The sequence below is a fragment of the Lepidochelys kempii genome, chromosome 12 (genome assembly GCF_965140285.1).
Source record: "Lepidochelys kempii isolate rLepKem1 chromosome 12, rLepKem1.hap1, whole genome shotgun sequence".
In the NCBI taxonomy this organism is placed as follows: Eukaryota; Metazoa; Chordata; order Testudines; family Cheloniidae; genus Lepidochelys; species Lepidochelys kempii.
Window position 1 is genome coordinate 11,313,299 of NC_136391.1, and position 278,595 is coordinate 11,591,893.

Here is a 278,595-nt window from a genome sequence, read left to right on the forward strand (position 1 = left end):
GGTAAATAACACTTTTCTCATTTATGATTTTATAGACCTCTATCACATCCCCCCTTAGTCGTCTTTTTTTTTTTTCTAATCTGAACAGTCTTAGTCCTTTTTAATCTCTCCTCGTATGGAAATTGTTCCATCCCCCTCTTCATTTTTGTGGCCCTTCTCTGTGCCTTTTTCAATTCTAATATCTTTTTTGAGATGGAGCAACTAGAACTGCATGCAGTATTCAAGGTGGGGGTGTATCATGGATTTATAAAGTGGCATTATGATGTCTTCTGTCATATTAACTATCCCTTTCCTAATGGTTCCTAACATTCAGTTAGCTTTTTTGACTGCTGCTGCACATTGAGCAGATGTTTTCAGAAAACTATTCATGATGACTCCAAGATGTTTCCTGAGTGGCAACTACTAATTTAGATGTTATCATTTTGGAAAACATAATCCCAACTATACATATCTTGTGCATTACTTTGCATTTATCAATATTGAATTTCATCTGCCATTTTGTTGCCCAGTCACCAAGTCTTGAGTGACTCTTAGCAGTTAGCTATGGACTTAATTGGCTTGACTAATTTTGCATAATCTGCAAACTGTGCCACCTGTCTGTCTACCCTTTCCCCAGATCATTTATGAATACGTTGTACAGCACTGGTCCCAGTACAGATTCTTGGGGGACCCCACTGCTTACGTCTCTCCATTGTGAGAACTGACCATTTATTTCCAGCCTTTGTTTCCTGTCTTTTAACCAGTTACTGATCCATGAGAAGATCTTCCCTCTTATCCTATGACAGCTTACTTTACTTAAGAGCCTTTGAAGCTTTCTGAAAGTCCAGTCCACTATATTCACTGGATCACCCTTGTCCACTTTTGTTGATCCCCCTCAAGGAATTTACATAGATGGGTGAGGCATGATTTCCCTTTACAAAAGCCATGTTACCTCTTCCCCCAACAAATCATGTTCATCTACATGTCTGATAATTCTGTTTCTTCCTATAGCTTCAATCAATTTGCCTGTTTCTGAAGTTAGGCTTACTAGCCTGCAATTGCCAAGATCGCCTCTGGAACCTTTTTAAAAATATGGTATTATGTTTGCTATCCTCCAGTCATCTGGTACAGAAGCTGATTTTAGTGATTAGATTACATAACACAATTAGTAATTCTGCAAGTTCATATTCGAGTTCCTTCAGAACTGTTGGGTGAATACCATCTGGTCCTGGTGACTTATTACCCTTTAATTTATCAATTTGTTCCCAAATCTCCTTCACTGATACCTCAATCTTGGACAGTTCTTCAGATTTGTCACCTGTCATAAATATAAAGGGAAGGGTAAACCCCTTTGAAATCCCTCCTGGCCAGGGGAAAGCTCCTCTCACCTGTAAAGGGTTAAGAAGCTAAAGGTAACCTCACTGGCACCTGACCAAAATGACCAATGACGAGACAAGATACTTTCAAAAGCTGGGAGGAGGGAGAGAAACAAAGGGTCTGTGTCTCTGTCTATATTCTGTCTTTGTCGGGGATAGACCAGGAATGGAGTCTTAGAACTTTTAGTAAGTAATCTAGCTAGGTACGTGTTAGATTATGATTTCTTTAAATGGCTGAGAAAAGAACCGTGCTGAATAGAATAACTATTTCTGTCTGTGTATCTTTTTTGTAACTTAAGGTTTTGCCTAGAGGGGTTCCCTATGTTTTGAATCTAATTACCCTGTAAGGTATCTACCATCCTGATTTTTCAGGGGGGATTTCTTTATTTCTATTTACTTCTATTTTTATTAAAAGTCTTCTTGTAAGAAAACTGAATGCTTTTTCATTGTTCTCAGATCCAAGGGTTTGGGTCTGTGGTCACCTATGCAAATTGGTGAGGCTTTTTATCCAACATTTCCCAGAAAAGGGGGGGGTGCAAGTGTTGGGAGGATTGTTCATTGTTCTTAAGATCCAAGGGTCTGGGTCTGTAGTCACCTAGGCAAATTGGTGAGGCTTTTTACCAAACCTTGTCCAGGAAGTGGGGTGCAAGGTTTTGGGAAGTATTTTGGGGGGAAAGATGTGTCCAAACAGCTCTTCCCCAGTAACCAGTATTAGTTTGGTGGTGGTAGCGGCCAATCCAAGGACAAAGGGTGGAATATTTTGTACCTTGGGGAAGTTTTGACCTAAGCTGGTAAAGATAAGCTTAGGAGGTTTTTCATGCAGGTCCCTACATCTGTACCCTAGAGTTCAGAGTGGGGGAGGAACCTTGACATCACCTAAAAAGAACAGGTTGGTATTTAGACTTCTAGAATTTGTATACAAGTACTTAAAATTTGTCTATTTAATAGCCTGACTTTTTTGTTTGACTATTTCTCTTCAGTTCCTACCTGTACTTTATCAGCTTCTGTACTGTCCTCTTTACTAGGATATAGAGTATCTCCTTTAATAAATCCTCCCCTAAGAGATGTCTCTGTCTAAACTGTGCTCCTCTACACAAGTTTGGCTTTTCCCCATACCTTAGTTTTCCCAATCCTCCTCTGTGACCTTTTTAATTTTGTCAGAAATGTGATTCTGTTTAGGTGGAGCTCATCCTTCCCATATAGTTTTCTTCTTTCTCAAAAGGTTCCCTAGTTCCTAATAAATGTAAATCCAACCACCATTGTCACCTCTACTTATTGAGACTTTGCAGTTCTTCGTGTCTTACTAGCCCTGTGCATGCAACTGGAAGCATTTCAGATAATGCTACTGGAGAGATTCTGGACTTGACTCTGACCTAACCATCTACATTTAGCTCCAGGACCTCTTTCCTACCTTTCCCTATGTCATTGGTACCTACATGCATAGGTGATGTGGGGGAGGGGAGCTCGCGGGCTCACATGTGTCGTGTCCCCGCCCCCCCACTCCCAGATTTCTGCCAGAGTGGAGTTGGGCGGAGCATGTCTGAAGGGATGTGCCTGGGAAAGGCAACACCACTCGGTGGTGCTCAGAGTAGGGAAATGAGACCAGGCTGGCAGCACAACTCTCTGCCCAAGGGGGCACAGGGAAGCCTGATGAGTCCCATCCCTTTCTTGCCAGCTGGCAGCCAGTTACCTGCTTGAGTATATGCCCAGACTAGCCTGTCGGGGTGCACAAAAGGGAGCTTGGGGAATCAGTTGGGGCAATGTCGGCGGGGAGAGGCAGTGGGGAACCTGGGGAGGCAGCGGGGGCTAAGGTGCCAAAACACAAGTTTGCCCAGGGTGGGCGATGTGGGTGACGGCCCACCGTGCTGTGGTCAAGAATGTGTTGCTGGAGGGTACCTGGGCAGTCACCAGGAAGTTACCACTATCGGCCGTTACCAGTCCCCTAAGCTTGGTGTCTTCCTTTCCCAAGACTTGCATTCTCCTCAAAATCACAGAGCCCGTGAGACTAAATGCGGGAAGGGGGTCCTTGAAAATCACCTCTACATACCTTTCCGTCTCCCTTAGCTCCTCCAGTTCTGCCAGTCTGGTCTCAAGAGCCCATCCTCTGTCTCTGAGGGCTATCAGTTGCTTGCAACAGATGCAAGCATCCCGCATGCCAAGTTGACAGTGGCTCTGGTGGTGAGAGGAAGCTTGCCATTGTGCATCCCCCCTGACCCCCCACTATCAGCAGTTACCAGTCCCCTAAGTTTACTGCGATCACTGGCTCCTTCCCTGCACTGCACATACATCTGTCTAGATGTCTTGAGAGGTCTGGAACCTTTTACATCTGACAGGCAATTCACCAGGCAGTTCTCCTGCTCATCACAGCCCCAACTATGTATATTTCTAATAATTGAATCCCCTATTACTATTCCCTGTTTCTTCCTAATAACAGGTTTCCCCTGCCCCAAAGAGGTAACCTCTTTGTGAGAGGATACCAGCACATCATCTAGAAGGGGAGGGTCCTACCTATGGGATCATTCCCCTCTGCTCCAGCTTGGTGTCTTCCTTTCCCAAGACTTGCATTCTCCTCAAAATCACAGAGCCTGTGAGACTAAATGCGGGGAAGGGGTCCTTGAAAATCACCTCTACATACCTTTCCGTCTCTCTTAGTTCTTCCAGTTCTGCCATTCTAGTCTCAAGAGCCCATCCTCTGTCTCTGAGGGCTATCAGTTGCTTGCAACAGATGCAAGCATCCCACATGCCAGGTAACTACACATGCAGCATTCAGGGCAATAAATGGGATAGCCCCCTACCCTCCTCTGCTGCTGGACTTTTGCCTGCATGTTTTTTTAAACTCTTGGGGGGAGTTGTTATTGGCCTAGGTTTTTAGAGTATGTTTGTTAGGTGTATCTGCCTCTCTCACACCCTCTCTAAACTCCCCTCTTCACTAGCTTCTCTGGTTGCATAGGAGCTGTTTTTTTTAAACTCCTGTTGTGAGTTAGCTCTGTGGTCCTAAAGGGATTAGCACACTGGAACTGGTTGGTAACCTCTCGGTTAGTCTAGCAGGGATCTTGGCATAGCACACAGTGCCCCCCACCCCACCCCAGCCAGACCATCTGTAAACTGCAAGCAAGCAGAAAACACACTCAGCCCTGGGGTTCTGTAGTGCTCCTCCTTCACCTGGAGAACTCCCTCACAAAACTCCTGTTTGCTGCTCTTCTAGCAGGAAGAGTTCTCATCCCTTTCTCTTTGCAGGGGGACGCTTAAAGGGAAGGTCTCACTCACAGAACACTGGCTTGTATAGAAAGCCTGAAAGGTACTTCAATGCTCCCCATTTTAATCTTGATTTGTAAATATTCAGCACCACACTTCCTGTCTTGGAAGTAAATAAATAAACTTTGCAAATATTATGCACCCCTATAAAAACCGGGAGGGGGCCAAGGTGTGAAAATACATGTGCGGCATAGGTAGAGGAGAGTATGACAGTGAGGAGAATGTCTCCCTTACTTCCCTTGTGCCTACACCACTGTATTTATTGCGAGAGCCGTTATGGTTATGTTTTTCAAACAGATTCCTGCTTGTCCGCTGTAGCAACCTGAATAGAAGCACACAGGTTGCAGGAGGTGTGGGGAAGTCAATATAGCCCTCCCCCATCAAACTTCTTAGTAAAGCACCAGTTTCATTTACTTAGTACATGCAGCAAGGGATAACTTTGCCTAGTGAGGTTTTGGAACCGTAAGAAATGGCTGTGCATGCTTATAGCCGATGGCTGGACGTTCAGCTTCCTGGCTCGCATGTAGAAACGCAGGGTGGATGCACATGTCTATGTGCGCAGGACCGGCGAGCCTGTAGGTAGGCAGGGATGCCAAGTTTCACAGGCCTGGCGCATTCAGCTAAGCAGTAGGATTGCCTGAAATTGCTGCTGTGCGCCAGCAGAGGTCACACTAGTCATGCTTATCAGGCTAGGTCACAGCAGGGAAGGGCAGGTGTGAGGTGGGGAAACAGGTGCATACCACCCCCATCCCTGTACCCTCAGCAGACACCCAGTCACCACTGAGAGTCCCCCGGCTTCCCTCAGACACCCAGGAGCCTTCACCCCTACTTCAGCAATTCTAGCTCCCACTCCCCATTCCTTACTCCCCTTCCCACTACTCTCAGCAGGCCCTCAACCCCCAGTTCGCTGCAGCTTCATGCCCTGCCCCAGCTGGGGGCATGTTCTGCACATTAGCATGATAGGTAACACATGGAACTGGCACACAAGATGGCAGGTTTACTGGTGAAATGAATCCAATGCAATTAAAGATGGGGAGTTGCTGTCGTGTAGACCTGGGGTTTTCAAACTTTTTCTTTCTGAGGCTCTCCCCCCACCCCCAATATGCTATAAAAACGCTAGGGCCCAGCAGGGGAGGGCCCCAGGGCTCCTTGTTTCAGCCACTGGTGGTGGTGGGGAGCCTTGGGGCTTCAGTCACCTGTGTGGGGGGAAGCCTTGGGGCTCCAGACTTCAGCTGCCTGGTGGGGGTAGGGGGCCGCTGTACTTTAGACCCAGGGGAGGGCTGGGTTTCAGCCCTGCAGCTTTTCTCCAGGCTTTAGCCCTGTAGGGAGATCTGTCTTCAGCCTCATGGGGGGCACTGGGCTTCAGCCCCGCAGCAAGTGCTGGGGCTCTGGGCTTGAGTCCTCTGGCTTCAGCCCCATGGGGAGTGCTGGGACTTGGGACTTTATCCCTGGGGGGGAGGGCAGGGGCCTGGAGCTCCCCTCGACTACACTCCTGGTTTCAGGCCCACAGGGGCTTGGGGTACCGGGCTTCAGCCATGGGGCCCTAAGGCCTCCTGAAACTGGCTCATGGCCCCCCAGGGCCCTGCAGACCCCTGGTTGAGAACCGCTGGTGTAGAGTAACCAGCTTTTAATGACCGAGACAAGCCCTGGCTCTGAACACCACATTGAAATGAAACCAACCTGCTCCCACCAACTTACAAGTCTTCAACCACCTCCTCCCCCCCCCCCCCCCCCGCCACAAAGGCTGTGAAAGGCAGGAGTGCTAACCCAAACTATTAAATCATGATGAGGTTAATTTTTTACTTGCTGTCTGGTTTGAACAGCTAGGGTCACTTAGGTTGTATTTTCAAGTTTCTACACAATAGGGTTGCCAACTTTCCAACCACACAAAACTGAACACCCTAGTCCTGCCCCTTCCCTGAGGCCCCACTTCTGACTCACTACATTCCCCCTCCCTCGGTGATTTGCTCTCCCTAGGGTGACCAGACAGCAAATGTGAAAAACTGGGACAGGTGTGGAGGGACTGTCCCTATAAAATCGGGGTATCTGGTCACCTTATCTCTCCCCCACCCTCACTCACTTTCACTGGGCTGGGACAGGGAGTTGGGGTGCAGGAGGGGGTGAGGGCTCTGGGGGGGGCTGGGATGAGGGGTTTGGGGTGAAGGAGGGGGCTCTGGGTTTGGGGAGCTTGGGGTTGGAGCACAGGCTTACCTCGGGCAGTTCCTGGTCAGCAGTGCAATGGGGCTAAGGCAGGCTCCCTGCCTGTCCTGGCGCCATGCTGTGTGCGCCCCAGAAACAGCCAGCAGGTCTCGCTCCTAGGCCGGGGGGGAGAGGGCAGGAGGCCAATGGAAGTGAGGAGCTGGTGCTTGAGGACAGTGCACGGAGCCCCATGAGACCCCCGCCTAGGAACCAGACCTGCTGGCTGTTTCCGGGGCACATGCAGTGCGGTGCCAGGCCAGCTAGTGACTAGCCTCCCTTAGACCCGCCACACAGCTGACCGGACTTTTAACGGCCTATTCAGCAGTGCTGACCAGAGCTGCCAGGGTCCCTTTTCGACTTGGTGTTCTGGTCGAAAACTGGACACCTGGCAAACCTATTCCACAACCATGAGGGGAAGGGGGAGAAAAAGCTAAGATTTTCTCAAAATAACATGAGTCCAGCTGCTGAGGCTTTAGAACACTTAATATGAGAATTGGAGCTGAATTTTGCCAAGTGCTGCTGCGTACATGCCTTCTACATCCGGTATCATGTCACACTGAAAATAGTGAATTTCACTCTGTAACAAGACAGTAGTGTTCTTTCTTTTTGGTATGTTCCTCTTAAGATCTATATACACATTTGGTATTTGAACATTCCTTTGTGTTGTAAAGAGTTAAATGTTGTGAAATAAAGCAGTTCCATTTAATTGGGGCTGATGCAGCTTCAATTAAATTGGCCCATCCAGGCTAATGTAAGTCAGCTGTGTATACCACTGCAAAGGAATAGGGTCTGCTAAAGCATGAGGAAGAGTGTGTGTTTGTCATTTCAGAGAAACAGTATTTTAAGTGCCAGAGATCTCAAGTAAAAGCAACAACTTCTGAAAGTTTAAAGTTTGTTTGCTTTAATACTTTCACTCAACTTCTGGAAACAGCATGTGTTGGAACTAGTGCCAGGAAGGACGTTACCATCTTCCCTATGCAGGCTTGCTTTCCAAATACAATACCTGGCAGTTTGCTGCTTCTCTGGGATTTATTGATAGATTTTATGGATGCAGCACTTGTTTCCAAATCCAACTGCTCTTCTCCAGGAATGGAATATAAACATGTTCATCACACTCCCTTCCAGCTACAGTTTACATCATTTGAAAAGGTCAGCAACTTGGGGGTAAGGCCTAAATATTTCTCTTTGAAACATGCATTTATTCTTTGCAACTGAATTTCTACACTGTGGCAATTTGGGGGAAGGCTTTTAAAGGCATTTCTTTCTGTACCAAGTATATTGTACACTAGAATCTTCTTGGAATACATTTATTAGTCTACACAATTTTGATAACTTGTACATCTCTCTACCACACTAAAACAGGAACTGTATGGGGTGAGTTTTTTTGTTGTTGTTTTTTTTTTTTTTTAATGCAGTTTATCTTCACCGTAAAAGATTAATTCATACGTAATATTTTCATCTATTAAAAAGGAAAGTTGGAGTGGGGGGAATTGTAGTTCAGACAACTACTGTCATTTAAAGATTTACAGCTGCTGAAGGTTATTTTTCAGTCTTCTGCTTTTTAAGTCAGTTTAATCTGATCTGGAATCACAAACACTAAAATACCTTAATCAGGTATTGTTATTACAAGACAAAGTTAATTGTTTTGGTGGCTTGACTGCATTTCTTACCTTAACACATTTGGATTTCTTTAAACTTAACTCTGAAATTCCTAGATTTATAATACTTGGCTTAAGGAATAACACTTTGTAATTCTACTCTGGAATGCATGATGCATACTCTCAGCCTTACGGTAAAGTGTTCTTGTTTTGTTGTGTGTGGGAATGCTGAACCTGTATAAAGAGAACTTCAGTTTAGGATGTGTTGCAATTTAGCCTCTTACTAAGGCTGAGAGAGCATCTTCAGCCTTAGCCTGGTTAAAAATCTCAGGGAGCAAAATGCTTAGTGCTTAGTTCCTCTATGGAATAGTTTTACTAGAGCTGTATGCAACACCATGTTCTGCTTCAGACTTTTTATGAGGTGTCATGCCAGGCTGAAAATGCTCAATCTCCCTCATGCATTCCTCACAGCATAATCTCATTCTGGAACAACTCAGTTTGTGCAAGCAGGCAAAATTTAAGTGTTTTCCAAGTCTCTTCCCCAACCCCCCCCGCCCCTCCCCCCCGCTCCTACATTAAACTATTTTGCTTGAGAAGATATTCTCTCTCTGGGAAATGGTTTTAAAAAAAAAAAAGGTAAAACAGAGCTTTTTGTAAAAATATAGACACTTATTCTGCCTCCCTATTAGTCTCTCACCATATTAATTAAAATGGAATTCCCAAGAACTGCAGTTCAGCCAGCTGTATCCATTGATTAAAAATGACTCATGGGACTGAATCCCAGATAGGTCTCAGGTGTTGGGCAGTGGATTGAAAACCAATTACCCTGTATAAAGATCCAAGTAAAACACCCACTGCTAGACCCATTTTGAATAGGACCCTGCCTCCTGTTGCTATATTACCACTTTTCTTCCTCCAATTTGCTTGTTTAGTCAGTCATTTTACTGCATGCACATTCCAACAAGCACCCTGTTCCAAAGAAGCTGATCATCGTATAAAAGGAGGGTTCTGATATAGAGTGTTTTTTCCACATATAGAGTGATAGCTCACTAACTAGAGTCCTGGGAAGTATCTTAGCAACTTTAGCTACTGCTTTAAAATAGAAAATACAAACCCGTGAGCTCTCTCTTAGTGAGGGAAGGGGGAAAGAACTGACTTTGAGTCTCTAGGACAAGCAGTGGATCTTTAAATTGCATTGCTCTAATTTCCAGAAGCTCTTACAATTTTGTGCTTCTTGCTTACATTTAATCTTTGCTGCCAGTAGATGTCCCCTTCAGACTAAAGTTAGCAAATAGTAGGGCTGTTGAAATTAACAGGGGTGAGCTTCAGGCAGAGACTCCTGAAATATTTGTACTTGCAGCAAAAGGAATGACTTCCATAGGAGACGATGCACAATAGTTTTAGTATAATTCTTCCCTAGCCTTAAGAAAGGCAGCAACTTTCTGGGAAATGCAATTCTCTCTCATTTTTGCTTTTTTCCTTGTGCCCCTCCTCTTCATTTAAAAGGTAATGTAATATGTACAGTGGCTGCAAGCTGGAGACCTCTGGCTGGCTGCAGATGGGAGCATTGGCACTTCCATGCATATTTGGTAGGAGTGTTCTAGAACTTGCAAGTTGTGGTCTCCGATTTTGGAAATTGTTAGAGGTACTGACTCTGCCAGTTTAGCCCCAAATGTTTGGCTTTGTTAAAAAATAGCTGGTTATGATTACAGGGCTAGCTCTGTCTCCTTCTTGGAGTTCTTGAGTGCACCCCCCTCTGGTGTTACCTGGCCTTTACCTTTTTCCAGGGTGGAATTCCACAGTTCTCAGACTCAGAATTCAAGACCAGAAGGGACCATCATGATGATCTAGTCTGACCTCCTGCACATCGCAATCTCACCCACCCACTCCTGCAACAGGCCCATAACCTCTGGCTGAGTTACTGAAGTCCTCAACTCTTGATTTTAAAGACTTCAAGTTACAGAAAATCCACCATTTATGGGCATCATCTCCCTCCCCCACTGCAGACTGGGCTACAGTACCCTGTGTATCAACCCTTCCTACTCCACAGATTTGACTTTCTGGCACCTGTGATCCTTCCCTTCAGGCGCCTTTGACCAATGTCATACAGGGACAAAACAAAAGTGCTGTTTACTTTGCAGTAGGAATAAAACCCTTATGCTGTAAGTGATTTAAAACAACAAAAAGTCTAGGGCATGTCTGTCTTGTCTTAAGCCTTACCATCTCTCCCATCCCCTTATGGTAATCCAGACAGACCTAACTTTTTCAGACACCTCCAGTTGGGGGCAGATGTGTCTCAGTCTGAATCTCCCAAATAGCTTTTCCCCTTCCTCTCTCTCCCCCCCCCTCCCCCGCAAGAGTGAGTGAATAACCCCACTATAAGTGGTTTGGTTTTGTTAGGTTTTTTTTTTTTTTTTTTTTATTGTGTGTTCCAAGGCCTCTTTCGGATGTGGTTGATTCTTAACAACCTTCAAGAGTTCGCAGAAAAGGGGTTCATCTTGAGCCATTCTCTTGTCTGCTTGTTTTTCTTTACAACCCCTATTAAATTAAACCTCTGCATTTATACAGTAAATATCCAATAAGCAGGCCCACATAAAGCATTCATAAATTAGAATAGTTCTAAATCCACCACAATAACTTTTACAAAAATTAAAGCAGGGAATTTTAAAACACAAATCCAATGGAAATAGCTGAACAAAATAACTCCAGGCACTGTTTGCAAGTCTTGGATCAAAAAGAGCCAGGTCCAGGGATAGTGGGAGGAAAATAAAAGGACTAGGAGAAAAGTCAAAGAGAACAAAGATGTAATTCTTCCTTTCCTCCACCTGCCCATTTACTGTTACATGCCCTGGGTTTTTATTCAGAAAGATGATGTGGGATGGCCAGGATGGTGATCCCTGATTGAGGTTTGGGTGCCCCCCTGCCACTTTGTCCTCAATACCTATTCCCTGCACTTCCACCCCTGTCATATGTTTCTTGGTTTTTCTTTGACTATCTGGTCCTGCTACCCAGATGCAAATCTGCCACAGAGCCACTTGTCACTGGATTTTCCATCTAATGCCAGACAGATACTCCAATGTAAAGATCACATTGTTCTCTTTTTTTCCATTTAAAACAAAAAAAAGAGAACAATGTGATCTTTCTGTTGGAAGTAAACAGACCACCTTTCTCCCCTCCAGCAGACCTTCACAGTGTGGTTCTGTCAGTTATGGGGCACCCTTCTGATAAAGCTGATGGATGACAGATTCAAAAGGGAAAGCGCTTCTTATGCTGTGTTTGACTCCTATTCTTGGAGGGTATATCATATGAAATGACAAAGCACAAGAGACCTGATGAATACGCTGTCATACACCATTTTGATACAAAATGTAGATGGGTTCTTGAGCCTGTGTTTTTGGCCTCTGGCCTTGGTGTAATGGCTGCATCATCACACGATTCACACACCTCTGTAATCAGAAGTCCTTTTCCAACTGCTGAAAATGAAAAATAAGAAGTTTAGTTTTATCTGCCAGTGGCTCACCATCATCTTTTTTCTGAATGATCCAGGACACTTGAACTTAAAGCAAGGAGGACAGTTGGGAATCTAACTGGTCAAATAGAGGTAAAGATTTTGCAGACAGCTTCAAGAATTCCACTCTTCAGGTTTTGAAAGGAACAATATTTCATTTAAAAATGTTTTTCCTCTAACCCTGTTGTCACTGAAAAAGGGGAAAACAATTTTTTTAGAGGGTGTCAAACTGTTTTTTGAAATAAACTGATGAAAACTTCATTTTTTTTTTTAAAGGGTACTTCCCTACCCCCAAAGGAAGGGAAAGAAAAGAAAAGTGCTGATCAGTTGCATTTGGGGACTCTCCTCTCTGGTGGGACCAAGGTGGTTCTGCACCATGGAGTTTTGTATTCCTCAGTCAGGAGCTAGCAACAGTGAACTTGTCAGGAAGGCCAGCCAATGCTAAAATACTTTCCTAATGTCTTCTGTGCTGTCTTGCAGCCAGGAATCTGCCTCCCAAAGCCTTGGCACGCACTGCCTCCCTCATGGATGGCAGAACATATACAATGAAGGGCTGTGCAGAAGAGGTAGATGCAGCTTAACTATTGAACTGAAGGAAGAAACTAGCAATAAACACTTTCTCTCACCCCCTGTCGGACAAAAGATACTGGTCTAGATGCACTATTGGGCTCTCTCATATCGTCTAATTCCTGTGAAATGCCAAACATTTCTTTAAAAATCCATACCAGCTACCTTTTTTCTTAAAATGCTACTTTAGAATTGTTTGCAGTGTTGAAGCTATGTGGGCCCCAGGATATGAGAGAGATAAGGTAGGTAAGGTAACTGTGTGGAGATCCAAGCTTCTAAGCTACACAGATAAATTTCTTCAATCTGGGGAAGGAAGCAGACACTTTCTTCCCCAGACACGAAGAGCTCTTTGTAGTTCAAAAGCTTGCGCCTTCCACCAACAGCTGTTGGTCCAATAAACAATATTACCTTCCCCCACCATGTTTCTCTCTCATGTTACAATTAACTCTCTTAGTCCATTATATTATATTGGATATTATACCTTCTTCAAGGTAGTAATCTGCTTATTGTAAATGGTGTACAGATTTTAAAAATTTGTGTATTATTATTTATTTATTTTTATTTTGTGTAGAGGACAATACTGATCATATATTTCCCTATGTGAGGAAAGCCTAATAGGCCTCCAAAGGCCTGAGTAAATTATCCTCTAAATGCCATAAACTACTAGTCTGTCTGACACAGTATAAAGTCACAAGATCTCTTTTCTCCCTCAATACACCATGTGCAATATATACTACTTAAAATCTCTTAAAAATGGGTAGAGTTGAAAATCAGCTACCTGGGAATATTGATGGACTTTAGGGGGCAGTTAGAAAATGCAGACATGTCCTAATCCAGTAGTGGGAAGAAGCTGATGTGACCATAACTCTCAACTCTGCTTGCACCGATAACGGGCCTTTTCTTTCTCTGTTTCCTTCCTATGAGTAAGAGAAGGCTTCAAGCTACAGCAGCTTATGTGTTCTAATTGAGGGGATGACTTCCCTGACCTTCAGACTTGCAGCTTGGTCTCTTCACTTTCAGTAAAAGGATGTTAGTGACTGAAAAAGCTTTCAAATGCTGCGACCTCTCATTAGAGAAAATTGGATTCCTTTCCATGTAATAGGCATGGCACAAAGTGATCATTCTATTAAATTTCTTAAAATAGTGGCTCCCTACCTTTTTCTGGAAACTGTGCCGGTTCACTATTCTTAAATCTGCTGTAGAAGCCAGTTTCTGCAACAAGTGCCTCTCATTCAGTTGTGCTATCTGCTGTGTCCCATCATAGAGGGTGGACTGTTCCATATCCCAGTCTCTGCTTGGGAAGGACTGGAATCTGAGCACAACAAGCAACATAGCAGAGAGAATCCTCCAGATTGACTGAGACACGGGCCACAGCAGACCAGCTCAATAGAGTACAGAGGGCAGACAAATATCCATACTGGAACCAGCACCAGGCTTTAAAATCATCATTTACAGTATGTGCAAACAACTTATCTGTAGTGCTTCCCAGTGCAGTAACCCAGCATGAAGCACATGTAACTAAACAACCTTCTAGCTACAATGCTGGAAACTTTTAAAGTACACTTGTTTTCAAAGAACACACCCATGTGCTTATGAAAGAACTTGCTTACCAAGTATGAAGTGACCACAGAGAGAGAAAGGAAACTGAAGGACTCTGGCTTAGCAGTTAGCTTTTAGGCATCTAAATTCACATTGTGTTGTGACAACCCATGTGTGGCAAACATTACTCTGTAAAAATCACACATTACACCAGGAAGTTAGTCAGCCCCCTCAAATATAAGCCTCTATCACTTGAGGTAAAGGAGATCTCATTTAGCTAACGGTAGTATGTACTATTTACAGGCTAGCACTGTTTGCCTGAGGATCCCCACCTTGTCAGCAAGCATTGATACTACTGAGAAAGGGGTTGATTCTTCTGAGAAGTGGGTTTTGCTGACTCCTTCGTGCAGGTGACCCATTGAATCATATGGCTATAAGGGAGGTGAGAGAGGGAATATCCAGTGTGTGGGTTGAGCAGTCATGAGGGAGGAATCTTAGGCGCATCAAACCTTGGGGAGAAGATGAGAGAGAGAAATTAATCTCTTTGTGGTTCTGAACCATGGTTCTGCACCATGACTTTGTGCGATGCTGCTCTCTAGTGGTTGAGACTACAGATAAGATATTACAAGTACTTACCCTTCAAAACTGGCACTAAAACTGAGGCCAAGATCCTCAGTGAGGGACTTAGGTGCTTAACTCCAACTATTTCAAATCTGGACCAGAGTCCTCAAACTGCAGAGTCAAACTCATCCACTTCCTGGAATTTAACTTTAATACCAGAGAAATTAATCTTAATTTCTCTGGTATTAAAGTTAAATTCCAGGAAGTGGATGAGTTTGACTCTGCAGTTTGAGGACTCTGGTCCAGATTTGAAATCAGTTGGAGTTAAGCACCTAAGTCCCTCACTGAGGATCTTGGCCTCAGTTTTAGTGCCAGTTTTGAAGGGTAAGTACTTGTAATATCTTATCTGTAGTCTCAACCACTAGAGAGCAGCATCGCACAAAGTCAGTGTGTTATAGTAGGGAAAATCCTGGCCGCATTCAAGTCAATAGCAAAGTTTCCATTGACTTCATGGGGGTCAGGACTTTATCCAATTGTGATTTCATAAATTAATTAAGTAGGGGGAACTGGGGTGACGATGCAGTCTAGTTAACTGAGGTGGGCCCAGACGCTTCCAAACTTTGGCAGAAGCTGAGTTCTGAACACTGGGGCTCTCAAGCCCACTTCTAATTACTAGACTTTAGTTGAGTTGTAGAGACGGACAGCTCTCTCACAAGGCTCCAGAAGATTATATGCGTTTCTGACACAGTTTGTGCTGGGAAAATAGGTTAGAACTATGCTGAGAGGACATACTACCCTGTTTTGGAATGAGATGAGGGCATCGCTGCCAAAGAGGTGGTAGTTGTCAGAGCATTTCTGTCTGGGCCAGAGCTAGACCGTGCAGAATCCTACAAAAGTGAGGCAAAAACAAAGTCCACTAAATGTTTTTAGCTACAATGGCAAGCAGTTTGGCACTAGCTCACATATTCCTTGTTTGGTGGAGAAGAGATTCAGTCAAATTCAACTGCATTTCCACAGTTACTTATTTCTGCCATTTCAGTATGCACCTCCAGTGAGTCCATCAGGGATAGTCAATGGAAGCAAGATAGAACACAGGACTTGGAATCAAGGCACTTGACTTGTTCTTCAGCTGTACAACCCATATCGCTGCTGTACTTCAATTTCCTCCCCTGTAAAACAGGGATAGTTGAATGAAGCACGCTTTATATATAAACTAGTGCTATTCCAGAAGCAATTTGAAGTTGCCTAGATATTTATTAACCTGTTTACAGAGCTGGACTTGAACAAATACCCCTGGATCCAAACATCCCTGAATTTTCTAATTGTGTGACTTAGACCCATTGCAGCGTCTGATAGAACAGCAATTCCCAAATTAATGAATAACTTCAAATTCTAATTAGCAAGCCATTTAGAAATACTTCAGATTCCTAAAGGACTGTTACTAGTGCAAGAAATACTTTAGCCATCTACTGTTGCTTTTAGATGTGCTATTTGTGAAGTATAAAGAAGAGTTTCTATTTAACAGCATATACAACTTAAAATTTGACTTTACACAATAGTTTGTGTAATAGGGCTTGCATTTTTGTGCTAATAGTTAAAACCACAGCCTTCCCCCACACAAACTTGAATGTTTTTCTCTTTTTTTTTTTTTCCCCCGCGTGCAGTAAACAAGACGTTGCGGTTTACCTTTCGTTTTTATTTTTTTTTACCTGCATGAACCACAGGGTAGGGTGTTCTTGAACTTTTATTAAAAAAACACCCAAAATCAACAAATCTATAAGAGGAGATTGGTATCTCAAATAGTTACTAGTCTTCTTGCTTTGTTACAGATCTGTTTTGATAGATGCTGATAGTGCAGTGACTGTGTAGTCATTACATGCTGAGCAACAAATTGCATGTGACTTTGCATGTTAGAACCTGTCTCAGTGCAAGGGATAGTGTTGGAGAAAATATCCTAGTTATCCCTTCAAAAAGTTCTGTGGGAGCTTTCAAGTGCTGGTCTGCTTTAAAACGTAACTTTGTAAAAGTGGCAGTGAGAGGTTTCATGCTTTTTTTTTTTTAGCCCTTTAGCAATTCCACAAATCTGGTCAATTTACAAGCACATAATTTTTCATAATGGCAAATGGGCCCTGGAAGTCAAGCTGGGCTCTTTCCATCATCACCAGTGTTAAGTTTTGTAAAAGGAGCTTGAATAAAAATGTTGTTGATTATGTGACCTGAAAAATAATCCAGCTTGCGCCCTATGATGGCTTTGCAGTGTTAACAGGAATAAAATGCAATAACTTACTTTTTACATGAACATGCATATGATAGAACAGAGAGAGAGCAGTACAGTAACCATCCAATATGAAGTGAAAGCTATTGTGCTGGTCTTCCCTGTGGGGTTTCTGACTAAACCTTCTTAAAACACTAAAACAAAAACACAAAAATGCATCCGATGAAGTGAGCTGTAGCTCACGAAAGCTTATGCTCAAATAAATGTGTTAGTCTCTAAGGTGCCACAAGTCCTCCTTTTCTTTTTGCGGATACAGACTAACACGACTGCTACTTTGAAACAAAAATAATAGTTACATTGCTTAACAATAGTGGTGCCACCTCATCCAAAATTAAGTTTTCCCGTCTCTTTGAGTACAAATGTGCTTGACCTTTTTCCCCCCCCCCACTCCAAGTTACTGTGGGCCCAGTCCATACCTGTGTCAATCTAGCTACATCGTTCAGAGGTGTGGAAAAAGTCATATCTTTGAGAGACTGGGGGGTCTACACTGGTGGGGATCGACCTAAGATAAGCAACTTCAGCTACAAGAATAGCGTAGCTGAAGTCTATGTATCTTAGGTCGACTTACCTCGCATCCTCACGGCGCGGGGTCGACTGCCGCCGCTCCCCTGTCGACTCCGCTTCTGCCTCTCTCTGCGGTGGAGTACAGGAGTCAATGGCAGAGCGATCAGGGATCGATTTATCGCATCTACTCTAGACGTGCTAAATCAATCCGGCAGGTAGTGTAGACGTGTAGTTAAGCAGACCTAAGCCCAAGTGTAGACAGTGCCAAGTCAATGGAAGAATTCTTCTTGGCTTCTGCCTTTGAGAGGTGGGTTTACAACAGCCACAGAAAGAACCCCTTCTGTCACTATAATAAGCGTCTACACTATGGTGGTGCACCTGCTGGAATGTTTCTAGTGTAGACATATCCTAGATATCAGATTTGTGTTCAAAGCCCTTTGTGGCACAAAAACAGTCTTGGCTCTCATTTTGTATTCCCTGGCCTTCCTTTTGTGTGTACTTACTCTCTCATCTTTAGAAGGGATATTAACCCTTACATTTCAGGGATGTAGCCAACCTCTAACTTTTGGAGGTAAGGGGAAAATATTTCCCTGGGAGCTGGTTATCCCCAGCTGCTTACTGCACGGGTTTTGCACCATCCTCCAAATCAGCTGGCACTGGCCATTGTAGAAGACAGAACAGAGGACTAAATGGACCATTGGTCTGATCTGTAGGACTGTTTCTACGACTGAGCTCAGATTATGAACTCTCCAGGGAAAGGGCCAGTTCTCCTGTGAGCTCTAAGGGTGTGTCTATACTGCAAAAAAAAAACAACAAAAACCTGCAGCTCAAGTCAGCTGATGTGGGCTCGTGGGGCTAAAAATAGCAGTTTGGATGTTCCAGCTTGGGCTGGAGCCTGGGCTCTGACACCTGGAGAGGGGGGAGGGTCTCGGAGCCTGGGGTCCAGTCCGCATATCTACATTGCTTCTTGTTGCCCTGCAGCTTGAGCCCATTGACCCAGGCTCTGAGACTTGGTGCCGTGGGTTTTTCTTTGCAGTGTAGACATACCCGAAGTTACATACCACTCCTTTGGGCATCATCTAAACAAATCATTTAAATTTTAAATTACTTTTTCTTTTTCTGTGTGATTGGTTAGGGCTGAACATTTAATCCCTCAAGGCTGAATTAGAGCAGAAAGGTGCTGTTGTATCTCATTGCCTTCCTCTCCCTCCCCATCACACTACTGTTCCATAGCTTTCAGATTTTCATCCGCACCCACAAGGAAAATGGTTATTTTTATTGTTGTTGTTTTTCAAGGTGAATACAGTAAACTGTGTCCATCTCAAACTCATGGTCAAACCGCACATGTAACCCATTGACTCTACTACTTTGAAGTACTGGAGAGAATGTCCTTTTTATGACACACTGTGGGGGAAAAACTTTCCTCCCCTTTCAGTGAGTGCCTGAGCATTTATTTTTATTGTAGGCACCATTTGTCCTAATGTAGCGTGCACTAAAAATGTTGCTAGTGCTGGAACATTATAAATAACTATCACTCCCTTCGGGCCTATAATAGTTTAATGGACATTTCTGTGGTATTGTAGGCCGTATCAAGAACAAAAGTGCATGTTTTGACTTAAGGTTTTCTCACTAACTGAAGCACAGACTTGAATGCTCAAGACACTGGGGGTACAGAACGTTGCTATGCACGCAAGAGCACGCTTTGTACCTACCGTTCCCTGAGAAGGCCTCTTCTTTGAAAGCATTGTAAATATTGCTCCAGCTGTGGGAAACCAACTGGGAAGCTACAGTAGCCGGGAAGCTACAGTAGCCAGAAAGCCAACCCTGATAGTGCAGACTTGTCAGATAAAATAGAATTCAGACCTCTCCAATTCTAAGTGAACAAAGCAAGGTTCCCAACCACCATCTTCCTTTGCCTCTTTCTTGTTGCCAAGCTCACCCTAACCCTTGAACTCTTCCTTCAGGCTGGCTAGGGAAGGGAGCTTCTTCCCGCAATTGAGGGGTCTCCTGGTTGAGTGACTTCTCTTAATAGAAGCCATCCCTGAATATTGGAGCTTGCCGAAAACATGGTGCCTGTGAAACAGCCTGTGGCTCTAGCCACAGTGACTTTGTTTTCCCCTTAGAAAGCAGACTTTCCAAGTGTAATTCTGTCCTACCTACTTCAGCTACAAAGACTGTAGATTCTTCTGATACACACCTCATTTTTGAGGCATGCACAGTTTGGTGAACTTTAGGACATGTGAAGATTGAGGACATTGTGGGCAAGATTTTTTAAAAGACCCAACCCTGCTGTTTTTGCAAATGCAATTTCCAGTCCTTCCCTCACCCCCCACCTTCTTAGTGAAATGACTTCCCCTCTGCTTTGAGCATTGAAATCTTAAAACTGCCCAATTTAGTGGGGATAGGAGCCAAAACTATTGTGCAAAAACTGAACACAAAGGGGTGTACAAACTGATCTATTAGCCGGCTGTGCCAAACTGGCTGCTTGTTTTATTCATTCATTTTCAAGGCCAGAAGGGACGGTAGTGATTTAATTGGACCTCCTGCTTAACACAGGTCACTGAATTTCAGCCCTAGCCTCGCTTTTCCTGGCCTCCTCCCCCTGCTCTAGAATATATTACTCCTTTTCTATTTAATAGGCTGCTGGGTGGCACTTTGAGAGTTGTGCCTTCCTAATGAGTAGCTAAGGTAAAATGGCGCCCCCTGCTGCATCTTCATGATGTTTTCCTCAACATGGGAAGGTGAGTGTTTAGTCATGCATCGACCATGTGTGTCCTTATACAGCTTTGCTAGAACAGCTAATTAATATTAGCACCACTCACTCAAAATTGACAAGATGCCAAGTGTAACAGATTGCAGGAGCAGGTATTGCAGATATGCCAAATGACTTCCCATGGTGGCTTTCTTGCATGCAAGATATTTCACTTCGGAATCCTGCTGCCCACATTTTAAAACAAAGAAACCATTGGAAGGTTGTGTGTGACATGTATCATCTAGGTAAACTATCCTCTAGGCAAAGGCATTTTTTTTTTCCCCAGGCAGAATTTTGCTATGAAACAACAGGCAGATGTCAATGGGACTATAGTGATTTCAAATACACAAACAAGACCAATCATCTATCTTGAGTGTCCTAAATCTCCCTCCTCTTATCTGGGAATATTAAAGCTAAAACTGGTATGCAGCACAGTTTGTGAAGAGAGGTGTCTTATTTAAAAAAAAAGAAAAAGAAAAAAAATCACCACCACTGATTTCAAGCTGGAAGGAGATGCAGCCATGTCTGTTTCATCTCTGAACATTTGTGTTTAGGCACCAGCTCAGTTTTCAAGCATCAGGCAAAGTGCACTCTCATCGTAATTTCTTGAAAAGATGGGTGGTATTTTGCCATCTCGTACTGTGCCACTGACCTCCGCTTAGTTCTGAGTGAACACCAAGGTTGATAGTTCCTTCATGCTTTCCATTTCATGTAAATTGTTCTTTCACCCTTTACAAATTCTTTATATACCCTTGAAAAACTTTGTATACTAACAAAAACATGAGTGCGTGGTGTCTGGGTAATGATCCCACCAGAACCCATTACAGCACCAGGAATAATATAGAGAAAACCATTCGAGTTTGGGAATAACACTGACCTATTCCTAAAGCCACCCGATCAGAAAGTGAGTGGGAGACATGGTTAACTGAGCTATTCTGCAATAGCACAACCCTCTTTCCTTCTCCAAGCAATATGCCTTCTGCAACCCTGGGCGGTTTCTGCAGCAGTATCATAGAAACGTAGGGCTGGAAGGAACCCCGAGATGTCATCTAAGTCTAGACCCCTATGCTGAGGCAGGACCACAGTAAAACTAAATCATGTTCCTAAAAACCTCCAACGATGGGGATTCCACAGTCTTACTTGTAAGTCTATTCCAGAGCTTAAACTACCTATACAATTATAAAGTTTTTCCTAATATCTAACTTAAATCTCCCCTGCTGCAAATTAAGCCCCTTACAGCTTGTTCTACCTTCATTGAACATGGAGAACAATTGATCATCATAACAGTCCTTAACATATTTGGAGACTTAAAAGGTCTTCCCTCTGTCTTCTTTTCTCAAGACTAAACATGCCCTGTTTTTAACCTTTCCCCACAGGTCAAGTTTTCCAAACCTTTGATCATTTTTGTTGCTCTCCTCTGCACACCCTCCAACTTGTCCACATGCATGGGAAGCCCAAACCTTCCTATATACACCGTCTGCTCAGCCATGCATTCGTCTCCAGGATTCGTGTGTCCCTGCCTGGACCCTTACCCTCAATAAGGAGGATGGATGATAACACAACTTGTGCCCTAGCTCCTTTACCCTTACTTCCACAGCACTGCACCCAGCTGATCTGCTCAGGGTCAAGCAGCATGGGGTGGTGGTCAGAGGGACAGATGAACCTTGGCAATGTAGAGGAGACTGGAGGTGACTGACCCCAATGGCAAAGCATGTTGTACTCAGGTTCCAAAATGAATACTACTGATGCTATTGAACTGGAGCAAAGTAACTGCTGCATTAGTCACAAGAATAATTACAGACAGGCCAGAACCAAACCCTGGATGCAAATACTTCTGAATGTTGGGAAAGGGGATAAATCTGGATCCACTTGTAGCCACTTGCCTCTACCTCCATAAGGGAGCAAACCAAACTCCAGCTCCAAAGACTTCAGAGTGTATAAAATCTAGGTCTGAATTTGGCTGCTCAGGCTCTTCTCTATTAATTACTCTGGACAAGATTTTGTTTTTTGGACTTCTGGTTGTAGGTAAACCGGCCCAAGAGGGGTGGGAAATAAGTACAGTCAGGGAAATAGTAACCAGATTTTAATTGGTTGAGTGGAAGGAGAATGTAATGGCCATTTTAATTTCAGTCTTGATACTTTGTTTATGAAGGATTTAGTTACCAACTAACTATTTGGGATGTCACTCAATATTGTACTACTACAGCAGTTGGAATGCATCCTTTCACTCAAAAGTTAAACCCAAGTTTAACCAACTGGTATTAATGTTAATCCTTGTACTATTTGAAAAATATAGAACATGTAACACAGGCCTGTGTATGTAACTGATGCACAGTAGTGGTGCTAGAGGAAGGGGATTTGGTGAGGCAATAGATTTCCGTTTCAATATTATAAAGTAAAATATGGGGAGAAAAATGGCACAGAGGGGCAAAAGAGAAAATATTTAATGCCCAGGGTCAGCTTTAGCTCAGTTATTTATCCAAAAATAATTCACCCCATGTGCTTTCTAACCAGTAATGTTGGCATCGGGGTTTATAATAGGTTTTTTCTGCTCTCCACTATAAGCTAAGAATAGAGGTTACACTTCTGTAGAATTGCAGTACTGAAGTAGGTGACTATTTAGTCTGTCCTATAACCAAATTTTGCTGGCTGACTTTTGAGTCATCTTTATCCTTGTCATTTCAGGAGCTGGACTGGTAATCAAGGGGTTTATGTTCAGCTAGTCACCATTTCAAATTCTTGGTGACACACTGCTGATAGTCATAAATGTACACCTCTATACACATCCTCATGTTCAAACCAGTACCATGTCAGCGCTGGATTCCCTGTTCCTCTTATTGGTCATGTGCCTTTTCTCTGATTATTCATGCAACTTTTCTATTTTCTGCCAGTCATCTCATGTGACCTCAGAAGATGATGGCATAACTGCTTTTTCCATATTTAAAAAAAAAAAAAAGATTTCACAGTAGCACTTAATTCATTTTCAACATTGCCTTACTTGTCATACTGGTCCAATGACTGACTTACACTCCTTATTCAGCTGCTATGACTACAGCCAGGCTAGTACTCCAAGGCAATATTTGCCAGCAGTTACCCCCCCTCCTCCCCCTAACGGCTTTTATTCACTTCCCATTAACATTTCATGAGCAAACTTTTGCTCATGGAAACAGAAAGAGTCAGAGCAGGGAGCCACAAATTTTTGCACCAGAAGGCTAAATAATGTGTGACAAACATCTAAACAGGGAGCAGAAACAATACCTTATGAACTTAGCCAATCACACACCACTATGAATTGCAGCTATTCTAAGCAACAGTCACAATAGCTGATTTGTGAGCCACGCAGACATTAAATATATTTGCCTAAGCACTTGGTGCATTCAGTCAATTAAATAACATATTTGTAAAGCTCAACATGCACAGACTTCTTAAGAACCAAAAGAGGGGCTCAAATTCATTGAATAAATTGTTCACCCATCTCTAGCTATTACTTGTCTCTCATTACACCAAACTATCTATGCATTCTAACTCACTTAGTAAAAGTAGAAAACCAGTGCTCTGTAGCAAGTTTATGCAAAAAGCAGAAGACCTTGATATCATGAAAATAAGCCTGCTCTGACACAATAGCGACGGCAGTTTCTATCGAAAAATATAAAATGAGAAAAGCTTTAAAAGCAGTTGATTCATTTAGAGAGCATCTCCGTAGCACTCGTGCCACAGCTTAGCCATTGTGGCCCGTATGAATGCCTCGCCATTCAGCAAGGATACCAACCCTGATTCACATTTTCTTTGGGCATATTGTGAAGGAAGATTAATGGACACGTTCACTGATCAATTCATGGAAGATTTACAGGCAATTTTACAACACTAGGAGCAATCTTCATATTAGTGGGAGAATGCCCCGATATTCCAAGCTACCCTGATCCTAAATTTTCCAGGTTAGTTCAAGCTGGAGTTGATCATGTCCAAAGTGGCACATTATATTACACTCAGGAATGCAGTCATGACATTTCATACCATAGAAATGCCATAAATGATGTTCTAGATTGGATTAAGTTCTGCAAACTGGTAAATTCAGCACTCAACCAACTTTACTCTTGGTGTCCTGTACATCTGTTGGTCTCATGGGCAGTGTGCTAGGGAATTTAGCTCAGTGACATAAAAAGATGAATGTGTCCACTAGTAGTTGAGAGCTGCTAGGCTTTGTAGTTAGGTATTTGGGGGAGGGGTGGGGTGCAGAGGGAAAGTTGGTTGGTTTTTAAATGTAATGTGCTTCATTAGTTTTTACATTCATTAGGTACAGTGTCTTTCGCAGCAGCCTTCTGGAAATTCCTTGCCTTTTTGAGTTATTCAGAGCCTGTTATAAGAAAGGCCCTTCCAAGTTAATCATCTCTCACCCGACTGACCTAGGATCTTGAACTCTAGAAATATTTCTCACCTCTTCCCACTACTCTTTCCAGGTGAGGTCCTGGATAGTCCAGCTTCTAGCATCACATCATATTCATCCCATAGCAGACTCTCTTTGGCATGGTTAGTGCTGCTGCTCCCTCCCACCCCACTTTTGAGTTGCACATATTTTACTGCTTTCCTTTGAAAACTAGGTCCCTTTCTGTAATATTTGATCAACAAGTGGCAAAGCACAGAGTGGTTTCCTTCTCATGTGATTAAAAGCAAAGTCGGTAGGAAGGAGTAGGAGTGAGAGGGGGAGGATAAAAATGTATTAGTACAAGTAGACACAAAACTGAAGTCTGGTTAACAAAGCAGCTAGGGTGTGTATAAAAGTGGTGATTAGGTAAGTGATAGGAACCTACTGCAATGAGAGTATTGCTTGCTGGAATTCACCTTTCGTGTGAGGGGCAGGAGTCTTCTCAGAACAAAAGTCCCCACAGCCATGCAAGACTTGGTTTTTAAAGCATTACAATCTTCCATCCCTGATCTGCTGGGAACCAGTCTTCAGTGTATACCTATCCCAAGGCATCCTTTTCTCTTCTATTCCTCTTCTCCTCCCCTCCATCTGAACTATGGCTTTAGTCCACACCTTTTCTGTTCACTTCCAGCCTCCCCCCAGCCCCACTTTACATCCCTTAATTGGTTTTTCATTATCAAATCAAGGTTCTTCACTGATACCAGGTCCATGGTTAATTTACTAAGTGTCCACAGCACCTGAATGTCTCTGCATGCCATTCCTGTTCAGATGGTACATAATTTTTTGGTTAGAATTAAGTTTATTTGCTTTGCAATAAATGAGAATTTAAATAACTGCTCTTTAAGGGAAATTGGCCCTAAAAGCTGCTCCTTACTGTAGAAGCCTTAATGCCAGGATTTACTTACTTTTGTGTTTTCAAACTAATCCTCCAGGCCTGGAAACACCTCAGCCCTCTAAAGCTGTGCAGGGATTGCTATTTTTGAGGGTCTGCTAGGATCTACTGTTGCTGGGGAAGGGTATTTGTGAATGTGCTTTCTAATTTCTTGTAAAAGTAAGTTTTCAAAGAAGCTGGAAAGGCATTTAATCAGCTCCTTTTGTCACAGGTTTTGCGCCAGATCATACTGTTGCCTTGCATTTACCCCAGCTTTTAGGATCGTTATTTCCCCCACCCACCACTTTACTGTCCAGCTTTTCAAGAGTTTCATGGCTGTGAGACCACGCGGTGAGGCTCTGAGCACTGGGGCACTGTAACCAAATCTTTCCATGTTGGAAAGTCCCAGTTCTGCTCTCGTGTCTTGTGGAGTGTAGATCAGGCGTAACTCCACTGAAGCCAGTGCAGTTACACCAGAGCAAGACTGGTGTGAGGAGACCGAGGCCCGAAGTATTGCTTCTGTGACTTGTCAGGGCATCTTTAGAAGTACCTAGCTTTTAAATTATTTCTTAGGTTTTTTTTTTTCTACACTTGTTATGCTGTCTTTAAGAAGACACGTGCAGGTTAAATGCTAGAAAGGGAAGAGAAGGGACACGGCCCAGAACCAAATAGTGAACCAAAGGACCAAAATGCTTGGTACGCAACTAGATTTGTTCTTCATCTTCCCTCCTTTTTATAATCCTGATTTTCAGAAGTCAGATGAGAGGTTTCATAGAGTTTAAGGCCCGAAGAAATCATCAGCTCATGTAGTCTGTCCTCTTGTATATCCCAGCATTAGATTTCACCCTGATTGACCAAAACATTTCAGTCCTCAGGAAACTAAACTGCATTATAGGCAGCAAACAGGAGAGACCAAAGTGCCTGCAATGGCAGAGAACTGAGTAAGTGAGATGATCCCAGCAGGCAAATGTCACCCTACAGAGGAAGGCAATCTTCCCCCCACTTTCCCTCCCTAACAATCTGAAATTGGGTGAAATTCCTTCCTGACTCCCAGATCTGGTGCTCGGTTAGACCCTGAGCATGTGAGTAAGAGACTCCAGCCAGGTATCTACAGAGGATTCTCTCTCACCTTAGAACTAGTCCACCTTTTTCATGTCTTATCTCCAGCTCTGGCCACTATCTCATGCTTCAGAGGAAGTCTTCCCCCCCACCCCTGCTCCTGTTTAGCCAATTTGTTGTACATCTGTGGATGGATGGAGTAGGGATGCTTCCTGATGTTTTCGGGTGACCAGATGAAGCCCTGAAACATGACATTTGATTTTAGTTATGTTAATGCAGAGCTGCAAATCTTCTGAGCATTCGAAGGTGAATTATTAAGTATACTTTCTCTCTGATAAGTAAAGCTATATACATGTCTCTGGTAGAAGCAGAATGATGGAAATGAATGCATGTGGTACATTGCCTTATCTTTGCATATTACAGGCAAGGAACATATACCTTTTTCAAGTGTTTGACACCTTTATTGAGAGAGTGATTTACTCAGGAACAGGAATAAGATTTTTTTTTTTCTATCAATACTAGGGAGCATTGACTACAAATATCTTGTTGTCCCAGACCTTCCCAGCAGATGTCGCTACTGTGACAATTTTCCCAAACAGTAGCTCAAGATAGAAAATGTAAACAGGTAAGCATCACAAGCTTTCCTACACAGTCAGAATCTGCTGAAACAGCAGGAGGAAATCTTAACTGCAACTCCACTGTGTAAAGTTTAGCTCTATTGCCGTTAGGTAGGATTAGCTAATGTTACTGTATTTTTGTTACATCATTCTTTGCAACAGAAATGAGTTAGGTAATCATAGTCAGAAATTAATAACCAAATCCTAGAATGGCTAGTTCCATAGTCTCCCTGTGGTGTTCTTGCACTTAATGCCTAAAATAGGAAATGAAAAGTAAAAAAGCTAAATTATAAAAATCAGCTAACTGAAAGGTGGATATGAAGCCTTTAGTTTCCTGTGTACACTGTCACATACAGAGATGCTATCTCCTAAGATCTGTCCCATTTTTCTCACTACACCTTCAATATAAGATCACATTTGTTTATGACTAATACTACCATGAATCTGTGTATGAAACTGAAATGTTTTAGAAATTGCCATTTCTTAACCATCACACCTTTGTAATGGCTTCGTATAGGAGCCCACTAGGAGCATGTAAATGTTTCCCATCTCTTCTTAACAGATGAAAATACATACAATACAAAGTTAAAAAGGGTTGTGGTGTCAGATCATTGACAAAGGGTGGAAACCTGGGTTATGAATCAGACAGCAGGGTTCGATGCTAAACTCAATCAGTGAAGTCACAATCAGGTACCTGTTGGAGTCTCAAGTACTTTTCAGTTTAACCATAACAAGAAATTATTCTCATCTGTGCTTTCTGCTACACTCTGCTAGAGAGCCTGAACGTTCATTCATGTAATCCAGCACTTCATCACATAGTTAACATTTTAATATCCTTGTACTAAGAGCTTTCCAAAGTGGTCCGTTCCCTGAAGAGCTAAATATAAAGACGAGAGCTCAAGCAACGAACTACAACACAAAGTAATCAGGGTATAGGGACTGGAGAAGAAGCATGTGCCTTACAAAGTATCCTGCATCTCTCCGGTCTTCCTCTCGCCCCATAAGGGAGAAATGGGGCTTTGAAGCAGAAGGCAGGGGGAGAGAGGCTGGCAAGGGAGGGATTGTTAAGGCGGGGGGGGGTCAGTAGCCAGTAAGGTGAGAAGAAGGACTATCCACATTAAAAATGATGAAAGCACAGTCAGTGATGCCCAGGGCAGTGGGAAGGGTCCTCCGCACAAGCGAGGGGGTGACATTTTTTTTGAGTCAGAGGAAGGGAGAGAAGGAAGTGTCCAATTCATGCCCCACAGGCATGCCGTTTTCTCCCTCAGCTGAGGAGCCCAAGCCTGGTGCTCTTGGGAGAGTGCCGCATCGTAAGTGTGCCATTGCTGTTGTCCTGGTATGGAAGGGCCTCTCTTTTGCTACCATTGCTCCAGATCCTGGGTCGTAGAAAGAACCCGAACCACGGACTTTCCTCAGCAGGGTTGCCACCTCTGTGTAGTTACCTGGAAGGACAAAATGCTCCTTTCACAGCATTGCTATTTTGCTGGAAAAAAATTTGGGTCCAGCTACCCCACAGGACATGGAACAGATGTGAAAATTGGCATGGGTGTCAGCCTGAGTCCTCAGGGTTAGTTACAATTTTCATCATTTAGTCTTCCCATGACTGGAGTACATATTCTCTAACCCCCTAATGAACCAGTCTTCAGCTGTCTTAGATCTTAGCTGTATACAGTGGTGTTGCAGCTGTGGTGTCCCAGGCTATTAGAGACAAGGTGGGGTGAGCTAATATCTTTTATGGGACCAATTTCTGTTGGTGAGAGGTTTCCACAGAGCTCTTCTTTTGGTCACCTGAAGAAGAGCTGTGTGTAAGTTTGAAAGCTTGATCCAATAAAAGATATTACCTCACCCACCTTGTGTCTCTCATCGGTCTCAGCTTCTTTTCTCTAAATAGCTACAAAGCATTGATCTAGATTACTAATGTTACTGTACACTAATTACATACCTAATTATAGTGAAAAAATGTGGAATAGTGTTCAAACATCAAGCACTATATTTAGTAAATCTCACGTATAATTACTTAGCACTGAATCACTGGCACAGTGGCCAGCCTTTCTAGTCTATAAATAGGGACTATCAGTAAAGATGAACAGTCCCCACTCTGAATAGGTAACTAATCCTAAATTGATCAGTGCTCTCTGTGAGTGAGATCCTTGCCTGCCCCACCCAGACAGGTGCAATATTGCCAACCAAAGACTATAGATCTAGCCTAAATTTGGAATTTGCTCACCTGTGAGATAGGAGTATGTGTAATTGTATTAACCTCCTAGGTAGCTAGAAAACACTGAGTTCATAACCAATTAATCTTTCTGTAGCTCATTAAGTTGCTTGGAAGAGATCAGTCTTTTCAAAATAAGCAACCTTACTGAGGTTCCGACTTGTCCTTCACCTTCCAAGAAATCCGTGTAGCATAAGCTGACTAGTTCTTGGATTGATGCTCAAAATTACTGCATTTTATTTAAACTCTCCATTAGGACTGTATGTGAACCGTCTGTGCACTGGGGAAAGGAATCACTACATAAGCACAAGTTCCAAGGACTGCAACAGGGGTAGCAGTGATTGGATCTGTAGTAACAGAGCTCCAGAAGCCTGAATCCACAATGCAAGCAGTGCAGATGGACGGAAGCTTCCCAAGCTTCCGTAGTCACATATTGGTTGATTACTCACTTTTTGCAAGCGAAATAGATTTCACCCACTAACTTGAATTCCATAAAAATAGTATTCTAAATTTCTGAAAGTATTAAGGTGCAGGTTGGGACATCTTGTAGAAATACTGTTTAGCTCTTTTTAATAAGAATGAGGAGTACTTGTGGAACCTTAGAGACTAACAAATTTATTTGAGCATAAGCTTTCGTGGGCTAAAACCCACTTCATCAGAGTGCAGTGGAAAATACAGTGGAAAAGTTCATTCAGTGCAGTGGAATGCAGTGGAAAATACAGTAGAAATATATACATACACAGAGAGAGAACATGGAAAAAATGGGTGTCTTTTTTACATACACACTATAACGAGAGGTATCAGTCAAGATGGGTTATTAACAGCAGGAGAAAAACCCTTTTGTAGTGATAATCAAGATGGCCCATTTCCACCAGTTGACAAGAAGGTGCGAGTAACAGTAGGGGGAAAAATAAGCATGGGGAAATAGTTTTACTTTGTGTAATGACCCATCCACTCCCCATCTTTATTCAAGCCTAATTTAATGGTGTCCGGGTTTGCAAATTAATTATAATTCAGCAGTTTCTCATTGAAGTCTGTGTTTGAAGTTTTTTTGTTGTAGTATTGCAGGTTTTAGGTCTGTAATCGAGTGACCAGAGAGAGCGAAGTGTTCTCCAACTGGTTTTTGAATGTTATAATTCTTGACGTCTGATTTGTGTCTGTCTGTTCTTTTACGTAGAGACTGTCCGGTTTGGCCAATGTACAGGGGCATTGCTGGCACATATCACATTGGTAGATGTGCAGGTGAACAAGCCTCTGAGAGCGTGGCTGATGTGATTAAGTGCTACGATGATGTCCCCTGAATAGATATGTGGACACAGTTGGCAACAGGCTTTGGTGCAAGGATTCTACTGGCTGTAGAATGACCGAGCCTAATAGGGTTCAGAATGTGAGTGAGGCCAAACAGCAAAAATGAAGATGTTTGTACCCCAATGCGAGGAGCCCGGGTAACAAAATGGAGGAACTAGAGTTACTGGTGCAAGAAGTGAAACCAGATATTCTAGGGAGAACAGAGACCTGGTGGAATAGTCGCCATGACTGGAGTACAGGTATTGAAGGGTCTGTGCTGTTTAGGAAAGACCGAAATAAAGGTAAAGGTGGTGGAGTAGCACTGTATATCAATGATGAGGTAGAATGTAAAGAAATAAGAAGCGATGAAATGGATATGACTGAGTCCGTCTGGGCAAAAATTACATTGGGGAAGAAAACTATTAGAGCCTCCCCTGGGACAGTGCTTGGGGTGAGCTATAGACCGCCGGGATCTAATTTGCATATGGATAGAGCCCTTTTTAATGTTTTTAATAAAGTAAATACTAATGGAAACTGTGTGATCATGGGAGACTTTAACTTCCCAAATACAGACTGGAGGACGAGTGCTAGTAATAATAATAGGGCTCATTTTCTTAGATGCGACAGCTGATGGATTCCTTCATCAAGTAGTTGCTGAACCGACTAGAGGGGATCCATTTTAGATTTGGTTTTGGTGAGTAGTGAGGAGAAATGTAGGGGATAATCTTGGCTCAAGTGATCATGAACTAATTCAGTTCAAACTGAAGGAAAGGATTAACAAAAATAAATCTGCAACTAGGGTTTTTGATTTCAAAAGAGCTGACTTTCAAAAATTAAGGAAATTAGTTAGGGAAGTGGATTGGACTGAAGAATTTATGGATCTAAAGGTAGAGGAGGCCTGGGATTATTTTAAATCAAAGCTGCAGAAGCTATCGGAAGCCTGTATCCCAAGAAAGGGGAAAAAATTCATAGGCAGGAGTTGTAGACCAAGCTGGATGAGCAAGCATCTCAGAGAGGTGATTAAGAAAAAGCAGAAAGCATACAGGGAGTGGAAGAAGGGAGGGATCAGCAAGGAAAGCTACCTTACTGAGGTCAGAACACGTAGGGATAAAGTGAGACAGGCTAAAAGTCAAGTAGAGTTGGACCTTGCAAAGGGAATTAAAACCAATAGTAAAAGGTTCTATAGCCATATAAATAAGAAAGAAGTGGGACCGCTAAACACTGAGGATGGAGTGGAGGTTAAAGATAATCTTGGCATGGCCCAATATCTAAACAAATACTCTGCCTCAGTCTTTAATAAGACTAAAGAGGATCTTAGGGATAATGGTAGCATGACAAATGGGAATGAGGATATGGAGGTAGACGCGAAACTCAAACAGCTTAATGGGACTAAATCGGGGGGCCCAGATAATCTTGATCCAAGAATATTAAAGGAATTGGCACATGAAATTGCAAGCCCATTAGCAAGAATTTTTAATGAATCTGTAAACTCAGGGGTTGTACTGTATGATTGGAGAATTGCTAACATAGTTCCTATTTTTAAGAAAGGGAAAAAAAGTGATCCGGGTAATTATAGGCCTGTTAGTTTGACATCTGTAGTATGCAAGGTCTTGGAAAAAATTTTGAAGGAGAAGGTAGTTAAGGACATTGAAGTCAATGGTAAATGGGACAAAATACAACATGGTTTTTACAAAAGGTAGATCATGCCAAACCAACCTGATCTCCTTCTTTGAGAAAGTAACAGATTTTTTTAGACAAAGGAAACACCGTGGATCTAATTTACCTAGATTTCAGTAAGGCATTTGATACCGTGTCACATGGGGAATTATTAGTTAAATTGGATAAGATGGGGATCAATAGGAAAATTGAAAGGTGGATAAGGAATTGGTTAAAGGGGAGACTACAACGGGTCCTAGTGAAAGGTGAACTGTCAGGCTGGAGGGAGGTTACCAGTGGAGTTCCTCAAGGATCAGTTTTGGGACCAATCTTATTTAATCTTTTTATTACTGACCTCAGCACAAAAAGTGAGAGCGTGCTACTAAAGTTTGCGGATGATACAAAGCTGGGAGGTATTGCCAATTTAGAGGACAGGGATATCTTACAGGAGGATCTGGATGACCTTGTAAACTGGAGTAATAAGATGAAATTTAATAGTGAGAAGTGCAAGGTCATGCATTTAGGGATTAATAACAAGAATTTTAGTTATAAGCTAGGGATGCATCAATTAGAAGTAATGGAGGAGGAAAAGGACCTTGGAGTATTGATTGATCATAGGATGACTATGAGCCGCCAATGTGATATGGCCATGAAAAAAGCTAAGGCGGTCTTGGGATGCATCAGGAGACGTATTTCCAGTAGGGATAAGGAGGTTTTAGTACCGTTATACAAAGCATTGGTGAGACCTCACCTGGAATACTGTGTGCAGTTCTGGTCTCCCATGTTTAAGTAGTATGAATTCAAACTGGAACAGGTACAGAGAAGGGCTACTAGGATGATCCGAGGAATGGAAAACTTGTCTTATGAAAGGAGACTTAAGGAGCTTGGCTTGTTTAGCCTAACTAAAAGAAGGTTGAGGGGAGAGATGATTGCTCTCTATAAATCTATCAGAGGGATAAATACCAGAGAGGAATTATTTAAGCTCAGTATCAATGTGGACACAAGAACAAATGGATATAAACTGGCCACCAGGAAGTTTAGATTTGAAATTAGACAAAGGTTTCTAACCATCAGAGGAGTGAAGTTTTGGAATAGCCTTCCAAGGGAAGCAGCAGGGACAAAAGATCTATCTGGCTTTAAGATTAAACTCTAAGTTTATGGAGGAGATGGTATGATGGGATAACATGGTTTTGGTAATTAAATATTCATGGTAAATAGGCCTAATGGCCTGTGATGGGATATTAGATGGGGTGGGAGCAGAGTTACCCAGGAAAGAATTTTCTATAGTATCTGGCTGATGAATCTTGCCCATATGCTCAGGGTTTAGCTGATCACCATATTTGGGGTCAGGAAGGAATTTTCCTCCAGGGCAGATTGGAAGAGGCCCTGGAGGTTTTTCACCTTCCTCTGTAGCATGGGGCACAGGTCACTTGCTGGAGGATTCTCTGCTCCTTGAAGTCTTTAAACTATGATTTGAGGACTTCAATAGCACAGATATAGGTGTGAGGTTTTTTTGCAGGAGTGGTGGGTGAAATTCTGTGGCCTGCATTGTGCAGGAGGGCAGACTAGATGATCATAAAGGTCCCTTCTGACCTAAATATCTATGATAGGTTCCTGGGTTGTTGTGTGGTTGCTGGTGAGTATTTGCTTCGGGGGGCTGGCCTGTCTTACAAGCTCTTGACATGGTCACTACTTTGTTTTTATACTGCATTTATCACCACAGTAACATAAGCACCTCAGCAGTATAACGAAACAAGTGCTAGTCCAGTGTCCGTCATTTAGATACAGACTTCCACAAGGTCTAGGAATATTTTAATGGTGGTTCTCAAACTGTCACCTTTAGAACTGCTTCTCTCCTTGTGTTGAAGCAACTGTTAGTGTTTACACAGTGATGGCTAATTTTAACCTAGTCCTGGGCTCTTCAGGTTTTTAGATGCTCTAGTGTTGTCCCACCCACCCTTTGTCTATCACCTCGTGGCATCTGGCATAGCAACATCTGGTTTCTCTTTGGTATAAATTCAGGCGTAATCAGATTTCCAGATGAAATCAAAATCAGAAGAATGAAACCTGTGCGAGGACAGAAGTCTGCAAGCATAGAGCAGATTCAGTGCTGATAAACCATGTTTATTTCCCCTCTCACCCTGCACAACAGTCTATGTGAACAAACAATTCAACACACTTTAATACACTGGATGTATGTTCCTTTGGCATTTTTAGTCCTAATATCCTTACATGCAACCAAGCCTTTTTTTTGTGGCTGTGGAATCAGGAGGTGACGGGGGAGAGGAGGCACAAAAGCTAGAACTGATGCATGAAATTGAATATTCACCACCTTTTGACAAAATACTGAAGAAAACATCTTGCCTCTAATGACAGCAAATAAGGCTATAATTTTATGAATGAAAGATTACGGTTTACCATGGAGGGAAAAAAAGGTACAATAGTGACTTTCATAATTTCATTCTAAATGGAAACATCTTTAACTGCGTGAGCTTGATACTCAAGCACCTGAATTATTAGTGGCATTAACCAGCAGTTTGTATACTCTCCCATTATGCTTTACCAAGGCTAATTCACTCTGAACTGCAAGAGTATTGGCCATTTCAGTCCAGGGCTAGTTTGTACCAAAATATGCAGCCATTTGGTACCCCAAATAGCAGTACAACATAGCTGTCCAGCAGTGTAAGACTAGTGGATTAAAAACAATTTTACTCAACTCTTACAGAGGTGATATTTCAATAAACAGTGACACATTATGTATTTTCTTATTTATTTCAACACTATGATTTAAGAGCCTAAAATACAAGTTCTTCCCTTTGTATTTCTCAAATAGCACTGCAATCATAACTTACAAAATGTTTAAAATACAAAATGTACATGAAATTACAATACAAGGCTCTGTAAACATCTAGAACTTAATCTTTAGTCAATGTTTATTGTCTCATATTCTTAAATATAAAACTTCAATTTGAACAATTTCCAAACCTCAAGGAATGACATCCATTATGTGTATCAAAAATAGAGTTTCAAAGCTTTGTTTGCATCAGAACAAAATTGTCATTTTTCTCTTTGGTTTACAAAGGATGGCAGTTCCACTGATAGAATTATAAGATTGCCAGGTTTGTGGTTAAATTCAGAAACTTAAGTTACTTTTCCAAGGCCCACATCTAATGTGCCAAATACTTCTCAATCTTTATTCTTAACATTGATCCTCCATAGAAGACAGACTACTATTAAGGCTTTCCTTCATGTTTAAAATCTAAACATCAGTATGGAAAGCAGGGACTGAGGAAGGGCAAGAAAGTGGATGCCAACAAATTATCAAGTCACAAGGTATTGTAAAATTAAATTTGCATAGTCCAATGGAGATTGTGTGCTTTTAACAGTCTTTACAGTATCACACAAGCCAAAATAAAATTAAGACCCTTGTACTGAAGCTTTTAGAAGGCAAATACAAAAACTGCTTTAGTATCCAAAAGCTATATTTTTTTTAAATAGGAAAGCATCTCTAGGTCTACAGGCATCAAGGTATTTAAAGGCATCAGAAGATTTAGTGCATAGCAACTCTGGATTGTATGGGCTCGCATATTTTAGGTACAGTATGACTTCCAGCTACTCACTCAAAGGACCTGCAAGGAGAAGAGGCTGTACCAGTCGTTAGGAGCACAAAACCCACACAAGTATGAAAAGTTCAAAATTAGAGTCCTCCCACAAGTATTGATTGATTCAACAGACCCAGTACATTAAATGAAAATTGGAACACACCTTGCACCAGCACACAACCTAAAGAGTTACACAGCTTACAGTGATTTAAACAGTGTTCTAAAAATGTAACTTGCTGTATTTCTGAACACTTCAGTGTTTTAGCACGTTTAAAGTTAATATGAGTAGGGATAGTAACTAAAGAAGCACCTGAGGGACAGTTACAATTCTTTTCAAATGATAGAACTGCCAAAATAACTATTTTGAGAGACACTTACACTAATGTACAGTACATTAACTGAAAGGATGCTTAGCTTCCCAGAATACATAGTTTGTCAGAAATGAATTGACCTGTATAGTGGCCTTAACTTATTCGAAAAAAAAAAATTAAAATAAGATTTACCACCATGGTAGTCCTAGATAACATTTTAAAAATTGCATGTTTCCTTAGAAGGAAGTTCCATTTCCACCAACTTTTCAAATATATGTCTTTTCTAAAGCTCCATGATCCAACAAATACAAAGATATATTTTATCTCGTTAACAGTATTGCTAGAACATTACATCTAGACATGTATAGCACATTGGTATTTCATATGCAAGAGGTTCTATGTAAACTTCCCCCTGCTGCTCTGCCAATACATGTGCCTCCACAAAACCTATATTTACTCTAGTGGGTTTTTATTCCTAATGACCTCAATAATGGAGTCCATTTAAGACTTTCTTTGTGTTACTGTAACTTAACATATATAGACAAAACAGCTTCATTTTTTCAAAACAAGGGCATGTCCTGTACATGTATTGATTGCAATGAAAATACCCTCAAATATCTGAATTCAATGTAATCATCCCCTTATAATCAAAGTTGAATATATTTGCTTTTCATTGGAACCAGAATGAATCATGGTTATTTCAACAGAAGAACAGAAATCTGAACTAAAACCAATTTCAAGTATGAAAGTGTACTTCTGATCTTACTTTGCTATATATGAATCTCTCTCATTTTTTGTATACCCTGTATGTTCCACATCAGATAGGTCTGTAAACTACAACCTCTTGGGAAATACTTAATGTGGCCTAAATAGGCTGTTTCAGATCCTTTCCTAGGTTTTTAATCAGAGGCCTGAGGTTTTAAAAGCCATGTAGTGTAAACATTACTATCTGATGAAGTGGGTAGGTGAGGAAAATGCATCATTTCATACAAACTGTAAGGGATTAATACCACAGTCATTGTCTCATACACTATTTTCCTTTGAAATAAACTCTGCTTTATAAATTTACCTTTTAACTACGGGCAAATTACTCAAATGTATTTCCTTTAACGCCCTCATTCATAGTAAGTTTCTTTTTAGCAGATAAAAGTTCATAGTTCAAATTTAAGATACTGCCATGTCAAAGTGGCATGATTTAGGCAGATGAACATATAGAATAGGGATGTAAGCAAATGATTTACTGCATGGAAAATATTAGAGCCACTGAAGATTGGTGTATTTCAAAACAGTATTTCATAGGGATAAAACACTTATTAAATCCTCTGCAAATATCAAAATCCCCCCTTATCTAACATGGCTTTGAAATTAAGGTTCTTTACATCAAAATCCTAGTTTTTCAATTTGACTACAAATGTATCGTTTCTATGAAAAAGCTATTTCAGTAAGGAGCCTGTGTTAAAGTACAGGAAGATTATCCATATAGTTATAAAAGTTAAATTTTGGAATGTCATTTCTATCCCAACACTTCCATGATGGAATGGTCTCTTTGCAGCCTATCAAATAACATTTTCAGTTTATAAAGAAGTGCAGATCTACATTTGGCTTGGCTTCCTATGAATCAAAGAAAGAAAACACTAAAGTATTTTTATACACAGTGGCTTCCAAGGCATTGGCTTAAGATGACAGGTTGGTTGGTATTTTTTTGCCTCTGGAAGATTTCATTATAAAATTATCTTTTAAACAATAAGCTTAAAGGCTGTTCAGAATGACCAAGGTGTACAAAACTGTCAATTACAATTCTACTACTTCTTCTAAGGGAAAGAGCAGCACACTGAAGATGTGTATTAAATTTTTCTCCACATTCAGTACTGTGAATATTATAAGAGCAAAACTAACATCTCCACACATTTTAAGCACTTACAATATAAAAGTATTCTATGTAAAACAGCAAAGCTCAATTTTTAAACAGTTAAAATATCTTGTCTTGCTTCGTTGTGTCCATTTACTCAGTCTTTTTTACAGCACTCGAGGAATTAGAATTAGAATGCTCGGTCTCTACATCAAATGTAACCCACTAAAAGGGCTATGCAAGGATCCATTGTTCCAGTTTATAAAAGGCCACAAGAGTTGGAAGCACAGTGCGGGTAAGAGAAGGGGATGAAGAAGAAATATTCAGAGAAAACTTGAAAGATTTCATGGTCATTTAGTTGCAAGCTTAGCTGCTTTTAGACTTCATCTGATATTCTTGTCTCCAGAGATCCAGGGCATGTAGGTGGAGATTGGCCAGCCACTGTTGCTCCATGTGACACTGAGATCTGTGACATATCTCTTCCTATGATCTCATTCACTAAAAAAATAAAAAGTATAAAAAGTTATACAATTATAACTTACAGCTACTGTAAATATACCTATCTGATGGCTGGGTGTTAGTATACCCTTCTGAAAATCTATCAACCCTATAAACTAAGATGCAGTCAGTAAGTAGCAGAAGGTGAAACAGAAAATAAATATCAGTAATATTAACAAATGAAAATTAAAGCATATTTGTATCACTACATTCATACCACAGACAGCTTTGAAACACCCCTAAGACAATGACTTTTAAAACACTGAGTCTGTGTGGGTTTAAAGAAATAAGGGACTAAAAAGAACTCAGAGGCACAGTGTAGGCAGGTACAGTTCAGGTTTTCCCATGCAGTTGTTCCTCTTGCAGGCCTCACCAGACCAAGGACAGCAATTAAGTCAAACTGCATTAACTATAGTTTGGGGGTCTTAAGCTAACTTCTACTTACAGAACTTCCTCAGAATTTGGACTTGAGTCAATGCACTATCTTGGACTTGAGTGCATTACCTCAAGCATGTAAATCTATTTTAGTTCCTCTTCTCATTTAAGTCTGAGAGCTACTACAACTAATCATCTAATAGCAAAAATCCCCTTCCCCCAAATATTTGTGTCTATATTATGGAAGGATTGGGGGCTGATATAAAATGCAAGCCTAGCAGACAGAGCCTTAAATTCAACTGGAAGACAAGTTTCTAAGCTGTTGTTAGAAAGACATTATGATAGAAATAATTATTAAAAGCAATTATACAATACTTTACTGGCTATAATGTCAAGATGGTATAGGCACCAATAGAACTGACTGTTAAATTGAAAGTTTGAGAGGGAATATGATAGTTTACTTCTAAGACACTAATATTCTCAACTCATTTATGAAAAACTTTAATCTGAAATTATGGCATTTCTAAAATAGTGAGCTCTAGACAAGTTTCTCTTCCCTCACTTTTCTTCACTTTGAATTTTACTTTAGTAAGAACAGCAGGGTATACTCCCAAAGTATGACATTAGTTTACAGAGAGAAGCAGCACTGAAATATAATCATAAAACTCAACACCAGAAAACTTCATGTGTGTTATTTTGACCCCCAGGAATCTACATGATATAGCTGAGGTCAGGGTTTGGAAACTATTGTAGAAATATTTATTTTTAAATAGGCAAATTTCAATGAAGTCTTACAGATTCAGACCAATACACAAACAATATAGGATTTGTAATATTCCAAGTGTCACAACAGAAAAACAAGGTCTGGGAGTGCTGTGTAGCTCAAAAGCTTGTCTCTCTCACGAACAAAAATTGGTCCAATAACAGATTACCATACCCAGCTTGTCTCCAATATCCTGGAACTGACCAGGCTACACCAACCCCGGGGTACAACAGAAAAAGCATACAAAATCTGAGCACAAAACAAACTACACTTATTTTGGAAAACAGACAAAATCAAATAATTTAGTGAGTACTCGTAATAAAACTATACTAATGTTAAAATAAACCATGAAGGCTCCAAAAGATTGTGAAGTTGGCATTCTAAGGGCTTGTCTACACCACACAGCTTTTAGTGACAAGGCTTGCATCTGAAGAAGTAGGTTTTTTTTACCCAGGAAAGCTTATGCCCAAATAAATCTGTTAGTCTTTAAGGTGCCACTGGACTTCTCGTTGTTTTTGTGGATATAGACTAACATGGCTACCCTCTGATACTCAAATAACATGGTTTTTAGCAACTCAGTAGGCTATAAAGTAAAAAACCGCAAAGTGATATCAATTCACTTCTGTTTGAAATTGCTTACTCCATGTTGTTATGACTTTAAAAGCAATATAGCATACAAGCCTGATCTTGGATTGAAATGCATAAAGGCACTATATATCATTTATATTTATTATTTTTTTAAAAAACCAGGTAATTTATGTGTAGAAAATAAATAAGACTAATGTAGGTTTCGTGGAACACTTTGGATGGGGAAGGAAAAGAGAAAGGGGTCCTCTTCATGCAGTAGTTCTTTGACTCCTCGAAGCTCTTTCAGTAAATGGAAAACCTAGAACTGTGAAATTCTCAGTAGGAAAATATGCAAACTTTAAAAATCCGTTCCAGAGAAATCAAGAGTTAGCTTCAGCTCAGAAAATCATCTTTTCAGGAAGGCAGCACTAAGGTCAAATGTTGATTTTTATCAATAGTTTATCAAAAACTCCTATTGTCAGTTTGCTTCATGAAGTCAAGAGAAGGATAGTAGTACATGGATTTTTCTAATAAGCCAACTCATTACACTATTAAGAAGTTTGAATGGTAAAGGTTTTGCTGAGCACCACACTGAACATTCCTTTTTACCTGCTTTGTAAATAATTATGTAGACAATTCATATTGCTGATGTTTCATTTTTGAAAGATTAGTTGCTGAGTAAATTCATCTCTACAAGATGGATGGAGTGGCAGAACTGTCACGATGACAGGTATATTAGCAAGCTCTGAACTAGTAAACTAATCCAAGATGAGTTAGCAATTTGCTGTTAATCAAAATAACTGTGTAGTTTCCAAAACCTTCCTTTGAGGTTATTTGCTGATTTCACTCAGCTTCATACCTTCACATTTCTACCACCATCAGCACCACACATTAAACCTTAGTAGTAACTGCAGAAGGAAGCCAGCCTTTGTCCCCCCAAATTTGCAGTCGCATGTGTCAGTCACCCTGTACAATTTCCCCCACAAGAAGCACATGACATTATACGCTGGGAATGACTTTGTGGACGACCCTTTTTTTTTAATCAAAAGAATTGTGGCTAAGTGAGAACCGCCATCAGAACTAGGTGGTAACGAACAGTCTGGTACTGGGGTTTAAGCACACCAAAACCATCACAATATTTCAGAAATTTTAAATGGGAGGGTTAGAATGTTTGTGGTGATGGCTGGATTGTTTATAATGGCAGAATAAAGAAGGAGTTGCTGAAACTACTAAAGGAGTACAATACAATACATTCTGCACAACAGAATAGGTGCTGAGGCACATTCATCTCTGGATACAGAATGGACATGTTTTTGACAAAAAGGAAAGTATTCCTCAACTACCTACGTATGTCGATTATATACAGTATATAAATTTTGTGACAATACTTCATCTTTTCCTTTAAAAAGAATCTTTGTCATGAGCTCGCTGCTAATGCTTTAAAAATACAAAACCAAAATACAATAAAATAAATTAATCCTTTCTACTAAGAAGCTGCACATAATGTTAACACCCTCATACAGCAACCTGTATCTCAGGCCCTTACCTCTCTTCAGAGGCCCGATGAAATAAATTGGTTTTACACCATGCCCTGAAAGTTGGCACATCCAAGCTATTCTAATTATGAAATGGAAAGCATTCCTGAATCCCAGCAATATTACTGGGAATGCCTTGACTGGTGCCTCCTCTTATTTCAAGGGAATATTAGCCTTAATACCTCCACTAACTGCAACCGTGGTAGTGTCTCAGGAGGCTATTACCAGGCAATTTAGGGCTTTGTAGGTCCACACCACCACCTTAAAATCTAGATAAAATCTCTCTGATAAACAGTGCAGGTCCAGAGCATGAGTGTTGTGTACTCCATAGTACACCTCACTTGCCAAGTGCACAATCAGCAACCATTCCAGCTTCTGAATCATTTTAAGATTAAGCACTGGAACATATTCCACTAATCTAAGCTAAAAATGACAAGAGGCATTGTGTGCCCTGTTACTCATCTCTTTGAATCCAAATGTGTTTTCTAAAAAAAAATCATCTTAACACAAATGCATGCTGCTTTTCCTTTGTGATATTCTGAATTCCAGCTGCTTGCTTTACTGACAAGTTTTAATATTGTTAACACTTGTGGTAGTAGGTCTATGGAGGACTGTAGAAATGAAAATTAAATTTAGAATCCTATTTCACTTTCAGGTTTCTAAGGCATTAGTATAACTAAACAAAACTTTAAATGTTTAACTTAGTGTAGTTTCTCTTTAAATATTCATTGAAGAACCTTAATATTGTCATGGTTAAGGTTAGGATTATGTACTGATTGAGTACTACTCCGTAGGTTTGTAACTGGACTAAAACGGAGCTCAGAAGCGGTTTTATTTTGTAGAGTGTTGTGTAATCCTGAATTAACAAACCTTTTACTTTTGAATGTCCAGTGATAGAATACAAGCTACTTTAGAAAACAAATTTGAGAATTTAAAAAAATGTTTTTAATTAGAATTTTATGCATATGCAGGAAAAATGGGAAGAAGAAAGCACAAGGGAGATAACTACCATGTGCCTATTTCCAACATTTAACAAACAATCATAGTGTACAATTCTTATTTTATAGATATGAAGGGAGCAAACTGATGGATTTGTAAGGCAACTGCAGAACATTTTCCCCCAGTTACAGTACATTCAACTAGCCAGGTATTTATGAAGTGCCAATTTATCCTGATACCTCGGCTGGATCTCCAATTTACCTTATTCAACCTTACTAATCTTAAATTAGACCTAATTTAAGATTAAGTAAATCAGAATTTTTCTTATGTTAAAAAAAAAGTTTGAGACTTAATATATCAGTGAAAAGTCAGAGGCTGTTCGGGCCACACTCTGCTTGCTCTACTCAAATAATAAAAAAACCCTCAATCAAGCAAAAAAAAAACCAACCCTTGTGCTCTCTGCAGCAAATTAGACTGTTTCCTTAGATTCTGCAGCAGTTTCAAATCCCTTTTTTAAATCGAGTTGTTTTACCTAATTGTTTGATACCTCTAGTTCACACCTGGTTCACATTATCAAGCTTTTCTTTGTAAGCTTAAAGACCGGAAATTGATTTTTCTTAAACTGTAGCTTAAATTCCAGAACAATATTCTGCAGCAAAGGACAAATTCTACATAAAATTCCACATCCGTGAATCACAGAATAAATACACGTCCCTATTTATAGTCATACTTAGTTATCATAATATCATTTTTCATCTGTAGATATTAGAACTACCACAACATTTTTCCCTTCCTTACTTTTGTGCTCCAATATAAAACATTGAAGCATTTAAACAGACTCACCCTCTAGATTTTCCACACAGGAGTTGGACATGAATGCTGAATGTTGAGTCCATTTCTCTGCTGAACCTGATGGCTGGTATTCCAGGTCAGAGATAAAATTGTCTGTGTCAGAGAAGAAGACAGACATAACTACTGACTGGCCTAAACCAAGAAGTCACAGTTCACTCGATCAGGAAGTGGATTTCACTGATTTTTTTTTTTTGTAATAGTACTGACTTGCCAGGTCAGATGAATTACCCAGTTTCATTCAAGATAACAGCGTATTTTGAGGTGAATATCACTTTGTAAATTAATATCTTATTAAACAAGGTTGATTACCTAACAGGTAGCACCCCAAATTTCTACTATGTAACTTAAGTTTTTTGCATCTTGTCCTTGTGAAAGTTTTCAGTTAAAATAATCATGTCCAAAGTCAAGTTTTCGTTTCTGTTTTAACCTCCTAATTAGTTTTTTGTGGTCTAGTTACACCAGCACAAACCACTAAATATTTCCTTCTCCCTGAAAAGTCCAGGCAAGAGGCAGCCAATAACTCAGAATAAAACAAAGAAATTAGGAATTCTTTTGACTTCGAAGGAGGATTACATCCATTACAGTAAATAATTTATTTTACCCAGTCCAGTATTGATCAAACTATCTGAAGAAACATCTCCTTGCTTTTTCCTGAACATATCCTCACATCTGTGGTACTCCAGCCAGGCCACAGAGAGCAAAATTTAAGTACCAGGAAACTGACGCTGATCCTGGTACCATTAATACAGACAACCAACTATGGCATGAATAGCAGTTCCTAAGGAACTGTCAAGAAATGTTAATATCTGAGATGACACAGGGATAAATTGAGAAAATGCTTAGTACCGTTTATCCTTTCAGAAGAGAGCTCTTTAAGGGTAGAATATTGCATTAACCAACTCCAGCATGTTCATTTGGTAGTGTTTTGCAGATGTACAAATAGTACTAAGTTGGGGTTTTTTTAAGCTAGCTGTAAAATTTGTAAAGGGTGTGTGTGCGTGGTTTGATTCAGTTCAGACAGGTTATTTAGTTATGTACTTATACTGTACTGTACAATAGCCTACTATGCTATTGGCTTAGATTCTTGAATACTAGCATGCATCTGCTTTGCTATCATGATCTTCAGAAGTCTTGCTTAGGAAGATTGCTTTAGATGAATTATAATTGCCCTGGGTAACTAACTCTGAGTTTGAAGAAGCAGCTCAGACAGGTATTATTCTTGTTCAATTAAAAATATGCATGCAACTTTTAGGAGAAAAGGATAAGGACAGAGGACCACTAGTTCTTTTGAAACAGCAGGTCTAATTAGTGAGAGAAGTGTTCGCTCACCCACTTGGTGGGAGAACATGACCACTAGGGACGTAGATCTTTCCTTTGAAAAATCAAAGAATCCAGGGAGGGAGGGGGATGCTAATCTGGGACCTAAGGCAGAAAATTGCCTTGAGGAATCAAGAGACTAAAGGGAGCATCCCTACAGCGAAGCATGTTGGGGCCAAGGCTCAAGCTTCAATGGGGTAGGTAAGAGACCCTTATGAAAAGCCTCCTGAAGCAGAGGCTGAAAGCAATTTGATCTTTTCAAAACAAAAACACCCATTCTACTTTTTAAAGAATACAAACACTATCCCAACCTTTGAGTAGAGAGGTACACTGTTTGGGTCACCTTATCAATGAGATTTTCTCTCTTAATACCATCTGCCTGCCAACAGTGCATGCGGATGCATCACCTGCAGAGCTCTAAACAACTTTTTATGCATAGAACAAAGGAGCACTGTTTACTGAAGAATGTGCTTCTCTGTTCCCCTGGCAATTAAGAAATTACTACCATGTTAACAATCTCAATGTTCACACCATCATTCTGAACATATCCTGAAGAGAAGTCAATGCCAACTTGCCATCTCTGTTTCCATATATTCATATGTAGTCTCTTCTCCATGAGTACACTACTTGGTTTGCCACTGATACAGAGTGTGCCCCAAACATTAATGTCCATTATGAAAGTCTGCTGGAGATATGAAGGAGGACTGTCTGTGAAACTTTGAGATAATTTTGCTCTTACTGTGAGGCCACTTCTCTGTTTTAGGGAACCTAACAAGTCCAAGATTTCCCTGTTCCTTGAAGACAAAGGAAGCAGCTGTTGAAGTTCCCTGGAGTAGAATGGAAGTCAGACACTAACAGCATATCATGTCCAGAGAAGGGGTGGATTTAGCTTTGATAATTCTCTATTGTCCAAATTTTTCTCATCTTCCCTCTGATAAGTCCTGATTATATGCAGCTGTAATGCAGAAGTGGGTGGTTTCTGCAATAATGTAAAGAAACTTTCTTTTGATTAAACACTAATCCTAAGGACTTGACAGGACCAAGATCCCTGCTATCTTGTGCCAGCCTCTGTGATTTTGCTCAGATGAGCCAATCATTCAGGTATGGAATGACACAAACCCTGTTGAGGGGTGACCATTACCACTACCAACACACCTTAGAAAAAGTGCTTAGAGGCTAAGATAAAGAGGAGGAAACTGCCAGGTATCCAACATACTCTAGAGGAGCCTCTTATGTGATTGAGCAATATATAAAAAACACAACCATCAGTTTTGTGGCTGCACCTTTGTTCTAACAGCCTCAATCCAGGGGACAATTCAGAGTGTCTAATATCCAGAATTTTGGCTTGATATCTGAAGTCCAAAATGAGTCTTGCCTCTCTGTTCTTGATGATGAAACTATGATGAAATAGTTGGAATTTCTGATCCTCTAATGTGTGCAAGATAATTCCTATGTTCAGGTGATAGTGAATGTTTTTTGTTATGCTTTTTTTTTTTTTTTTGTTTGAGTAGATCTTGGAATCAAACACTTGAAAGAGACTAGCTGAAAAAAATGTATGGTAAACACACTTTACCAGAAATGTTGTATGAGGTAATTCAGGCCCATTGGGGAAAAAAAATAGATCTCCCCAAAGATCACCACTCACAGGAATAAGCAGGGATATAAAAATAGCTTCACCTCAATCTAGCAGGACACTTTCAAACTGGATTAAGATAATCCAGAACAAGGCACTTTTAATCTGGAATAAGTGTCCATACATGGAGTTATTCAGAAATCATCATAATCCAGAATAGCTATTCCTGAATAACTCCATCGGTAGAGAAGCCCTGAGAAAACAGTGGGAGACTTGTCTGTTTTCCATTTGTTTCTTTACTATTCAGTTGGGCGAAGATTTTCATGTATGATTAGTACTTAATATAGGGACCTGATAGGTGATCAGCACTTTCTGAAAAGTCAGGCACAAAAACCCGAGGTACTGTACTCAAAATCACCACTGAAAATCTTGACTTGAGGGCTTGGTGAATCCTACAAAAACATTCTTCAGACAGCATTTGCTCAAATTAAAAAAATGCTTCAGCTGTAGCTGTATCCAACTCCTGCATTTGCTTTGCATGAACATTTGTATGATTTATTTACTTGTATTAAAACTTGCAGAAAACAGAATCTTAAGTTTGCATTCTTTAGTATACACATCCAAGTATTTTTTTTTTTAAACGGGCTATGAAATTTGACAGAGGACCTCAGAACTCTAGTACAGAACCTACTAAATGGTTCAGACAACAATCAGACTACACTTGGCAACTAGGGTTATGCACACAGACATACAATTAATTTATCTCAGTCACAAAAGGAACACAGCAGACAGAAAATAAACCTTAGCCCCTAGTTTAAAAATATTTTCTTTAACAGTGATGCCTTAGCCAGGGCCTGGGAAGCCCAGAAAGGAAAAGGTTTAAGATTCGTAAAACACTTACACTACTTAACTATTAATTCTGCCTGTGAATTCCAGAGGGGTAACCTGGAAATCCTGGATGCCCCATCATCATAGGCATTGGCACCCTGACAGCAGGATTGTCTGGCTATGTAGACTTCCTCCTCAGCCCTACGCTACCAGCACTCCAGCTATCTTTGAGACACCACTGACTTCCTGAGGAAACTACAATCCATTAGTGATCTTTGAAAACACCATCCTGGCCACTATGGATGTAGAAGCCCTCTACACCAACATTCCACACAAAGATGGACTACAAGCCATCAGGAACAGTATCCCCGATAATGTCACGGCAAACCTTGTGGCTGAACTTTGTGACTTTGTCCTCACCCATAACTATTTCACATTTGGGGACAATGTATACCTTCAAATCAGCGGCACTGCATGGCCCCACAGTATGCCAACATTTTTATGGCTGACTTAGAACAACACTTCCTCAGCTCTCATCCCCTAATGCCCCTACTCTACTTGCGCCACATTGATGACATCTTCATCATCTGGACCCATGGAAAAGAAGCCCTTGAAGAATTCCACCATGATTTCAACAATTTCCATCCCACCATCAACCTCAGCCTAGACCAATCCACACAAGAGATCCACTTCCTGGACACTACAGTGCTAATAAGCGATGGTCACAAACACCACCCTATACCGGAAACCTACTGACCGCTATTCCTACCTACATGCCTCCAGCTTTCACCCAGACCACACCACACAATCCATTGTCTACAGCCAAGCTCTATGATACAACTGCATTTGCTCCAACCCCTCAGACAGAGAAACACCTACAAGATCTCCATCAAGCATTCTTACAACTACAATACCCTCCTGCTGAAGTGAAGAAACAAATTGACAGAGCCAGAAGAGTACCCAGAAGTCACCTAATACACAGGACAGGCCCAACAAAGAAAATAACAGAACGCCACTAGCCGTCACCTTCAGCCCCCAACTAAAACCTCTCCAACGCATCATCAAGGATCTACAACCTATCCTGAAGGACAACCCATCACTCTCACAAATCTTGGGAGACAGGCAAGTCCTTGCCTACAGACAGCCCCCCAACTTGAAGCAAATACTCACCAGCAACCACACACCCAGGAACCTATCCTTCCAACAAAGCCTGTTGCCAACTGTGTCCACATATCTATTCAGGGGACACCATCATAGGGCCTAATCACATCAGCCACACTATCAGAGGCTCGTTCACCTGCACATCTACCAATGTGATATATGCCATCATGTGCCAGCAATGCTCCTCTGCCATGTACACTGGTCAAACTGGACAGTCTCTACGTAAAAGAATAAATGGACACAAATCAGACGTCAGGAATTATAGCATTCATAAACCAGTCAGAAAACACTTCAATCTCTCTGGTCACTCTATTACAGACCTAAAGGTTGCAATATTACAACAAAAAGATTTCAAAAACAGACTCCAACGAGAGACTGCTGAATTGGAATTAATTTGCAAACTGGATACAATTAACTTAGGCTTGAATAAAGACTGGGAGTGGATGTGTCATTACACAAAGTAAAACTATTTCCCCATGTTTATCCCCCCCCGCCCCCCCCCAACTGTTCCTCAGACATTCCTGTTAACAGCTGGAAATGGCCCACCTTGATCATCACTACAAAAGGTTTTCTTCTCGCCCCCGCTCTCCTGCTGATAATAGCTCATCTTAAGTGATCACTCTCCTTACAGTGTGTATGATAACACCCATTTTTTCATGTTCTGTGTGTATATAAATCTCCTCATTGTATTTTCCACTGAATGCATCCGATGAAGTGAGCTGTAGCTCATGAAAGCTTATGCTCAAATAAATTGGTTAGTCTCTAAGGTGCCACAAGTACTCCTTTTCCTTTTGCGAATACAGACTAACACAGATGCTACTCTGAAACCTTTGATTATAGAAAAATCCTCACACCTCAGAAAAGAGACAGAAGCAATACCATGTGATTTTTTGATACTCACAACCAATCAACACAGCCTGATTTTAGACTAATACAGCATACTGTGCATAATAAATCCATAGAGGTAAGAGTTAACAATTCATAAAGTATATACTAATGATGAATGAATACGGAAGTTGTGATCTGCTCAGACAATCCACCAATAGAAAGGAGGCTAAACTGAGTTAGTTGTTTAGTGATAACACTCTTTGAAATTAGTTTTATATACAATTGTGATTATGAGGTGTTAATGTGTCCTGGCAGAGCTATCACTGATAGCAATGAGCGCTCAGGCATTTTACTGTACTGTGTATTGCTCATCACATGATACATATTTTATATTTATAAGGGCTTTCCTGTCATGCTCTTTCTGGAATTAAGTGCCCTTGTTAGGGATTTGTGATATCAAGTACCATGAACCACAAAGTTCAAAGTGAGCAAAGTTACAACAGCTCTTTAGAATATGTACTCTGATGCAGGGATTTTGTTCTTTGTTCTGCATACATTAAAGCCGTGTACACTTACAGTAGTGGATCATCTGAATTGACCTACAAATCCGTATTTCTGATAGGTTTTCTACCTTAAGTTCACATTATATTCACTGACAATTAGTGTTAATAAATTAAAATAATTTGTAAATAAGTGGATTCAAAAAGGAATTATTTCTTCAAAAATATTCCACTATTATTCCAATATTCCATATCATTTTAGATAAATTTGACATTATTCCCTTAAATGAGACTAAAAAAAGCATAAGGTACCCCTGAACTATACACTTAAAAGAATGGTGGTGCTTTTATGTCAAATTATCCCTCAATTAGGAGATAAATTCCTTCATCCATTGAACCGAAAAAAAGACTCAGTCATCTGGGTAAATTAAACTTCCAGAGGTAGGGGGAAAAGAAGGGCAAGAATCAATTATACTTGTTTAGGGTAGTGAAGGCATTATAAAATTAAGTTATTTGAGACCATTTGAAGACACTGTTTTGGGTACAAAGACCCAGGTAAAAGTGCAGTCAGTGAAGTGAATCAGAATCCAACAATGTGGTTTGTGACAGGTTCCCCCCCCCCCCACTAGGTGCTGTGCAGGCCACGCAGCATAAACTTTTGCTGTCTGCACATTCTCTATATTTTAGAGTCAGTGGTGTAGCATGGGTAAATTGAAATGAATCTATGTAGTTCTTTTTTTAGCAAATACAGTGGTATATGTTTTGTTTGGTACAGGATATATTTATTTTAAATAACTACACTTTTTAATTGAATTATTGTATTTATGGATATATTAAGATTACCAGTAATCCTCAAGAACGTTAAGGGAAGACTACAGCATGTTTCCTCTGATATTGGCTTTCCACTTGTCATTTACATGTAGAGCAGTAACAGCTGTAGGTATGCTAAGAGTGTCTGTAACTACATAAGATTAGTTAGTGTAATATATTTAGCTTAGTCTTTCACTGCACACAACCAGCAAGTGCTATAGTGTCAACTTTCACTACAGCAGCAGGCCAGGCTATAATTAACTCACATCCTTCTCTACTGGGGAACAACCAGCTGTGATTCTATTGGTTTGTGATCAAAAGAGGGCACAGGGTAATAGCAAACTATGAAGGACCTGGTTGACTGTCTTACAAGTTACATTAGACCATTAAAAAAAAAAAGATATAGGACATACTGCCTTTAACAATTTCAAGGTTTAGATCAGGGATCTCAAATCCAAATCACCACAAGGGCCTCATGAGGACTAGTATATTGGCCCGAGGGCCGAATCACTGAAACCTTTTCATACAATGATACAAAAGTATAGTAAAAAATGAAGAGTAATATAGTATGCTATTAAATGTCAATGTATTAACTTTTTTTAAACTGTAATGCAAAAAGGGATTTTAATAAAATATGAACACTCAGTAATGCACCTCAAATGACAAAATGCATTTACTCTTAGAATTACTTCAGTTAAAGCCCCCCTGCCTCCACCCCCACTCACCCCTTCCATGAGGACCCACCCCTGCCCCACCCCAGCCCACCCCTTCCCCCACACCCATTCCAACCCCTTCCCCAAAGTCCCCACCCCAACTCCGCCCCCTCCCTGCCCCTATTTAAACCTCTTCCCCAAATCCCCGCCCCTGCCCCACCTCTTCCCCATAGCACACCACATCCCTGCTCATCCCCCTTCCCTCCTGGAAAGTCCTAAGCACCACCAAACACCTGTTTGGCAGCAGGAAGCACTGGGAGGTAGGCGGAGGAGCAGTGTGCTCAGAGGGACGGCGGGTCAGGGGAGCTTGGCTGCCAGTGGAGTTGGTGCCTATGGCAGGCCGCAGGAAATAACTCCACAGGCCGCGTGCAGCCCGCAAGTTTGAGACCCCTGGTTTAGATCATCATCTAGACAATATATTTTTTTAATTAGAGTAATATAGTCTTAGGGTTTGTCTACATAGTGCATAAGTCTGCACCAGAGGGGTGTGAATTGCAATGCACAATAGCAATGAGCATTTCATGGACAAACTGGCCCATATGGACCCTGCTGGCATGCACTAAAAATTCCCTAGTGCGCGTCAACAGGGTCCACATGGGCCAGTTAGTGAGTAACATGCTAATATGCACTAGAATTTACACTGCTTTGGTGTGGACTAATGCACTGTGGAGACAAGCCCTTAGAGTCTGTGTACACAAGGTCCTGTACCCACAACAAAAAAGTGAGAGATACACAAATTGTAACAGCATTTATCTGGCCTCTCTCCCACTCCACCTCTTGCTGGCTAATACTGGCTTCCCAATTTGAAATCAGGCTCCCCCTTCATCTTCATTCCAGCATATGCCAACTGCTAAAGCTGCCCCACTTCTAACCCCTCATAACAGCCATTGTACTTACCAGAAAGCAACCAGGAAAGGGTATAGCACTACATTTTATTGCAAAGTATGCCAATTTAGGCAGCCACAGGAGATGAAAAAAAATATTCCAACACAATTTAAAAAAATGAAATCAATGCTAGTACAGTATAGTCAGTAAAGAACCTCATTTTTGAATATTTTCCAGTGTACAGTAAGATACTGTAAATTCAGCCTCTGTGTACAACAGAAATTGAAGTCCTGCAACAAAGCTTAGGCCCAATGGGCTGCAAAGTACAGAGCCTTACTGTATGTTTAGCAAAATCAGAAGTCAGTTTATGGAACACTAGTCCAAAAGAGGCAGTTTTTATTCCCTTATTTCTTAAGCAGGATTTGAATACTTGAGTATTAGATTTTTCTTCAGCATTCATGACACTTTGTAACAGCCCAGTTTAAATGTACTATATATATACACACACACACTAATTTGTTGACTATGTATTGTATTTTAATTTTTATATATAGAGTGTTCACTTTCCAATACATTCAAAAGATCTATTACTATTGCAATGCTGTGAAAGTTAGTATAGACTCAGCCTGTGAAAGCTGGTGAATAGCTTCTCTAGATAATAGTATTGATCCCTAGACCAGAGAGCAAAGGATCTGAATTATCATCAGTGCATTCACACAACTGAACATATCCCCTAAAAGACAATAAATTATTCATTACAATACTGTTCTAGGAAACTGAATTAGGGGAAAAAGTTGAACTCTAGATATGGACTGTATCTTAGAAAGCAGCTACATCATTTTATGCACAGAAAATTCTTAAGAGGAGATCTAGTTATGACTGATAGAAAACAGATGTGGATTTTCTAATTTCCATCTTTATGTAATGAGGATACAACACATAAGGAAGTGAAAGGGCATTAGCAAAAAGGTTATCATAATCTGATACTAAACACAACCCAATGTTTATATAACCTCCTAAAAATGATTAACTACAATTATATATCTTATCCAAATCCACAAAAAGAAATGAAATTTACATAATGCACACTCAGAAATAGAAATACTCAATAGCTTAAGTTTCAGATGATCTAAAAGAGTATTACATTTTATAAACTAAAATTTGACACACTTGTAAACTGGAAAGCCACAAAAGTTAATAATAATTTGCTACAAGTTAACAGAATGAAAAAAAAAATGAAGAAAAGCTGCAGACCTCAACTTAACACACTGCTGCAAACATTCTGAACTAGAATGACCAGATTTTCAAGATGAAAAACTGGGACACCAGTCCTGGGCAAGAGCACACAGGGGACTGTGTCAAAGGGTGATGGATGTATATGGAAAAGACTAAATCAAATGCTGAATCCTACTGTCTTCAGCCAAGCAATCTCCCTCCCTTTGTCTCCATCATCTGAAGGATCTCAGACGTTGTGTACAGAAAAGGATGGTTTGAGTCAATGGAAAGAAGAGGATGTCAACCTGTACAGACCTTGAGAACCACTTGTACTTACTCAGCCTGCTGTCAGTTTCACCAGCTCAGATGACAAATGGTTCTGAGATGGCCAATGTGCATAAGTTTTTAAAACTGGAACAACACTGGTCCTCAGGAACACAGGGCCATTCCTTATTTAGAATGGTACACAATATAGTTGGCTTTGAAATGGCAACATCTTCCAAAAGGTAAAATTTAAGTGAAGCTTTTTCTAGATCTGTTAGTAGTGGTTATATTTGTAATATAAAATCGTAATTCAGCATTTAAATTCCTTCTTATAGTCAATGCATTTTTGATCACAAAGAGATATATGCAACATAATTTGAATGCAGGTTGCCAGATTCCGACCTGCGATACCACATCTACCATGAAAGCCTGCCGTAGACAGTACAGCGTGCAAGCATGCACACATACAGTGCAAGTGGTGGTTCCCCTCCTGCCCTATATACTATTTTTACCCTTTGGGATATATACTTTAAATAGAAGCTTTTTGCAAAATTGCGCAATATGGGAAAAAGTCAACAGTTAACTCAATTTATCACCCCTCTTAGGCTTGCATAAGCATGATGGGTGTGAAGTCATCAGTATAGAGGAATGCGGGTTCACAAATGGCATAACTGATTGTCCGGATTTCAGGGGCCCTAAATGATGAATGGGATTATAAAATCAGTTCAAATACGAACAGCAGCCTTTTGTTAATTATTTTCAGAACAAGTTCATCAACATTAATGGTTTTCAGATTTTGTGAAACTACAGTATTCTAAGCATAAAGCTACAACTCTAAAGTGAGGTGCTCAAAATCTGTGACATTTAAATAGATAGTTATTTTTCCAAACAATTGTAAAACCCAACCATTTTAGTTTGTAAATCTAAAACGCGTATGAAATAGAAGAGCTAGTTTACAATATCAAATACCACAATTTTCACTGCCACACCACGATTCATTTCAGCTTAAACACTCCTGAACCATTCTTACAAAACTGGCCATTATACTGTCTATGGTTATGTGATATGAAAGCTTTGTAGTCTGCTTAAGTTATCAAGGTTGATGGGTTTTTCTGAAATTCTCCGCAGTAGCTCCAAGAACTGTTTCTGGAAACAGACCTCTTTCCATTTTAGAGTTGTATGTAAGTGGTATGGGGTGACAGAAGGGGAGAGGATGAAAAGGCATTAATATAACAGCTGAAAACCTATTTTATCAACCAAGAGAACAAAGGGAGGATTGAACTTTTCCGAGTGAACATTCACCCTTTGAAAGTTAACAAGGCCTGCCATTATCTGGAGAAAAATCAAGAGAACCTCAGGCCTTCCTTCACAGAGGAAGCATTTTAGCTGCATTTCTTTAGCTTTCTTTATACAAGCTGGGAAGTTTTTCCTTTAGGCAGCAAGGGAATTCTGAGAGTCCCAGTGGAGAGAGCAAGTTCTGAAGGAGGAGGTGTGGTAGGGACCAATATGCTAAGACTGAGGGGTCAGATTCTCATTCAGAAACATGAGAACCTCAGGCATAAGTGGAAAAAAGAGAAACTAAGACAGTACCCCACATGCAGTGTCTGGACACCTTGAAAAGGGCCTGTCTTTCAGAGAAAATAAAGAGTCCCACAGAGCCAAGTGGAGGAGGCCACCCCAAGTCTACCTGCCCTAAGGCAAGGGATAGCAATCAGTTCTTAGAGGACATCCTTCTGAAGTGATCACAGGCAAACATGTTAGACTACACAGCATGGCCAACCAGAGCACACACAGCCCTAGATTGTGACACTAGGCCTGTGATGTATGCTAAATAACCATAAGTTACCCCACCTTGGGGAGATGACGCCCAATTTCCTGGACCTCTACCATTAGATCAGAGATCTTCAACCCCTTCAACTGCTTGGAATGGAGAATATGACGAGGCTTCTTGAGACATTTAGAAATTTTCCAATGTATCACAAATAGCTATATTCTGGAGCATCTCTCTCACTTAGGGCTGGTCTACAGAGGACATTTTACCAATATAACTATGGAGTTTAAGGGTGTGATTTTTGGCCAACTCAGCTTCAGTAAAAGCCCATGCATGGATGCAGGTATACAGGTGCCTTATAGCAGTATAATTTATTATACCCCTGACCAGAATAACCATATCTGTACAAGTACTTTTATAGCTGTGTAACTATCTACACTTGTGAAGTTTTTCTGCTTTAACTGCTGGCACTGTTAAAGTGGCAAAACTTTAAAACACAGACAAGCCCTAAGGAAAGCCATGCTCTTCTAAGCGACTTAGTCTCCCAGGGCTAAATGTAACATTTTGCAGACATGCTTAGTCAATTATGCTTAAAGTAGCCCCCTGTAGTCGGACAGCTAAACAGGGATTCTTCCACTTGCAAGAACATAGAATTTAAAAACAGGGTGAATTTGCCATAGAAGAAAGTTCAAAAAAGTCAAGTTTTGTCACCACATATCAATCTGACTTCTGGCAGAGGGTAAGGAAGATATTCTGACTGGTTGACTACATTACTTGACAAAGGTGGCTTCTGTAGTCTAGGCCTTCTAGAACAACCACCTTAAGACCTGAACCAGCTTCAGATACAAATTGGAGAGCAGGAATCAGGCATAGGACCCTTTTCCCAGAAACAATGCTTTTCCAACTTGTTGATCTCATTCCATGTGTTACCTTGAACCCAGACTTCTTGATGTCTGGAGATGAGGTCAGTTGTACCCTTGGAAAGTTCTTATATGAATTTATTATGTTAATTTCAGTGACTGCTTTCAGTAACTGCATATTTCAAAGAATGAACTTGATGCGTGCTTGTGTCAGACAGATGCAACATGCAATTTTCCTAACAGTTGTGTATTTTTGAACTAAACTTTTTCACAAACCATGTCAGAAGCCCTTGTTTTCACGGAGGTTCAACTTTGTAGCTAGTTAAAATTCTGTTTTCTTCAACTGAAACAGCACAGCAAATTGTAGTGCAAAACAAGTCATGCTTTATGGAACAGAAAACCTGAACATTTGAGCTTGAAATATAATGGCAAATTAGTAAATTAACATAAAAGTCACTGTTGCTGTTTGTGGTGGAATAGCATCAGGACATAGGTAGCTTTGCTCAAACCTACCAATGGAAATGTAGGTACCTACAGAGTTAGACAGCAACTGAGCAAGAGTTTTGAGAATGTCAATAGTGCCTAAACGTTGGACTTTTGCTGTTCAAGAGGCAAACTGTGGATCTAATTCCTCGAACCTTTCACTAGTACTAATTTTTTTAAAAGGAATTTGAAGAATCTAGTGTCTCTAAGAAGTCTCTTTAAGAGCAATCTGTTAGAGAACTGTTTTCTAGGCAATAAGAAATACATTACATAACCATAGTTTTAGTACTTTAATGTTTTTTAAAACTAAAAAGTTACACAAATGCCAAATACTATACGTAGTAGACTCACTGATTGTCATGAATTACTTGGAGGTAGCTTGCAACCTAACAATTCTTGAAAATTATTAGCTGATGAATTAAGATGGTTAGATAATTGGGCAGTTATAATTAGTAACAGTTAAGTATCATCTACATATACGGTTTATAGTTTATAAACAAGAGTTAAGGCCGACTTCACCCTTACAATCTATTAAATCTTTGAGATGTGGAGCACACTGTTTTTGTCTGGATTAATTATTAGATTAACTAGGTTCTACTGCTAGGCTTGTCAAATCCATGCACCCCTTTCCAGGTGGTGTGTAGTAGATGTTCCATGGCAAGTGGTGGGTTTACCAATCAATTTTTGTAGAATTTAAGCTTTCATTTAAAAAAGCTTCTAGCCTTTGAGGGTATTTCTACACCCACAACTGGCCTGTGTCAGCTGACTTGGGCTGGGGATGCACGGCTATAAAATTGCAGCATAGACATTTGGGTTCAGGCTGGAGCCCAAGCTATGGGACCTTCCCCATCTAACGGAGTCCCAGAACCTGGGCTCTAGCCCAAGCTCAAATGTCTATCAGATTTCAAGGTAGTACTGAATGTAGATAACATTTTAGTTTCCAACAGAACTGGTCTGGGCATTAGGTTTGTCCTTCTAAACTGGGGCATTTTTACCTAGTCTGTATCACACTGTAAATGACTGCCACATACTTAGCAAATGATATTAAACAGGCCTATATGTTTGATTTCACTCAGCATCTAGCCTATTGCATATGGAGCACAAATAAAGTGTCAACACCACTAAGGGTTAGAATTGTATTCTTCCAGAGTGTGAATTTAAAATTATTCTTCAAAGGCTCCAAATTACATTTAAGTAACTCAGTTATATAACAAAAGAGACAGTAATATCTAATGAACAAGTTCCAAATAGAAGTGTTTTAAAACTAATTCCTCAGGTGGAAGGGAAGAATGTATAAAGTTCCTAAATGGTAAGGGGTAAATTTTTAGAAGGGATTAGGCCTAATCCCTTATTTTGTACCCATAAAACAAATTGTGGGTGCAAATCAAAGGAAGAGCACTTAGTTCCTCTAATTATAAGAATTACACCTAATGTGCAGTACATATACAACAAGCACGGGGGGGGTGGGGGGAGAGACACAACAAAAATGTGATTGCAAGTTTTGTGGATGGAAGCTATGCCAGCAAAAGAAACTGTTCTTCTGAAAATATCTTGCTTACTTTATTGCTCCAGTGAGGTTTCTAATGTCACTAGTATCTTACAAAATCCCAGCCATCAAAAGTTATATCCACTTACCATCATCTAGTGTGATGTCTTGCAATCCAATTGTTTGAAAATTCAACTCTCGATCCTCAGGTTCTGGTTTAATGTTAACAGCTACCCCATCTGATGAAAATGGAGATGATTCACATACACTATGATGTACTAAAGATGAAGCTGCATGAAGACCTCCCAATCCAGGACTATGTTCTTGAGGGGAGTGTTGTCCCGAATGACTTATAGCTGTTGGGGGAGGGGATGAGGCAGGTCCTGAACTCGGAGACTGGTATGGCATAGGTTGTAGCTGAGGAGAAGCTGGCCCCGACAGTGGCGAATGGACCAAAGGATGGGAAGCTGTTGGGGGTGGTGATGAAGCAGACCCTGGGTTTGCAGAATGGTATGTGACTTGCTGCAACTGAGGGGAAGGTTGCCCAAGGGATTGATTCATAGCAGAAGAGATAGAACCCTGCCCAGTATTTGGACAGTGGTATCCCATTGATTGCAGATGAGGTGATGATTGTCCTGAATGAGCTGGATGTGCCAAAGGATGTCCTACTGTACATGAAGTTGTCACTGAGCCAGGATTTGAAGAATGGTACTGCATTGGTGGCAGAGGTGGGCAGCTAAGATTTATCAAATGAGGTACAGCTGCATCTTGTTGAAATGAAATAGTGTCAAATCCTTGGCTGGAGGCAGAGTTCATGGGAAGACCAGGTTGTCCATTGTACATAACATTAGATTGCATAGGCTGGTAGGACGGCCTCACAGGAGGTGTAGATGTTACTTGGAAAGACTGGTGAACCACAGGAGGCAAAACATGACACTCATCACCTGGACTGATGTTTCTACCTTGTATGTGAGACAAATGAGATACTGCTGATGTCACCATGGATGTATACGGTTGCTGAACTGGGCACACAAGGCTCCTGGGTGATGTAGACAGTAAACTGTCATGCGGGTGCCCTGGATCTGATGAAGACAGCTGAGTTCGGATGGATTGCAGGCCCTGAACACTGCCAGTATGAGGCAGGGACAAAGATGGAACGGCAGACAAATCCATTTCATCTCTGTGCTCTTGTTTCATTAAAACTAGAAAAATGAATAAAAATCAAAATTATAACTTACAATTCTATTTCACTATAATGTGACTCAGTACAAACTAATTACATAGCACTTATGTGTAAATGTCATGCCACTACTGTTGTGTTTCTTATATACTCAGCTTGTTTTCCCCACCTGTTACCATTTCTCTCTTCCATTCTTGAATTTGTGCTTCCTGTCATGCTGGCCTCTATACCTGAATCATTTTCCCTTTTCTTATCTACTCAGTGTTTTCCTTCAGCTCCCTCTTTCCTCATCAGTAACCCCCAGCTTTCTCCCTCTCCTGAACTATTGCCCTATGCTTTGTATTGGCTTGGAGGGGGGAGAGGGGGGTTACTGTACTATTACTGGCCAGGGGACTAAGCTCAGTAGACTTGAGTTAATAAAGGGGCCAACCAGTGAGCTTCACTGACAAGGTTCTGACAAGAAGTTCAGCACCAATCCCCACATACAGGGGGAAAGAGTTATGAAACTAATGATCAGAGGCTCCAAATTATACCTCCACAGATCTAAAAGTAAAAGTTTTGCCAGCACAGCTATGTTGGCTAGGGTGTGATTTAACTGTGCCAGAAGATCCCCTACTGTAGAGCCAATTATACTGTCAATTATACACCATAATGACATATTGCAAAGCTGAAAAATATTAACTAAATAAATTAATGCCACCAAACATTAACAAACAAATCTTGTAACAGAGCCTTAGGAAATATACAGATTTTTTTTATGCAAACATGTATTTTCCCTTTTAACCTTGGAAACCAGAGGCGAGATCCAACTACTTCAGTTCTGAAGTAAACCATTTCTGGGTATTCCAGAATATGAGAGTTGGAGTGTATAATACAGCAAATTCACAGGTAAGAAGGAAAGTTTTCCATTTACCTCCCCTCTCCAGTCTGAGAGTCTGTACAGTGGAATGCAGCAGAGGAGTAGCTAGGTAGGAATGGAAGTTTGGATGGGCCCCATTTCCTATCCCAGCTATCCAGCCCCCATCACCTGCTATGTAATGTGCTGTTCTCAATACCATAGAAACAGCAGCCCCTGTTCTTCTATGTCCTACTCTAACCCCTGCTGCCTCAGCTGCACAGCTCCCCATGTGTGGGGACTGTCAGGAACCCATATAGGTCTCTGTAGGGCAGCCAAATTCTCTCTAGCAGTGTGCCCCGGCCTCTCTATTGGGTGGGGGAGGCCGTTACTGATTGATCTAGAACAGATGATGGGAGGGAGGGGGCTCTCATTGTCCTTGCCTGGGCCTTGGAGCAATCTACCACAGCTGCTGCTGTTACAGAAGTTAGAGGGGGTTCACATATTCAGGTGGGCTTGGATGCTAACTGAGTGGTGTCATGGCCTATCCCAGGTCCACCTGTGGCTATAGCCCTGAGATGTGCAAAGAAGTATTTATCCCTAGTTTGGGAGGAGGATTCAAACTATGTATATGAGGACTGATTCTGGATTACTGCTGGGGCAGTACCTTCTTTCTAAAGTAGCCTTCTTCCAAAGGCTGCATCAGAGGAAGACTGGACATCAACCTTGTAGTACTTTGTTAATGTGTACACTGATATCCATACAAAAGTCTTACAGGTTTCTTCACATGAACCACTAGGCCTTTTTGCCCAAGAGGTTGTTAAACCCCACAGAAAGCAGACTCTATTTTCACCCCATATGCTCTATAGACTTCTGCAGTATATGCTTTAATCCATTTTGCAATGGAGGATTTAGTGATGTTCTTCCTTTCATTCAAGAGTGACATAAGATAAAAAATACTGTGGACCTCTGATAAGGTTCCATGTCCTTGAGATAAAGGTTAAACGTCATACTGATTGAAATAAAACTGCAATCTCCTTGGGATGTTTAGGATTAGAGCAGGAAAGTCAAAGTCACTGGCAACCTGTGCAAAATTAATGTTACTTTTTGGACTAAATGATGGCTCTATCATAAGAATCACTCCATTCTTATGGAATATATAGATTTGGCTTCATAGACAATGCTCCCACTTCTGATACTCTCCTAACCAAGGTGACTGCTTCTGAGAAAGTAGGTCAAAACAGAGTGTAGTGATTCAAATGGTTGCTTTAAGTCTCCTAGCACTAAATTCAAGCTCCAGGAAGGAAACCTATGTAATACTGGAGGACTACCACATTTATCTACTCGAAGGTACCTTTCGACATGGTGATAATTAGAAATCTCTGTCGATTCCTTATAATTCAAAACACTTGCTCTGATAGAGACCTGTTTCCTAAACTCTGAGAATTCTCCCTTTCCATCTTGCATGTTAAGTTTTAGCAGAGCTGGATCTGAACAGTGGATTCGTCTCTGGCTCAGAATTTCTTTCCAGGCTGATAATTTCAGAGGGTGTTCCATTTGCAATCTAAGTCAGAGAACTACGGTGGTCTGCATGGCCAATATGGGCCTATCAGGATTACTATGGGCCATTCTTTTAGGATAATTTTACGGTCCTTTTAAAAAATATGAGAGGAGAGGCATAAAGGATGCCTTGAGACCTTTGAAATAGGAGATCAACTGCTTTCTTTTCAGGTTCTCATCTGCTCACAAAGAACTTCACTGCCTATTTTCCCTCAAGGTGAAGAGATCTATGATTGGAACCCTGAATCTGACACCTCCTGAAACCCTGAAGGATTCATACTCCATTCTCCCAGGTCCCTCCTGCTCAGCCAGTCTACTCCTGTGCTCTCCCTTCCCTTTATGTGGATGGGTATGAGAGGAGAGATCATGCTCTAACCAAGTCAGAAAATATATTGATTCCTTGTGCAGTGCACAGTGCAGTTGGTGTTGTCTGCAAGGAACAGTACATGATGCTTATGGCCCTTATCTATAGTCAGTTTATATTCTTCTCCCAAATTGGTCCATGTCCCCATAGCCACTCTGGTTTGGTGTGCACCCCATCTATGAAGACTGGCATCAGCAGTGATCATGAGGCTCCCTGGCTCTGACATCAGATACCCATTTGAATTTCAAAGGATGAGTCCACTACTTGAGAAAGGAAGTGACTGACTTTAGAACAGAGGTAAGATTCTGACTGGTTGCAATTTCTTCCTGGTATGGAGTTTTGAGAGCATCCTCATATGAAATCTGACCCATTGCAGAGTGCCCACACATGAAATTTGGCTGAGGAATAGCATTTAAATTTTCAGGGATGTCTCATGACCAGACAATACTTGGTGAATTAATGGGAATATCTACTGTGATCTCTCCTCGGCATCCAGGATCACTCCTACATGCAGAAGTTGGAGATGATTCTTCACTCTGATCACCAGAAACCTGGTAAAAACTTGTAAGCAGGTTACAGTTTCTTCTAGATCCTCAAGCACCACCTGATGGGATGATGATCTGATGAGATGATCACTGTAAGCAGGGACAAATGAGTAAGCTCTCCTTCTCTGAAAATGGACACTAAAGACAACCAGAATTTTTGTGAGGACTTGTGAAGCAGTCACTAGCGCAGTGGGAGAGGCCTGAACTAAAAATACTTCCTTCTGTAACAGACGAGTAAATGTTTTCAGTGCCTGTACCAGGCTGTTCCTTGAGGCCCACTTAAGTGACAAAATTCTGGGGTGATAGTGTTTTTAGTCTGAAACTTCTAAGTCATAGCTCTGAGACCTGATTTCACATCACCCAATGACTCTAAAACGGCTTGTGTCCCCATTCTTCGAGACCACAAAGAATATCAAGAACATGCCATAAACTCTGCCTTATAAGTACTGGCCCTATGACTCCAATGCTGAGAAGATGTTGCTTCTTCTACCTTCTGGTGTTTGACTGGGTTCTTTGATCTGGGAGAGACTGTGAACTTATCTCTGAGGAATTTGGTCATGTGGATGGCAAAACCCTGTAAAGCAGTCTACAGTATCCACTTGCTGAGGTAGATATCTCCCATACGTAGACAAAATTTCTGAGGTCTCCCTCCCTGTGATGTAATGGAACAAGTCTTTCTTTAACTTTTGCTGGAAAATATTTCTGAGAGGCTCACTTTGGTTTCCATGAGATTAGTGGCTTCTGGAGTGTCTCAGGGACCATTTCCAATTCGGTTAGCAACATCCATAACATGTGATCAAATATTTGCTAATTTCTATTTGGGCCGAGCCAGATAATTCCTCTTCCTTCAGGGAAATTGAGCTGGATGAAGAAGAGAGAATTTCTCTTATTCTTTACTCTGTTAGCGCTTTTTTTTTTTAAAAAACCTTATGGCCCTTAGAGGTATGGCATGTGTTTCTTTAAAAAAAAAGAAACAAAACAAACAAACAAAAAACAAACAAGCCACCATACTGGAGATGCACCTTTCTCTTTGCTTAGCAGGGAGATTCTGGGCCAGAGTCTGAAAAAGAGGAGCATTTGAAACTTGCAGGGATAAAGGGAAGATCATTTTTTTTTAAAAGCATGCAAATTCAAGCTACTGGTTTTCACCGTATGAAAAAAAATTGGGGCAGGAGGAGAGGAATTATGGTTAGGTAATATCTCCAGTCTATTCTTGAGGTGGAGGGATCTTTAGAAGGGTCCTACTGAACTTTGCCCCAGGAAGATGGAGCTTTAAAAAGTGAGGAAGGGATACTCCTCTACCATTTTCTTTGTAGAAGGTGGCTCCATGGGCATACAAGATGTCTGTCTGCCCAGACTTAAGTAGAGTCACTTCATTACTTCAAGGAGCACCCCTCTATTGAGGGAGTGGTGGCCCCAGTGGATTCCTAAGGGAGAAGCTGCATGGTCACCTAAGCCCTGGTGCAGACAGTTCAAGGGTAAGTGTCTCAGGAATTAAACAGCACATCTGCTGAAATTGCTATGTAGCAGCCTCTCCTCAATCAGCTGCAGCAGTGATGGTAGTGGCAGTTGCTACTGCTCCACCTGCCCCTGCAAGGTACCTTTATGGGATCTGCTTGTGAGATCTCCTGTGTGCCACCTCTGTGACCTAATTCCCTGGCTCAACATGGACCCTGCCTTCATGCCAGTCCAATGGATTAGATTCATGCCTGCAGTGCTACAAGGAGATCCGAGACAGGCTTTTTAGAAGCTGTAAGTTCCTGTCTGCAGGTGGGACAGTCCAGTCCTAAAGCTCCTGAATAAAAAGAGTAAGACTTGAGCGGCATTTGCCTTTTTTTGGGGGGGGGGGGAGAGAAAGAGACTTTAAAACCTATTTTAGGAGTCTCCAATTAGTCAAATTCATATTTTTTTGGTAATTCTACCCTGAAAGTCTCTGGTACCAAAAGGAGACCCTTGATCTATCAGTTGTGGTCCCAGCTGTTGCTCTGCCATCAATCAGCAGGTTAAATGCCCACAGTACAGATTGCCAGACATGGAAAGGGTGTGGGGTGAGAATTTATGTGGAAGTTTGGGAGAGGAAGAATAGATAATTATGAAATACTACTTAACATATTAGATATATATCATGCTATAAATTAGTCAAATAGACAAAGGCTCTTTCAATTAAGTAACAGTTAAGATATTTTAGCAACTTTTCCCCATTATTGCAAAGGAATGATTTTTAGGTACATCCAATACTTTCAAGACAACTTAAAAAAAAAAAAGACAAAGAATCGAGGGGATATGGTATTTTGAATTGAATGGGTCCTGTATGTGAAGTTCCTACAAAATTCCTGAGGAAAGGAGGAAGAATGGCCTTTAGGTCGACAGAGTAATAGGCTTTTCAACACCACTGTCCCCTAAGCATTCAAATCTGTCAGACAGAACGTCTGATGAGGCGGTCTTCAGTGCTTTTAACGTGGGTGGTGAGATGCCGGGAGCTAGATTTAAAGGGCAGCACTGTTACTATCTCTATTAGGCCATCTCATGATTTGGTGTTGATATCCATGGCTAACCAGCCCTCATTGGCCAAGTAGATCATGGAGCAGATGTTCCAAGAAGAAAGAGGTGAAGCTCAGAAGAGGTTCCCTGAAGTAGGTTATTGTTGACCTTAATGGAATCAACAATTAGCCCTCAAGGAAGTATTTGTGGACCTGAGTGAAGTTGCTGGATCTCAATTTGCACATCAGATAATGGTAAGGTTGATTTTGAGGCCCCTCAAACAGAGACCTCTATTTTGAGGAGTCTTTTTACCTGAAGGAATAATGGAAGAAGGTTCTCTATTCATTTGGATTGGAATGGCATTCAAGTTTTCCTGCCCCAGCTCACTCCTCTAATCCCATAATCACATTTAGTATATATCAATATATGAGCAAAAACCCACCCCAAAAACCCACCTTGGTTTGCATTGAAAAATCTGAAGTACTACAACAGCGCATGCATGCTGTTCTAGCAATCAAAGCTTTCCAAAGTTCCATCGATAATGTGGCATGCTTATGCACCCATAAGTATGGATATGTGCAGGAAACCGTTATCTTTTTTATACAACACCTAGAATGATTCCCCCCCCCCATGCTTATTACCATCCCTACACAGACCTATTTCACATTTCCTTTCAGCTCCTGGGTTCTTTTTAAAACAGCCACAGAATTGTAGGTTGACACATCCTTCAATAATTTGAGTCTCCCTGCTTCTTTTTTAAGCCAAAGGCTATGGTTAACCGATAATCAGAAGCTGTTACTCATAAGCACAACAGCTTTTTCCTGCCAACACCTGTCCCAATCAATTACTGGCTTACAGCATGCATGTTAAAATGAAAACAGGAAACCCTTCAAGTGGGTGTTAAGGGTTGCTGTAATATAGCTTCAGTTATAACTTCACTTCCTATTTATTTTGGACACATTTTAAGCTGGTATGTTCCATTACTCATTCCAATATTTCAAGAATAGTTTTTCAGTAATGAGCCACCTTATGATTACTTTGAGTTTAAGAATATTTTCAAGCAGCTGACATTCTTTTAAAAATGTGATAAAGTTAGTTATTTTAAATATTGTTTGCAACTTTTGCTATTGTAGTGATAAAATGAATTCATACATAGTTAGCCAGATAATTGTATAACACTGTTTTAATTATGCTTAAAGGTACAAAATGTGTAACTTTTGGTGTAAAATAATAATTCAGTTGTCAGTCTACAGTGCCTGTTAGGAGCATCCATTAGTTTTCTGATATATGTTTGTGTATGTCAAGTCCTTCAATTTCACATAAACAGCGTGTACAAAGCAATGCTGAAGGGAACTTACCCTTACAGCTACTATTGGTTCTTGATGAACTCCTGACTGCTCTTTACAGTCTATTAGGAACTTTAAATCCACTTGAAAAGCCATCCAAAAAGAATAAATGTTACATATGCTGCAGTATGGTTTTCCCCAATACCAATAACACTCTTGCTAAGACAGATCAACTACAGTATGCCATTCTGACAAAGTTCCAAGACTAGCTCTTGCCACACTGCAAGATGTCTATGGAGTGTATTTTTTTCCTCTCTCATCTGAAGTCCAAAGTTGTATTTTGACTATTGAGAGAAAGACTGGCATCGCATAAACTGGGGATGATTTATTCCTCTATGATCTGTGACTGTACTCCTGGAATTCACTACATAGTATCACTAACTGGAGACAAAAACAGAATCATGAAAAACAGTGACCACTGAGAATTCACACTCCATGTGGCCAAGAAGCTATAGGAATAAAAGAATTAAATAACGTTGTAAAAATATAATTGCCAAAATAGAAATTCTTAAAACCCTATTCATATTTCACACTACTACTACATTGGATTCAAGTTTCTGTTACAAATTTAGACAAATTCTTAACTGGCAATTCACAAACTGTAAAAATTTAGTCACATCTACTTATCAAAGGGAACATATTTTGTATGGTATCTATGAAATACACTAAATTTTAGTAATTTTTTAAAAGTGTACACTAACTAGCTTACAGTAAGATGCAGTAGCTGTGTGTACCTGGTGTATAAGTAAAACGTTGAGACTGGCTTTTTTTCCTCTTCCCATTGCAAAGATAAAACTGCACCTGGACTGCAGCTGTAATCATTTTGTTATGGTACGGAGGAACTTCAAGAACAATGTTAGCCTAAATTAAAGTTGAAACAAGATGGCATTACATTTAAAATGTAAATGAAATACACCTGTTAAATAAAGAATATTGCATGAGTGCTGACTGCAATGCTAACTCAAATGGGGATTTTTAGTTGGATGAAGCTATTGCTTCATGCATTTTCTAAACAGTAAAGCAGAAACATAACAAAATACAATTTAATACCTGTGATGTGGGAGACATTTTTGCATATTCTAAAGATTACATTTTTATTTAAAAATACACTTGTTAAGTATTAACTTATCTTCATGAGCATATGAATGCCATACTAGCAGACACTAAATTTCATACCACTAATCTCATTGGCAGTAACAAAAATTACTTCTCACCAGTTATTCTAAATTTCCCCTTTTAGTTTTTCAAACAAGTTTATCATTTCATTTTCTTAGGAAGCAGTGACCTAATGACTGCTTTATACTGTTATGATAATTTAGAAAAAGTCTTCAGATGAAATAAGTAAACTGCAAAACTTGTTCATATGTCCTGCTAATCATTTACTTTACAGTAAAAGTCTAAACCAAAAAACAAAACAATGAAGACCAATTTCTTACTTAAAAAACAAAAACAGCTTTCTAAAGAAAGAAAAATAAGTTTCTCACCCCTTGACACTTTTCCCTAATTATTTTCCCTTCTACTTCCCACTGAGGTCGTCCATCTGTTGAGAGAAATTAAGTTTACAAGAAATTCAGGCAAAAAAGCATTTTCTGAAATACGCTGACTGAAAGTGAATGCAATTCAAAATATTAAAGTTCAGTTACAAGAGGATACTGCAATTATTGTAAACAGATTCTAAGATTCTTAAATGTTCCTCCTGTTGGAAACATCCAAGACTCTTTATATACTTTGACCAGATTACATTAAAGTTTTATTTACAAACAAATCTATATCATTAAGGATTTCTGCATAGATTATATTGTGAGTTGACACTACAGTCAAAGAGCACGTATAGTTCTTTACATTGATATTCTTTAAATAAGAGGAGAAAATTCAGGTTTTCCACTATGATTTTAAAAGATCAAGTAAATTAAAATAATTTGTAAAAGTTAATGGTCACATCCTTAACTGATGTGTATTAGTGCTAATGTACTGTGTCATTTAACAAACTGAATATCTGGCCCATTCTACTTAATTTATATGGACTAATTAAAATCTGTTTAAATATATTTATAAAAAAATACATTCATGAAAAAAGCATTCTGATACTGGTTTAAAGGTAAATGCTCCTATTATATAACGAGATAAAAATTAAATTAATATTTCTAATTCCAGAAGCAAGCATGTGTACACACACAATACACTGCCTTTTGGTTGAAGACAAAAAAAGGAAAAACCAGAGATCCAACTATTCATAGATATCATACACTACCAGTAGAAAGCTGCATGGTTGCTTTTAAGTTTGTGTCATGTTGCATGAACCATTTGCATAGGACAAATACCAGTATGTAATTAAAAACAATAGTACATATAGGATACTTAAAACACAAGCATTAAGGAGCTAACAGATTTATTTGAGCATAAGCTTTCGTGAGCTACAGTTCACTTCATCGGCTGATGAAGTGAGCTGTAGCTCACAAAAGCTTATGCTCAAATAAATTTTAGTCTAAGGTGCCACAAGTACTCCTTTTCTTTTTGCGAATGCAGACTAACACGGCTGCTACTCTAAAACCTGTCATTAAGGAGCTAGTGACTTTTCAACAGTGTCTACAACAAAATTAGACTAAAAAGTCATATTTCTTACATTTCAGTAAAAAGGTAGGACCACTTTTGCCAATACATACACAACTAAGTTACTTCAATCATACAAGCAGTGTGATTGACTACCATGGTTTTACTTGCATAAGTCAAGCTATTCACATCCAGATATTCACAGATTCAGACCCTTAACTATCAGTCATGTATTACACCAGGGGTGGGCAAACTACGGCCAATGAGCCGTTTCAAACCGGCCCGCGAGCTGCACCACGTGGCTCAGCCCCACTCTGGCTGGGGCACTGGGTCAGGGTTGGGGTGGCACCACACGCCTCGGCCCTGCTCCGGCACTCCAGCTGGGCCGCAGGTTTGGGGGCTGCACCACACGGCTCCCGGAAGCATGGCCCCACTCCTACACTCTCCAATGGCCTCCTCAGATGCTCCAATGGGAGCTTTGGGGGCAGTGCCTGCAGTGGGGCAGTGAGCAGAGCCTCCTGGCCACGCCTCCACGTAGGAGCCGGAGAAGGGACATGTCACTGCTTCTGGGAGCCACTTGAGGTAAGTGCCGCTCAGAGCCTCTCCCCACGCCCCAACCCCCTGCTCCGGCCCTGATCCCCCTCGTGCTCTCCAAACCCCTTTATCCCAGCCCGGAGCACCCTCCTGAACCCCAAACCTCTCATCCCTAGCCCCACCCCAGAGCCCACACTCCCAGCCAGAACCTGCACCCCTGTGCCAGTCCTGATCCCCCTCCCGCCCTCTGGTCCCAGCCCGGAACACCCTCCTGCACCCCAAACTCCTCATCCTCAGCCCCATCCCAATTTTCTGAGCATTCATGGCCCGCCACACAATTCCTATTCTCCGAAGTGACCCTCGGGCCAAAAAGTTTGCCACCCCTGTATTACAGTTTTGATTATACTGCTGTTCTCAGACATTACAGAACAAAGAATGGCATAGCAAGCATCTCCTGTGATAAATTTTGTGGATTTCTGGAAGGCTTCCGACAGCCTACACAGACGGTCAAAAATTATGACATACTACAGAATACCAACAAAAATAGTTAGAATCATCCAGGATCTGTGTGATAATACCAAACATGCAGTCAGATACGGTGACATCAGCCGCCAGTGGTTTGCAGTGATGACTGGACGAAGGCAAGGGTATATTATGTCCTAACTATTTTTTGCACTTGCCATTGACTATGTCATAAGGGAAATAACCACAGAATGCAACCAAGGAATTTTATTTTTCGCCAATGACATTGTTCTGCCTAGTTCAACATATTGCTTAATGGAAGAATAGACCCAGCTTTTTGGCAGATCCAGCAAAGCAAGTCGGTTTGGTCATCAACAAGAGGAAGACAAAATATATGGCTATCCATGTCTGAAAGTATCCATTAGAGAGGATGAAAAAACACTAGAATTAGTAACTCATTTTACCTATCTAGGAATGATATATGTAACAATGGTGACAGCATGCTAGATGTCAAGCAACAAATATCAAAAGCAGCAAACAACTTCCATTAACTTAAAAATAGTTGGAAAAAAGGTAGCATGACTGGTACTAACACAAAAATAAGAATTTTCAACATCAGCATCATGTCTGTCCTCCTTTATGGAGCACGGCCATGGAAATCTACAAAAGCAATTGAGAAGATCAATTCATTCCAAAGTAAATGCCTGCAGAAGATCTTTCTTGAAACATCAGAAATTCTGAGTAGAGCAACCAATCTAAAGCATCAAATATGGCAAAAATATGATGGACCTATTTAGGACACACTTTAAGGATACCACCAAAACAACTTCCACAGCAAATGATAACATGAACAACACCACTTGGAAAAAGAAAGAGGGCATCCTAGAGAAATATTATGTAGAATAGAAAAAGAAGTAATCTATGAACATGACACTCAAACCTGAACAGATCAGCACAAGACTGGAAAATGGTGGAAACCAGTGGATGCCTACGCACCTGAGGGTGCAGGACAATAAAAAAGAAAAACTACTACATTACAGATGGGCAATGAGAATTAGAAAACAGTTTAAGGAAAATGGCAGTTTAAGGAGAAGGTCATAATTTTTTGATCTTTAGACTTGTATTAATTTTCAGATGAAGAGAGTTAGAGTAGAAATCTTGCCAAGTGGATGAAGTTAACTGTTTTTAAAAATACCATTCCTCCACTTTATGACACAAGTCAAGAGGTTCTGATATTCACTACTGCAAATATAAAGAATATTTACTCAAACAGGTAATATTGTATCTGCTAGGAAGAGAGTAACCAACCCTTAATTTTATCTCTAACTTCCTTTAAAATATTTATGTACTAGACTGGATAGTAACCTGGGGTGGGTGTTTGCCTTCCTCTGCAGCATGGGGCATGGGTCACTTGCACGTTTAAACTAGAATAAATGGTGGATTCTCTTTAACTTGAAGTCTTTAAATCATGATGTGAGGACTTCAGTAACTCGGCCAGAGGTTATGGATCTATTACAGGAGTGGGTGGGAGAGGTTCTATGGCCTGCAATGTGCAGGAGATCAAACTAGATGATCATGATGGTCCTTTTTGGCCTTAAAGTCTGACAGTCTATGTGACAACTTATTTTTACTAGTTTCCAACAAAGATCTTTCTTGTGAGTTGGCTGTACATACAGAAGCAGACACGAACAATGAAATTTTGGATCTGATGATCCTGGATTTTTTCTTGAAGACTAACAGAAATGGCAATTTCTGGACAAACCTTACTGACTTTAAGGTAAAGTATTTTAGGATCTGATTGTCTTAAAAATGCAAGTGTGTGTGTGTTATTGTGGGATTGTCTGTAACTCTTTAGGAGATGTGATTAATGTAAGTCTTGGGAAGTGTTATGAGCTTCAAAGGACTCTGAAACAACATGCTAGACAAAGTTAAATGGGATTCCTATGAAATACTTAGAGGAGAAGCCAACTTCTCCCCCCTGGACCCATTGTTTTTGACGCTGCACCCTGAGGAGAAACTCACTGTCTGCTGATCACCTGTTACACAAGAACAAGACCAGAGGCCTGAACTGACAACTGAACTGAACGGGCCAGCAGCTCAGGGGCAGGAGGGTCCCGCAGGCCAGATGTGGCCCGCAGGCCGTAGTTTGCCCACCTCTGTTTTAAAGCCTGCCTTATTAGTCTTTGGATCAACCATCTCAGAACCAAAGAGAGTTTTGACTAAAGTCTATCCTTAGCTATACACACCAATTAATCCTATATTAAAAAATCTTAATAGTGTTATCTCAGCTAGACAGTGAAGACTGATCCAGGTTTACCCCAGATCAGTTCTAACCCATCAGCTAGTCATGGCTGAAAGGATCAGAGGCAGCTGGAGCACTGTGACCCAGGAACCTCTTGGTGCCAACTGGCAGAGCACATAGGGGTGTGTAAGAGCTACAGGGATTCCTTGGGTCTGGCATCTAAATACAAGTTTGCCAGAGAGTGTCATATAAGGGATCTACTGAAAACCTGTGACATACTAGTCATCATCGCAAAAATGTATGTAAGGAGTTATGAACATTCCTGACAATTTTATGGTCCTAATGCAATCCTCAGTGGAACATCATAGGGACTATCACTCGAAGGTCAAAGAATGTAGACCAGAGGACTGGGGGACTCTATCCTGGGAAGCAGAGACTCTGAAGATGATTTGGGAATGCTGGAGGGTAATCAGCTGAATATGAGCTCCCAATGTGAGGCTGTCGTCAAAAGGGCTAATGTAATCCTGGTATGTAGAAACAGGGGAATCTCTGTGGGTATAGGGAGGTTATATTACCTCTGTATTTGGCATTGGTACGACTGCTACCAGAATATTATGTCCAGTTTTGGGGTCCATACTTCAAGAAGAACATTGATAAAGTGAAAAGAACAGGAATACTTGTAGCACCTTAGAGACTAACAAATGTATTTGAGCATAAGCTTTCATGGGCTAAAACCCAAGTGGTGAAGGTTTAGCAAAGAGAAACAAGAATGATTACTGGATTAGAAAACATGCCTTATTGTGACTGAGCTCTTCGAGTCTATTTAGTTTTGCAAATAGAAGTTTAAGGGATAGTTTGATCACAGGCTGAGTATCATAGACTATTAGGGTTGGAAGATACCTCAGTAGGTCATCTAGTCCAATCCCCTGCTCAAAGCAGGACCAAAACCAACTAAATCATCCCAGCCAAGGCATTGTCAAGCTGGGCCTTAAAAACCTCTAAGGATGGAGATTCCACCACCTCCCTAGGTAACCCATTCCAGTGCTTCACCACCCTCCTAATTAAATAGTGTTTCCTAATATCCAACCTAGACCTCCACCACTGCAATTTGAGACCATTGCTCCTTGTTCTGTCATCTGCCACCACTGAGAACAGCCAAACTCCATCCCCTTTGGAACCCCCCTTCAGGTTGCTAACAGGCTGCTATCAAATCCCCCCTCACTCTTCTCTTCTGCAGACTAAACAAGCCCAGTTCCCTCAGCCCCTCCTCGTAAGTCATGTGCCCCCTAATAATTTTCGTTGCCCTCCGCTGGACTCTCTACGATTTGTCTACATCCCTTCTGCAGTGAGGGGGACCCAAAACTGGATGCAGTACTCCAGGTGTGGCCTCACCAGTGCCGAATAGGGGGGAATAATCACTTCCCTCGATCTGCTGGCAGTGCTCCTACTAATACAGTCCAATATGCCGTTGGCCTTCTTGGCAACAAGGGCACATCGCTGACTCATATCCAGCTTCTCGTCCACTGTAATCCCAAGGTCCTTTTCTGCAGAACTGTCACTTAGCCAGTCAGTCCCCAGCCTGTAGCGGTGCATGGGATTCTTCCTTCCTACATGCAGGACTCTGCACTTGTCCTTGTTGAACCTCATCAGGTTTCTTTTGGCCTAATCCTCCAATTTGCCTAGGTCACTTTGGACCCTTTCCCTTCCCTCCAGCGTATCTACTTCTCCCTCCAGTTTAGTGTTATCTGCAAACGTGCTGAGGGTGCAATTAATCCCATCATCCAGATAATTGATAAAGATGTTGAACAAAACTGGCCCCAGGATCGACCCCCGGGACACTCCGCTTGATACCGGCTGCCAACTAGACATCGAGCTGTTGATCACTACCCATTGAGCCCGATAATCTAGCCAGCTTTCTATCCACCTTATAGTCCATTCATCCAATCCCTACTTTTTTAACTTGCTGGCAAGAATACTATGGGAGACCATATCAAAAGCTTTGCTAAAGTAAAGATATATCACGTCCACAGCTTTCCCCATATCCATAGAGCCAGTTATCTCATCATAGAAGGCAATCAGGTTGGTCAGGCATGACTTGCCCTTGGTGAATCCATGTTGACTGTTCCCGATCACCTTCTTCTCCTCCAAGTGCTTCAAAATGGATTCCTTGAGGACCTGCGCTATGATTTTGCCAGGCACCGAAGCGAGGCTGACCAGTCTGTAGTTCCCTAAGTTCTCTTTCTTCCCTTTTAAAAAATATGGGCACTATATTTGCCTTTTTCCAGGCGTCCGGGACCTCCCCCAATCACCACGAGTTTTCAAAGATAATGGCCAATGGCTCTGCAATCACATCAGCCAATTTTCTCAGCACCCTCAGACGCATTAGATCTGGACCCATGGACTTGTGCACGTCCAGCTTTTCTAAATAGTCCTTAACCTGTTCTTTCACCACTGAGGGCACTCACGCCCTCCCCATACTGCCCAGTGCAGCAGACTGGGAGCTGACCTTGTCTGTGAAGACCGAGGCAAAAAAAGCATTAAGTACTTCAGCTTTTTCCACACCATCTTTCACTACGTTGCCTCCGCCATTCAGTAAGGGTCTCACACTTTCCCTGATCACCTTCTTGTTGCTAAAATATCTTTAGAAACCCTTCTTGTTACCCTTCACATCTCTTGTTAGCTGCAACTCCAATTGTATCTAGATAGGGAACATGAAATTGGTTATGGGCTCTTCAGCTTAGACAAAGGTATAACAAGATCCAGTGGCTGGAAGTTGAACCTAGACAAGTTCAGACTGGAAAGAAGGTGAACATTTTTAATAATGAGTGTAATTAACCACTGGAACAATTAAGCAGAGCTTCTGGTGGATTCCACTATCCCTTGCAATTTTTAAAATCAAGATTAGATTCTTTTTTAAAATATATACTCTAGTTCAAACAGTAATTAATTCAGGAAAGTTCTACGCCCTGTGTTATGCAGAAGACTACATGATCACAGTAGTCCCATTTGTTCTTGTCTACGAACCACAACTTTAACTTTGCACTCATACGGATGCGAGCTTTCCACTATCCACCTTATCAAATTCTGCCCTCAAAACACTATTAGTTGTGGATGTCTGATTTAGTAATTTGGTGCTGGGAGGGGGTTTTCTGGTGATGATGGTGACAGAAAGATGGCATCCCTTGGGAGCAGAACTAAGACTGTGGTATACCTAGTTGTAGAAGTAAGTGTTATAGGTGGATTAGTAGAGGTTATATATTTAGCATTATATTTCCTTGCTTTTGTGGTCCTATGTCAGGTATGTTATGTGTTTAGCAGCTTTGTCTGTAACAAAGAAGATTTGTTAATATATAGCTGAAGTAAAAATTAACTAATATGATCAACCACTGATACCAACTTCTTCGTTAGGATAGTAATTATAAAAGTGTATTTAGACATCAGCTTTTGAAGAGAAACTACCAATATCTTGCGAAAGCTTTATTTCAATGGTAATATCTTGCAAAATACAAGATCATGAGTGAGACGTTGAGATTTATTTTTTAGTTAGACCTACGTCAGACTCATTGCAAGTTTCAGATAAAAAACAATGAAAGTCTGTCCAACGAAACAAAGTTTTACACTAATGGTGGGGGAAAATGATTTTATTATTCTGGAAATTAGGAAGTATTGATCACACCATCAGATGTACAACTGTTAACATAGAAGGATTATTTAATATATTAACATTATACTGTCATTTCATTATTCCCCAAATTAGTTAATTCTGTATTTTTAAATTAAAATTGGTAAAAGGCGATCTATATATTATAGATATGGAACTGCTGAACAAGGAGACGGGCATGTGAGTTAATGAAGTCACTGTCAGGTCTTTAATATTTAAGCAACAGCAAAGCTGGATGTTTACTGGAAATTAATGACATGCAGGATGAAGTTGACTACTTAACTGGTGATTTTTCAAGGAGCACCCTACAAGTCTGTTAATATTAAAATACTTTTTGAGTCATCAGTTTGGTTTTGTGTATGATACCACAGATTTGAATCACGTACTTTATTTTACAAGGCATTTAGAGATAATTTAAGCCCTGTACAAGAGCTAGATTTTTCATCTTTCCCCAGACAGCCTATTGAAGACAAGGCACAAAATCATGTTGGCGGAAAGGCAGAATTTAGTTTATGTTCTTATGCCCTGATTGGTTGCAAAATTCACAAACAGTTTTGGTTCAGCTGAACAAGAAACATCGAATTCTAGTTGCATATTAACTGAAGAATGAGGAGCAACCAGCCAAAGGAGCAGTCCAGAATGCCCAAGATGGTGGTACCCTCCTCATTACTTTTAATCCACTGAGTAAGGCACTTACCCAGGAATATGGGAGGCCTGAGTTCAAATCCCCACCTGCCTGATGTGGAACAGGGATTTTAACTTGGGTCTCCCAGACTGCATAAGAGAACCTTAGCTGCTGGGCTATGAGATATTCTGGTGTGGGTCTTTCAATCTCTCCTGTTGTAGCTCTTTCACTTGTATAAGTAATTGAGTAGTCATTGGAGCAGGGACTTGAACTCTTGTCTCCCACATCCTGGTGAGTGCCCTAAACATCAACTTATAGAGAAATTCTCACTCTTTTTCCTTGGTCCAGTGACTATTCAGTCAGTCATTTTGAATGTTTGTGTGGGTATCAAACACAGGAAGAGTGGAAAGATAGATTTTTAAAATAAGAAAATGAGTTTGTAAAATTACAAACAGTACTGGGTCTCAGGATCAGATGTAGTATCTGAAGCTACTTTTTAGTTGATGATTTTTCAAGTTGTTAGAGTCCCTTTTTGGGGGGGGGGGGGGGGGAGAAGGGGAGACAGGAGGAGAAGTAGCCGGGAAGGTACAGCAAGATTGCTCCCTAATGTAAAGACACGTTATCCAGAACTCTTGAACCTCCCTTGAATTAAACAACACAGGATAAAGCTCAAACCAAAGAACAGAAAAGTTCTGCAAAACTAAATAAGCCTTCTAAAAAGCTACTACAATTATGCCAAACACACAACTGCTTCAGGACTAAAACAAGAACAAGAACAGAAACTTGTTTTCTTTACATAAGTTTTAAACTGCAGCTTTCATTTCAGGTAGTTACTTCAGTAATATACATCTGAATATACTATATTCAGTCAAATCTGCTTACCCAACCCTATAGGAAGTAGGCTCCAAAATTTCCCACTATCAAACTTAACAAAATCTGCTAGCTACTGTAGGTTAATTTGTTACTATTATATATTTTATGAGAGCAATTTGAAATTTTTCTAAAGTACATGAACTAGAGTTTTGTGAAGAAAAAAAACAGTAAATGCCTTTAATAAAAAGTATATTAAACTAATGAATATTTGTAATGTAAGCACTTCAAATGAACTTTAACAATATAAGGCAAGAAATTTGGCCCCTCAGTTCTCAACTTACTTCTGGGGGAATTTTGAGCCAAAAAATTAAAAGTTTTGCACAAAATATTTTAAAATTATGCATATGTTTTGTCAAAACAATATAATCACACCCGTTTCAATTATTTTGGTAATTAATTTCAAAATACCTGTCAGCAAGTAGGTCCGTAACAATACAGATGACAAAAAAGAGTTCCTGAATGTTTTTAACAAATAGATTCCTTACTAGGCATATTAATACAGAACTCTGAGTAATTCATTTTAAACTACAATACAGAAACATATTTCCTGAACCCCTCAGAAGCACTGAGAAGGCTTGGGTGAGTTGGGGTAACGAAGGAGCTGAGGGAGAGGGAAGTAATTGCTGGGAAGGAGCCTGGGTGTGAACCTGCAAGGTTGTTGGGCATGGGTGGGAGAAGTATGGAACAGGTTTTTTGGGGGTGAGTGGGGAGGGACTGTTAGGGAGCCTCCCCCATGCAGACCCTGGCTGACCCCTTAGCCTCCCTCATTCAGTCAGGCACATCTGCCCTGCCCCATGTGTCCTTGCACCCCCATTCAGCCACCCCTTCTCCCCACATCCATCCCTGCACTCCCCTCCCCCATTCAGCCACCCCATCCCTATGTGTTCCTGCATTTCCAATCCCATTCAGCTACTAGCTCAATGCTGTCAACCCACTAGCTTCTGTGCTCCTGCCCCAGTCTGCTCTCCCCCACTAGTCCTTCTGAACTCCAGTCTATGTAATCCCCTAGCAGCCCCATGTGCCCTACTCCATCCATCCAGCTGACCCCATGGGCAGGGCACTCTCCTCCTCTCTATCCATGGCTGGCTGAGCCAACTGCCCACTCTTCTGGTGCCACAGCAGCCCCTGGTGGGCAAAACATGTAACTGCAGTGCCTCTCCAGCAGAATGTATTTTTTGCGGAGAAAAAAATCTGCAGGGGACATGAATTCTGCGCAGTGGCACAGAATTCCCCAGGAGTATCATCTTTATTACTCTGTACACAAGTTGAAACTTTGAGAAAGAATAAATAGGATGTGTACATGTATGATAAATACAAGACCAGATTTTTAGGCACTCATACATTTGCTTGACTCCCTATGCATGCAAATATCCAATATACATGCACAATTTGGGTATGTGTGCAAGCAAGTGGCCACTTCAGCATCTAGCTCTTTACATATGGCAAATACCTGACTTGCGCACACATCTGGCATTGTATTTACCTATGCAACCTATGCACAAGCAAATATATGCATGCAAATGCACATGCTTAACTTTAACAGATAAGCCATATGAACCAGATTTTTAAAGATCTATTGATGCCTTAAGTAATCTTTGGGAAAAAATATTTTATATATAGACACCATCCTTGATTACCAAAATTTATTTTTTTTATCCTCTACCTCTTAATTGTTTGTCATACTTGTATGAACACAAAATTCTCTATTTACCAATTTGTTCATGATGTTTATTCCTGTAGCGGAGGTCTCACCTGACGTGAGCAATTAACACATGGAGGGAGGCCTCATTTCTTGGTTGACAGAATTAGGGTAGTAAATGGATCTTTAGGCTGAAAACAGAACATTTCTACTAAAAAATATAAGTAAACAGGCCAGGAGGCTAAAAAGACAGAATGTCTGAGCCAGCTAAGATAAGAGGGAGAACATCCAAGGACCCATTTACTAACAAAGGACAAGATAAAGTTAAGAATGTAGAGATGAGGTAAAGACTAGGTTAAGCGTGGACAATGCATGGACAGAGCATGCTACACAGGGAATGGTTCCTGTAAAGTAAAAGGTTTGATGCAATGCAATGTGTAAACATATATAAAGCAAGAAGTTTTCTGCATAACTTGGATGTGTGGAATGCCCTGTACCCACCCGCTATGTTTAAGTCTGATCAACTCAGCGTAGCTTGTTGTATGCCAAATCAAGGAATCTGAGTGACAAAATCTGGCGTTAAACTGAGTTTTTTGGATCCCAGAAAACTGGATGAAGTATTTTCCCAGAACTGGACAAGGCGTTCTGGATAAGCTGCATGGAAAAGGTCTCTGAAGGAATCCCAACAATTCATCACTTGAAAGCCTGATATCACAGTTAATTCCTAAGCAGCAATTAAGTCACAGGCAACACATGACTCAAATGGTGAACAAATAACTGGAACAGACATCAAATAGTCCCTGTTATGTTTCATACAAAATTTTTTTCTAGTAAAACACAAGAGAAGGGGAATGCAATGTATAAGCAGCACTTTCTCTACAGTTCCAAGTTTTCAGTGAGGGACCAGTAGGTTTGTAATTATCTTCCTGAGGCAGCAACTGTACTATTTTCATTTATAGCAACTAACCCACAGAACACAGATCACTGATCAAATTGAGATTACAAGTTGTAACGGTTTTAATGTATTTACCACTGAAACATTCATAATTCCAGCAGTTCTTTTCAAAACTAAAAAAGGTAAATTACCTTGTCCTTTTTCAAGAAATATAATTTTTGATTCTGGAAGAAAATTAGATCCAGTCATAACCATTTCATGGCCTCCATTTACTGAACAACTGTTGATGCTGTATTTTTCTATCTGAGGAAGTTCTTGAGCAGATCGCTGAGCTATTTTTAAAAAGGGTTGAAAAAGGAAAAAAAAGTTTCACTACTTCCATATTTTGAGTCAAACAGAAATTACTAAATTAAGGCTGATACAGTAAGCAAGCATGAAACTTTGCAACAGGTTAACTGCATACATTGGATTCACTTTTCAGTTTAGTGAACTCTGTTTAAAATATTTCTGAATTATTTTAAGGTCAAAAGAATTATTAGCAAAAACTACTTAAGATTCTTTATATGACCCATTTTGGTATTCCCATACCTGTAGTTTACAAATGAATACCACAAAGAACTTGAACAGTTGAATTAGAAACACTGCTACGTAGTCTCTAGTAAGGATGTAGAATCTGCCAACTGAAACCATTTATTAGCATTTTTTCCAAAAATAAATGCTTTGACTTTTAAATATATAAATTATAAAGTATTAGGTTACATAAAACCCAAAAATGAATACTGCTGCTCCTATGCAGAAACATGATTACTTCTTTTTACATGAAAAAGTGCATTAAGTACAAATTTTGCTCTTCATAAACTTCCACTTATTTAATGTTAATTTCTTTATTAACACAATTTAACATACTGAAAAGCTTTTAAGGAAATTTTAATACTTTAATTTTACATTTAAATCTATCACATTCCAAGTACTCTCCAAGTATCTTCAGTTAGTAATAGACAGGTTTTACAGTAAATGCACAGAGTTTCAAAAATAATTTCACAGCCATAATATCCCAGTGGATTCTTCTGCCAAAAATTCTACTGAGACATGGAAATGAAAGCTATTGCAACTGTAATTAAGAGATTTTAAATGTGTGCAAGAGACTAATTGTTACAAAACTTACAGCATTCGACAGGTATGGAAGCAATCTGTAGAGACAACACTTTTCCACTAGGCTGTGGGATATGAACACGAAACACAAGTCGCACTCTGGTATTCTTTCTTCCAATATCTGTCTCTCCTTTACGGAGCTCTATATCTGAATTGCGGAGTTTCAAAATACCTGCACAATCAATACTGGAAGATAAAGGGAGAAGAAGGATTAGAAGACAGATGGAGAAAAAGTAGTCAAATATTACTAAATGATCAAAAACATATCCTAAGGGTCTCAGTTTAACTCTCTTGTTAAATTAGAACTAAAAATAACTCTCAATTTTGCTCTGTGCCACTAAGATAGCTGCTACTATATTGTTTTAAATTAGGGCAAAAAAGGAAACTATGGATTTCAGCTGTAAAGTTACATTTTGGGAACTTTAGAGGATTGGGGATGTGACGTTTAAAAAGTAAAAGATCAATTATTTGTATTACAATATTGTCTTCCTGATGACAGTTTTGAAACAAGTTGTTCAGAAGTGACAACCATGTACAATTCTGCATGGGAAACAGTGTCATAAAATGATCAAACCTGCAACCAACTGGCCTAACAAAACTTTCTGAGATTCCAAAATAGCAATTATTGTTTATTTGGGACAACGGTTATATAGTCAACTAAATAATAGGGTGAGAGATACTGCACTGTTATGGGACAACAACTACGGAAGACTACAGAAGGGATTTTATGGAAAAATTAAAATAAAGTTATATACATTAAAACCCATAACTAAATAAACTCTGTTGCTGCATTATATGGTAGTCCCCATTTTTCTTCTAAAAACCCCCAGCATAAAGTATTCTTACTCGTACTGAAAAATTATATGCATGTTTAGCCAAATCAGTATATACACTGAACTTGATTCATGTAAGAAACAATTTATGGTGCTTACTTGGCTTCTAAGTAGTATGGTGTAGCATTTTAGATGGGCTAACAGGTTCCCCCTTTGTTCATTAAAATAGTACATAATCATTCCATTTCAGATTTTGCACAGAGGTCTGAAGAAAAGTTGGGATAATAATCCAACTACAGGTAGCAAAAAGCATTTTTTTTTTAAAAGCTCGCTGGCAGGAAAAACCCTCAGACACTACATACAGTACACAATTAAAAATCAGAGCAATTAGGGCTGTGTCAAGTTACCTTAAAAAAACAAAACAAAACGTTTTCAACCTTGTATTGCTTTGAAAGGAATACACAAATGATTAACTTGCTAGTTTGGGAGAAATGCTGCTACACACCTGGCTGACATATTATTTTCAGGAAGAAGTGGAATTTCCAGTACTTTTGTGCTGGCAATTATTATCTCTTGGCTAGCAGTAGCAACCGTTTTCCCAGTGATACGGTGCACCTGGTAGAATGCATGAGGTCGTAAGTAGCGATCATCTGCTGTTCCAATGAACATCTGTAGGTTTACTGGCTTCTCGCTGTAGCCTATGAGCTGATAAAAAAAATAGATACAATTCTAAAGCTTTAACTGGATTTTATGGTGTTTGTATTTTTGAGTCAAATTACATTTTTATTTGTATATATAAACACAGAATTATAAAAGGAAAAATATTAAGCTATTAATATTTATTGACAGACCTTGAAACTTTTTCAGCCTCTGACATGGCATCACAAACGATTCTACAAGCAGCAAACCATGTGTAGATTGCTTGTCCTTCAGGACAGATTAGGAGAACAAATATTACAAAGAAGTTTGTTAGGGCTTGTCTACATTGACACACTTAGAAAGTTAATCCAAATTAACCAAAAGTGTGAATTTAAAGTGGATTAGTCAAATTGCATTAAACCTCCACGCGGACATTCTTATTCAGAATTAAATTAGCCTTAATTCATTTCCAAAACTAAATACACTAAGTCAAATGAAGGCCTCTGCAATTCTGAATAAGAGCATAAACCACATTAAACCCGTGTGTGTAACTAATCCACTTTAAATTCACACCTTTGGTTAATCCAGATTAATTTTCCTGAGTGTCCCCATCTAGACAAGCCCTTAGAATGAATGGGAGGATTTAAAGCTCCTTAATTAGTTTTGAATTTTCTTAGAAAAATATTAAGAAGCAAATTATGATTTTGGAGTTTCTTCAGTTTAATAGTTTATTAGTGAGTTTCTACAACTTTTGAATTTTAAAAGCAAATAAAATTCTCTACACTTATGAATTAGTATAGTCAAAATTAACCTATTACTTCCATAGCAGAAAATGCAAAATTAAACGTTTTCATAGTTAGATATTTCAGATAATTGAAGCTATTCCAACAAGTAAGAATTTTACCATTTTTCCTATGTAACTTCTATACCAGAGACACTGTTCTTAGCATTTCATTTTTTAAAAATGGATTCAATATTATAAACAAGTTTATTTTCATTAATTTATCTAATTCTACAACATGTAGTAGTAAACATATGTATAGAAGATTTAACTGTGAAGGGAAGTTGACAATTGAAAGTTTTCAAGCACAGAAAACATTTAAAGTAGTAAATTCTTCCTGTGTATCTTTCTTTCTATTTGCAACTACAATGATACTAATAATTTTGAATTTAAAACAAATTTTTGTTGCATATGGTTGCCACATTTAGAAAAAAAAGTGTTTTCTCCAAAGGCTAAATTCACTGCTTTACATCAGTAATAAGCAAAACCTGTGTTTTGAAAATGTAACCACAAGGATCAACCCCATCCTTTTGTTTTAGTGCCTGAAAAAATTAGGAACGTGAATTCAAAGAGTTAGCCATACGTAAAAAAAATCTGGACTCTAAACCTAAACAGTTTAAATTAAAAAGAAAAGGAGTACTTGTGGCACCTTAGAGACTAAAATTTATTGAGCATAGGCTTTCATGAGCTACAGCTCATTTCATCGGATGCATGCAGTGAAAAATAAGTGAGCTGTAGCTTATGAAAAGTTATGCTCAAATAAATTTGTTAGTCTCTAAGGTGCCACAAGTACTCTCTCTCTTTTTGCAGATACAGACTAACACAGCTGCTACACTCTGAAACCAGTTTAAATTAAAGAGACCATAAAATCTGGAGAACTTATAGCATTACACTACCTTAAACAAATTTTAATCCTTATAGCAGTGGTTCTCAGCTTTTCTCTACACCATTCCCCCATCCAACAAAAAATCCTCTCATTTAGCTATAGCCTCCCCTCCATTTAGCAATATGGCAGAAACTGGACCTAGCACCTATATACAAATTCCATTGGATTTACAGTTCTCAAATTGAACTGCAGTTATATTACATCTTGTCTCTCAGAGTACTAATCAGTTTAATCAATTATGAGGCCATCATTCATACTGACACAAAATATGGTGTCTGGAGAACTTTCATGTTTACAGAATTGACATTTAATAAGACAGCCTGATTTTGTAAACCCTTAAGCTTTTGTATGAAGAATTCAGTAGGTTTCTTTCTTCATTTTCAAATGCCTCAGTGCTTCCTTGTAATGGGAGTATATATGCCTGGTCATCCTCTGCCAGCAATCACTACTCCTGTGAAGTAGAAAAGTAGCTGGCAAGCATTCTGGCGTGTGTTTTGGTAGGAGTCTGCCATAGGGAAAAGTTAGGCTTCGTGCACAAAAGAGGGAAGAAAGGGAGGTTGGCTGCTACCTGTTGTGTGGAACAGTTCTGGAAGCATGTATTGTAAATTTAATTTCCCTTTGCGGGGAAAACAGTGCAAGAGAATTGCAGGCAGGTCTGGCAGGGAGACAAAAGGTGCTGTGTAACTGGCTACAGGAAAATGGCAATTTCCATGGGAGGAAAGAGAAGGTTACTCACCTTGTGCAAAGTATCAGAACGGTAGCCATGTTTGCTGCTTTTACAGAGCCAGACTAAGAGTCCTGTGGCACCTTATAGACGAACAGATGTATTGGAGCATAAGCACTTCATCGGATGCACGAAAGCTTATGCTCCAATACATCTGCTAGTCTATAAGGTGCCACAGGACTCTGTCACCTTGTGCAGTAACTGAGATTCTTCGAGATGGTTGTTCATGTGGGTGCTCTACTTCAGGTGTCTTGACACCCTATGCTTGTAATTAGAGATTTGTGGTAGCAGTGCCTGGTTGGGTTGCGCACGCGTGGTAGCAATCTCACACCATTCCAAAAGATTTACAAAGCGGGTGCAGCCAACTGTCTACCTGTTCCTTCTCTACCCCAGAGAATCTACATCAAACTCTGAAGTAGAGGTGAGGAGGGAAGTAGTGGAGCATCCACAGTGACAACCATCTCGAAGAACCTCAGTTACTGCACAAGGTGAATAACCTTCTCCTCTTCTTTGAGGAGAGTCCCTGGGGGTGCTCCACTTTAGGTAATTATTGAGCAGTGCCCCTCAATGGAAGGGAGGGGATTAAGAGGTGCGTTATTGATGGTGGATAACACCGTGAGCCCAAAGTGAACACCTGATGCAGATTGTTGCTCTAGAGATTAGTGTTTAGTAAATGTATGGACTGATGTCCAGGTTGCTGCTCTGCAAATATCAGTGATAGGGACATTGTTGAGAAAGGCCATGGATGTTGCCTGTGCTCTGGTGGAGTGTGCGTGAACTCCCACTGGAGGTTGTAGATTGTGGTTTTTGGTAGCATAAATGGATACATCCTAATATCTATCTGGATAGTCTCTCTTTTGAGATGGTTTGACCCACTGAGTGCTCTGTTTTGGAAACAGTCTCAGTGATTTTCTAAAAGTTTTTGTTCTTTCAGTGTAGAAAGCTAATGCTCTGTGAACATCCAATGTGTGGAGTGAGGCCTGCCTGCCTCCCTCCCATCTGCATGTGGCTTTGAATAAAACACAGGTAAGAAAATGGGTTGGTTCAAATGAAAGGGGGAGGTGACTGGGGAGGAACTTGGGATGCGGTCGTAAGGTTACCTTAAACAACATCCTTTAAAGATAAAGTGGGTGTTCCATTAGGGCACCTAATTCTCCTACTTGTCTGGAGGACGGGATGGCATTGAGGAAAGCCACCTTCATGGATAAGTGCAAAGAAGAGCAGGTTGCAAGGGGTTCAAACAGCTTTCTGATGAGTCCACGTAGAACAAGGTTGAGGTCCCACATGGGTATAGGGTTTTTTATTGTGGAATAAATGTTTTCAATGACTTTAAGGAAGTGTTTAATCGTTGGGTGGAGCAAATATGGTGACCCTCATCCACCTTGTTGTGAAAGGAGGTAACAGCAGCCAAGTGTACTCTGATGGAGTCCTAGTATATAGTCCAGGATCCTCAGTAGGGGAGAAGATTGTGGTAAAAGAGGTTTATCTTGGCACCACATACAGAATCATTTCCACTTATGGATATATGTCTTCCTTGTACTTTGTCTCCGACTGTTCAGTAATATATCTTACTTTCTCAGAACAGGCCTCCTCAACCCCAGTAAGGCATGGAGTAACCAGGCCTTGAGGTGGAGTACTGTGAGGTTGGGATGACGGATGCATCCCACATCTTGATACAGAAGGTGAGGTACTAAGGGAAGGGTTCGAGGCGGTTTCACTGCAATCTGAAGCAGGTATGGGAACCACGTTTGTCTGGTCACGTAGGTGCTGTAAGAATGACCATGGATTTGTCCTGTTTGATCTTGTGAATGACTCTGCTTAGGGGTGGGGTCGGGGGAAATGCATACATCAGTGGTGCCTCCCATTTTAATGAGGTGAGCATTGCCCAGCGAGTGGTGTCTCAATCCCGCCCTGGAGTATGATCATGCTCCCACTGAGTTGCTTATGTAAAACATGCATGTTCTATTGTCCATGAGGATCTTGATGGCATTGTTCTTGATTAGAGGGAGAAAGTGTTGCATGCATTTTGAACTACCCTTAGCTCTAGTAAGTTTATGTGCAGGTTGGACTCTGGTGAGGACCAGCGGCCTTGGACCGTATTATTGAGTAGGTGTGCCCCCTACCTTATTAGGGAAGCGTCTGTCGTGATTGTCATGGTTGGAGTTCTTTGCTGGAAAGGGACTCCTGAACAGACGTTCTTTGGTTGTGTCCACCATGTTAGAGTGTCTTCTACTCTGTGTGGCACTGTGAGGTGTCTGTTGAGAGTGTGCCTGAGTGGCACATATACTGTTCAAAGCCAGGCCTGCAAGCATCTCAGGTGGAGTCTGGCATGTTTGACAACTAATTTTGTTGCCGACATATGCCCCAAGAGATGTAAACACATTCTGGTCAATGTCTGTGGGCTGTCCATCACTGTTGAAATTAGATTGACTAGAGTGAGGAAGTTGTTGGGGCAGTGTTGCTATTGCTGTTAGACAGTTGAGACGGGCTCCTATGAATTCCAACTTTTGTACAGGAACCAGTGGGGACTTTTGCACATTTATCTGCAACCCTAGGTTCATGAAAAAAGAGTTACCGTGCTCTGGATGGCATTTATTGCTTCTTGCCATGTTGGTGCCCTTATGAGGCAGTCGTCTAAGTATGGAAATATCATTACTCCGTGTCTGCGGAAGTGAGCTGCAATGACAGCAAGAACTTTGGAGAAGATCCTCGGAGCAAAGGACAGGCTGAAAGGTAGTAGTCTGTATTGGAATGTTGTTTCCCTAGGGTGAATCTCAGGAATCTTGTGTGTGGCCAAGTGTATGGTAATATGAAAATATACATCCTGGAAGTCGAGGGCCAATCTCCCTTCTCTAGGGCCAGAATTACTGTGTTTAGAGTCACCATTTTGAAATGTTGTGTTCTTACAAATTTGTTGAGTTTGCGTAGATCCGTGATGGGTCTCCACTCACCCGTACTGAAGATTTAGAGCTGTGCGGCATGGGTACAGCAGGTGGCACCACTGTACTACTCCATGCAGAGGTTTTCTTCAGCTCCGTGGGTGCCAAGCTGGAAGGTTTCACTTTACTATGTGAACTTCCATTTGAGCTTGGCCGCATAGGGTCTTTAGCTCTTCGGGAACTCTCAGTACCAGGTGTTCCTGGTGTTGTTGGTACCAGGGCAGATTTTTCAGTTGGAGATAGTTTCTTTTAGGCAATTCTTGGTTCGGGGATTGCTTTTTGGTAGGCTCCTTGCTAGCTGTTGTTGGAGCAGAACCCCTGTCAGAAGCTGCTACTGGTGACCATTGGTGAGGGGGTGTCCTGGACACAGGATCAGAGACTTGCCTGAGGGATTTCTCCATCATGAAGAACTTCAGTTGGAGATCTCAGGCTTTTCTTGCCCTGGGTGCCAGCTTTCTGCAGGATGGGCACTTTTGAGTAATGTGGGTCTCAGACACAATGTGCATAGCCATCAGAGACCGATACAGAGTCTGCAAGTCAGGCAGCATTTAAAGCCAGGTGAGCCAGGCATTCCTGAGAAAGTTGGTCTCTTAGAGAAAAAGACAAGGATAAACCCTGTTTGAGGCTATAGCTGTGTACCTGTCAAAGAAACAGGGGTGGATAGGGAAGATAAAAGGGAAAAAAAATATTTTTTGAATGAAGAAATAAAAGAAATTATAGTAGGGCAAGGGGATAGGGTAGCTAACCACAACTAAGCTAACGCTATCAAGAATAACTATGAACTATCTACTATTACTCTTATCTGAGGTAAGAGAGGGTGCTGATTGCTCTAACTCAAGCCAAAGGCGGTAGAGAAGTAACAGAGACACAGTTGGCTGTGGACCACTATGTAAATGCTCAGAGCAGTGCAAGATGGCTATGATGTGTGCACGGCCCAACCGGGCACTGCTACCACAAATCTCCAATTACAAGAGCGGGTGTCAAGACACCTAAAGTGGAGCACCCATAGGGATACTCCTCAAAGAAGAAAAGCTGAATTCTGGCATACTGGATGAATTCCATGGAACTGCAGAGTCCACAGGGCCTTGACTGAAAAGGGTGGTTTGTACTACTTAGAACTACTCCTTCAGGATGTCTGAAGAGTCAAGGGGGGTTTATACTCAGTTCACATTCTCATAAGGTGTCAAGGTTCCTTCCCCACTCTGAACTCTATGGTACAGATGTGGGGACCTGCATGGAAGACCCCCTAAGCTTATTCTTACCAGCTTAGGTTAAAAACTTGCCCAAGGTACAAACTTTGCCTTGTCCTTGAACCCTATGTTGCCACCACCAAGCATGTTAAACAAAGACCAAGGAAAGAGCCCACTTGGAGATGTCTTCCCCCAAAATATCCCCCCAAGCCCTACACCTCCTTTCCTGGGGAAGGCTTGATAAGAATCCTCACCAATTTGTACAGGTGAACACAGACCCAAACCCTTGGATCTTAAGAACAATGAAAAAAGCAATCAGGTTCTCAAAAGAAGAATTTTAATTAAAGAAAAGGTAAAAGAATCACCTCTGTAAAATCAGGATGGTAAATACCTTACAGGGTAATCAGATTCAAAACAGAGAATCCCTCTAGGCAAAACCTTGAGTTACAAAAAGACACAAAAACAAGAATATACATTCCATCCAGCACAGCTTCTTTTACTAGCCATTAAACAAAAGAAAATCTAACGCATTTCTAGCTAGCTTACTTACTAACAGTTGTAAGGCTGCATTCCTGATCTGTCCCCAGCAAAAGCATCTCACAGACAGATGAACCCTTTGTTCCCCGCCCTCCAGATTTGCAAGTATCTTGTCTCCTCATTGGTCATTTTGGTCAGGTGCCAGCAAGGTTATCTTAGCTTCTTAACCCTTTACAGGTGAAAGGGTTTTGTCTGACCAGGAGGGATTTTATAGCACTTGATACAGAAAGGTGGTTACCCTTCCCTTTATATTTATGACACAAGGTCTCCCCACACAATTTTAAGGACCAGAAACATGTTTTTAAATCAAGAGGTGGGGGAGGGGAGGGGGGAAATCAAGAGCCCTCACAATGAGAGCCCTGGGTTAAGAAAAAAAATCTAATATGCCATATAAAAGTTTGACTAAAGTTTGTGTGTGTGTCCTGCATCACCTGAAAACTCATGATCTTTGGCTATCAAATGGAAAAAACAAAGTCAAGAAGATTTCTTACTGAGAGAGCCATTTACTTCACACACAACTTGTTTGAGCAGGAGTTCTCAGCAACACCACAGAGATAGCAGCAATCGCTGTTATTTGTTAGCTGCCTCATTACATTTCTTCTTTAGGGAAATAAATTTTGATTTTCCTCACAAACAGTAACAAACCTAAATACACACTTAGGAAGCAGAGGTATAAGAACAATGGGGCATTGAAATGCAGAAACACCACATGTAAATAACTAAAGTTGGGACTATGAATGTTGTAACAGATTCAGCTAACAGTATAATTCCTAATGTTTATACAAAACGCAAAGTTGCACAAATATATTAAAACAGAAATGAGTATCAACTACCGTAAAAGACCAGTAGCTTAAAAAGACTTATGGAATCAAGGCCTAAGTGGTTGGGTACTACTAAATTATTCCCAAATAAGCCATGGTTCATAAGTCCCATAAAGAAATGGGCCCTGTGGTAGCACAGGATCCCAATGAAAGGGGGATGGCCAAAAGTAAAGACACCAACCAAAACAGACTTGAACAGCTGAGACCTGAAGCAGCAAGCAAAGATGAATGAGCGCTCTTCAATATGAGGTTAGGAGTCACCCTTGACCTCAAGATGGGACTTCTGCATTTTAGAATCCTAGGAAAAGCCAGATCCCATCCCAAAATATATTAAAAGGTCAACCCTGAAGCTTCTGGACTTTAAGCCTCTGAAAGCAAAGGTAGTGTCCTCTGAGGAGGAACCAGTAATGGATGAATCAGAGATTGTCCCTAACCTCCCTGTTGGAAGCAAACTGCAAGATGATACAAGATGTAACCTGTATCCATTAAGAGTTTGAAACATACAAAACCAAAAAAAAACAAACTCTGGCATCCTTTGGGTCTGAATGCCCACGTGTTGCTTTCACTACTAGTAACCAGGTTCCCCTTATATATAGGGCACTAGCTATAACACAGTATGGCTGAAGACAGAACTTCAGTCCATACCACCTCTTATTTTCCATGCGACAGACATATGGATTTCTTTAATCTATTGAGGGTCCTAGTTGAGGATGTAAAACCTTAAATGTATTTTCTTTAAAAAAATAGATAAAGACACTGATTCTCGTCCCCACCCTTTCAGCTTTTTGGAGTGCTTCAACTGTGAAGCAGCTCCACATGCTGAGAAAGTCAAGTCATTAGAAACAACTGGTTCAGAAGAGACTGAACTGGTCACAACTCAGCCAGTAAGAGCCTCTTCCATTAAGAGGAATTAACTGCAGCTCGCATGAGTGATTAGGCAGATCTATAAGGACACCCTCTTGAAGAATGTGCTTTCCCACAGTACCTGGTTGTGCCAGATATTTGGTATGTATCTGTCTATAATTACTCCTGGGAAAATTCTGCACCGAAGAATTAAAAAAGTTCTATACACAGTATTTTAAAATTCTGAATATTTTATTAGTCAAAACAACAATATAATCATACCAATTTCAATTATTTTGGCAATTTATTTCAAAATACCTGTCAGCAAGTATGTTCGACAACAAAAAAGATTCAGGAAATGTTTAACAAAAAGATTCCTTACAAGGAGCAGCACCGGCTGGCCAGAGGGACCCCATCCTTGACACGTGGGCAGGCGGGACCCGGAGCAGGAAGGCCGGAGCAGCCCCTTCTGCGGCAAGCCAGTGGGATCCCAGCCCCGTCCTTGGCAGGCCGGGCAGAGTGGCCCCAGCGGGAATCCAGCCCACCACCTGGTGCCGGAGTGACCACGGTTAATGGTTAAACAATATAATTTTTAATTATATTTAAAAGTTAACCAGTTAACTTTTTAAACCGATATTTACATTGGTAACAAGAACAGTCTTGAAAGTCTGAAAATGAATGTGGTAACTTGGATACAGTTTGCACAATGCCTTTATAAAACCACTATGAACCATGAAACTGCTCTGAGGAATTTGAGTACATATGAACGAGAAGGCAAAATTTCAAAGTCTGGAAATAAAGGTAATCAAGGCTCTAGGTCCTTGTTAAAGCCCATACAAAGGAAGGGTATAACATCAGCAATCCCAGGATAGAACAACTTCACAATCTGGAATCTGCACTAGGTGAAAGGAACTTTCCAGATGGATTGATAGACTCTGGAGGTTGAATTCTTCCTAGATCAGTAACTAAAGTAACACACAGGCAAATCACCTTGATCGATTGGTCCTTCAGCCCTCATATAGATTGCACTGATAACACGTCTTCCATTCTTCTCATAACCTGGCCTTCCTTTTCCATGTGTGGCCATGTCTTTTCATAATAAAATCTTTCCATCTCTTTGGAGGTCGGCCGAGTGGTCGTTTCAGTTCCCATGGGTCCCACTCAGAGAGAGCTGTGCTCCATCGACTGTCAGTGAACCTTGCTATATGCCCGGCTCATCGCAACAACATCCTGCACTCCACTCTGCTGTCTGATCACTTCACTGGGGACTCAGTCGCAGATTGAAATTCCCAGAATTCTTCTTTCCATTGCTCTCTCCATGACAGACAGTTGCTGCTCCTCTGTCTTCATCAGCATCCACGTTTTGCTGCCATACAACATTGCTGGCAGTACTGTAGAGTTGAAGAGGCTGGTGCGTGTTGCCTTGTTGATTTTTCCTTGGAGGACATTCTTGACAGAACTGAATGCGCACCAACCTGCTTTCTTTCTCCGCGAGAGTTCACCTTCCTGATCATGGCGCACGTTAAATTTCTTGGCCCAAACAGATATATTACTCAACTTCTTCTATTTGTTCTTCCTTAATTGTTATCTGGGCTTTTGGCAAGGTATCAAACTGCATATATTACGTTTTGGAGGGGTTAATTTTCAGTCCGACTTAGCTACTTCTTATGTGGAGTTCTCCCAGCATTTTCTGTAGTTTGATAATATTTTCGGCAATCAACACAATATTGTCTGCAAATCTGAGATGGTTTAACTGCTCTCCATTGATGTTGATTCCACCCTTCCAATTCATCCGCTTCATTACCATTTCAAGACAGGCTGTGAAGAGGTTCGGTGAAACCGTGTCTCCCTGTTTCACGCCTTTCTTAACTGGGATGAGAAGGGGGTGGGCGTTATCATATTAAGTTATATCTGCAGTGCAGTCAGAATTAGCTTCCTTTAGTAGTTTCAACACTGCATTGATATCTATGCTGTCGAACGCTTTTTCATAGTCGACGAAGGCAATACATAAAGAAAATATGTATTCCCTTGAGTGTCCCAATAGCTGGATTATAGTGAAAATATGGTCCATTGTGCTGAAATTCCTTTGAAAGCCTGCCTGCTCTCTTGGCTGCTGCTTGTCCAGACTCCGAATCAATTTGTTAATATTTTGGTGAACAGCTTGTAGACATGTGAGAGCAGGCATATTGGACAATAGGTCTTCAGATCTTCACAATTTCCCTTCTTGTACAGCAGGACGGTGTTGGACTCCTTCCAGCTAGATGGTGTCTTCTGCATTTCCAAGTAACGGCTAAACCTCTGAGCAAGGGTTTCCCAAAGGTCTTGGCCTCCAGCTCTTATTTCGATTGTCAGTTCATCTTTACCTGGGGCTTTTCCTTCCTTCATTTGATGAACTGAAAAAAAATTTCAAAGCAGCAACTATACTATTACTAACTAATGAAACTGATAGTAATATGACTAATTATTAAAAAGAAATGAGGATAAAGTTGAGAAAATCTCAACAGGACAACTGCCAGAGCTTCATCTTAGGCCGAGGCGGTTGAGAAGAAACTAAGGGTCATTCAGCTGCGCAGTGCTAAACAACAATGGCACAGGGAATGAGATTAACTAACATGCATATGCGGGCCAAATGGACGCTGCTATGAGAAACGTCCAATCAAAGATGCAGGGGGTGTAGAGCACCTACAGGAACACTACTCGAAGAAGAAGATAAAGCAATGCAAATTTAAGGCACCCAAACAACTTTAATTCTGTCCTGCAGTAACAACATGAAATGCTAATTTGGATCCACAAAGACTAAAATGCCTTAATCATAAATGTATGGTTATTGCATGGCATTATTATAGAGGAGAGTTAAGGTTGTTTGGATTTCTTTTTAAGGCATCTAAACACGTTAGGCTATGGAAATGCATAGTTAAAACGTACAAAAACAGTTAAAACAACCCTCTAATTATCCCCCCCCATCCCAAAATCAAGAAAATTCAAATGTGGTTACACTGAGGTTACTGATTTTTACTTTCAACCTTAACTCAAATTTTGACATAGTTTGTTTTAAAGCAAGTTAAGGTTGCAAAGTGGGGCACTCGAACATCAGGCAGTGACAAAGTTGAAGGTGCCTTCAATGGTCGCAGCTGTGGTAGTATCTTCCTTTGTGTACATGCATTATGATACAGTTTACTTATATTACTGTAGTGCTAAGAGGCCTCATTTTGTTGGCCACAGAACAAATAGTTGAAGACAGTCCATCCCATGATCCCATACTACCTGCAGAGAACAGGAAACAACTGGGATATGCAGTCAATTTGCCTGGGGTCTGGAGGACTCCATTTCATTAACTGTAGTTGTGTTCAACAGTAGAAAAATGCTCTGTAATGCAATGCCTCACTACAAATGCAACACTTTTTTGTATTGTAAGGAAGAACGCTGGACTCCTTCCACATGCGCTCCATACCAAGGATTAATGATCAAAGAATATTCATTACCCTTTTTAACTCCTAGTCCCCATTAGCTCAAAGGTGAGGCACTATTCAGAGTGTGCGCTGCCACTATCCCTGTGACACCTGCTCTGTTAATAGTGAAGTCCTCTGTGTTCAGAGTCATCAATTCAGCACTAAAATGTCACTACCACAACTTCTGAAGGAAAAAAATACATGTCTCAATGAAAAAGTGGGTTCTTTATTCTCGTAAAAAAATAAATCAATTTTACTTCCTTAAAAATTTCACAAGTAGCTGAGCAATAATCTCCTGTTCTGACACAATGGGTTCTAACAAGTTTTTGAAACCTAAAGCAAATAAACCTATGTACAGTAATGTTGCTTAACAGCCCCAAACTTGTAACTAAATATTAATCAATTTATTTTATTTTCCCTTCTCCAAAAAAGCAGTCAGGAGGAAAAAACCACAAATAATGACATTGTTAAATTTAATACTAACAGATTCGGTAGACAAAGCTTTCATACAATATACTAGTAAGTGCAGTACAGTCACCATGATGAAGTCTCAGTTATATTAAACTACTGACATTAATACCAATGAGCCTGCCCAGGACTCAACCACATGTCCATTACAAAGAGACATTAAATTAAACTGGTGGTTGAGTGAAGGGGAGATTGAAGTGTAACATTACACAGGGTGGTATTAAAAAAAAATTTGTCAACATCGGTTCTAGTCATCTCTCTCTCTCTCTTTATAAGCATATATATATTCACAGTAGAGAAGTAAGCTTGTTATAATAAATTTCCATATACCCCCTTCCCCAGGGTAATGAGCAGTGTGTTGTAAATAATGAACAAGTTACTGCACACTGTCACTACTGACCTCTAAAAACCCTCCTCTGGTAACAGTATAGTGTGATACACCACCCACTGCTTTGTGGAGGAAACTCAGCCAAGTTGTTTTTGTGTTTCTGTATCGTTTCCATAGCAAAGGTCAGTGCATGCGTAAGTTAAACTAAAGCTGGAAGGCTAAAGACGGAAGGTCACTACAGGATAAGCTAGAACAGCTTCACTCCAAACAGTTCAAGCTGTACTACTGAATTATATGTGGATAACTTCTGTATGCATGGAGACTATGCTAAAATTGTGATTCACAATTTTCACCAGTTTATTACTAACATCAATATTAAGACTTTGCAAATCTTTTCAAGTCTTCCCTGAAAACTTGTGTGGTACTAGAATACACATGAATTCCATCTATAAAGAAGGAAGTACAAAGATAAGAAAGTAACATTTTACATTCTGCAAGCTACAATTCTACTATAGACTGAAAAATTTATTTTAACATGAAGAATCCTACAATACACGGGGCTGTATAAATTGCAGTTTGATCGAAGAGAAGACTGCAACGATTGAAGTTCATGATCTGTGGGAAAGGCTTTTAAAAAAAAATCAATAAACTTGTTGGTAGAATTCATATTTTGCAACAAATACCCAGAAGTCTTATTTTACAAATTTAATTAAAACGAAATGAATATTTGTGTTTCAACTATGCTTTACATTAATTCCTATGAACTGACTCTGGTGGATAAGGCAGGTAAATGTTTCATTTCTTTATTTAATTAAGTCGAATTTCCTTACAAGATCTACCTCAAAATTTGAGATGAGTGCCTTACAATAATTCTACTTATATAGAAAACCAGTGCTTCATAATAGGTTAACAGTAATATAATTTGGTATGTTCTGATTTTCTGTAATTACAGAAATCTGGTTTCTAGTAACGAATCAGTCACTAGCAGTTTATTAAAGCCAACATAATATTACATTTATGTTGGAACTGAACATGCCCAGTCTTTCACATTTTAAAATTTGAGAACAAACATTTAAGTTAATAGACAAAGGTGTACTGCACTGCTGAAAATCAGTTCTCACCTTTTAAAGTGTGACTTATGCTTACTAACCTAGCATTAATAGCCACCAGTTGGGAAAAGAAGACAATTTAAAAAGAACTCAGAACTCAAACCCCAGTTATTCAAGTAGAAAAAAATAAGCTATTTTTGCAAGCTGAAGTCTTCTATTACTTTTTGAGAGTTCATTAAGAAACACTGCCACATGCAGGCAAACTTCCCAAAGTACTCTATTTTAACCAGTTCATGTTAAGAATCACTCCTGCCTTTTACGCACCTTCTTTCCTAGACTTTCTAATTGAAGACAGAGATTCCATTGACACCTCAGTGCTCTTTTTGTTTTACCAGATTAATTGCTCATGGCATTACTAGATCACAAAAGTAGGCTGATTAGAAAGACAAGCTTTTGCAAGCAAACAGACCTCCCTAAAAGTAAGAGTATTACAATCCTGTAATATCACTAAATTTGTCAGGGGCAAAAATATGTGGGGTAACTGAAGTGAACGAAGACCAAAAGAATGCAAGCTTTACAATTCAATGATGCCAGTGTCCCTATAAGAAGATGACCAATGCTACAAGTTTTTCAGTTGATTAAATGGGGGAGGGGGGGGAGTGATTGCTGGGGTATTATGTAAGTTACCCCCCGGGCTGAAAAATTATAAGCAGCTCATAGTAAACATATCTAATATTTCAATGGAGGTTTCCTAGACTTTCATAACATCTTGTATGCAATGCTGTTGTAGTAGTGTTGGTACCAAGATATTAGCAATACAAGGTGGGTGAGGTGTTATCTTTATAAGCTCAAAACTTTTTTCACCAACAGAATTTGGCATAATAAAAGATATCACCTCATCTACCTAGTCTCTCTAACATCATCTTGTAAAGGGTTAAGATGAAAAGGGCATTAGTAAAGAGGCAGCTGTGCATAAGCACCACAAGGAATCTGTGTGAAGTGGCCTTTGTGCTCTTAAGCACCTCAAAAATAAAAAAAATAATTTTTTACCTTCAGTGATAAAGAAAGCCTGAAAGGTAAGCTTATGGAGTTTTCCGTTATTTGGAAGAAGGGTTGGTTTAAAAAGCATATTCTCTCTCTCTCTTTTTTTTTTAACACATTAGAAATTCAAATCTGGTTTACCCTGGAAGCCTATGTGATTGAACAAATTAGTGAAATTAAGACATGAAAGCTTAGCAATTGAAAGTGGGAGGGATTTTTAGACAGTTTGAAAATCTATTTTTGGTAAACATCATTATAATGCCATCATGTGCCAGCAATGCCCCTCTGCTATGTACATTGGCCAAACTGGATAGTCCCTACTTAAAGGGATAAATGGATACAAATCAGATATTAGGAATGGCAATATACAAAAACCTGTAGGAGATCACTTCAATCTCCTTGGACACACAATAGCAGATTTAAAGGTAGCCATCCTACAGCAAAAAAACTTCAGGACCAGACTTCAAGGAGAAACTACTGAGCTTCAGTTCATTTGCAAATTTGACACCATCAGCTCAGGATTAAACAAAGACGGTGAATGACCGGCCAACGACAAAAGCAGTTTCTCCTCCCTTGGTGTTCACACCTCAGCTGCTAGAAGAAGGTCTCATCCTCCCTGACTGAACTAACCTCATTATCTCTAGCCTGATTCTTCCTTGCATATTTATACCTGCCTCTGGACATTTCCACTACATGCATCCGACAAAGTGGGTATTCACCCACGAAAGCTTATGCTCCAATAAGTCTGTTAGTCTATCAGGTGCCACAGGACTCTCTGCCGCTTTTACAGTTCCAGACTAACACTACTACTCCTCTGATAATCAAGACTAAGCTATTTAAAATTAAGATGATTTAAAATCACTTGTTTTTACAAAAATTATTATGTACCTTACCTTAACTCTGGCCATTCAAGATATTTTGTCTACATGTAGTCCACACTAGGTGTGCATATGCCCTATGCACACAAGATAAAATTCTTCTGGTCAGTTGCGCCCTGCATTCCCTTGTGCTGCCTCTTCCACTAGCGTAAGGGGCAGAGCAGGCCTAACTTCCTCAGAGTTCCTTAGCCAATATAGAATTTTAAGTCCATAGGACTCTGCGTAGTGAGGAAGGAGGGCAGGTCATGGGATCCACGTGGAGAAAACTTCTCAGAGAACCACAGACATGGTAAAGTAAGTAACCGCTTTTTCTTGTTTAAGTATTTGTACACATGGATCCCACTGTAGGTAACTGGCAAGCAGTTATCTCCCTCAGAGGGTGAGTGCCAGGAGTCCTACTTAAAGACTGCAAGCATCAGACCCAGTAGCTGTGACTGGGGAATAATTGAGCTCCAATTGGTTGCCCTTAAAAGGGCTTTTGAAAAGGTCGTCTTCTACAGAGGTAGTAGGAAAGCATTCAAGACATCAAATGTAGAGAGTTTTGCTTCCCTGGATTCAAATGAGATTTTGGGAAGAACACTAGTAGTAGGTATATGTTTTGATTCAGGTGAAAGCCAGACTACTGCAAGTGAGGTTTGAGACGCATCCTTTTTGTGAAAAATAAATTAAGGGGGATCTGTCAATACCTGACTCTTGTTCATCCTTTGAGCACAGATAATAGCTACCAAAAACACTGTCTTGATAAAGATGGGATACAAGGAACGTGATGCTACCAGTTCAAATGAGTTTCAGCAGGGTATTACATTTAGGTCTTAAAAAGAAGTTTCCTTTTCTGGTGGAAAAGTAGATCTGACCCTTCAGTAAGTCAGACAACGCGGCGAAAAAAAATCCAGTTGATATTGAATTGGCAGATATTGCAGCTAAAGAAACCTGACTGATATGAAAGGCCTGGTGCTTCAAGGACATTAAGTAGCCCAAAACAACAAGAATAGTTGTCTCTAAGGGGTAAAGTGACGCTGAGTGACCCAAAGCAAAACACATTTCCATTTGGCTCTGTGTTAGCCTCTCTGCTCTATATCAAAATATATTTTATTTCTATAAAATTCTGTCTATGGCCCTTAGTCAGCTGGCACCCATGCTGTCTGATAGAGAGATGGTAAGTCGAGATGAGAGATCAGACTGATTTTGTGAAATAGTGCCCAGAAGATCTGAAAAAATAATGTGCAGTTAGCATCAGAGTGGGTGATTCAGAACTGACGTTTCTGTACTGAACAGGGAGGGCTTGGTCCAGTCTCAGTTGCTAGAGTCATTAGAAAAGTAATGACACTGATGGGAAGCATACACTTTTCTATTCCACTGCATCAGGAATGCATCTGAAAAGGAGGCTGAGCATTTGTCTTTTTTGGAAGAAAATGTGTCACACTTGTTCAAGTTGGTGGCACAGAAGTCTATGACAAGAATACCTCATTTTAGAAAAACTTGATTGAAGACAGTCTTTGAAGGTCCATTTGTGGCTGGAAAAGAACTTTCTGCTGATCTGTTAAATTGTTCTAAGCACCTGGTGAGAGAAGAGCTAGAGATTACTCTGATGTTGCATCAATCCCACAGATGAATAGCTTCCTGACAGAGAGGGGACGATCTTGCTCCCCCTTTGTCAGTTGACATAGTATAATGCTGTAGTGTCGTCTGGCAGGACTTGAATGATGGTCCCTTTTCAGAGAAGCAGGAACGCTCTGAATGCTAAACATATAGCTTTAAGTTCTACCACATTTGCCCAGATGAGTGTCCATGGAGGACCACAGACCTTGTGTCTAAAGATGTTCTAGGTGTGCTTTCCAGTGCTGTTTCGAGGCACCCATTACAATAGTCCTGGTGGTGGATAGTGAAGCAAACCAGATGCCTTGAACTTTTTGTGGGTCTTTCTGCTTGATACATTGATTTTAACCATCTCTAAAGAGGCTGAAGGTGAAGCTTGGCACATGATGTTCTGTAAGTCCAGGAAGCCATGTGGCATAATAATACGAGACAGGCCTTCTTTCACCAAAGTCATAGAATATCAGGGTTGGAAGGGACCTCAGGAGGTCATCTAGTCCAACCCCCTACTCAAAGCAGGACCAATCCACAATTTTTGTCCCAGATCCCTAAATGGCCCACTCAAGAATTGAACTCACAACCCTGGGTTTAGCAGGCCAATGCTCAAACCACTGAGCTATCCCTCCCCACCCTGAAAGCCCCAATTCTTGCTATTAGGGATAGCAGGTGGCGCAGAAAGTACTTCGGGCTATCCATCTGCTCCTTAAAAGTGTATTAGCAGCAATGTCTGCATATTCTCCTCCTATTCAGGGTCACATTTTCCCACCCCACAGTTGCTAGACTCCTCAAGAGCCTAATTCAACTGTTTCTACAATCAGGGAACCCCCTTCTTCTTTGGGCCTCAACACAGTTAATTACCTGGTTTAACTGGACCACTTCTTGGGATCCTAGCAACCTGTTCATTATCGATAAAGACTGCCTCCTTAGTTGCTATAACATCGCTCAAAGGGCAGGGAAAAATTCAGGCCCTCATGGCTGATCCATCTTATATACAGAGTGTTTCATAAAGACAAAGTGACTCTTAATCCTTACTCCAAGTTCTTGCCAAAAGTTTTCTGATTTTCACTTAAATCCGCTGATTCACCTGCCAGTTTTCTTCCCCAACGCCCACTCAAACCAAATGGAAGCTAAACTGAAGATCCTTGACCTGTGTGTAACACTTTCATATTGCCTTGACAGAACAAGGTGTTTCAAGAGTTCCCCCAAACTACCTGCAGCATTTGCAGATGGGTATAATTCAGGAAATATCCACCCAAAGACTGCCTAAATAATGGGTATCTATTTGGAATAGATCCTGCTATAAGACAGCTAGATCCACCTTTGCAGATTAAAGCTCAGGCATCTTTGGCAACTTTGCTAAGAAGCACCCCTATATTTCAAACATTGCCAGGGCACTTACAGTAACTTTAGTTCTTCGTAATGTGCTGTCTATGTAGATTCTATGATTCATGTCTTCCCTGCTACTAGGAAGTCCTATACCCTATTGATTGTATATTCAGAAAGGAAATGAGGGACAATTCGGCCTGCTGTCCCATTTACGCCCTTGGAGAACTGGGGGGGGGGGGGGGGGAGGAGAGCCCACAAGGACATCTAAGGTGCGGGTACAGTCCCAATGGACACTTCTGGCTAAAAGAATCTGATCTCACATTTACAGGGTCATGTGCACCAGGAGTGGATCTAGACAGACAATATCTCTAAGAATCAGTTATTGTGAGGTAAATAACTGTTCTTTCAGTAAACGTAATAGTTACTACTGGCTGGCCATTTCCTAGGAGCTAGAGAGTGGGAAAAGATAGTCAGAGGGGTTCTTCCTATTGGAAGATCTGAAAATGCAGAGTCTACAACCCTACAATACCCTGACAGAGAAGAAGTTGACTGGGAGGAACAAGTCTACACCATTCGCACCTTGACTACATTAGAAAACAATGACATATTAAATGAGAGAAGACGAATGCATACAAAACAACAAACAAGAACAGGTAAAACAAGAAATTCTGTTCAACCTCTCAATGAGTGCAAAAGGAACAAAAAATGAAAGGAAGTACTTTTTCCACACAACACAATTAACCTATGGCTCACATTACTACAGTACATCACTTAATTTGAGATCTTAACATGATTAAAAAAAAGATCAAACATTTATATGGGTAATGAATATCCAAAGCAGTAAATAGTAAAAATAACAAAAGATCAAGGCTTTGGAAGGGACAAACCCTTGAAAAACTTAGGGCCATAAGCTAACCATTAACTACTGGGAGTTCATAAATTCATAGATTCCAAGGCCAGCAGGGACCATTGTGATCATCTCATCCGACTTCCTGTGTGATACAGGCCACAGAACTTCCCCAAAATAATTCCTAGAGCATATATTTAGAGAAGCATCCAACTTTAAATTAAAAAGTTTCCTAGTGATAGAGAATCTACCACAAACCTTGATAAATTGCTCCAATGGTAAATTACCCTCACCATTAAAAATTTACGCCTTCTTTCCAGTCTCAATGTGTGTAGCTTCAACTCCCAACCACTGGATCATGTTATATATCTTATTCTGCTAAACTGAAGAGATCAAATATTTGTTCCCCATGTAGGTACTTAGACTACAATCAAGTCACCCTTAACTTCTCTGTTACACTAAATATAATGAGAGACTCACAAAACTCAATCTAAGACAAGTTTCCTAATTCTTTAATCATTCTCATGGCTCTTCTCTGAACCCTCTCCAATTTATCAACATACTTCCTGAATTGTTGATACCGGAACTGGATATTGTATTCCATCAGCAGTTGCACCAATACCAAATATGTAAGTTAAAATAATCTCTTTATTCCCGCTTGAAACTCCCGTTTATACACCCAAGAATCACACAAGCCCTTTTGGCCAGAGCATTGCACTGGGAGCTTACGTTCAGCTGGTAATATACCAGGAGCCCCCATTTTTTTTTCTCAATCACTATCTTCCCAAGATGAGTCCCCCTCCCCGCCCTGTAAGTACAGCCTACATTCTATGTTCTTAGATGTATACACTTACATTTAGCCATATTAAAAACACATGGTAGGTTGGGTCAAGCAAACAAAGCTTAAAAGGCAGCTTTCCCTGAGGACAGGTTATGCGGCATCTGCCTATTCCAAGTTTTTTCCTGTGAAGCAGCTGGTACTGAGCAGTGTCGTAAACAAGATATTGGTCTACATCAGTATGACAATTTCCATGTTTTTCGTTAAAAAATCTCAAGCGAATACAGTCTCAGAAACCCTAATATCTTTATCAGGTATCAAGGCTAAAGCCTAATGCTAATAATTTAAATATCAATATTAACTATTTTACTGTTGACCATTTTAGCCAGAACATCAGGATATCATCATTATTTAGAATTACTTGATGTAGAGGGGCCAGGTGCAAATGGGCACCTATTTGTTGTGAAGGCTACTGGAGAGGGACTAATGAGGAATACAGACCCCCACCTGGCAAAAACAGTGAGGGGATTCTTCCCTTGACCAAAGTTTCCAGTGATGTCTCCTGCATATGAAAAACAAAAACAAAACCAACTTCCACACCATCTTCCTACATGATGAGAGTGCTAACTGCCTCCTCTCCAGCTATCAATATCTCCAGCTTTCTCCTGACAGTTTACAACACACACATTTTTCATGCAAAAATCTGCAGCACACTGAAAACAAAATTTGGATACAGTCTGGCACAAGCTAAACCAATATAAGATAGGTTTAAACCACTCTAAAAGCATATCCATGCAAAGTTGCATCCGTTTAACTAAATCAATACAAAAATCAAACCTTTCATTAAACTGGTGCAACTTTGTGTTCAGACCAGATCTAAAACTTCTCTCTCTCTCACACACCCCCTCCCCGCAACCAATCCCCAAAACCAGAAACAAAGAACTCCATACAGACTGACAGCGAAGCATAGTTTTAAAAGTACAGATGCAACATGCTTTCTGCAAAATTAAGTGCAAGTGTTTCACCAAATGAGCTTTAAAGAGGTTTTCTGGTGAAACCACATGCTGCAGTAAATTCATTCTGGAAATGACAAAGGCATGGATGATTGTGCTTAGGGTCACATCAGAAAGAAAAGATTCTATGCAAACTCAGATGGGAAAAGGCCAAATCACCTGAGAGCAACCAAGGATCCAATAACAGTTTTTAAGTTTCTGTACAACAGATAGTGGGCATATATCCTCAGGCTAACGGGCCAATATGATTGCCACAATTTCTACCATTTTATTCAGATTTTAAAACATTAAGCAGATCTTGAGGAACACATCAGTGAATCTCACTATTCATAAAATTTTATTTAAAACACTACTATTCCACTGAAACAATCGGTACTCATATAGAAACTTAAGTTTACTAAATGTGGTAACCATAGTTTAGCTAGTTATTTTAATATGGCAACCAAGCCATAAACAGGAATTATGTTAAGTTATTTATTCCTTCTTTATTAAAAGAACTCAACTTTTTTTCAAATCTGAAAAAAAGGGAGAGCCTTTAAGACAAATTATTTTGATTTACAGTTTAAACTGGAACATACCCATATCAAGCTGAGATTTAAAAGGCTGATACTTTGTAGCAGATGATAATAAAAAACATCTTGCTATCAGAATGGCCAAAAACGACAGAATTTCATTGCAGAAACTCCTAAATAAAAATAAAATTTATTCATGTCCTTTTAAAGCACGGAAGTCCATTTAGTGACCCAGCAAAGTGAGACTTCAATTTGTTTAGCTTCCCCACACATTGGAAACGATAAGCTGATTAAACATGCTCATGACAGATGATGCCAAATTTGTCAGAGGCTTAGTTTCCTAGAGACAGGCAGAGTACAGCATGACTAACAACCTACATGTAAACTGAAGCTATGTACCACTATCTTAAAATCTTGTTAAAAAATAATGTATAAATTACGTATGGAAAGTTTATGGTTCTGCATTACATCGTATTCACAGAAAATAATCTTAAAAACAAATACCCTGTTAAGTGCTGCAAAGTATGTAGTATGATCTAAAAGCAACTGTGCATGAACAAACAAAATGTAAAGACCATTAGAGAGCAGTTTGTGTCTGGAACACTTAACACCCTGTGCAACACATTGATCATGCACTCACACAGAGTTGGGTGGTAAAGAGCTAAATAAGGCTATGAGCAACAAAAATTTTGATAAGACTATTTAGAATATCTGTAAAAAGTAATGTATACTACAAATACTATATATGTAGTACATTGGGGTGGGGAGGGGTGAGGGAGAGCTGGGCAGAGCACACTTCTGGGCAGAGCACACATGCCAAATCAAGTATTTTAACCTTCCTACAGCTCAGTGTTCACCATTCGTTGAGTTTGACCCTTAATACACAATTTTTCCCAGCACCACATAAAAAGTAAACACCAATGCAAATCAATGTTTTGTTTCACAACAACTTGATCTCTCCCATCAAATACAACTATTATATTGTAGTTACAGATGGAAGAGATCCACTTGTGAAACCATACTGATTTGCGTTTGTATTAATTTTAACTTAGGGAAGCATAATCAAGTGATCTGAGCTTGAAACTGGGAAACAGGAATGCATAAATTCTAATTCCAGTTTTAACAATTAGCAAGTCATTTACTGCTCTGATTTAGATAACTCAAAACAGAAATATTCAAGCAGGGTACATAGCTGTTAAGAACTAGATGGTTTCAGCAGTGACCATAAGATGGTGGACACCATGAAATGGTTGAGGTCAGGATCCTCACAAAAAGGAGTAGCAGCAAAATATAGGCCCTGGCCTTCAGAAAAGCAGACTGACTCCCTTAGGGAATTGATGGGCAGGATCCCCTGGGAGGCTAATATGAGGGGGAAAGGAGTCCAGGAAAGCTGGCTGTATTTTAAAGAAGCCATATTGCAGGTGCAGGAACAAACCATCCCAATGTGCAGAAAGAATAGCAAATATCGCAGGCGACCAGCCTGGCTTAACAGTGAAATCTTCGGTGAGCTTTGACACGAAAAGGAAGCTTACAAGAAGTGGAAACTTAGACAGATGACTAAAGAGGAGTATAAAAATATTGCTTGAGCATGCAGGGGTGTAACCAGGAATGCCAAAACACAACTAGAGTTGCAGTTAGCAAGAGATGTGAAGGGTAACAAGAAGGGGTTTCTGCAGGTATGTTAGCAACAAGAAAAAAGGTCAGGGAAAGCGTGTGACCTTTAATGAATGGTGGAGGCAACCTAGTGACAGATGACGTGGAAAAAGTACTCAATGCCTTTTTTGCCTCGGTCTTCACAGACAAGGTGAATGCCCAAATAAATCTGTTAGTCTTTAAGGTGCCACCAGATTCCTTGTTTTTTTATGGATACAGATTAACACAGCTACCCCTCTGATACTACAGAGGAGGTCAGCTCCCACACTGCTGTCCTGGGCCACACAGTATGGGAAGGAGGTGAGCAGCCCTCAGTGGTGAAAGAACACGTTAAGGACTATTTAGAAAAGCTGGACATGCAAAAAAGTCCATGGGTCCAGATCTAATGCGTCTGAGGGTGCTGAGAAAATTGGCTGATGTGATTGCAGAGCCACTGGCCATTATCTTAGAAAATTCGTGGTGATCAGTGGAGGTCCTGGATGATTGGAAAAAGGCAAATATAGTGCCCATATTTAAAAAAGAGAAGAAGGAGAACCCGGGGAACTACAGACCAGTCAGCCTCACCTCAGCCCCTGGAAAAAATCATGAAGCAGGTCCTCAAGGAATCCATTTTGAAGCACTTGGAGAAGAGGAAGGTGATCAGGAACAGTCAATATGTATTCACTAAGGGCAAGTCATGCCTGACCAACCTGATTGCCTTCTATGATGACATAACTAGGTCTGTGGATATGGGGTAAGCGGTGAACGTGATATATCTTGACTTTAGCAAAGCTTTTGACACGTCTCCCATAGTATTCTTGCCAGCAAGTTAAAAAAGTAGGGATTGGATGAATGGACTATAAGGTGGATAGAAAGCTGGCTAGATTGTCGGGCTCAGCGGGTAGGGATCAACATCTCTGTCTAGTTGGCAGCCAGTATCAAGCGGAGTGCCCCATGGGTCAGGCCTGGGACTGGTTTTCTTCATCTTTATTAATGATCTGGATGATGGGATGGATTGCACCCTCAGCAAGTTCTCAGATGACACTAAGCTCATCTGGGGAGAGGCAGATAAGCTGGAGGGTACGGATAGGGTCAAGAGTAACCTAGACAAATTTCAGAGTAGCAGCCGTGTTAGTCTGTATTCGCAAAAAGAAAAGGAGTACTAGGGGCACCTTAGAGACTAACCAATTTATCTGAGCATACGCTTTCGTGAGCTACCGCTCACTTCATCGGATGCATTCAGTGGAACATACGGTGAGGAGATTTATATACCCACAGAACATGAAAAAATGGGTGTTATACACACTGTAAGGAGAGTGATCACTTAAGATGAGCTATTACCAGCAGGAGAGCGGGGGTGGGGAGGGGGGGTGAAAACCTTCTGTAGTGATAATCAAGGTGGGCCATTTCCAAACAGTTGGAATAGCAGCCTGATAGCAGCCTGATAGCAACCTGAAGGGGGGTTCCAAAGAGGATGGAGCTCGGCTGTTCTCAGCGGTGGCAGATGACCGAACAAGGTCCAGCCCCAGAGCACCCCAGAGTCGGCACCTATGTCTGTAGGCAATGCACGTGGAACCTTGCATGACTTATCACAAAGATGCCAGCCACCACATGCCCAAGTAATTGCAGACAATTTCTAGCAGAGGTCTAGGGGCTGGTCCTAATGGTGTCAATCAAGCTGGTAAGGGCGTTGAACTTGTGTAGTGGAAGGCATGCTTTGGCCTTCACTGCATCAGGATAGGCTCATATGAATTCCGGATGTTGCACTAGAATCAGTCGATGTGCGTGTGTGTTCGTTCAGTTGTAGTCCCAACGGTGTGATGACCGTCCAGAAGAGGGTCCCCTGTAAGTGTGACAATGGATGTGTCGCTTGGTACTCCGGCTTTCCTTGTCTCGTGCAGTGACATTTTATAAAAGGTGGTACGGTCTTTATTGCCTTTTATCAGACCGTACTGACACTGCAGGCTGTGCTCCTTTAGGTCTTTAGGCTTGGTGGCAGTATGGGTACCAGAGGAACCTAGCACCTTATGGGTACCATGCCATGGCTCCATCAGTACTAAGGTCACTGACTTTTCTGGGGATCTCTTCTTCCTAGTCAACTGTTCAGCCTGTGGACTTGCAGCCCTCTTTCAAGCTCTTGTGAGAGGAATCCTTAGATTTCCTTTTTGACGTCCAGGGACGTTGATGGTCACGTCAGTGATTGTTGTTCCGGGGTAGTCCCAGGACCAGGGTCAGAAGCCAATCTCAGGGGACTCTGCATCATGAGGAGCTTAAACTTCAGGTCACAGCTCTTTCTTGCTCGTCTTTAATATCTGACGGAAGGTACACTTCTGTGACACGTGAACCTCTCCTAAACAGTGGATTCAGCAAAAATGACTGTTGCTGACTGGGATAGCCTCTCTACAGGAGAGTGCGCGTTTGAACCCGGGGGAGCCAGGCACATCCCTTCTTGAGGTCATTCCCTGAGAGGGGAGAGGACAGCAAAATCAAAAAGGACAGGGAGGCAACTGTTTTCTAAATCAGAACAAAAAGGGGATTTTGTTTATATATTGAAAAGGAAAAAGGAGAAGGGATTGGTAATAAACTAATAATGGAAACTCTAGTAGCTACTCTAAAAATTAAAACAAGGTTTAAAGCTAATTGACTGTCAGATTCTGCTTATTGCTCCATTTCAGACCAAGGGAGGTTGAGAAGAAAATGAGGGCAGTTTGCCTGCACAGTGCTAGATAGCCTCAAGACAAGGCACAAGACAGAGAGAGCATATGTGTGGGCCAAATGGACACGGCTACCTAAAGTTTCCAATCTGAAGCATGGGGATGCATATACACCTACAGTGGAACACCCATAGCAACACTACTCAAAGAAGCAGCTGGAATGTCGCTGGAATGGCTGGCCTGGGCACTAGAACTGAGAGCAGGGTGCCTATCTCCTGTGCTCTTAAATGACCTCACTGACGGAACTCAGGCAGCATGGAGGACAAAAAAGCCATTTAATTCAAATACAGAAGGTACAAAAGTCAGACTGGAGGTGAGGCAGGAAAGTAGAAGATTAGGGCAAAGAGCCTTGAGACTGGGAGCCAGTGAAGGAAAAGAGTACATGTGTCTGTGGACAGGAGACTTATCCGAGTGCAGGCTCACCTGTCAACTCCCTTCATTGTCACACTGCCAAAATACTTCCTTTGACACTGTGGTGCAGTTTGATACACAGCAGAATTTCAAATTATGACAGCATAATCCAGCAGTTAGAGCACAAGAATTAAATTTCAATCCCCATTCTGTCAAGATTTTCTGTCAGTGACCTCTTCATGTCTACACTTAAATTTTGCTGGTATAGCTATACTGGCAAAACTCTCCTAGAACAGATGCAATTATAGCAGTACTGAAGTCTTTTGCTGTTACAGCTTATTCCATTTCAGCGAGCAAAATAAACCATACCAGCACTAGAGCTTTTGACAGCACAGCTGTGTTGCAAAAAACACCCACACCCCTACGTGACAATACATATGTTGGTAAAATTTAAGTGTACATCTGGCCTAAATTAGAGGGATGCCATCTCTCTCTTTGTGGCTTCCAGGATTAGGAAGCATTTGGAAAGCACTTCACATGTATGTAGCATTTGTAACAAAAGGAAGAATCCAGCAAGTGCTAGTGTACGGGTCAGGACATTTAGTCAGGTTTCAGAGTAGCAGCTGTGTTAGTCTGTATCCGCAAAAAGAAAAGGAGGACTTGTGGCATCTTAGAGACTAACAAGCTTTCGTGAGCTACAGCTCACTTCATCGGATGCATTCGATGAAGTGAGCTGTAGCTCACAAAAGCTTATGTTCAAATAAATTGGTTAGTCTAAGGTGCCACAAGTCCTTCTTTTCTTTTTGAGGACATTTAGTGTCATTCACTGCTAGCCAAAAGGTGATTGCTACATGATGCACTGCCAGAAGACACTAAAACCGAAAAGTCTACATTTCTGCTTTTTCTGTGGAAATAAGGTTGAGTCGGGCTGCTTTAAAAGTACTTGCTTTCAGGGCAACAAAAGTAAAGAAGTTTCAGGCACCCTCACCAAAGACCACAAGAATTGAGCTGGGAGAGACTTTAGCAAATCATCTTTTGTCCTTCCCCTTACTATTTAGCAGCCCACTTAAGAAAGCCAGTGATGTGAAGCTTCCCAGTGGGCCAGAGAAGAACAAGCAGTTGTGTGTATTAGTCTCCTTCCCCAACAGCAGCAAAATCTGGCTAGTTTACAAGGAGATAAAAAACAAAGCTAAAAAACTGGTTTACTGCTAATTTTTGGTCTGTAGTTTACTGCAATGAAAATTAGCAAACATCTACTTGAAGTACCTCATAGTATTTTACATTGTAAAAAAACAAAACCACCAAAGAAATTATAATCCTTGGCATACACCAATCTTCATGTTACATAAGAACGGCCATACTGGGTCAGACCAAAGGTCCATCTAGCCCAGTGTCCTGTCTTCTGACACTGGCCAATGCCATGTGCCCCAGAGGGAATGTTCAGAAATGTATCCCTGATGTCGAGGCAATATAATCCATCAATCAAGTGAAGTGATAGCATTCTTGAGAGTTACAGAATTAGAACGTGAGGATTACAGCATGATAAATTACATAAACTCAGTTATATGATTTCCCCCCCAAATTTCCTTTCTTATAAAAGAGTGGAAGAAGTTTTGCATACTGTCATGACGCCAATAAGTCTATAATGTACAACAGAATTCAATATATGCTCTGTAATTGTAGCATAAATTTTAAAAGTATAAAAATGTATTTAAGAGATCATATTGGAGCAAACGGTATTCTACAGAGATGTCCCATCTATCCAGGATCATAATAAGTTCTACAAGAAAACAGTAACAGTTTACAGTACTGCACTGTAAGTACGATCAATCTTCTGTAACAGCTTTTATGTAAAAGTTTAAAAACTTCATACCTTCACTACTGGGTGTCCTCCAGTAGACGCTTTTACTGCTCCCCTACTGCCTTCTGTTTCATAATGAGCTCTATGGTGAGTTTTAGGCTGTACGTCTATTTTCAGTTCACATTGTCCATAATGAGTTGGTAAAGGCCAGTCTAGTGGTGGTAATGAAGATGTGCTGAAAGCAAGACATGCACAATAAATTTAAGGGAACCATGCTACCTGGCCATAGTGTAGTGTCAAAATACCTACAACCACCGCTCACTCAATTTATACTATATTTACCATTTTGTAATGAAAATGACAAAACAGTTTTACACTTTATTTCAACTTGCAAGAAGTAAAAATTCTGCTTCAAGTATTTTATACATGTTTATCCAAAATTTAATTTAAAATTAGTTTCTTTGCGGATTAATTATTGGAAGGGGAAGAGTAACACTAGTTAAAAGAAAGACCGTGCAGGAAGCTGTTCTGTGAGACTCCATACACTACTTTATCTATAAAATTGCACAACATACCAGTATTTGTCCTCAAATAAGATTGCCAACTGAGTTTAAATTATGGTGGTTTTGTGATAATTGAAATTGACAGTATAACTTCAGTGTAACCTTTCTGCAAGATTCATTAGCATCCATTCCCCCTCCTCCTACTCCCCCAAGTGAAAAATTACAGTCTTAAATGTCTGATGTCTCCAAAGTGTTAAGTGTTCCAGTTTTCTGATTGCAATTCAAATGAAGAAAGTAGCAGGACTCAAGAAAACAAGAGTTGTCCAAGCTTAGTAGAAGGACTTGGTGCAAAATGGTGCAGGGCTTTTGGATTAAACCACTATGATCAAGGTACATCAATAGATTAGTTAGCCTTTATACACGGTAATAAAGTCACTCCAAACACCGGGGGGGAGGATGGGGAAGATAAAATCATGAGTAAGAGCTTGAGAAAGAAATAAGTAATCCATGCCACCCAAATCTACCAGTGAAGAGGTAAATCCATTATATTTATCCCTTTAATTAAGGTACACATATTTATATATAATTCTAATAAGATGACAAGTCAGAACCAATCCAATAAATACCCAGTAGAGCAAAGAATGCAGGAATTTTGAAATTCAGCACAATTTTTTATTTAAACTTAAGTACTTGCAGGAATATGATGTAGTCAAAATGAACTCTGCACCCAGAACAATTATTTGTAATACCAGTACGGTAACCTTTGAGTCACTATTCTCCGTAAAGGTAAAGCTTAAAAATATTTCCTTTAAAATTGTTATATTGCCATACTCTGGCTAGGAGGGAAGGCAAAACATGTTAAAAGACCAGTGAATGATTTCATTTCATTAGAATTTCTAATTCAGTCTCTTCCCCTTTTACAGGGGGAAAAAACACAAAAACAAAAACAAGCAAACGAACACTTAACCCACCTGTCAAGTCACGGTGAGACCCACAAACAGCAGCATTCAGAACTCATGTGAATGGCAAAATCTCTCCTAAACGCAGATCCCTATTAGTTCCAGGGAACTCAACCAAATCTCATAACATATCCACAGCTGGGCGGCAATGTGCTAGGATTGAACAAGAAGGCTTCCTCCCCACCATACAGCTGGGTAGCACAGTTTTGTCTTTAGCAAGTATCTGAATGAACTTACGCTCACCCTGCCAAGTCATATGTTCCCCTCTTAATGCAAACATCACTGTGCCCTAGCAGGGAATGGCGGGGGAGAAGAGAAGGCACCACTAACAGGCCTCCTTTTGGAGAAGAGCCCACCACCACTACGCACCTTCTGTTCCCCTGCTTCAGGAAGTATTTCTACCAGGCACCTCTCCCTCAGGAGGAGAGGAAACAGACTGAAAGGCATATCTAGATCACCTGGATCATGGGGGAGGAGGGCAGACAGTTGATAAGAAACTCCCCTGCTCCTCGCAGAAGGGGAGAGAGAGAAGAGGCCAGCAAATAGTCTTTACAGGCAGTCAGAATAGAAAGGGCTCTTCTTCTCCAACTGAGAGAAGAGGACTGGTGACTGCTCCTTCTTCCCTAACAAGAGATGAGCAGGTGGGAGGGATAACTAGTGATGTTAGCAAGACAGAGAAAATGGACAGAGGTGCAGTAAACAGGCAGAGATTTGCTGCCTAAATAGCCAAATAAAACTATCAACTGTAGATTTTGCTATTTACTTATGTAACTGCTATCCTAGATTCCTCTGACATAGAAGGAAAAAGTGGGGGTTGAAGTGTTCACCCTGCAAAAAGGGAAATAAAATGTCAAAATCAGGAAATACAAAAAAGGTAGGCTTCTTGAAACTGAAGTGCAGGGTCAAAAGAACCACCACTCTTTAAGCTTATTTTCCCCTTAACGTCCCAAAAGTACCTTTTCATTTAACCAACCGCTGTTGTCACAGGATACACTGAATACTCTCATAAAAACCAACCTTCTGCACAAACTTCCTCGTGGCTGGACTTTACAAAAACTAGACAAGCCATTTACAACACACACTTTCCTTTTCTACAAAAGAAAAAGGACACTAAACTATCTAAACTACTACATGCCACAAGGGGCCACAACAGTGATTCCCTTAACCCACCCAGCAATACTGTTAATCTATCCAACTATACTCTTAGCCCAGCAGAAGAATCTGTCCTATCCTCTCCTGCTGCCCCACCACCCCCACGAACATGATACAGTTCTGTGGTGACCTAGAATCCTATTTTCGACATCTCCGACTCAAGGAATATTTCCAACACACCTCTGAAAAACATACTAACCCTCAGAGACCTTCCTACCAACACTACTAAAAGAAGGATTCTGGGTGGACTCCTCCTGAAGGTCGAAACAGACTGAACTTCTACATAGAGTGCTTCCGCCGACGTTCACGGGCTGAAATTGTGGAAAAGTAGCATCACTTGCCCCATAACCTCAGCCGTGCAGAACACAATGCCATCCACAGCCTCAGAAACAACTCTGACATCATAATCAAAAAGGCTGACAAAGGAGGCGCTGTCGTCATCATGAATAGGTCGGAATATGAACAAGCAGCTGCTAGGCAGCTCTCCAACACCACTTTCTACAAGCCATTACCCTCTGATCCCACTGAGGGTTACCAAAAGAAACTACACCATTTACTCAAGAAACTCCCTGAAAAAGCACAAGAACAAATCCGCACAGACACACCCCAGAATACCCCAGGTCGGGGTTCCAATCTGCTACCCAAGATCCATAAACCTGGAAATCCTGTACGCCCCATCATCTCAGGCATTGGCACCCTGACAGCAGGATTGTCTGGCTACGTAGACTCCCTCCTTAGGCCCTACGCTACCAGCACTCCAGCTATCTTCGAGACACCACTGACTTCCTGAGGAAACTACAATCCATCGGTGATCTTCCTGAACATACCATCCTGGCCACTATGGATGTAGAAGCCCTCCACACCAACATTCCACACAAAGATGGACTACAAGCCGTCAGGAACACTATCCCCGATAATGTCACGGCAAACCTGGTGGCTGAACTTTGTGACTTTGTCCTTACCCGTAACTATTTCACATTTGGGGACAATGTATACCTTCAAATCAACGGCACTGCTATGGGTACCCGCATGGCCCCACAGTATGCCAACATTTTTATGGCCGACTTAGAACAACGCTTCCTCAGCTCTCATCCCCTAATGCCCCTATTCTACTTGCGCTACATTGATGACATCATCATCATCCGGACCCATGGAAAAGAAGCCCTTGAGGAATTCCACCATGATTTCAACAATTTCCATCCCACCATCAACCTCAGCCTGGACCAGTCCACACAAGAGATCCACTTCCTGGACACTATGGTGCTAATAAGCGATGGTCACATAAACACCACCCTATACCGGAAACCTACTGACCGCTATTCCTACCTACATGCCTCCAGCTTTCACCCAGACCACACCACACAATCCATTGTCTACAGCCAAGCTCTACAATACAACCGCATTTGCTCCAACCCCTCAGATAGAGACAAACACCTACAAGATCTCTATCAAGTATTCTTACAACTACAATACCCACCTGCTGAGGTGAAGAAACAAATTGACAGAGCCAGAAGAGTACCCAGAAGTCACCTAATACATAGGACAGGCCCAACAAAGAAAGTAACAGAACACCACTAGCCGTCACCTTCAGCCCCCAACTAAAACCTCTCCAGCGCATCATCAAAGATCTACAACCTATCTTGAAAAATGATCCCTCACTCTCACAGATCTTGGGAGACAGACCAGTCCTTGCTTACAGACAGACCCCCAACCTGAAGCAAATACTCACCAGCAACCACACACCACACAACAGAACCACTAACCCAGGAACTTATCCTTGCAACAAAGCCTGTTGCCAACTGTGTCCACATATCTATTCAGGGGACATCATAGGGCCTAATCACATCAGCCACACTATCAGAGGCTCGTTCACCTGCACATCTACCAATGTGATGTATGCCATCATGTGCCAGCAATGCCCCTCTGCCATGTACATTGGTCAAACTGGACAGTCTCTACATAAAAGAATAAATGGACATAAATCAGACGTCAAGAATTATAACATTCAAAAACCAGTTGGAGAACACTTCAATCTCTCTGGTCACTCGATTACAGACCTAGAAGTGGCAATTCTTCAACAAAACAAACTTCAAAAACAGACACCATCGAGAGACTGCTGAATTGGAATTAATTTGCAAACTGGATACAATTAACTTAGGCTTGAATAGAGACTGGGAGTGGATCGGTCATTACATAAAGTAAAACTACTTCCCCATGTTTATTCCCCCCCCCCCCACTGCTCCTCAAACTTTCTTGTCAACTGCTGGAAATGGCCAACCATGATTATCACTACAAAAGGTTTTCTCTCCCCCCTCTCACCCCCCCCCCCCGCCGCTCTCCTGCTGGTAATAGCTCATCTTAAGTGATCACTCTCCTTACAGTGTGTATGGTAACACCCATTGTTTCATGTTCTCTATGTATATAAATCTCCCCACTGTATTTTCCACTGAATGCATCTGATGAAGTGAGCTGTAGCTCATGAAAACTTATGCTCAAATAAATTTGTTAGTCTCCAAGGTGCCACAAGTACTCCTTTTCTCGTTGTCACAAAGGAAGGTGCAGTATTACATACGATAGGTCACAAAAGAAATGGTCTATGAGAGGACCTAAGATCTCAAGCGTTCCACAGTATAAACTACAGAACTACTGACACACTAACTACTAACAAGTTGCAAGCATTATCACTCTTTTCCCTTGGAGTAAATACCCCAATTGTCCTTCGCAACTCGTTTCCTTATAGAGGTTTTCATCCCCCTTCTGCAAGATACCTAAGGAGAATATGGCAAAAGACCCATATTAGGCAGATCCCCATTGCCCCCTGAATTACAGGTTTTCGTATAATAGCACAAACAGGATAAATAAACTAAACCACAAGTGACATATAAATGACCAAGTTTCAAATTTTGTTGCTTTTTGGAAACTATCAATATCTCTGTAAGAGTGACATAGAACAACTGCAAGTAAAATAGCTTGCTCATCTTAATAGGTACAGTTTATAAAATTTCTAAAGATTCTTCCTAATGGATCGTATTGTATGAGATTTTGAGATTATGCTGCATCATATGCTATTGTCCTCTAGACACAACACATTGTAAATAATGCTAATTCCATTCAAAAGGCAAACATGGACTAGCTACTGGAGAGCCAAAATGTTAGCAGATTGCTTTTCAACCTATTTCCCCCCCCTCACTTATTTTATAAGATCAAACCTTCATTTATAGAGTCGAGACCAAGACAGAACTAGGGGGAAGTCTATGCTTGAAAATTTAACAGAACCATACCATAGAACTTATTTCTAAAAATTAAATAGTTAAATTAATGCTGGCTATTCACAGAACGATCATGATCCCCAAATGGCACAGATGTGCCCTACTCAGATCAGAACATCTAAGACTAAGTCACCAGGCTAAAGAGAGCTTCACTCTACTGAAGAGCACGACAGTCCAGACAACCAACTGTACACACTGAAAGGAGAATTTATTGAATACATTTAATATCTTAGAATAGCTCTCAGTTGCACATTACCACTTACAGATATTATCAGTATAAATCTTACATGGAGATTGTCCAAGGCATTAATCACGTAGCCAAGATGCACTGCTTCTTCTGAAGTAAAGGGAAAAATAAACCCAACAGAATGGGGCTCCTGTCAAGGAAGCAGCTGTAAAGCGGAGCATGAAAAGAACTAGATTATATTCTGTAAATGGACAGAATTAGTATCAACAATCAGTCTGGATTTTCTCATTCAGTGGAGGAGGTTTTCCCTGATTTAGCAACAGAGAAATTGATTAAAGTATGTTTTCATTCATATTTTTACACATTAGTTCAAATACATTCTTGGCATGTTGTCCAAAAATATTTGGAGGTTTGTTTTTTTTTTTTTTAAATCCAATTGTCTTGATTAGAGTTAGTGGGGTTTGTTGGGTGTTCAACTCTCCACAGGGATCTTCCAGGTGAAGACACGGTCTTGGGTAATAGTTGCTCCCCAAGAGATCTATCTTTCATACACAACTACCCTAACTTACTGACTTTGTTCATTTTTGTTCAGATGGGTTATGATAACTATGGTCCATCAAAAACAAAAGCTCAATATTTGATAATTTTACTGCAGATCAAAATTTTTACAAGAATCTGCAGATCAAACAGAGCAATCATTCTAACATCTTTAAAGCACAAGTTCAAATCTATGTGCACATTTGTAGAACACTCTCATACAAGTAGTCAGGGTAATGTTACTATGTATCAGATGCTGGAAAATAAATCTAAGGACTCCATCTTTTGATTTAAGAAAGGGTTCCATTGGAAGTATTTTGCCTACTTTATTAGAAGAGATTCTAGATGTTAAATTTAAGCTTTTCACTGCAGAAAGCACCTTTAATTTACCAAGATTTCAATCTTTGAGGCAGAACGATCCACTGAAGGTAATTTGTTAGCCCTTTGTACATTATGGTTTCGATTTGAATTTGTGAGAAAGTTCACAATTTGAACTTCAACATTTGTCTTTAATCCTTATTCTATTTCAATGTTTCCAGATGTGGCCAGCAAAACAAAAAATGTTGGAGATTAAAAGTCAAATAGTTTAAAGAAAAATATGCATAAATTAGTGCTACTATGGAAGACTTTTCCCTTCAAAGTTTGAGGTAACTGGGATTAACATTATATACTTTTACAGGTACAGCTAGAGTTTTACTGATAAGGCTATATTACTTTGTATTCGGAAGCCAAAATATGCAAATATAGGCTCCAGAATTAATGTGGCCAGCACTCTGTGGTTCTCTCCCCCCCCCCCCCCCCTGCCCAAGGGTTTTCAAAAAAGGAGGGGGGGGAAGAAGAGGGAGGGGAAATCAAGCAGAATCTAATTTTCTATATTTTTACAATTTTTACCTTTTGGGGTCTGGGGAAAAAACAAGGTCTATAGCCACTTTTCAAACGTTTCCAACTAAAAGCCCTACAGTCAATCATTCCAAACAGTGTCTTTAGTAGTCTATGTAGCCTATTCTTTTGCATCAGAATCTCATCTTGTGATTCTCAAACAGGGATAAATTTGGAAAACCTACAAGTGTTTCACTGGTGTAGTATAAAAGTCTGAGCACTTTATGAAGGTAGACTCACAAATAAAGCACAATACCACCAAAGGATGTGATAAAAGCATGCATAAGTCCTAGGATCCTGGCGAGACAGCATAGGTCACAGCCTACAAAGATTCTGTAGGTGGTAGTAAGACAGTTTCACAATCAGATTAATACAAACTTCAAAATGAAGCTGCGACTCGGATGACCTCAAGGGTATATACAGTACTTCAGTGCAGAGCTATCACTAAAAGGAACCCAATAGTAAATCACTGGGTACACCCTCTAAGGAGGACCTAAACAGTAGTAGATATTACATTTGATTGAAGAAAAGATACAGGCACCAGAATGCTAATTGAACGGAGACAACTGTACCTCCAGCAACTATCATTTCAAAGTATGATGGATCCAGGTTAGAATAAAAAAAACAACCAATGGGCATTACATGTCAACCATGGACCACAATTCCAAATGATTAAGGGAAGGCAAGTCAGTCTATACTGACTTCAAACAAGAAGGCAGTCCGTCTATACTGACTTCACCCCTCAGGCCCACCTTAAGGTGGAACTTCGGTTAAAATTATATGATAGAGGTGACCTTTAAAACCCATCTGACAATTTGACTCTGCCTCATCTGCTCTGTATTGCTTGGGAACAAACTCAGTCAGGATTTGGGATTGCTTTGGAACAGTGACACTTTCCAGAAAGATCCATGCAGATGGAACTCACGTGCCAATAGTCTTATCTTACATGTGCTCCCTGCCACACAAAAAACCCTCACGGAAGGACACAGATCTTTAGATAGGAGCTTCTTATAGAGAGTCTTCTCTTTTGCCATCCTCCATTCTGAAACTAGCACAGATCTGGGTTCTCTTCTTTGACCCAGTGGTACTAGACACTGGGATCCATGCATTCATTTGGCACTAGTGAGTTTTTGAATACAAGTGAGGCTGGAACCAAGGCTTTCTTATTTTTAAGATTCCTTTCACCTAAAAATGTTTGTTCCCTTGGCTTCTTCAATTCCAACAACAAACTCATGCAGACTGACTTTTCTCTCAAATTAAGAGCAGTGACAGACGTTCCTAGATATTTAACACTCCCAACTCCTCTCACCATTTTTCTTGATGTTTAGATCCATAAGTCTAAAGGGTCAACCTTTGCTCCATCTGAGGTATGATCAGATGCTCATCCAGTTGCCTTTCCCATCAAATCCAGATCTAGAATGGTAAGAAGGGCTTGTACACTCTAACAGTTCATATCCACACACCCAAATCTGAAGAGTAAGTATACTGAGCACTCCACTTTTCCCCACTCTGAACCCTTAATTTAGCAGCAAGGTCATGTTTTAAGTTCAATTCAGTCTGTGTTATCCTTCTACTATGAGTATCACTTGATGAGAAAAAGTAATTTTCTCCACCATGCAGCCAGGACTGCAGTCACCTCTTCTGCAGTAACTTTTGCATTGTTTAGTATGGATGAAGGCGTGCTCATCACTGGTGTTTCTTCCAAATTAGAGTTTTTATTTTAAATTGGAGAGAGTATTAACCAAAAATAAGTTGGACAAGCCAAAATTGTGGCATAGTTTAAAACATGAAAGCTCTCAAATCGTAGCCTATCCCAATCTTTTGGAGGTTTTTTCCCTAGTACTGCTTGTACGACAAAAATACTAATAAGGCTAATTTTCATTGTGCATTGGGGTAAAATGGGTAATTTAATTTCATTGCTTCGAGTAATTCTGGAGTTTAAATATAGCAACAGTAATTTTGTGACAGTTCTTCCTGTTGGGTTTTCTTTTTGGTTGATGACAAACTAAAAAGACCTTTCCCAACCTCCACTTGTGCTAATTCTACAGTGATAGGAAGATTTGGGCCACACATCAACCCTCCCATTATTCTAACTAGTAAACCCATTATTAAATGCATTTTTCAGTATTCTAGTACTGTACACTGATTGGACAAACGTCATTTTATCACATCAAAGTAAAATATGGAATTGAATCACATGTTCAAATGTGAAAGTCCAGTATTAAACTTATCTGAATTTCTAAAGGTTTGTTAATGGTGTGTAAACATAACATCAACTGTTTAGCTTATTAAAAATGTAATAGGTTCAAAGTTCTCTTACTTATTTCACTTAAGTGGACACTTATCTTCAAAGTCAGTGATTTGCAAATATATTTTCACAATAAGTTTTGCTAATGCAGCATGTTAGTCTTATTCTTTAAAAAAGAACTGCATATCTACAGAGCAGAATATGTTGGCCATATTTCACTCTACTGCTAAACATTTATTCGCCCTCCTTATCTTTAAAAGGAAGTTATACTGATCTTTGGAAGATAGCTTTGATATAGCGTTAAAGTTGGAATACTTGTCTGCTTCCCTCAATTTATATTTCAAAGCTACCACTCCTCCTTGGCTGTTTGCTGTCAAAGGTTTCACTACTGGCAAGTCAGAATGCCAGAAGCTTAAATTTTCAGTGCTAGCTGTCAGACAGGCTGCAAATAAAAGAGGCCATCAAGTTGCCATCAGGCATACACCACTAAAACCAAGGAGATGCTTGAGCCCCCTATTGCCACCAACCACAGAACTCTGTTTGCTTTCCACCATAGTTAACAAAAAGGTAGTGCTTGAGATCCTCCCACTACCTCTCCCTGTGCTTTAAAGTAAATATTACCACATTGAACATGATGGAACATTCAAAAAAATGGTCAAGTATAAAATGTATATTATTTTTCCAACTTGAGAAAACTGCTACATAAAAATCAACTTACAAATCTCCAAAGCCTCTAAAGATGAAGACAACTTGGAGACTTTTTGCACTGTACTGTTCCACCAGATTTATTAAACCAAGTTCAACAAATTTATGTGTAAAACATCTGCTTTTTTGGTAAACAGTGTGAACTTTGTCAAAAAATTACTCTAAGGGCTAAAATTTTTAGTTTGGATTATAGGATACTTTATGCTAAATATACTGGAGCACAGAGAATTTGCCCTCAAAAAAACCAAAAACCCACACCCCAACATTCAACATCTCCCAAGATGGTGCTGCCTTTAGAAGTTGAAGCAGCATGCAGTATTAGTTGCATGCAGTTAGATGTTCAAGATAGATGAAAGTCTAGTAAGGTCTATAAGAAGAAATTCTCCAGTTTGATTCACTATGTTTCAGCTTTTACCCTTACTAGGTGCTACGTTTTCGCAGTGAGAACAGTTCTGTCCACAACAGCGGATATATACATATTTTAGAGTAAATTAAAGCAATGATAATCTTTCTAAGTGTTTAGATATTTAATAACAATTTTAGAAAACATAAGAAAAAAGGATATTAAAATAATAATTGAAGCTACAAGAACTGACGACAACAACCTCTGAATATACTTTAATATATCTTACCTAGGCTTTGAAGCACAATAGTGGTTAACCAGTTAACCTACTTATGAGAGAGAACTCATCAGAAAAAGGACAGTTGAAAGGCAATGAAATACAAAGAACATGAAAACAAAGCTTTTAGTAGGGCAAATTAAAATGTAAGCAGTTGTAACAGCTGGTATTCTTAGCAAGGTACTGTACTGTCCCTGGACCCTGCTGTGGGGACTCAGCTCTTTTGGATCAGTCTCTGGCCAGTAAACATCTCAAGTCTGAAACAACCCCCTCCCCCAGTCTTTTTTGTCAAGCAAAGGATCTTATTTCCCCCAAGATAAAAGGCTTCCCCAAATATTTGAAGGTCTTGTACTTTACCCCTCATCCTTCCAACTTCCTGACACTTGTGAAAGAGGGGCAGAGAGGCCACTTCAAGTTTATTTTTTGGGCCCGAGTGCCTCCCTCTGCTATTGCTCATTATACTTACGTAGAAACAGAATTAAAGGTAGTCAGTTCTTGGCAGTTTCAAACTCTATTCTAATTACACAAACCAACTGATTGCCTTAGAATGCATAGATATGTATTCTAACTCTATACAGCATCCAGTGCCATGTGGATTTTGTAAAAACCCAGGGGAAAAATAGCTAGGTCAAAGCATAGCTCACGAAAGCTCATGCTCAAATAAATTGGTTAGTCTCTAAGGTGCCACAAGTACTCCTTTTCTTTTTGCGAACCCTGTAACAGTCCTCTTGAGCAAGTCTTAGGAATTTTCTGTGGGAGATATCAATTGGAATACAAAATAAACATTTCTTCAGGTCACTGATCACAAACTACCACCACTGGAGATGATCAGGAAAATATATTTCACGGTTTCCATTTTAAAGCTACATCTCTGCAGGTGTTAATCAAGGACTTTGATGTTCAGTACTGCTACTTTACAACCAACTTTCTTGGAATTAAAGAATAAGGAAGGAGTAGAACCTGGAGTGTCTTTCAGGATGTGGATTAAAGGGTACTTTAAGGTCAAACGTCTACTGTTTTAACAAATAGAATAGTTAAAAAATGGCTGGATGATTCTTTTTGGTCTCGGTAAAAGCAATTATTTCTCGAGGTCTTTCTGAGGCATGCAAGATTGTCCTTTTGAAAAGGTCCCCAAACATTTTCCCCTTGCAGCACAATTACAATAAAAGTCTTTCAGCAGAGAACAGTGACTTTGCACTATTGTAACAGAAGCCATGACACTAGCTGAGAAGATAAAGTCTGCACCCTAAGGGTATGTCCGCTGTGCTACTGAGAAATGTAAGTGAAGCATGTGTAGGCATACCTGAGCTAGTTTTGATTGAGCTAGCTTGCTAAAAGTATCAGTGAAACCACTGGACCCCATCTGACAAAATAAGTAGGCTACATCTATATTTACTTTCAACACAACAAATGATATATACACCATGTAAAATTAAAACCCTGTGCACTGTCAAAACATCTGGAATTAGTTATAATGCTAAGTAACAGTGTAATATGCAGCTCTTTTGTATATTAAGATATTACAGGCAGTTTTGCTACCCCTTTATTAGCACCTCCTTCATTTTGTCCTCCAGAAGGCGGCCTAAGATAAATATTACCTATATAAAAACAGCTGAAGATTTTTTTTAACCCTACTTTTTTCCTCTAATTCCAGGGAGAGGGAGAACATATACCGACAAACTTCAAGTCCACTTTTCATAGTCACCTTCTGAGGTACTTCATCATTACATGAAGAAGCATTCCCTATTTCAAGAGAGATGTCCGAAAATCCCAGCTAGCAACTGCTAACTCTTAAATCACTTTTAGGAAGCTGGGGGGGGTGGGGAGGAGGGAAGACACATTTTACATATTTGCTTTGACTCTGAGGAATCAGAGAGCGGGCTGCTTATATTGGGATGAGTTGAGTTATCCTCTGAGTATTCAACGAAGTTTTTTTTTTTTTTTTAATTAATTTTTTTTGGGAGCATCTTTAGCATCTGAATATAAAGGAGTGCTTCTTCAAGTCTGGCTGTACTAGAATACTGCTGTAGGGAGCAGTGGGCTGGTCAAGATGATCAGGTGGTGTACCCAAGAAGGAATATCTTAATGGTTAATTGAGAATGCAGTATTGATACTCACTATTTAAGGGGAAATTGAAACTCTAGTGTATTGATCCTTATTGTTTAAGAGGAAATTGAAGGAGGAACAGCAGCTGTCCATTACTGATAAATGTGGAGGTGGGGGAGGAAATTCCTCCAGAGAAAAGCATGCAGTTTAAATGTCTGAGGACTCTGCTGACTGCTTGCTTATGTGGTTGAAGAGTAGTGTTCAATGTAGCTGAGTACAAGACAGCATTTGAGATATGCGGATATCTGTAACTATGACAAGTTCTATACTTTTAATATACTGTTAACATTAAAGCGTCCGGATTCACTAGAAGTGGACAGTTATGAAAGGCAGTTAGTAATCTAGGGAGATTTTTGAAGACAAAAAGGGCAGTTATGCCCTTTGAAAATTAAGGGAGTTAAGCACATAACTCACACTTGTACCTTTAAAAGTTTCCCTGCTAGACACGAAAGCCAGGATTAACACATGGTCTACTTTTTGGTTATATTTAGATCTTGAATTTGGTTTTCTAGGGACTAACTTTCTATGCTTTAGTGTTAGAGACAAGGTGGATGAGGTAGTGTCTTGTATTGGACCAACTTCTCCTGGTGAAAGAGACAAGCTCTCAAGCTCCAGAAGGCTTAAGAGCAGTTCTGTGAAACTCTAAATCTTGTCTCTTTCACCAAGAGAAGTTGGTCCAATAAAAGACATTATCTCACCCTCTTTGTCTCTCATATATCCTAGGACCAACACAACTACAACAACACTGCAATATACTTTATATATACTTCACTAAAGTCAACCATGTACTTAACAACCCTCTCCAAACACGCTTCTTTTACAAATAGAAAAGAAGTTAATATCAAGGATAGAGCTACACTCCATAGATAGAGCAAAATGAAATTAAAATTACTTACTTGTAACCATTCACACTTATGGGATACTGCACCATCTCTGCCCTCTTCTAAGCATTCTCACGTGCCCACTCCTCTCCTCAGCATCCCTGAGGCATTGAGGGCAAGGCTATGTAGGGGAGCATCCTCCCCACCTCAGTCCCTTTCCACCAAAAAGCCAGACATACAACAACAAGGACTTGCAGAGAGGGGAAGCAGGGTGGGAAGAATGAATATGCAGCACCACCTCAAATAACTCTGGTTACAGGTAAGTAACCATCATTTCTTCTCTAAATGGCTCTGCATGTTGTCACTTATGGAAGAGATTGATAAGCAATGCTGGAGGCAGGAACAGAATCCTAGTTGAATAAAAACTGAAGCACTGCCTTTCCAATATACATTCTAGAAGCAAAATCCAGAGCACAGTGCTTGGTGAAGGTCTGTACTGAAGTTCAGATTGTAGATCGCAGCAACCGGTACCTGCCTCAGACAAGCAAACAAAATAGCCACAGCTCTAGTAGAATATGGTTGAACTGAAACAGGTACAGGAACTTTTGCTAGCTTTGACACTCAGCAACGTATTGTTTAATCCATTAGGAAATAGTATGGGAAGAAATTGTATGCTCCATGTTGTTGTTTGCATATGAAACAGTCTAGGTGTTTTATGAAAACTTAGTTCTGTCCAAATAGGCGACAGCCCTTCTAAGATCCCACTGAGGAGGAAGATTCTCCTTTATCAATGTGGCGTGGGGGGAGGGGCGGGGGGGGGAGGCACACTGATTGTAAGCAATCAGACACTGCGTTGGCAAGAATCAAGAATCTGGTCTAAGAATTATCTTGTTCTATGAAAAAGAGTACAAAAGGTGCAGATCAGCCATGCCTGCATTCAGTTCACGCAATCTCCTGGCTGGCGCAGTGCCAATACTGAAGGCCGTTTTGATAAGTGATTAAAATGAACACTCAGCCAATGGCTCGAATGGAAATTTTACCAACATGGTCAAAACCAAACTGAGGCCCCAAGAAAGGACAGGCTTTCAAACAGTAGGATACACATTTCAGATAACACTTTTACAAACTTTTAAACCGAAATATGAACAAACAACGATCTACCATCAACTAAAGAAAGATATGTGGAGATGGCTAACAAGTGGACCGTGAATGGTGAGTCAGCCAACCCCTGATGTAAGTATTCTAGAACACAAGAAATGGAAGCTGATGGGAGAATTTTTCTGATTCTCCTACCTACTGAATTCAATATGTCACCTATCGAAAGGAATTCTGTGTGACACCCAGAGAATCAACTTTGGTTGAGGAAAAAACCCTAGGTCTGACAAAGGGATTGGTCATGGTGACTATGTGATGCAACAGGTCTTCAGGCACAGCAGTCTTCAGTAGCCAATCATCCAAGTAAGGATAAACAAATACTGATTCATCGGATACGCTGCTACCACAGAAAGGCATTTTCTAAATACCTTGGTACAACGGAAAGGCCAAAGGGGAACATATTGTAGTGGAAATGGTGCCCAGACACAGTGAAACAAAAGGTACTTTTGATGATTTTGGGCAAATTGTGATATGGAAACGTATCCTTTAGATTGAGGGTTACACAAACCAATCCAAAAGCAACAGTGAAGAGTTTATGGAAGTCAGGGTCAGCATACAGAATCAGAACTTATGACTGTACTTGTTCAACTCCCTCAAGTATAGTATCAGCCAAACTTCTCCCCCTCCTGCCCCCCATTTTTTTTTATTGGGGGGGGGGAGAGCACTGGAAAATATTAGGAGTAAAAACTCTTGTCTATCCAGGTAAGCAGGAACCTACCTGACTGCTCCTATCAGAAGCAACCTCTCCACTGCCACAAGAAGAATTACTTTGTGAGAAGGGCCCCTGAAGAGGGATGGGTAGGGGAAGTTGGGGGGAGGCACTCTTTCAAATTACACATAAAACTGCACTTTTCCATGAGACCCTTTGGTCTGATGTAATCTGCCTCCATATGTTGAGGAAAAGGGCTAGACTGTCTCCAAAGAAAGGGGAGAAAAGTGCTTTGATTCTCCAGCATCTCATCAAAACGGAGGCTTCATGTTCCAGGATGAGGGTGCTGATGAGAAAGCAGGTTGTTTGGATTTGGAAGCTTATTTGAAAGGTCCCTTTCTATAATGGCTCAGTGAGGCTACAGGTTGTTGATATTTTTGATGAAGAGTAGGATGCTGCATGCTGGGTGTAGTGCTGTCTCTCGTATCGGAAAGGAGTGGAAGGCCTCCTTGGAGTAGATGGAATCAACCACACAGATCAGGTTGTTGATCTGGGGCCCTTTAGTTTTTCTAATAAAGCATCAGTCTTTTCACTGAAAAAGAGCCATTTGGAAGGGAATATCCTCCCAGTTTAGTTCTAGTGTCCACAGCTAGAGACAAGGACCGAAGCCATGCATACCCCTCCTGATGGTCACAGCGGAAGTCATTTCTTTGACAGAAGAGTCTGACGCATCAAAGGAGATCCTGAGGGAATGTTTGACTACATTCTGACCTGCCAATAAAATGACAGGAGAAGGCTGAGATACACTGTCAGGCAAGCCCTGCACCACCACAGGGTGGGTAGGGAAAATAAGAAAACCTTTCAGAGAGTATCTGATAGCTTGCTTTCTCAGAAATGGTTTGATGACTGTGCAGATTTGGCCAGCAGTAACAACCCATCCAGGATGGGGAGTGATATCCTTCTCTTGGCAGCAGCAGCAGCAGCAAATACTCAAGTGACAAGTCTCTTCCCATCAGTACCACATGGAGATTCAAAGTGTACACCATGCAATACACCAAATCATGGAACTGCATAGCGTCCTCTGAAGGAGAGGAGGCTGAAGCCATCTCCACATGTTCGTCCAGTGACAGAATTGAGCCTGACCTAAATGCTCCTGTTCAAACAGAGGAAAAATCTCTCTTCATTCTCCCTCCAATTGAGTCTCAGGTGTCACTATCTGTACTGTCAACTGATCTGGGGAAACAGGCACCGACTCCAAGGGTGCTCCGGGGCTCAGGCACCCACAGGAAAAAAAAATTGTGGGTGCTCACTACCCAGGAGCCAGAGCTTGAGTGTTGAATGTGATGAGTTCTGTGCTGCTAACAACTTCTGCCCTTGGGGCAGGGAGTTTGTTTATAAACAGAGGCATGGTGATTAAGATAACAAAAGGCTTGCCATTAAATTAAATTAAGAATCGTTAGATGATCTTGAAAGCATTCTCACACACTCCAGTTAAGAGATAGGAAACAGTGTTGGAATAAATGGTCCAATTTTAAAACAGAGAGAAGTAAATAGTGGTGTCCCCAAGGGGGTTGTACTGGGACCAGTTGTGTTCATCATATTCATAAATGATCTGCAAAAAGGGATAAACAAGGAGGCGGCAAAGTTTGCAGATTATACAAAATTACTCAAGATAGTTAAGTCCAAAACAGACTGCAAATAAGTTACAAAGGGATCTCACAAAACTGGATGATTGAATTTCATCTGCTATTTTGTTTCCATGTTAAATGCAAAGTAATGCACATGGCAAAATATAATCCCAACTATATATACAAAATGATGGTACCTAAATTAGCTGTTACTCATCAAGAAAGATCTTGGAGTCATTTCCAGTACCCTGGAAGCAATATGTTTCCACAGTGCTGCAAATTTATAAGAATCCTTTTCACTGTTCCTGTATCATCCTGAACCATTCTCCAGCTTGAGAAGACTTAAAAATTATCTCCAGTCATCAATGGAACAGACACAACTGAATAATGTAGTTGTCCTTAACGTGCATCAAGACAATACCAGGGAACTAGATGTGAATAAGATTGCTGACAGTTTCATCCTGAAAGCTACAGTGAGACATAAGGTCTTTAAACTAGGACGTTAAGTGAAGACAGCATGTAGGTGATTATAAATTACAGTATATTGAAATCATTGTAATGTAATTATGTAGTTTATAACAATTATTTAAATACCAATGACAGACAGTTACTAGACTATGGAAGAAGTGTGTAAGTATGCTGAAAAACAGCCTCCCCCAAAATTGGCAAAGTGGCCCTCTCAAACACACATGTCCCCTCTTCCAAAGCACACACTGGCAAAAACAAAAGTCAGTGCCTATGTCTGGAGACATCAGATATGAGGATCTTTGGGCTATCACCTCTCCATCCACACAGAAGATGAACGAGGAGACCGAGGTGGCCTCCAACAAGGCCATGGGCCCCAGGACTGCCTGTCACTCCAACAACTGGGGGTCAGGAACATGCAAATGAGGGTGGAATGAAGAGTGGTCTGAACCTTGCTACAGATCTCTATATTCTTCTTCTAGCCTCCTCCTGGAAAAGGGACCAGAGAAGCGTACTGTGGATAGTAATGCATCCTGAGGAGACCCTGTAAGTTTCTAGGAGGAGGAATCAGGAAGCTTTTCCAGGAAGAACCAGCAACAGAATCTGGTCTCGCCTTCCTAACAGGAGATGAAGTCGACAACTCTGGAACTGAGGACACATGCCTTCTTTTAGGCACCATGCGCTTCACACCTGGATCCAAAGCATGCAACAAAGCCGAGAGATGAACATGGGCTACCACAGTGATCGAGCACTCCAGAACCAAGGAGGCATGCGGAATGGACACATAGATCAGGTCAGGAAGTGACAATGGATCTGAAGGTCTGAATGTCATCGGATCCAATGATACACATGGGCTCATATCTTTCGTTATTGAAGCTGGAGATGCAATGGGTCTCTGCTTCTGGCTCGTAGTGGCCCTATCAGAATTGGAGAGATTTGATAGCTCTGATGCGCAGGAACCGGCACTGCTAACATTGACGGTCTTGTTCCTATGTTTCTCTTTCCTCGGTGCCACAGCATCCAAATCCGAAAGTGCTGATGGCCCTAGTTCAGAGGCACCATTTACGTCAATCTTCCAGGAAGTGGAAGAGGCAGTCAGAACAGACCCTAGTTCTGCAGTCACCGGAGTTATATCCGAGCTGAATCACTGTGAGACAAGAGAGATGGCACCAACAAGAGCAGCTGAGCTAGACCCCGACCTTTCTTCCAGAACCAGGGCACTGAGATCTGACCATGCAGTCTCGATTCAGACATGAATAGCTTGGGGGCTTGACTGAGGGAAATGCAGTAACCAAATCCACCCTTATAGGGGCTCTGGCTTCTGAGAACTCTTCAGTTGACCAGAACAGATGGAGGTCACCGGATTGAGACTAAACTCTTTAGACCTTGCAACCGAAGTCTGAACAGATCCGGTGTCTCTAACCCCCAGAGCTTCCTTAATCAGAAAGAGTTGCAGATGAATCTCCCCATTCTCGCAGGCCCTGGGGGTGAAGGTCTGACTGATCCAACACCCAGAAGATGCCTGGCCTTCTCTCAGACACCATGCACCGCATGTGGTTATCTGAAATTGAGAAAAAAGCAAAGCAGGAAGCACAACTTTTTTGCTTTTCTGATTCTACCATACCCCCAAACTGGGGAGACACTAACTTCTTGCTAACTTACTATAAGCTAACACTAACTAGCTGTTTTGGAACAAACAAGTACCCTCAAAGAGATTGGAGGAGTTCACATCCATCCAGGCATGCACTGGAAGGAATGGAGGTGAGGAGGGTGCTCCACCCCCTATACAGCCTCACTCTCAGTACATCTGGAAAGATAAAGGAGAGAACAAAAGCGCACTAGCTGAGGCTCCTAGAAGAGGGTTTTTACCACAAGGTGGTGCAGTATCCCATAAACTGGAATATGCAGAGCCTCCCAAAAGAATGTTTGGTTACCAGTGAACTTGCACCACCGAAGATGTTCCCAGCATATTTGACACTATGGAATACATACACGTGAAAAGTCACCCCATGATCTGGTAGAAGAGTGAGATTTAGCGAACAAGAAATTCAATGATTTGGGTAGTTTAATGGAGGAATACTAATTAACTGAAAAGGGGAGAGAAAAATAAGATCCAATAAACATACTCCTAACAGTTTGCAATGTTGGATTCTCCCATCGCGTCGACAGATGTGTGTTCCGCTACTGTTGACCTGAATTCTGGGTTTATTTGTTTTTATGGCTTCTCACATGGGAAGCAAGTCCAATCCTGGATTTGCAAATACGGTTGCGGGGAGAGTTGGAGGCACTGGCCTTATGATTTTTTTTTATTTTATTTTATTTTTTTTTTGCAAAGATCTCACATGCCACTCCTCACAAGTGGACACAGCCTCATGGCAAAAACCTCTCAATCTGGGTCTGTTCAATGCAACAAATTCCCAGATTCTAAGGTCTATGCATGTTTTTAAGTTGGCTTTCAAAGTATCTATATCTAAGGTGAGGTTGATCCTTAGAGCAGGTCATGCTCAGCTGGTTGAACAGCATGGCTTTCAGTATGTCAGAAACCTCCATGTGGACAATGTGTCCAATCCATTGAAGTTGAGCCCTGATGAGCATGCTCTCACTGCTAGAGATTTGGCACTTCTTAAGGGCTTCAAGATTGGGTATCCTGTCTTGCCACTTGATGTTGCAGACTGATTTCCGGCAATGACTATGAAAGCTCTTTAGCTGTGTAAGGTGACATGTGCAGAGTGTCCATGTCTCACGGTGATACAGGAGTGAGGTCAGTACAGCAGCATGATAGATCTTTATCTTGGTTCTTAGGCGGACTCCACGTTTCCTCCAGAGTCTGTGGGTGAGCCTGCCAAAGGCCAAGCTGGCCTTTACTGGGAACTGAATGATCTCATTATCCAACATGGTGTTGCTGGAAAGTATGCTACCCAGGCAGCAGAATTTCCTGACCAAGTAGAGAGGTGGGATCCTGAGGCTTGCAATGCTGGTGCTGACTGGTACATTATCTCTATCTTTTTCAGACACTGTAAAACTGAAGAATTTTGAGGCTTCGGCAGAAAGGTCCACAATAAACTGAATGTGTGTGTGCAATGAGGGGCACAGTCATCAGAAAACAGGAGCTCTCTTAATAGCTGTTCAGTTACCTTGGTGTGGGCCCTGAATCCATGTAGACTGAATAGACGCCTAGCTGCCACCCCCATCCAATCTAAACTGAACGTGTACACCTCCATCAAAGTCCTGGAATGTGAACAAGACAATGGCTGAAAAAACAATGGCAAAGATGACACGAGACACATTACGCATCATTAGATGATGTTGGTACAGGTAAGGCTACTGATGAGTCACCACACTCCTCCATCACCCTGGCCATCATGAAATTACCAGATGACAATCATCTCTGGGCAGCCAAATTTATGAAGGAGTTTCCATAGGCTCTTGTGACTCACTGCACCAAAGGCCTCTATCAGGTCAATAAGCACCAGGCAGGGATCCTTGTTCCGTTCACAAGACTTCTCTTGATCTTTGTAGACAGACAAATACATGTCTATGGTGCCACAACCAGAATGAAAGCCATACCGTGACTCTAGATACACCCAATCCAGTAGTTGAGATACAAGCATGCCGAGGTCACAGAAGGATCTTCCTTGTTATAGATAGCAAAGAGATTCTGCAATGGTTGTCACAATATGCATCACTTCTTTTTCTATGGATGGACTATGAAAACATCCTTATACACCTGTGTACCTGCTCCAATAGAGTTTTGAAAAGGCTGGTGAGCTCCCTCATCAGGCGGACACCTTCACATTTGTATACTAGGTGCAATGCCATCGGGGCCTGGAGACTTGCTCATGAACAGCTGCTTGATGGCCTCAGTAACACTGTCTAAAGAGGGGTCCACGAACAGCTCTTTCATGACAAGATGCTGCAGGAATAAGTCAATGGCTCCCTCAGACATAGGGATTGACAGTTCAGGAGGAGACTACAAAGTGCTCTGTCTGTGAGAAAGAATATCACCTTCTGGTCACCAACTGCTGCAGGTACAAAGGCTATATCATCGGATTTGGGGCCACACACATTATGGAGACCTTGGTGCGGCCCCCCCTCTTACAACCCTGCTGAGATCTTCATAAAACGCCTGTCAACCTCCTCTTATTACGAGTTAGTGTCAGTGTGTAGGCACTGATAATGGTGGCATACTGGTCTCTGGACAAGTTTACATGGAGCACCATAAATTGGTCATTGACTCCCTTGGGGACCAAGTCAAGCTTCTGGCAATGTCAGGTAGGATGGCTACCCTTACCCCCAACTGCCTTGGCTTCTCCTTGGCCTTGCCAATCCAATAGTAGGTGTATCTTGATCCCACCTCCTCAAAGGTGTGATTCATCAGTGAGTCTGGTTTCACTGAGGGCAGCAATGTCTGTTATAAATCTTCAGTGTTTTGGCAATAAGAGCTGTTCTACATTCCTATATTTGGTCATTCCATTACCCAAATGTCCATCTGAATTTTTGTTTTATTGTGACCGCTGTGTTGGATGACCAATCAGGAGCAGTAGCCTGACAGATATGGAAGGGGCAGGTTGTGTTCAGGATTATTTTTAGTCCCTTTTCCTGAATTGGGGAAAGCAATGCTGTGCATAAAAAGACCTGCTCTGTCACCTCAGGAGGATATGAGCTCCAGATCTGCCTTGATCTGTGGAAAACAATCACCACTCTCAGGCCACCTGTCTGCAGAGTGACTAAGGAGTGTCAGCAGCATCCTCTGCCTGTCCCCATCACCACAGGACTCTGGTACATTAACTGAGTTAAATGAGTTGTCTGAACAACCTGCACTATGAATGGATTTAAGAGAGATGTTTGTGCAGAGCCATTTCTGCTTTCTTGCACAATCAGCTGTTGTCCTGATGGTGTAATAGATGTTATAAGCATGGGAGCGGATACTGGTGCAGGATTTGGTTCTGGAGTTGTCCTTCTCCAGGATGAGTAGTCAACCTGAGTGAAAAGCCTTATCTGCTCACAGATGTAGCAACTGGTCATTGATTATGTATATAATGCAGCTTACCCTCATATGCCATCTTAAATCATATGCTTCATCACCATGCCCTCCATTGTCACTGTGTTCTGCATTGTCTGCTGATGAAGTTTTTGTGGTGATGCTGGCAGGAAGGTTTAGGGGTTACTCATACTTACCGAAGGAGCATGGAGGATAGAAGTGTCATCATCAGGTCTGCCCACTGCTCAAGAGAACTTCAATATTGATCTACCAAACATTTTACCTTTCCTTTTCCTACCAACACAGCATCAGGGAAAAAAATCTGTAGAGAGCTGCCATTGGTTTTGATTACTATTACTAAAAGCAGAGAGAAAATTGAAATATATCTATTTCAAAAAGGACTGTTATGTGACAGACAAAGCAAAAAGTCGTGTAATGGCTTGTATAAGCTACGTTTCATACTAGATTACCCATCAACTCCAAACAGGTGGATCTCGGTCATAAAAAGGGTCAATTTTTTAAGCAGCTTTCACTACTATTTTGGGAAGGGGGTGACTGACCTAGCAAATTCTAATGTGAGCTAGCATAAACACATTTAATCTGATTTAAGTTAAAACTGCTTTTTATCATCCTACTATACTACAAATAAATACTCAAAGCTCATGTAATGCAAGAATACTTTCTATTGGCATATGTCTACACTTGAACAGTTACAGAAGTGCAGCTGCACTGCAGACACTGCCTACACCAACAGGAGGGGTTCCCAAGAGGCAGTAGTTAGGTCGACAGAAGAATTCTTCTGTTGACCTACTTCTGTCTACACTGGGGGTTAGGACAGCATACCTACGTCTCTCAGGGGTGTGGATTTTTCACAGCCCAAGAGACGTAGCTAAACTGACATATGGTCTCACTGTAGACCAGCTCTTAAAAATCCTTACATTTTAAGGATATACTAAAAGATTGTAGAATGAGGGGACTCCAATAGTATTTAGGAAAAAACTTCAAAAATTCAACTAATTTATGTCCTTAACTACAGCAATTGCAGGTCTCATGTAAGAAGACACTAGTAGAATTCACAGAACAGTAAGGACACTCAATGGGGCAAGGACTCCTGTGAACCTCTGCTTCATTAATTACATGTGCCTAATTTGATATTATTAGCTACATCTAACTTCAGTTTTATTTCACATGCATTCTTTATACATACCCACCCTCATAAATCCTATTTCAGACACATCTATGCATTTAAAAGCAAAACGCCAGTCAACTTTATTCTTCATACATATATGTACAGCCAATTGAAAAATGAAATCATAGATGGAAGTCTTCATTTGGTGTAGTTTGCATATCTATTTAAGCACAGTGCCAAAACCTTAAAACAAAGAACTGCATATGTATGCGAATGTTTTCTAACTTGGCCAAATAAAACAGATTTTCACCAGACCACAGGAAGATAAATCTGCAGTAAGGACACTTCCTCTTTCAGATTTCAAGTTTCTGTGTCAAACCACTGAGGCACTAGAGCAGGGGTGGGCAAACTTTGTGGCCCTCGTGCCACATCAGTAAATAGAAATTGTATGGTGGGCCAAGAATGCTCACAAAATTGGGGTTGGGGTGCAGGAGGGTGCTTTGGACTGGAATTGAGGGGTCTGGAGAGTGATCAGGGCTGGGAGAGGTTCAGGGATGCGGCCAGGCGGCTCTGAACACTGCCCCATCTGCAGGCACCGCACCTGCAGCTCCCTTTGGAGCACACAGGAGCCAGAGTGGGGCCATGCTGCGGCTTCCGGAAGCCGCATGGTACGGCCCCCGACCCTGTGTCCCAGCTGAAGCGGGGCCGAGCCACGTGGTGCGGTCCCCGACCCAGCACCCCGGCCGGACCACCGGGGATTAAAGCAGACCATCGGCTGTAGTTTTGCCCACTCCTGCAATAGAGCCATTCAGAAAAAACTGCATAAATGATAAATCTATTGTGTGTCCCTCTCCCCGACACTCTTCATATTTTAAAAAAAGGCTCAACTGTTTCTGGTGGATACTGGGCTAGATGGACCATTGGGCTGACCCAGTATGGCCATTCTTATGTAGTTCTAAAGGTTTATTTGCGAAGTCAATAATTCTATGTAATGGATTTACTTTTCTTTTTTACATCTTAGGTTTTTTGTATTGAATTAGCTACGTTAGAATAACCTTAGGGTTGCATGGTAAACTTCTCAGAGGAATTAAAATATTTATTTTTCAAAAATACTTCATTCCACACCCCCGTGTGCACGCATGCGCGCGCACACACACAGGGTCACATATTTTGTAGCTTTTGGAGGCAGATCTCATTGTACACGCCAGGGGCACCTTGCATTACTTATTCCCCCAGCCACCCTCACAAGCTTCCTATGTGCTACGTTCTCATACCCCTCCAGTTCAGGGACCTCTTACAACTTCTACCCTTTCCCCCTAAACCACTGTCCTCTATTCTCCCCCTCACTGCAGAGGCTCTGAGCACTCTCTTTTCACCCACAGCCCCTTTTCCCCTTGTAGCAAGGGCTATGCATTTCCACCATTCCATCCATGGTTCCGCTTGCCCCTCCTCAAGTCCACACCCAAACAGGTCCCTGCTTCCCAAACCACCACCACTTTACACATGTACCCCCACCCTACCAATTCCTTTGTGAGCTGTGCCTAATGATGCCTCCTAGGACATTCCCTGATTTTTTGGAATTGATTGGATGCAGCTTTCCACCGTTCCAAAGTTATCACATTACAGACAGAAACAGATGCTACAGAGTTCAGTGTTAGACCTTGCTTCACTTGGCAAACTACAGTACAGTCTTAAATCATGTGATCAAATACTTTTGTTCTCCACATGACCCCCTTCCTCTTTCCAACTGGTCTTTTTAAGAAAAAAAAAAGTCTATTGAGAGACTGTAGTCTCTCGAGATTAAAAGTAACTATTCCATAGCCTTCTTTTTCACAGGCAGGTTGGTCTGCTTAAAAGGCTCAGGGTGGAAGATCCCAGAAGTTCAGAGTGGATGCAAGACTGAATGAGCAGTCTCTTTCAAAAGCAGAATGAGAAATTCAGGATAGAATTAAAAGGTATTCCTGCTACAAAACTAGACTGTGTTCCCACTAGAAGCATTAACCACTTTTAAATGTCTGGTCACTTTTGAGGAAAATCCTAAGGAGAGTGCTGCTTCCGACAGAAAAGTTGGTTCACCCATGGAAGTGCTAGTTCATACAACATGCTGTCTGAAAAGTGAAAACTCTCTCTCATTGGGAGCAGAAAAAGGTAAATCCCATTCAATGCAAATCTGGAGATACTTATGAGGAGCACTTTACACTTCTTGCTTCCTTTATTTATTTTGCCTCATTTTAACTCAGAATGAAATTCAATTAAAGCCATATAAATTCTCAAGTTTGTGTGTCCAGTTGAAAAGTATCCAGCTTTAGAAAGACTAATAATGAACATACAAATTCTGAAAATAAGTGCTCTGCAGAGGTGGTCTGGAATCTTTCTATGCAGCTGTGGAAACAGAATAAACTGGCTAGTTTTGCTGTTCGTGACAGAGGGCTAAGCCCTTCTAACAGACAAGTCTGATTCTGCCTCAAAGCACCAGACAACTGGAGACCCATTGTGGGTAAATATGAAATAAGAAGTATAACCAGCTTTTCATTTATAACCGTGGCCATATGTTTACTGACAAAAACCTTTGTTAATGAAGAGTTAAGGTTACCCAGTTGTATCATGTCCTTTCAGAATGTTGAATGCAGTAAAAGGAATGTCCGAAAACCGGGAAATACACAGTTAAGGTACACACCCACACAACCCTTAACTCTGCCCTCCTAGAGGCGGCCATAGCCACTGGGAATTATCTGCATGCACTGCTGCTTCTGTCATTGTGTCAGGTGAACATATATTGAATGGTGGAGAGATTAACCGGAGCAGCTTGGAAGAGCTGATTGTGAGATGAGGTGATCTTGATGGCTGTACATCTATGGATGTTTGTGTTAGCCCCTCTCCCTGACCATTTTACATGTGATCACAGGAAAGAGGTACCTATATACCTTGAGAGGGCTGACCCTCTTGGAGGGGCATCAGACTAGCCTGCTGAGTAGGACCAGAGAATGCTGCCCAACTCTAGATTCACCTGTGCCCACTCCACTTCAAAATATTCACCAACAGCTGCAGTTAAAGTGGTGAGCAGCTCTGTGAAAGATGCCTCAAGTGACTTGCATAAATATCTATGCATGTTCAGCCAGGAGCCCACTTATCCAAGCATTTCTTCTCAGCCACAAGATCATAAGATCTCGTGGCCCCACAAAGCCACGAACGGATACCACCTCTCCACCCTGAGCAATATGTAGCCTTCTAGTGAGTAGGGAGTGAAGAAGAGGGAGAGGAGAGGATATTATAAATAGAACACCAAGAAATACACAGAAAAACAAAAACGGCAGAAAAACAAAAGGGCAGAAGGGGAAGAGAGACCCTACATGGCAACTGTGCTGATGCACTGAGGAGATACCAATACACTTCTGTAGCTAAACAGACTGCAAACAACAGCAACCACCAGTTACTTCAGTTTGCACAGATTTCAAAGTAGCATTGTGGAAAATAACCAGATACACTTTCTCTATAGGATTGCAGCAAAACAGAAACGAATAAAAAGTGAAAACCCAATTTAAAAAACCCCAGCTCTATACAAATAAACGGTAAACCTTTATAGGTCTATTAGACGTACAATGTGGGTGAAGTGTATCTTTGATTGGACCAACTTCTGGTGTGAAGAAGAGCTCTGTGTGATTCAAAAGCTTGTCTCTCTCACCAACAGAAGATGGTCCAAAGATATTATCTCACCCATTATCTCGTATTATCTCATTGTGTCTCCAATATGCTGGAACCAACAAGGCTACAACTACTCACACTTTATATGCCTCTCTCTCTTGCTTAGCCACAGTTAGTATTTTATTGCTCTACTAGGTTACTACTAATTTATTGCACCCAAGTGCACTACGCATTGGGACTATGAATAGAACATTTCTTCCTTGAAGAATTTATAATTTAAGGCCCAAATCTCACAGGAAGTTGTATGTTGTGAACTGCTTTGTCCTTGTGAAATTCCATTTGATTCATTGGGGTTCTGTGCAAGGACAACAGTCTGCTCACATTCAACAAAGTATATGAGCTGAAATAATTGTTGCATTATAATGTGGATGGAATATTTTAACAAAGCAGCAGATCTGGTGGTTCCATTTATTTTTCTAATTATAATATTCATATTGCTAATATAATTCTCTTTGAAAAGGCTCATAATGCATTGAGATAAATACATTAAACATATGTAACACATTCAGGAAAGTTTGAAAAACTCCTAAGTTTTTATACCACTTACCGAAATATAGGAGTATGGCCAGGCTTTGGTTTGTTCCAAGTAAAGTGCGAAGGAACAGAAAGAAATTGGTCACCAGGCAAATCCTTTTTCAACACATGCTGAGATCCAGAGCAATCATCTACTGCAGTTTCAAGGGATGGTGATAAATTACCCTGTTCTTCAGAACAGAAATCTATTTTTCCTGATAAAGTAGCAGTTTGATCCTCAGAGGTCTTTCTTGTTTTAAGAGGGATGTCAGTCTCTGTACAACACTGAAATGGTGAAAGGCCAGGATTAAGACCTTGTACACTATGGAGAGAAGTGTTTAACCATGTGTCTTCTGTTATGCTTCCCCTGGGAGAGTGGCCAGGTGATGGAGTTGGAGAATGGTGAGGAGAGAGAGAGCCGGGATAACAAACTTCTGCACTGGAGTGTCGTCGCTTCCCACAGGGGGATGTAGGTCTCGATGAGGGCCTTGATGTTGGTCTTGGGTTTAGCCAATTTTCATCTGTAATACTAGTTCTAGGAGAATGACAAGGAGACTGTCTAGGAGACAGGGCATGCCCAAATCCATAAGGCTGCTGCCAAGGTTCATCCCCTGGACTCCGTGGAGAACCACCAGGAGATGCCAAAGGAGATCCAAGGGTAAATCGAGCAGCAGCTTCATTCAGCTCTGAGTCTACATCATCATAAACATGAGAGATGGACTCGCAAGAGGAAGCATCTGAGAACCAGCTCCTGGAGGAAATGCTGCTGGCAGGGCTTGGGCTAAGGGATGATTCCCTGTATGATGGCTCAAGAGGAAGATACAGGTGGTCCCTTGAAGGCCTTTCCATATATTCATTTTCTGGGCCATTTGTGCACAATTCATTCTCACTAGCTTCAATCCCTTGATGACAGTTAGGAGAGATAGATGTAATTTGAATACTAGGGCACTCAAAGGGTTTGGGTCCACCTACTGGACTGTATTTGGATTCTGGTACCTCGCAAGTTCCTTCATAGTTTTTATGACCCTGCAGTCTGGTTGGTGGAGACAGAGGAGAGGAGTGTGACTGCAATCCATGATGAGGGATACAAATTGGCTGATTTACAGAGGATGATGGTTGGTCTACATTAAAGATGTATATGGATGCACAATCATCTGGTTCAAGATCTGAAAAAGGAAGAGAAGAAAAAAAAGTCAAAAGTGTAGTATGTAGTATATCAAGTTTCACTTATTTGCCTGATAGTTACTCATTATTCTAGGCAATTCCCAGGGTACTGAATGCTGTCCAGCTTTCCTACTAGATACCACAAACAAATTTTACAGCCTTAATCCATTTCAGATTTTTTAGATACCAGTTATAAAGTGATAGTTACATGAGGCAATATTTTAATAGAAAAGACATTGCATAGCCGTGATTTTAATGATACATGTTGAATTCGTACACTTGAAAACAGGTTATATATTTACACCCTGAAATACTGATAATCTTTGTACTTCAATCTTTATTTTCGAATATATTTTCCGTAAAACATTGAAAGTTTTAAAAACAGTCAGTTCATTACTTAATTCATACATGTAACTTCCTGTATTTTTTCCCAATAAATTTGCTTTCTTCACTAGTATACAGAGATTTCACCTTATTGTAGTCCAGTTTTCCATTAATAAATGTATTTTAAAGTATTAGAATAGCATGCTTAGCAACATTTACCATGTTTAAAATTAGAATACTACAGTAATAGAAAATGTTCATGAGTCATACCTTTATGTACAGATTACAAACAGCCAGAAACCATTCAATTATAGGAGGCGCTATATATATATATCTATATAGCGCAATACCTGTAATTGAGATTTCCTGAGCACTTCTATTCCAGAAATCCTTCCTCAATCTTTAATATTTTCAGATTGAAGTTTTCCAACTCCAAGGGTCAATAAAAGCTGTTCATTAAAACAGGGCAGAAATAAAAGCTGTGGCATGTAAGCCCTGTAAATATAGTCAGCAGTTGCTTCCTTCAGTTCTACACCAACTTCTCCCATCCCCCTCCTCTGGGCTAGGGAAGCTCAATCAGCAAGAAGCCCGAGAGTGGCCTACAAGGCTTTCCCTCCTGCTTGTTACCACTGGAACTTTCCATCTGTTGCTATTCTTCTGCTAAGGAAAGCCTCCAATTACCAGCTGCTGCTGTTGCTCCTGCTCAGAGAGGTGTATATGAACACAATTATTGGGGGTCGAGGTGTATGTCCCCATCCCTTGACACCCCCCCAACAAAAAAAACCCACACCTGATTCATCCTGGTGCCACCCTCTCCCAATATACAGTATATGAAAATAGAGGGGAATGAATTTAGCATCCTCCTCCAGGCTGTAATCCCCTCTGAGCTTCCCCTTAGTGCAATTTCATTCTTTCTGCTATTGGCCAGACCCTACAGGGCTAGACCACAGAGAGAAGTATCAACTCCTACTCTTTAGCTGATGTTTCAGGTGACACAGAACACAGCTGTATGCAACCTCCCCACCCTACTTCCTTCCAAAGCTTTCCAACCTCTATAACGGTGCCACTGCTGGAAGCAGGAATATAAGAACAGATGAGAGGTGGGACAAGACCAAGATCACGGCAAGCACCAAGAATATAAGCAAGCGAGCAAAAGCATATGGTTATGGGGTGGGGTGGAGGGAAGAAGACAGACATAAGTCTGCACCAAGAGAAAATGGTTATTTCCCCTGTAACAACCACGATAATTAAGACAGTCACCTACAGTTATAAACTACACTGATTTCTTAATGGTGACTACTGCACCCTTTGGAAACTAAGCCACTACCAGTGTTATTTTGCCTACTTCAATAAGACAGCATACAAAAGCAGTGAATTTACCAGTAGTGACTCTAACCTCAATAATGCATGACTAAGGCTACGATTCAATCATGAGTATTTTTAGTAAAAGTTGTGTTTTGCCCATGACTGGTCCACAGCTTTTACTAAAAATACTCATGATTGAATTGTGCGTGTGCACGCTACGGGGAGAGCCGGAGGCCCGATGTTGGGGGGAGGGGGGGGAGGGAAGAGCACCACTTCCAGGATGGGGGGGCCCACAGCAGCTCTAGCTGCTGCCAGGATGGGGGAGCCCCGGGGCCAGCTACATTGGCAGCTGCTAAGGCAGTCCCCGGGGCCAGCTGCCCAGGGCCGCCAGAGCAGTGACCAGTGCATCTGGCTGTGAGACCACCCAAGTGGCCGGCTGCAGACCCGCTCTAGTGGCGGCCAGTGTGGCTGGCCCCAGGGCTGCCTGAGTACGAGGCTTTGGGGCCAGTTGCTTGGGCGGCCCTGGAGTCAGCCACACTGGCCACTGCAGAAGTCAGAGGTCGCAGAAGTCTCAGAATCTGTGACTTCCGGACCTCTGTGACAGACACGGAGTCCTATGCATGACTAAATAAGTGTATTAGAATCTGTTTTCCTCAACAGGGGCTTCCTGTTCTGACAGTACATATACTAACAAAAAACCATGAACTTCAACGTTTCAAGTTTGCTACTATGGAATTAAGGCTTGCTTGATACTAAAAATCAGTTTAAACAAAACATTTGAGCACGATACAGCAAAATTACAAAGCTCTAGGTTACCATACTTAATGATGCTCTGTAATTTGAATTTCTATCTTACCAAAACTACACTGCAGAATGTGAGACTAGTATGTAATTCCACATATAAAAAGGAAGAAAAACAGCAACATGCTTTTTTCTTTCCTGTGCATGACTAGATTTTTCTCAATACATACAATCAGCAGCAGTTCATGGTGGTGTTTGGAGTTAGACGTGAATATTCCGGGGGTGGCCAAACTGGCTCGTAAGCCACATGTGGCTATTTTACTATTAAAGTGTGGCTCTTGGAGCCCTCCCCCCGCCATTCTTCATCTACCAGTCGGGGGGGAGCACGAAAAGAGCTCGGGGCTTCTGCACAGCACATGTGCAGAGACTCAAGGCTTCAACAGGAGTGGGGCTGAAGCCCTGAGCCCCAGCAGGCGTGTTCTGCAAGGCTGAAGCCCTGAGACCCCCCCTCCCTCCTTGCAGGGCAGAAACCCCTAGCCCCACCACCCCGCTACAGGACTGAAACGCCACTCCGGGTGGTGTGCCCTGGCTCTCGAATTTCTGAAGATTGCCGAATGTGGCTCAGAAGGTCAGTAAATTTGGCCACCCTGATATATTCTCTGAAACTGGGGTGGACAAACTTTTTGGCCCAAGGGCCAGATCTGGGTACAGAAATTGTATAGCAGGGCATAAATGTTCATGAAATTGGGGGCTGAGGTGAGAGGGGAAGAGGAGGAGGGAGGGCTCCGGCTGGGGGTGCAGGCTCTGGGGTAGGGCTGGGGATGAGGGGTTCGGAGGATGGGGGGGTTAGGAGTGCAGGCCCCGGGCAGCGCTTACCTCAAGGAGCTCCCAGAAGCAGTGGCATGTCCCCCATTCCAGCTCCTATGCAGAGGCTTGGCCAGGCAGCTCTGCGCGCGGCCCCATCCGCAGGCACTGCCCCCTGTTCATGGCCAATAGGAGCTGCGGAGGTGGCGCTTGGGTCAGAGGCAGTGTGCAGAGCCCCTTGGCTGTCCCTGTGCGTAGGAGCCAGAGGGGGGACATGCCGCTGCTTCTGGGAGCCATGCAGAGCTGGAGTGCCAGAGCCCTGGATCCCACGCCCTGGCAGGAGCTCGAAGGCAGGATTAAAACATCTGAAGGGCCGGATGCAGCCCCCAGGCTGTAGTTTCCCATCCCTACTCTAAAAACTGAGCTGCAAAGCCTGAAACTGGGAAAGAGGGATTTTTGGGTCATACGCACATCCCACATCAATCTGAATATTCAGGGAGATTAGACAAGAAACTGTATCCCCAACAGTCCTTTCAAGTAATTTTACTTCTTACTCTTGGCACCTCAATATTATGCTAGGTACGCCACAGACTGATAAATCTGACAGTTTATCAACTCTTCAAAGCAAGGACTACCTTCAGAGCTCCTTAACACATTCAGTTTTTGCAGGGAAGATGCCCTGCATCTATTGTGTTTCCTCCGTCTTGCCTCAGTCTATGCTGCCTTGTAGAGCATGAGGCTACATCAACAACAGCGTATTAACCCTGAGGGCTCAGCCGAGTATTAGTTCATCATTTAGCAGCAAGGTATTCCCCGGGAAATATTTTCACCCTCTGACTCTACCACCTCAACCAAGCTTCACAATAATATTGTACACAGCAATGAATTAAACTGTTTGTTTCAAATGGTTTAAAACTTATACTGTATATGTATATAATGTCTGTCTGGCGAAAAAAGTGTCCTAAAACCTAACCCCCCCCCCCATTTACATTAATTCTTATGGGGAAATTGGACTCGCTTAACATCGTTTCGCATAAAGTCACATTTTTCAGAAACACAACTCCAACATTAAGTGAGAAGTTAATGTGAGTAACTGACAGAAATAATACAGTAAGTGGAAGAAGTCTACATTGTGGTTCGAAAGGTTCCAACCCTGCTGATGAACCATGTGGGTATCAATAGGATGCCACATGCTGAAATTTGTTTTTCTCCGCCTCGTTTCTTTTAACAGCATAGGAAATTACACACAAAATCACATTAAAATGAACATTACGATTTCATATCAAGCACTGAAAAGTTAGAAAACATCTGAATTAAGATTGCTAAGTATTCAAAAATGTTGGCACCCCAAGTTCATGGACACTTGATTTTGTTCTCTGTGCCTCTGCTTGCCAGCTATAGAACGGAGATTATACCACTTCGCCTCTGAAGTGTTGGGGGGGAGGGAGGGAAATCAATTTATTAGTATTTCTGAAGTAGTCATTTCTAAAAGCCCACATCATTCCTGAAACTTCTTCCATTTTCTTCAAAGACACTGTTTGGTTAAGACCAGCTCAAGAGAGAAGGTATTCTGATGAGCAGAAGCACTGATCCAGCATTTCAGATCAAATGAAAAAGAGCAGGTTTAGAAGTCTGGCAACTAGGGGGAAGACAGGATATCAAAATGTAAACAGATTGTGCCACAAGGAAAAGAGAGCCAGATGTCTACAGCAGAGAGAAAAATGCAGTGGTGAGATGGAGATGCGCAGTAGATCATAACATGGAATGGGAAAGGAAAGAACTTTATACCAATCATTTTTAAAAATACTTATTTTCTACTTGGTCTACAATTTGCTGAGTGACAAACATCCACTGAACTACAAGAGCTATGTCCCAGAGCTGGCTGTAAAGATGATGTAAAAAACTGGAGCCACTAAGCCAGAGGTTCTCAAACTAGGGGGCCAGGACCCCTCGGGGGGGGGTCACAAGGTTATTATATGGGGGTTGTGAGCTATCAGCCTCTACCCCAAACCCCACTTTGCCTCCAGCATTTATAAATGGTTTTAAATATATAAAAAAGTGGTTTTAATTTATAAGGGGGGGGTCGCACTCAGAGGCTTGCTATGTGAAAGGGGTCACCAGTACACAAGTTTAAGAACCACTGCACGAAGCCAACTGCCCTGATTGTTAGTGGTGCTTTATTTTTCCCCATTTGGAAATATTACATTCATGATGAAGTAGGGGAAGGACTTAGCATAGTTTCTCCTCTGCAGAAGGGCCTCTCTTTCCTACAAAGTCTGCCAATATATCAGGGATGGAGTTTGTAGAGGTTGGTTCAGTAGCAGGACACATGGCAGGTGAATTAAGTTTCACAGTGCAGGGAGTATTAGCGACGATGCTGGTGTACTCAAGTCTATGTTGAACTGCAGAGTTTGTCTTACTCTGATGCATCTAGTCACATCCAGATCTAAAGATTACAAGGAACAGAGATGAGGGGGCATGAGACCACATGAGCATAGAAAAGGCACTTTGACTTCCATACAGGGGAGGAGCTTTTTATTGCAAACAGAAATTGGTCTTTGCAAACCAAAAGATTTGAAATCAATAAAAGGACTCAAGCCTTTGGGCAACAAACTACAGTATCAGGATGTTCTAATACATAAATAAAAATTCGGGGCATATAATGCTGAACAGCAGTTTACAGATAAACTCAGCCAAAACTGTCAACTATATTACATCAAGGGTCACTGAACTGCTGTTCAAATCTAAATGCCAATACCATAGTTGATGTCCATCATATAATCCTAGTCACTGTGTATGGCCTAAAAAAGGTCCAACCATCAATCACCTACAGAGATGGAGAGAAGCCACAATACGCAGGAAACAAAGGTCCTTTTAAAAAATAGTATGATATACAGGAAAGGTGCTATAACACTATATAAGATTAACACTATAAAGTGCCTGAAAAGAATAACTACTTAACTGTAATTCTGCTTTTTTTTTTTAAAAAAAATGAACTCCTAAATTTGGGTAGTATAAGTCAAGCCAAAACTTCTCTAGCTCTCAAAGCTTGGTCCTTTGGAGGCACAGGCAAGCAACCCTTATTCTGAGGCCAATAGCTAATGACATAGTGCCCTCTAGAACATATATTTTTCAGTTCCTTGTTAAGCAGGAATGAAGAGCTCCCCAAAGTATAGTTTAAGCCCACACAACATTTGTCAGGGACAGATCAACAAAGAAAAATAAAGAAAATGCCATACCCCTTCCCCAATTCTGACAGTAGGTGGATGTGTAAACAGGAATCCATTCACATATTTTAACAAATCAGAATTAGAAAAAAATTAGAATCAGAAAAAATGTATGAGGGGGAACAGGATAAAATTCAGGTTACAGAGAAGTTGTCCCAACCCAAGACAGAGTTCGTAAGGCTGAAGACCTAGAACCAACATACAGCTCTGCAGCGGACTGCAAATCAGGACATTTATGTATGGACAACTAGTCTCAGAATGAAGCTGCCCTGTCTCTAAAAGTAAAAAAAAAAATATCTAAGTATGAGGCCCACTATTTCCACTCTCCATTCCCCTCCAAAAATATCCATGCAGCAGGGAACACAGAGAGGAGGGAAAGTTCTTCATTTCTTGAAGTCTAAGTACCAAAAGCTGACAGTGGGTAAGGAATCTTCATTCCTTCTCCCATGCCCAGAATCCCTTTGAAGGGACTGGGGGGGAACATAAATGACAGAATTTCATCACACCCAGGGAGAAGGCAGCAACAGTATATATGTGGGAGAAAGATGTACAGGTACATGCTCCTTATTGTTGGAGCTCTCAAGACCACATATGCTTCTCTGCTGGTATGGCCTACATTTATCAACAAGAGAAGAAAATTACTTAAAATAGTGGACCATGGGGGTGTGGGGGAGGGAAGGGAGAAGTGCAGTAGACAAGGGTATTTGTTATATACTTGGATGGTCAGAAGTCAGTGCTTTAAAGAATTTGTTTTAAACTCCCTCCTCCCCCCACATGATGTTGAATATTTAAGAAAAATTCAGCATACAATATGAATATCAGTGGCTAGACAAAGGGTCCAATTATTATAACCTCAGCACTTCAATAGTTCCTTTTTGCCTAGAAAAGAGAATTTGTTATGGTTTAATATTCATACAAAAATTGTAAACTTACATTGGTGAAGAACAGGTAGATTGATATGTTGAAAGAAACTCTTGCAACATTTGCCATTTCCCAACAGAAGATGTAAAAGATACACACACTGGTCACTCAGATTCTCCTCCCCCGCCCCTTTCTTCTATTACAGTCAAACATTCAAAAAAAAAAAAAATGGAGATCAGCCATCAACCAAGATCAATTTTTTAAAATCTATTCTTTGTAAAAAAATCTTTGTTCTCACAGCATGGTCATGAAATGAACAGAATTTTTAAAGTTTCCTTTTAAAGAAAAGGGCAAGTTGGTTTATTTACAAATGCACATTAACATCCATACCCAAGGTACTCAGAAAACCTTATATCAATTAAAAAAGTTATGGCCTTAAAAAAAACAAACACATACACTTTGAAGTTGAAGAAACAGTTATAGAAGAATCAAGCCCTATTTATATTCAATCATCATCATGAATGGCTTTAGACACTGCCTCCACAACACATGGTTAAAACTCATATTAATCACGGTAGCTAACTTTGTTTTGTTCATGCCAGAAGCCTAGGTTGGCACAGACGTCAACTGATTCAGCACATTTTTTTGCAGAAATAGTTTGTGGATCCCGTTGAAAACCACTGGTCTAGACTACAAAAGAGTGTGCTGAATCAGTTGGCAGGGCTGAAGCCAGGAGCTGAGGGGTTGAAGCCCCGATCTCCAGCACCCCCTGTGGGGCTGAAGCTGGGAGCAGCAGGGCTGAATTTTGGAGGCCCATGTCCCAGTGCTCCCCATGGAGCAGAAGCCCTGAGCCCATGGGCAGAGTTAGGAGACACAGGAGTGTTGCTCCCCCGCAAACTACAGTGCAAGAGCAGGGCATTCCTGGGGTAGCTCCACCCGCCACACACACACCCCTCCTTCTCTCCCTGCCCCTGTCCAGGTCAGTGGCGGGCAGCCAGAGCCAAGCAGTGCAGGACAGCTGCTGCTCTAGCTGGTGCCATGGAGCAGGCAGTCATACCCTCATATCCTGCTGCTGCTGGTGCAGGGGGCTGAAGCTGCTCCTCAGCTCCCAGCCCTCTTTACTCATGCAGCCAGTAAGAGCTGTCTGGGTGGGGGGGACCTGGCTCCATGGCTGGCAGAGCCCTCGGGGAGCTGCTATCGCAGGGGGAGCCCTCCCTGCACCCTGACCTACCCCCCCCCCATCTGCACATAGCTCAGAGCTACCCCGTCCCTACACCATCCACCCCCCATCTGCACACAGCCCAGAGCTACCCCCATGCCTGCACACAGCCCCTAGCTACCCCTCTCCCTGCACCCTGAGCTGAGCCCCCCACCTTTGAGTTATAATTTTCGCTTGTGCCCTTCCTGCTCCCCACCTGAGTCAGGGGGTGGAGCTGGCTCAACCCCCGCTGGCCCTTGCCCACCCAGAATAGAAATGAAACTACACCTATTCCCGAGCCCCCACTCCCTGGCTGTGCTCTGGAGTTTTTGTAGCATGTTATGGTGGGCCTCAGAAAGAAAAAGGTTGAGAATCCCTGACGTATATTTATCTTATTATAGACAATCACTAAGACTGCAATTTAGTCAGGAGGTCACGGAATCTGACTTTCAAAGACCTGTGTGACTTCAGCCAGTGCCAGCAGGCTGCAGCAAGGGGAACCTGGAGGCGGGGGGACCCCCTGTAGCTCCCAGCTGCCCCAGCTCGCACTTTGTCATGGGTATTTTTAGTACAAGTCAGGGACAGGTCACAGGCTTCTGTGAATTTTTCATTACTGTCCATGACCTGTCTGTGACTTTTACTAAAAATATCCATGACAAAAAACTTAGCCTTAACTATCACAGGATGGCTGGCCCCTTTAAGAGTAGGCAGCACCCACTCCATCCATCTTCTTTAGGGGAAAAAAATTCCATCTCTGACCACCTGTAAGTATCAGCATGGTAGCTGTATTAATTTGAATCAGCAAAAACAATGAGGAGTCCTTGTGGCACCTTAGAGACGAACAAACTTATTGGGGCATAAGCTTAAGCATAAGCTTTTGTGGGCTAAAACCCACTTCATCAGAAGTAATTACAACTGCTTAGGTAGCTGACTGGCCCCTAATTGACTAATGAGAATCTGGACCTCATAAATGGCAACCACAGCTCAGCTGGAGGACAGTTCCCGTAGAGAGGCACTCCCAAAGAAAGAAGTAAGAGAATATCTTTGGAAAGCAACTTAGGGAGGGACCTTCCAAATTCCTGCATGACTGGAGACTCAGCCTATAAGGAGCTGCATGCTGTCTGGAGAAGAACTGCAGTTGGCTGGCTTCAGCAAAGCAGTCAAAACTGAGAGTGTCTTTAGAGTACAGGGGCTAGAGTTGAAATGGAAACTCAGGTGGAAAAAGTTCAGACCGAGTATGCCTCCCCACTAAGAAGTCTGGATGAAGATCTTTTCTGTTTTAGTTGATATTTCTGTCAATGAGACACTCAGAAGGGGGTGCTGTTAGATATATAAATGTCTCATTTAATGACCCAAATGAGGAAATTATTGCAGGGTGTACACCCACTGGTCCCAAAGGGGTACACAGGGAATACCATGTTCCTTTTATAGGCTACTGATAATCTTACAGGGAACGGGATACTGTAGAAATGTAAAGACAAAAATACCTTCATATCAGTGTACGATCAGTGTATTAAGAAGACACATCTAACTGAACACCTAGTCATGAATAAATTTAGTAAAGCTAAATTTAGCTATATGCAGAAGTTACATGGCTTCAGATTCAACTACTAATTAACAGAGGATGAAATCGTGGCCCCACTGAAGTCAAGGGTAAAACTCACAAGGACTTCAACTGGGTCAGAAATTCACCCAGAGAATCCAAACACAACACAAGAGAAGCAATGGTTCCAAGACCTGCTTAATATGGTGATTAGAAAAATACTAAAGGTCTTACAAGGAGGCAGGAAAAGTTAGCTATATAGCTTGAAAATAAATAAATAATCAATCTTTTCCTGGCATTTGCTACACCCTCTGCCCTGTCTGAAGACAGGGTGGGCAAACATTTCCTTACAACATTATGCCCCTGCTGTTTTCTGATACTGCAGCATGTATATTTGCCAAAGCACTAGTGATCACATTCAGTTCTTTATTGCAGTTTCATAGGAAAACAGCATGCTGAGAGAAGAGCATGCTCGTGCAGATTGTGTTTTACGTTAATGGATCAGATGATTTCTTCAAAAAGAAAGTTTCTCCTTGTCTGCATATCTCATACTTCTCTTTTTTGAAACTGTTCACACTAAAATCCTGCCATAATTTCCTGTACAAACTTAAGCAAAATGTGGTTTCTACTAAAACAGCAATAAAAAAGGAATCCAAGCCTATGGCAATAAAACCCATGTGACAGAGTTACGACTATGACAGCAAATATCAAAGGAAGTGAAACATTTTGGGCCCCCATCCTTTTTTAAAATGCATGAAAAACATTACTGTTGTTCCTTTTCAACCTGAGTGGTTACTCAAAGTTCAGGGCCCTTAGGCATACTCCAGTTGGAAGCAGAAATTGATGGAATCCAATATTTTCTTTGATGCAATCTTGTTCATTTACAAATAATGTACAAAGGCCTGCTTCTCTGAACACAGGTGGAACCAAGAACAAAAGGAGCAGTTGCTTAGCTCAGGGCATGGCTACACTGAAAACTTCAAAGCGCTGTTGTGGGAACGCTCCCACGGCAGCACTTTGAAGTGCGAGTATGGTCGTACATGAGCGCTGGGAGAGAGCTCCCCCAGAGCTCCTGGTAATTCACCTCCACAAGGGGATTAGCGCCCAGCGCTCGGAGGCTATCTACACTAGTGCTTTAAAGAGCTCAAACTTGCTGCGCTCAGGAGGGTGATTTTTCACACCCCCGAGCCAGCAAGTTAGAGCACTATGAAATGTAAGTGTAGACAAGCCGTTATAGTCCCAAGCCTCTAACCAACACCAGACCCAGAAGTACACATGCTCTCTCTCTTTACAGGGTCACACTGTGCTCACAGGCAACTGGTTGGCTTTCTTGCCTCTGATCCTCTCTGTTCTTGTCTGTCTTCAGTTTGTGTGTTCTGCCAACAGAAACATTTTTTTCTGAAATTTCAGTAGTACGGTCTCACTACAACAGCCAGCTGTAAAAATAACTATATATACACTGAAAGAGGAACTTACAGGTATGAACAAGAAGCTAAAGATCTCAACAACAAAATTTGGTTCAACTGCTGGATTAGATTTGTAATTGCTTATAAAACAATGTGCTGTAGTTTCAACTGTAACTGAGTATTGTTCTCCTGACTGAGTCTCATCTAACTAGAGGAATATGAATTGTGTTGAAAATTAATGTAGCAACCTTAACTACAAGAGACTGATTCCTGATTTATGTGTGTGGTATGAATATTAAACTTTTCCACCCTTTAAATTAGAAAGGCAACATTTCTTATCAGATAATTATTTCTTAGCATTCTATACCAGTAGATAGAAAGTGTTGAAATCTGCCTCTTGTAGCTTGTCAACTTACAATATTCAGATGATCCCCACAAAGCAGTGAATTCTGGAGACAGTCAGAATTTAAGCTAATTACAACATATGCCAAGTGCCCAGGATTCCATGCTGAGGCCAGAGTTTTGAGAGCTAGCACTCTGGACTCGTTTGCACTCCCAAGCCTTGAGGCCACCACAAGCTAGCTCCACCCTGAAACTTGCTCCACTCCCACTCATGCTACGCACTAGATCTTATAATCACTTATGTGACCCGCTGTTAAAAATTCAAACAGATTTGCAAGTTCTCGAAATCAGCTCTGCCCTTAAACGGTAGGAGCTATAATTTTTTTGGAGTGTGAGGATGGAGTAGATGTTACGCTATATTCTTTATACGTACAAGGGATTCAACCCATGTTGAAGTGTAAAACTCAGTTCAATCTGAACTATAGAGATGTGACAAAGTGATTTCATAAACAATTCAGATCATCCTCAAGGCTCCAGTCAAGCACCTGTTACTCAGCCAGAAAGCCTACTGAAGTCAAATGGAGGATTAAACATTAAATTTCTTAAAGTGGTGAAAATTATATTCTGTGTATATGATCACATGATTTTATAGATATAGCTCTCAGACAAAATTTTAGTCGTTAAAGTTAAGGTTTAAGTGGAATCCCACAAGCAGTATTACCCTTTACCAAAATTCTTCATCTTTAAAAACAGAGCCCAAATGTCAGTTGCATACAATAGAATAGTACCTTTTCCCCTTCAAGAAGGCCTAGTAAGTTTGTATATCAAGCACTTGAAAGTAGTCTCAGATTTAAGGTGTCCATGCAGCTTTAAGTTTGCCCCCTCAGGCATATGTATTATGATACTGTACTTAAATTACAAGTTCATACTCCCACTTTGCCCATACAAAGCTCCTGTCTCATACAGTCCACAGTATGGACGTTTAAGGGTCCTGAATTGAGGTTGCACAGACAACTTTAAACCTGGCATTTCCTAACTTCTGAGTTCTTTGTCATGCAACCTAAACAACACTGTCGCAATAAAACTTTTTGCATATAATATTTATCAAGTGTGTAGTAGAGATTTCAAAATTAATATAGTAGATATTTGAAGTTTTAGTTCACGTAACTTAATGCAAGTGAAGTGTTGGTGAAGTTGAATATTTCTATGAATACATAGACTTTAGTAGCTATTCAAGCATTTAATTTTTTTGTAGCAATTAGTGTTACAGTACCAGAAATGCCAAGTCTTGTGAATTAGAAAATTGCATCTCTCATGATTAAATAAAATTATTAAACCTGACTCATGATCTCGGACACTCAAATGTCAAGATTCCCCCCACAAGACATGGCAAAAAAAAAAAAAATTCCTGACATTTGAGAGTTCTATCCCAAGATCATGAGTCAGGTTTAATCATTTATTTAGAAATCGCTGTCAACTTGTCTCAGGTGACAGGGGCTGACATAACGAGCCTCTCCTTGCAGGGCTCCCACAGTCAGCCCCAGGCAGCCAGGGTTTCCCTACCAGCCTGGGAAGTGGGAGAGGCCATCCCCCACAGGCCTGGGGAGGGTGAAAAACCCTAAGAGGAGCAGCGGTGACGCTGTGAGAGCTGAACTATGGGCTGCAGGAGGGCTGAAGTGAGGAAGGTGAGGGCTGTATTGATGATGGTGCTGAGCAGATGGGGTGAGTGCTGGGAGGTGAACTGAGAGCAGCTGGGAGTTGTTTGCGGCTGGGGGACTGAACTGAGGGGCAGATTAAATGAGAGAGGTTGTGTGGGGCAGAACTGATGGGAGACAGGATTAATTGCTGGGCAGGAGATGGGCAGATGTGGAGGTGAGTGCTCCTGCACCAGAAGCCAAAAAAATTACCTCATCCAATACATGTGGGATAGTGGGTAACATTAATGGTCACATGGATACACCCTGGGGATGGGAAGGGGGAGTTCAAAATTCAAGAGACAGACCTACAAAACACAATATAATCTTAGATAGATATCTCATGGGGGGGGGAGGCAACTCATGATTTTTGATCCCCTGAAGTTAGCAATACTGTAGTACTGTATATTGGAAACTGAAAAATTAAACAGGCTTTAATTATCTAGTAGTTGTTAAGCTTTGTATAGGGCTTTATGCAAGTTTTAACAGAGTAAATTTCAGGATAGGTGGGACGAAAAAATACAAAAAACTGTCTGGATCCTTCACCTGTTCATTTCGAGACTTGACATTTGTTTGGTTTTTAAGAAAAAATGAACTTTTTTCTGGTGTTGGCAGACTCCTCTGAAACATTTATTGGTCGTGAATGTTGAAAATGTATGGTTAATCTCCTTGGATTTTCTAGTTATCTTTCTTACTTTTTAAAAAAGCACCAAGTTGAAAATTGGGTAGGTCCATTCAAAAGGGAAACCAAGCTCAGACAGATGAGGCCTAAATCAGTGGTTCTCTCCCGCGGGCGTCAGCAAGCCAAGAGTGGCATGTGCACAGGCAAATGAAGTAACTTCGGATAAGGAAGCAGTAGATGGACACTACTTTTATCAGGGTGGATTTGATTTAAATCACTAGTCAGGAAGACTCGATTTAATCATGATTTTCTACATAAAAGCACATTCTTGTTAGTTGTTATAACCTTAATAGATATTCTTCACAACTTGGAGATAGATGTAGGTTTCATTTTTAGAAGGTATACACTATACATTTTTAAAGAGTGATTTTGAAAACTTTTCAGATTAGTTTTACAGCTATATCAGAAAACGAAATAACCAAACAATCATTCATTTACCAGAGGAAATGGAAGCAGTATTTATGAAGTCATTGGGACATGAACTATCTCCAATTCAACATCATTAGTATTTGGAGGATTTTCTTTCCATGCTGTATTAGGAAGAGACCACCACCTGACAGACATTTAAATTGTTTTATTTAACTAAACCAACAATGTTAAGTATTTTGGATTTTTTTCTTCAACAGTAAACATAATTTTTTTTAAAAGAACAAGTATATGTCCCTTGCTTCTCACATTTATCTCCAGACTTCTTTTCCTTGTCCAGATGTATTCCACCCCCAACAATCTTCTATTCATTGAACTTTTTGAAACTTTGCACTTCTAGAGAGAGATAAGGGATTGGCTCTGTGTACACAAATTTGCAGAGGGACAATAGGGTTGAGGTCTTATTTCCCACCTCTATATATTATTTATATATTTTAAAACATTTTAGCTGTTAACAAGCATGTTACCTCTGGAGAAACAAATCCACAGTTTGATAACTGCAAAACTAAGCATCTCTGATGGTATCTTCTTGACTGAGCACCGAGTCCCACTGGGTAGATAGGAAGATTAACCTAAATAATCTATACAGAAGCCTGTGGAACCCCATAAGATTGGGGCCCTAATCCATGAACTATTGGAACTCATTTACAAAACTTTTCTTAAACGTTACACGTATATATTGTCTCATACTATAGAATTAGAATTTATAATCCCTATTCCATGATGAGATATCTTTAGATAAGCTTTTTCCTAAAATTAAAAAAAAAATCTTTATCAAAAAAATCCACTTTAAATAAAAAAATCCAATTTTGATTTTTTTAAATCTTTGATTTTTATCTACATAATGAAAGCTATCATCACATACAATCTAGAAAATGAGCTCTTAAAGTTTACTGCCCAAAAGGAGAGTTTTTCTTATCCCTTTCCACACGTCCCTCACCAATCCTTTAAGTCTCCCACAACCTCAACTGCCCTTTCACACCTCTGGTCCCCTCTATTCACTCTAAATCTGACACCCCACCCTTCCCCCACAAATTTTGGGCAAAGGAGCACAGTTTCCTGGCATTCTACAATGTTTCTCTCTCCCTGCTGTCCTCCACAAGTTTATTTCCCCCTCTTAGGTCCATGACCAGTTTAGGCTCCTTTTCCTGTATTCCCCCTTAGTCCAGGGTCAAATTAACCTTTTGTGGGCCTGGTGTCAAATATGTTTGTGGGCCCCCGTGGAGGCAATGGAGCATGGCACAGTAGGGTGACCAGATGTCCCGATTTTATGGGGACAGTCCTGATCTTTGGGTCTTTCTTATATAGGCTTCTATTACCCCCACCCCGATTTTTCACACTTGCTGTTCTGTTACCCTATGGCGCGAGGGGCCAGCCAGAGGCAATGGGGCATGACATGGCAGGGGCAGCCCTGCTCCACCCAATGAGAGGGCACTATTTACAAACCGGCAGTTGCCCGACGCACAGTGGCCTGCCCAGCCCTGTGCTGCTAGGATGCCCCTTCCCCTTGGGGGAGGCCCATGCCACACCACACAGCCCCCTCCACCCCTCCCCCAACAACCCCCCCAACTCCCTATGGCCAGAGGCCCCCCAGACCCACTATGCCCAGTAACCCCCCAGACCCACCCACAAATCCACAGCACCCTGCACACCACAACTGCCCAGCACTCCCCCCACCCCCAGAACCCCCACTCCTAGTACCCCAACACACACACAGATCCTCCCGGCCCCTTCACAGCCCAGCACCCCCCCATATACCCCACAGACCCACTCCCCCAAGCCCTGCCTTCCGGCTGCACTCACCAGCCCTGCTGGGAGGTGACTGTCTGCTGGGACGAGCCGGCTGCGCAGCCAGGGCTGGTCATCGCTCCGTCCCTTCGGGAGTGGCGCGATCAGCCAGGCCAGGACCCGCTCCGGCCAGGGTCCCTCAAGATACACTTGCCAAGAGGGGCCCAGCCAAACCCTCCACACTGTTCCCCACCCCCACACACACCCCTGGCTGAGACTAGCCAGGCTTCTGCACCAGTCCCAGTGGTTCAGCTCCAAGAAAACAGGTGGGGGTCCCACAGGTGGTGGGAAGCAGAGACTGCCCAGAGCCGGAGGTGCACTGGGGTCTGGCCAGGGGTCTGAGAGGAGCAGGGGGTGGGGCCAGGGAGCAGAAAGAAGCCCTCAGCCAGCCAGCGGGCAGGTTGATAGGAACAAGTGGTGGGTGGGGGGAGCCAGCAGGGTCTCAGGGTGCGGTGGAAGCAGAGCAGGCCGGAGCCCCTTCTGAGCATGGGCCCTGCTCCATGGAGCTACTGGAACCATTGTAAACCCGGCACTGCCTTAGTCTGCCTCCCCATCCATATCTGCCTTCCGTGTATGATTCAGCCCCAATAGCTGCTGAAAAGCATGGGGTCAGAAGCAGGTTAAATTGAAAAGGCTGTGCTACCAAACCTGCCTATTATAAGGTTGCCTGGCACGACCCATTAAGACCTGGCTTTCAGCAGCTTAGAACTACCAAACTAACCATTTGGGATGAAGTTTTCTATGAGTTTCTGCCTCAGGGTGATTTTTTTTTTTTTTTAAAGTTTCAGACAAAGTAATTCCACTATTTGCGAAAACAAGGCTAAGGAAAATGTTTTTCAATGTTAAAACAAAATTCTAGGAACATAAGAACATCAGATTACTGGATTACCAACAATGTTCCCTCTAATTTTTTCCATCCATGTGTGGGATGAATTTTGTTATGTGCACCAAATTATCAAAGCAATGTGCAGATGTGCGCCACCAGTAGAAACAAAAAACCTAGATAATATATATTTTTAAAATATAGGGATAATTACTTCTGCCACGACAGGTTAGGCATTTTAGAACTCACGACTCAAAGAATTAAATTTAAGTGTAAGAGATATATAAAAATTATGAAAGGCATAGACCTGTCAAAAAACTCAAATAACAGCACTTTGAAAGAAAAGAATATATGTACATAGAATCATAGAATATCAAAGTTGGAAGGGACCTCAGGAGGTCATCTAGTCCAACCCCCAACTAAATCATCCCCGCCAGGAAGTATACATTGCAGGAAGTATCAAGTAGTAACAACAACTATGTGTTGAGAGGTGACAGTGACACAGAGTGAGAAATGACACTATGTGAAAGAGACAGACAGACCGACACACGTGTTGCCCCTTTACGTACATTGCCCCTTTAAGTAGACTGGCACTCAAAGCAGATACAGCAGCAGACACCAGCAAGCTCCCTCCCTCCCACTCCTAAGCTCTGCCATGGTCACCACCCCTGCCCTGCAGAGATGTGGTACTGGGGTGAGGGAGCCAGGGGGCACCCTGATATCAGTGCTCCTTCCCCTCCTGCTCTGCATAACAAGCAGGAGGCTCATGGGAGCAACTCCCAGGCAGAGGGCTGGAGCAGCATGGTAGTGGAGGGAGGGACACCTGAAGTGCCCGGCACTTGATAGCTAAATTGCCTCTAAGCTGTGTGGCTCCCCAGCTGCCTATTAAGCGCTGGGCTGCAGAATCTAGAGATGCCTTTCCCCAAGCCCCCGGACCTGCTTCGGCACCACTCTCCAGCCCAGCCCTGCTGTGGCCGGGGGAGAAGCGCTCCACTCCCGGCCTGGCCCAGCCCAGCCCAGCCCCAGACTTGCCCAGGTGCTGCTGTGGGGAGAGAGAGTGGGGGGCAGAGAGAGAGCTGGGGGGAGAAGGAGTCCTCTTTCCCCACTGTAGGCCCAGGTAACCCCACTGCATCCCAAATCCCTAGCCCCACCCCAGAGCCTGCACCCCCAGCCACAGCCTTCACCTCCCCCTAACCTTCTGCCCCAGTCAGAGCCCTCCCCTCCCCCTCCACAGTCCCCCAACCCTCTGCCCAAGCCCTGAGCCCCCTCCCACAATCCAAACCCCTCAGCCTACCCTGCCACATGAATTTTGTTACACTTCCATATTAGTGCACATAAAATTCGTTCCGCACATGGGTGGGAAAAATTAGAGTGAACACAGCTTGATAGCCTGCTGAGCATCCACGCAGCTTAGAGAAAACTTAAGTTACCAATGGTCCATCTAGCCCAGTATTCTGTCTTTGATAGTGGCCACTATCAGAGCTTCATGGGAAGTCTGTACAGAACAGAGCAGTTGGAGTGATGCACCCTTGTCTTCCCTTCCTGGCTTCTAGCAGTCAGCGGTTTAGGGTCGCCTCTAGCATAGAGTTGCACCCCTGACTATCTCTGCCTATAGTCATTGATTAGCCAGCCTATCCTCCATCAACTTATCTACTTCTGTTTTGAACTCTGTTATACTTTTGGTCATCATAACATCCCATGGCAATGAGTTCCACAGGTTAACTGAGCATTATAAGGGAAAAAAAAGAGTACTCCTTGTTTGTAGTAAACCTACTGCCTATTAATTTCATTGGGTGAACCCTAGCTTTTGTATTGTGGAAAAGGGGTAAACAACACTTCTCTATTCACTTTTTTCTACACCATTCAGGATTTTACAGACCTCCATCATATTCCCCCTTGGTAGTCTCTTCTCTTAGCTGAACAGCCCTAATCTTTTTAAGTCTTTCCTCCTATGGAAGCTGTTCCTTACTCCTGATCATCTTTATTGCCCTTCTCTGAACTTTTTCTAGCTTCACTATATCATCATTTTTGAAGAGGAGGCAACCAGAACAAAATATTCAAGGTGTGTGCACGCCATGGATTTATATATGCTATTTATTAGGGCTGTTGATTAATCGCAGTGAACTCACGTGATTAACTCAAAAAAATTAACGGCGATTCATCACATATTAATTGCATTGTTAAACAGAATACCAATTGCAAATTAATAAATATTGGTTGTTTTCCTACATTTTCAAATATATTGATTTCAATTACAACACAGAATACAAAGTGTACACTGCTCACTTTATATTTGATTAAAATATTTGCGTTGTAAAAATGAAAACAGTATTTTTCAATTCACCTCATACTAGTACAGCAGTGAAAACTGTTGTAAAAGTGCAACTTACAAATGTTGGGTTTTTTGGTTACATAACTGCACTCAAAAACAATGCAGAACTTTTAGCACCTACAAGTCCACTCAGTCCTCTTTCTTCTTCAACCAATCGTTAAGACAAACAAGTTTGTTTACATTTATGAGAAATAATGCTCCCTGCTTCTTATTTACAATGTCACCAGAAAGCGAGAACAGGCATTTGCATGGGACTTTTGTAGCCAGCATTGCAAGGTATCTACATGCTAGATATGCTAAACATTCATATGCCCCTTCCTGCTTTGGCCACCATTCCAGAGGACATGCTTCCATGCTCATGACACTTGTTAAAAAAAATAATGCATTAATTATATTTGTTACTGAACTCCTTGGGGGAGAATTGTGTGTCTCCGGCTCTATCTGACCTGCATTCTGCCATATATTTCACATTACAGCAGTCTCGGATGATGACCCAGCACATTGTTCATTTTAAGAACACTTTCACTGCAGATCTGACAAAAACACAAAGGTACCAATGTGAGATTTCTAAAGATAGCTACAGCACTCGACCCAAGGTTTAAGAATCAGAAGAGGGATGAGGTGTGGAGCACGCTTTCAGAAGTCTTAATAGAGCAACACTCCGATGCGAAAACTACAGAACCTGAACCACCAAAACAGAAAACCAACCTTCTGCTGGTGGCATCTGACTCAGGTAAAGAAAATGAACATGCGTCAGTCCACACTGCTCTGGATTGCTATCGAGCAGAACCTGTCATCAGCATGGATGCACGTCCTCTGGAATGGTGGTTGAAGCAGAAAGTGCATTTAGTGCATTTGGCATGTAAATATCTTGCAACACTAGCTACAACAGTGCCATGAAAACACTTTCTTTCTTTCTTACTTTCAGGTGAGATTGTGAACAAGAAGCGGACAGCATTGTCTCCTGCATATGTAAACAAACTTGTTTGGCTGAGCAATTGGCTGAACAAGAAATAGGACTGAGTGGACCTGTAGGCGCTAAAGTTTTACATTTTTCTCTTATGACTATTTAGTTTCCTTAAGAGCCTTTGGTGATGGACCTTGTCAAAGGCTTTCTGAAAACGCAAGTAAACTATCTCGACTGGATCACCCCTATCCACATGCTTGTTAACACCCTCAAAGAACTCAAATAGATTGGTAAAGTATACAAGGTATACTTCCCTTTACAAAAGCCATTAACTAGACTCTTCCCCACAAATCATGTTTGCCTACTTGTCTGATAATTCTTTACTATAGTTTCTACCAAGTTGTCAGGTACTAAAGTTAGGCACACTGGCCTGTAATTGCCAGGATCACCTTTTTTTAAAAAATTGGCATTACATTAACTGGGACAGCCTTGTTTCAGTGATCGGTTCCATACTAGTTAGTAGCTTCGCAATTTCATATTTGAGTTCTTTCAGAACACGTGTGAATATCATCTGGTCCTAGTAAGCTATAGCAACCTAATGCTTTGGAGGATAAACTTGAAATTTGGCAGGGGTTAGTCTCTGTGTTAGGGATGTGCGTTTTAACTTCCCAAGCAAAATTTGGACAGATTTTCATAAGTTATAACCCTTGGAAAAACTACAGTTTGCACATGCTCAGTAAAGACTTGCTTGAATTTAACAGCTAAAATCTCCAAAGATGCAGTTCTCTGAGCACATTCAAGCCTATCATACCTCCTACTGTTGACCAGACTACACATATAATAAACCTCACAAAGCAAATGAGCAAGCTGCCTCCCCTCACAGTCCCCACCTCTGACAGAACTAAAACGTGCCATCCCCAGAGCGAGCACACTCCCTCTAAACCCAGGGCTCTCTCTGTAATGTCTGCTCCCAACTGCTCAGGACCAAGCACTGGAAAAGAAAGCCTGTCAATAACTGTACTGGCACACCAGCAGCATGGAGAAGGAAGCCATCTGGTTCAAATACAGTGGTAACTGGGCTGACAACTTTACCCTTACTGTGATTTCAACGGTGAAGTATGTAAAAGTTCAAAAAAGTCACAATAACCTATGCTGATGGTAAAAGGTACCAAAAAGTAGACAGACTGAATTAGTCCCTACTGATATGGGTCAAGGACTAAAATCATGCTTGATAAAAAACAGAATATGTGGAACTGGAAATTAATGAACCAAAACTCCTGTGTCAGATATTCAGTCTAATTGGTGGACAAAGGAATAAGGGGATAGGCTATTCTTCCCAATCCTCCCTTTTTTGGGGTGCTAGAAGGAAGACTTTGTGGGAAAAGTAAGGAAAACCAGTTGGAGGCTACTGAATTAAGTTTCACCATCATAACTACCATTCCCACCATCTCCTGGACCCTGGGCCTTCGCCATCCTGATCCTGAGAGATGTCCTCACTGTACTGAATTAACTAGAGGGGTACTCAGAAGACATCACCACCCCTAAGAGATGCAGCTCAATCCTAAACACCATCTGCGATAAAACAGGATCAGACTTTAAAAGTAGCAACAGCTCCAGCCTATCTCAACTAATCTTTTCTCTTTTCCCCAAAACAGTTACCATTTAAGTGACTGTCAAATGAGTCCTCCTAAAACTCTCTCCAGTTAAAGGGAAAGGGAACAAGAAATGCTGTTAAAATGAAAGCCTTAATACTTTATATTCCAAATGCTTTAACTGTTTTTCCTTCTTTTCTGTATCTTTAATACTAAATAGCTTAAATTAAAATTGACTCAGGTCCTTCTTTCTGATCCAGCAAGCAGATAGGACCTCTGGTTCCAGGGACTCCGCCCCCAATCTTCAGAGAAGGATTGGAAGGACCTAGCCTATTTTAGGCCCTATAAGGCTGTGTCCTTATTCTGAACTGAAGCTATGATCAATTTGGGACCACAGGAAAAAAGTAAAGCAAGCCTACAGAGACAGTGACTTTGCTAGGGAGTTCACAGTACTGTAAAGGCAGGGAGCTGTGTAGGCTGGAAATACCCTGGTGAGAAGACAGACACAGGTCTCCTTCCACCCAAGACAAGTGAAAAACGGAAAAATAAGTATGGGCACTGCCAATGTGTGCACTCTGGGCAATTCCTGGATCAAGAGGTTACAGAATGTATAAGAGCAAGGAGTACACCATACAATGGAGATTGCTGACTACAGACTGATTTGGCTTGGTAGGCAATTTTTAGGACATATGTTCAACAGCCTAAATGACTTCTCACACCTACCAACAACATAAGAACTTAAGAATGGCTATACTGGGTCAGACCAAAGGTCCATCAAGCCCAGTATCCTGTCCTCTGACAGTGGCCAATGGCAGGTGCCCCAAAGGGAATGAACAGACAGGTTATCACCAAGTGATCCATGCCCTGTCACCCAATCCCAGCTTCTGGCAAACAGAGGCCAAGGACACCATTCCTGCCCACCCTGGCTAATAGCCACTGTGGGCGGGAATGGTGTCCCTAGCCTCTGTTTTTCCTATAGCCATAGTTTTTCCTAACTAGGAAACTAAATGGCAAAAAACCCAAAAACACAAAAAATACCACCACTACATTAACACAGAGTTATGGTGGAGCAAAACCTCAAACTTCTGAAAACAAGGAAAGCCACAGTTAAGGTTTCTCATACAACCATAACTCTGCCCTCTTTCAGCAATGCCCAAAAACATCCTGACAAAACACATACCTTTACTCTGCCAACTCCACAGCTGCTGAAAGGTACAAGCTTTTCACCTCCTTTCACAACTCACTCATTCTGACCCACAAGATTCCATATTACACTATTAAACGACAAAAAGGGGGGTGAGAGATGGGCGTCTCGTGGAGCTTGCAGTAGCCAATATGAATTATTTGCATGAACTTCAAGTGGAGTCAGCACGGCCCTGAGTCTCAGGATGTTAGGAAGACCTGGACACAGGTAGCTAGCCTGAGTGTCCAGTAGTGCCACAGTATCCACACTTCTATTTTTAGCATGCTAGTTCAGCTTGAGCTACTGTGAATCTGTCTGTCTATACTGGGAATTACATCTCCCAGCTGCAACAGACATATCATGCAGAGTTTTTACTTGGGTTGCTAGCCTATGCTGAAGCCCATGCCACATTGTCTACACTGTTACTGTTATACCTACTAGCGAAATTAAAGCTAGAATGCGTATAAGCTACCTGCACTACAATCACACCTTCACGAACAAGCGTAGGCATATGACCTTAAGCAAGTTTTTAAAATCTCTGCCTCCATTCCTGATCTGTTTAAAAAACAGGGTGGGGCGACACTTTTCTGAGCTTGCAGATCTGTTGTGATAATAATCCAATAATGTTGGTAACAGAACAGGTGTAGTTCCCTACACACGGAGAGCAAGGTTTGAAGAGCCAAAGTAGGGGTTGTGTGTTCCCTATCCTCTGAAGCCCACCTCACTGCTCAGTAGATGGTAGGAGCAAAAGATGCACATTTACAAAGATCCTTCAGCTATTTCCCCATCTCTAAGAACAGAGCAGCAGCAACAGTGCAACATGGGAGAGGAGCAAGAGGATATGTTTCCACAACCCTCAACTGCTCCCAGTCCAACTAATTGAACAGGGCACAAGACAAAAGGATTTAAATGAAGGAGAAAATTACACCACCAATCCAAATTGTTAAACTGATTATTTAATATTACTGGTTTTGGTCAACATATTTTATAGTAATACTGTTCTAGTTTTCCTTCAGTGTTTGACAAAATAAAAAACACTTGTTTATTTTGAGGACCTGAAGTGAACTAAGACCTAGTATTGATGCTTTGAGTTCTGCAGCTGCTAAGCACCAATAAAAAAATTAAACAAGATCATAACTTCACTGTGTTAATCAACTGGCATAGTGAGCAAGACAGCTAGAAACAGGAATCAGACACAGCAGTAGTGCAGAATACATAGGGACTGAGGGAGGCAAGCAAGCCTGGAGGAAAGTTTTCCTTTGCAGTATGTTCCCTGCATTAAGAGCTTGCACAGCAAACTGACTGGTCATTCAGTTTCCTCCATATCAATCTATGAGAATGCTACAAAAGGAAGCCAACGAGGACTAGCATAATCCACCTCTGCATCAAGCTCTTACGCCGAAAGCGAACCCACAAACCTTATCCCATTGAAGAACTCGGATTACAGGGTCTGTGTCTATCACTGGAGGTCCACAAGGTATTTACTATAAAGTTACAACACTGATTTATAGAAAATCTAGGTTTCAAAATATTTTAGCTAATATTTGCTACTCTGAAGCCTGTACAGATAGCTTAAGGTACCTTCACTTGTAAAGCCAGGAATACAATAGCTTACTTTAGTGTTAAGTACATTCTCTAAAATATGATCATGTGGCAATATATAGCTTTTCTTAGCACTTGTTTAGAATGACCTGCATACACTCAAGCGGCAAAGTCACAAGTGAGGAATACAGTCACCCCAAATGAACGTTAAAATCACACAATCATGCTATCACTTCATCTTCCAAAGTCCTCAGTCCTCTATATCAAGCAGACTGATAGAAGCCCTTGCCCTTAAGATGTTTATACAAGATCCCTGTAATATACTAGTTAATTACAGGCAGCAAATAGATTCTAGTATTTCTAAATCCCAAAAGCACTCAAACATTTTGTTCGGAAGTGTTATTGATAGTGGCTGAAATATATGAAATCTCATTTTATTGTTAATTCAGAACAATTACAATTGCTATCTTTAGTACCTTTATGCCACAAGAGAATCCAAAATCCAAATGCTATACAAAATACAGATAATCATCAACTATCTGTGATCTCATTAAAAAATAGCTTCCAAAATAGCACACTAATTTTTTGTACTAGAAAAAAAAAAGTGCTCCCCCTTCTAGCTTTCAAAAGAACAAGAATTTATGCTCAGACATTATCCACACAGACTTCAATTTTCCTCTTAACAAAAAAGTCAAAGAATGTAAGTGACCTCATACCAGAAAGCTGTATAACAACATTACTCTAAAATAATTCTTAAAGAGAAATGTAGGCATCCTCTTAAAGAGAAAGATAAGTATTCTGGTCAAAGCATAGATTACCAGAGTTTGAGTAAGTGTGTTACATCCCACTATCCTCAAGTATAGTATTTTCCTAAGATCCAGGTAATCATAAGGCTCAGAGAGAGTTTAAGTACATTTTGTGAGCCTGTACATCACACAAAACCACCATATTAACAGGAACCAATAACATCCATTCAGTCCATAGGCTGTTTCCACATCAGGAAATGAAGAACTGTCCTAATTTTTTAAAAACAATCTTTTACAAAGCCATGAGTTACGTATTAATCAGTCCAAATGTGAAGGTCTGCAGTATGATAACATACTAAACTTTTGGGGGGCTAAAAATCAGAAGTCACATAAGAGCAACATCTTATAACGCGTTCCACAAAAAAAATTAAGATATGGTATACAAGTTTACCTTTAATTTAATTTGTTTTAGACTATTCCTTCTTACCAGGAAACAAACTCTTGCCAGAATGAGATCTAAATTAAATTCTCAAACCAATATAAGCATCAATACTGAATTTTTACAAATAGGAAACAAACCCAATTTTTTTTTTAGCAAACATCAAGAATATGTTTCCCTTATATGCGGATGTGCACAAAGCATATTAAAATTGTGGATATTTTGTGTTCTCTCTCACACACACCCCAATTTTGGGCAGCAGGCTTTGAAACCTGTTCAGATTTGAGGTTACTTTTCAATCAGTGCCACTGAGATACTTAATGGAATCAACCTTGTATGTGATTACATTCCAGCTGTTCTGTTTTCAATTAATGAAGTGTACAGCCTATAACACAGTCTGCAAATCTACTTGCTGTTCTCTGCAGTTTTCCAAATTCAGTCAGACCCTGGTCAAGTAACTTTAGAGAGTCCAACTGCTGAGAAAAGTGTCACAATACAATATTGCATACAAATAGTATACAGTACATATAAACAGACAGCTGTGTTCAAGTTGGAATAAAGTGCTGGCTTGTTAAAAGCTTGCTCCTGCTTGTGATTTTACTAAGCTTTACTGATCATTTCACTCATCTTAAATTCCAATGTCATTTGAACTTCACGTGGCATGCCTGGGCAAATGCAATGACTTGGATGTTGTTTTAAAGACTGGGCTTACTGCCAAGTCTCCTCTGTCTCTACTCCCTTGACCCACCAAAGCAGCTTTAGACAACACCTTCTTTATTTACATTAGCGAACAGCAGTTTGACTGCTTACATCCCAGCAATATCAAGTGAGGTCCAATCTACCCATACAACTCACTTCTTTAAAAGCAACACTGCTAATTTGCCCATCCACTCCTTCAGTATGATCTAAATCTTGGTTTGTGACTACCATGTAGCTGTAGAGAACAAAAAAGGAAAGGAATACAAGGTTCAAGGCTGAATCCACATTATCTCAGTTTTAAGCGCAGATTTTTTCTTTGAGAGCGCAATCCTCCAGTGAAGACTTCTGAAGAGCAGAAATGAACCATTCTATATACACTCACACACAAAAAAGGAGCCCTGCTACACACAAAAAAGGAGCCCTGCTACACACAAAAAAGGAGCCCTGCTGAATTTATAAACAGTGTGATCTGAACAAAAAAGTACCAGTCCACAAGTTGTTAAATTAAAATGCAGTTTCAACCTGAAGTCTTTCAGCAACAAATGTCTATGTAAGCTATTGGTCTCAGACTACACAAGCTTTTTTGAAAGTGACAAAACTACCAAACTTCCTTTAGCCAAAACACCATTACAGCTCCCAACACAAGTGTGAAAATCTGTCAGCTTTCCTTGATAATTCAATCTTTTTGATTTTCCTGAAATTTTTGGATAAAAATGTTGTACTGTTACCAATAAAGGATGATGGATAATAAGTTACCCTAGCACACATTTTATTTTTGCTCTCCCTCAGACCAACTAGTCCTGAATCAATACCTCTGTAGTACAGTTTGAAGTGGCAACATGTTTGCCACAGACCCACAATGTTTTCAATCATATATATGATACACAGCTGTTCTGTTCCCCACCTCCCCTCAGTAAATACCATAAGCACAGACTACGATTGGTCTCTCTTTAGCTGTTTTAGGGAAGGAAGGGCAGAGAGTGCTCTTTCAAAATGTACTACCTTCCCATCACATGCTTGCAAGTTCAGCAGACAAACTAGTTTTCACTATATGCTAACAGCACTCTGCTCCGAAACCTGAATACAAACTGTTACAGCACATCTGGTTTAAAAAAAAAAAAAATCAAGGCATAGTGGAGCAAAGCAGCAACAGCACAACTAAAAGCTAACAGCAGCAACTAAGAAATGGATGGTGGACGAAAACGACAATGGGTCTAGAGAGAACTGCAACAGGAATGGGGAAAAAAATGAGAAAGGGTGAAAAACATCTCTACAGAGAATAAGAGATGGATAAAATACTTAGAGTGTAAGAATGTCAATAAAATTTCAAATAATTTTGGTGTGAGTAGCAAGCAATTCATTAGTTACAATACTATTCTTTTGTTTTAGACCGCTAAATTGTGTGTTAAATCCCAAGAAATCTGTAAGCTTTCTGTCCATTTAAAATGCATGAATGTCTAACTATATAACATCTAGTGTTTTTGCAAATACCATACCTACTATAAAACAGTAATCTTGAGAGTAAACCTGTGTAATGGCATTTTCAAAGGCACTCATTTTGACAAAAGTCTAACTAAAATTATCTAATCTTTACTAGGATTGTAGTAAAGATGGAGATAAAAACCATTATAAAGAGTTTGTGATCCCCCCCTGCCCCTGATGTCAACCCATAATCAGTAGATTGCATTATGCTACTATACCGCAAAACACAATGGAAGTTAAAACACTGTACCTATCAAATTTCTATGAGATCACAAAGTATCAGAGCACAATGCAGACGACAATATTTTTAGCGGCACCATCAATAGCAAATTGCTTATGAGTGGCTGACAGACAACTGGCAGAGTTGATCTGCAAAACATTAAAAGTCACAAGCTGCACAAACACGTTTTTAACTTAAGTTGACCTCCACAATACATAAAAACAATATACCCAATTAGCAACAAGTTTGGTTATTGCAGGGCCTGACCCTGCAAGATACTGAGCACCTCCTAGGAAGTCCTGCATGCACTCAATTCCCACTGACTACAATGAGAACTGAAGGATCTCAACAATTTGCAGGACTGGTTTCTTTGTAGGGAAGATAATTAGTTTATAAATAGGTGTATTTTTAACACTTTATATATAGGCTCTCTTATTGTCCAACTCAGGTAACATGGTATGCCTCATCTTAGGTACCATCTTTTAACTTTCTATGTACACCATATACTGTCTTGCTTAAAATGTACATTAATTTGTAAATGAAATTTCCGCATATACTGACATGCAGTGCCTCTTCATTTACATCATTCAACAGCGAACATCGTCAAGTGTCAACTATTACACACAAAGTTTGAACAGTCAAGCTTAATCTTTTCTAAGAAAACACAAATTTGGGATCACCAAGTTCAGTTTTAACACATTAGTCCCTCAAGTTAAGTTTTCTCAAAGTACAAATTACAAAGTAACATTTGGCAGAACTAAATAATAAAAGTGAAAATCTACTGGATTGTGAGGGAGTGTTAATTACAATTTCAACACTAGTTTAAAAGTTAAGATGCCATATGCAACTCTTAAAGTCATCATAAATGGCTGCCACTATTGAACTGTTTTAGTTTTATAAAATTCTGTGTCTTAATATATTTTGAGGTCAGCCTAAAATTTTATAGTAGAACAACACTGATCAACAGTGCTGCAAGTCAAAGAGAAACTGAAACCTTTATTAGCTAGAATTCCAAGTATCTGTTTTGGCTTTTACACATTCCAAAAATGAAGAATATTTCTGTCTTCACTATGGCAAGAACAAGAATAGTGCACTATGCCAAGGAGAGGGGACAGAGGAGGCACCCAGAATTTGGCACTATCCCACAACCCCCCTTCTCATCTGACTAGTTTATTAATACGGGAAATCCCTTTTACTTTAATGGAACTAAGTTCTAACTAAGGTTGCAGTATTAGACTTTAGATTGGTGGATACTTCTAAACAATCTTTCAAATAGACCACCCTAACAGCAATTACTAGATTAACCAGTACAAGCACAACTACACTAGTCAAGGTGGTCACCATTCACGCAATCCAGCACAAAACTAAGCATTACACATGAATTTCAATGAACTACTGTGTAGTAATGACATGATAGGAGTGGAGAAAAGAGGGAAAGAAAAAAAATGCTGTTATGACTGATTTTAAATTCCTCTTTTTTTAAAACATGTGTCAGTGTACCCAGAGTCTTCAATTGGGATCCCTTGGATAGGAGTTCTTAAAGAATGTAATAAATTAAATACCCTGAAGAAATGGATGGCTTTTTATTTCTTTGAAAGTTAGACTATACATTTTAGAACTATGAATATACAGCCCATACCACAACAGTATTCCTGACTAGATAATTGGAAAAGTGATATTAAAGTTAGAAGTGTCAGTTTAGACTTATCTTCTATGTTATTACCAAAAAATGCTAACGTTGTGCATTTCTCCCACATGCCTAGTAGTTTTTCCCCCCACCATTTCCTTTAAAGAGGAGCACAGCACAAGGTAAGTGTTTAACAACCCTAAAAGCTTCCCATGGATTGGGAAAGATATATAGTTAGGTTTCAGCTTCTGTAACACTTAAATGAAATATGTTTCTAATATAATAGTTACAGCTATAGCCACTGTAACATGTCATGTGCATTTTTACAGTGTATAAAACCAGGGTGGATTTTTTTCAACTGATTTATTTAAAAATCAGATTTTGAATTATGGTATATTTTACTTTTTAAAAATAAACATGTTTAGAATGAAATCTGAATCTAATATAAATGTTAAGGCCTAAACTTGTTATAATCTCTTATAACATTTAAATGAAAAAATAAATAGGCTAAATTAATGAACCTCTATCAAAAACTGAGTTAAAGACTGTTTTTTCAAAGCCTTATAATGGTCCCTTATAATATAGGCTAACTACTTATGCTAAACAATCTGTTCCACCCTGAATTTTGCTGTGACACTCAGAGTACCTTTCCCAGACTTGAAGAGCTCTGTGTGGCTCAAAAAGCGTGTCTCTCTCACCAACAGAAGATGGTCCAATAAAAGATATTACCTCCCCTATGCTGTCTAACTTTTGAGGTCAGGCTTCATAAATATGGCATAATAAGTTATGTACTGTGTTAAGGTCTTGTTTAATAAAAATAAAATTTATATACTGTTTGTGTATTTAATTAAATTCCAGTTATTCTAATGCAGCTTGGCACAAATCATGAGCAAAAAGTTAATTATCTAATAAACAGCAATATATCTTTTACCATTTTCTAACATACTAAAATGTACAATTAATAAGAATCTGAAAAGCTATTTAATTGCTTAAATAAATGCATATAGTTACAGTGCACTCTCCCACGTCGCAAAAAGATGTACCAACGATAGTGTAAAGGCCCTATTTAGTTGTAAATCACCATGTGTTAATGGTTGTATGAGAATGCATCTTTCCTTAGCAAATAACTGAAATACAAATGGAAAGTTGATTATTTACATCAAGGCTTTCCACTTAGTGATTTAAATAATGTTTTAAATTGCCTTGATTTAGATCAGTCTACCCTGCATAAAATAGCAAACTGACAGGACATAAAATATCCTGTTACACAGCTGACCACAACAGAATAGAGACTTACAGCATTTATAACATTTGCCTCCAATTACTATAATATACTCAAACAGAAAAAACGAACTGCAGAGGATTGGCAGTTCTTACATAATAGTATTTGGAAGCAGGGACCTGTCCCAACCCCTCTGTCCCAGGACGATGTATTCAGGAGGCCCAGGCTAAGTTCCCTATAAGCTGTGTGACTGTGCAGCAGCAGCCTATTTAGCACTGCACAGGTGCTCCGGCAACCCGCCTGGCTGGGACCTGCCACAGCTAGGGGAGAGGCATCTCTCCCCTGGCCGCAACCTAGCCTGACCCCTACCCTGCTACAGCCAGGGGAGGGGCACCCCTCTCCTGCCCCAACTCAGCCCCAGACCTGCCGTGGCCAGGGTGGGAGCCTCTCTCCCCATCCCCAGCACAGGTGCTGCTGCAGGGAGGGAGAGCGGGGGGAGTCATCTCTCCCCACCATACCCCAGGAGCACCCTCCTGCCCCCCAAACCACTCATCCCTGGCCCCACCCCAGAGCCCACACCCCCAGCTGGCGCCCTCTTCCTCCCTCCATTCCCACACCCTCTGCACCAGCCCTGAGCCCCTCATCCCCAGCCAACCCTATGCCTCAGCCCCTCATCCCGAGCCCACACCCCCAGCCAGAGCCCTCACACCCCTGCACCCCAACCCTGAGCCCTCTCTCACATGCCAAACCCCTCGGTCCCACCCCCAACACATGAATTTTGTTATGTGCACCAATACGAAGATGATGTGTCACACATCACCTCCATATTGGTGCACATAACAAAATTCATTCTGCACATGTGTGGGAAAAATTAGAAGCAACACTGGTCCCAGGTTGCACCTGTGGACACCAGTCCTGATCACCTTAATGGATATGCAAATCTATGCAGCCACTGCCCTAAGCTCCTCCATATGAATTGGCTCATGTGATGAATAGACAAATATCTAGTTTACAGGATTGCTTAAAAAATGTTTTCAGCTAATACTGTTTTTGCAAACAAACGTTCTTGTAATGCAATAGTAAAACCGTTGATCCAGTACTTTCACTAAGTTGCATCATTAAAGTTAGTAATACCTCTACCAAATTTCTATTGAATTTTTGTCCAATTTGGTTTTTGTTCTATATTAATTTGAGACATGAAGCTTTATTCTCAGTTGCCAAATGCCTATGCAGAACATTTCAGTTTTAATTTTTTTATTCTCACTAGATAAACACTGTTCCATATCCTATTCACAATTGCTATAATTTTTCCTTTGTTTTCCATTTGAGTTATATGTACACTATTTATATAGCACCATAACATGCATGCTATTTGACTAACAAAAGCCAGGGACCCTGAAACAGCAGCAGTCTTGTGAGAATAAAAAAAACCTTCCATCTGAAATACTCTACCTAGGCAGCAGCATGACTTAGTAAAAGTACTCTTTTAAGGGTGCCGTGCATTTGGTCTTAGTGCCAGACTTCCTAATTTACTGAAAGTTAGGGAAGTGTTTAAAATCATACAACCTGAAATACATATGGTCGAATACATATTAAAATACAGATAAAGATTTTTAATCAATTTAATCTGATACCGTAAAGGTCTCTCTACTATACACATAGTGAGAGAGCAGAGTCGGAACATGGCTGCAGTATTTAGTAGACTAGACATAACCACATTTCAGCAGTGTCTTGAAACTAGGCTAAACAACAGGTCAATGTATTAACTCAGTTAACACGATTTGGGCCCTTCCACAATAAGGTCAGAGAACTAACTGTATTTTCACGGTGGCTCCCAACTTGCATATAGTTGTGCAAATGGGTCCTAATATGCTGCACATTCCTACACCACACTTATGAGTTATTTTTAATTTCTAGTATTTTTCAATAAGTAAGAGGTTTTGTATTTGTTATAGAGGTATAAGTATCTAGAATACTAGCTGAAACAAAACAGGATAAAAAACAGCATTACAGTGATGCAAGCACATCTAACAAGAAACAAATGCTTCTCATCTAAGTCATATCATTGAAAGTGAAAAACACACTAAACACTCAACAGGAGATATGTAAAAGCTGTATAAAGAAAATAAACCCAGAACTACTGGTAGCAAATGACACTTTAGTACATGTACTGCAACAAATTTAATATATTTTACATTGCTACACCAAATATATTCCCCACTTCATAGCGGACTACCTTCCAATATTTACTTGGTTTCTAATTTGTGAGGACCAGTTTGTTAGTGAAACTGAAATTTGGACCACTAAAAAAAAAAAAAAAAAAAAGTGGTGTGAAGATGCTAAAGAAAGCCTGGACTAATCCCAAAACACTGTGTAGTGGGATAGAATGCTGTTCAGTGGTACCAATAAATACATACCTAGACCACAATTTCTTTGTACTGTGTTGCTTCCTAATGCAAGCGCCTACCAGAAAAAGATTGCACATCCATGCACTTCAACCTAACTCAGTTTCTCACTTGGGAAGTTAGGCGCTGGGGGCGGGAGAAGCCCGTACTACATACACTACTTCCTAAACAAAACAGCGAGGTTCAAGGCACATACAGACTAGACTCCCTCCATTCCCCGCTGTTCTAGGCCAGTTTTTCTCAAGGTATTAGGGGAAGAGGCAAACGGCCCCTGAACGGCCCAAGTGCGAGCACGCTGCGGGCGAGGGTCCCCAGCGCTTCGTGGATTATTAAGGAGGCCTCGGAGCTCCCTGGGCAGCGGTGCCTGGGCCATCCCCGCGTCATGCCGCTGCAGCCGGGCTTCCTAGCCTGTGGCGGGGAAGCGATAGTGTCCGAATGGAGGCTTGCTGGCGCGCGAGTGCCGCTGGAAACCGGTTGAGCAGCACCCTAAGCGCGGCGCATTGCAGGGGGAGGGCTCACAGGGTTTCGTCACTCCTGCCCCACCAGGGCTCATCCCGACCCCCCGAGCAGGGCTGGAGGAGCCCGGCGGGAGCCCCCGCGCCACGGGGAGGAGCGTTCCCCACCCGAGTGCTCGCCGGCTCCCCCCAGCCCAGCCCAGCCCCTCGGAAAGCGGCAACCAGCCCCACTCCTCGCACGGTGGGAAGGCAGCCCCCGACAGCCGACCGCAGCGACGCACCTGCAGGCCCCAACGGCGGCCCCGGGCCCGGCTGCCCGTCCTCCCCGAAGATCAGCCTGAAGTCGAACTCGTCAGGGGCGCCGCAGTTTGCCGTAGTCATCGGTTTGGCCGGGGGTGTGAGGCGAGACCCAGTCCCCACCCGGGCCGCGCCGGGCTGCCGCTGGGCTGGGCTCCCCGCCGCGCCTCTCAGGGCCGCCTCATAACACGGGAGAGCGAGCACCGGCCGCCGCAGCTCCCGTCCCTGCTCCCTCACTCGGACTCCGTCTGTCACTCAGGGGGTGGGCAACCACTACGGGCCGAGGGAGGCCCCGCCCCTCCGCGGCTCCGCCCCCCCCCCGCCGCGCTCTCCCCGGGGCTCACGCGCTACCCGTGTTGGTCCCTCCCGCACCGACCCCGCCTCGCGCTCTGACGGCCCCTCAGCTGCGAGGACACTTCACCCAATCGCGCCGTCCTTCTCCGTCCCCTTCCCTCGTGCGCTGACCACGCCCCCCCCTTCCCTGATGCTTTGGTACTGGCAGCTTCTCCACACGCCCTAACTCCACCCCTTCTCCGTGTGCCTGCTCCGCTCCCCCTCGCCCGCTACCGTTTCCCACCCTCGGACTCCCAGACGCTGTGTTTGGCTCATGACGTAGGCCCAACGGACGCTCTCCTCGTGACTTCGGGGGGGGGGGGGAGGGGGAGGAGAGGGAGACGCGTCAGGGCAGGCCACGTGATACGAGCGCGAACCTTCTGCCTCAAGGGCTACTGGGAGACGTAGTGTTTAGGCCCAGCCTCCTCGCGGCGGGGAAGGGGAGCGGGAGCCGCCCCAGGGGGCGTCCAGGGAACTCAGCCCAGCGGGCGGGGGGCGCTGTGGGGAGCACCTCTCTGGGGCCTGTCGGGGCGCCGGCCGCCGGCGCAGGGCTGCCAGCCACGTTGCAGCGCAGCCCCATCTGCAAGAGAGGATCCCGCCCGCGGAGCAGCAGCGTCTGACCGCAGCCCTCTGGGGAGTAAAAATACTGGGGGGGTGGTGGGGAGAGACAGCTGGAGATACCAGAGTGCCCACCCCCCAGCCCAGCTGGGAGCTTAGCCCCAGCCTCATCTCTCCTTCCCACCCTTAATGTTTCTGGCTGGAGGGCTGCAGGTCGCGGGCTGTCAGAGAGAAGGTGGGCGAGGTAACATCTTTTCTTGGGCCGACTTGGCTTGGTGAGAGAGAGAAGCTTCCCCACTGCCCCGAGCTCTGCCCAGTTCCCACCCTTGTCTCTCTTCCCCCCAGAGATTGGTCCAACGCACACTACCGCCTCCTGCCCCTGTCTGTAATATCCTGGGACAAAGGCGGTTACAACCCTGCAAACAGCAATGATAGATGCCAAATTTTCCACTGAACCCTTAAAGGAACTTCTTCCAAAAAAAAAAAAGGGGGGGGGTGAGTACTTGTGGCACCTTAGAGATGTAAGCTGTCCTGAGCTACAGCTGTAGCTTATGCTCAAATAAATTTGTTAGTCTCTGAGGTGCTACAAGTCCTCCTCTTCTTTTTGCAGATACAGACTAACACTGGATGCTACTCTGAAACCTGTGACTTTTCTTACAGCTCATTTGATTAAATGAGATTTTTAAAATTACATAGTATTTTCTGTGTTTTCATTTGCTCAAGCAAGGTATTTCTTTCACACTGGTTTTACTAATTATTAAATCAAACTACAGAAAGGCCCATCTTAATTCTTCATTTCAAAAGGTACAACTGAAACACTATCCTTAATTGTATTTATTACAGACCAATGAAGAACTTCAACCTCATTTTCAGTGAACTAATTGACATGCCAGTAAACTGGTACAATAGGAAGATAAAGACCTACTGGAATTAATCAGTGATCTGTTTTTAAGGTGAAAAACATGACACTTGGTGTAGTAGGAGAAAATATAGTAGGTGAGTGTTTTGACAAACATTTACTTGCTTTCTTGTAAAGCCTTTTGATAAGGTCTATAAGATATCTTTAAGAGCAATAAATTACCATGAGTAAGGGGACAAAGTCCTCCTGCAGGTTTTCAACTGAGAAATAAGTGTCTTAAACAATTACTCTTGCCAGTCAAAGACAATAAATAGGGTATTTGATCATTTTCATATATAGTCTAGTGGTGTTCAAATATATTTATTAATGACTAACATGGAAGTAGACAAATGAATCAGCACAAGCAGATGAAATTTAATTTTTGATTAGACTATTTTAGAGTTTATCCTCTGAAGTTTCAGGCTTCTTAAAAAAGAGAGGACTTGAATAATTGTGAGTAACTTAAAGTATCTACTGAGCATCATCAGGAAGAAGAAAAACAAAGTCTTCAGTGAGAAAAGGATAGAAATCTCAGAATATTGAGTCTGTATAACGTTATACCCTTAGTGATTTACAACTTTGCCTCATTTCAAGATACATGTGAAAATTAGAAGTACAAAGGAAATTGTGTTAATTATATTGTTTTTACTACTCAGACATCTGTCCCTGTGACTGAAAAACAGAAGTGAGACCATAGGAGTACAGTCTAAAAAGGCTGGAATCGGCTGTATAAGAAATCCCACATCTTCTAATTATCTCTCATCTTGAACTAAGACTCTCACTACAATGTCCTATGGGGTAATAAAACATAAAGGCTGCTAGAAGTAACAGACTACTCTATAGAAATTTCATTTTGAAGCATTTTAGGTTTATGCTAGGAATTGAAGACAGCACTAGCCATGCTAATGGGACTTAAACACCACTCTTAGGAAACATGACTTTGTTTAACCAATAGGCAAAAGTGTAAATATCACTAATGGTTTAGCCTGTGTCATATGAAATGCTCTGGAATTGTAGATAAAGCTGCCATATAATTTAAACAGCTAGGGCTGTTTAATACTAGGGCTGTCAAGCGATTAAAAAAATTAATCATGCTGTTAAAGAGTAATAGAATACTATTTACATATTTTTTGATGTTTTCTACATTTGCAAATATACTTATTTCAATTATAACAAAGTTTATAGTGCTCACCTTACATTTTTGATAATTACTTCTACTGTAAAAAGAATAGTATTTTTCAATTCACCAAATATTACTGTAGTGCAATCTCTTTATAATGAAAACTTACAAATGCTTGAATTACGTACAAAAAAAGCTGCATTCAAAAATTTAAAAAAAAAAAAAGTAAAATTTTAAGCGCCTGTAAGTCCACTCAGTCCTACTACTTATTCAGCCAGTTGCTCAAACAAACAAGTTTGTTTACATTTACAGGAGATAATGCTGCTCACTTCTTGTTTACAATGTCACCTGAAAGTCAGACAAACGTAGCAGGCATCACAAGATATTTACATGCCAGATGCACTAAAAATTCATATCCCTTCCTGCTTCAACCACCATTCCAGGGGACATGTGTCCATTCTGATGATGGGTTCTGCTCGATAACAATCCAAAGCAGTGCAGACCGATGGATGTTCATTTTCATTATCTGAGTCAGATACCACCAGCAGAAGGTTGATTTTCTTTTTTGGTGGTTCAAGTTCTGTAGTTTCCACATCGGAGTGTTGCTCTTTTAAGACTTCTGAAAGCATGCTCCACACCTCGTCCCTCTCAGATTTTGGAAGCCACTTCAGATTCTTAAATCTTGGGTCGAGTGCTGTAGTTATCTTTAGAAATCTCACATTGGTACCTTCTTTGCTTTTTTGTCAGATCTGCAGTGAAAGTGTTCTTAAAATGAACAACATGTGCTGGCTAATCAACTGAGACTGCTATGAAATATATGGCAGAATGTGAGTAAAACAGAGCAGGGGACATGCAGTTCTCCCCCAGAGAGTTCAGTCACAAACTTAATGCGTTTTTTTTTTTTAAATGAGCGTCATGAACATGGAAACACATATGAATGTTTAGCATATCTAGCATGTAAATACCTTGCCATGCCAGCTACAAAAGTGCCATGCAAATGCTTGTTCTCACTTTCTGGTGACATTGTAAATAAGAAGAGGGCAGCATTATCTCCCGTAAATGTAAACAAACTTGTTTGTCTGAGCAACTGGCTGAATAAGTAGTAGGACTGAGTGGACTTGCAGGCGCTGAAGTTTTTGTTGCATAACTGCACTTAAAAACAAAAAAAACCCTACATTTGTAAATTGGACTTCCATGACAAAGATTGCACTACAATACTTGTATGAGGTGAATTGAAAAATACTAATAATATACACTTTGATTTCAATTACAACACAGAATATATATGGAAATGTAAAAAAAATCCAAAATATTTAATAAATTTCAATGGGTATTCTATTGTTTAATAGTGAGATTAAAACTGCAATTAATCGTGATTAATTTTTTTTAGTTAATCGCGTGAGTTAACTACGATTAATCAACAGCCCTAATTAATACACTGAGTCTACTGAATTAGATTGTATGTATATGCAGTGATCATTTGGTTAAACGTGAGGAGGCTGCCATCCCAGGGGTGAGGTGCAGGACAGGACACAGGCCTACCCAACTCCACCGCTTCCCAGTCCAGGGCCCTAACAGTGGCAGAATGGTCCACCACTGGGTCAGTGGGGATCCACCCACAACACGCTGACCTTGTATCAGGCCAACTCTCAACCAGACTGTCATGTAGTTTCCCTGGGCTACTTTCTATATCCCCCAGGGTTTGGTACCTCTACAGTGTAGTTGTCCTCCATCTCCCCAGGGTAGATGGCCAGCAACAGCCCCAGCAGCTTATCGGTGTCTCGGTCAGCTGGCAGCCCCAGGAGCTCCTTGGCATCTCCATCAGCTGACAGCCCTGGGAACATTCACCATTCCTCAGTACAGCCAGGGTCTTCTTCAGGCTCCAGCAGGATGCATCTGTCTCCCTTGACAGCTCCAGCCCAATTGAGCTGCAGGGCTGGCCTTTTATACTTCCCCTTCCTGTCCTACCCCCCAGCTTCCAGCAGGCGAGGTGTGGCAGGCAGCACATTGTGGCTCCTCCTTGTCAATCTCTGAGGGTGGCCACACCTCCTCACTACAAAACTTCAGCAGTCAGCCCCACAATGCCGTAAACAGTTAAGTTGGTGGAAATGCTCCTGCTGAGGACACGCACCACTAACAGAAGGAGCATAGTGTCGATGGGAAACAGTGCTTTGATTACTGCGGTGGCTGTATATTGTACTTAACTGCAAAGAAGGGCTACTTGGATGATCAGGGGAATGAAAACCTATCTTTCAAGAGACTAAAGGAGCTTGGCTTGCTTAGCCAAGCAAAGTGAAGGCTAAGAGGGGACATGACTGTTCTATAAATTACATTTGGGGGTAAACACCAGGGAAGGAGAAGAGCTATGTAAGCTAAAGGACAAAGTTGACACAAGAACAAATGGGTATAAACCATCCATGAATAAATTTAGATTGGAACTTAGAAGACAATTTCTAACAATGAGGTTTTGGAACAGCCTTCCAATACAAGTTGTGGGAGCTAACAACTTTTAAGATGGAGCTTGATAAGTTTATGAATGGAATAATATCATGCAGTTGTCTATGACAGCATGGGACTGGACTCAGTAACCTAGGAGGTCCCTTCCAGGTAGGTATTCCTATGCAAGGAGCCATGTTAATCCTCTCCATCCCTGCCAATTCTTATAGGAATAAGAAGTGGAAAAACAAGCAGCCTCTACTGTTGAAAAAGGAAACTGTAAATTTAAACTAGTGTAAGACCCTGCATCCTCAGCTGAGGTACATGGCATTATATGAAACTTTTTATTCATATACACACACACAATTCAGGGCAGAAGGAATTTGTCTGAGTAAACTTTGGAAGCTCTTTATGGCTTACCTTCTTGAGAATGAAAACGCTGCATAAGACAAATGCTCAGTGCAGAACTGTTTCACTCACATAGTGTCAGGTGTGGGGTTGTCCAGTGTATGTATGGTTTAGAAGAGACATTAGCCTTCAAGCTATTTTTTTTTTATAAGTTACTTTGACATATTGGCTCTCTGAATGAGAAGAATAGAGGAGTAAATGGGAATGTAATTATGTGTTTCAGAATGTTCTGAATTGTATTTTGTGATGTTTATTAAAATAATTTAATAAGACAAAAAACTAACCCTTGGAAGTTTAAAGAGGCAGATGATCTGAAATAGATATTAAATTGGCCAAAATGTCCAAATTTGGATGTTTAAATGAGTTTTCTGATTTTCTCAAGTGCTGAACTAGGTAAGTACATTTGAAAATTTTAGTCACCTGGAGCAAGACCTGAAGGTGATTTCCCTGAAGCGCCTACTAGTGTAGCCTAGCTGGAATGAAAGGTGACAGAACAAACCTCTCTAGATATGGTATTTTCCCTGCAATAACACTATATAAAAGATAACTATGCAGTATTCTTTGCATGTGGACCGATGACTGGATGGGGCTTTTGTTTTGTACAGAGAAAGGATGGCTAAATTACTCAACATTTAAGATAAATGAAACCTACAGGTTGCTTCAGTTGCGCCCACAGAACACATAGCACCACTCAGGTTTGGTCCAGCGGTGGATGGTATTGCAACCTGCCACTTAGGTTTGGCACCCACCACTGAGGCTTGGTCTACACTACAGAGCTAAGTCGATGTAAGGCCATGAGAGGCATAGCACTTAGGTTGACGTAGTTAGGGTGGAGCAGTGTCTGTGTAGACACTGCTTACTTACATGGCCTGTCAGCCTCATAGAGGGCTCATGGCTGGAGCCCCATCGCCAGAGGCTGAAACCTTGAGATGTCAGCTCTGGTGTGTGTGTAGGGGAGGGGGGGGGGAGGCTTCAGTTGTCAGTGCCCCACAATTCCCCATACACGCATCGCCCACAGAAGGAGCATGGTATGGATGTGAAACACCACTTTATTGTGGTGGCTGTATGTCGACTTAAGTCAATTTAATTTTCTAGTGTAGACATGCCCTGCTAGTGCAGGAAGCAATGCCCCGGATCTAGGCCAGGCCAGATTCCACTGCCATTGGCATCTTGATGCCAGACCCAAGGCAACCCACCAACCCATGAGCTTGGTGGTAGATGTGGGGTTGGGGATACCACTACCACTAGCAATGGGACCAGAGCTCAGTAAGAGACAGGACTATCCCCCGAGCCCCACACAGGGCAGATCCTCCCCATCCCCATGGGACGGCAGCAATCCCACAACCTGGCCCTTTCTTATCTCCCATTCCCCTACCGAGACCCACCACTAGTTGAGTACATCCATTGAATTAGGAGGCTACAACTGCCCGTGACGACACCCCCTATCAGGAGGACACTTCAGAAAGAAGTGTCGTTTTCTGGCCTGAGGCCAGGACCTGTAGCCAAGAATGCCCAAATCCTTCAAGGACCTCTTAGGCCAATATTTTCATATGCACTCGCTAGTTTTGGCTGCCTACCTAGAGACTTCTAAGGCCTGGATTTTCACAGTTGGTGAGCAGCTGCAGCTCCCTTTGACTTCTGTTAGAGTTGCTGATACTCAGCACATCTGAAAATCAGGCCATAAGCATGAAATTCTGCATCACAAATTTGTGTACACTTGAAAATTTGGTCTTTAACCTATTTGCCATTGTTACCACGTTTCAAAACCGAGGTAATATATTATTTATGTATTTCAGAGATGATGGAATGAATTAGTTCATGCTTGTAAAGCACTTTGAAGATGAAAAGTGCCATATAAATCCTAAGGATTATTTATGCCATACACTGCTACACAGCCATCAGGTGATGCATATAAATCTATTAAGTAATATTATCTGGGCTACCTAACTTTTAAAGCAACATTTTGCAAATGCAAAGAAAATAGTACAAAACTGAAACCAGCCAGTACAAAAGCAGCACTGTTTGCAGCTTTGTTCAGAACAGCTGTACATTCATGGCTAGCTTACCGTCCTAGTGCTTTATGCTATTTATCCGATATGGGAGGATGATTTTATCATCATTTCCCACCCACTACTGAATGCTTCATAACTCTGTTTCTTCATCTAAAAACATACAAGTAGCTACTGCTTATGCAATGCTTAATCAAAAGGTTGATTCTCTTGCCAGGGCAGCCAACTTCCTCTCCCCAAGGAAGCACCAACCTTTACAATGAGCTCACTCTCAGTTGGCCTGGAGCTTGCTTTTACCTCTAAATTCAAGGTCATGTAGCTACACAAGCTGGAAAAGAATGTGTAATTGGATTAGCTAAGATGCCAAAAACTACACATACATTCTTGAATGAAAGAGGACTACGATGAACTCTTGCTATAGTAAACTACATGTAATGTGGTTTTCTACAACTACTAGCTCTTTTCAGGGAGCCTTCTGATTCAAAATTTAGAACTTTGCGGGATTTTGAAGAGTTTTCCAAGCAGATCGTTTGGAATTTCTGCCTCTGATAGTATCTTATTTGAAGTCAGATAATTGCTGTGTCAAATTACATTATATGGAGTAACCATGGTAGTCCCCTGTTCTAGCTAATGTATCAGTAGATTAGTCACTATGCATGTCCCAGGAGAGAAATATAGGCAAACTTTTTGTGCTGTAAGTAGAACTTTAAACTCAAGTAAGCATTTATTTGATCCATGCCCTTTGATATCAACTAGGGCACAGAATATATTTCTAATAAGTGTGGTGTATTAAAAAATTTACATTCAATAGATTTCCCTCCCCCCCATCTTCACCACAAAACAACCTTCTTCCCACAGCTTTTTGCAGTTTTCAGGTAGATGTGCCTGTGCATCATGTAGACAATTGGGCATTACGCTATTTAGATCCACTGTAGATTTCAGCAGGTGGCACTCACAAAAAAATAACGATTTTGCATGGCACTGAATGAGATAATTGAAACAAATGGGCATGTCAAGGCCCGTGGCCTTCTATTCAACTACATAATAGCATTTAAAACATATTTAGAAGACAAACTATGCACATGCCTAAATTAAGATGCATTTTAAAGTAATTTATAGTTGATTTATAGTAATCTGTGTAATGGTTAATTTACTTCAGAATTATATATACCCAACTTCTCTACATCCTTGTTCTCCAGCCCCACTCTAAACTCCCATTTCTTTCTTAAGAGACCCTCTCCCCACTCCTCCACCTTATCTTCACAACTTCTTCCATGCCACCCTTGACACTCAGAACAATATCCCTGTCCTAGTGCACCAAATGCTCGACATCCCCCCATTCAAATTCCACTCTGTGCTGTAAAGGGTGGAATTTGGAATGGGTATGACTGGGCACACACAACAGTGAGCTGGCAGAAGCTCAGTCCTGAGGAGACTGATGGGTTGGAGAGGAAAGTAGAGAAGTTGACTGAGGTTATAGCAGCCTCTCTGAAGGTTTAAATCCACTTCTGTGACTGAAGTCAATAACTTGGAAGGTTGGCTAGGCTGCCAGTTGCTTATGAATTATCAAATAGTAGCAGTGACCTAGACAGCTTTTTTCACTTGTGTTTTGTTAGTAGATTGCGGCCTTTTCTTTCAGAAGTGTTCTTTGACACCATGATTCATGTCTTTGTAGCCTCAAGACTAGATTACTGCAGTATATTCTTGGTGGGGTGACAAACTGAATCCATTGGAAGCTGAAATTAGTGCTCATGCCTGATTATCTTGGGGAGAAAGGAGTATTCTTGTCTCTAATGTACTTTGACCCTCTCCAGCTCAGGGCTGTCAGTCCCAAAGACCTACTCTCTCCCCACCAGAGAGAGGGCACCATTGTGCATGTGTTTCATCTCCCTGATCTCATCCTATGTGTGACAATGTGGAGTCTTGGGTTTCTAGCCAACACAATTCATATCTGCCTTACAGCAGGTGATTTTGCTGACCCCCCCCCCACCACACACACACACACACACACACACACTGTGGACATCAAGTTAGATGCAGCCTGGCTGCACTTGATTAGGAGTTAGCCCTATATAGCTTAATAAACCAAATATTAATCGCCTCTGACCCAAAATTATTAATATTTAGGATTTTTTAATGTGTGGTCTGCCTTTCTTTTCTGGTTCATCCTAGACCTGTTTTAAAGTGATGCACTCTAAATGTCACAGAAGTAGATGAGTAAAGCATAGCGAAAGATAATTGGTTACTGCAAATAGTAGATAATGTTCTTCGCCAACATCCGTATTAGTACTTTTTCAGCTACATTATTGAAAAAAGCATTCGTGCATCAAAGGATAATTTTTGGAATGAAGAGGCCCTAATAAATTCCTAAATTCTACTTCTTGTTTTCTAATCTCAATATTTATTATGAATACATTTTATATACATGATGTCCATCCTCAAAAAGACTTTCACAGAATACATTTGCAGGCTGCCTACAAAACCAAAATACCACATTGTTTATTTCTCACATAGCTAACCATGCAGATCCATTTTTCAAGTGTACAGAATGTTTGTTATGCATGAGAAAGATATTATTTTGGTTAAGAGTAATACTCTGATTTTCCTTCAGTCATAAAATTGTGAACTGAAAATATGCTAGCTAAGTTCAGCATGCATGCAGGGCAAAGAGTTTGCATTCTGCACACAAGGTCATAGGTTATTTATATTTAATATGTGACATCTGGGTATTTTAATAATTTCCTTGGCTAATTACCAGTGCATAGGTGAAATGTGAAACTCTTGGCACCAGGGAATTAAAAAAAAAACAGTAAGAACTGTACAGTATTGGAAGTCTTTGTAAGAACTTTAGCAGCTGTCCTAATTCAGACAGTAGAATGCTTGGTAATTGTTAGCTGGAATCTAAGAGTGATCTGATTGGTGTTTGATAAAATGTTGAGTAAAATTTTCAGGCAAAAGGAGATAGCTGCAAAATGGAGGCATTCTGGTAAGATTGTCTGCATCACAATTATCAATAACAAAGATGTTATCTAAATCCAGTACCGCCCCCCACTTTTTTTGTGCTGAGGAGCTGATCAATGTGGGCATTTGTAATTTAACAAACTTTACTAAATAAAAGAGACTGCTCACAAGGTGTGTGTTGACAAAAACATACTCCACATAAAAACTTCATAGGGCTATGGAGTCTCATTTAACCATTTTACAGCCTCACTAGGAAGTTTCATCGCTCCCCAGAACTTGCTGTGGTAAGATTAGTCCACTTTACTGTATTTTTCTTCAATATATTTCAGATGTTAAAGAATTACTGCCTTTCTTTATTATTTGATTATATTTTGGCATGTAAAGCAGACATTACTTCATAACGTTTTCTGCTATTTTATAGTTTTTAAGGTGCAGACGGGATTTGCTCCATGAGGAGGTTACCACAATATACGTATGGTAGGAGAACTAAAGGACTTGCAGTTAGATGTCAGGCAGTACCCAATCACGTAGCTTCCTTCACAAAGCTCCATCAAGAATAACAGTGTTAGTAAAATACTTTGAGATCCTCAGCTGGAAGGCAAGGTAGACGTATCAACAACATTTTTACTGACATCAACATGAAGGTGCCCTCAGCATGGGCTTCTGCTTCTGAGGCAATTATCTGGACAGATACTTCACTCTCAGGCCAGTGAACTGACAACTGAGGGCAACATTTGGATGGAATAATAAATTGTCCCGTGTTGTATGTATATAACCTAGTGTGTTTTTGTGAAAACTAAAATGAATGTTTATAAAGTTCTTAGGCTGAATATTGATGGAGGGTGGCATTTTAAAACTAATTTGCCATAATTCTGAATTTATTAATTCATCATTTATTGGAGAAGGGATAGTCTTGTGTGTAAGACACTGGAGTGGAACAGAGGAGACCTTGGTTCCTTTCCCACCTCTATCACAAACTTCCTGTGCGACTTTAGGAGAGTCACTTAATCTCTGTGCCTCAGTTCCCTTGTCTCTGATATGGGGATAATAATACTTTCTTTCTCCCACTCTTTGACTGTCTTGTCTATTTAGATTATAAACTCACTGTACATACAGAAAATAGCACAATGGTGCCCCAATCTCAGTTGGACTCTCTAAGTGTTACTACAATAAGAATAATACTTCACTTTTATTACTGCACTGTGATTCCCAATATGACTCTATTTTGTCCAAGTGTAATATGTTTGCAGCTGTCTGAGACAATTCTCCACATATATTTTATTTTTCTCTCATTAGGTGAGTTCTAACCAAAATGTCCTGTATTTGAATATTTCTTTACATTGTTATATTGTATTTTAACATAAAACTTATTGAAAGCAAACATTTGTTTATAAGAATTCTTAGAATTTCTTTAATGGTAAGTTAGTCACCTGCAGAATAAGGAAAGAGGTTTTTCCCCATCATAGCTTTGTACAATAGGTCAAATGAAACCTGGGGGTTCCTCACCTTTTTCCAAAGCATTCAGCATAAGCCACTGTTCGCAACAGAATACAGGACTAGATATACCATTGATGGGTTCTGATATGGACATTCCTATGTTCCTATACCACAGAAAAGGAAAACTGGTTTATTTTCAAAAGGTATAAAATGCAGTGAATGTAAAATTTAAAAAACAACTTGACAAAATAGTGTACTATATGAAGGTCTAATGAATCAGTTCTCTGGTAGATATGCTTGCCAGAACAGCAAATTTTAAGTGAATATTTATGTAAAGCAAATTTTGAATATGCATTCACACAAGCAATCCAATTCTAAGGGTTTTCCTCATTCAGTCAGTGAATAGAAATAATACCTACCTGGCCATTAAAGCAGCTTGGATTTCAGTTATCTGTTAATCACAATAAGCTAATTGCAAAAAAGCTACAGAATAAATGATTTGCAGAAGTTATTTGGCAGATAATTTCAAATAAATAAATCTGAGAAAACAGATCAGGAAATGTCAAATACCATTAAAATATTTTAACCTCTTACTAAAGATACAGAAAAGAAGGAAAACTAGTGAAAGCATTTGAAATGTAAAGTATGAAATAAAGTTTATATTTTGACATCTCTTGTTCCATTTCCTGTTAGCTGGAGAGAGATTTTTAGAAGGAAAAATTTCTTGTTTGACAGTCTTTTAGATGGTATTAAAGATAGTCACAACTGTTCTTTTTGGGGAAAAGAGAAGTAATTGGTTAAGATGGGCTGGAGCTGTTGTTGTTGCTAGCGTCAGATTCTATTTCCTAAAAGACAAGACAAAAGCATGCAAAAGGGAACAGAAAAGAAAAACAAAGATAGAAAATGCAGCTTTTGACTCTCGTTTCTTTTCTCATCAGCACTTGTTGTTACAGAATATTATAACATTTAATGAATTTATGCTTTCTTCTTGCAGTTGAACTTACACTTCAAGGTAAATTTGAGGGATCATAAGATATTAAAAACAAGGCAACAGAAATGAGTCATTGACAAAAAGGGTAAGTGATCAGTAATAAGCAGTTTAAAATGCAACAATGAGAAGCCTTCTGTAAAAATGGAAAGTCATCATGAGGAGAACATAAGGGTTGGGAAGAAAAAACATGACATGGAAAATGACCTACACATTTTGTGAAATACAGAGAAAAAGACTGTATATATTTAACTAAACAACTCTGGAGCCCAGTACCAGGAGGAGTGAAAAGGAAATTAAAAAATGTTTCAAAGTGAGGGCCAGAAATACAGAAGGAAAGTTGGAGAGTAAACCCAGAATTGCAAACTAGCACTTCATCACTGGAAAATTATATAAGAAGAACATAAGAATGCCATACTGTGTCAGACCAAAGGTCCTTCTAGCCCAGTATCTTGTCCTCCGACAGTGGCAAATGCCAGGTGCCCCAGAGGGAATGAACAGAACAGGTAATCATCAAGTGCTCCATCCCCTGTCGCTCATTTCCAGCTTCTGGCAAACAGAGGCTAGGGACACCATCCCTGCCCATCCTGGCTAACCATCATTGATGGACCTATCCTCTGTGAATTTCTCTAGTTCTTTTTTGAACCCTGTTAAAGACTTGGCCTTCAAAACATCCCCTGGCAGAGTTGACTGTGTGTTGTGTGAAAAAATACTTCCTTTGTTTGTTTTAAATCTACTGCCTATTCATTTCATTTGGTGACCCCTCATCCGTGTGTTACGAGAAGGAGTAAATAATACTTATTTACTTCTCCACACCAGTCATGATTTTATACACCTCTATCATATCCCCCATTAGTCGTCTCTCTTCCAAGCTGAAAAGTCCCAGTCTTATTAATCTCTCCTCATATGGTAGCAGTTCCATACCCCTAATCATTTTTGTTGCCCTTTTCAGAAACTTTTCCAATTCCAATATATCTTTTTTGAGATGGGGAGACCACATCTGCATGCAGCATTCAAGAGGTGGGCATACCATGGATTTATATAGAGGCAATATGATATTTTTCTGTCTTATTCTCTATCCCTTTCTTAATGATTCCCAACGTTGTGTTAGCTTTTTTGACTGCCGCTGTACATTGAGTGGATGTTTTCAGAGAACTATCCACGATGACTCCAAGATCTCTTTCTTGAGTGGTAACAGCTAATTTAGACCCCATCATTTTATATGTATAGTTGGGATTTTGTTTTCCAATGTGCATTACTTTCCATTTATCAACAGTGAATTTCGTCTGCCATTTTTTGCCCAGCCACCCAGTTTCGTGAGATCCTTTTGTAGCTCTTCAGTCTGCTTTGGACTTAAACTATCTTGAGTAGTTTTGTATCATCTGCAAATTTTGCCACCTCACTGTTTACTCCTTTTTCCAGATCATGTATGAATATGTTGAATAGGACTAGCTGCAGTACAGACCCCTGGGGGACACCACAATTTACCTCTCTCCATTCTGAGAACTGACCATTTATTCCTACCCTTTGTTTTCTATCTTTTAATCAGTTACCAATCTATGAGAGAACCTTCCCTCTTATCCCATGACAGCTTAAAGAGAAGGGGACATTCTAGCAGCCGTAAGGATTTGTGAAGACGGTAAAAGCCCAGGGGGATAGGACAATGAGGTGGCCATGGCAAGAAAGGGGGTGAGGGGAGGAGCCATCCTGTGAGGGAGAAGGGAGCAGCTGTAGGGGACCCTGGAGATGGGGGAAGGGCATGGGGAGCTATGAGGATGGGGAAGGATGGCCTATGGGAAAGGCCCTGGAGCAGAAGAGAGTGGCCCTGGGGAACACAGTGTCGGGGGGGGCCTGGAGAGGGGAAGGGGACCTGGGGAAGGGGACCTGGAGGAGAAGAGGAGGGAGGGGGGGCCTGGGGAGCAGGGCACTAGGGCAGCTATGGGTGGGGGGCGCCAGGAGAGAACCCTAGGGCCAGCATTGAGGGGCGTGTTCCAGAGGAGGGAAGGAGATCCCTGGGCTGGCCATGAGGGGGAGGGGAATAGGGCCTGGGGACAGTGGAGCAGGGCATGGGGCAGCTATGAGGATGGGGGGTGGGGGGGGAAGGGAAGGTGGGAGAGAGCCCTAGGGCTGGCCATGAGGGGCGGGGGAGGGAGTGGGCATGCATCCCCATACCCACTGTGGAGAACCAGCCCGCCATGGGCAGGGCACACCCAGGGAGTCCCACACACTGGAGCAGTCTGGCTAATGCCACCCCTAGCCAGGGCTCGCCCACTCCCGCTCAGCACCGCTCACCTGCTGAACTGATCTTGGCCAGCAGCACCTTGCTCGCCCTCACGTGTCCTTTAAAATAAAAACTGTAGGAATACAGTGATTGTGAAAGGTGCTGGACTGACAGCTTATGTGACTAAAGTGCTTAGCATTGGAGCATGGGTTAGGCAACATCAGTGCAAGCTTCCTCAGACTGCCCTAAATTGTGACCTCAAGAAAGAGGGTAGTTCATTCCTCACAACCATTCAAACGATAGCAATAAGGGTTTATATTACCAGGAAAGGTACCACTTAGTGACAGTTGCAATATTGACACCTACCAGCTAAGACCAAGACTGATGTCACAAAATATTAGATGCTAATAAATTCTACTCACTACCGATTTGGGCTGAATTCAACCAATGTTGTAGAGATGAAAGGTTCCATAAATCCCTCCATAAATCCTAGGACAAGGTAAAATGCCAAAAGGAGAGAATCTTAGCCAGGATTATAAAGCAAAGTAAATTTGAAACAATCTACTTAACAACAAGCTTTGATTTCCCCCAAACCCTTCCCAACCACCAATCTCAGAGCAAATAAATACAATAACCAGCTCAGAACTACCTTGGCAGCACAGAATGTCAGGTTCAGGCATGCATTAAGAGAGATATAATGAGCTGATAAAGATAGTTATCAATAGATACGCTACAGCGTAAGGGGGGAAAATTGGAACAGAGAGAGGATTAAAAGGCAAATATTATTTGACTTTCTAGAAAAAGGGAGGAAGGGAGCAGGAAGTAAGATATCCCAAAAGGGAATTAATGTAACTACAGCAAAAAAGCACAGGCCTGAAGATTCTTTTTGCCTAATCTTCTCTCTTCCCTTCTATTTTTACAAAGTAAAAGCCAAACAAAATATTATTAAAAAAGAGGAATAATTTTTCCAGCTGGTAATCTACTGATTATCTTTGAGATTTAACTTTGTCCTGTGATTAAACAAAAATAGGAAAGCAGCAGAACTGATGATTTTTAGGGTAAAGTTAGAAGATTAAGGATAAACATTTTAGAAAGGGAAAAAATGGTATGGCAGGGCAGCAAAATGGTACGGAGAGTGCACATTGTTGTGTACATATAGCACAACAGGGAAATAAAGCAATGAGAACTAGGATGGCACATCTTTCTCTCAGCTCTGCTCTGGAGAAAGACAGTAATGAGACAGAGTGCCAATGTGAAAGCCAAGCTAAGAAGAAAAAGGAAAACTTGTTTTTAAAAGAAGTGCATTATAGATACAGGCCACAGCATTCTGTAACATGCGAAGGATTAAAGATGGTTTTGATCAAGGAAAGTATGCGGAGGAAGTAAGTGGCCATTTAACCTCCTGTGGATAGAGAGAAGAGAAAGCATCTGTCGGCCATGCAAAGATGAGCTGATGCTGATATTTTAAACAAGGGGCTTCCACAAAATTTTCCCATTTGACCTGTGATAACACAGACAAGAGGAGGTGAAGAACTATCGAATCAGTTTATTGAATTTCCCATTTCAATTAAAAATAGCTCAAGTCTTGCTCAATTAAATGACAGGAACATTCAATCAGTGAAGTGGTTTCTGTTGGCCAAAGAGTCAGTGGGAAGCAGACAGTAGTACTGTATGTACCCATGATCACGGCAATACATGACTTTTTCAGCATGCAGTAGCATAAAGCTACTCTGAAGTCTCTGACATGCTTTTGCTCAGTAAATGCTAGAGAGCAACAGCTGCCCTTCATGTTGCTCTCCTGCAGACTAATCCTCTGGGTTTACACAGTTGTTCAAGGAATAGATTAAAGGGAAAAGCCATTTAAAAAACCAGAGGCACCAACTGGGAAACTGCCGGTGCAAATAAATAAGTTATATCTATATTAAGAGACAGCATGCTTAGGCTTTGGAAAATACTTCAGCATTTTACAGCATTATCCCAAAACACTACATCTTACAATGGTGTTACAGATCCTTATTGTAAAATATATAAAAGAGAATATGTATCATAGAGAGAAGGTGCTTCTGCTAGGAAATAGCCAAGAATTGTAACTATGTAATTTTGTCCCACTGAAATAGTAACTTATTTATCCATCAGCTTCCTGGTAGGGATAACCCTCAAAAGTGTGGCTGGTAAAAAGAACTAAAAGTTTGGAGGTTTCCCTAGAGTCTTGTGTTGCCCTGGGGTCTTCAGAACCTGCTGTAATTTTCTTGAGAACAGTATCTTCTCTCCCGATATCCAGAACTTTCACTTCCAATCCGGACCAGAAGAAAGAAGAGCAGAAGGGTATGAAAATTAAAAGAAAAAAATAAAGCCAGCCTTTTTCGAAGCTTCAGAAAAGGTTTCAAATTGGAGTTTCAGGTCAATTTTCATTTGCCTCATATGCATTCTTCCAAGACTGAGATACTCTATATTACTGCCCAACTAGTCTTCTTCCACCACTCCCAAACAGCATATACTGAATTAAATTTGATTTCTAGGATTGTTGTGCTGGTACTGATGGTTGCAGCTCCATAGTTAGGGTTGAGCAGAGATTCACATCCGAAGCACAGACTAAACCTCTTACGTATATTAACACACTGTAATCAGGGCCACACATATAGTACTTACAGTTGGGGTGCAGAATGAATTCTGAGAATTTATAAATCCATTAGTTTGTTTATGGAGTTAAAATTAATTGTCAATTTTTTAAAAATACATATACTGGACCTTCATCTTGAATATCAGCAACAGAATAATAGGGCTCTTCAAACTCACCATACAGTTAAAAAAAGAGACCAGGTTTTTCCCCAGACTTGAAGAGCTCTGTGTGACTTGAAAGCTGGTCTCTCTCACCAACAGAAGTTGGTCCAATAAAAGATATTATCTCATCCACTGTGTGTCTCTAATATCTTGGGACTGACATTGCTACACCATTGCATAGAGTTAAAACTCACTAATGTCTTGTGCATAGGCTATATTTAAAGTATTTTTGTTTTTGAGAGGATAGATTAAATCATTTTTTTGCCATTATCCTGCATAAATGAAAACTGTTTCTTCACCAGCAGAATGGTGGTGGACAGAATGACATGAAGAACCCCTCTCTTCCAAAATAGCTGTCATTTCATATTGTTCTCGATAAGACAGAGCAGAGACCACCCTTTGGTAGATGCCCTTTTCAAAATGGCCACCTATGTCCTAGTGTTCTTGCTGCAACTGAGGCCACCAGCTAACCTTAACCAAGAAAGCCACCCGCATTCTCATCACTGCTTCAGTTTGCCTCTGACAGCATACAGTCTACCATTTTATCTGAAGGTGGTTTGTGTTTAGTCTTCCTGGGAACAATCTGGGGTGGATCTTTTGAAAATAGGTATTTTAAATGAAGGCAGGCTGTGGTCTCAGTCCTATTCAGGATAATAGGAAACAGCAGTCATTTTGAAAGTGGGCAATTCTTTCTAAGTTTTTGATATTTTTATGTGCCAAACTCTGCTGACAAAATTTTAGTTATGAAAAATATCCAAAAATAATCAAACCTAAATATTTAATTTCAAGATCTACCTGTTGCACCATATTTACACATCAAAGCAGGCAAGGGACAGTGGAATGTGTAGATTGGGAGAAAATGGAGAGTGTGCATGTACAAGGGAATGTAGATACAGGGAGGAAACCCAGGTATACATTCCAGCTGCTTTGTGCTGTTCCGGGGGTGCATAGTGGCTATAAACCTAGTTAACTGTCTAATAGACTCTGGCTGCTTTTTGCTCTTCCAGAATGGCATGAAATAGTGTGTATCAGTGAATCAGATTAGAAGTTAAAATAAAATAAATAATATTACATATCTTCTTAGAAATGTGTTTACACTATTAATTATGTTCTGAAATAACTGCAAGGAAATTTTTAAACTATGTTAAAGTGGAAATAAAGAGAGTTTAAGGTAAAATTAAAGTGATTTAGGGTAAAAATAGTCTCAAAATAATTATAAACAAGGCAAATCACTGTTGTTAAAAATCCAAAGCATGGAATTGCACAGTTAAGGAACTCAAACAGCATTAACTGTGCCTTGTAGTGACACCATGAGGGGAAAAAAAATCTAATGAATTTTTAAAATTCAGTTTAATCTGGACTACAAATATTAGTACAATAAATCACTTTAAACATTAATAATCTATGGGTGATAGTGCATGATGCCACCACAAAGCAGAGTTAAGGTTGCTTGGGTACTCTGTGCATTTCCGTACCTTAAAATGTTTGAATTTCTTTTAAAGTTTAACCTTAACTCTGAATTTGCTAGGTTTATAATGCTTGTAAAATTTTAACCACTTATATTACTGATACATACTCTCACCCATAACTGCATTTTCAAGTAATTTTTGCCTGGAAATAAATGAGGGATTTTCAGTGTTTATTTTGGAGGTGGGAAATTTATTGGCATACAAATATTAAGTTAAAGCACCAAATGCTCTCAATTGTCTGGTTTAAAAAGAGCAGAATGTTTCCACACGTTTTAGTAATCTCCTTCCCCTTTCCACTCACCATCCCTATCCATCACCCCTACTCCATTCTCTCGTTTATCATCACCAAGGAGTGGTTCTCAGCAAACAGACAAGAGTGTAATGACTGGAAGAGGTAACAGAAACTTCTTTCTCTGTGACAAATCCAGATTTACTGGTCTAATTTTTTCAGACTTGAGACATAGGAGGGGACCATTTGGATGGCAAAATGTCAGTTCAAGCCTGAAATTGGCAGCCTTTGCTAGAATGCAAAGACAATACTGAAAGGTGTGCAGTATAGAGGTCAGAGAGGTAATGCAGCAGCAGAAGAGTTTACATTTCTTGAAATGAGATTAAGGAGCTATACCTATTTCATACACCCATTTGCAAAGCTGTGTAAAATCTCTTCTATAAATGCACTGACAAAATCTGACACTGTTCAGGTAACAAAATATTAGCAATGATATATGCTATATCAGGCTAAGAGAACCACAGATATAAAAGACCCTAAACGAAAAGGAAGATGCTAATAAACTGCATGAGATGAAAAGTTAAGTTATTCATTCAAAACAGAGGTCGTGTGTTGAAGAGTTAAGAGAACAGTCTCTCTCTGTACTTGGAACCTGATTTACCAATGTAAGCATGTACCATTTCTTGAATACATTTGCCTATGCCTAACTTATGTGCAGAAAAGCAAATCAGTAACACTGGCCCTTGATCTGCCAAATCCTGAACAGCCTCTACTGTCATTTATGCTTCTGCTCAAGTGCCTGTTTAATCCCCTACACACACAGCACATGCCTTTTGCTGTACTTTATAAAAAATGGACTGGTGTTTTCTACAGCTATGCTGACTAAGTGGGAACACACATCTTTACCAGTGCTAGTTTGGAAAGCTTCCACTTTGTGTCTGCATCACGCAGTGCATACAATGTAGAATGGAAATGACTATTAATAACATGGCCCTAAAATTCTATATATAGCTTAAAACTTAAAGCAGGGGTTAAAGGAACTGAGGGGCCTGCTAATGAAATATGGAGCCTTTCAATCTCAAAGTTAATTCAATTACAGTGTAGTTTGGTAGCTCATGTCATGGCTGTTTAGTACTCTAAGTAAACAAGTTTGTGTTCTCAATAAAGCTTCATGGGAGCAGGGGTCCATAACACAAGAGTCCCCACAACTGGTATCTTCAGCAGAAGCGAAAGATAGTCCATGGGTATAGAGGCAACTATCCTTTTACCTACACATTTTCTCAGCTCACAGTTGGTCAAAGCTCATTAGTAGGGTTGTAACTATTCTGTGGATCAAATAGACCTCCAGTCTGCAGCTCTCCATCAGGTTTTTCTGGATTTAAGTTAGACATGCACAAATGTATTCAAGAAATGGTACATATCTAAGTCAGGTGCAAAGTACGTAGGGAAAAACTGCAGTTAGCATTTTATCTGAAAGTATACAATGTGGTGAAAGCTTTAGGTACAGCTTTAATAAGAAGTGTAATAAGCAGACCAAAATAACAAGAATTCACACTTTTATAGCACCTTTCATCCAAAAACCTCAGAGCACTTCACAAACACTAATAAAGCATGGAGGAACAGCAAATGACCAGGGAAGACAGTATGGGCTATTTATGAGCCTCCCTCTCATAGGACTATTTGTAATTTTTAAAAACCCTAATTTTTTAGCAATTGAATCCATCAGTTGCATCCATTGACACTTGCTTCCAGAGCTAATGCTTGGCACTCCATTCCAGAGCTAAATTAGCTAGGAGCAAGTTTCAAAAAAATTCAGAAGTTTTGGGTGGACAAACACCCAAAAGTCCTTGCTCTTTAATTAACCCTTAGCCAAACAAATGAACCTCTTTGCTCTGTACCACGGAAGCAGAAGTCTCTCAAGAAGAGATCATGTTTGTTCTAGAGATTTCTGTAACTTACAACGGCTTTGACTGCAATGCACAGACACTAGGCTCCTCCTCAATCACTTTGACAGATAGGAGGATGAACAGTGACTGCCCAGGATTTTCCTGCTTCCCGAGGCTCTTCTTCTGTTTCCCCAGTTTGATTCTTTCTGATCTGGAAGAAATCTATTAGCCTATAATATGTCCCCAATTAAAGCCTTGTCTACATTAGGATTTTGCTCAGATGCCAACCACTGATGTGAATGCCAAGTATGAAGAAGGAAAGCTATGAATTAGAATAGTACATCTTACCCTTTCTTAAAATTGGATAAACTCAGTTCGTGCAAATCAGTTTTCTTTGTCTGTGCTTGGGGCCTTGTCGTGGTGCAGTTATAGATAGCATAAAGGGGTTCAGAAGTAGCCTAGAGAGTGAACACTATGTCAACTGGCAGATCTCATGGATTCATGTCCATTTAAGAGGTCTAGAGAGATGAATGGATGTGCCAGTCAAACAGGAATTTTTTTGATTGCCTGCTTTGCTCAAAGGTGGCTGCAAGATTAGAAACTTTTGAAGGTAGGTAACTGCAGGTTAAATCAAATTTACTACAGGAAAGAAACTCCACAATCACAATGTCCTGACCTATAAGCCTTTCAGGGAAACTCAGCACAAGCCAGACACAGCACATAGATCCCTGGAACCAGTTCAAATTGCCTGAGTGCCAGGACATCTTCCAATCTACAAAATAGAGCTGGAACTGACACCATTTGCAGAATCTTCATTATTATTGTTTTAAATGTATATCTTCATTGAGTTGGATATAAAGCCAGTTAATGAGCCAGGGATGTTGTTATACCAGCAATTCAAAACAAAACAACAAAAAACAGGTCAACAGAAGGGGCATCCCTTTGATCAATGCAGAAGTAGGTCAAACAATAACAGATCACATTCAGATACATTAAGTATTTAAATCTTACTCCAGTCATTTTTACAAATCTGAATCAACACATGAATATAAGTGATATGATAAATTACAACTTCACACTCTGATAGCAAAACACTTCTCACTTACGCCAGCATAAATCAGTCCATTGAGGTGAATGGATCTACGCCAGTGTAGAATGTAATGGGAAATGAAAGTCAAGTTTGCTTCCACTTGTGCATTGTGAAAAATCAGAGTTAATAGTACACGTTTGTGAAAGGGAGAAAAGCTCAAGAGAAAGACTTTATTGCAGTAGTGTCAATGCCCTTTGCAAGTCCTAGTAAGAGGAATCTTGCACAAGTTTACAGATGGACAGATAAGTGCCTCAGGTATCTCAAGGGTATTCAAATGTGATATGCTGAGAGATGTTTACCAAATGTAAATGCTGTGATTTTGTTGCTGCAGAGACACCTTTGAAAGAAAACTCCCAACGGAGCTAATCGAGAGTGAAACTGAGAGGGAGAATAACTCTGAAAAGCAAACAATGAGGTTTATTGCAAGTGACAAAGGAAGGGGACTACTGAATTATTGGTTATGTGATTTTATTGTGTTAAAGTGAATATTAAGATTAAGTTACTTACTTTTAGCATGTCACTTTGTATATGTAAAGAAAAAAAAGATAATCACTTCAAAGGATCATTGTCAGAAATAAGTGATATGCAATGGTAAATTAGCTGGAAAAATGGAGTAGTACTTAGCTGACATTTGTTGAATAGAGATTTTATTCCCTCTGAGAAAACCCTTAAGAACTGTGTCCACAGTTCATCAGCCTCAAAGTAAATGGAAGTAACATCAAACCATACTGGTATAACTTTGAAAGCAAACAGCTTGTGCTCAGGGTATGACTGTTGCTGGAAGTCACATTGTCTAGATGAATGCAGCTGATATATATAGTCAGATATAGGACTAAGGATGAGTGAACTACAAAAGACTTAAAATGTGGGTTTAGTTCAGATAAACATAGTAAATGTTTGGATGCTCATCTGAAATTATCTGAACTGTGTGTGTCAGAACGACTGTGTTGTAAGTCTCATGAGAAACAGGCTTGTTTGTGAGATTACTAGCACTTCTGTTTCTGATCCCAGCTGGAATAGTATGAGAGCAGCCAGCTTCTTGCATGGTGTTTTGCTTTCAGAAGCTGGCAAAAGATCAGTTCTAAAAATGGATGGAAGTTTGGGGTGAGACTGTTATTCTATCCAAACTTGTTTGCCTATTCTTTACTGCTGAAACAGACAATGAAAAGGAAAGCACAAAATATAGTGGAAATTAGTTTTCTGTACAGTACACAATGCTCAGTAAGAGTTGTCAGGTTTATTTAAGTAAAAAGGAAATTGTTGAAAAATACAGTACCTTGGAGATAACAGTTGAGTGGCTGATTTTGTAATTTTTCTTCTCGTGGGGATGGTACAAGGAGGGAAAAAACAGGAGGGAAACATCTGATATTTGCATATTTTACAAGTAAAGAAAATTGTCCTTTCCCCCTTAAGGGCAAAGACAATTTTAAAGTTTCATTTATAAAAATTTACGGAGTCCATAATGACCCCCCTCAATTAAACCTACCACCTCACACAGACAACTGTGATGACCACAGGGCTTGGCCCTAAAATGATGGGGTTTGTGTACACATAACTCATTGCATGATTGGGGCCTTAGGTGTACACAGAGGGTAAAATTTTCCAAAATGTCTAAATATCTTAGGAGCCTAAATTCCATTTTCAAAAGTGGCTTAGACACTTTGGAGCCTAAGTCTCACTGAAAGTCAATGGGATTTATGCTTTTAAGTCACTTCTGAAAATAGAATTTAGGCTCTTAAATCATTTAGGTGCTTTAGAAAAATGTTACCACATTGCTAAATGCTTTATGATTATATTTTATTTTCATGACAAATACATTGTAGAGAATACATGTGTGCACGTGTGCTGAAATAAATAATTTATTTCTTAAAATGCTTCACAAATGAATTAAAATAAAAAGATGTATACAGCTATCAAATTTATAGGGCCAGATTAACTCATGCTTTCCAGTGGTACAAATCCTGGCAGAGTTCCCTGGTTGCAGGACCTCTGAAGGAGAAGCAGCTTGCAGTAGTGGAAAGTGTCCACAACTACACTTTGCAAGGGATGAATATCCAGTAAGGGACTGGCAGGGTGAAGGCAGCCAGGGAGTCTGTTAATTCCTGTAAATCTCTGGGAAGTTTTAAAAAGCTTCTCCACCCCTGGCAAAGCCCTGTGAAAGGCAGCAGTAATAAATTAATACCCACCTGACCTCTACCAAGCAAATTTCTTCTATTGCAGACAAGGTATTGCTGGGGCAAGAAGATATCATTTACACTTCCCTGGGCCAGCCATGACGACTATCTTTAATAGAAAGAAGACGTATCTGCAGTCACTGTTTGATCACTAGACGCATCTGCTACTATTCTAGAAGTGAAAGACCACCTCTGGAAAAGCAAAAAGTGTAAATTAAACATAGCAGCCAAACTTCTCCTTTATATAATGGGCCAAATTCTACCAAACGGACATCAATAGGGGTTGCATCTACATAACCAAGGGCAGAATTCAGCCATTTGCTTGCAAACATATGTTTGACTCCTTGTTTGTAGATCTGCATTTCTGCACACTACAGATGCACAAATGTGCTTCACACACAGGGTTCAAGAATGGTGGAAAGGGTTCTACTTAAAAGGTGAAAACTATGTGTATATTTGTAAAGTATCAAATCACATCTTTCACGGGCAAAACTCCTATTGATTTCACTGGAAGTTTGCCTGTGTCATGACCACAGAATTTGGCCCTTAGTTTCTTTTTGCATATCAAAGAAAACATTCACTTATCATTCAGCTCTAGACAGGCCTACCAGGAACAAGGAGATATCATTCAAGAAAGTGACCTACTCAAGATTGTGTTATATAACACCACCAGTCTGGTGAGTCTCCACGGGGTCTCGCCCAGGTACTGTTGCAGTTGTATGGCATAATCAAACAAACAATTTTCTTGTTTCTGAGTCTTGAAAACTTATTAGGAAATTAAAAGTTAAAATATGCAGACAATTTTAAAGCTGCAAATAATTTTATGAACTTCCAAGATGCTATATATATTTGCCAGTCCCCAAACCAGAATCATGACACAATGCAAGTGTCTGTGAGGGAAAATTCTGACAGATTTTTATAGCCTCTAACACTCAGAAAAAAAGCTTGTTAAACTACTGCTGCTTATTCCCCACTTTTATGACTGTTGAGCTGAATTATTACTTCATATAATACTGTACTTGTATTGGCATCAAGCATTAGGTTTTAGGTGATTAATCCCACCACTCAGTCTGTTTACAGGGCATTGTTTTGTTTTAACTCTGTGGGATAAGATGGCTAGCTGTTTAAATTCAACTTTTTCCTTCACTGGTCTCTGCTTTAAGCCCTGATTGAAAATGGGTGTTGAAGAATTTGGTTGGCTTTTTCGATATTCTTTCATATGGCTGAGGAAAGTTACTGAAACTGTGGTTTGAAATGTTTTGTCTGTGTGGATCCCATTTATGGCATGCATGTACCTCACACATGCAACCTCAGAAATTTTTGACCAGCAGTGTCTGCTGGGGTCATGCCTGTGCCCTGCATGTCGAATGTCCCTCACCCACCCAAGGGTATACAAGGCAGAGTCACCCCATTTGCCTTTCAGGTCTCTGTGCCAGAGTGGACTTGGCTCCACTTGGAGGAAAGTGAGGCAAAGAAAAGTGGTTGCTAGCCTGTCCAGAGCCATCAGGACTCTTGAAGGGCCATGACTTACCTTTTTCGATCTCTACTGTTTCAGGAAAGAGGATCTATGCCATATGTCATCCTTAGAACAGATCTCAAAATCTTCCCTACCTTGATGTGGTGGAGGCAGTACTGGGCTTTGATGTGGAACTCACAGCCAGGGCTGAACTACATGCCTTTGGATTGTGTGGGGCAAGGCGGTCACAAGGATATGGAGGGCACAGGCATGACCCAAATGGATACTGCCAGTCAACAGATTCCACTTTCGAGTCCACAAGGCTCATACACTCCATAAATGGGACAAAGATGTGGAAGAAGGAGGGCATATAATCTAAAGAAGATCCCCTTCAGATTGCTGACTAGGATTTTGGAAGTGCCTAAGTGGAGTCCTCTAAAAAAGTATTCATCCCAGGTTTTACACAGGACCCTGAGCACTCTGGAAGTATAGTTAATACTCTATGTAGATTAGAATTGATTGGAAAATGGCAAGTATTTCTCACATAGGCATTTCAAAAGAAACAAGGTGGGGGTTTTTTGGTTTTTTTTTTTAAAACAAAGCTTTTCAAGTTTTAAATTGAAATTTTTGGTTTTGTGTTGAAAAGATGACAAACTTTGAAAGAAAAAAATTCTGCAAAAATTTTCGTTTCCCAAAAAAGGTCTTTGTTTGGTCAAAAAAATTGACTAGCTTTAATTGTAGGTATTTGGATAGTGCCAATTTGCTCAGCAAAGCTGATATTTACTTCACTATGGAGCCTCAGTGCTTTGGTTAAAGAAATTCTCAGTAATCTAGGAGATTACAGGCTTGACTACAGTGAGAGTTAGTGGATGGCAGGCTAAGGAGTAAATCTACTGCACACTAGCCTGCGATGTACTAACTGTCCACGTGGACCCTGTTGGTGTACTGTAGATTTATATCCCTGCTTGCCACGCATTCTCTATATATAGACATGCCCTAAGGGATTGCTGTAGGACCTAACCAACACATACATACCCCTGTCACCCTCTTTTCTGCTTCAAAAATTGGAAAAGATTTAGCGATTGGATGAAGTTTAACAGAAACCTCTCTAGGTCATTAAAAAATTGCCACGCACATAATGCCACCTGCTTCTAACACTTGTGTCCTTACTTGTGTGAAGGGGGTGGGCGGCACTGGTACAGCTACACAGCTGTATGAGCATAAGTAAATGAATCAAAAATTTTTATTGGTGAATGATGAGTAGCTTTCTAAGGCCCAGTGATCAGTGAACCACAATAAAGAATGAAAAAAAAAAGTTTCTATTTTTGTTGGCTCCTGTTACTCTAGTAACTGGATAAGGTGGCCATTCGTTGCCAGTTTGTTGCCATAGCTATGAATGCCATGAAACAAAGGGAATGAATCCCATTTTCTTCATAGCTAAAGGAGGGAGGCTTTCCCTGGTGACATTCTGTTTCTAAGAATATCACGTGGGTGGCCAATTATATAAGTTTCTTTAGAGATAGCAGTTGATGCACCTTTGGAAGAAAGTTTTTATGTTTTAATGATCGGTTAAGTTTGCCCTTGAAAGGATTTATTTTAATTTTAGATGAAGCTTTTACTCTCAGAACAAGTTTAAAGAGAAATCACAACAGGCAAAATGTACTTGGTTCTTTGGTCAGTACTCTGGGTTGCCAGCAACTTCAGTTTGAAGTTGAAAACTTAGTAAATACTGACAGTACACACAGTATGCATAAAATATGGGGAGGCACTGGATGGCTCAGGAATTGTTAATTCAGCACAGAACCCTTCACCTGTAAGTTATTGGTTTTAATTCTGTCTAGCTGAGAAAGGAATTGTGACAGTTTTTTAATATCGAGCAACTCTTCAACCCCACAAACAAAAACACCCCACCACACCATCACTTATATTGTCTACAGCCTTAACAGAGGATTGTGTGGACATGGTGGATGGGCGACCTCACTCCTCTAGCAGTGAGTCTTCTGAATCCCAGTTGAGGCATGTTGGCTGGCCAGCACTGTAAAGCTTGTATTCCCACTGACCATGCTGTACCTGATCCATAAATAAACAGAGGACTTCAGTATGCAAGGCTATCACTAAATGAAATATTACAAAAGTGAATTGCATTGCTATATTTAAATTTTCTTACCATATTTATAGTCTTCAGGCAGCAATGGGGACTTGGAGGACAAGACAGAAGAACCAAAATATTAAATTACACAGATTATATTTCACTAAAATTTATATCCGCTCCCACTATCCCTACCAATGGATCACTAACAGAGAATAAAAGAGCTAAGGCTCAAGCGACATGCTGTTCTGTTGTTGAATTATACTTTACCCTCAGAAATAGAGATCTCCATTATAATCCTGGGCTGCTCCAATGTTTATCAAAATTTAAGGATAAGACATCAGTATTGCAGCTATTCTATAGTCACATAATTGGAACTGCAGCTACCAGCACATCACTTTCTCCCAAAGTGCTTGTTATATTTAAAGAAATAGAAAAGAATCAAAAATAGACCCAAGTTCTCTCAAAAGTTATGAAATTTGCAGACAAATACAAAGTAAACTAAAAAAATTAAATGTTGCCCAATGGACAATGATGGCATTCCTCTCTAGAATTCCTCACCAAGGTATATCTAGGACCTCACAGCACTGAAGTTTGTCTGTCCCTCTGGTGGATACTGGAGTCAATTATCAGTTTTGGTACAAGGTCTATGCTACTTAGCACCTCACAGAGCCAATTGTAACAATGAGCATCATTCCCAAATCATTTCTTTCCAATGACAAAACAGCATTACACACTAGCTCTGCAAGTCAGGTTAGGTGATACAGGCTATGGCTACTACGCACCTTTTAGCAACACAACTGTGCCACTTCAGCAGGGGCGGGCAAACTTTTTGGCCTGAGGGACATATCGAATTTCCAAAATTGTATGGAGGGTCAGTTAGGGGAAGCTGTGGCTCCCCAAACATCCAGACGTGGCCTGGCCCCTGCCCCCATGAGACCTCTCCTGCTTCTCACCCCTGTAAAGGCCCCCCTGAGATGCCTGCCCCATCCAACCCCCCATTCCCAATGCCCTGACAGCCCCCCCCCGGGACCCCTGCCTCATCCATCCCTCCCTGTCCCCTGACCACCCCTGGATCCCCCGCCACCCCATCCTCTCATTCCCCCATGTTTATTCCCCCCCTCCCCACACTGTTCCTCACATGTTCTTGTCAACTGCTGGAAATGGCCCACCCTGATTATCACTACAAAAGGCCCCACCACCCCTGCCGCTCTCCTGCTGGTAATAGCTCACCTTCCCTGATCACTCTTGTTACAGTGTGTATGGTAACACCCATTGTTTCATGTTCTCTGTGTATATAAATCTCCCCACTGTATTTTCCACTACATGCATCCGATGAAGCGAGCTGTAGCTCACGAAAGCTTATGCTCAAATAAATTGGTTAGTCTCTAAGGTGCCACAAGTCCTCCTTTTCTTTTTGCGGATACAGACTAACACGGCTGCTACTCTGAAACTTAACTAAGGCAGTAGTTTTCAACCTTTTTTCATTTGTGGAACCTAAAAAATTGTGAATGGAGGTACGGACCCCTTTGGAAATCAAACCTGTGGTCCGTAGACTCCTACCATAGAAGTCTTAGACTGAAAACTGACCAAACAGAATTCAGCTATAAATGCTGCACATGCTCGGCACAGTATTTGATACAGTGCAAGAAAGGGTGCAAAACTGTGGGCTTCTATGGTAACGGCAACAATTCCAGGGTTTGGCCTGTAAGTGGGGGGTATTCACATACTTTTGATTAATCAGAAAAACGGAATGCCTTTTCTGGGATCTGAAATTAGACATAGTCTGCAGAACCCCAAGGGTCCATGGACCACAGGTGGAAAACCACTGACCTAAAGTGTCAAAACAAGTCTGTGGAAGACCCAAAAGTAAAAGCCAAGTCTCTTGATTCCTATGGTTCCTGTGCTTTATCCACACCACCATCCCATTCTCTCCAAGAAAGAAGTCATGAAAGTCCCTCAACATTAATTTGCATTAAGCACAATAATGAATATTTCCTAGTTTTCACAGTCCCGTAGAAGTGCTTTTTTGTTTATTTAAAAAATGAATAACAAAAACAAAGAGCCCCAAGAAGATATCTGCACCATAACCTAGCCATAAGTCACTTTTGCAGAAGTACTGGACTCAAGAACATTTGGGGAGCACCCGTTGTTGATGTATTTGTTGTTTCTTCTTGATATTAGTTGGTTAGTCTCCATCTCATTGCAAGTGACTATGGTATGAGCTAAGAAAAAAAATTACTAAATGCCAATTCTCTTCTTTAAAATGGATAATTTAGCATCTCAAACAGAGAAAGCCCTGAAGCAAAATTCCAAATCTAAATAGCATCTAATTTTGTGAGATCTTGGAGCTGCCCCTCAAAAGCCTAGGAAAGAAAAAAGGATCCAGATGCAGCTGCACCCCCAGACCTAGGAGAGAGAATGAAGAACCCTGGGAGCTGCAGAAGGAGCAGAGGTGCATTGAGGGGCAAATGTGGGGCAAAGTTTATGTGCGGGCTGGGGGGTTGCATAATTAATTACTGGGCTGGAGAATGGGCAGATGTGGGGCTGGTGAGAAACAGAATTAATGCGAATTTTGAGACTTGGAGATAAGCTGTAACAGTAGCATAGCTAGGATTAGAAATTAGGGTGGGCCCAATTTGATGGGCAATGTATCCCTGCTGCCACCACCACCAACCTTCCTGTGCCAACATGGGGTATCTAACCCAGCCTCACTACTTCGACCCCAGTGCAGAGTGCTAGGTTCTGCCTCCACCTGCCCCTGTCTGGACACAGTACACTCCTACCAGCCCCTGTGGGGACATGGAGAGAACCCCAGACAATCCCCCACAACAGTAGGAAGACAGTGACTGGAACAGACTCCCTTGACTGTATCTGTCTGGAGGGCAGGAGTAAACCCTGCAGAAGGGGAGACACTTTGTGCAACTACCGAGCCCAGCTGTAGGGCAGAGATGTTTTGAGGTCTCAGCCCTGTTCCAGATTGCCAGTCCCTGGGACTGTCAACAGAACCAGATAGCATAGGGACAGAGCCCCTGTGCTATTACCTGCCTAATGGGAAGGTGCCACTGGTAACAGAGCCAGGGCTACACAGCTTCCTCCACAGCTGCTGTGGGGGAGAGGAGGATGGAGGAGTGATGAAGATGGCGGGGGGGGAGGGGCATCAATGGGTCATATGACCTGGATCCATAGCATAACCCCTACACTCGAGAGCATGGGTGCTAGTTGGGTGGGCCGCCAGTGGGAACTACTGCAGCAGGGGCAAAAATCAACATATTCAATAAATTTGGGAGAACTGTCAACACTAACCACCCACACACACATTGGGGATGGCCGGGGCAGTTCAAAACTAGGCAGACCAACACACACACACTATATATATATATTTAAATATCATGATTTTTTCAGTCTCACTCATGATTTTTGGGGTCAGCAATGGAGGGAAGGTGTCAGATGCTGGGAGGCAGGGACAAAGAAAATGGATCTGAAACGATAAATTGCTGTGAAGAGGTGAGAAGATTGACTGAGAAGGGATACTGGTGTGTTCAACATTTAAATATCACTTTGTAAGTAAAATAGCAGAGTGCCTATCATCATCTTGCCTGCTCCACCTTTCATCTCTTGTTGTTTTAAACTGTAAGTTCTTCAAGAAAGAGTCTGTTGCCTACCTTTGGAAAGCACCTGGCATATTTTTGGCATCACTATAACCACAATAATAAATAATAATAAAACTTGTTATTCTACAGAGACTCAAGCCTCACCTTGTAACAAAAAATAAAGCCCCGTGCACCTCTGCTAATGCTTTTAAGAGATACAAATAATGCTAGATTCTATTTTTAGATGCTGGTGTTAAGTTTCACTCACTCACTATTGTTAATCTTTGTTTTCCTCTTGGGTAGTTATGCTTCATTTATAGTTTAGAAACTGTGTGCTAGATCTCACATGACCTTTAAAAACATAAATCGAGCTTAACATCTTGACATCCACAATGGCGTGGGAGTCTAAAGATGTGGTTGAAGATACTTGTTTTTTCGTTAGGAGGAAACTAATGAGAGATTACACCACTTCCTCACTCATCAAGGGAAGATCCTTTTGGTGCCAAGTTTTATGTAAAATTACAAGAGTTTAACACATGGAAACTAAAGTTTTGTTATTTAAATAGATGAGATGGCTCAACTGGTATGTAATCTTCTCAAATTAAACAGCACATTTAAGTCAGTTTGATTGTCTTAAGCTGCTATGCAAGGGTTCTAAACTTGGTCCCATTTGAGCTGACATGGGCTGGGAAACATATGTAAAGTTTCCCAGTGCCACATTCTTCTCTAATAAGGAAGCATCTCACTTCAGATAACTGCTCATCTATTGGACATATTCCTTCTCTGACATTTAACAAAGCAATAGCTGGGTGAAAGGAGCCAGAGTACCCTGAAAATTAAAATCCTCTATGTAGAGCAGATGCAGCATAGACAACAATATAAGCTTCCACACAAGGCCTTGTCAATGTGCTCTAATCCTGACCAGAGGTGTCATGCCTTTAGGGGTGAAAAGCTTTTTAGCCTCCACACCCATTCTCAATCACTGATTTCTGTGCTGAGGCTGTCAAGGATGTGAGAGTGCAAATTATACTTTGACACTAGCAACTGGATTGCAACAAGCAATTCATTCCACTTGAGTTATTAAACATGCAGACAGTAAGGATGTTGTTTGATCATGACTCAGTGATCTGGAGTCAATGCTCCACATCTCATCAGCAATCCGATTTCATTTAGCATGGCTCACCTAGACTGTCCTTTTTACATGGTTGTGAGATGTTCTGAGAAGCTATTTTTATATATCAAGAAAGGCACATACTCTAGTTGTGGTTAAGAAGAATTTGCAAACTGCCATGCAGTGAAAGTATCACACTCACTTCACCAATCTGCATTTCAGTATGGGTCAGCACTTAGTTCTCTCAGAATGCTATGCTGATAATTCTGACAGAGCAGGAGACCACAGAATTCAGTTTAATTTGTGTAGGGACTTAAACCCAAGGCAGGATTATAGATGAGGTTTGGGGAAGAATACCTCAGGGAGATTTATTGATGCCCCAGATATATACTTCCTTTGCTGGCTTTGATGTGTCTGCTCTACCTACTGTTAAAAAGGGTACAGAGGTTTCCCTCTAAATGCTGAGCTGCTTTAAATCAAAACCAGTTTAAGCCACAGATGTATGTAAGCTATCAAAACTCGATCATTCTAGACTGGCTACGATAGGCTAGATCATTAGTGAGATTGGCTGGAAGAGCATGTCAGTTTCTGTGATGTCCAGAAAACTGTTGTGTACAAAACTTACGTATAAGCCTCCCCTTCTATCCCAGGCTGCTTTGTCTTTTTTTTTTACATGAGATAAATCAAGTCATAGAGAACTGGATGTGACTAAGTGATCTATACGTGTCATTACATAAAGATCACAGCTCCACAGCAACGACTGGAAACCTAGCTGAGAGTTCTGGCCCTGAAATAGAAACATTTCACACCAGCCACAGATACCTAAGATGCAGAAAGTGTAATTAGAAGATTAGAAGCTCCTTCAAGAAATCACCCATTTTGCCACCCTTTTTATTTTGCATGAAGGGATGGGTTAGTGCTTTGAGCATCAGGCTTGGAACTGTGAAACTTGTTAAGAGAGATAGCTTAGTATCTGTAAAAAGAAAAGGAGTACTTGTGGCACCTTAAAGGCTAACCAATTTATCTGAGCATAAGTTTTCATGAGCTACAGCTCACTTCATCGGATGCATACTGTTGAAAATACAGAAGATGTTTTTATACACACAGACCATGAAAAAATGGGTGTTTATCACTACAAAAGGTTTTCTCTCCCCCCAACCCCACTCTGCTGCTGGTACTTGTGGCACCTGAGAGACTAACCAGCAGGAGAGTGGGGTGGGGGGAGAGAAAACCTTTTGTAGTGATAAATACCCATTTTTTCATGGTCTGTGTGTATAAAAACATCTTCTGTATTTTCCACAGTATGCATCCGATGAAGTGAGCTGTAGCTCATGAAAACTTATGCTCAGATAAATTGGTTAGCCTTTAAGGTGCCACAAGTACTCCTTTTCTTTTTGCGAATACAGACTAACACGGCTGCTACTCTGAAACTTAGTATCTGTACATACATTTGTGCATGCACATTATTATACTGTCTGAGCCCTGCCAGGACAGATAGGATGTCAGTGTGGTAAGTGTGTGTGGGGGCACCAGAGCGCAAGGGAAGTGAGAAGGGTGTGAATTGTGTGGGCGAATTGTTCTCTCCCACCAGGTAATTGGTGAGTTCATAGCCTGGGCTCAGAGGGAAATGGGTTAGAATAGTGCTGGTCTAGCACTGACAGGGGAAGATGCAAGCTGTTTTTTAACAGGATGAGGTTAACTCTTCACTTCATGGAAATGCTTCAGCTCTTTCTGGAAAGCCTCCCTTTCACCTAAACTTGATTACATGTCCTTCTGCTTTTTAATTAAGATGTTAGGTGAAATAAATAAGCTGGCGGGAAGGAGAGGGAGGAGTGAGTTTCTCTTCTGACTGTTTCTCTTTGAAAGAAAGAACACAGAAACTGTTTGGCATCAGGCTTTGACCTCCATGTGCTTCCACAGAACAGGCATAGGTGTGGGACACCACATAAAGAACTGGATGGCAGTGCCACCGTACATCTAAGAAAAAAAGAAAAAGGAAGAGCCAAATACTGCAACTGTGGCCTCCGGAGAAAATCATGGCGAAGTCTATGCATTGGATTTGGGGTGAAGATCCTTAGGCCTGGTCTACACTACACAGTTAGGTTGACACAAGGCAGCTTATGTCGACCTAGCTGCGGATGTGTCTTCACTGAAATTTGGCTCCTGCCAATGTATGCACCCCCCGCTATGCTGATCTAAGAACACCACCTCCCAGAGTGGTGCAGCGTCATGGTTAAGGTAGTTAGATCAACACAGTGATAGTGCAGACACCGCGTTACTTAGGCTGACTGTAACTGGCCTCTAGGAGCGGTTCCAAAATGCCTCAAACTGACCTCTTTGGTCACTCTTGGGAACTCTGCTGCCCAAGGGTCAGGTAGACAGGAACCCCCTTCTCTCCTCTAAAGCTCCATGAATTTTTGAAATTCCTTTTCCTTGTTGCCCGGCTTGGCGAGCACACTTAACAGCTCTCCAATATTGAGTATAATGGCCCAGCTGACCATGCTGGCTACACGCTGCTGACACGCTCCTGCCTGGAGTAGACAGATGTTGGATCTTCTAGGCCTGTGGGGAGAAGAGGCTGTGCAGGCAGAGCTTTGAGCCAGCCATCAACATGTGGACATCTAGGAGCAGATTGCTCAGGGGATGCAAGAGAAGGGCGACAGAAGGGGTGAGCAGCAGTGCCACATGAAAGCCAAGGAGCTGCAGCAGGCATACCAGAAGGCCAGGTAGGCCAACAACCGATCTGGTGCTGAGCTGCAGACGTGCATTACGAAGAGCTGCATGCCATCTTTGGCAGAGACTCCACCACAATCCTCAAGAGCCCAAGTCACAGGCCCAGGCTGTGAACAGCGAGGAGGAGGAGATGGACAAGGAAGAGGAGTATGGGGAGGGCAGATGACCAAGGGATCCAGCTGCGCACTGAGTCAGGACCTGTTTTTCACTCCACTGCAGTGCAACCAGTCCCAACAGTCGAACACAGGCAAGCCTGATGCAGGGAAAGAAACCCCTGGTAAGTATGTCACTTACTTTGAATGACAGGGATGGCACCCCCAAAATAGCAAGACATCTTCTGATTAACTCATTTTTACTTGTGCTAGAAGAGGCAGTGGAACAACCAAGAGAGGTAAGTTGCTATCTGCTTGTCATTCACCTCTAGAGTTAGGCAGTGGGGGCTACGGGGGAGCAGTTTATGTGCCCTGGGATGTCCCATGAACCTTCCGCAGAGATCTTCATGTAACTCTCATGGGGAGGGTACTCTTCAATCCTCTGCCGAAGATTTCTAGGGAGGGCTGCCCTATTTCTTCCGCCATGGTAGCACACATTGCCATGCCACTCAGCTATTACTTCAGCTGGCATTATTGCAGTACACAGGCTAGCAGCAAATGGGCCTGGGCAGCATCGGGATTCCAGTAGCAGCTGTACTCTCTGCCTGTTACCCTCAGGAATAGATGACAGCTAAAATCACCATTGCCTGTGGAAAATTGTGTCAGTATTCAGTTTCATTGCCCTATACCACTAGAATCACGCAAGCGAACAATTCCCTCTTCATTTCCTCAACCCCCAGAGGGCCATACTCACTGTGGCTGGTGCTGTGCTCTATCAACCCCAAGCAGAAATGAGAATGTAGTGCTTACAACTTTGGGGGAGCAAGGGTAGTAAGCTCATCATCTTAAGTTTTGATTTCAATCATGAATACACTGAAAATGGTATCTCTGCATGCCGTATCTGTAGCTGCTACCAGCGTGGCCTTCAGGGTAAGAAACCAGGTAAGTAGGAAAAAGAAGAGAACTCAGGATGACATGTTCCAGGAGATCCTGTAAGCCAGTGCTGTATCTGAGAACAAGCACAGAGCCTAGAGGATCACTCTTGAAGACATCATGGAGAAGGAGAGAGTGGAGAGGAGGGTGCAGGAAAAGGAGAGGGACGTGTAGCAGGAAATGTTGCTTCTCAGACAACAAACAGAGCTGCTGCAGACTCTAGTGAACCTGCAGGTTCAACAATCCCATGCTCGCCTCCTTCTGCAGCCCACAGAGAACTCAATATCAGGACCTCTCTATGCTCCATCTCCACATTCCACATGGCATCAGGGGTCAGTGCATTACCTCAACTACTCCACCTGGGGGGAATTAAAGAAAATCACAGCTTCACGTACACTGACCTGTGAAAGCCACAGTTGGTGTGTGTGTACCTGAAATGGAAATTACTGTTCTTTCCCCTTCATAAGTTTTTTCCTTAATTTATTAAGTTTTAAATGTTTTTTTTAAAATTGCCCAGTTCACATTACAAATAAAATTAATCTTTACTCGTTCACAACGTATGCTGGCTGGTGCTGAGCAGGACAGCGACCAATTTTCTATTATTGCACTGTGTCACACAACTCATAACATCATTCACAAACAATAGGAATAGGTGCATTGACAATGTTATATTCCTAAATACACAGCAATCACTACAAGATTCATAATGGGCCGAAAAAGAGCAAGGCAGGCAGATCACACTACAGCAACATATACTATTCTGTCTCACTATTAAAATGTTCTTTGAAAGCCTCCCTGAACTGTATAGCTCTGCATTGAGCCTTGTATCTGTTCAAATTCAAAAGAGAGCCACTCCACCTCCGTCCTCCACCCCAGCAGAAACTTTTCTCCCTTTGCTTCACAAATATGCAGGCCACAGCAGGCCACTATAACCATTGGGATATTTTTCCCACTGAGCTCCAATCTTGTATGTAAACACCATCAGCGACCCGTCAAATGACCAGAGGCACATTCATAGATATTAAGGTCAGAAGGGACCATTATGATTATCTAGTCTGACCACCCGCAAAATGCAGGCCACAGAATCTCACCCACCCACTCCTGCGCTAAACCTCTCACCTATGTCTGAGTTACTCAAGTCCTCAAATCATGGTTTAAAGACATTCAACTGTCATTCTGCACCTGCTCAGCCTGTAGCTGAAACACACCTTGGTGCTGTCAAGGAGGCTGGTGTATGGCTTCATGAGCCCTGGGAACAAGGGGTAGGTGAGGTTGACTAGGATCACTATTGGCATTTCAACATTCCCAATGGTAATTCATCCATCAGGAAAGAAAGTCCCTACTTGCAGCTTTATCAACAGTTCTGTGTTCTTAAAGATGCTAGTGCTATGCACCTTCCCTGACCAGCACACACTGATGTCAATAAACTATCTCCGCCAGCACTTGCATAACTACAGAAAAGGAGTCATTTCTGTTCATGTACTCTGTGGCAAGGTGGTCTGGTGTTACAGTAGGGATTGGCGTGACATCTATCAACCCACCACAGTTCGTGAACCTCATTGCTGCAAAACCATCCACTATGTCCTCCTGCACATTCCCGAGAGTAACTGTGCTGTGCATCAGGAGGCGATTAATGGCCCTGCACTCTTGCATGACAACAGTAGATTTCCTGACTCCAACCTGATTCCTGACTGGCAGCAATCTGGCATTACAAGTTTCCACAGTGCAATGGCCACTCGCTTCTCAACTGCCAGTGCAGCTCTCATTTTGGTGTCCTGGTGTTGGAGGCAAGTTCGGCACTCAGATCCAGGAATATGGCCTTGAGCATCCAAAAGTTCTGCAGTCACTGCTCTTCAACCCACACCTGTGTGACGATGCGATCCCACCAGTCAGTGCTTGTGTCTCAGGCCCAGAACTGTCGCTCCACCATCTGCAGCTGCTCCATGAATGCCAACAATGACCTTGAATTGTTTTTTTATCCCACAGCAATCTAGCCTCCAAGGAATCATCATGTTCCCCCCCGGCATCTCTTGTGGCTCTGCAAATACTGCAGGATCCTGTGCTTGCAATGCTCATGACAACAATGCAGAGCTGTGCAGGGTCCATGCTTCGGTCAGAGATGGTGGACAGCGAGGAGGGATACATGGGTCTCTGGGATTTTGAGACGAAATGATGGGATGGAAAACACTGCATAATGGGAACTTGACTCCATGCTCCCAGTCACTCCTGTGTAACTCATTTCAGCCCCATTAGGCATTGCAAGAACTTCCCAGAAGAACCCTGCACTAAATGGCAGTGAGTTGCACAGTGGGATACCCACCCATGGTGCACTGCACTCTGCATCAATACAAGTGCTTCTGGTAAGGACACACACCATCGACGCAAGTGCACACACAAGTGATATAACAACTGCGGCAGCAGTATGCGGACGTAACTTAGGTTGACATGATTTTGTAGTGCAGATATGCCTTTAGTACAACTTCAGGTAAATAGAAACCACAGGCAATTGCAAAGTCAGTTCTACTCTGCGAGACAAAATGGCATATATAATCTTAAGGGCTAAACAGCTATTAGCTCTCACTCTCCTCTTCTCTTCCCCCAGTCCATCATGCCCTCACACAGCCATCATTAGAAAGTTTCAATTTTGTCATGCTTTAGTGCTGCCCAATGATCATGTGACTACATGACAGTGTACCAGGTATAGTTGTGGAACTCTATGATCACGAACTCTGGCAGAGTGATTTTAAAGAAACATTTTCAAAGCAGAAGGACAGAAGGGTGCATGCAGGTGCATCAAAAGGATTAAATTAACGCAAAACAGAGTTGTCATACCTCTCCCCCTCATCACCCCACCCAGAGTAATAGCATAACAGCAAGGCCCACTGATTCAATGACTTGTAGGATCAGGCAGTTCAGTCATGTTTCTGCTTAAGACTTTGAGGCTTTACTCAGGAAGAAAATCATATGGAAAAAGTGTTTCTCTTCCTAGCAAGGAATGTATTGTACTCATGAAAGATACACAACCCGCAGTTAAAGTTTTTAAAGCTCTCTCAAGCAAATTTAGCAGACCAGGGTGCCCAGTTACTCAGAGAGATCTCACACCTTGTCCTTCTATGATATGATTCCATTCACTACGTAGTCCAAGTGGAATCTATTTGCTTCTTAAGATTTGGTCATATACAACAGATGGCCTTTGTGGAAGGAACACTGGGAGGAATGGAAAAGGTTGGGAACCCCTGTTCCGGAGAATGGCATTTGGGGGTAGGCCTCCTAGGTTAAGTCTGCATCTTCCACCAAACCACTATGTGACCGTAGACAAATCACACCTTTTCTGCTGCTACTGTTTCCCCACGTTAAACTGTATTCTACTACCACTTATCTTCATTACAAAGTCTTCAGTCATTAAATTATAAAGCACTACGAACTCCTAGGGTGAACATCAGTGAAGCACATTATAAATTTATGCCTGCACTCTGTTTGCAACTCAAAATTGCATCATGTGTTTTCTAAATACAATTTGTTAATTAAATTCCATTATCAATATGGGATGTGCAAATATCCCAGCTCACACTGTGTAGTCTGCACATGTAATTCACCACTAGAAGGAAACTGATACTGATGTTACATTTCTCTTAAACTATATAATCTACTTTTGACCTCTTTGGTCTGTTGATGAGTTTGTTGGAAAGTGTTTTATCAAACATCAATTAATTTAGTCTAAACGATAGTCTATTCTCACTAATTATTCTCTTATTAAAGTGAAGCTACACCACACTGAATTGTTTTTAAGACTATTTTAAGACTACATGTGTTTTGTGGTTCTTATACGTATCTAGCACCCAGCTATTTACTTATGCTCTACATGGTGTCCAAGTTTTGGCCCAATTCCAATATAGGGAGGGGATTTCAACTTCTGATTTTCTTAGTTAGATGGGGAGTTACATGGGATGGAAGTGCTGCAGTTTTGTTGTAATGGAGGTTTTCTCCAAGTCTTATGCAATGACTCAAAGAGCTATAACAGTCAGTGAACTACATGTATAATTCACACTACCTTCTCATACCTGAGAATGAGAAGAAAATTGCACTGTTAACATTTAAATCCAATCCAATGCCCACTGGAGTCAACGGGAGCCTTTCTATTGACTAATGGGCTTTGGCTTAGACCCTAAATAAACATTTACTCAAAAGCAATACATATATTTAAAAATGACATGATAGTTGGTCTATGAGGGTATGTCTACACTGCAATAAAACACCCATGGCTCACTTGGTCAGCTGACTTGGACCCATAAGGATTTGGCTGCAGGGCTATAAAATGACAATGTAGATGTTGCGGCTAGGGCTGGAGACCAGGCTTTGAAACCCAAGTGGGGAGAGTCCCAGAGCCCACGCTCCAGCCTGAGCCTGAACGACTACACTGCCGTTTTATAGCCCCATGAACCTGAATCAGCTGACTTGGGCCAGCCATGGGTGTTTTACTGCAATGCAGACATATCCTCAGACACACCGGGCCTGTGGCTTTGACAACAAAAAAAGTGACAATACACTTTTGTGAATGAGGGCTTCTTTAACAAGCCAGCACCTGTTTGTGACCAGTTGCAGGCTTGCTGGGTAAAGCATTTTGAAAACTGTGCTCCTCTGCAGGTCATAACGGGGAAGTGAACCCTCCGCTCAAAAAACCCCCAAACAAACCCAAAGGCATTTTTACTCTTTGAATCAGACAGCAGCTGAGCTGACACTTGCCAGCTTTCTGAAACTGCAGTACTAGGGAACTCTACAATTTAAATATTCAAACTGTGTTTGTACCGCCAACATTTAACCTCACATTCCAAGGCAGGGTTGGGCTTGGAGCCTGGGACATTCCAAAAAGCATTCCATCAACAAGGCCTCAGGAGGTAGTCTCCAACTTGGGAGCATCCAAGATAAAAGACTCAGAAGAACGCCTTCACATTCCCATTCATGTTACAAATAAACAAAGTATATACATGGGTGGAATGGGGATAGATTGCTCCCTACACACAGAGATCCTGTACAGTTAATCCTCACACTTTGCAGGGTATTGTTACCTATATTTTCTGGTCCCAGTGCCATCAATATCAAGCACAGCTTCCCATATTTTTTACCTTGTGACAGAAAAGAACAATTGCTTCATTAAATTCCAAGGACAATTTAGTAGTGAAATTCCTTTACCAAACAAATGCTTAAAACAGAGAATAACTTCGGTCAGTATTATCTGACTACCATATTCATGTAACATGGCCACATTAAGTTAAGCAGACACAATTTCTTACGGTTGGTGTTAAATTTCTTCTTGAAATCCAAGCTGTGGTCTGGATTGCCATCTTACGCAAGAATGTAGTAGTGCAGCAGCTGTACGGCTAAGACACATTAGTACAGGAATTGGCATGTGCACAAAAGACATCTGCCATCTCCAGTTTATACAAGGAATACGCAGAAGATAGATCCATTTTTTAGCCAAGAGAGAATGCAGAAAATATAAACGACAAATGTTACAGATGAGCCACGGTCTAGATTTTTTAAAATTTATTATTATTATTATTATTTTTTTTTTTTACAAAAGATATGGTTCCAATCCAATACCTTGAATAGAACAGTCTCTAGAAAAAAGGCATTTTGTTCCCCAGAATAAGAACCTGTTTTAAGATCAAAAGCAAACCTCAGAACTGGTATATATGCAGGTGCCACTATCACAGATGTATCTAGCATGAATTCAGCGATGTGAATGGTGCAAAAAGTTACACAGCAGGGGAAAGTGGGTTAGGAGGAATGCAGCAGGAAGAGCAACTAAGGCTTATCTATGCTGCCCTGCAGTTTGGACTACAAGGACGCGAACAGCAGTGCACACCAAAGTGCTGCACTCTGTAACTCTCCTGTGAGGCCATTTCAGGCCTGAATTTTCAGGTGTGAACTTCCCTGTTCACATTAACGTAGTCCTCTTCAAACAGAAAGACATTAATGCAAAAAAAGAACCTTTTAGTTTATGTCCACAGTGCCCACATAGGGGAGTTACTGCACAGCACTTTGGTGTACATTGTTGTTCACGCCCTCAAAGTCTGAACCATGGGGCAGTGTAATCATAGCCTCAGTTAAAGGATTCTCCCTAAAACACACTTACAGACTCCCATTAGTTGCTTTTCCTGACCCACATCAAGGACATCAAATGGGACTCTAAATCACACTTTGTATGCACTCATTTTCTGACCATTCATTTACATCACTGCCAAATTTAGTCTGAAATATTCATTCTAGCAAAGCAGCACCTCACTTTCTTGTTTGCAGATGCTACACTGTTTATCTTAGCACAATTATATATTATTCAACTAACTGTAGTTACTTCTACAAGCTTTACACTAGATAAATAAAATAATGATTTGTTATCACGTAGTTATTTAAACACTTACCTTGCAAGCGTTAAGTCTTCTAGACAATATAACTTATTTCAACGACACTTCAGTTTGATTCAGTCAAATCATTATATACATGTTTTGTAGTTGCACACTAAAAACATTGATCGTATTTTCTTTGGACATTGACATTAAATTGAGGCAGCACCTTCTCTGATCTTCTATTACTTCCCTATGTTTAATTTTTGTATTCTCTCTTCCCCATAAGAGGCCATATACCAAATAGCCCCTTTCTCACCACCCCCCGAACTGGTGCACATAGATATTATAAAAGCAGGGTTAGCCTGCATCTGTGTGCTGATTACCTGTGGTTCCCTTCACAAGTCTATTTCCCGAGGCACACTGTTTCTGCCAGGAGCAGAAAAATTTACACTGTAGGAGAGGTGTAGCTTGTGGGGGTGTCACATAAGGCCAATTGCCAGGACAAGAAAATGGTGTAAAAGCATTGCAACACAGGCCAGGGCTCTTAGACTTCCATCCTGGAATGCCCCATGCTTTCAGTTGCAGACCTTCTGCTGAGTGACTTCTCTGGGTGCTTCAAAGGGAGTCACAACATTCCATTATGCTCTTCCTTTGGTTCTCGTGTTTGAAGACACAGTTTGGCCCAAATAGTCCATAAACCTTTAGTGGTGAAGGCAGCACTGATATTAAGGCTCATGTGAGTATTATGCAGGCACTCAGGGCCATAAGTTCCCTGGCTTTCCAGGAAAAAAGTGTTTTTAAAACACTATTATTTTTGACATGCAAACATAAAATGACCTCAAATTAGGTCACTTACAAGATCTTATGGAGGAGGACAAGCCTGTTTATGCAAACTAAGATTCACAGGAAGAGAGAAACTAGGAAGCTGAATCAAAGACTTTTCAAAGGCTGCTCCCTTTGACAGGATGCCCTCTGGCTTTCCAACCCCACAGCCTCCTGAAGGGAATGCCATAGCAAATGGGACGGAAAAGGCCACACTAAAGTGTGGCTGTTAAAAGTCACCTGGTCTCTACTGTCAGGCAGCATCCTCATCCAGGGATACATCACCACTCTCCAGGACACACAGCTTTAATTAAACTAAGAGAATCAAGAAATTAGAGTTTTGGTCAGACTTGGGGTTAATAAACTTCCTCCCAGAGGTGCAGGATTTGCAGTTTGCAACTTCCATTGAGGCAGTTTCCTCCGCGGTAGCATAGATGGTGATTCCACAATATGCCTGGCCAGTTTCTGCCAAGAAACTCTGGATGGTGATCCAGAAGAGCTCCAGTGGATCTCCCAGGTTCCCTAGTTAGGCCTTCTCTCAGAACTGGGGATGCACTGCTCAATTCTGACCTGTCCAGCAGAGCTGGATTGCAGACAACTTGCGCTGCTTATCATCACTGGGCCTTGCAACCTGCATTCTGCCAGGAAAACTCAGCGAATGAATCAGATTCTGGTATAGTATTTGCATGACCATTCCTCATGATGGTATAAAAATGGCCTTGACAAAAGCTCCTGCCCAGACATGAATCTCAGTGGGGAAAGGATTATTCCTGAAGTTTATGGCTTGTTAACTAGACTACAATTTCTGTCACTGCTCTGAAGTAAGTGTTCTGTGACTAAAACCATTGTGTGAAACTAGAACATTTAGTTATGAAAGCAGCTTTTAAAACTGTTTTTTTTTAATTGCAGTCTACAAAGTAGGAAACGAATTGCAATTATTTTTCAGTTAAATGCAAACTATGCAGATTTATTAAAAATTCAGAGATTTGAGTAGCAGTCACTTCAATATGCACGTACATCTTTTAAAAACTCTAAACATAATCCCAGTTAGATATTGCTGTTCCGTTTGAAAACAATGGTTTAGCGAAGACACTTCCATTTAAAATAAAGGTGTATATTATTTTTAAATAGGGAAGCCACTTTGATATAGTTCATCAACAATGAATTATGTTCTTAATATTTTCTTCATACAAACTACTTTAGGGATCATGACACAACCTGCTTTGTTTCAGACAAGAGCTGATAACTTCTAACATACTTATCCCTGTTAATGGAAACTACCTCAAAACTCCAACGGTTGGAAACAATCTGTTAAGAACCTCTCTCGTGTGTGTTTAAAACTCTTCTTTCTCCTTATTAAATATATTAAACAAAAAACTCAAAACCTCAAAAGCTAAACTGAAAATAGTTTGCTATTGAAACAGAATTTAATGTTGGGATCATCTTCTCATTCTTATTTAAAACCCAGGCTGCTAATGTATCCTGTTTCAAAGGCACCAAAGCAGAACACAAAAAACATTTACCCAGTCCAGTAGGTTTTCATAATCGGGCAGAGTTTACCTGTCTCTGACTGACAGACTTTAGATGAAATACAACAGCAGGATATAAAAAAGTGAGTGAATTGGTAGCTACGCAGATTTCAGAGTAGCAGCCGTGTTAGTCTCTAAGGTGCCACAAGTACTCCTTTTCTTTTTGCAAATACAGGCTAACAAATTTATTTGAGCATAAGCTTTTCATGCTATCGTGGCACCTCAGAAGAGCTGGAGTCAGAAGCTCCCTCAGTAAAATGAGCTCTTTTATGCGAAGCCTCAACAAGTAGGTCATCTTCATGTTCTTTGTTGTTCAAGAACTCCTGGTTCTCTCTCTTGCGTTTGTTAATCAGGTGGTTTTCTCCCTCATTAAGCTTCCCCTCTGGGAGACCCAGCGTCCTAAGACAGACTATAGCTGCAGCCTGTTCTGCTAGCTTCTTTGACTTGTCCCTGAAGAGTAAGACAGAGCACAGGTAAAGGTAGAAGCAAAGCCTGCATGTTGCCAAGTACAATATTACATGCTTGAAAGAATTCATTTCCGGTCTCCGCTGCAACACAGTGAAACAAACAGTATGCAATACTCATGACAGCCTAACAGGTGGAAAGAGCTCAGGCACATTCACATCTCTTTAGATGCCTGTGCTTCTCTAAGGTGTACTTCAAGTAGGAAAACGCTGTCTAAGAATACTGAGCCAAATCCTGCAGTCCCAACCGTCTTTGCTCAGAAGGTAGGACGCCAGTGGAAGTTTGGCCAATTGCTGCAATCCTTACTCCCACTAACATCAAAAGCCCTGAATAAAGCACAATTTATGGAAAGAGCCTCAAGTCCAAACGTATCCCTAAATGTGAGTGCAACTCCACTGAAGTCAGCTAAAATGGGCACAGTTCCACCAGGACTGAAACCTAACAAACTAGCTTTGAGGACAGGGTTATGTGTTCTTGAAACTTAACACACGAAAGGATTCTCTGTTTCTCTTCATTCAGCTAAGCCTGGAATGAGAATTATGGTCTAGCTGGAAGTTTGCTGAAGTCTGAGTAGTTCATAGGAATACTGATTGACAATTATAGCATTGGAAGTACAATGCTAAAATAACCTGCTGTCTGTTGCATATACGTATTAAAAGGGGATTTGTCTAACACTGATCTTCAATTTGCAATTTACTAGATGCAACCCTATGTATATCTTCCTGAGACAAACTCAAGGAATTTCATTATTAATAGATGCTTCTATAATATATTATTGGGAACCTTAGTGCATCAATTGAGGCAACTACTGATTCACTTTGTGACTTCTGGCAAGTTATCTAACCCCTCTCTGCCTCATTTTTTATATGTAAAATGGGAATACTACTTATCTTTGATGGGATATATGGATGAAGAATACTTTTCAAGTGTGGAGTATTTTTTATCATGGGCATTTCAGATTCAGTGTTTCAATACATTAATTAGTTCAAACTATAGACAGATTTCTTCCCAGCTTTAGGTTGGTTGTTTTTTTAACATGGTCTTGGGACAGGGAACATTTTAAAAAGTTGCTATCTGGATGCCTTTATGTACCATTTCACTTTATTTTATTTATTGAGTTACTGAAGGTATTCACAGTACAATAAGGCAGAACATTTATAAAAATATGGATTTGTAAATATTCCTAAACTGGATTAGGAGTCCAATCTAGCTCCAACTCTAATCAATGGAAAAACTCCTCCTGTCTTCAAAGTGAGAAGGAATGAGCAGGCAAGGGGATCTTCAGTAAGCACATGGAAAAGTTTGTGTAGATGAGAGGACAAAATGCTGAGGGGCAGTGTGGTGAAATAAAGCTGACTAGTTACACAAAATACAAAGATATTTTACAGTCAATATATTTGATTACAATTTGTCTGTTTCATTGTGTTTCCTATATTGCAATATACACCCATTTTTGTTAAATCTATTCCATAAAACAGTGGTTCCCAAACTTGTTCCACCGCTTGTGCAGGGAAAGCTCCAAGCGGGCCGGGCCAGTTTGTCTACCTGCCGCGTCCACAGGTTCGGCCGATCGTGGCTCCCAGTGGCTGCGGTTCAGTGCTCCAGACCAATGGAAGCTGCGGGAAGTGGCATGGGCCGAGGGACATACTGACCGCCGCTTCCAGCAGCTCCCATTGGCCTGGAGCAGCGAACCACGGCCACTGGGAGCTGCGATCAGCTGAACCTGCAGACAAGGCAGGTAAATAAATTGGCCCGGCCTGCCAGGGGCTTTCCCTGCACAAGCGGTGGAACAAGTTTGGGAACCACTGCCATAAAACAATTAAATTAATGTAATCTGATTTTCAATATAAGCTCGAGTATCCCAGGCCTGAACCATTGTAAGACTTCATTCAAAGAAATAGATACATAATATTCCTAAACACTGGGATGAGTATCATCAGAATGCTGCTGATATGCAACTATCTCTTTTGCTTTATGAATCCAGAAAGTTGTGTCACTGCTCTGGAGCAAAAGTTGATAATATTGCCATCTACTTTCAAAGATGTCAAATGTTAACTGACCCAAAGGAAATATTTTTGTTTTTTCATTTCAGCAAGAAAAACAGCAAAAAAAATACAGTTTTGGTTAGAAACAAACCAAATTCTTCTGATCAACTGTTCACTCAGCTCTAGTTGCCAACTGGATTGTATCTTGTTCTCCACCCTGAAAAAAGGAGAAGCCTTGGTGCTGCGTAAAGGTTATCGCCATGAAGACGGCCACGTCTTCCCTCAAAAATCCCTTGCTTACTGAGGGAACGTTACGCAAACAGTGGGCAGGATTAAGAAGTATTGCATCACTTTGACGAAGGTTTCCATGCAAAGCTTGTAGCTCAAATATTAGTGAGGAAGTGTTTTTTTCCAGTAGCATAGTTTAAAACTCTTAATGTTAGAGGCCTTTGCCTTATTTGAGGCCACCTTGAGGACTGTCCTAGTGGAAACATGGGCTCACACACTATTTACCTTTTAAGGATCCTACTACTGGAGACAGTCTTTTGGCTATGAAGGGCCCTCAGCTATGGAACTCACTCCTCCTTGGCATGTCTCATTTAATCATGTCCCACTTTAGAGAGACATTTTAAAGTTTTTTCCTTTCCATTATACCTTTATAAAGTAAAGTTTACTTAGTATTTTTTCCTCTCCATGTTTACATGTTGCCTTTCCAACAGTACATCACAAACAAATATTTTACTAAGGCCCAGTTACAAAACACATCAGAGAAGACTTACCATAAGGTTGATCTATATTTTTGTTCAGCTACTGTGACAACTGAACAGAATAATTTATCTAATGGTCTTTGAACCTAGAGAAAGGAGAGAATTACAGGTGTAACTTATTGCATTTCGTAAAACGAGCAACAACAGAGTCCTTCCTAGTCTTCTTTTTACTCTGGGAGCATGTAACACCATTAACATCCCAAGCCTTCACACTGCAAAATTCCCCTCACGTGTTCAAAATACTCAAGGAATCTATTGTCCGAACTAGAGTTGCTTCAAGAACTGCTTGATAGGCACATTGCACTTACCCATATCTCTAACAACAGCTATCACCAGATGCAACATAGGCAAGTACAAGAAACCCTGTAACAATTATATCATAACCTGTGCATACTGGAAATTTCTTCCCAACCCTAGTCAGTAAAAGATGGAGGGTTTGTCTCTTTTATATGTTTATGCCATCTAATAAAACTGTTGATATTATCCTTATTCACATCTAACCCTTTTGAATCCTGCCAAGCTCTTGGATTTAAATCATATCCAGTGGCAATGAATTCCACAGTAAGTTGTGTTGTATTAAAAAACTGTATTTCCTTTTATCAGTTTTAAATCAGATGCCTTTCAATTTCATTACCTGTATAGTTTTTCTTGTATTAAAGAGACTCTAAATCCAAACTTTGTAAAACTTATACCGATAAAAGTTACAGGACCAAATCACACCACGACAGGGTTCCTTACCTTTGCTTAATCATTTAGAAACCTGATCATGCAAACATGAACTACCTGGCATAGCACTTATGACATGGAGTAGACTGTTAGAATTTTGAAATTAAGATGTCCTTTTGTAATAGTTGTTCACTCTCTCATTTTATAAACATGTTTTTCTTGTTTATCTACCACAGCAGTTGCAAAAATTGCTGCTGCCTAGATAGAAAAGAAAAAGCAGACTTGTGACATACCAGATGACATTAGCAAGAATGAACACAATTCTAGGAATTCAGTGGTGCTACATTCTAATATTCCATGTCTCACTTAGCTTTTTAATATTAGATATAGTATCATTTATCATGTGTTTCCAGAGACACAAGGAAAATTCAGACAGGCAGTGCACACATTTTTTTCAGGAACACAGCAAAATAGCATTTTAGAAAATGCTATTAGTGAATTTAAAAATGTTTATAATCTGGACATAACGACTGGGTGGCCCAATGAAATAAGATACTACTTCTTTCACCTACACAAGAATGAGTTCAAATGTAGGCTCAGTGAAATATAATAAATAAATTTGATGGTTTCATCCATATCCCCTACTCTGTGTATTACAAAATTACCTCACAATTGACCATTTCCATTTGAGGCGCCCATGGGCCGGGGGGTTGCCAGTGGGAAGAACTGCAGGTCAGAATTGAGATACATAGACAGAATTGTAAGGGGGAAGCTTGCCCAATACTTGAGTTCCTCACTATCATTAGTGCTAAAACAGATCACTAGTTTTATACAGAAAAAATAAGGACATTTTCATTGGATTTTAAGGGAGGTTAAATTTTATACCTAAAGAGAAATGTTTCTATGCTGTAGAAATGTGCTAATTTCGTGTGCTAATTTCGTGAAAATTACATGTGTGTCCATACCAAAGCATCTAGCAACTGTGTCAACAAAACTCCAGTTTAAAAATAAAAAAGCATTTTTAAACTTCGAGAGCGTCTTGTTTCAAACCAATCAATTCACAGTTTCCTGATAGTCCTCAGTAAACTATGGCATAAATGTATTAGCTAAGGATCTGCCTTGTACTTTTGTTGAGAAATGCAGAGACTCACAGTTTCATAAACAGGTTGAGGGTGCTTTGCCTTCCTACACCATTCCAAGAGATACATTTTGGGAGTAATCTGTGGTGGATATTCTCGCCTAGACAGAAAAATGAAATACAAAATAATCCCACAATTGTAGTGAAAAGGTTTGTACAGAAAATATTTCTATAGAACAGACCTATATTAAGTTAGACAGGTAATCTCTCTATCAATGCAGGATTGGTACTATAGTATTTTTACTAGTTTTTGTTTCCAGTCTAATTTTAAAACTCCCAAGCGACAGGTCTCCCATCCCTTTCCTCAGGGAACTGTCCAATAAATACATCTTTAAATTGGTATCTAAAAACTATTATTAAATATTGTTTCTTTATTTACCACCTCCCACCTTCACTCGGTGCAGTCATACAAGCAGTGACAAGGTACTGATAGGAAAGCTGGGCCAAACTGCCTGCATTCTATTGCGTTTTGGACTGAATCTGACAAGCTGCACCACAGGGGTTTAAGGCATCTTGGGCAATACTCAACCAGTACTCTAGGCACCGAATGGCTAGGCAGCAGTTCTGCAGAAAAGGACCCAGTGGACGAGAAGCTGGATATAAGTCAACAGTGTGCCCTTGTTGCCAAGAAGGCTAACGGCATTTTGGGCTGTATAAGTAGGGGCATTTCCAGCAGATCGAGGGACATGATCATTCCCCTCTATTCGACATTGGTGAGGCCTTATCTGGAGTACTGTGTCCAGTTTTGGGCCCCACACTAGAAGAAGGATGTGGAAAAATTGGAAAGAGTCCAGTGGAGGGCAACAAAAATGATTAGGGGGCTGAAGCACATGAGTTATGAGGAGAGGCTGAAGGAACTGGGATTGCTTAGTCTGCAGAAGAGAAGAATGAAGGGGGATTTGATAGCTGCTTTCAACTACCTGAAAGGGGGTCCCAAAGAGGATGGAGCTAGACTGTTCTCTGTGGTAGCACATGACAGAACAAGGAGTAATGGTCTCAAGTTGCAGTGGGGGAGGTTTAGGTTGGATGTTAGGAAAAACTTTTTCACCAGGAGGGTGGTGAAGCACTGGAATGGTTACCTAGGGAGGTGGTGGAATCTCCTTCCTTAGAGGTTTTCAAGGTCAGGCTTGACAAAGCCCTGGCTGGGATGATTTAGTTGGGGACTGGTCCTGCTTTGAGCAAGGGGTTGGACTAGATGACCTCCTGAGGTCCCTTCCAACCCTGATTCTATGATTCATTGGGACAGGACTGACAGGTTTCTCAAGAGACTGGACAAACATGAAGTATAAAAAAATTATTCTGCAGGATCACTTCAAAATTAGGTGATCTTAGATCAATAACAGAATGTTTACAAACTGTGATTTGCACAGTTCCTCAATTTAATGTCTCAGGGAATGCCTAGAGATATCTTCTGAAGACTCCTGGTACATATTAAAGAAAAATTATTAATGTGCTTTCAAGCTCCTGCACAGTACATAGGTTTAGGAGAGGTAGTTTCAGTAGAGTGATATACTTAACTAATCACTGACCATTATTTCTTAAAAAATATATTTTCTTAATAGAAAAAGCATTTTGAGGCTGCTTATTACTATGCACTTCATAATTTCCTGCTAGAACTTCCTTGTTTCAGCAGAAAAAAACCACAGTATTTAGAAAAATATACTGTGGCTTAATTAAATTTCATTAAAAAGAATTAAACTCTATGAAGTTTTAACACACAAAACAGCTTTGTTTAGATCAATGTTCACATTCTTTTATGTGTGCCTGAAATTTATCATCATCAATTAACATACTGCACTATTTAATTAAATGTCATATGGACTGTCTCCTCTTAAAAAGTTTATCCAAGAAGGTGCTGTAATATTTGAACTGCCAATTTTCACCTATAAAAGTTTTGTCAGGTACCAAAGATCAGACAAAAAAGTGTAACAGTAAGTTCAAAAAGATGGTGAAGAATAAACTTTGCATGCTTACTTGTCAAATCTAACAGCCATTTTTATCACATCTGTGTCTTCCATCTGCTCATCTTCATCTTGTGTCTTGGCCTTTAATGATGCCTTCTTAGCTTCCAGAATAGCTGTTGTTTCTTCATAGAAACCGCCCATTTCAAATACTTCACTATTAAAAAAATTACTTCTATTATTAGCATTAGGAGTCAATTTATGTGTGTTCACACACCATTTTAATAACTAAAATAAATATTAAAAATGTATTTCAAAGAAGTTGCATGTGCTTAGAAAACTAAGTTGAGGTACAGTTATATGTTGCAAAGTAACGCTGTCTAGAGTCATGGGATTCTATATTCATCACCTGTCCTTGGCTTCTTGCAAAGTTTGCTCAGTTTACAAGAAAGAAGTTCATTCCTCTACCTGCTGACCTAAAGACTCAACCTGGGATCTGAAAGCCAAGCCAGAAGCCATCACAGACTCTGCAATTTCAATTAAATTACAACTTTACAGATGCATAAGCCAATAAAGATCCCAACTCTCTCTCCCAGTCTTGTATCAGCTCTGAAAGGCTAGTAGGAACAAAAAGTAGTTAACATTGTCAAAAGAATTTGAATACATATAGAGGGCAGATCTGTTGAGCAAGATGATATTTTTACAGTCCCTTTTCTGATTTTTACAGTCCCTTTTCTGATAATCTGATTATCTTATGCATTAGATATATCAGAGGCGCAACTGCACTGGCAAAATTGGAATCCATAATTCCCCACACATGGTAGTAACTATGAAATCTGCAGTGTACACAATGTTCAGTATTTTTTTAACCACTGTATCATAACATGTCTCATAGTGGGGTAAGGCAACTCAATAGTAAAAATGCATGTGCGCTGTGTACACTATGGTCTCCATTGTTGGTGTTATCAGTAGAACAATAGAGGATGAATAATTATGTAAGTGAGGAGGTTCCTTAGAGTGGACAAGGCCGTCCATATATGCTGAGCCATGTAAACTCTTTTCTGACTTTAATATATTAGTGCACACTCTAGCACTCAATTAGAATGAAAACTCTGTAGTATGCTAAAACTTTTACTGGTAGCAATTTAGCGTTAACACCACTAGGCAGCAGTGTTAAATCACATTACTATCTACAGGTTTCAGAGTAACAGCCGTGTTAGTCTGTATTCGCAAAAAGAAAAGGAGGACTTGTGGCACCTTAGAGACTAACCAATTTATTTGAGCATAAGCTTTCGTGAGCTACAGCTCACTTCATCGGATGCATACTGTGGAAACTGCAGAAGACATTATATACAGTGTGTATACTATCTACAGAGATGTTTTCTCATTTTAAAAAGAACTAAATGTTCTTCAGTTATGTAGTGATTAAACAGACTGTTCAAAACATTGTTTCAAAGGCTTATGGACCCGCTAAGACAGGTCTGTGAAACTGCTTCTTGGTCAATCTCTTTCGAGGTCTACAAAAATGCAAAAAAGCTATGGAACGTATTTTCAAAATGGCACAACATTGCTCTTATACAGTGAAGGTCTCTGTTTAATTATTTCATTTTTATAAACTGTGCCTTTCATTTCTCTAGATGCATCCAAAATTTAACACAATCAGTTTTTGTAAGAGCCCCCCCTTCGACTGGGTAAATTTTCCCCTTTCGCTATTAGTTACACAGGGAGCCCTTAAAGAGGCAACAGCCCCTTTTTCTTCTGGCCAGACAGACAAGGACACATTGCATACAGTTGCATTGAGCACATTCTGGCCAACACTGCCACCCGTTGCTGTGGAAGTAGCATACCAGATAACCAAAGAAAGGGGGGTAAACGGTTATCCTAAAGATGTAAAACAGCATATTGCAAACACAGAATTATGCTATGACAGTGGCAGAAAAAATCCCCTATGAATTAGCTGAGTCAAGGGAAAGCTCATCCCTCTGGTACCAGCAGATGAAATGCTGGCACCTGCTGGAGACATGATACTGGACTAGATGAACCACAGGTCTGATCCACAAAAAGAAAAGGAGTACATGTGGCACCTTAGAGACTAACAAATTTTACTTCTTTTCTTTTTGCAGATACAGACTAACACGGCTGCTACTCCGAGGTCTGATCCAGTATGGCAATTCCTATTACCTATATAAAATGCTTACCAGATTTCTTGAGTCGACTGTGCAGCATGCAGTTTCTTTCCCTCTGTGGTTTCTAACTGTTCTCTTAACATCTGACAAAGACAGTACTTTGTGTTGGTATAGTGATTATCATATCTCACTGCCTGAAGGAAAGAGATATGTAATATGTAAAAATACACTAAAGAAAGAACTATTCCTATTACCTAACCTTTCACATGTTTCTGGCTACATTTCAAAATAGTTTAAGGAATGTACAGCACAGCGTATACAGTTCTCAATAAAGTAAAGTCTACTCAGTACTCTCATTTATTAACATAGTCCAGAACTGGTTGGTGTTTTTTTCTGGAAAAAAAATCTGAATTATTTTATTATTGGCTCTTTATACACTTGAGAAAAACAAGAAAGTAGTTGACAAGAATTTCACACATATACTACTTTACTACTCAAATTGATGGATGTACACCTTTGGGTGCAGTGGAAGTTTGACTAATTTGATTTTTGTCCTTTTCCATTCCTTGATTTTACCCTCATGATTTGAACAGATCAAAGCTGTATGTGGTCGCGGGAGGGGGAAAGGTTTTGTATAAAAATAAATACAGCTTGCACTTACTGCAAATGTGGCCTTGTTAGCCAAGTCTCCAATTCAGCAAGGTACCTAAGCAGTTCAACTGAAGTCAATGGGACTATTCACATTCACAAATGTCTTGCTGATCTGGACATAAGTCACCTCTGATAGTTCAGAAGTATAAGCTGTATTGTAAATTCTGCTTTAGGAATAATCTTTGGTATTTAACTGCGTAACACAGGTAACTCAACAGACTGGGCCAAATTAATCTCTGATTTAATGCCAATGACAATGGAATTAATAGCACAAATGAATTGGCACACCTTTTGTAGGGCTGAAAATATATTTCTTTATTATGCATTTTCGCTGCTGTACAACATTGCAGGCAGTACGGTTGACTTGAAGAGGCTGGCGCATGTTACCTTGGTGATTTTTTTCTTGAAGGACATCCTTGATAGAATTGAATGCGCACCAACCTGCTTTCTTTCTTCACGAGAGTTCACCTTCCTGATCGTGGCGCATATTAATTTCTTGGCCCAAACATACATATTGGTCAACTTCTTCTATTTGTTCTCCCTTGATTGTTATTTGGGCTTTTGGCAAGGTATCAGACAGCATACATTTTGTTTTGGAGCATTTAGTTTTCAGTCCGACTTGGCTGCTTTTTGTGTTCTAGCAGTATTTTCTGTAGTTTGACAGTATTTTCACACAATACCTTCAGCTCAGCTACTGCCAGCAATGTTGTACGGCAGCAAAACATGGGCACTGATGAAGACAGCAGAGCAGCAACTGTCTGTCATGGAGATGGTGATGGAAAGAAGAATTCTGGGAATTTCAATCCACAACCGAGTCCCCAGTGAAGTGATCAGACAGCAGAGTGGAAGGCAGGATGTCGTCACTGAGAGCAGGCATAGTAAAATGCGATAGGCCTGGAATACAGCGAGGCTCACTGATAATCAATGGACTGCAGCTGTTGCTGAGTGCTACCCACAGGAACTGAAACAACCACTCGGTCGACCTCCAAAGAGATGGGAAGATTTTATTGTGAAAAGACATGGCGGCACAAGGAGAAGGAAGGCCAGGATACGAGCAAAATGAAAGACGTGTTGTGATCGGCGCAATCTATACGAGGGCTGAAGGACTGATCGATCAAGGTGATGATGCATTTTAGGCCTTAAACTTATTTTAAATTGAACTTTTCTAGATTTTTAGCATGTAGTTTTTCTCATGATGGTTACAAAATTGAATAAGAAAAAAAAGTAAGACACTGAAGTCCTATTCTTTTAATCTGTTTTTTTTAAAAACATGCATCTGTGATAGGGCCTTCAGTGGCCGGGCACCCTAGTGGCTAGATCATTGGTTAGGGGCTGGAGGAGGGGACCTGCCCTCCTTTCCCTCAGGTCCTGGCTCAGAGTCCTGGGCCACTCACACCCCTTGACAGGGGAGATGGATCTTGCGCCCAGCCATGAGGTCGGGGGGCTCAGGACCTCGTGTCTCCCTATGTAAGTCCTTTAGTTTGGGGAGTGGCCCTGCTAGTCCAGTTTCCCCACAGTTGGGGCTTGGCGGTAGATTCCCGTTGGCAGGGGAAGACTTACTTGCTTCCAGTGGTTGCATTGGCAGACAGGTTGCGTCTCTGCCTTTAGGCAGACACACAGAGAGCTCCTGCCTCTTTGCCAGTCAGCCCCTGACTGAGCCAGGCTCCCCTTTTTTCTCCCCCTTCCAGGACTGGCATTGGCTGCAGGTTTAAGGGGCGGGTCTAGCTGAACCCACAGGTTTTCTTTAACCCCTGCTGTGCCTGGCAGCCGTCTCTGTGCTCCTTCACAGCAACTCTGTCAATAAAATGGTAGATGGCCCACCAATTGCACTATAATGAAACAACTGACTGAACAACCTTCTCTGTGCTTTTCTGCCATTTGAAAAAACCTTAACATTTTCTAGAAGAGGAAAATAATTCTCTAGAGTAGTTTAAATGACTTTAGAAAACTGTGAAACTCTGCAGCCTTCCTAGACAGAACTCATCTTTCTATTCCTACTCCATTCAATATCACATTCACTGTTGTAGCATTCACAACATTGGCACTAGTTCTGCATAAATGCAGAGATTTTTGAGGGCATCCCAAAAGCCTGAGAAATCTTTCTAAAACCTGGGCATCAAGAATGAGAATAGGCAACCACAGTATGTAATAAAACAAAACAAAATATTTACTGTATACTAGACAAAAAATTCAGTGATGTAGTCACTGAAAAGTTGGTAAAAATTGTAATAGTTTTCATCTCATGCAATATGCAAAAATATTACAGGAGCTTTACTAATTGAAAAACAATGAGGAATTAAAGACACCCTACACAAACTTGGGTTAACATCTCTAAACTATATTAATTACAGGTAAAATCTTCCCAAACGTACGTATTTGATGTATTCTTGCATGACTTCCTTCAAGGGACAAAGGCCTTCTCTTCTGAAGATGGATGGGTTCCACATGGCAGCACGAGCTATCATTACCGATGAAGCACCTGCTGCTTGTTGGAAGGCTTCAATGTCAGTATATTCTTTGATGAAGTCATGAGATCCTCCACTGAAAACGAACATCTTTGTTATGATTAACAATGATTAACATGACACCACCATGCAGAAAACAGTGTATTCTGCGCATTAATAGAGCTGGGCACGCATGATAATACAGAAGGCTTATGGACTGTCATGTTATTCATTGTTGGTATAATCTATTTAGGAAATCAGCACCACTCTGGGAGAATGGATGGCTTAGAGCAGTGGTGGGCAATCTGCGCCCCATCACTGGCTTAAAGGATTATTAGTAATGGGATATGAAAGCCTTCCAAAGTCAGACCAGGCCAGTAGTGACCAAAAGTTATTAGCATCTGATGACTGATTGGTAGGCAGCCTCTGTAAAATGAGTTCGGTGGTACCAATCCAGTTTCTAGTGAACAGTTCTCCTTAACTCAAGACATCCCCCAATAAGCATAAATTGGCTTAGTTTCCCTAAAGGAGACAAGCGCTGATTTTGTATGTGCCACCTTCATTAGCTACACAATAGGTTTTAAAAGTTAGCTGTTCTGGAAAGAGAATGCTGTTTGGTGGCCTGTGCAAAATGAATTTGAAGATCTTAGTTCAATTTCCAGTGGATCAGGTGCACCTCCAAACCTGGTACCCCTTGTTGGTAATTGTAGTAGAAAGGACTAACATTGAATGAGCATAGGCTCAAGTCTGAGGCAAATGGGCAGGGGAACAGTGAGCAAAAAGCGTGCTCTGCCTCTAGCTACGCTGTACCATGTTCTATGGTTAGAAAACATCATTTTCTAACATTATCAATCTAAAGCTAAAAATAATTTAAAATCCTGTTTTCCCCTCCCAACAATTTTCTAACTGTAACAGAACACTAACTCACTTTGAAGGTGGACTAAAACTAGTCATAAAAATTCTTCAGGGTCCCCTTAAATGAAGAGCTACTGTTAATTTTGACATATAGGATAGTTACCCAACATTTTGATAAGAAACCAGAGCTCCCACAGCCAGGTGTACTTTGGGGAAATGTATCTCAGCAACAGAAGGCTTTGGAAGGCTGTGGCACTGGTTTCAAGGCCTAGGCGATCAGAGAGCGGGGTCCTGTTGCCCAGGGAGAAGTCTGCACCAGGGAGAGTGCCTGAGAAACCCAGAGCTAGGAACAGTAATCAGTCACTACCCACATGGCTTAGAAGCACATAGAATTCAGCCATTGGATTCAAAACAGAACACTGGGGTCTGCCCAGAGAGGAGGAGGACTGGGCCATGTCATGACACAATACTAGTGGTGTTCACAGCATAATAATTAAGGAGCCCTTTTTGCACTAAAACAAAGACAGTGACATTTCAGATCGCTAACTTTGAATACCAAAGCCTCACTCTAACCTTGTGATTTGACAACAGATGTAATTATCTCATTTGCCCTATATAAAGAGACCCTTAGTTTCCTACACTTAATCCCTTCTTGCTCAGTTAGATTTCCTTGGCATAATGTCTACTACTAGACATGGATACCTTAAGATGACCATCTAACTTACTTTGCTATTACAGGAACAGAGACTGCCTCAGAGATGGCTTTGATCACTTCACAGTGGACAGGATGTTGAGGCCTCTCCTCCTTCTTCCTTCGCAACACAGAAAGAAAAAGACAAGATCAAAGATTTCTAGTGGAAATTGTGCCTAAGTAAACTCTTAGCAGACAATTCCAGTCCTGTAGTGACAAACCTAGTCAGTCTCAGTTTACGTTCATATGCAAGGTGTAAAACTGCGTCACACGAAACACACCTTGAAAAATATTGCTATTTTGGTTCCCTGTGCAGGTGAAGCAGCTAATGTTTGGGGTGCACAGCTGTACACCTCACACACCTGAGAATTAAAATCTAGCATGCAACTATTTAATTCCTTTAATGTTAGATAATTTTTCCCTTCTATTTGGTTTTACCAAGGCTAAGATTTTAGAAAAACAGAAGCATAAAGTTAAGCTGCTAAATCTCTATTTATGCTCCTGAATAAGAAGCCTAATGTAGAAAGTACTAAGCACCCAGCTGCTGTCATTGAAATCAGAACTACTTCCTTGCAGCTGAACTAGACAAGGTGAAGTAAATTTGCTAGCCCTAGTTTATTTCTCTCTACCTGCCAACAAATAACAACAGTAATAATAATTCTTTCCACACAAACATATTTACCTTCCATGGACTGCAATGGCAGCAACACCAGTCTTTTCTATCCTCTTCACCAGGCTTATAGTGTCTTCAAGCTGAGGAGGGAAAAAACGGAACACATGTTATTTTAGTTTGATGGAGGAAGAGCTCTTCATCACATGATCATTATACAAACACATGCAGGAAATCTGTTCTCCCATCGAAGTGTACACAATTCCTACATTACTACGATCATACCCAAGATGAACATAACCCTTAATATAAGCTTTACTGAGAACTATTTATTATGGCTAAAACAGGATTCCAGTCATGCCATTTTTAATATGTCTCTTAGAAATTACAGCTTAAGAACCTGCTTGACCCAGGGAATACAACATTTGAGACTAATTCCCTTCACACGTCTCTGGGTTGTCTTTTAAAAGACATAAAAACACACTTGATTGGCAGGTACTATTTCACTGAATATGCTATAAGACATATATACTGCATCTTGGATGGAAGAGATATCACTCACATCTATTCATGCACGAAATATTCACAAAAATTTCCCTAGGATAGATGTTGAAAAATGCCCCCCATGACTGAAGAATTTGATTAATATCCATACATTACCGGTTGTCTCATGAAATAAAGAAAAAAAACAACCCTTCTATTCCTTCAAAGAGAAAACATGAGCCTAATGAATGAGGAATTCAGGACATCGCCAATTTATTTTGCTACGTGCAATTATGCAGCTTTTAGAAAAAGCAAAGGATTCACCTTCTTTTCAGATGTTGGGCTAGTAGACTGTGGTTCATCTGAAAGTACAGTAGAACCTCAGAGTTACAAACACTAGAGTTACGAATTGACCAGTCAATCACGCAGCTCATTTGGAACCGGAAGTACGCAATCAGGCAGCAGCAGACTTCCTCCTCCCCTCCAAAGCAAATATAGTATTGTGTTAAACATAAACTACTAAAAAAAAGGTGAGGGTGGGGGAAGAAGCAGCATTTTCAAAGCTATATTAAGTCAATGTTCAGTTGTAAACTTTTGAAAGAACAACCATAATGTTTTGTTCAGAGTTACAAACAACCTCCATTTCCAAGGTGTTCATGTTTCTGAGGTTCTACTGTAGCACATTCGGCCTTTGGGAGAAGCAGATAGCATGGACGTAGAGACAGATGCTTACTTCCTGTTCTGCTGGAAGATACATGCTAGGCAAACCAGCTTGAAACAAGAAGGAAGAGAATCTAGGACAGTTCAAAGTGAAAAGGGAACATGCTAGTTCTTTGATCTCACGATTGTAGAGGGGGTTGTGGTGGACAATCAGCTGAACATGAGTTAGTTCCCAGTGCAATTCTGTGGCCAAAAAGGCAAATGTGATCCCTGAATGCATAAACAGGGGTGTCTCAAGTAGGTTCTCTCTGTATTTGGTACTGGTACGACCATGGCTGGAATACAATGTTCAGTTCCAGGGTTCACAATTCAAGAAGGATGTGGATAAATTGGAGATGGTTCAGAGAAGAATCACAAGAATGATTAAAGGATTAGAAAGCTTGGCTTACAATGATATACTAAAGGAGATCATTTTTTTACCTTAATAAAGAGAAGGTTAAGGGGTGACTTGATTAGAGTCTGTAAATACCAACATGGGGAATAAATATTTAATCATAAACTCTTCAATCTAGCAGAAAAAGGTATAACACGATCCGATGGCTGGAAGTTGAAGCTAGGCAAATTCATACTGGAAATAAGATGTACGTTGTTACCAGTGAGTAATTAACCATGAACCAAATGTGATGTTGCCCCCCATAATGCTTTATGGGAATATGCTTATGAATGTGTATATGACATAACTGGAATGCGTTTTTATGCTACATATGCCATGTAACATCTCTCTGTAAAGGTTATGATCTACTGAATATATTCATCTTATGTGTATGCATGTGTCATTTTTGTACTCAAAGTTATGAATATTGGCTGTATACTTGTTTAATTTTAAATAGCCTCAGTGAAGCAGTTGGTCAGCTTCCTGAGAAAAGACTATTTTCAGTAAGTGCCCAATCAAGAAGCCCTTAAGCCAACAATGAACTTGGAGACGCCAATCCACATCTAAGCTTTCCCAGGAATGTGGCTTGGCTGGTAAGGAACTCAGTCATGCGTGGACATGCGACTTGCCCATGTGACTCCAAAACCCCATTTTGTGGCTGGATTCTACACTGGGGGAGGGAGGAGTGTCCACCAACAAGAGGAAGTTTATTTAAACCCCGGGAGACCCCTCCATTTTGTCTTCAGCTGGCTCAAGAGATAGCCTCTCCACCCCCAAAGGATACCAGAAGGAAACTGGGACAAAGGACAGTAACTACAGGGGGTGCGAGTGATTGCTGGACCCAGACTAGAAGGAGACTAGTCTGTAAAAGGAAGCTTACTGGAACATCTCTGAGGGTGAGGTTTTATCTGTTTTCAGTTTTCTTACTGTATTAGGCATAGAATTGCGTGTTTTATTTTATTTTGTTTGGTAATTTACTTTGTTCTGTCTGTTCCTACTGGGAACCACTTAAATCCTACTTTCTGTATTTAATAGAATCACTTTTTACTTATTATTTAACTCAGAGTATGTATTAATACTGGGGGAGGGGAGGGCAAAAAGCTGTGCATCTCTCTCTATCACTGTTATAGAAGGCAAACAATTTATGAGTTTACCCTGTATAAGCTTTATACAGGGTAAAATGGATTTATTTGGGGTTTGGACCCCATTGGGAGTTGGGCATCTGAGTGTTAGAGACAGGAACATTTCTTAAGCTCCTTTCTGTTAAGCCTGCAGTTTGAGAGATGTGGTTCAGACCTGGATCTGTGTCTGTAGCCGGCAAGCGTGTCTGGCACAACCAGGCAGGGTTTTGGAGTCCCAAACTGGCAGGGAAAGCAGGGGGAGAAGTAGTCTTGGCACATCAGTTGGCAGCCCCAAGGGGGTTTCTGTGATCTAACCCGTCACACAACATACCAAGGGTTCTGGTGGATTCTCCATCACTGATAATTTTAAAATCAAGATTGGGTGTTGTTCTCAACAATATGCTCTAGGAATTATTTTGGGGGAAGTTCTATGGCCTGTGCTACACAAGAGGTCAGACTAGATCATCAAAATGGTCCCTTCTGGCCTTGGAATCTATGAAGATTGTTGAAGATAAAAAGTATTAAAGTAAAATCAGTGTACGCATGATTTTAAAGAATGTGTACAGGCCTAATCTGTGCATGCAATCACTGATTGCACATCAGATATTTTTACACAACTAGTTACACATTTGTCCATATATACATACATTCAACTTGCATGTGCAGTCATAATAACTATGCACATAATTAGGCAGTAATTTGCAAAATAACCAGATGCAATTACCAAAGGGAAGACAAATTGACTATTGGAGCTTAAAAACTCTATTCTACACAAAATAAATTAGTGACTAAAAAGTAAATTGTAACCAACTGCATCATCAAGGACAGTGTTCTGAGTGAGATTGTTAATGCTGTGGAGTTTGTGGAGAAAGTCAGTAGTATCTTGGAGGAAGCCGGCACTTTGTGTGGCGAGTAGTTTGAGGATGGTTTCTATGAGTCTCGATATTTCTTTAGTAAGAGTGCCAGGGCCAGATGAGATGGATCTGTCTGGGTTTCCTTGTTTGTGTATCTTGGGAAAAACAGAGAAGATCCCCTGAGTTGGGATCATGGGGATGAGGTTGTAGAGTTTCTCTCGGAATTGTTTGAGGAAGGATTTGATGACATCCTTAAATTCCTGGGTAAACTGTGGTGTGGGGTCTACTTTGAGTTCTTGATAGTAGGTGGAGAGTCAGACAGTTGCTGGTTGGCCTTGCTAAAGAACGCATCACAATGGAGGACTACGATGGTGAACCTTTTGTCTGCTGGTTTAATCACTATCTGGTGGTTGAGTTTCAGAGACTGTACAGCTGTCCTCTCAGCAGTGGAAAGATTGTGACGGATGTGATGTATGTTAAGGATATCCTTGTCAATTTTTTTCCGGAAGCAATCAATGTAATGAGTAAGAGTGTGGTGGTCCGCTGTGGGGTGTCCAGTCAGGTGATTTTTTTTTTTCTTATGACTGTCGGTGGGGATGTGGTAATTGTGGCATCTTCATTGTTGTGAAAAAATTCTTTAAGGCTGAGTCAGCAAAATTCTTCACCATGAATGGTCCCTTGAAATATGTGTTAACTACTTATGCTAAACAATCTGTTCCACTTTGTATTTACTGTGACACTGAGTACATTACCTAGACCTAAAGAGCAGCTCTGTGTAAGGTTGATAGCTTGTATCTCTCACCAACTGAAGTTGGTCCAATAAAAGATATTACTGCAACCATCTTACCTCTCTAAGAAATTCACTGTCAGTTACGTTGGGCTTATCTACCAGTGGAATTGTCCTATTGTGTCAATGTGTGGACACTCTTATTTCAGAATAAAAGTACATGTTTCTGTATCTCTTAATCCACTGGGGTAAAATCAGTTAAAATTTCATTGTAATGTCTATGGTATTCTAATCTGGTTCCAAGGGTTAACATTAACTGGAACAAAGCATTATAAAACAGATTCTTACCGAAGGCAAGATTCGGATTTTGCAGGTCACTGGTTTACAAATTCCTTTAACCAAGGTACTCAGAATCTAAACAAAGGAGGGGATAAATACTATTACAGAAGCAACATGAGTAAATCTTGCTCTATTGAACATATAAAGACATTTAAACACTTCTCAAAAGAAAAATATATAAAGGTCCCTATATGGAATGTTGCTTTTTACAATACATTTATTTAGTTAAAGTTTATATGCCAGTTGTGCACCCACCTTATAGTAATTTCATCTAGACCACATTTCCCTAGTTTGCTTTTGAGAATGTCATGTGGGACTGTGTCAAAAGCCTTACTAAAAACAAAATATATCACATTTACTACTTGAACTTATTCACTAGACCAGTAACCCTGCCAAAGAAGGAAATTAGGTTGGTTTGGCATGATTTGCTCTTGAAAAATCCATGCTGGCTATTCCTAATAATTGTATTATCCTCTAGATGCTTACAAATTCATTGTTTAATAATTTGTCCCAGTATCGTTCCAGGTATCACAGTTAGGCTGACTGGTCAATAATTCCTCGGGTCCTCTTTGTCCCTCTTTTAAAAGATAGGTACTGTGTTTGCCCTTCTTCAGTCTTCTGGAACTTCACTCATCCTCCATGAGTTCTCAAAAGTAAAAGCTAACAGTTCCGAGATTGCTTCAGCTAGTTCCTTAAGTACACTAGGATGAATTTCATCAAGCCCTGCTAACTTGAATACATCTAACTTACCTAAATATTCTTTATCCTGTTCTTCCCTTATTTTGGCTTGAGTTCCTTCTCCCTTTTTAATATTAGTATCTGGTCACCATTAATCCTTCTAGTGAAGACTGAAGCAAAAGAGGCATTAAAAACTTCAGCCTTCGTGATATCATCAATTATTAGCTCTCCTTCCCAGTAAACAGAAAACCTATGTTTTTGTTCGTCTCTCTTTTACTCCTAACGTATTTTAAAAAGTCTCATCTTATTGCCTTTTATGTCCCTTCCGAGGTGTAACACACTTTGTGCCTTAGCCTTTGATTTTTTCCACTACATGCTTGTGCTATTCTTTTGTACTTTTTGTAGGATTCCTTTCTAATTTTCAGGTCATTAAAGCACTACTTATGGAGCCATATTGGCCTTTACTGTTCTTCCTATCTATTGCATTGGGATAGTTTGCAGCTGTGCCTCTAATATCGTCTCCTTGAGAAACTGCCAGCTCTCCTGAACTCCTTTTTCCCTTTAATTTTCTTCTCACGGGACTTTACCCACCAGCTCCCTGGGTTTGTTCAAGTCTGCTTTTTTTGAAGTCCATTGTCCTTAGGTCAAACCTCCATAACAACAGGGTGGGAGCTATCTAGGCCAGCCTTTGGATCAAGGTCAAATATTGAGGAACAGATTTAATTCAAATACCTGGTAAGAAGTACTGATTGCATATACTGAGGATAACAGGTGCAAAGGTTATAATTTTAAATGGCAATGGCAAGCTGCTACTAAGTCATCCCTTCAGTCACCCAACATGAGAAAAATGTTTTTACACTACACATTAAAAGGTAACCTGTGTGTCTAAACTGAAGACACCCAATAGCAATAAAAGTAGAAGAACTTCTTGCAACACACTTTAGAAGCAATCAACCCATCTGCCTTTCAGTAAATAGACAACATTTTTATCAGCCTATGAAGATTGCTTCCATAAACTTGCATCTTCTCTGTCAAGAAGAGTGCTCTGACTCAGATAGAGACAAAATTATTGGCCATATAAGGACAACATATTTTTGGTTGTGTGAGATTAAACTCTTTAGACTGAGGTCTCATCTCCCTTACACACAAAAGTACTAATCACTAAATCCTGACAGTTTCATCTCCACATTCTCTCTATTACCACTGTTAAAACCTTTGGTGGATTCTCTGTAACTTGATGTCTTTAAATCATAACTTGAGGACTTCAGGTTATGGGTCTCTTACAGGAGTGCGTGGGGATGAGTTCTGTGGCCTGCAATGCGCAGGAGGTCAAACTAGATGATCATGATGGTCCCTTCTGGCCTTAAAGTCCATGAGTGTAAAACTTCATCTCATGCCTTACCTACTGCAACCTCTCCCACTCCGGTCTTTTCCACATTCCCCCAGTGGGTAGAGCACTGAACTGGAACTCAGATCTCTGTACTATTCCCAGCTCTGCCATGACACGTCACCGCTCTGTGCCTCGGTGTCCCACTTTGCAAAATGGGGATAAGGATACTGATCTCCTTCTTAAGGTGCTTTCAGATCAGTCCCCTTGCTCTGCTTCCTCTGACTGCTGGAAGAGAAAGGGATAGCCCCAGTGTACTTAATTCTCCTAACTCTTGCCTTGAATGGAGCCATACACTTGCTTGAGAAAGCTCCCTTCTACTCCACCGCCCGTTTCCTGTCTGTCACCCCACTCCTAACTAACTACTGGATAGAAGGGAACTACACTCTGACTTTCAGGAGGGATCCCAACAGCACCCTTTCTTCATACCAAATAATTTGCTCAGTGTGTACTCCTGTGATTTACATTCTAAACGTTTTGCCTGAGGCAGAGGAAAAGAGGAGTCCACTGCCCAGACCCTTACCTGACAAAAGCCACATGGAGAGCCGAACAAGGCCATTCAATGTCACTGCTCAAAAGGTAATTTGTAACTTTTTGTTGGCATGTGGAACTATAGTTTAAACACATCAGCTAAGGTTGATTGCTATCATATAGAAGCAATTTGTCTGACATTTAAGGAATGTTATATTTTCACTTGAATATACTCAGTTTTCCCACTACTCCTCATTGAGCCAAATCTTAAGGCTATATAAAAGAGTTCTTGCAGAGCTCTCCCAACGTGTAGGCCATTGAAAACTAAACATTGTAAAGCTACTCAGGGGCAGGGACTGTGTCATACTGTTGTAAAGTGTTTGCTGTGCTTTGTGCTAGAATTAAACTAAAAATAAAAGGTTGTCAATGACCAGAAAAACAGAAAATCCAACTACAGCACCAAAAGGTGCAAGTTTAAAAATTGAAAAGGAAGTCAGCAGCAATATTGTTGTTCCTGTGGCTATAAAGGAAACTAAACCAGCAGTATAATCTAAGTAGATTTCATTTGAACCTGCAAAACTTTAGACATTATTCCATCCCTTACTCTCCCATATCTGCTTTTCACACAATTCTCTCTCACTCCAATAAATCCAGCAGCTCAAGAATTACTCAATTATTGTACATAAGCACCATATTTTCCTAGGCACAATAAAACCAACAAACTGGATACTTACACACTCAATTTTGTCAGGATCAGACAGCAGCGCTGCTCCCATACCTCCCTGGGGAAACACATGGCAATAGAATAAATTACAGACTGGAAAACATTAAAAAAAATCAACACTTTCTTCATTTTGTAAGAAGCATCTTGCCCAACGGGAAACTACAGCAAAACTAAATCCTCCCATACAAGAAAAATGTTTTCATGTAAGCACGAATTGCTTTGTTTCTTCCTATTAGATGATAAATTTCATTCATATGTTCTCCCTAGCACCATTCAATTGATTGATGAGCCCTAAATGTCAATGGTCCCAATACAGTCTGCCATACTATGTACCTACACAAAAGGAAGTGGCAGCACAAAACAACTACTACTATTTTTAAAATATAACTTTCCACTCCTCTAATTTGGATGTTCTTCCTCGATCACCCTGTCTACATACACACAGACACCCAATCAGCTAGCTGTAAGTGTTAACATTAGATCAGTTTGGAAATTTTTGGATGGAATACTTTTCTGTCAGAAAAAGCAGATTCACTGAAATCAAAACCAGGAACACACTGATTGCGGCAAAACTTCCTCCAGAAACCAGGCAGGTTTCTGGTTGTTTTCCTGCTGTCTTGCCTGTCCACTGTGACAAGCTGTCAGGGAACATGCCAAAAAATTTCTTTTTGCATCTTCTGAAAATAATTTTCTTCAGTATTTCCCTCCTGCAAAATTTTTAATATTTTTGTCCTTTCATCCTGATTAGAAAGATATGCAAGTTTTTCAGAGAAACACTTTCTACCCAGTTCTTGTTAAGATACAGAAGAAAATATTAAGTAAAAGAAAACAACACTGATAATATTATAATGCCATTTTGTAACTCAATGATGCACCATGGCCCAAAATACTGTGCTGAGAAAATACCACCTTATTTCAAAAACTCAGCAGGAATGGGCGGAGGTGGGAGTGGGAGGATTGGGCAATAGAGACTGGTGATGAAAACAGAGACATAGAAAAGATTAGGACTGTTTAGTTTAGGGAGAAGATGAACAAAAGGAAGGCACACAAAATAGTGTATGGTATAGAGAGGTTCTGATCTACCCTCTCACAATACAAGAGCAAGGGAACAGTCAATGAAATTAAAATGCAACAAGTTTAAAAATAATAAAAGCAAGTATTTGTTTGGAGAATACATAATTTACTGGTGCACCTCATTGTCACAATCTATTGTCGAAGCCAAGAGTTTAGCAGAATTCAAACAAAAGGATTAGACATTTATAAAGATGAGACTATCCATAGTTACAATAGATAAAACACACTTTTAGAAGGGATATAAACTCTCATGCTTCAATGGATAAGCCAACAAGTGACCAAAAGGGGTTAAGAAGAAACTTTTCCTAGGAACTGGATACTCTATAGTTTTACACTGTAAGTTTTCTTGCACAGTCTTCTGAGTCATATGATATTCACCACGGTCAGACCCTAGATAAGGGACTAACTGGAGTGTTTAAGTTAAGATGCCTTATTTCAAAGCAACTTCTATGTTCTTATGTTCCTTAAGTCATCAGTGTCCACAGCTAACACAATTTTCGGCATGGGAAAAAACACTATTACCCATTAATATCCCCTGCAGAAGGTCACTATGTTTCTTTGGTTCATCTACTATAAAACAGACCTATTGCACAGCACAACTCTACCTTTCTTCCATCTCGCTAAGGTCATGCGGCCTAAAACAAACACCTTTCCTTTTCAAACAGTCTGACAAAAAGAAATGTTCCAGAAAACAGGAGTCCTTTCAGACATAAGTATCCTATTCCTGTTGCTTGAAAAATAGAAAAAAGAGCTCTGCCTGCACCGCAAAACAGAGTCTGTGCAATATCAATACACATTACAGGGACATGTTTGGCAATGTGAGCCTTGGCATTTTTATTATTCCCCACTTTACTGGCAATGTTTTCAAACCAGCTGGAATACTAGAAGGTCTGATTTCAAACAGCTTTCTAAGACTATTCACAGGTTAGCTATAATAAAATACCACAGAAACTGGTCTTAAGCTTTTAGATGAAAATAGTTAAGGGTTTTTTTAATATGGCTCTAGCTAAATGAACACTGATCAGCAGGTTAAGTCCAGATTTAACACTCACTTATCCCAACATTATAATAATCATATGGTAAAATACTCCACATTCTAATATAAACTATACAGAATGACAATGTTTAATTATTACCTGTGAAGCTGCTTTGTCTTTTCAGTCTCTGCAAGATGAAGCCTGAAAGCTACATCTCACAGGAGGTTTATTAACTATGCCAACAGCATTAAGGACAGCAGGATATAGTGTTTTAACACTGTAACCAGGCTCTCTCTCTCTCTCTCTGGAATGAAGTCATAAGTCATTTTGTGTGAGCTTCAGCTCTTTGCTATGACAATCGCTGCAACATTTCTGCATTTTCTTCTGCTTGTGTACCTGACATTAAAGTGGAGCAACATGGCCTGTTAAAAGCTCTATTTATACTTCAGCTGGTTTAGAAATGTCAAAAAGTTAAAAATTTAATTTAATGCAAATTAACCTTAGAAGATTTAGGATTATTTTAATGTTGCATGTGTAGGGGTAGTGTTTTGATTTGTTCATTCCCAACATATTTATTAAAACTAACCAGTTACATAAACTCAGGCTTACAAAACTGTCATTAAAGTTTACTTGCCTCGATCTAAATCTGAGCCACTCATCTTTACTATGCCAAGGAGGAAAATATTATACTCATCCATCAAGGAATTTATTTGCCTCAGGAAAGTGGGAAACTATGTTTTGTAAGGTTGATTTAACTAAAATTCTATTTAAAATGTAGTAGTCAATATTGCAGATCATAATTTACAGAATTCTTTTATATTCAGTGACATATATTCCTACATTTTAAAAAAGTTAAGTTTCCTGGGCATGCCACCACTAAAAATCAAGGAAATCACCAGTTAAGCAACATTAAATATCCATACTAGCCTCCCTTCAAGACCATGTCCTTTCAGTAAAATATAAGAGCAAACTTGCAAAATGCTTAAATTAAGAATATGCTTATGTATTTTGCTGGATCGGGGTCAAAATATCCAAAGCACACAAGATTTGTCTATGTTCATATAGTCTTTTGTGCTGGTTTCACTAAATTGGTTTAAAATCTCACCTTAAGTTGATGACACTGAAATTTTTTTATACCTACAGGAATTCAGACCCCACAACTCCACAACAACCTTCCCCTTCCAACATACAATCACCCAAAATCACATATCCATTACCTGAAAATGGTGCAAAACCTAAATAAGTCCCCAGCAAAATTAAAATATCTTGCTGATACTCTTCAAACGACACCTGTATATTTAAAGAACGATCTTACAATTACCATGGAATAGACCAATACAGATTATGTAATTAAAAGATTGCCAATAACACACGAACAAGGGAGCCAAATTAAGGTTGCACAAGCAACCTGAAGTTTGCAATTTCCTAACTTTTGAGTGGGCTAAATGGTCTCGTACCACAGGAAATTACAAACTTTAAAAATTCAGTTTTTAAAAAAGGAAAATTGAAAAAAAGCAAATTCCATCATGTGGAACCATGTCAGTCATCTCACAGAGATCATAAGCAGGGCTGGGACTTTTAGATTCACAGTACAGAGCTCTATTACTTGAGCTATTGGAGCAACTGGCACCTTAATAGTAGGTTGTTATATGTGGCTACCCACTAGAAGGGGAGGAGTTACGAACTTTTCCAGCGTGCTTCACAGCTATCTGCTAAACAAGAGAGTAATGTTGGCACTCTGGAATTCTGGGCTCAGTTCTGAAAGAGAGTATTTCGGAACTTATAGTCTCTCCAGCCCTGTTCATCCCCATTTCCCCTTCTACTCCAGTTTCACCCTGCATTTAAATAAGGCTGATTCCTTCTCCATCCTGCTTGGGCAACAGCAGGAAAGCATTCAGAACACAGTAGGGAGCATCTGTGCCTTCAGATCTGGGGACTGGGATCACAGCAGCCAGGAAGAGCGACTGCAGGCAAACTACTGCTCAGGCCCTGCAGACACAATGTTCAGAAAATTTTGTTGCCAGGTACTAACAAACCCCTACTAAACATGTGCAAATGGTGATTTTCGGAGGTTTATAACTTTGCCAATTTTGGGTGAATGATCATGGGGATCCCAAAGTGACCCCTGCCAAATTTTAAGTCTCTGTTCCAAGCATGGAACTAATGCTTCTCAACAAATTGGGTTGGTTTGGGGTGGTTTTTTTGGGTAGGCTGTTTTTTTTTTAATATTAGCAAAACACTTCCTCCTAACTTTGTTCTTGGAAATAGCTGAATCTTTTTCGATAGAACTTTCCAAAAATATTCTGGTTGAGGCAGATGACCAGCATAGAACATTTCAACCTTAAATTTCCAACTGAAAACAGTCTTACAATTAGAAAGCATTAGAAAACCATGACTATAGGCATTATTACCAGCCGTCTGTGTAACCAATCAATCTTAAAACATTCTCTCTGATTACAACATATTCATTTAATTCAACAATTGAAGATGATGGTAAATTTCTTATTATAGTTTCAAAATGAAAACCACTATCGTGTACAAAAAATATTTTATCTATTCTTCTCTTGTAAAGAGACGTACCAATTTTGTTCTGAAATACGTTAACATGTGTATCCTAAAAATTATGATTATCCCCATTTATTTGCAATTTTATAGCAGAAAGAATACTGTTCACAATTCAGCTACAAACTGCTCAAAGGTATCAAAATCTGATTTTCAGACCCAAAATATATAATCTATATTTAAACTTTTTTGTTACTTCTGTCCTTGATATAATTCCACAGGATAAACATTACCCTGTTATAAATAACCATAAATAGATTAGCATATGAAAATGTCATATGGACAATAGGAACTGATCAAGAATTATATTTTAATGAAATTGATCATTCTATTCAAATGTTGTGGTTTTACTGTCTTTAAAATATCATTGATTTCCAGTTAACTGGTTATTTAGCAATCATTTTATTGTTAAAGATTATTTGTGTGATTTAACTAATCAGCATCATTTGGTACTAATGAATATTTGGTATTTATTTAATATTAATGAGCTGTAAATATAAACATGAAATTTTCCTCCTCAATAAAATAGATTTTTGGTTCTGAGAAAGACAGTATTAATTCTCTTTGCTATCTCTTTATTTAATAAAATAATTTTTATATGAAGCATTTTGAGGTGTTCCTTTTTCATGTTAAGAGTGGAATAAATATTAGTTTTTTCTTTTATAACTGACAGTGATAACAGCAATTAAAATACCAATCAATGTTAATGCTAATTCTGATATCTAGTTAAAGGATGCTGCAAGTCAGACTCTTTTGCATCACCCTGCTACAATAGAACTGATCCAAAATCCCAATATATTTCACTTAAAGGAAGTTGAAATACCAAACTAAATTTCTTTAGCCAACAACGATAACCAGAAGGCTAAGATTTTGGGTTTTGTAACCCTCCAATAGAGAACTGAGATGCACTGAAATCAGGGGTCACTTAACACCTCTGTCCCCTATCCCCAGAAGCATTATATCTACTTGGAGCAAAGCTTCCCTGCTTTTCTGTTCATACAACAAGCTAATTATTCCTGTCAATAGGTTGGCCTGATGAACAGCCACCACGTGCAGCTTTCTGAAGCCACGGCATCCCTAAAGATGAAATATTGTTTAAGCTGAAAAGAACCTTCCAATTATGATGCCATGCTGGAGAGCATTCTGGCAGCCTTTCATTCAGCCTAAGTGAGGGAGCAACGAAATTCCCTTTTGTTTAGTGATAATAGAAACAGGGGGATTGATTGAATTGCAGTGGAGGAGGGTAGGGGCACCATAGCAGGTAAGCCAGCAGACAGCGAGAGAAGCACTTTTAACATGGCCCTAGGAGAAAGCCGAGAGAGAAATTCTTTTTGAGCAGAATACTGGTTGGAAAGAGACTTGAAATTCTGTTCAAGGAAACTGCCTCCTCTTTGTTCCTACTGTGTTCAGGGAAAGATGACTGCATGTACATTTTTTGTAAAAAAGCAGGATTGCACCTAAGAAATACCTGAATTTCATTCTCCTGCTAATTTAAAATAGCCTGCAAGGCCCCAAATTTTGACAACAGATCAGGGAAAAGGGAGCAACAATAAAATGGCTGGCCTGATGATTCTAATGGTCTGGACAAATACAGTTGCCCTTATTTCTGAATGTTAAGAGATCACAGTTGCAGCCAAGAATAGAATGACTCATTGCAACTATAAATAATTGAACATTCAGAACAGAGAAAATCAAATAACTTGCCAGAACCAGAAAAGCAGAACATGTGTTGCATCCTGTGCCTGTAAGCAGGAAAAGAGAATATTTAAAGGGATTAAAATCAACCTGCCTTCGTAGAATATTCTTTTGGACAGCCCATGTTGATATCAATCCCAGCTACATCATTCTCTCTGAAAAGAAAAGAACAAAAAATCCCCACAAATATTTCAGACTAGAAAAGGAAAAAAGCATCTTGCCAGAGAGCCTGCTTAAGTGAGTTTTCCATCCCCAAGAGGTTTAAATGAGAATTTGAAGTTTGGAGATTTTTTCCAAACCTCTGAATCTTTTCTTTTATCTCCTCACTAGTTTAAATTTTGTGTATATTTATACAGTGGTCTCCAAAACCACTTCAATACGTATATAAGAATTTCATTTGCCCTTATGGAAGAATTCAAAGACTCTTACTGACTCTTAGGGAACAAACATAGTTAGGATGTTCTCCCTACAAATTCATACCCTGCAAAATATTGTTTTATATCATTTTTAAAAAATAAATAAGAAAAATTTCTCATGATTTCTCAGGTGATTTTATGTGGGTTTAAAAGTTATATTCCTCACCACTGAAGCAAAACTTCTACTGTTTTTCTTCTGTTTAACACACATCCAGTTGAGAGCTTTAAAATCACAAATAACACAAGAAATTGGTCAATAGGGCTTTATCAGCAGGTGTGCAGCATCACAAAAAAAAACACGCTGAGGACAGAGACCTGGCATGCCTATTACAAAGTTGCACAGCAGTCACTAGCATGAAAAGTAATTGCTTGAGCAGCTACTGCCTTGAAAAAAAATCATTACTGCTAATGGGAGCAGGAGTACAGCCTGTTCATGCTGTTCCCCCACTGATCTTTCTAGATGGCGAAATCTGCTGCAACTTGCTGAGCAGTTGCTTCAACGCTTAGTCGAACTTTTGTTTACCCTAGTAGCTCTGCTAATCACACAGGACTCTCATACCTTACTTCTGACCTCTAAAAATATTAATTTCCCCTTGAAGACTTATAACTAACTAACTAACTACCTACCTACCACTACTACTACTAATACAAATAAAAAAAATACATCAAACTGCATCAATGCCTGGTTTCAAATGATAGCTGCATTTGGATAAAACTGAAAACTAGTCTTTACAAATTAAATTACACCCCAGCAAGCCACAGGGAAAGAAATTATTTTCAGGTAAGATTCTATGAGAACTTACACAAGCTTGGCTACAGCCAAGGCTCTCTCAGCATCTGCTGATCCCTGTGGGGCAAAAAGGATAAAATTAATATTTGTTCACTTGATTCTGTTTTATAATAAATGCTTTTGTGTAGATCGGGGTGGCCAACCTGAGCCTGAAATGGAGCCAGAATTTACCAATGTACTTTGCCAAAGAGTCACAGTAATAAGTCAGCAGCCCCCCATCAGCTCCCCAATCCCGCTCCCAGTGCCTCCCACCCACCGGCAGCCTCGCCGATCAGCACCTCTCCCTCCCTCCCCGCAACTCCTGATCAGCTGTTTCGTGGTGTGCATGAGGCTCTGGGGAGGAGGGGGAGGAGCGAGGGCACTCAAGGCTCAGGGCAGGGGGCAGGAAGGGGTGGAGTGGGGGCAGGGCCTGTGGCAGAGCCAGGGGTTGAGCAGTGAGCACCCCCTGGCACATTGGAAAGTTGGCATCTGTAGCTCCAGCCCCGGAGTCGGTGCCTACACAAGAAGCCACATATTAACTTCTGAAGAGCCGCATGTGGCTCCGGACCCACAGGTTGGCCACCCCTCGTGTAGATATACATATTTTATACACTTTTTAGAGTGGGTATATGTATAATATGACAGAGATCCACTACTCAGTAGCAAAATTAGTCAGTTAAAGACAAATCTGAAGCCAGCATAGTGTGTGAAGTTAAGAATGTACTTAAATCTTTGCAGGATCAGGGCCACACGTTGTCCTGCATTTTAAAAGTCAAAACTGAATTTGTTTTAATCTAATAAAAACATTATATTCACAATAAATATTGTCCCTTTTTTCTTCTAAATGTGCAAATCTTAGCTGAACCACCATGACACAGATATGCCTAAACTGAGACCTGTGTAACTGTAGCTCTGTAATCCTTGCCCACCAAATGTTGCTTGGGTTGTCTAAAACTTGTATTATCTGGGGCGGGAACAATGTTCTTCTTTCTTCTGTGACTTGTATGGCATTGTGAAATGTTAAACATCACTGTTATTTACAGGATTGACACATGCAAATGAACCAGTTAACTGAATGAATGAACAACAAAAAATGTTGATAAAAAAAATGTTAAATGTTATTAAAACTACAAAACACAAATGATGTCTAGCTATGAGTTCTATTTAATGAAATTACAAATGATGGTAAGATCACATTTCACTGTATTTTAGTTTTGGTACCAGTATGTTTGAACACATAGCTAAGATGACATGGTGTAGAAATAAGCTACATCTGTGGCCCACAATATACACATTGGTCACCTATTCTGTGTATGCTTGTATACAATTAGTTTAGAAATCTTGCAATGCACTCAGTGTGAAATTAGAGTCCAGAAAGATTAACACCGGTTGAGAAATCTGGGAGCTGCTTAACATCTGACACAGAGCTACATTTAGCTATATCTAAACAGTACAGTGCCAATAAAATTAATCTACTTTGATATCAGAAATGTAACTGTTCTTGGTGTCTTACCATTTGAAAGACAACACAATCTCTCTCTCTCACACAGGTTCTGAAAACAACTCTTTCGTTCGGAGCTACAAAGTCCACTGTTTCAAGCACCTCTACATGAAATAGGATAGAGAGACAAAAAATGGGAGAAAATAATATAGCTAAATATAATCACAAAATAAGCCAGCCGAAGCAATTAAAAATATACAATGTGCATATAAAATGAAATTCTACCAAATAAAACTGTACACCTCACTGTCAGAATCAAAGTTTATCAAGAAACAATGCAGAGTTGAGTCATATATGCAAAATCAGCTAGACTGAAAAGTTCATTAGGTTGTCATACAATGGACAATTAAGCATTACAACCAATGCTTCATCCCTCACACAGATATTTGTGAAAAACAGTGGTTTTAGAATCAGGGCATGAAATGCAAGACTTACTGCTGAATGTCCTAGTTCACGAGTCTAAACTATTAACTTGATGTTATTGAAATTTTAACAAAACTTGTTTATGAAAGCAGACATAGAAATAAATGAGTTATTTCCCTGAATGGCTAGAGCAGTTCTTCTGCTCTGTCTGTTAGTAACGCACTTTGGCTAGCTTTTCTAAAGACAATTTTATGTTGAAATATGTATTTTTTAAAATTCCTTGGTCAATGCTACTAATATAACTGTACGCTTCTGCAATGCACCTTAAGCCAACCAGGGGGCTGAAACTGATGCAGAACCAGAGGCAGCCTATTTGGCAGGCTGTGCTTACCAACAGGAACTGACATGGACTTTTATCTTCTGCACTGGCTAGTTTCCTAGTCCAGCTTAAGGTACTGATTTGGTTTTTAAAAGCCCTAAATGTCTTACAATCTGACTACTTGAGGGACTGTCCATGTCTCTCTCTCATGCCGTACTGATCCACCCACAATCAGCGCAAGAACCTGAACTGGATCTCTCTTGATTTAGAGGAGAAGCTGATGGTAGAGCCTTCATTATGAGGCGGCCTCAGCTTTAAAATCTAGCCTATGTTCTGGAAAAAATAAAACAAAAAATAGGTCTGTTGATTTTCAGGCCATGCCAAGGCATTTGGAGAGAGAGAGGCTTAAGGATTAAAGCCTGTGTAAAGATGTGTAGTTCCTGGGGTAAGCAACAGTCACTAGTTTTATTATTTGCCTTTGTGAGCTATGTCAAAGACACTTGGAACGTTAACATTTAGGTTAATAGGTTTATAGGTTTAATTTCTTTCAATTTCTAATAAGAGCGAGAAGTAGTTTAAAATGTGAACCTTTAATATTCATTAATTTCTCTCACCTTGCACAATGCATGTGAACTAGTCACTTTCACTCTCCAGTTCTCAATCACCAGACATAACGCTGCAGTGTTGCTTATGGACACCCCAGGAGAATGCTGGACTCCAGACATCTCCTACCGTTACCCTATACTAGAATTAAAACGACTTGAATCCAATTGAAAAAAATTCAATTTTTTTAAATCTTGTTTTTAGAAAACATTCTGAGCCCAAGCTAACCTGATGGCATCTCAAATTTGTGTAATTTACTGAAAGCATACATAGCATTCTTCCTCTCCCCAAAACACTGCCAGGTCCTCTGGGAAGGACCGCAGCTGTGATCACTACTGCAAAATCCATGTGCTAAATCCAAAAGGATTACGGCAGTATTCTAAAACATTTGTGAAGAGAGGTATGGTACAGCAAAACAGTGACTTGTATTAGCCTACAGAAATTACCAGATTCTAAAATTTTCTTGATAAAAGGTCTTAATGAGAATTGCACATGCGTTATGAAGCCTTGAATTTAATACAGTGAATTCATTTGAGTATAAAACAATTGAATTTAACTCCATGATCAAGACGAAAACAGACAAGCCACTGAGAAGCTGTAAGTAACATTGATTCAATGGTTTATTTTTCTACTCGTTCAGACTGAATATTTTTATAGATTATTATATATCAAAATACAGTAACTAATTTTACCTTTTCAAAACTGCTGATATTCCTATATTAAAGTGGGCTGGATCAAATACCTCAAACGTCCCCTTTTCTACTCCCATCATGGGGCCAAATTAAACCATGGTTTAAGTAGGAGCAGTTCCATTTTGGTTTCAATGGGAGTAGCACCCACTTATGCCAAGGCTCAATTTGGCCTATGTTCATTAATCTAGGTGAGCGGTTCTAAAAACGTGGCCACAAGCAAATGTCTCTCCTCATCCAGTTTTCCTTAACCACTTGAAAGCAGTCCTCAGGTGCCAAATGCACCCATAAAACACTATACTGGTTCTCATGGAAAATGGCACACAGGATTCTGAGGTGTAACTGAGGACTGGCTGCAAGTAGTAAATATGGGATCACAGAACAGAAAAAGTGATTCAGTGTGGGTTAGCAGAAGGATAAAAGGTTGAAAAACCATAACTCCAAGTGTTCAAAGTGAAAGCTGTGACTGCATAAATGGTGGAATCTCAAGTAGGAGTAGAGGTTATTTTACCTCAGTGTTAGGCACTGGTGTGACCGCTGCTGGAATACTGTGTCCAGTTCTGGTGTTCACAATTCAACAAGGATGTGGATAAATGAAAGAGGGTTTAGAGAGGAGCCACGAGAATGATTAAGGGATTACAAAACATGCTTTATAGTGAGACTAAAGGAGCTCAATCTAGAGTTTAAAAGAGAGACTATTAAGGGGTCACTTGGTTGAAGTTTATACAAGAGGAACAAACATTTAATAATGTGCTCTTCAATCTAGCAGAGAAAGGTATAACACGACCCAATGGTTGGAAGCTGAAGCCTGACAAATTCAAAATTGTAAAAAAGGCAGAAATTTTTTTTAACAGTGGGAGCAGTTAACTATTGGAACAATTTAACCAGGGGTTGCAGTGGATTCTCCATCACTGACAATTTGAAAATCAAGATTGGATATTTTTCTAAAAGATACGCCCTAGGAATTATTTTGGGGAAGTTCTACGGCCTGTGTTATATAGGAGATTAAACTAGAGAATCACAATAGCCTTTTCTGGCTTTAATTCCATTAATCTGTAAGTTTGATGGGGGAAAAAAATACAATTTTCTAGCCAATAACTCTCTAATATAAAAATTAGCAAACTGACTCCAAGGTTGAGTTGGAACATTAAAGAATTTTATTATGCAGCAGCAGTTTTCATGTGATTAGCTGACAGATGCCACCTAGAACGTCCTAATGAAAAATAATTATAAATACAGATGAAATAGATTGACATCTGGTGTCAGCAACTAAGGAAAACAAATGTGGTCTTTTAGCAAAAATAAGAATAATATTAGACAAAGTATACTAATACACCACACCATATACAAATTCCTTAGAAGTCATAATTGCCAATTTCACCTGACACCTTTAGGATGAAAGTGCCAGTCCCCCTTTATCTCTTAAGATCCTCTCTGAAGGGCAGAAGAGGTGTATAGAGCATTGTGGGGATCATTCACACTGGGATGAATCTTATTTCTTGAAAGCATATACCTGTAGACTCAAATTTTATCTGCTTTCAGAAGGGTCAGTTAAGCCCTTCTCATTCAAACTGTTAACATAAACTGGGTCATCTTGTAATGATTTACACAGCAAAATTCATTAGAGCCAACAGGACTATATTAACTATATAAATCTACACAGAATGTGTTCCATCCAGTCCATTAATATGTATGCTCTGCCTTGTTTCTAGTCCAGTTCTTCACCCCTTTCATGCAGTCACCACTCATTATTTGAAATGTATGTTGCAGTAGCACCTTAAGGGCAACCAAGTTAGGACCCTATTGCATTAGGCACTGTACAAAAGTGGAAGCCACTATTTTAGTTGACTATTCTGAAACGTAAAAATTGACGTACACCTTTGTCACCCCATTGTCATTTTCAAACAATTCAGGTGTATCTTATCTTTTCTTTTCAACTAACTTACTAAAACAAACATTTATGAAACAAAACAAATCAAGACCCAGCTTGCTACATGTTTACATGATAGTCAAAAATTTCACCATGTGCTTTTCTGGGTTGTACAGCACCATTACTGTGATATTCACCATTATGTACCTTAAAACAGTATAGAAATTGTAGGTTTTCAGCTTATGAATGGGGAGAGGGGCAAGCCAAATAGCCAAGGCAAGAGCTCAAAAAACTGACCTACACTGAGAATAGCTCTATGTTAAAGACTATTATCCTTGAGTGTCCCTCTGAGCTATCACATTAAAGAAGAGACTGCTTGGTATAGTTATTTGTGAATGTTAGGGGGCTTGATTCTTTCTTTTATACCTCTATAACTAGCTAAATAATAAACATATACCTAAATTCTTAAAGTATAGGCCTTTACAGGCAGGCCTGCATATCTATATCCTAACAGCGAACATGAATGTTTGTGTGTTCCAAGGTCTGTTCTAATAATTGCCTCTAGGTTTTCTCATAAAAAACAACAACCCAAAACCCATTGTATTTCAGATTTAATACTTAAATCCTTAATCAGAAGACTACCTATATATGTGATGTAGGTCACTGGAGTTCTCCCAATTTAAAGTTATTAAGGAGGAAGTTTATTCAGCACCAATGAGTTTGAATACATAGAGATAAAACACAGTGTACATTTAATGGAAATAAGTGCATTGAGTGCACTTAAAACCACCTCAGTTTAAATGGTAAAAGGGCACAAAATTGTAAATGCGTTAATTTGAATCTATAATTCAACATAAATGCTCCCAATGTTTCCTCAATAGAGCTGGTCAAAAGCAGAAGTACACTTAAAAGGACTTCAATATTTTCTACAAGAGTTTGTAAGTCATTTTAATTTTGCAGGTTTTGAAATGGAACAATATTTTCTTTGAAAATTTTCAGTTTCAAACATTGCTCTCTTAGTTTAATTTTTCCTTTAACCCCCATTTCACAACCCCACTGTAATTTTCTTCCTTTTTCCTCTCCCCCCTACCCTTTTCCTTTTTTTCCCCCCACCCTTTTTTCCATTTTGCCAATAAAAGGGGAAGGGGAAAAAGGAGAGAATAGGGGGTAACTTTAAAAAATACATTAAAAAAGACTAGTTATTTTTCCAGTTCAGTTGAAAACCAGAAAACTTGGGAAAAAATCCCACATTTTTGGTGCTAATTTTCCATTACAAAAAGGAGATTTTTTTATTAAAACATTTTGCATTCAAAAAATCGACCAGCCCTCGTCTTCAAATTCTATCTGTAAACATTACTAAAAATGCTTTCAGTCCTGTTAGCTGCATACATCCATTGCAAAGCAAGCTGGAATCTATTCTATATTATGTGACACCAACCAAACTATCAACTAAATTTCAGTTATGGAAACTTTATTACTGTTATAACAGAAAGAACTAAAACCTGACCAAAAAAAAAAAAAATCCTCTGTAAGCTGAGCAAACTGACCCAGTTGTTGGAGAACATATAAACTCATTTCATTCTTTAAGCAAGAAGTCATTTTAGAAGATTTCACCAATTATGTGCAAGTTGCTAAAAACAAATTAGATCTTAACCTTTTAGTTTTAATAATGTAAGTAATTATGAATAACAGTAATGAAATTATTTTTTTTCCATTTTATTTTTAACCCAAATGTGTCCCTCTAACTCTTTATTCAATGGAATGGGAATATTAACACCTCTTGTAGCTACTGCTTAAGTGTCTCTAGCTACCAAATCAACAAAGTAAACGAGCATTTCTCAGCATTTACTGAAGAAAAATGGTACTTGAAAGTTTTTATCAAAATATATTGTACTTGCCATTTACAACTCTTTTGCACTGCACCATCTTTATGTCAATCAGCTCCTTAGAATAAAGATCAGAAATATATGCAAGTGAATTAAAAAAACAAAATAAAAATACACTAGCATGTTTATCAATGTAAAATTGGTTAATTTGCCTCTTATGACAGATATTATAGTTCAGCTCTAGAGAAACAGCACAAGAGGACATGAATGAAAATTAAAGAAACACTGTAAAATACAATAGTTTATGACCACAATTAGATTTCATAACCATATGTACAGAAATGTTATAACAGCAGACTAGATCAGTGACCCATCTAATCAACTATCCTATGGTAATTCTAGAGCTTGGGGCAAAAAGTGACCAGACACCTATAGCCAGGAGACTAATCCTATCATGCAGAGGCTGATACAAAAGGGGGCAACCTCTCATCAGCAAAGTCCAGTAGCATTACCTTGATGAGAAGCCCAGGACCCACCTCTCTATATCGGAGAAACTCTGCAGTTTCCTGGAGATATTCTCAAATGCTGAAAGAATCAGATTTTACTGACAACTTTTCTCCATTTCTTCACTATCCAACAGCCATTAAACGAGGCAACAATAAATATGATTTTTTGTCTTTGCTCAAACTGCACCTCTACCCCGATATAATGCGGTCCGCGGGAGCCAAAAAAATCTTACCGCGTTATATGTGAAACCGCGTTATATCAAACTTGCTTTGGCCCCCCTACTCCTTGTCCCCTGACCGCCTCCTCCAGAGACCCCCTGTCCCTAATCACCCCCAGGACCCCATCCCCTACCCAACCCCTCTGCTTCCTGTCCTCTGACTGCCCCGACACCTATCCACACCCCTGCCCCCTGACAGGCACTCAGACACCGTGGCTGGGAGCTGGCGGAGTGGAGCGGGCTGGAGCCAGGCTGCTCCGCCTCCATCGCTGCTGGTGAGTGTGTGTGGGGAGGGATCCCTTCCCCCAAGCTCCCTCCCCCCGAGCAACACAGCTGGGGCCAGGGTGAGGGAAGCGGAGCGGGCTGCTCCCAGCCCCCCGCTAATCCCCCGGGCCACTCTGGGTCTGCGGGGCCCGCAGAACAGGACATTTTCATATCCTGTGATAATTTTGAAGACTATTACAATGGCCATTCCACAATCAACATAAAGGGTCTGCCAGTATTTCTATTACAAAATCAATTTTTCAGGGCTTCTAATTTGGATGGTAAAGCTGCAGGCTGTAACTATAAAAAGTGTCTCAGCCTGGGAATTAAAATGTATAGGTTCTTTTCTGCAGGCTTCTGTGCTGGAAACCAAAGCTTCAAGACCCCAGACCGCAGGAAGCCTAAAAGGGTGTTTTGGCAGCACAGACAATCCACAACACTGTTTTGCCAAGGAACTCAAAGTCAGCAGGTACAATCCAGAAAACTGGCATGGGCTGCCAGTAAAAGGGTATGCTTGGGCAGAGCATCTAGAGTATGAACTGATTCAGCTGCTTCCCCTGGACTGGGACACAAACCTGCATTCAGCTCTTAACTCTGCCAGACTTTCAGCATGGCCTTGGGCAAGTCATCTGTGTCTCAGTTCCCCATCTATGAACTGGGGATGATTTGTCTTCTCTGGTCTTCTCTACACAGGGACATTCAGGAGAATGAACTACATTCACTTCTAAAGTGAACTACAATGCAGGGGGGGAGCCAGGGATAGCTCAGTGGTTTGAGCATTGGCCTGCTAAACCCAGGGTTGTGAGCTCAATCCTTGAGGGGGCCATTTCAGGATCTGGGGCAAAAATTGGGGATTGGTCCCGCTTTGAGCACGGGGTTGGACTAGATGATCTCCTGAGGTCCCTTCCAACCCTGATATTCTATGATTCTATGACATGAAAATTGTGCATATTAAGGGAAGAAAAAATATTGTAGCAGATACTTGTCCAGGCAAGAGGGTTATGACCAAAAGCCTGCAGAATAGCTGGTGGCTGACTATGCTGTTTCATTGTAAGGGGTGTGTGTGTGATCGTCAGAACTTCTTAATGCCAATTGGCAAAGGGCTCACTGTTCTGTAAAAGCAACTTCTATCAGGCCAGACAAGCTCATTACACCTAACATACTGCTTTCATAGTATTTATCCATCAATATACTCGTGGGGGGGGGGAGTCTGTGGGACTGTGCACCCATGGATGCAGTTTTTTGGGGCGGTTGCCCCCCTCCAAACAGAGGCAAGGCATGGGCTAACATGCCACTGCGCCCCCCTCATTCCACAAGCGCAGAGCTGCCCAGCTGAAGGAAGCTGTATCTCAGCTCCCACTGACTGCAGCTGAATGCTGCCTCTTGGGTCCTAGTGCCAGTGAGACACCATTTCTGTGTGCTGAGAGGGAGCCTTCCTGTTTTCTACTCTGTGCAACAGTGAGAGCCCGCGGTGGGGCTGGGTTGGGGGGGTGGGGGAAATGAGGGAAAGGAGGGTAAAGGGATGGGGGCAGAGGCAGTGGGAAAGGAAGGGGGGTTGGAATGGGGGAGGGGGATGGAGAAGAAAAGGGGATAGGAGAATCGCTGGGGGAAGCTGGAGCCCGGCAGGTGGCATCCGCTCGGCAGAAGCTGGTGCTCCTCTGTTAAGCAGGCCCATCAAACCTTCATCCTGACAAGCCCAACCCCCCTACACCTGGACCCCTCCCCTCACAACCAGACCCCCACCACACTGATCCCCACTCCACCAAGCCCCACTCCCCCAGCAACCAGACCCCCCAACTGAGCCCCCTCACACCCAGCCCCCCCTCGCCGAGCCCCATCTCCCCACACCCAGCTCCACGCTCCTGAGCCCCAACCACCTTCACCTGGATCCCCTGCAGAATGCCATTGATCCTGTACCTGGAACACCCCAACAAGCCTCTGTGCATCCTGATCTCCCACTGAGCCACCCACACCCAGATTGCCCCGCACAGAACCCTCTCACCCCACACCTGGATCCCCCCACACTTGGATCCTGCTGGGCTAAGCCTGCCCACCCACACTTGGCACACAGGGACAGGGCCCCAGGATGTTTCTGGGGCAGGCCCAGCTCTGCATTGTCTCAGGGTCAGGTGAAGCCTCACTGCTGAGTCTCTGTACTGATGGAGGTTGGAACTTCAGGGTGATCTCCCACCTCAATGCAGCTAGTGGCCTATGCTCCCCATGCCATGCTGGAGAGACATTTATTTATTGACAAATAAAATTTGCAGCATTTTGCAGAATTTTAAAATATTGTGTGCATAATTTTTTTTGGCGCAGAGTTCCCGGAGGAGTAATCAATAGCATCTTGCAAGGTATTAAATGTAAGGTATCAAATGATACACCCTTCATTAATTAATCATTGTGAAATGAACGTATAGACACTATATAAGGAGTTACACTTACACACTGAAGATACGTTTTAAAAGCTGTAACATGGCAGAGTTCATAAACAAGTTCTTTGCCTGAAAAAGCATGTTTAGTCACCTCTCTCTGTTTCAGATGTAAGCTAAGCATTATTATTCAATACAATGGAAGCCCCATGTGTATATGCAACCAACAAGGGGATGTGAAATTATCAAGAAGAGTAGATTAAAATCAGAGAGCATTTCAAAAGGTTTACTGAACTATAACTGAGCAATAAGTGCGAAATTTTTGTTATCAATTCACAGAGGAAATTCCTTGAAGGGTGGGGGGTGTTCATGAAAGTTCAGATCCTTGTTTTGACTGAAAACCAGAAGCTCTGTCAAAGACTGAATCCTTGGGAGAAAATCAACTTCATTACACAGGAACTGGAACTACTAATAAGTGTAGACCTAAGATTTCATTTTATGTTTTGTTTTATATATGTAACCATTTCTATTTATCAGCCTTATTCACTATCTTTTAAAGTTTTACTATAAATATATTTCAGTGTTGCAATGTTATTAAGGACCAGATCCTGAGTTGTACCAGTCAAGCTGTGTGTACACTCTCTGTTTGGGGCCAGCTTACCTGGTAATTTCTGAGAGCATTCAGAGACAGGAGTTGGAAACTGCTACTCAAGCCAAGATAGTGCAAGTTTCTCTACTCTGCCTGGAAGGCTCACTCCCAGAAGTACTATAGACAAACCCCATAATGCTAGCCCACTTCAATCCTTTGCCTCTCCTCCAAGAATGCTAACAAGTATGAAAATTAGAGGTAGTTCTGGTGATGGCTTTTGTTCATAGACAATTTTCCATTTGCAACTAAAATTAAACCACCACGTTCCTTTCATTGAGGCTCCCAAACAGTGATCAAATAAACTTTCATGACCAACCTGTGCTGGATTCAAATGGCAACATAATGAAAGGCTCTATATCTACCAATATCTTGAGTCATCTATTTCCTCTTAATGTTATTTTTTAATTAAGGAAGTGCATGTGTAGCCAATCGGTCCATTTTATCATTCATTTATTAAGTGTTGTGTGATTTTATAATTAACTCATATGCTATATCATAGATAATCATTGTATGCTACATAGATTTCAATTGTAGGATTATAGAAGTATAAGAATGATCAATAATTAGAAGTGATAAGTATGTATTAGATATCTGAGGCCTGGTCTACACTACGAGTTTAGGTCGAATTTAGCAGCATTATCTCGATTTAACCTTGCACCCATCCACACGATGAAGCCCATTTTTTCAACTTAAAGGGCTCTTAAAATCGATTTTTTTACTCCACTCCCAATTAGGGGATTAGCGCTGAAATTGGCCTTGCCGGGTCGAATTTGGGGTACTGTGGACACAATTCGACGGTATTGGCCTCCGGGAGCTAACCCAGAGTGCTCAGTTGTGACCGCTCTGGACAGTACTCTCAACTCAGATGCACTGGCCAGGTAGACAGGAAAAGGCCCGTGAACTTTTGAATCTCATTTCCTGTTTGGCCAGTGTGGCAAGCTCACCTGCACAGGTCACCACGCAGAGATCATCATCACAAGAGACCATGCAGTCCCAGAATCGCCAAAGAGCTCTAGCATGGACCAAACGGGAGGTATGGGATCTGATCGCTGTATGGGGAGACAAATCCGTGCTGGCAGAACTCCGCTCGAAAAGACGAAATGCAAAATATTTGAAAAAAATCTCCAATGGCATGAAGGACAAAGGCTATAACAGGGACCTGCAGCAGTGCCGCATGAAAATTAAGGAGCTCAGGCAAGCCTACCAAAAAACCAGAGAGACAAACGGCCACTCCAGTTCAGAGCCCCAGACATGCCGCACTTCTATGATGAGCTGCACGCCATTCACCACTACCCCAACCCTGTGCTTTGACTCCGTCCCAGGAGTGGGAGGCAACATGGAAGTGGGTTTTGGGGGCGAGAAAGATGATAATGAGGAGGAGGTTGGAGATAGCTCACAGCAAGGAAGCGGAGAAACTGGTTTCCCCAACAGCCAGGATCTGTTTATCACCCTGGACCTGGACCCAGTACCCCCCGCCCCTGAACCCACCCAAGGCGGGCTCCCGGACCCTGAAGGCGGAGAAGGGACCTCTGGTGAGTGTACCTTTGTAAATATGATACATGGTTTAAAAGCAAGTGTGTTTAATGATTAATTTGCCCTGGCATTCGCGGCCAGTTCAGCTACTGGGGATGGAGGATGGAGCGGAAATCCTCCAGGGACATCTCCATAAAGCTCTCCTGGATGTACTCCCAAAGCCTTCGCAAAAGATTTCTGGGGAGGGCAGCCTTATTCCATCCTCCATGGTAGGGCACTTTACCACGCCAGGCCAGTAGCACCTAGTCGGGAATCATTACAGAACAAAGCATTGCAGCGTATGGTCCTGGTGTTTGCTGGCATTCAAACAATATCCCTTCTTTATCTCTCTGTGTTACCCTCAGGGGAGTGATATCATTCATGGTCACCTGGTTGAAATAGGGTGGTTTTAGTAAGAGGACATTCAGAGGTGCCCGTTCCTGCTGGGCTGTTTGCCTGTGGCTGAACAGAAATCTTCCCTGCTGTTAGCCACGCGGTGGGGGGAGGGGTGAAGCCATCATCCCAGAGAATTGGGTGTGTGGGGGGGTGGGGGTTAGTTGGGTTTCTGCTGCACATGAACCCGGAAACTGCAGCCCGTCCTTTTAAATTGCCAACCCATTTTTAATGGGCAACCCAATGGCGACTTCGTATGGGAAACGAGGGCGCTGCTGTTTGAAGCCATTCCCACATGTTATGAAAGTTAAAGAAGCCAAAAGACTGTGGCTTACCATGGCTGCCTGCAAGCCGAATTCTACTGCCCGGCCCTGCATGAGTGATCTCTCACACCAAACCGGCATACCTTCAATAAGAGGCAAAATACGACCTTGTAATGAAAGCACGTGCTATGTAATGTTAACAGCAAGGTTTACCATGAAAGAGTGTACCCATTGTTCTATAAAATGTGTCTTTTTAACTACCACTCTCCCTTTCTTTTTTGCCCCTCCACCAGCTGCATATGTTTCTCCTTCCCAGAGGCTAGTAAAGATTAGAAGGTGAAAAAAACGCACTCACGATGAAATGTTCTCTGACCTCATGCTGTCCTTCCACAATGCCCAAATGCACATTCTACCACCGTTCTGCACTTGCTCAGCCTATAGTTGAACAGCTTCTGACTACTGTCCAGGGTGCATGTGTATGGCTTTATGAGCCATGGCATTAAGGGGTAGGCTGAGTCCCCAAGGATAACTATAGGCATTTCAACATCCCCAACGGTTATTTTCTGGTCTGGAAAGTAAGTCCCTTGCTGCAGCTGTTGAAACAGACCAGAGTTCCTGAAGTTGCGAGCGCCATGTACCTTTCCCGGCCATCCCACGCTGATGTTGGTGAAACGTCCCTTGTGGTCCACCAGTGCTTGCAACACCATTGAAAAGTACCCCTTGTGGTTTATGTACTCGCTGCCTTGGTGCTCCGGTGCCAAGATAGGGATATGGGTTCCGTCTATCGCCCCACCACAGTTAGGGAATCCCATTGCAGCAAAGCCATCTACTATGACCTGCACATTTCCCAGAGTCACTACCCTTGATATCAGCAGCTCCGTGATAGCGTTGGCTACTTGCATCACAGCAGCCCCCACAGTAGATTTGCTCACTCCAAATTGATGCCCGACTGACCAGTAGCTGTCTGGTGTTGCAAGCTTCCACAGGGCTATTGCCACTCGCTTCTCAACTGTGAGGGCTACTCTCATCTTGGTATTCTTGTGCTTCAGGGCAGGGGAAAGCAAGTCACAAAGTTCCATGAAAGTGCCCTTACGCATGCGAAAGTTTTGCAGCCACTGGGAATCGTCCCAGACCCGCAGCACTATGCGGTCTCACCAGTCTGTGCTTGTTTCCCAGGCCCAGAATCAGCGATCCACACCATGAACCTGCCCAATTGACACCATGATGTGCACACTGCAGGGTCCCGTACTCTGTGAGAAGTCTACGTCCATGTCCTCATCACTCTCCTCACTGCGCTGCAGTCGCTTCCTCCTCGCCTGGTTTCACTTTTCTTGCAGTTATGGTTCTGCATATCCTGCTGGATAATGCACGCAGTGTTTATAGTGCTCACAATTGCCACAGTGATCTGAGCAGGCTCCATGTTCCCAGTGCTATGGCATCTGTGATGGAAAAAGGCCCGAAACGATTGTCTGCCGTTGCTTTCACGGAAGGAGGGAGGGAAGGGGGCGGGGGGGGCCTGACGATATGTACCCAGAACCACCCACGTCAATGTTTTTGCCCCATCAGGCACTGGGATTTCTACCCAGAATTCAAATGGGTGGCGGAGACTGAGGGAACTGTGGGATAGCTACCCACAGTGCAACGCTCCGGAAGTCAACGGTTGCATTGATACTCCGCTGACTAAACGCACTTAGAGCATTTGTGTGGGGACACACACAATCGACTGTATAAAAATGCTTTCTACAAAACCGATTTCTATAAATTCGACCTAATTTCTTAGTGTAGACATACCCTAAGTAAGTAGGGTTGAAATGCAAGGCCTACAGGCTGAGGCCTGTAAAATGTTAGCTTAGCTATACTAGGCCACTGGCTTAAGAAATGCTTGACACAGGTAAGTGACCAAAGAATGACCCCATGCCACAAGATTAAAGGAAAAGATGCACCTATGGGTGATCTTGCGAAAAATGAACAGTAAAATAATTTTTTGTTGACAAGATACCCGGTAGTCACATTCTTCTGACACATGCTCTTACCACAAGGTACACTATTTGTGTAAATGCTAATGAGGTGTAGTCAGAATCATATTATAAAATGAGGTTGCCCAGATTAGAAAAACTGAGCTTCCTATGGAAAACTCTAGCAGGAACCATACCTCTACTAGTGATCAATTGGCAAGGCAGCCACCAGACCATAAGAATATTGTTTAGGATGTGAGTATAACTATACTCGTAACTTGTGCAAAGGTCTTTATAGAATTTTTATTTATATATATATGTGTGTGTGTGTGTGTGTAATCATAACTTTAATTGTAACTTTAATAAAATTTATAAAACAGACTTATACTTGTAAATGTATGAGTGGTCACTATCCTTGGTCCTTATGTGTTCCTAGAGAAGCTAAATCTGAAGCAAATAGCAGAGGTGACTTTCACTCCGTTAAGCTTGAAACTGTGGCCACCAGAGCCAAACCCATGGGGGTGTAATACCACATTACAAAATTCACTTTAAATAAAATAAAAGGCTACACATGAAAGTTTGAAGACCATTCAGTAACAATGCTAATCCCTTTAACATCCATGAGGATATGACTACTGAGAAACCAATATTGTTCATAAAACTGCCATATCATAAGAAAACAGAGCCTCCCCCATCTCCTTAGCCTTCATACCTCACAGTATACAATATCAGCACCAAAATCCAAAGCCAAAAGACGCATGGGTAATGTTCCAACCCGCACCATAGGAGCCAGAATTTTCTTGCTTCTGAAACAGAGTGCTGGAGTGTTCACAGTCATTCCTTTTGTTGTATGCTCTGAAACAGAAAGCAAAACAAATGAGAGAAACATTCTCTCTGCCAGTGTACATGTAGAATCAAGATTTCCTTACCCCACTGCCATCAAAATTCATGTTCTTGTTTTTTTAAACCTACAATTTATTACTAAAAAAAGTTGTCAGCTTGCTTTTTCATTTTGATAGAAAATGGATCTAGCTAAAGGGATTAACCTCACATTTTCTCAAATGAGTTTCTTCAGGAATCCCTGCATTTGACTGCTAAGGAGCAAAGTAGATTGTTTTATAAGCCAACCATCTAACAGATGCAGGGCTCTACCAGGAACTGCAGCACCATGTCGGGATGCCGCTCACAGGAGCCAGCACCCAGCCCGGTCAGCTCCTCCAGCATGGCTTTACTGCTTCCAGTGGGCACCAGGCTCACCAGCAGCTGTCCTTGGTCACGCTAGTGTGCGCAAGCAGCTTGCACACTCAGAGAGGAGTACCATCCATGCAGTGGTGTACATCTTTTGTCTAGGAGCACAGTTATTGTTGATGAGGCATGGTGGCAGAGAGGAGTCAACTGGACACCAGGAGGAGGATGGGAAAAACAGACTCGACAAGGAGCTGCAGGAGGGAGGAACTGAGATTGGCTGGGTAAGAAGACAGGAGACAAGGTGGAGGAAGAGTTTGGAATGTCTGGGCAAACAGACTGGCATGAGAAGCCGGAGAAGTGGAGCATGGAAGTTCCTGTGAGCAGAACAGGACAGGGACAGGGTGGAGGGAACAAGGCAAAAGGGATAAAGCTTGGATGGCATGAGCAGAAGGGTCTGTGCCCATTGCAGCACACTCCCTTCCAGAGCCTGCAATGGAACCAAAGATTTCTGCCTGAGTCCAACCATTCCTCTGCTGTCACCAAATACTTGTGAAACCCTCTGACAAAGCGTCTCATTTCTCTCTACTGCTAGTACACATACAGAATTACAATCAACTATCAGTTACTCCATTAGCTCAAGTACCAGAGGTGTGTACGGTAGAATTAAAGGTTCTAACTCTACTGATGACCCATGTTGGGGTTGATAAGATGTCACAGGATGGAATTTGTGCTTTTGCAGTTTAGTTTTTTATAGCCTACGAAATTACACAGAAATCAAAAACACTAGATGAAAACATTATAGTTGCAAAGTCAAGCTCTCAAGATTTAGGAATTGCCAGAATTAAGGTTGCCTGGGAAACCTTACTTTGCCTCCTTTGAGCATATGCATTACGATACAAACTTTAATTACATATCATTTTTCCAAAGCATTCCTCCCTCATTCAGTGTACAGGACAGACTTGCTCTGTGGATGAATCAGGGGTGTGTAATGAAGGAGACTGTTGTCTGTAGGACCCCTGCTTCATTTGTTGCAGAATCTGGAAGGTGTATAGTAACTGAACAGGGGCTTGCAGGAAAAGAAAGGATGGTCTCATAGTTAAGGCAGTTGAATGCTGCCCTGGTGAACTGGATTCTCTCTGCCACAGAGTCCCTGTGTGATGCTAGGCAACTCATTTAAATCAAACCTTTCAAAGGTGGTCACTAATTATGTGTTGCTTATTTTCTGGATACTTGACTTGAGACTTCGGCATGTGATTTGCAAAAGTGATGATTACTTACAATTACAACTGAAGTCAATTGGAGCTGTGAACACAGAGTCCTACATAATGTTACTGAGTCTGTAAAACTCAGTCCTAGGCAATTTATGGATGCTTTTGATCTTAATCTCCGTCCCCACATCCGTAAAATGGGGATATAATAACCTCTCATTTCACAGATCTCCTGTGAAAATAAATTCATTAGTGTGAATGAATTTCACAGGGGGTGTTGGGGGGAGTGTTCCAGGTGTGGGATAAGAGGGTTGTGTATGGGGAAATCTGAGTGCAAGTGCTTCACAAACATTATAGTGATCAGGTACCATCGAAAAAAAAATACCATGTGAACATGTAATCAAAGACTATCACAATTAATATGCACAAGAGAGGGGTGAATTAAAGTTACACAGACAACCTCAATTCCAGCATTTCCTTACTTCTGAGTGCTTCACTCTGCAACCTTAATAATGTTATTTCAGTTTAGTTTGTGTATTTGATATACACAGTAGAACTCAGTTTATCTGACTAAAAGAAGTGGTGTGGAATTTATGTGAATAAACAGTCCACGTCTTTGAGACTTCTAGACTGGAGAACTGCAATACTCTTCTGCTAGGGCTATACTTCAAGCTCACTTTCAGCTGATGTAGAAAGCATCCATTAGACATCAGCTATGGAGATCACATCACACCAATTCTTCAGCAGCTGCACTAGGCTTCCTACGTGATGCTGAGTGCAACAGAAGCTGTGGAGTTCAAGCTCTGCAGCCTTATCTTGCTTGTGTCCTCTTTCACAACAAACTGTTACAGTAGCTGGAGTCAGCTACATACTACTCCTGAGGGAATTATGTGCCAAAAAACTAAAAATTCTGTGCACACTATTTTAAAATTCTGCAAAAATTTGCATATTTTATTTGTCAATAAATAAATGTGGAGGCTTCAGCACTGCAGTGAGAAACAGGCCACTAACTTCACCAGGGGTGGGACATCACCCCCCCACCCCTGGTGGTGAGGCACATCCCAGGGCTCTGGGGTCTGGGTGTTGGAGGGCAATGGGGATCAGCAGGGGGGGTCTGGAGCGCTCAGCGGGGGAGTCTGGGTGCGGAGGGCTTGGGCGGATGGAAGAGCAGCTCCCCCGTGGCTAAGTAGTGATGGGCGCAGGAAACGGGAGATGGGGTGCAGCATTTCCTGCAGCCAGGGAAAGTTTATGGGGGTAGGTCTGACCCAGTCCCAGCAACTCCCTGTAGGGGAACTGTGCTCCTTCCCCACCCCCAGCTCAGCCGGGACTAGCAGCTGAGCCCAGTGCAGGGTATGAGCCACCGACCAAGGCAACCCTAATGCTGGGTGGTGCTCAGTGGGATGGGTGTTTGGAAGGCTCGGAGGGGAGTTTTGGGTGTAGGGAGCTGAGGCTCTCTGGTACAACAGACTGATCTATTCTAGCATTCTCCCTGACATTTTCCTGCCGTTGCATATCATCTTTGGATCTCATTGTTGTGAAAGTCCCTCTTCATCTTTCCTATTGGCCTCTCGTTATTAGGGTTTCAATCCTCTACCTTGCGGATGTAAAGTCAATTTTTCACACAACTGATCAGTTAATTTTAAGTCAGAGGCAAAAGTTGACACATTAGCAGAACCGGAGTCAATAGCCTAAAGAATCAGAGCACCCAGAATCTACATTCTCAAGCAGTTCCTCACCACAAAAGAAGCGACAAATGCAAGATGACAATTCATGGTAAGAGGTCTGGGGGATAGTTTTTCTTCTTTGCCTACTGGGTCAGCGTATACTTAAGACTGATCTAAAGTAGGCAACTAGAGTTTAGAATAAATAGGAAAACAGCATATTTGGAATAAGTCTAAACTATATATGAAAGGAGCACCTATCTAGGTGAACTGGCTAATTAGAAACAACTTGTAACGTGTAATATAACATCTGCACGTGATCTAACTTTTAAAGTTGCAAGTATGCCAGGAGCCAGTGTCCTCAAATAAAAACTGGGAGAGGTTGTTGCAGCTGTCTTTATCACCTTTAATAATGATTTGCATTCAGATATTTTGTAGCATACTTTGCTACTCTCTCAGGACCTGATTGAAAGCCCACTAAGTCAATTAGTCTTTCCATTGACTTCCATGGGTGGTGCATGAGGCCCCTATTGACCAGATCACTTTCTTATTTCCAACCAATTTTAATTACAAACAAGGGACCTGCTTCTGCTACCAGATAAGTCAGTAAGAGTTCTGTCAATACATGCAACACCCATTAGCATTATTAACGCTTACCATCTGCGCATGCATCTGAAGAACACAACCCTATGGTTTAAAAATTGGGCAGATATCTACTAGTTAGAGGTGACTACTAAGCCTCTTAGTTAGAAGCGGATACAGCAAGATCTGGGGGTGCAGAAAGAAGCCATTAGTGCAGTGGAAGAGACAAAAATTTTTCTCACTGCACGAGGCAGGGAGTGACTGGAAAGTGCCTGGCACATGCTAAGCACCACTGTAATCTCTATCTCTACAAATTATCACCATGGTGCCCTAGGGGGCAGCTCGGTCTTCTCAGTACTGGCTCCCACCCAATAACAAGGATTCCTGCCAAGGGATTGGTCCCAGGATGGTGCTCAAGGGCCTGCATCTTTTATATGACAATCTGAGCACCCCTGGACTAAGGAGACCAGGGGTTGGGGAGTGAGAGAAGACGACACTGGAGCAGTTATAAAAATGGGGAGAAACGGGGGCTACTGAAGCAGCCATGGAGATGGGGGTAACAGCCCGGCGTGCCAGGGGAAGGAGAGATTATAGCAACTGTAAGGATTTGTGAGGATGTTAAAAGCCCAGGGGGATATGACAGGGCGGTGACCATGGCAATAAAGGGGGGAAAGGGGCACTGGGGCAGCCGCAGGGAGGGGTTGGACCTGGGAGGGAGGGGTTGGACCTGGAGGAGGGAGAGGAGCGGGAGCACTGTGAGGGCACAAGGCCTGCCATGGGTGAGCCTGGGGACAGGGGTGTGTGTGGAGGCACAAGGGGCTATGAGAATGGGGGCCTATGGGGAAGGACCTGGAGCAGAAGGGGGGGAGGGGGCCCCCTGGGCCGGCCGCGGGGGCGCCCCGGGGAGGGGAGGGGGCCCCCTGGGCCGGCCGCGGGGGGGGGGGGCTGGGGTCGGTGGAGCAGGGCATGAGGCAGCTATTGGGGGGCGGGGGGGAGCCCCAGGGCCGGCCGGGAGCCCCAGGGCCGGCCCTGAGGGGCGGGGAAGGGAGCAGGCGCCCATCCCCATCGCGGAGAACCAGCCCGCCAGGGCAGGGCGCCCCACACACACTGGAGCCGCCCGGCTAACGCCGCCCCTAGCCAGGCCTCGCCAGCTCCGCTCACCTGCCGAACTGAGCCTCGCCGGCGGCACCTCGCTCGCCCTCGCGCTGCACGGCCGCAACCACCCCCCGAGCCTGCACCGGCTCCCGCTGCGCATGCGCCTCCCCTCCCGGCGCTCGTATCGCACGTCATCAGGGGGCGCCCCTTCGCCTCCCCACGTGGGTGCTTCTCGCGCGGGGCCGCGGTAGCCGCCCGGGATGGCGCTGAGCAAGGCCGGGCGGCTGATGGCGGCCCCCGGGGAGCTGGCGCTGGGCGGGGCCAGGACTTCCGCCGCGCGGCTCCTCCTGGTGCGCTGGGCGCAGGGCGGCGGCCCGCGGCCCCCGGAGAACGTGGTGCGGATCCCCCGGGCCTTGCAGCTGCGGCTGGCTCGGGAGCCGCGCAGGCGGGGCCGGGAGGTGCCGGTGGTTCCGACCCGGGCGGGGAAGCTGCTGCTGCGGAGCCGGCGGCCGCAGCTGAGCCAGCCTCGCTGCCTGACGCTGGGGCGCTGGGAGCGGCCGCTCCTGGTCTCGGCGGGCTGGAAGCACCGGCGCGCCTGCGGGGACTACTTCCAGCTGGAGCGCTCCCAAGAGCAGGCGCCGGCCCTGGCCCCGCAGCCTCCCCGAGCCGCGGGAGGGGGCGCCTCCTTCCAGGCGCTGGGGCTGGGGCCGGCGCTGGTGTCCGCCCTGCGGTCCCTCTCCGTCACCCAGCCCACGGCCGTGCAGCGCCGCGCCATCCCCGCCCTGCTGCGCGGGGGGAACGCGCTGTGCGCCGCCGAGACGGGCAGCGGCAAGACCCTGGCCTATCTCCTCCCGCTGTTCCAGAAACTCCTGGCTCGGCCCGCGCTGGGCCCGGCCTGGCCGCCCTCCCCTCGCAGCCTGGTGCTGCTGCCCTCCCGGGAGCTGGCGGAGCAGGTGCGCAGCGTGGCCTCCTCCCTGGGCTGTTCCCTGGGACTGCGGGTGCGGGAGATTGGCGGGGGCCGGGGCATGGCCAGCGTGAAAAACCAGCTCCGCTCGGACCCCGATGCCGACTTGCTGGTGTCCACGCCTGGGGCCCTGTGCAAGGCGCTGCGGAAGCGGATGGTGAGGCTGGAGCGGCTGTGCTGGCTGGTGCTGGATGAGGCTGACACGCTGCTGGACTCCTCTTTCCTGGATCTGGTGGAGGAGGTGCTCATGCAAGCCCCCATCGCCCACAGCCCCAAGGAGGTGGCCGACCAGTGGGACATCAAAACCCAGCTAGTGATCGTCGGAGCCACCTTCCCTGAAGGGCTAGGTCAGCTGCTGAGCAAGGTCACCGATCTGGGTCACTTCATCACTCTCACCAGCCAGAACTTGCACCACCTCCTGCCCCATGTCAAGCAGAAATTCATCCGCCTCAAAGGCAGCGACAAGTCATCTGAGCTACTGCAGCTCATCAAAGACCAGGGCCCCTCTAGCGGAGCCGTTCTCGTCTTCTGTAACAATGCCAGCACCGTCAACTGGCTCGGCTACATCCTAGATGATCACAAAATCAAGCACCTGAGGCTCCAGGGACAGATGCCTGCAGCTATGAGAGCAGGCATTTTCACCACCTTCCAGAAGGGACAAAGGGATGTCCTCATTTGCACAGACTTAGCCTCCCGTGGACTGGATACCAGCCGTGTGGAGCTTGTAGTCAACTATGACTTCCCATCCACGTTGCAGGACTATCTTCATCGGGTGGGGCGGGTTGGGCGTGTAGGCAGCAAGGTGCCTGGGACTGTGGTTAGTTTTGTAACCCATCGTTGGGACGTTGATCTGGTGCGGAAGATAGAGACTGCAGCCCGGAGAAGGACCAGTCTCCCTGGGATGGAGACTGCCATTAAGGAGCCTTTGCCTAAAACAGACCCGACTCAGGCTGACGAACAATGAAATGCTAATGTTCAAATTGGATTTAGGGTACTGATAATGACGTCTATTGAAGGCTAAATCAGCTAAACTTAGTTTTGTGAGTCAAAATGAGGATATGTGCGAAAAAACAACATAACAAAAGTGTTAAAGTTACCACTTCTGCCTGGTTAGTTACTGGCAGGTGCACTGATGCATATCAGTATGAACTGCTACTTCATGCTTTTTTAAATCTAAACAGATGTAACAAACTCCACAACTAATAAATAAATGCTAAATTTTTCCTCTGTTTAGTAAGGGCTGCATTGCATTTGATCAGTTCCTGAAATCTTGTAATTTTCATTTCAGTTTAAAGTAGGCATGACTTGAAGATATTACCTATTAGTTGATTTATTATAGTCTTGAACATAGTACAGGATAAGGTATCGGTGCATAATCACAATATTCCCTCAAGTAGGCAGTGATTATTAGATGCAACTTACTTAAAAGCAGAAATAATAATTGACTTCTTCAGAGAGGCAGTGGCAACACCAGGTGGCTCAGGCCAGCCCTGCAGGGGCTGCTGGCACAAGAGGGCTTGTGTTGCTACTGGCCAGAGGGGCCGTTAAAACTTTTTTTTCCCCCAAGCTGGGCATTTGTCCCATTTGCACTTGCCCGAACAGTCCTCTGTGCTCCCATGGGGTAAGAGCAAATGGGACAAATGCCCAGATTTACCAAAAATGGCATGATGTCCGGGACAGAGCTTAAAAATGGGACTGTCCTGGCAAAAACGGGATGTATGGTCACTTTGGCACGGTGGACCAGGCCCTAATGCCCCCTGCTCGAGGCCTCGTGACCCTGCCACACCTCACCCCAGAGAAGGGCTATGGAGAGAGTCCTCCAAGCTACTTAGAGTGGTTGTGTGGGAAACAGCCAATCAGAAAGGGGCTGCAGGGGGCAGCCAGTCAGGGCCCAGCAGTCTAGTATAAGAGGAGCTACAGGGCCAGTGTGAGATTAGTTCCTTGCTGGAGTTGGAGAAGCATAGATGTTGTGTGTGGCTGGTTGAAGGAGCTCTGGACTGGTTGCTGGGACCTGAGGTAAGGATGAAGAACATCCTGGGCTGTGAGGAAATGGCCCGGGGAATCATAGTAGCAATGCTTCTTAGTTAAAGGGGCACGGCAGACAGGTGCTATCTTTAGGATCTCTGGGCTGAGCTGGGATCGAGTAGAGAATGGGCTCCTCCCCTCCCCGAAGCCACTAGGAAAGTGGCTTTGACTTTGATGCATCCCATATGGGGAAATGAACTCTTTTAGAGGCCCAGCAGGAGAGCTGAGGCCTGAAAGGCCCAGAGAAGGTGAGGACATTGCCTCCAGAGAGAGAGCCTTAAAGCAGTGGTTCTCAACTGGGGTACACAGAGATCTTCCAGGGGGTACATCAACTCATCTAGATATTTGCCTAGTTTTACAACAGGCTACATAAAACGCACTAGCAAAGTCAGTACAAACTAAAATTTAATACAATTACTTGTTTATACTGTTTGACATACTATATACTGAAATGTAAGTACAATGTTTATTTTCCCATTTATTTTATAATTATATGGTAAAAATGACAGCAGTTTTCCAGTAATAGTATTGTGACACTTGTATTTTTATGTCTGATTTTGTAAGCAGGTAGTTTAAGTGGAGTGAAACTTGGGGGGTACAGAATACAAATCAGACTCCTGAAAGGTTGAGAGCCCCCGGTTAGCTCACGAAAGCTTATGCTCAAATAAATTGGTTGTGAGAAAACCTGGATTTGTGCTGGAAATGGCCCACCTGATGATCACTTTAGATAAGCTATTACCAGCAGGACAGTGGGGTGGGAGGAGGTATTTTTTCATATTCTCTGTGTATATATAAAGTCTGCTGCAGTTTCCACGGCATGCATTCGATGAAGTGAGCTGTAGCTCATGAAAGCTTATGCTCAAATAAATTGGTTAGTCTCTAAGGTGCCACAAGTACTCCTTTTCTTTTTGCGAATACAGACTAACACGGCTGTTACTCTGAAACCCGGTTGGACTGTTTCCCCGGAAGGAGTTTTTATTTCACATACAAAGTGTGAGACTCGGCCAGAGGGCTAAGTCACCAAAGACCCACCACAAACTTAAGAAAGTGAATGCAGGCACACGGAACGTTCGTGAGAGATGAATGCGACCCAATTACAGTCATGCTATGTAAAGAGAGCCTGTAATTCTGTGTTTCGCATTGCAGTCTGTAGTAATAATAATAATTAATAATGTGGTTCTCTAAGACAAATAGGGCACCCCAATCAAGTTTAATGATTTTTCAGATCAGGGAAATGCAATGGGAAATGCAGTTAATACAGTTGGACTTCAGTAAAGCATTTGTTGTGGTATCACATGGGAAATTAGTTACATTAGAGAAGATGGGGATTAATAAACAAATGATAAGGTGGGTAAGAAACTGGCTAATGGGCAGAAGGGAGTGGGTTGTGCTGAAAGGTGAACTGTTGGACTGGAGGGAAGTCACCAGCGGAATTCCTCAAGGATTAGTCTTAAGGCCAGTCTTATTTAATGTTTTCATTAGTGATCTTGGTACAAAAAGTAGGAGTGTGTTGAGGCATTGTCAATACAGAAGAGAATCAGAATATTATAGAGGAGGAACTGAATGACCTTGAAGACTGGAGTAATAGAAATGGGATGAAGAAAAGGAGGACTTGTGGCACAAATTTATTTGAGCATAAGCTTTCGTGAGCTACAGATGGACCTTAATAGGTAAATGTGATCCTAGGATGTATCATGCAAGGCATTTCTAGGAAAGTATTAATGCTGTTTTATAAGGTACTGGTCATTTGAATACTGTGTACAATTCTGGTCACCCATTTTCAAGAAATATGAATTCAAACTGGAACAAGTGCAGAGCAGGGCTACTTGTCATGATCAGGGGAATGGAAGGTCTGTCTTATAAGAGGAGACTGGAATGAGCTTGGCTTGTTTGGTCTAGCAAAAAGAAGGCTGAGGGGATATAATTGGTCTCTATAATACATTGTGGGGGAGGTGGGGATAAACCTCAGAGGCGGTGAAGAACTTTTTAAGCTAAATGACAGCAAAGGACAGATAGGTATAAACTGGCTATGAACAAATTCGGGCTGGAAATTAGAAGGTTTCTAACCATCAGAGTGAGATTCTGGAATAGCCTGCTCAGAGGAGTTGGGGCAAACAACTTAACTAGTTTTGAGAGAGCTGGACAAATTTGAGTGGGATCATATGATAAGGTGGCTTGTGATGGTGGGAGGCAGCCCTGAGGGTTTCTTCTGGTTTATGTCTGATCCTAAAATCTCAGGTGATTGGCTGAAGCCCTGAGCATATGTGCTGGAGTTATCTCCATTCTCTGAAGCATCAGATGGCCACAGCTGGCAGTGGGACACTCGATGGGGTGTGCTGGTGTGCTGAGGCGGTAGTGAGCATTCACTCTCTCAGGTGCTTAGCTGGCTGCTAATTGATTGCCATCTGTGGAGTTGGGAAGTAACTTTCCTTCAGGTGAGATTGGCCGTGACCTGTGGGGTGTTTTCACCTTCTTCTACAGGGTGGTGTGTGGGTTGCTTGTCAGGATCATCTGGGTCTCTCTCCCTTAATCCCTTGTTACTGCAATGCCTCCAGCATTGGCGCTCCTCAGTCCCACCTATTCTCTGCCTGTGGTACATAATAGTTTAGTCGTCTTAGGGGTGTAATTAACCGTGATCTAATTTTTGTTGCTGGCTTGGTGTGTGAATGCTAGAAGGTGTTGGTAGTCTCTGATACACAGGAGATCAGATTAGATGATCTGGAGGTCCCTTCTGGCTTTAGATTCTATTATTTGGTTTCAAACTTCTTCTCCTTTTCAGATTCCTGTTTCCAGTGTTTTGTGCTCCATTAAAAGATTACAAAACTGTCTGATGCTAAAGAGGGAGGCTGTATATTTTTGTTTGGGCAACTACATGTCTCTGAAGGCAAAATGCTGACACAATTAGAGCCTGAATCTCTATTCCAGTCCATTGTCAGAGGTTCACTGAGAAAGGGAGCCTGAAATGCATGTGGTGTTTAAATGTCTTTGATCTAATACAAGACAAGGGACAAAGCTATATTGTAGCAGCTTACTTCATTAGCTTCTATATTCAGTTGGCACCAGTCTAATGGAATGTGTTGTCCTCCTTAGGTTTAATGGCTGTGTCTACTAGCTGAGCAGATGGAGCAGACTTTTTACTTTTAGTAAAGGCTTTTGGTTTGGATTTTTGATACCGAGTTTGAATCTTCTTCCCATTATTTAGCTATTGTATGCAATGGACTATATGTCTCATTGTGGAATTAAGTTCTCAGGACAAAATTCATCATTCTTCACTGTTGCAAATCTTGGTTGTGTATAGTACATCTTGTAGTTAACCAGTTTAAGCTCCCACCAGCCAATATGGAGGTATATAGCATCCCCATGTTATAGGGGAAATTGAGCTACCCTGACTCATTCAGTTACATGAGTTTTGACTCTTGACTTCCAGTCCCATGCTGGAACTACTCGATAATGCTCTTTCTTCCTCATTACACACACTTCCTTGATATCAAGAGTTCTTCAAGGGAAATGAGCGAAGAAATGTAATAAGGTATCCACTATGTGGATCAGACAAGATAATTCTGCCCTCAGGTTATGATGAGGGACAGTGAAGAGAGCCTTAGTTTTTTGGTATGGTTTTAAGATCCCAGTAAATTTATGAACTATGTTTTGCTCACATATTAAGGTACAAACTATAAAGTGGTAAAGGGTTAAGTGATTGACAGGTATTATAACCATGCTGCAGACATTAGTATATGTTACAGATGATTATAGCAGTAGAAGCTTTTATACGTGGGTATAAGCAACCTGTTTGGCACATTGGTTAATCAATAAACCATTTATTAACCCTTTGAAAACCATAAAACCTTAATAAAGGTGGTTGTTGTAATGTTTTGTGAAAAGGATTTTATTTTAAGTCCCTTGAGCAGCTTGCAAGTCCCGTCCCGTTCTCCCCCCCCCCCCCCCCTTCTGTTGGGTCACTTCAACACTGCTCAATCTGAATTGCAAAACACAATGTTTAATGCAATGTTTTCAAATTACGTAACAGTGGAAAAAATAAAATATTCAGCCATACAATGTAAAAAATGAACTAGCATGGCACTTTGTATATTTACAAACACCAGCTTTATACAGCAATAATGCTCAGTTTAAAGGCCTCAGAATGATGGTTGCTATGGTACAGTTGATGCTTTGGCAAGGTAGGCTCACAGTATGTGTACAAACAAAACCTTGTGTAAACAATACCTTTGAACAGAAAGACACTGACACTTAACAATATACTCTTAAGAGTTTTAGTTTTAAATCTCGCTGTCTCCCCCTCGCTGGTCCTAAACAGACCAGCATTAGAGACAATGATTGATGATGTTTTCCTGAATATAACTGGTACTAACATTCAAACCAGGAAATATACAAGGTGATACAGAGCAGACAAATATAAATATTCAGACCTCTGAGACATAAATTGTGACTCTAGTCAGTTACATGAATGCACTGAGCTGCTTTTACTCTGTCAA

At 41.3% G+C, this 278,595-nt stretch overlaps 3 protein-coding genes across 7 annotated transcripts; 1 reads left to right on the plus strand and 2 right to left on the minus strand.

Annotated features, from left to right (window-relative positions):
- Positions 1 to 34,994: 34,994 nt before the first annotated feature.
- On the minus strand, positions 34,995 to 175,062 carry NFATC3 (nuclear factor of activated T cells 3). 3 transcript variants are annotated; one of them, XM_073307566.2, is made up of 11 exons: positions 174,692 to 175,061; positions 139,266 to 140,397; positions 111,096 to 111,258; positions 82,389 to 82,588; positions 81,124 to 81,296; positions 80,150 to 80,290; positions 67,962 to 68,017; positions 67,212 to 67,338; positions 58,316 to 59,368; positions 43,524 to 43,625; positions 34,995 to 38,501 (listed from the first exon to the last, which is right to left on the minus strand). In XM_073307566.2, the coding sequence occupies exons 1-11, from the start codon at positions 174,789 to 174,791 to the stop codon at positions 38,380 to 38,382; spliced, it is 3,369 nt and encodes a 1,122-aa protein (XP_073163667.2). In that variant the 5' UTR covers positions 174,792 to 175,061; the 3' UTR covers positions 34,995 to 38,379. The 3 variants fall into 3 exon arrangements, with proteins under 3 accessions (XP_073163667.2, XP_073163668.2, XP_073163669.1); XM_073307567.2 differs by lacking the exon at positions 43,524 to 43,625 and having other exon boundaries at positions 174,692 to 175,059; XM_073307568.2 differs by lacking the exons at positions 67,212 to 67,338; positions 67,962 to 68,017 and having other exon boundaries at positions 174,692 to 175,062.
- A 42,218-nt stretch (positions 175,063 to 217,280) lies between these two features.
- Positions 217,281 to 271,809, minus strand: DUS2 (dihydrouridine synthase 2). Of its 3 annotated transcripts, XM_073307577.2 has the most exons (17): positions 266,092 to 266,170; positions 263,497 to 263,567; positions 262,201 to 263,031; positions 257,323 to 257,368; positions 251,593 to 251,684; positions 250,114 to 250,157; positions 248,985 to 249,049; positions 242,597 to 242,640; positions 239,336 to 239,401; positions 234,782 to 234,852; positions 234,134 to 234,220; positions 232,482 to 232,650; positions 229,531 to 229,652; positions 227,406 to 227,549; positions 225,445 to 225,532; positions 223,640 to 223,713; positions 217,281 to 220,860 (listed from the first exon to the last, which is right to left on the minus strand). In XM_073307577.2, exons 4-17 carry the CDS (start codon positions 257,348 to 257,350, stop codon positions 220,620 to 220,622), a joined length of 1,335 nt encoding a protein of 444 aa, XP_073163678.1. In that variant the 5' UTR covers positions 257,351 to 257,368; positions 262,201 to 263,031; positions 263,497 to 263,567; positions 266,092 to 266,170; the 3' UTR covers positions 217,281 to 220,619. The 3 variants fall into 3 exon arrangements, with proteins under 3 accessions (XP_073163678.1, XP_073163675.1, XP_073163676.1); XM_073307574.2 differs by lacking the exons at positions 262,201 to 263,031; positions 263,497 to 263,567 and adding an exon at positions 271,180 to 271,809 and having other exon boundaries at positions 266,092 to 266,234; XM_073307575.2 differs by lacking the exons at positions 262,201 to 263,031; positions 263,497 to 263,567 and adding an exon at positions 271,180 to 271,808 and having other exon boundaries at positions 266,161 to 266,234.
- DDX28 (DEAD-box helicase 28) lies at positions 271,317 to 273,300 on the plus strand. The gene has a single exon (XM_073307572.2). It carries the CDS (start codon positions 271,374 to 271,376, stop codon positions 273,039 to 273,041), a length of 1,668 nt encoding a protein of 555 aa, XP_073163673.2. The 5' UTR covers positions 271,317 to 271,373; the 3' UTR covers positions 273,042 to 273,300.
- Positions 273,301 to 278,595: the final 5,295 nt, after the last annotated feature.

Bases quoted from the DNA above. Each gene is read 5' to 3' on its own strand.
- DDX28 (XM_073307572.2), top strand. From the start codon at position 271,374: ATGGCGCTGAGCAAGGCCGGGCGGCTGATGGCGGCCCCCGGGGAGCTG.
- NFATC3 (XM_073307566.2), bottom strand. From the start codon at position 174,791: ATGACTACGGCAAACTGCGGCGCCCCTGACGAGTTCGACTTCAGGCTG. The intron at 111,259-139,265 runs GTAAGTGGTATA...TCTTGCTTTCAG, and splicing joins GGCCATACTCCTATATTTCG to CACATCTTCATTACCACCAC. The intron at 81,297-82,388 runs GTGTGTAGCAGC...TTTATCTTCCAG, and splicing joins GAAAATAATATGTCAGCCAG to TATTGATTGTGCAGGTATTT.
- DUS2 (XM_073307574.2), bottom strand. From the start codon at position 271,273: ATGCGCAGCGGGAGCCGGTGCAGGCTCGGGGGGTGGTTGCGGCCGTGC. The intron at 257,369-266,091 runs GTATGAAGGCTA...CTTTATTCTAAG, and splicing joins CTGATATTGTATACTGTGAG to GAGCTGATTGACATAAAGAT. The intron at 239,402-242,596 runs GTAAGTATCCAG...TCCTTTGTTTAG, and splicing joins ATCCTGACAAAATTGAGTGT to ATTCTGAGTACCTTGGTTAA.